The 288358-nt window shown below is 39.5% G+C and overlaps 11 protein-coding genes, 1 long non-coding RNA gene and 1 other non-coding gene across 23 annotated transcripts; 8 read left to right on the forward strand and 5 right to left on the reverse strand.

The window, feature by feature from the left end:
• Positions 1–16813: 16813 nt before the first annotated feature.
• tmem200b (transmembrane protein 200B) lies at positions 16814–19778 on the reverse strand. The gene is made up of 2 exons (XM_053334168.1): positions 19710–19778; positions 16814–18388 (listed from the first exon to the last, which is right to left on the reverse strand). Exons 1-2 carry the CDS (start codon positions 19776–19778, stop codon positions 17099–17101), a joined length of 1359 nt encoding a protein of 452 aa, XP_053190143.1. The 3' UTR covers positions 16814–17098.
• A 12722-nt stretch (positions 19779–32500) lies between these two features.
• Positions 32501–37590, reverse strand: LOC128374730 (tRNA selenocysteine 1-associated protein 1-like). Of its 4 annotated transcripts, none has more exons than XM_053334993.1 (9): positions 37457–37590; positions 35575–35672; positions 35398–35497; positions 35270–35319; positions 35043–35174; positions 34809–34925; positions 34526–34718; positions 34406–34442; positions 32501–33269 (listed from the first exon to the last, which is right to left on the reverse strand). In XM_053334993.1, the coding sequence occupies exons 1-9, from the start codon at positions 37478–37480 to the stop codon at positions 33109–33111; spliced, it is 912 nt and encodes a 303-aa protein (XP_053190968.1). In that variant the 5' UTR covers positions 37481–37590; the 3' UTR covers positions 32501–33108. The 4 variants fall into 4 exon arrangements, with proteins under 4 accessions (XP_053190968.1, XP_053190967.1, XP_053190966.1 ...); XM_053334992.1 differs by having other exon boundaries at positions 34526–34724; XM_053334991.1 differs by having other exon boundaries at positions 35398–35512.
• Positions 37591–42738: 5148 nt separating this feature from the next.
• sacm1la (SAC1 like phosphatidylinositide phosphatase a) lies at positions 42739–69827 on the reverse strand. Its single transcript, XM_053334989.1, has 20 exons — positions 69696–69827; positions 57069–57166; positions 56740–56814; positions 56530–56657; positions 52260–52409; positions 52087–52146; positions 51890–51923; positions 51602–51703; positions 50745–50830; positions 50554–50640; positions 50405–50473; positions 50241–50320; positions 49977–50075; positions 49296–49434; positions 49042–49111; positions 47355–47427; positions 47131–47224; positions 45701–45793; positions 45557–45614; positions 42739–44184 (listed from the first exon to the last, which is right to left on the reverse strand). Exons 1-20 carry the CDS (start codon positions 69722–69724, stop codon positions 44048–44050), a joined length of 1761 nt encoding a protein of 586 aa, XP_053190964.1. The 5' UTR covers positions 69725–69827; the 3' UTR covers positions 42739–44047.
• Positions 69828–70649: 822 nt separating this feature from the next.
• LOC128374733 (uncharacterized) lies at positions 70650–73517 on the forward strand. Of its 4 annotated transcripts, XR_008323016.1 has the most exons (9): positions 70650–70763; positions 70913–70988; positions 71380–71514; positions 71711–71772; positions 71957–72018; positions 72198–72235; positions 72614–72656; positions 73146–73199; positions 73311–73517. It is a non-coding gene; the product is annotated as an uncharacterized LOC128374733 (long non-coding RNA). The 4 variants fall into 4 exon arrangements; XR_008323014.1 differs by having other exon boundaries at positions 72198–73199; XR_008323015.1 differs by having other exon boundaries at positions 72198–72656; positions 73146–73517.
• LOC128374769 (small nucleolar RNA SNORD52) lies at positions 72272–72340 on the forward strand. Its single transcript, XR_008323026.1, has one exon. It is a non-coding gene; the product is annotated as a small nucleolar RNA SNORD52 (small nucleolar RNA).
• A 2083-nt stretch (positions 73518–75600) lies between the features above and the next one.
• c15h6orf47 (chromosome 15 C6orf47 homolog) lies at positions 75601–82800 on the forward strand. Its single transcript, XM_053334994.1, has 2 exons — positions 75601–76407; positions 81457–82800. Exon 1 carries the CDS (start codon positions 75741–75743, stop codon positions 76398–76400), a length of 660 nt encoding a protein of 219 aa, XP_053190969.1. The 5' UTR covers positions 75601–75740; the 3' UTR covers positions 76401–76407; positions 81457–82800.
• A 6727-nt stretch (positions 82801–89527) lies between these two features.
• ppp1r11 (protein phosphatase 1, regulatory (inhibitor) subunit 11) lies at positions 89528–93778 on the reverse strand. Its single transcript, XM_053334995.1, has 3 exons — positions 93461–93778; positions 91175–91283; positions 89528–89720 (listed from the first exon to the last, which is right to left on the reverse strand). Exons 1-3 carry the CDS (start codon positions 93536–93538, stop codon positions 89536–89538), a joined length of 372 nt encoding a protein of 123 aa, XP_053190970.1. The 5' UTR covers positions 93539–93778; the 3' UTR covers positions 89528–89535.
• Positions 93779–94100: 322 nt separating this feature from the next.
• On the forward strand, positions 94101–122629 carry vars2 (valyl-tRNA synthetase 2, mitochondrial). The gene is made up of 31 exons (XM_053334517.1): positions 94101–94294; positions 94478–94694; positions 94870–94951; positions 95057–95157; positions 98223–98344; positions 98426–98492; positions 98730–98827; positions 98961–99042; positions 99178–99297; positions 100104–100212; positions 100314–100402; positions 102399–102489; positions 102592–102719; positions 103444–103547; positions 105127–105208; positions 105316–105392; positions 105580–105667; positions 105816–105909; positions 107027–107097; positions 107189–107314; positions 107448–107552; positions 109523–109591; positions 109689–109767; positions 113282–113412; positions 115227–115379; positions 117168–117425; positions 120005–120116; positions 120236–120438; positions 120743–120892; positions 121138–121236; positions 121614–122629. The coding sequence occupies exons 1-30, from the start codon at positions 94284–94286 to the stop codon at positions 121213–121215; spliced, it is 3297 nt and encodes a 1098-aa protein (XP_053190492.1). The 5' UTR covers positions 94101–94283; the 3' UTR covers positions 121216–121236; positions 121614–122629.
• A 468-nt stretch (positions 122630–123097) lies between these two features.
• mgat1b (alpha-1,3-mannosyl-glycoprotein 2-beta-N-acetylglucosaminyltransferase b) lies at positions 123098–137861 on the forward strand. Of its 5 annotated transcripts, none has more exons than XM_053334226.1 (4): positions 123098–123335; positions 128730–128911; positions 129120–130004; positions 134968–137861. In XM_053334226.1, the coding sequence occupies exons 2-4, from the start codon at positions 128891–128893 to the stop codon at positions 135667–135669; spliced, it is 1608 nt and encodes a 535-aa protein (XP_053190201.1). In that variant the 5' UTR covers positions 123098–123335; positions 128730–128890; the 3' UTR covers positions 135670–137861. The 5 variants fall into 5 exon arrangements, with proteins under 5 accessions (XP_053190201.1, XP_053190203.1, XP_053190205.1 ...); XM_053334228.1 differs by having other exon boundaries at positions 123098–123292; XM_053334230.1 differs by lacking the exon at positions 123098–123335 and adding an exon at positions 123774–123966 and having other exon boundaries at positions 128730–128921.
• Positions 137862–140384: 2523 nt separating this feature from the next.
• Positions 140385–155276, reverse strand: ddx39b (DEAD (Asp-Glu-Ala-Asp) box polypeptide 39B). The gene is made up of 10 exons (XM_053334592.1): positions 155054–155276; positions 154785–154912; positions 153412–153504; positions 153068–153251; positions 151462–151580; positions 146416–146547; positions 145209–145318; positions 141409–141553; positions 140909–141056; positions 140385–140789 (listed from the first exon to the last, which is right to left on the reverse strand). Exons 1-10 carry the CDS (start codon positions 155274–155276, stop codon positions 140773–140775), a joined length of 1299 nt encoding a protein of 432 aa, XP_053190567.1. The 3' UTR covers positions 140385–140772.
• Positions 155277–156825: 1549 nt separating this feature from the next.
• Positions 156826–159583, forward strand: polr1h (RNA polymerase I subunit H). The gene is made up of 5 exons (XM_053334529.1): positions 156826–156947; positions 157930–158049; positions 158666–158769; positions 158941–159050; positions 159132–159583. The coding sequence occupies exons 2-5, from the start codon at positions 157932–157934 to the stop codon at positions 159154–159156; spliced, it is 357 nt and encodes a 118-aa protein (XP_053190504.1). The 5' UTR covers positions 156826–156947; positions 157930–157931; the 3' UTR covers positions 159157–159583.
• Positions 159584–164362: 4779 nt separating this feature from the next.
• gtf2h4 (general transcription factor IIH, polypeptide 4) lies at positions 164363–185274 on the forward strand. The gene is made up of 14 exons (XM_053334329.1): positions 164363–164492; positions 164933–165051; positions 165149–165253; positions 169883–170014; positions 173335–173520; positions 174147–174255; positions 178296–178364; positions 178891–178974; positions 181171–181357; positions 181439–181569; positions 183713–183760; positions 183845–183923; positions 184183–184244; positions 185019–185274. The coding sequence occupies exons 2-14, from the start codon at positions 164933–164935 to the stop codon at positions 185127–185129; spliced, it is 1422 nt and encodes a 473-aa protein (XP_053190304.1). The 5' UTR covers positions 164363–164492; the 3' UTR covers positions 185130–185274.
• Positions 185275–188490: 3216 nt separating this feature from the next.
• Positions 188491–211633, forward strand: sh3bp5lb (SH3-binding domain protein 5-like, b). The gene is made up of 6 exons (XM_053334546.1): positions 188491–188754; positions 189046–189108; positions 189208–189336; positions 194421–194582; positions 201653–201826; positions 210876–211633. The coding sequence occupies exons 1-6, from the start codon at positions 188491–188493 to the stop codon at positions 211491–211493; spliced, it is 1410 nt and encodes a 469-aa protein (XP_053190521.1). The 3' UTR covers positions 211494–211633.
• The last annotated feature ends 76725 nt before the right edge of the window (positions 211634–288358 follow it).

Here is a 288358-nt window from a genome sequence, read left to right on the forward strand (position 1 = left end):
AAAAAGTGATTGATTATAAAACACATATGAAATATGTTGGTGGTACATTCATGATGATTAACTTAAACTTAACTTTATCTTTCAATCTTTTTGAAAGAAAATAGTTTGGTTTTACAGCTCAGTTAGAGACTAGCTGGTGAACATAGTGGAGCATTCAGCAGCTAATGAAACATCCTTCTCAGGAGTTGGTGGAGACCAAACAGAGCTAAAAGAGTGAACTCAACAATGACTCCAAATGAATGCTGATGTTGTTTTGTCTCTGTGTAGATGTATAAACAGGAAACATACATTATTAGGTGGTAATATGTGGAGATTGTGCTTACAGTCTTTACTTTGCCCCAGAGTTGCCAAAAAATAAATGAATGCAGTTAGTGCCGAATGTAACAGTTGGTCAAATTGGTCACTTGTTGCATAAATAATTGATGTAGTGAGGTATAATGCACACACAGAATGACAGGCTTATAGGTTTGATAACTTGGATTTGTTTATTCAAATCTGCTAGATGGATGAACTAGTAAACCTTTTTTGTCTGTCTACAATTTGAAGCTCCACAGTGAGAATTTAAGGACTGTGTAAAGTGAATGCAGACATTTTCTTCTTAACACATTAAATAGGTCATAAATGTATTTCTAAAAAAGGTGTAAAAAGCATTTCAACCATTTAGATTTGAATTGTGGAGCTAGACTTCACAAACTGTGTTTCAAGATTTCTGTGTTCAGGATTTAGTGCTGTAGAGGTATAAATACATTCAGCACACACTACTAGGCCTAATACTACAGTCTACAGTTAGCCAGTTAGCTGAGTTAGCCGCCGAGTTAGCCGCTGAGCTAGTAGCCGAGCTAGCAGCTGAGTTAGCAGCAGAAAGCTCTCAGACGTAGCCTCCATGATTATGGTTTCTGGTAGAGGTGGTGACTTTGATTGACAGGTGACACTTGGTAGGGGGCGGGGTTTCAGTGAACTCGGTGGGCAAATTAGTTTTACGCAACTTTGAAACCTAATTTCATATATTTGGCAATTTTTTTTAATCATTCAAATTTGGCAGGGTGGTTAACAACACACTTTTCTGTGGTATGTCAAACTCAGAACACATATTTATTCTTACTTTACACAGACTTTAATGTTTATATAATAATGTAAAGATTTGTAAACCAGCAGACATACACATATCAAAACCATTAGGATTTGAAATGAGGTCAGAAATTGCTATTCATCTACACTAGAGGTCTTTAGTCTGTCTCAGAGTACATTTTATCCCCTTGCAGCCCAGAGGCCAGCGCCCTTGTAGACTTGACCTGATGATGGTGAACAGGTCACAGTAGGTACAACTGAAGCCCTCAAGGGCCGCCTTCTCAAATCCAGTGGGTGGACATTTGGATTCAGCCTGAGGATGTGGAGGAAGGGCTATTTTTTGCTCAGCTACCAGTGATTGGACAGGACTAATGATTGTGTCAGCTCCCTGAAACAAAGGGCAGATACAAAGAACACACACATACACACAGGACGTAACAGGACTAATTGGGATCAGGGACACCATAAGGGGCTGACAAGGTTGGACAATTTTAAGGGTCTGTCACTGACAGGGATAAAAAAATATTAAGGTCAGGGGTCATTCATACAGATGAAGCCATTTCAAAGTTCCCGTGTTTCCTTGATGGATCCTTGACTGGTCCTTGACCGGTCCTTGGCTGGCCGATAATGGAAGCAGGGGTGAAATGCGATCCCCCCGCGATGACGTGGTCAATGAGGCCCCGACTGGGAACGCCCCTATGCTGCCCGAGTGAAAACCAGCTGCAATGCCTCATTTATCCACGGGGAGGAGCAGTGTGTTTAGACCCACTGCTCATAGGAAAGACTAGGCTGTCCAACTATTAAAAAAAATAACCGGATTCATCACGTTACAACCCTGTGATTAAACCTGCAATACTAGGCTAAATATTATATACACTAATATTACTTGTTTTACTTCTATTCTTCTGTATACAGTAGCCGAATGAAGCATACAATATAGTTAATCCATTAGAAAGATGCAATTGAAGCTGCTGTACATCTGACAGTACACCGTCCGTCACAGGAAACACTCGCAAACACTTAATAATTCCTCTGACTGATCACTGATCACTGTCACTGTCAAACCAAGAAATAGCCCATGAGACAAACCCACTCTAGTGATTTAAAACAGGACGCGCTATTTAATACGTAATGTTAATATTATATGGGTTCCCAATCCGACCATTTTTTGTGTCTTATTTTATCATTATTAAGGCAAAATAACTCAATTTATGTCCATCAACATTATAATGAATAGTCTATAGGCTTAATATGAGTTTACATCCAGCGTGCTGCGTGGACTTCATTACATCTGCTGCACAGCTGTTACCACAATTATGAAATGCTAAGTTTCTACAGTCTGTGACTGTGACCCTCATAAAAATAATATTTTACAAATCTGCATTATATAAACTAACGAAATTCGTTAAAGCAAGTCATTTGGCGACTTCTAAGTCATTCAGTTAAACTAAGTCTGTTCTATAGCTGCTCCGCTGGAGAGGCTGCGAGCATGAATGAAATCAGTGCGTCTTTTTTACACAAGTATCTGTAGCAGGCTACTGCATGACTCAGCCATGACTCAGAAGAATATGCGTGTACTTTTTAATCATAGTGCGTTGTGTTAATTGATCGGCTGTGTTGTGTGTTACCGGCGCAGCACGCGTTATGTGCGCCTTTTGCGCAACGCATGTGTCGGAGGCAATTGTGCTTGAGTACACTTGGGTTTTGAGGTAATGTGAGTGCGGGCCAGCGGGGGACGGGGGGCATTTGCTTTGAAAGACAATGGGACAGCACTGTAACCATCCCCCTCAACCCATCACCTTCGTGCTGGACACCTCCCCGACTGAAAATCAAGATTGAGACACTGTTTGTGCCCCGACTATATCCAGCACATATCCTACTGTATGTGTGGTTGAGTTTTCAGTTTTACATCTTTTCTAAGTGAGTGAGGGGTGTAGTTGTAGATGTGTGTAGTGCCCCCACTCTGTCCAGCACGTATGTGTGGTTGAGTTTTCAGTTTTACACCAATACTTAATTAACTAGTTAGTTACTGTAATAATAATAACGAATCTGAATTTAAACTCAATTTGTCTGACTTATATTTATCTTTTTCATATAATTAATGCTCATTCAACTCTGTCTGGTCCATATCTGTCGCGGCATCTGAGCGCTCTTTCTCAGCCTTGCGCAGGCTGAAAACCTGGCTGCGCAGCACCATGACGCAGGAGAGATTTGACTATTCTCACTAAGCTCACAGTGACCCCTCTCAGAAAATAGTTCCGACGTCCATCAACACTATTCTGATTCTGAATCTCTGTGCGTGATTTGTGTGACCATGGAACCAAATGGCCCATTAAGCCCAAACAAAAGGTTGAGCAATGATAATGCTAATAAAGTGGCTGGGCTTACCTGGCTTAACGCATGCACTGAATAGACCGGGGTTGGCTGGCACATATGTGCTGTATAAAATCAAATACAGTCCTGTGGTCCGTTTTCGTCATTTCGTATTATTTATCTGAGCCTAAAATTAAAATATGAAAAGGCTTTTTTTTCGTTTTTTGTGTTAGATTCAAAACAAATAACAAAATAATCAGGAGTCAGTAGGTTATTTAATTTTTTGATTTGATTCGATGAATCTGGATGACCTGTCAGTAAAAAATCATAAAACATCAGAATGTGGGCTAGTTTGTGACAGAAGCGCCATCTTCTGGTCAAACCCTGTATTACAATGAATAGGTGGGTTTACAGAAAAAGATAGACACGCCCAGGAGAAGGAGGGGGTCTCTCCAGCTGCTGGAACTCAGCTGGAACTTGGCTGGAACTTGGCTGGGAGTCAGCTGCCATTCAGCTGGCATTCAGCTTGGAGGGGAACTTTGAAGTGGCTACTACTGTAAATCTTCAATAGGAAGAAGTTCCAATAAAAACTCTTTATAGGATAATGTAGAGCAGGAGGGTCAAACTCATTTTAGGTCAGAGGCCACAAACTGTCCTGTTTGATCTCAAGTGGGCCAGACCAGTAAAACCACTGCACAATAAATAATAATAAATTATATATATATAAGGGCTGTCAGCGTTAACGCGTTAATCGCGATTAGATTAATGCAATCCATAACGCGTTAATTTTTTAAAATCGCGTTTTAATTTTGCAAGCCTTTTTGTCCCTTCTACTCACCCGTAGACGGCTCCTCTAGCTGTAGCGCTATGCTTTGAAGTGACCTCCTGCACCGCGGTGATGGAAAGTAAGAGAGCTACTGGAATACAACACTTCGAGACGGTTCAGTTGACAAGTCAAAAGTAAAATGCAACCTGTGTCAAACGGAGTTTAACTACCACCGGAGTACGTCGAGTTTGAGTTAGCACCTCCATGCTAAACGCCCAGGTGCAGCCAAGCCAGCCTTAGCTCCACCAAAGTACCATTTTGGAGTGTGGGAGTCGCAGCAGAGCTGTGATTGATTCCCAGTTAAGACACTCTGGTAAGAAATGCTTTACATTATGGGCTTAAAACTGCCTTGAAATGTAAAATAACAGGATTTTAAACATGCAATTCAAAACGCGATTAATCGTGATTAACTATGGAAATTCTGCGATTAATCACGATTTGAAAAATTAATCGTTTGACAGCCCTCATATATATATATTTATACACTGGCACCCATAAAGCGGGCCATATGTTTGACACCGCTGATCTAAGGTAACAGGAACATTGTTTCAGGAGATGTTACTGTTTATTTTTTCAAGTTTACACTTTAAATGCTATGAGCACCATTCACCTCCAGTATATTGTTTGCAGACAGAAATCAGAGAGAATGTCAAAACCACAAAATCACATGAGACCAAAACAATCTGCATGACTGGGTACATCCAGGAGGAGCAATAAGGGGGTGGGGGAGTATTTTGTTGTGGGTGAACCAAATCTTTCAACTTCATACCTGAGGCTCCTCTCTGGTTGCCAAGTATGACTCCTGTGGTTTTACAGATTTGCTGGGTGGAGAAGGAGGAAGCAGAACAGATAGTTTAAGCGCTTCAGTAATTCCAGCATTCGAGTTGACAATTTGTGACAGTTTTGAATTGGTTTGGTGTGTCACATTCTGATTGGAAAATCACCCAATTCACTTCTCTCTAACAAGCACACATGCACACACACACACACACACACACTTCTGCGTGACCGTCATACAGAATCTTAAAAGATCTCTGCCAGTCACATTCAAATACAGCACACGGTGACAAACTGCTCCTCAGAGAGTCACACACATTCTTTACAACAGTGCAGAGTCCACAGGAAGAGAGAAGCACTGTGGATGAAGATGTGTAAGCAAGGACTGTCTTCATGTTGTTATCTGTGTGCGACTGTAAGAGCTCAGTCATCTTCTGGAGGCTGAACTATCAGTAGTATCAGACTCAGGGGAATGATGTATCTGCTGTGTGGAAGACAGCTCTACTGATAAAGTCCCACATGAGTTTATCAAGTGTTAAGTAAGAAGTATATACATTTCATAGTACAGCTAGAGATGTGAACAATTTTACAATCCTATGACAAAATACCATGCAGAACCAGAGTCTGTGTAATGATGATCAGTTTAGCCCTCATTTTAAAATCAGTCTTGGCACATTGAATGAAGCTCTATAAGTGCAAGCTGAGCCAAGTTTTAGGATTTTAAATGAGTAATTGTTGCACTGGTTTAATTAGATCATAAATCCTGGGAGGCTTCTTTTTTTTTGTTTACATTCCATTTTATGACAAACTAATGTCTGTTAAAATACATGTAATAATACCACTAATGTTAAGCATTAAAGTTTTATACAAGGTGGAGTGAAAAACAAAATCCTCATGATGTGTATCTCAATTGACTTAAGTTCATTCTTTAAACCAAAACAGTCTTTTAAGGTATTATAAAAAATTACAACTGGAGCATCTGTGATTATATTGTTGGACTCTGAACTGCAAGAATGAAGATGTTTCTGTCAGAGTACACGTGTATCATATGAACCACAGTACAATCCTGTAATATATTCAGGCAGTACATGACTCATATTTATTATAAGTTTTTGTTTTAATGTATGATATATGTAAGTCACTTATCCATTTTTTCTCTTCATTCTCTTTTCATGTCTCTTAATTTTTTGTCTAATGCATCTGTTATTTTATCATTTTATCTGCACTGAAACCTACAGAAAATAAATCAAGCTGTAAAATTGACACCCTGCGTATCATACGTATGCCTTTTATCTACTGTTACACACTGAGGAGATAAGGAGGATAAGGTTAAAGTTTATCTCCTGAATGTCAGCAGTAACTGGTCTGGACTAAACAGACTCAGCCCTTCATTTGACCACATGTGATGCCAAAATCACAGATACTATCAACTATTCTCTGTTGGATGTGGGAGCACACACTGGGGTAAAAAAGTTGTTTTGAAGATTGTAAATGTCATGCAAATTTAATCAAAGTTTTTCCAGAGTACTGCATGAAATTCACAAAATCAAAAGCATATGTAATATTGCAAATATTCTACACATCACACACACAAAGGGTCCAGTGAAACCTAATGTTAACACACTGTTTCTGTTGGTTTTTCAGTTTGCTTTATAGGAGAAAAGTAATTATTTATGGGTTTTCCATAAATGTGTTGTGTTTGTTCTTAGATTTGGATCATAAATCATCCAAAAACCCCATTTGGCTTTGCCTGCATGCCACATGTTACATACTGTAGTAGCAAGCCTTTGAAAAACAGCTGATCAGTGGCAGGTGGTGTGGCTGATGATTTGGCCAAATTCACTGCTGAGGAGTTGTGCTTGGGTGAACAGGAAGAAGGTGAACCAATGGTTGTGTGGCTATGCCACCGATATTCAGGCCAAACTGTAAATCCACCATGGGCACCTTGTACCTGTTGGCAAAGTAGACAGTATCTTTCCCAGTTGGATTCATCCATACCATGTGAGAGATGAGGTACTGTCTCCATTGTTTGCTATGCTGTAGGTGCATATGTGTGCCGAATGCACATTACAAACTAACTGTATAAACCATATGTTAATATTATTATTATTAAATTATATTATTTATTCATGGTATACTGTTTTACAGTTAGTACATTGTGGGGAAATAGTGTCCATCAACTGATGCTGAAAAATCAGCAGCTTCTAAAATGCATACATACTGTTTTGAGTATACTTAAAGATACTCTCCTGATACGTTATAAATGTATAAAAATACTCTGCTTGGTAAATTAATTTGTGTCTGATAAGTTTTTTCCCCAGAAAGCCTTATTGCCTCATTAAAATCCTTAAAATTACACCTCTTCATCTCCCTCATTAAAAAAATGTAAACATTTGAACTGCTGGGCACAAGATGTCTCATGAGATGGACTCCCAGCTGGACCTGAACCAGCACTAGTCTGAACCCAGCAGCAATCCAGGGGGTTGTGTAACATTTTAGGTAGTTCTTATCCTGCTTATTATAAACCTTCATCAAACAGTGGGTCAACTGAGGGGCATGTCCCACAGACTGTGACCCTGCCCCTCCCTCCACTCTACTGTGCAGTCTCTGGTTCCAAATGATGTCACACAAGCAAGATGGCAGCTCCAGCAGATATGTTGGCTTCACTTTTACTTAGCAGTATGAAGAAAAGACCATGGATCATCTTTATATACAGCTCCTTCATCATACCATACACTGGATATGGCTGATACACTTACACTGACAATCATTCATTTTAGGAATTTCACTTGTAACTCAATAACTTACACTTTGATATTTCATCTCCTTTCCTACGTGAACATTTGGGAACATAGAGGAATGTCAGTGTCTGGGAGATAAAAGACTACAGTCTAATTATTATTACAATGACATTTTTCCAAATGTATGTTAACATGGACAAGTAAATAAAGTACATTATTTTTTTATGTAATAAAGTATTATATTACAAGCTAGTCTCAGTCTGTGTAGCTTTTTAAATGTTTTTGGATGTAATAGCTGAAGCTTTGCATAACTGAAGGTGAAGATGTTGGAATCATGTCCTTTTAAATGATTAATAACCTTCAGCTTTTTCAGGTTGAATTAGCATTTCAAACCAACCTCTGTCTCACACACAGTGTCGTGAAATGACCAAAACCTCTAACACACAATGTGGTGATGGCATGCAATGTGTTAAAATGACTGGCCTGCACCATGATCAGGGTGAATGGGCAGTCGGTCAAAACGAAAACAGATGGAGAACATAATGGTGTAGTATTTGTATTATAGTTGCAGAAGCCAGTATTTCATTAACTCTGATAACATATCATGGTCATTTCATTTACAGTCAGTACAGTCCCAGTCCCTTGCTATTAAACTCCTTCTTGGATTTCTTTCGTAGCTTTCCATACAGTTTCCATCCATCTTTCCTTTCCAACTTTTCCAACTATTCCTTCTGCTTCAGCTGTTTTTTCCATCCATGTTTAACTCTATCTGCTGATTCACACTCCATTCAAACCTTAAAATATTTCACATCTTTCATTTATCGGGAGTTTTAGACCCTTTCTTACTTTTCCAAATCATTCATACACATTCAGTTTCTTCCTCCGAATTAAAGCAGGCAAATCAGTTTATCAGCCTTTCATCAACCAGCATTCACAGCACCATTTCTTCAGAAACTCTATTTTCTAGTTTTAATTTCAACTGTAAAAACAATGTAAAAAAATGTAGGGGTACACCTTTAATTCTTTCAACATCTTCAACTTCAGTTAAGCAAAGCTTCAGCTATTACATCCAAAAACATTTAAATAAATAAAAAATAACATACATTTTGAAAAATGTAATTGTAATAATAATTAGGCTGTAATCTTTTAATCAGACACTCTATGTTTCCAAATGTGCTCGTAGGACATCCATAATAACAAAACTGCTCTTTTGCTGCCTCTGAGGAAAGAAGCTGGAGCATCATCTCTGAAAGACAATGTGAAGCCAGTTTTTAAAACATGGAAAAATCTCAGCTAATGTCAAATCCCCAGCAATCAAATCAAGCAAACTCAGTTATCTGTGGAGGATGAACAGAGTGAGCAGTGTGCTGGCTGGATTACAGTGTGACGTCTTAATATTCAACTATAACAAAACACAATGAAAAGAGTTCTCCAAGTAAATATGTTATCTGTTGTTTTACCAGGGATAGAAGAAGTGAATGTTGCCGCCACTGTTTCATTTATAAAAAAATACACATAAAAAACAATCATTTAAAGCAGAAGAATAAGTCTGGCATTATTCTGTTTCTCCTATTGTCAACAATTCCCATGAAAAGACACCAAATCCAACAATGTCGTTAGTCAACACTTATTCTTGGCTCAAAGCCCATTGCTTCCTACTGAAGATGTAAAACCGCTCACAAATATATAGTTTTATCTTTAAAAAGTCAGGCAGTGTGTGTGTGTGTGTGTGTGTGTGTGTGTGTGTGTGTGTGTGTGTGTGTGTGTGTGTGTGTGTGGGTGGGTCTGAAAGGTTTCAGTCTGTATCCAAATCACAGGATCTGGAATGTGTAAGAAATGAATCCACATTGATCAGATCTATGTAATGAATGCCATGTTGCTGTAGGTTGTTTTCTTCACTGCAGGTGGCGCTGTCATTATATATAACGGCTCTGGTCTGAGGGTCATATGCAGCCTTGAGCATGAAGTTTTGAAGCACTGCATAAAGTTTGGAAAGAAGGAGAAATGATTAAGGGCAACCAAGGTTCCAAAGAAAAGCTCTTGTTAATGTTCAGCATAGACGATGTCAGATGCAGTGACAAGTGAAGCTCTTCAAGGATATGAAACGCTGGCTGAGCCATCAGTACAAAGGAATAGCTACTGTGTTAGAAAATATCTGCTTCTTTGATCAAAAGTCAAAGTCACCTACCTCTGTTGAATTGCATTTCAGTCAAAACATGAAATCTACAAGCTTAAAATTCTTCCATGTATCTAACCCTGAATAGAAAGTTCCAGCTTCTGTCAGCTCACAGGTCACTTCTGGATCAAGTTTAGTAATTGCAACAACTGTGATTTGGGCCCCTGGCTGGCTTCTTCTTCACAGCAACAGCAGCTGAGCCTTCTGGGTATTGTAGTATTTACAGCTATTCGCAATATCATATTGAGGGGAAAAGCTTTTGATATTCACTGAGAGGGGAACTTGTTGCATCTACCTTTATTGAACAGCTTATAAAGAAGAGCCAGATAAGAATTAGGGGAGAGAGAGGGGTACAAGCTGCAACAAACGTCCACCACCTGAGTCAAACCAAGCTACCAGAGTGCTCCATCTGCTGTATTGTATTAGAGATACTTGAACAACTATACCTATAACTTTATATGACTCAATATATGGATGACAAAAAGCTCCCTCATTCTTTTTCACTGCTTTCTATTATGCCAAAAATGTTCCAGAAAAATAGACATTAAATGCAGAAAAAATTGTAATAGTACATTATCTATGTCATTAGTAAATGATTAGCTCAGTGGAAACAGAAAATCTTTGTGGTGTATTTAATTCATGTATTATAAATCTGGAAGCATTTTGGACATCATGTACAGTGTGTTTAAATATCCCATCAATAAATATGAGCTTAATTCAACAATAACTCTTGAAAGTCATTGTAAGATGATTTCTACAGTACCATAGAGAAGATTTAAAGAGTCCTCTCATACAGGCCGATGACACTGTGCCTATGAGAGTGGCTGCAGTAAAAACTATAACAACCAGCTTTAAGCAACATTTATCCTGCCCTCATTGCTTCTCATACACTAATTGCATAGCTCAGTTGGGTGACATCTCATCCTTTCACCCTCAAGCAATGAATTTAATGTCCTTTGGAACTCACATTATGAATGTTGCATATAAAGTCAGTGAAGACACGCTGAAAGCTGAGGCTGTGGTGCACTCAGTCAAGACTAGTTACTTTTATCTATAATATATTCATGATGAGCTGCAGTCATCGCTCGTTTGACACTAACAGCAAGGTACAAGATATACTGGAGTATTTAAAGGACCATGCTGCTGCTTTACATCATTTTAAACCCATTTGGAGATTTGCAAGTATAGCATAACTCTGTATTTTGTATATTTACTATTAAATGGTTTTACCAAATACATTCAATACAACTATAATGATTGCATGCTTGATACCAGAGACTGAGGTCAGAGGAGGACGGTGGTTTTGGTTGAATTTTGCTAAATGAAACTTGTCCTGTCTCGTGCTTCATGCAAGCATTTACCTCTTTAATATTTAACAAAGACCATCTTTCCCTTAAATTAAACAAGTGCTTACAGAGCCATAACAATTTGAATCACGTTTTAGTTGACACAGTGGATATACTATATGTAGGTAATCAAATAAAATGAGTTGTAAGACATTATTTTGAAAAACATTTGGGAATATGTTTCATAAAAACGTTTCCTCATTACAAATCAGTTTAATGATAGCAGCAGTATTATAATTTGGTCATCATTTTGAAGAGACGGGGTTGATCAAATGCACCCCTTCTCCTTTTTCATAAGTGTCAGTCTAAAATCTCTGAAAATGTTGCCCTCTAACTGTCCAACTATCAAACTCCAGATAACAGAAAGGAATTTTTGCTTGAAAGGCTGCACTGACCGAGTGATGAAGAGCTGAAAAACTAACATTACCACATCCTTCACATTTTTCAGGGAAAAAAACATTTAATATAATTATGTACTAGGGACAATTTGTGGTTATAAAATCCTCATAAAAGAGGCTACAACATCAATCAAAGCTAAGGCCATAAAAGACAGCACAACCAAAACCTGTTTTCTAATAATGATTGGTCCTACAAGTTAAGAGCGTTTCTACAAATGCTATTAAATGTCTCTTAAAACAGTACTTTACAGCAAGTGCATGCTCTTAAGAGCCTCAAGTTTATTATATCAAATGTCACTTAACAAAGAACACCAGTGTTCATGATAAAAGTAGCCTATACAGTATCAATAAATAAGTCAAAGCATGGGCCACACACGTATGCTAACACTTCAAGCTACATACTGTAGTTCCATGTGTCGATGCTTGACTTAAGATGGGAAACAAGCCCCAGGTGTCTGTTTATAGAACTCAATATGAATTTAAATAAGGTTTATGCATTAAACTATGCATTGGCATTTGTACTTTAATACAATACTCAATGTGGAAATGGTTATTGGTCACTGTAACAATTTCTTCTCCCAATACTGATGTTCCAGCTGTTTTTAAAGATGGAGGACTAAATCCACAGCCCTCGTTCTATGCAAAAAGACATTTGATATGCAGCCAAAATGAAGTTATGGCAGTTACAGTTAGCTAGATTGTGTCTGTTTAGCACTTTTGTTTTCCTGTAATGTTGTTTCTCACCAAGCTGCAGCAGGGGGAAACACTGTCATTACTGCTCTGCCATGACATGAAGTGCTATGTTCAGTCTGTGCTTGATCAACAGCTGCCTCACATCATTTAGGTTGAATGACCTCACATAAGTCCCACAATGATCCACCCAACTTCAACCTTAGCTGAGGTCTAATCACAGTGATTGGAAACACCTGTGAGCATGTCTGATAGTCAACAGCATTGTTCATACTTCTGGTAGACCACTCTTATCTTATCCATATATCCAATTTCATCGGAATGTTTTATTTGCTACAGTCATTTCAATAATGCAGGAAATAGCAACATAGTTTCAATTTTGAGCCCAAACTTCACATACATAATACCTGTTTTTACTGCAACTGTACGTTCAGATTGGTTAATATAGTGAAGTCTGTATTATATCACCACACTATAATAACTTTGACAAGTTGATTTCCATACAATGGTGACATAAATCAAATCAAATGGCTGCTGGAAGGTTGGAAAACACATTAGAAACCATAAAACACCCACACAGGGTTTTGAGAAGTGTCAGCAGTAAAGTACACATGATTTGTAAGGTTATGATTTGTATGGGCTAAAACATGACAAACGTTGATGCCATGCTTTCAATTGGTTGAAATGGATTAGGATGTTGTGTTAACGTCTTCTGATGAATGGGGTGAAAATACAACCCTCAGACGACGTGCTAATAATCACCCTGCTCTTACCTCATTTTGCAGATGCCACTGTTTTACTAATCCCTGCCTGCCAAATGCTAATGCACTGGGAAAATTAGCTAATGGACAGCAACAGTTTAGTGCCAGTGCAAATGATCCTGGCTGCATCTTGAATAAATAGAACCATTCATTACTCTTTTTCCTAGTTTTGCTCTATTTTGGTTGGCAGTGTGGTGAAAGGAACACATCAGCTGAGAAGATGGAACAAGAGCTGATGCCAAGCACAAAAGCTGTGAATTATTAACCCTGATTTTTCATATCTGCACCTCTGTGCCCTCTTACAGCCATGTAATCTTCTACCTTCCTGTGCCTTTGCCACAGAGGGCAGGAGGTCCTGCCTGCTAGGTTTATGAGTTGTTAAAAACCCAGGAGCCATCTTGTAAATGACCTATTAAATGAAAAGAGATTGTGAGGGACTGCATACCTGCCCGGAAGGAACCATAAAATCTAATAAGAAGGGTAAAATTTGGGGCATGCAGGAGGCTCTACTGAGGATAATTGCAGCTGAAGAATTCACCCTTGCCACTCCATCCCATCCCTGCTCAGGACCCCTTCAAAACACTGAGCTGGCAGTGTAAAGCAGGAGAGAGGGGGGGGGGATTTCATTTCCCACATTTTCATTCACCAGGCAATGAAGTGAGCATGGCCTCGCTGGTCCAGCTGGATGTGTTCAGCCTCAGGAATATGGATGAAATGCTAAGTCTACTCAGGGTGAGGGATGGGGTCGTCAGCAGCGAGCGAGGAGAGTTGATTATATGTTGCATACATATACAACCAGGTGCCATTACCTTGACGGCATGAATAAATGAGACAGCAGCAAACAAGAAGTGCTTTTTGCTTTGCCTTATATTTGCAACACAGGCATGGCAATGTTGTTTTAATGCGATGGTCGACACAGGGCAAGACACAGCCAGTGATTGTTCTCTAGGATCACTCATATTGCTTGGTATACATTTAAAACACAAAGTGTCACACATGGCATACACAACAGGCAGCACAGACACAAAGAAAATCAGAGTAATACTGTTGGTTCAAACATGGAGGGTCGTCTCTGCACATCTGCAAGTAGAGTAAAGGGAGAAGGAGGAGGGGGAGGAGCAGATGGGTGGTGGGAGTGGGGGGAGGCCCAGGACTCTGATTCATATTCTCTTCCCTCTATGACACACACCCAGCTGTATGCAGTAACACTGATCGCCTCACTAAATCTACAGGGGCTACAGCCGCGCCTTGTCTGCACAATCCATTCTGTCCATTTGACCAAGAGGCAGTGAGGGAACCAGGGGGACGGGGGGAGGGGAAGTGTGTGTGTGTGTGTGTGTGTGTGTGTGTGTGTGTGGGCGGGGGAGGACCCTCCTCATAAATACTGGGTGCATTCAGAAAGGAGACGATCAACAGGAGGGGGTGGGGGGGGGGGTCTGCCTGTGTTCAATACAAGCTAACACTGCCTCAACCAGGAGAAAGACAACAAACAGAAACAGTTAAAGGATTGTTCCGCTTCATTACAAATTGGGTGTCATTTGCACGCTGTTGGCCATCCTTCCTATTAGTAACAACAACATTGTAATCAGTTCATTGCTGCAGTGTGGGAACATGGTGACATCACAAATTTGGACAGTTTTGATAGTGACTCTGATTTGGATACAGGCAATATTACCTCACGTGCATTTCCTGCTATGCCATCAATTTGCATGGGAGTTGTACTATGTTAATGTAATGTACTGCGTTTTAGTGTTTTTTTAATGAAAAAATAGTTTTGTGCATTTTAAAATGGTTTGTTTTTATCATATATCTGCATATGAATAAAATATCAGTGCTCCAGGGATACATTAACCATGTTGACATTCTGAGCTTTAGTAATGTCAAAAGAAATGCAGGGAAAAAAGATAATATTAGTAGATTGAGGGGCCATCCACACGGAGACGCTTTTTGGTTTAAACGCAGATGTTTTGCATCGTTTTGGCCGATCGTCCAAACGAATACTGTAAACGCCTGAAAACGAAGCTTTCTGAAACCTGGTCCCAGGGTAAAACCTGGTCCCAGGGTGAAACCTGGTCCCAGGGTGAAAAAATTCGCAAACGCAGCCCTTGAGTGTTCGTTTGGATGGTGAAGACGCATACCTGCGTTTCGATGATGTCATCGCCACACCCCTCGAGCTTAGCCTTCCGCCTCTTCCTCTCCGTTTTTGGTGAATTTCTGAAACTGAAACAGCGCCGCCTATAGGCCTGGAATATGAAGTAGCGTGTTGAGTCGTGTTCAGATGGATCCGTTTGTACGCAAATATTCTTGAAACCATGCCAGGTAAAACGGAGGGGGAAAAGATTGTTTCGGTACGTGGGACTTGGCCTGAGTACTGTTATTCTTTGTCTTTTATTGAGGATAATCTAGTGCTGGAGTCAGTGTGAGTTAAGCTATATATGATCTATACATTCTGGCAGACTGTCAGCATGAAAAGTCCTGCTGAATGAACTATTAGCACTGAGATCATGCATGTACAGAAAATGTTCACTGATTAGTGGAGCGCTGGAGAAAAGCGTCCTGCAGTTATGAGGAGCATCTTTTTTACACAGATTTCTGTGTTTTTATGTGATCACAACATTTCAAATAGTGTAAATCACTGTGCCTAACATGATGTCATCATGTCATTATGAAGGCTGTTAAATGGATGACACCTGAACGTGTCATCACTTATGGTCACTGAGTCACACAATGTCCAGCCACTGATCTACAGAATATGTATCTGTGCCACACAGTGCTTTGCGCCTGGTGTTTGGTTGCAACTCTGAACTTCCTTGATCTTATTTATGTATTCTTTCACTGTTAGATTTATCTACATTATCCATATGTGATGTTTGTTTTAATATGTAAATAATGTCCATTGAGCAAACCAGAACTAAATTATGCTTAATGTAAATTACCAAAATTATTAATTCAAACGTAGTTGAAACATTGGGTGTATTTAGTTGCTTGTTCCTGTGATGTTGTGTGCATGCTGGGGGGGGGGGGGGGGGGGGGGGTAAGGGTCTTTATCAAACATAAAGCCCAGGGCCCATGGTCTGTGTAATCTGTCCATACGAAAAAAAGGTGAACTGCATACTGATTACTCAAACTGTCCCTTTTAAACAAAGTTTAAGCATAAATTTTAGAGGCATAGAGACAGACAGTTGCAGCAGTGTCATTGTGTTTCCAGTTGTCAGACATGAACTGATATTGTAGACCTGATGGCCAAAGCTCTGAAAATAAGACCCAATCTGAAATAAATTGGAATTATCTTATGACTAGAATTACTTCCTCTACAGATAAAACCAACATAGATATTGCTCTGCATAAGTATTAAGATGTAACATACTGTATATCACTACCATGCATTGCATTTGGAATATGGGACCTCAGCTGAGGAAAAAGTCCCGTTTTTATATACTATTTGCATTTGTCAAGAGCTGTTAGCACTTTATGGGCTCAGGAGTCCAGGTAGTTTGATTCAAAATTGTTTGCACAGTGAAAACAATTCCCCGTCTTCCTGCGTCCTTCTATCTCTCCTCCGCTGAGTTGAACACATCCTGGAAATAGGCAAACCCTTTTTGGCATTGAGATATGAGTTGATTTCTCACATTGCTGCCAACCCAAACTGCAGAGGTAAACAGTCTGTCAAATTGGTTCGCTCATCTGTGACAGTGTAGGGTCTGTGTTTTGTTCCTCTCCTTCAATTATATAAAAGATTTGCCAAATCCACCCGAGCAAAGAGCGTAACCACTGTGTATCAGTATTCCACTGAAGATTGAGAACAAGCTCAAGTTTTGGAAGATCCTTGCAGAGAAATACTGTAGCTCCAAATGGTTCAAGGAACAGTTTCTGGAAGACAAACTGAATTTAAAACCAAAAATATAGTGCTGTTTTAGAATCCAGGGGAAATATCATTACTCCTTGGTTGTCATTGTGTCTGTATCCAGGAGTATCCTCCGGACTGTGAAGCTGAAGCAGCCGTCACTGGAATGGCCCTGAGCCAAAACTCTTATCCCACTGAGAACACTGCTGCTCTAACCGGTCCAGCAGTTTGTCCACCGAGTCCTCTTTGTTCTCCAGTTTCAGGTACCGCCTCCCACCGCCCAGGTCTAACCGAGGCCAGCTTCGATGTGTCTGCTCCTCCGCTGCATCCACAACCTGCCCAGGAATGTTCACACAGACCTGTGAACCAGGTTCTCTTCTTGAGACTGCTGACTGATTAGTTTGACCCTCGTGTCCGGGAGTGTGGAGGCCTTCCTCCAGACACACTGCAGTTTGGGCTACGTAAGGTTTAGTCCTGTAGCTCATACTGTGGCAGCGCCTTGGCTGAGCAGCTGGAATGTCCACATCATCCCCCCCCAAGGTGGACATAGAGCTGGCAGACACCAGGCAGTTATTGTGATTGATGAGTGGGGCAGGCTGGGAGTTGAAGCTGGCACTGCCCCCATGCTCAGGACCAGACTGTGTGTTAAAGTCTGTCTGACTGGAGTTACATGAGTTGGTGTGGATGGAGTTAGATGAGTCAGTGTGGCTGGAAGGTTGAACCTCTGACTCCTGGTGATGCAGGGCCTCTGTCCGGAGGACAGCTTGCTGGTAGATGCCCTCCACACTGTCCTCCTGGTCATTGGACTGTCTGGTCTGCAGCAGGGGCTCAGAGCTGGTCAGCTGCTGCAGACAGAGTATGTTGAGGTGGGCAGCTGGCAGACTGCTCACCCACTGATAGTGTTTGGCCATGGAGTTGGCTACTGCTATTTCTTTAAGGTCTGCTGAGGGCACAGCAGCAGACACAGAGCAGATAACACTGCGCATCTGAGCCAGCAGCATCTGAGTCTCTCTGTCCCTGTTCTCATACAGGACTGTATTGGCACAGATGAGGATGAAGAGTCCTACCCCCATGATAACGGGACCCAGCAGCTTCATCCGCTCACTATGGATGAGGCTGGCTGTGGACAGAAGGCCCTTGGCACCAAGACTCCAGCCTGAAGGCTGTGACTCCCCCCCAGAGGCTCCCAGGATAGATGACCTTGATATCCGGTATGGCCAGTATCCTGCCACAGCCAGAGCAGTGCCAACAACCACGACAATCACCCCCAGCACCAGGAAGGCTCCTGGCATGGAGCGCATACGAAGCTTGCCTTGAACAACACCATCTTTCTTCTTTCTGCTTCGTAAAGTGAAGAGAGACTTCCGCCTGCGTGAGGGTGAAGATGGTGAACCACTTCGAGTCTTCATGGCACCAATCAGTCCAGAGCTGTGGCTCCTGGTCACACTCTGTCAGAAGGCTGTGGGAATGGAGAAGTTCATTAATAGGAGTTAATACAAAAATAATGATGCAAGTACACATTACATCCACTCATTCATTCATCAATTATTTCTTTTTTATTCAATAATAATCTATTTCCAATCAAATGAGTCACCTATAAGCCAATCCTGAATATATTTGAAGGAATGGTACAGAATCACAGTTATTGGCTTTCTGTCAGAGAGTGAGATGTTCAGATGGATATCAGTCTTGTGTGTGTGTGTGTGTGTGTGTGTGTGTGTGTGTGTGTGTGTGTGTGTGTGTGTGTGTGTGTGTGTGTGTGTGTGTGTGTGTGTGTGTGTGTGTGTGTGTGTGTGCATGTGTTCAGTATGGAGCTGTAGCTCCTCAGGTTATTACACTTCAACACAATTTCACCTGTGTGACAGAATCACCTCAATTTAGAAACTCTGTTTGAAGTAGTATACTGTATGTAGTGTATTCATTTGAATGTAAGTGTGGACCTTCTCCTGTAACAAGCCTTATGTTCTCTTGTGTGAAACATAGGGTAGACAGGTATCCCAGCATGCATTTCACAACAAACAGTGACGATGGGAGTTACCAAACAGCCAAACCCACAACTGTTATTTGATTTGCAGCTGTTAGCTGCTGAGATGATACAGTCATATATACAGTAATCACTGGAAGATAAACTTTGTCTGAGAGTTTAAATGTGTTGCAGTCAGATTGGTGTGTCTGAAGACAAAGTTCAGGTTCATACTTCATAATGAGTAATGATATCCAATAGCGCTATTATTACAACAATGAAGAACATTTTACACAATGTAAAAGTTATTATTTCGTAATATTTTGTTATTCATATATACATGGAGAGCATACTTCTTAATTTCTCACCTAAACATTCTAAAAACTACATTTGGTTGTTAACACATTGTTAAAGATGATTCTTCCCTCAGAACTTCTCACATGCTTTCATTTCAATAAAGGTTCAAATGATCCAATATTTCGGCAAAGATCAAATATTTATCTGGTGACTACTTGGAGGGGCCTGACCCTTAGGTTGGGAACCACTGGACTAAACTAGCTAACTGTATATGAAGCAGATTAAATTAGCTCACTGATACACATATGCTTCAGTCTTAATACTTTAATTCAACTGAATAATATAATAATATAATTGAATTAGAATATGTTAGTGTAGTGGTATTGGTACTTTTACTTAAATAACAGATCTGAAAACTTCTGCCACCACTGGTTGCAAAATAACACTTGTATAAAATGATAAAGTGATATATCAACACTGTCTGTTGCTAAATAAATGTTGGTGTCTACCACAGGGTCACATGCAGTCAGCTCCAGGGCATCACAGATGAAATAGGGCAAAGCAAGAACTGATGACATTTCACAAGAACATAAGAACAGACAGGAGCGCAGATTTAATAAAGGATTTTTGAGATAGAGATGAGAGCAACTAGGAAATGGCTATGTTAAATCTCACAGCCTCGCCACAGCTCTGACATAGAAGCACATATCTGACTTTAGTGTACATACAAGCAAAAACCTTCTTTCAGAAATGCATGTTATCTGTCATCATGATGGAGACATTACACATCAGTGGATGTCTGGAATCCAGCACACTTAAAGCTTACTTTAGTCAGTGCTTGTTTACCACACACCACACATATAACGTTAATCACCGCTGAAAATAATTAGGCTAAAACTTCTTGTGCTGTTCCAAACCTTCCATGTCTGTGGGGAGCTTGTAAATTCAGCAAGGTACAAGCAAAAGCTGAGAAACACTTGCACATGTGCTGTTCTTCTTGAGTGCCCACATGGTCATAAACAAAGTGGAATGAAATGGAAAAACTGCTTCAAACGCTTTCACTGCAATTACTGTACGGCCCTGAGCATGTTACCACAAGTGTAAAGTAAGTTCTCACCATGCTGTCTAACAAATAACTCACTGCTAACTTATTTCTCCTTCTTCCTTGTGTAAATATTCATGCACAGATGGGGCCAGGCCTCATGGATGGAGATCAGCTGTCCAGCTCCCTGGGTTCCAAACAGAAGACTGGCTGTTTTTTGTTTCATGAAATATCATATGGGACATTACAAACTGGTAGATGGTGCAACTGTCTTTAACTAAATCATTTCTTTGACTAAGCTGAGAGAAATGACAGTATCAGCAGTTATTGCAAGTGCCCCAAAATGACATCAGCACCCACACAGCTGTAGAGATGATGACAGATGATGCCTGGAAGTCAGGCAACGTTATTATGTAATGACAAAGTGAGAGCAGGAAGCAGGTCGTCGGGTTGGATGGATTGGTTAAACAAAACATTGGATTTTAATATGAAAGACCACTGTTTGTTTCCTGTTTCTAACCACAAGTCATACAATAACCATAGTGTTTGTAACAGAAAGAATGTATTTTGTCATTTGATTTGGAGGACTAAAATTTGTTAACTTTTGAATAGAAATGTAATGAAAACAGTACAATGAATTATGTAGATGGTGAAAGAAAGCTTTGGGTTGAGTGTATTTCTAATAGTTTTGACACCAGTTCCAATACAATACCAGGAGTTTAGTGGAGACCAAAACCGAATTAAAAGACAGTGACTTACATTCACCAGGTGAACAGAAATCTGACTCCAAATGAATGATAATATTAACTCTGTGTGTAAATAAATGTGTTTTGAGAAACTACATATTGGAAAACTACATATTGTTTTATTTGTGCATATATGCACAAATAAAACTGTCTTTCTAACGCCTCCACTGGTCACTGAGAACCTGCTGAAAGCTCCTAAAAAGATGAATACATCAATCTTAAATCAAGATTATTTTCTCAGGCTACTATTCCCAAACAAACAGTAAAATGTAAAATGACAAAGGTTTAACATGTATCAGAATTCATTCAAATCATTTTGGATGTCCCTCTGTGCCCTTGGAAACAGAGAAGCATAATTAATATTAAAAAGCCATACTGAAATTCACTTTGAACAGAGTCTAATGACTGAGCAGGAGCATGAATAGAATACTATCAAGTACTTACTCAAAGTCTGACTGGATTCTGACCTATGTGTTGGTCAGAGTCTTTCGTCCTTATTCTTTGATACAAACTTAATAATTCACTTTACTTTAAACCCTCATATTAAGCATTTATAATCAGTATGTTAACAGCAGCTATAAGCAGAGTCAACCTGTGTGCTGCTGTTAGACATAATGAATGACAATAGAAGATAACACAGTTGTAATAACACGTCTTCATAAAACACATTATAATTGCTGACTACTGTACATTAATAAACACATACAATGTCCTTATATCTGCTTAGAACTACATTATAGTGAGTTATAAACGATGTATTAAATAAGTGTCAACTTAAAGTAAAGTGCTACCAGTTCATTTCATTAGAGTGGGAGTAAAGAAGAAAAATATTCAGCAACAATTATTTTATTCAGTGTAATTATAAGTCTCTTTTAACCTAATCTGTTAAACTAATGAACATAGCCTGATCCCCCCCCATCCACACACACACACACACACACACACACACACACACACTCACTACAAATCAAAACTCTTTGTGTGTAACAATATAAAAGTGTGCTTTCAATTGTTTCCATTAATTGACTTATGGCCTACTGTTACAACAAGCATTGCTGCTGTTTGCATGTTTTAATATTCCATATTGCACTTTATTGCCCTTATAGATTATCAGTGTTTCATTTATGTCTTAAATGGTTTGTAATTGTCTTAAATATTCTTATAGTTCAGAGAGTGCTGTATAAATCTTGTTATATTGTTGTCTGACCCTCAATGTAAGGACTACTTTGTGTTCTATAATGATAAAGTAAATAACTTTGGGTTTGGGACTATTGGTCAGAGTGTGGGACTCTATGATGGCCGTTTTTACCAATTTTCAGTTGACATTTTATGGACTAAATAATAAAAAGAGAAAAGGATCGACAGAACAATCACTGTAGTGGCAGCGCTTCACTTGTGAGCTGAATGTCAGGTATGATATTATCTCCTGTAACAATCACACAGAACACCCTGCATTATTCCTGCAACAGCTCATCGTGTATTTGGAGTCAGACTGCAGTAACACATACAGAGAGGCTGATTCACTGTGGATTGTAATCACCAGCTCTGACACAAGTTTCTGTTGGCAGAAGCACAGCGGGACTGTACCTGAGTGTAAACACACATCTGATCCTCAAGATGCTCTGATGAACTCATCCAGTCGCAGAGGAATCCTGGGCTCTGTGTGTGCGCGCGCGTGCGTGTGCGTGATGGAAACACTTGGATTCAATCTAAGCTCGACCGAAGCATCACAGGCTACTGTTCATGTGGAAGCTGGACTGCAGCCAGATCACTCCGGGGAAGCTACAAGTTGTGGCTGATGATGGAAGCAGACAAAGTGTATGGAGATAACAACACCGTGTGATAAGCTTCCAGCAGGGTGTGGAGGGGTGGAACCATGCCAACAACCAAAAAAAATCTCTCATTTTCTCTAATGCCAGTGCACCAGCAACGCGCCGTTATTTAGTAGAGCATGAAGCAGAGGCTGAATGAATGCTGCTATAATAAAAGCAGCATGAAGCTTCTCCAGTCGACAGAATAAAAGAGGTTATTTATCTTACTGATGGCCAGCTACACACACACAGGAATGTGTCTCACTGACCGTGCTGCTGCATTCCTCCACTTCCACACACCAGTGACAGTCAGCACACAGCAGCTCACTGAAACACGCTGTCAATTATTAAACATAAAGTCATAATCATAACCCCGATCATTCTATCCAGCTGTTGCGACTATATCACAAGCCTCCACACACACTCCTGTCAGCTTAACTTCTCATCCAGCTGCTGGTCACTTCTGGAAACTTGCCTGTATTTCTCGGATCCTGTTGTAGCTTGTTCATAGTTTGAAGACACATGAGATCCTGATCATTTGGGATGACTTGTCCCAGCAGGGTGCTACAAAATCCAACTGCGATCCTTTTATCCGACAGACAAGACAGGAGAAGAACAGAGCGTAGTTTCACACAACTCCTCCGGGACGTCTGACACCAAGTTCATCTCATCATGAAGTGAGTGAAATCCAGCAGAGCTCAGTCCGCAGCCCGCAGCCCGCATCCTCACGCAGCTCTGTAGTGTGTCTGCAGCCGCTTCAGCTGCACAGACGCCGTGTGAGCAACAACCGACCCCTCCCATTCACAATACAGGCTGTGATTTTCAAAATAAAGTACTCAGGGCCCACACACACAGGAAGAGGACAACAATGTCCCCATCCCTGGAAAAGTCAGAAAAATGTATGAAATGATGTTAACTGAACTCAGTGGTGGAAACATGATCTGTAGGCCTAAATAGCCTATACTAATTATGCAGACTTTTCACATTTTGTTAATTATACTTAAAGGACAGATTCACAGTTTTTCACAGTGTGTCTAAAGATAACAGCCAGGAGCCCAAATGAAAATCAATAGCCATTAGAAGATCTCTTCATAATACACTTACAATGGAAGTGATGGAGGACTAAATCCACAGTCCTCCTTCTGTGTAACAATGTAGTTAAAAGTTGATGTGAAGCTAATATGAAGCTTCAGCGTCCAAATGAATCAAATCTTCATCTTCTATGTTTCAACGTTACAGTGTTTTTAGTAGCAAAGTCTTTTTGTTACTATACTTCCACCACAGCACAACAGGAAACACTAAGAGGGAATTTGATACTAAACAGACTGTAAATGTGTCAGATATCACTTGATATGACTAACTCACACTGCTGAAGCTCAATAGAAGCTGATCAGAGACTTTAAATGACTGTGTGGACACACTGTGGATTTAGTCCTCCATCACTTGAAAGCACATGTGAAGAAGAACTTTTGTGAACTTATTCTTAATACACTATTACACCTCAGCAGTACAATTCTAAGGGAATTATACTTTAATTGAGTATTAAAGTTGTGTAATGTATTCCTCTAATTCATCACATTTCACAGGGAAATATAGTTTGTTCCTCACTAGCTACATATAGTGATGTGTGCAGATTAGTTTACACATAGAATAGATACAATTGGCTCCACCTTGTCAAGAAGGTTTACCAGTTATTTAAACAGCCAATAGCAATGCAACATTTTTAAATAACTGGAAATGATCACATTAAGACATTTGGCCAAATAATATTCCATACTCCTAGGGAGCCCAACAGTTGACACATGGTATTGTGCACTAACTAGATATTAACTAAACTATAAATGTTGGATAAAGGAAGCTCCTCTTTGTCCTACATGAAAGTATTTCTGTCAGTTGAGAGAGAAGACTCACAACATGAATTATCTGAGGAAGACACATCACATTTATAGAGAGGAGTAAGCCAGACATCTGTGTAAAGAGGAAACATCTCTTAACAGCGGAATAAAGGGGATCACAGTCAGAAGAATGGAGGGACTCTCACACACACTGTTTGTTTACAGAGGATGGATAGTTCATTGAGACTTTAGCTTTCGTATGTCTTCAGTTCTCAGTCAGCACTCATATATTCTGTCACCTCCATCACCTCCATCACTTGCACCAGCGTAGAGTTCTTGTGATGAGTCAGTGTGAGTAATTTAACAGTTTATCAGCATATTAAATCCATGCTTCATCTTACATAATACTTAGCTTCTCTAACTACAGCCTGTATGACAGAAGACATCAGTACAGTAGAGACACTTTAACTTGTATCCATACAAGAAGCAGATGAGAAGTAAGCTTCAGATAGTCTATGCATCAAGTGGGACATCATAATAAGTGGCTAAAAAGATTATTAGTCTGCTGAAGTGTTTCCTCTAACCCTAACCCTAACCCACAGATGGGACAAACTAAGGTAAAATCTGAATAAAAGAGTGGAGAAGCATATTAAATACAGACACTTGGGTGCAACAGCGCTCAATGAATGATTAGTGAGTATTAAAATGATGTGAATAAAATGTCAAGGCCTTTACAGTCACATCTCAACACAGAACACCGACATGGAAGATGTTGGATCAACTTGCAAGACACAAGTCCACCACCATCTCCAGAAGAACAATGATAACCTTCTAATGTGTTCAGTGATTTCTGTGATTGTCACTGATGCTATATGTCCTGTTATGAAATAAAGGTTGTATATATATGTATATGAGGGAATATATTGTGGTGAAATTGTGTTCATTCCTCCAATAGAATTACACAAACTGGGCAAGGAGCACTTGAAGCTGTTGTGGAGGCTCATGGTAGTCTGACTACATACTGAGACAATCCATGTCACCCAACAAAGCAGTCATTCTGCTGCATAAGAAACACTTGTACTTGTGTTATTTTACTGATAAACCTCTACATTTTTAATTTTAATTTTACATGTATTCATACACATACCTAACCCTTACATATTGTTTGGGTCCATTTTGACCAAAATGTGACATTAGACAGCTGTAAAAACACCCCAAATGTCTTTTACTCCTACTCCTTTTCCTACAGTGGCCCAAAATGCACATAGATGAAGATATTTCAAACCTATACTTTTATATAGATGCTCCAAATGTTTGTCCATTGAGTGTGTTCTGGGTCAAATGATCTCTGTATCTATTGACATGTGTTTATGTTAAATGAATAGTTCATAGTTTGAATCATTCTTTTTATGATGTAGCAGTGAAGACTGATGGCTCTAATGGTTCTACAATAAACCCCACAGTTCATTTTCACTTTACATTAAATACATTTCCATCATTATTGCTATGTTATATTTTCATGTCTTAGGTCAAATAGGACATGATATTGTGTGATAGGAGCTAAAAAATACACTCTCTCTGCTCTCTGAAACATGAATCAAGGTTTAATCACATTTATTGATCAGTCAGATCCACTATTGATGCTTTCTAAACACATCTGTGCTTCAACATTTGGTATAGACACTTTTTATGAGGGGAACATACTGTGATGGTGTAAAATATGAACAGTATGTAAGGGTTAAATAACATTTTTCAAGAAGGACTTTTACTTATCACATTTTTAGGTTGTTGTATTGCTTTTGCTGAAGTCTCAAACTGCTGGGTCTCAAAGTATGTTATGTTTTCTGAATTGCGTACTATTCTTCTGGTATAAATGACCATGTCCAAAAAGCACAAAGTATATCTTGCAGAGTATGCTATTCTTAGATTCCCGCAACAAGTGAGAGCAAAAATGTAGTTAGTCCTGAGGGTGCTATGTATGGTTATTGTCTGACCTGACTCAGATTGCATCTAAGATGAACTTTGCCAGCTTTAGCTGCGTTCAGAGGTTTCTCTGCACAGCCAGGAATACAAGTATGTGGGAGACATTTTGAAGCCTCTATCTATTTATGATTTTGTTGGTCACTGTAGTCACACTTCAACATAAAATATTCAGCTTGTATATAGTATATTACCCACTACATTACCCACTACGTTTATGGTTTTTTAATTCTTCCCAAGTTCCTAAAACCTCACTAATTCACCATAAAATAAAATTATGACCTCAATTTCCACATTTTTGGCTACAGCTGAACATATGCACAGCTGGTTGTTCAGGTTGAGATGATAGCGTATTTGATTTGATCCATTTAGTTCAGTAGGTATCTCATTTCTTTTTCTTTTTCTGCCTCTTATCTTCTTCAGCCACCAAAGGTCCACATCCTGACAGCGTCAACTTTACACTGTCAGTGAAATACTTTGGTGACCCTTTGCAATTGATTCTGCATATCATCTCATTTTTTTGTGTTTCGGGCTCATGCTCTTCATCTCTGTGTTATTTTATGTGAGGAGTCTCTGTAAAGGATTTGATACAAACATCGGATTCCTTTTACATTTACATTTAGTCATTTGATATAATATACGGATAGTTATAATCCAATATAATCTCAGTGTGGTGAATAAAAACCAAACAACTATGAACAGTTCATTCACAGTGACTGTTTTCAGTAAACTATGTCTTTTTATTATGTGTTGCTAATCTATGAAAACTACTAATACCAGAGTCAGCAGAAACAGAGATGGCCTTTGTCTCCATCTATGGGTGAAATAGCTTTATTACACACTAACTGGATTTAAAGTCAACCAGCTGTCATTCAATCGTTACTTGTTTTCATCTATTACTGTTCACATCTGATGGTTAAAAAACAAACAAACAAAAGAATTAAAGTCCAATCCAAATGTTATTGAACACACTTAGATTTGTGTGGATATTTAGATCCAGACTGTAGATCTTGCTGGATGTTTCTGGAGGGAGGAATGTGGAAAACTCTACATAGCCAAAGTCTGTGTTCTCATGGCACAGCCTTTTTAATCATGCTAAGTTTGGGATGATTTAGATTAGATCAGACATTTATTGACTATGTGCTCAGAACAATGAAAATCTGTTTAGCAGCATAAAATAACAGCAAAGTTAAAATTTCTGATTTTTACTATTTTGTTGTTGTTCAAAGAAATATAATCAAGTGAACTTTAAGACAACATACAGTACCTTTCCCTACCTCGTTACACTAACAAACACATGAAAATTGATTTCATTCATGTAGATGCAGCTGTGAAAGCTGTGTGATTGTCAGCTTGTTGGTTTCAGAAAATGACAAAAGTTGACAAATATAGCCATCGGACCATGTGAAGTCTCCTCCTGGCTGTGTCCTTCAGCTTGTGTGTTTTTTCCACATTTATTGGTGCAAATTATATAAGGACACACAGCTCACAACTGAGTCTTCTCAATTCAATTCAATGCCTTTATTGTCATTGCACAGCAGTGATCTGTGGCTAATACATATAATAACAGCAACAATGAACATAAACCAGTACAAAATGAGACACAAAATACACTATAGAGTAAAAATGAAATGGCAGTAATCGATAAATAAATATAAATACAGATGCAGTTATAAATTAGAGCAGCAGGGAGAGAGTAAAGCCGCTGTGTCTGAAAGCGTCGCCATCTTGCCATCAATTCTCAAAGACATTCATGGTGTTGAACTCAGCTGTATACAAGAAACCAAACAAGACTAAAGTCTGCCATATACTCAGAACTGCTTTTCAGACATTCAAAAAGCTTCAGAAACCTATGTACATTTCCAATGTTGGATTATAGGCTTGGGTTGTCCCACCATTTCTGTAACTTAGTGGGTTTAGGTGGTAGTGGGTGGGCTAGCAGATGAGCGGTAGACCAGGAACACTGGATAGAGAAACAGCAGTTTGCACAGATCCAAAACTTGGAAATGTAACTATAAGCAAGTGAGATGGCTGAAGTGTTAAGCTACCACTGATGTAGGAACAACAGTCTGGCAAAGAATGTGTGAAGAGCCACAGTAGATATACTTCAAAGTGATGGATGAGAGGCAGGTGAGCAGATAGGGAGAACAGAGCCAGGGGCCAGGTGAGCCATGCCCACACACACAAAAACAAATAGAGAGAGAGAGAGAGACAGACAGGGGAGCACCAGGAAGATAGGGAAGGGGGAAACACAAGGAAACACTTGAGTATCTTCTGGCACAGTGTTCCCCACCCCTCTCATCAGGTGCCTCCAGGCAACCCAGCAGGCTTGTCAGAGTGCTCACAGTGAGTCCCATACCAGGGATGAGTTTAGGTTGAGCCACTGCTCCTCAGGGCCACACCCATCCCAAATGACACACTGCCACAACTCAACTGAGCTACACTGTGGGAACCCTGATGAATTTACAAAAGATGCTTACTGATGTCTCTACCCCTGACAGGGTGATCAAAAAGTTATCATAAGAAGAAGAAATGGAAGGTGAGTTATCCCAAACTGCTGCCCCCAAAGCTTGACCCCCCCCCTGTAAGTAGTCCTAGTGTGAGCTAGGGTTAGGGTTAGGGTTAGGGTCAGACTTATCTGTGGAGTATGTCAGAGGCTGCTGCTCAAACACAAGGAAACAAAAAGGAGCTGCACATCCCCAGATCTCCATCGCAACATTCTGGTACAGGCATATGAATCTGTCTTGGCAGGAAAGCAGACATATCGGAGGGTTCAGTGGGAGCTTCTCCAAAATCTAATGTGTTGGATTTTGTCTCCCAATGTAAAGAGCATTTGCATTGTACATCTTCATTGGCAATAGAAGCTCTTTCCTTTTCCCAGAGGAGTATGAAACAGTAGTTTGACAAGAAAGAGGTTGAGAGGCAGTTTCAACCTGGTCATCAAGTTCTGGTCCAACTGCCAATGTCTGGCTCAGCTTTTACTGCAGGTCTTTATCTTGTGGAAAGTAAAGTGTCTGACACAGATTTTGTTATCCATAGACCTGAATGCAGAGTAGCTGCCCTGGGTAAGCTGGTCTGGAAAAACCTGGAGAAGTCATAGTGCAACCAACGGGTCTGGTATGATCAATCAGCTAGATAGGGATCTTTCAAGCCAGGTCTTCTCAAGCAAGTCCTTCTCCTCCTCTCCACCACTAAGAACAAATTGCAGACAAAGTAACAAGGTCCTTATGCTGTCACCAGTAACCTGAGAGCCACCATCTATGAAATCTCAAACCTGCCACATTGAACCCTGAACTAAAAATCCAGTTGATGCTCTGGGTGAATTTATTCCAAAAACCCAATCAGCAACCAGTCTTTTTCTTTCTCACCTCTCTTCCACTTAGCAGATCGAACTCCAGTCCAGTATCCCCCTCGATGCTTCCAAGTTTTCAGAACTCCTCAGGGCTTCTGGCAATTAACAAAGATGCCTTTTGGCCTGCAGGTGGCACCTGAATCCTTTCAGAGGCTCATACTCATGGCAGGTACTGACTCTACAGCAATGGCCTCTAACCCTGCTCCTGGAGAGCTACTGCCCTGCATGTTTTAGGTAGCTCCTCTCTCTAACACACCTGATTCTAATAATGAACTCATTATCAAGCTTCAGCTGCTTGATAACAAGTCAATCATTAGAATCAGGTGTGTTAGAGAGAGGTGAAACCTAAAACATGCAGGGCAGTAGCTCTCCAGGAGCAGGGCTGGAGAACACTGATCTACAGTAACTCCTAGATTAAACATCTCATCCACCTGAAGGAGGTCCTACAGAGGATCCAGGAGGCTGGTCTTACCATCAACCCCAAAAGTGTGCCTTAGCCCAGGGGGAAACCAGCTATCTAGGCTTCATACTTGGAGGAAGTGTTATTTGCTATGGTAATGTTATTCAAGTCATATACTGAATGTTTGGTATCATACTCAAGTAAACATGTGTTATCAAAGTGATATATAATGTATATGTGTGTAGTAATGACAGAAATGCTCTTACATGATTCATTGTGTTGAATAAACTGAAGTATGAATGGGAACTTTTGAACTTCCTTGTATAACTCTTATTTGCATATTTGGTCAGCCTTGTTGGCTGGTACAGGTGGTTCATCCACAACTTTTCAGTATGAGCAGCCTCCTTGATTGACAGGAAAATCCTAAAGCAAGTTTGTTTGGGGAGGGGACCTAAAGCAAGCTCTCTGCAGTGAGCCTGTGCTTCAGAGCTCAGGTTTATGCCATTTACTATATAAATGAATTCCTCCTTTAGGCAATAGCAGAAAATACCACAGGCCTATTTCCAAGGGAGATGCACTTTTCTGCTTTGGAGCTGGATTGTCTTGCTGTAGAGACAGGTTACACACATGCATCATGTAGTGCAGCTGCAGGCCTTTTAGAAGTTAAACATTCTGCTTGAGCACATTCTAACATTTCAGTGAAACATGCTCTCTCCAAAAGCAGATTTAATTGTATGTCCTGCAAACTGAGTTGAGTAATTAGCCACACTGTATATATTCACAATCATGATGTAACATTTTGTATGTTTTATTGCTTAAAGGGAAAATTCACCCCTGTGAATATGATAATTTCCTAAAAATTGGTTGACTATGTAGTAGAAATGCACAATTATCTTTCAAACGAGTGTCCTTTGATTATAGAATACTGAGGAAAGGCTGTAGATTCCTCATACCAGCATGAGCGGTAATCCTAAAACAACCAGAATGCATTGTACATATCTTGTCCAATCAAACTGACTGGCTTTACTGATGGTATGTATATGGGCAGCAGAGCACAAAGACTAAGTTAATGAGCAGCAGCATTATACCTCTTTACTGTCTGAGGCTTATTTTCATATAGATAACATTTGCATTGGAGTTAGTTATATTATGTGGATCAGTGCTGTGTGGTACTGCTCAGTGCAGCTACAAGCTACTAGTCCCTGTTCTGTATTCATAGTTGTCTGTGAGAAAACAAGTCAGGTTAGTTGTGTGTGTGTGTTAGTGTTAGGATCACAGAGAAAGTCAGACTGTAACATTACATTATGTTCACTTCTTCTTCCAGACTGTTGTCTGATTCAACAGTGCGATATTCGGCCTTGTAAGTTGTTTTCTTCCAAAAATACAGATTTTAATTTTAGTGTCTGCTTCTCCCTGTCACTAGTGTAACATGGTAAACACAAGTGTTTTGGGGAAGGTAAACTTTGTTCATTTGCATAAACTAGCCATATTGTAATGATATAGTGCTGGTTGAAAATTGGCAAAATTCTCCTTTTAAATGTTATAGTTTGTCTAGACCTGATCAATAAGAGCCTTGAGATGACTTTTGTTGTGATTTGGCGCTATATCAATAAAGATGGATTGATTAATATAATTTATATATTTGTGTTGTTAGTTTTCTTTTGCTCAGTGTCCCAAAATATATTCTTTTATATTATTTTAACAGCCACTGTGTCATTCATGAATAGATGTTCTAAATGTTTATTATGGTACATTTAGATGAAGATTTTGATGATATTAGTCATTTTCATTCTACTATAAAAATCATTTTCTGCACAGGAAGTGTTGATCATGATCCAGCTAACTGAATAATCTTTATCTGAAGGCTTGCTGTTCTGGAAGCAGATCAACTTAAAGCCAGCTTTAAAGAACAGAACAATCACATCATGATGATTTCATTTTCTGTCTGAAGAATAAAAAGCCTGGAAACAAAGAGATATTTAGCACAGCTGATTTACTGCCAGCAGTTAATAGTACTGTAGCTTATAGCATATTTCACTTTCCATAAAACTAAACAGACACATTATTCAACACTTCTGCGATGATGAGAATTGTGCTCATTAATAAACACATTAAATCAACTCAAATGTTTGCTTTTATTGTTTTTAATTTTCTGTAGTAAAAGACATGAGCAGGAACAGAATGAATTCACTGAAAGCAACACACACTGCAGCAATCTCACCACTGATTGTTTCATTCCATTAGAAAAATGCATATTATCAGAACAGCTGTTATATGCTATAATCATGTTCAAATTGTACACAGGTGGATTTTGATGGCCGTGCAGTGTATTAGGGTGTACTGTACCAACAGCCAGCGGTGTCATGTATAGGCTGTTTAACACTGACAGAAGGTCAAAAGGTCAATTCATTATATACAACATACACTGTATTATTTCATTTTATGTTATGAGTGTCTCTTTACATTTTGGGACCATGTGTGAAATAAGTTTGACTTAAACACATTTCCATTTTATTTCAGTGTGTTTTGTACATTCATAAATCAAAAAATGTATTTAAAAAAATCTCTGAGGAGAGTAAATACATAAAAATGTCAACACTTTCATTTTGCTGTAACCTGGACTTGTGTGCACCAGCAGTACACTTCTACAGGTTTACACCATAACTTAGTTCCTTTATGTTCTTCAAAAAAATAATTCATACTGTCAGACTTTGAGCAGACAGCTGTAAGCAGAGTCCAGTTTCAGCAGTAAATAGGTTCTGGTAGACTTGATGTGATACAGTCCTGTTCTGTGGAGAACTCTGCTGGCTGCCAGTGACACTCTATCATAGCGTCATACAGTTCCTCACTGAGCTCCATGTACTTCCTGTTGGCTTCCACCACGTCTAGCTCCGGACTGGGATCTGCAACACAGGACAGTTGGTTACTAATAATATCTGAGTCACAGGGCACAAAATGCTTTAAAAAATAAGAGTCAGTAGTGTTATATGTTGGCTTATAAACTACCATGCGTGTGTAGTCTACAGTAGTTCTAGTCTCAACATTTTTTCACAGCATGAGCTTTGAGGTTGATTTCCTAACTTCCAGGAAGATACTGCTTTTAGTTCATTTCAATGTGCGATGAAACGAGGTCAAAGACAAAACCTTTTGGAGATGCATCATAAGGAACATTTCACCACTTGTTTCCACTCAAGTTACATTTTGTGTGTGATAATGCAGGAGAAAACAAGGACTGTTAGAACTCTTGATTGAAATGCTCCACTAAATGGCACTGTTCCCCCAAAACCACTGCTTTGTTGAGCTAAGTGGATTTATTTTAAAAAATGCACCAGTGGAATACAAGATGAAATGATCATGTGAAAAGAAACATGTGAATTAGATCTTCTCCTGCAATGAAAGGTTTCCAGCAGCTCATTTTATAACTCTTGAGAATAATCTTAAGAGTTTCCAAACAATCCTAACTTACCACTGTGTATGAATATGTCTGACATGGAAAAAAGCAGCTGCAACTTGGACATATGTCACTTTTTACTCTCCAAGTAGTTTTTATACTGAGATTGCTGAAGAGTGAAAATCCCTCTAAAGTATCCTCCTCAAGATATTCAGCAGCGAGGTGTTACACATTTCTGATCTATAAGCTAAAGCATGCAAAACCAGAATTAGAGGTCCTTTAAAGCCAAAGGAGATGTAGTAGTATCATTCTTAGCTGTGCATTCTTTGCTAAATTGTCTCTGTTGTATTTAGTTCAGCGCTAACATTGCTTCTGTAGCTGAGTGGTTACTGCACATGCCGCCACTGCAGCATCCTCTCTCCCTCTCTCTCTGTTTCCTGTCAGCCTCTATGTCATGGTACTTTCAAAAGAAAGGAAAAAAATAAAGCACAAAAATAAAGCTTTAAAAAAAATTAAATAATGTAAATAAATAAATAAATAAAACATCTAAATCAAACACCTTGGCTCTAGTCAATTAATAACAAATAAAATCAACAGGTAAGTCAAAAGTGAAAATAACAGAAGCATCCCTCCAATCCCCACACACACCTTCAACTCCATCATCTTCTGCCACAGCTTCAGTTTCCTAAAAAGAGAAGCACATGGTTGAATGATCCACGTCTGCTGATAATGATCAATGATTATCAATGATAAGCTGTGGCTGCGTACCTGTGGAGGGGGATACTGTGTGTAGTCATACTGCTGATAGTTGTAGCCGTAGCCTCCAGTCTGGTCGTAGCCCCAGGAGGGGTAATAACCAGGGTATCCCTGCTGCTGGTACTGGCTGTACTGGTCGTAGTTGGCTCTGTACCCGGAGTTCGACTGCCACGACTTCTGCTCTGACTGCTGCTGCTGCCTGTTCCTTAAACTCCAGACGGAGACACACACTGTTAAAGTCTGGCAGCCATGAGGCTTCAGGCTGCAGGTAGACATGACTTCAAGAGGAACTCACTTGTTAGCAGCCAGGCTCAGTCTCAGAGGTTTAGCACCCAGTCCTACAGCACCCTGACACTCCTCCAACGCCCGCTTCTGCAGCCGCTCATCTGGGAACTGAACGAAGCCACAGCCCCTGCACACACACACACACACACACACACACTCATAAGTATGAGATCCAAGAACACACTTCACTGGGACAACTAACAGATTTTCTCCATATTGTGTGCTGACATGTTGAAACACTCACTTGGAGTTGCCCATGCTGTCCAGCACTACCTTTCCTCCTCGACAGGAAGGGTAGCGGTTATAGAAGAACTCATAAAGCATCCCATCATCCACCTCTGGAGTTAGATCTCCCACAAACAGAGAATACATCTGCCTACAACAGCAGAGGAGAAGACATGCGGTGTGTAAAGAAAAGAGGGGAGCAGTGAATTTAGTTTGATACCCTGCTGCACCGCTCACTGAACTCACCCGCTGTCTTGTTTCCCAAAGGTGGCTCTGTTTAACTTGAATCTTGTGGGCTGTGAAGAGAAACATTTAAGTCAACACTATTTCACAGGTTAAATGTATCTACTGTGAATAGTAAGTGCTCTTCATACTGGATTGGCTCCCGGTAGTGCTTTTCCATTGATTTTGCGTAGACACCTCTCAGCCGTGGCTTCATCTGTCATCTCCACGAAACAATAACCCAGAGCACCCCTGGGTGATGACACACTGTTTAATGTCAGAATACAGTCGCTTCAAAATGAAGAGCTTTTTGTAAACGTGTTACTCACCCTGTCATCTTGTTGCGTATGATCCTCACGTTGACCACCTGCTCCCCCATGGTGGAAAAAGCTCTGGTGATGAACTTCTCATCCATGTAAGCCTCCAGCTACAGAGCAGCAGAACAACAGCAGCAGCATTGAGTCAGAATGGAGTCTACAGGGCAATGCTCATAGTCTGGTCCAGGTTAGAACCTGCTCTGTGAAATAACACTAACATTACCTGTTTCACAAATAGGGTTGTACAGGGGCCAAACATTTCCAAAACATTTCCAGTACATTTCCGGAAACTTTCCATGGGAAGATAAGCTGGGGAATTTTGGAAATATTCCAAGGTGGAAACTTTTCATGGGAATTTTGGGAATATATGGGAACACATGATAATTAATTTAATTTGGGGTAATTTATACAAACTATATCAACTGTATAAAAAACATAAATATAATATTTATAATTTATATTTAAATATATTTAGTCATAAACAGACATGCAAACTAAAAAACAAAAAACATTGACTGATTTATTTGTGATAAGAACTTTAATCAATTCTTTCATTGAAAGATACATATTCCCTTTGACCCCACCCCCCCCCAAAAAGTCCCATTCAAAGTGTAAAATGAAAGGAACCCCTTCCCTACCAAAACAGTCCCATGTGATGGAGGAATGTACAACATGTAGAGAGTAATGTGTTATGTGCATGTGACTGAGGAATAGAAGAGATATTCAACTGGAACATTCAATCTGGTTGTTTTAACCAAGATTATGCTACTAAATATTTTTTTCTAACTACATTTAAGTTCCCTTGTATGTCTCCAGTTTATTTCTGTTAATTCCCATATATTCTGATTAATTCACATGCAAAGTTTCCAACTTCGAAAATTCCCAGAATTGTGCAACCCTCGTCACAAACATCTTCATACTGTATATGTTAGTCTAGTCCAGGTTTGACTTATCTAAGCACACTGGGCTTTAATGTAGACCTGGTCTACTGAGGTCAAGATGGAGGCAAAAACTGTGACATCACCTTTTTTCCTTTTTCACAAGTTTCCTTTGACCAGAGGTCAGCGTTTAGATTACACCATGGGACAATTTTTTCATCTTAGGTGAAAACAGATGTCAGGCTGTCTATATAGGACTGTAACTAATGATTAGTTTCATTATAGTTCCAACTGCTGATTATTTTTTACTTTAATACGTTGATTGGTTGGTTATGTAAAATAATCAGAAAATAATGATAATAATGATAAATAACATAAACTCATTCACTCTGCACCAGCTCACATCTAATGTAACACCTTAACTCCTACACGTCCACACATTTAAACAGACCCTGGGTCTGTATTTTACCAATCATTTGTTTCATTACTTCCATTACTTAATATAAATGATAGATGAAATTGTTCCTTTACAGACTGTATCCAACAGCAAGTCATTCTTTTTATTAGTGAGTGAGGAACAACAGAATTACAGCAGCTTATGTTAATAAAAGTTTAACAAACATAGTTTCACAGTTTTTGATGTAAACTATAAAAGCGACTAATCCAACTTTCTACAGGGGCCAAATGTTTGTGCTGCAGGGCCACACTTGAGCTCACGGGTCTCCTATTAATCTCTCATTGTGTTAGAGCAGTTAGAGCTGCTAGTTAATAACACACGGTAGAGCAGAGCAGAGTCACATGACTGTTCACACTGCAGCTCAATGAGAGCTCCATGTTACATCAATGATAGACTAACCAGCAGTAGCTCACTCTGTATCAAGTATAATCTAACTATGTAATGTTAAAGTGAGACTTCTCTACAGAGTTGTGAAGTGTCATTCATACAGCGTTGTTAGGACAGCTCAGTGTGTTCACATTAAATGATTTATCACGGTAAAAACTAGACAATAACTCACGTTCCCCATCCATAATGTGCTCATGATGTCGCAGTAGATGTGTAGATTCCAAACACAATTTATAAAACAGAGTAAACTTTTAATTAAGTAGAACTTTCAGAGCTCCACATGCTAGCTAGCAGAGTAGCTCAGGAAACTACACTAACATTACGTGCTTACGTCACTAAAACGAGAGCCTTACGTTCTTATTTCCGTTTTTTGACGGGTTGCAAAACCAACTTATACCGCCACCTATTGTCCGGAGTTATATTATATGATTCTGGAAAAGAAATGTTTGCCTATAGTAATGACGTTTGTATATTAATACATAAATGGCTGCTTGTGAAAATTCGCTATGCATATGCTAAGTGATATAAAGGCAATATATGAATTGTATTCTTATTGGAATAGGAGGTATGATAAAATGATGAATTGGTACAATTTTCCAGTCATGTTGTATTGTGATCATTGTTCACTGTTCAAGTATCCTAACATAAAACATACAGATGTTTAAATCTCATTATGTGGACAAACTAATGAAACTCCTATTCATCTATTAATCTGTGCTTCACAGAACTATAAACTCTTCATGTTTAATTACTGGGCTCTCTGCTTTATTACTGATACACATTCTCTTACAAATGATTTAAACAATTAGAGATTTGTACAGCATTCCATTAAATATAAAATTAAACCACTTTGACGACAAATTAACTGATTTCCAGCTGTGTTTGTGTGTGTCCCTTTTATTATAACCTCATTTGCATCGTCTATATTTTTCATTATCATTCATTCTGTTTTCAGCTCATAATGGTCAAATGTGTCTTTTTAGCTTGGTTTGCTGTGGGAGGCCAGAGCCAAGAGCTTGCTCAAAAATACAGACTTGCTTTTGTCATCCTTTATTTGTTAAGTGAACTGAACTATTTATTGTATAGCCCTGTATGATGCTTTAATGCTGTTGAATTCTTCATTTATTTGTAGACAGTCTAAAAACATTGATAATCACCATGTGTGTAAACTCTCACCAGAATTCCCAGAAACAACACAGAGGAATGACCTCGGTGGCAGTTCCGGCCCTGGTTGTGGACCTGATACAGCATGCACATGCACTGTGAACGTTCCATGTTAAAAAAAGAAAAAAAAGAAAAAAAGTGACCAAAAAAGGAAAAAAAACATTATTGTGTGTGTGTTCACTGGAGTTTATTGACAATTACAGAAACCACTGGTAGAAGTCTGGTTCTGGAAGGAGAGCAATGAAGACTGCTGAGGAGAAACACAAGATCATTTACATGTTCCACCACAAACTAAATAAGTGACTCTGGTTTCATACCACTGTTAGGACTGATAGAATGTTCTTTATAACTTTAAAATGATACATTTATACCTCTACAATCCCAATGTTCCTAACATATGACACTAGAGGGGAGCCTACACACATAAAAACACCAACATCAGCTGTACTAGAATATTGTTTTCCTTTCTAAATCATTAACATGTGCATTGCATTCAAAACAGGGCCGTAGACAGGATTTTATAAATACTGAGGTTGTGATTGGAAGGCCCCCCTCTAATGTCCCACTCCCTATCAGGAACACTTCAAAATGGATTCTTATTATTTGGATTTCATGTTTAATTTCTTATAAGATTTAAATTGTAGAATGAATTCCCTTTTAGGTTCCCCAAATCTCCAAATCCCCCACCAAAAAAAAAAGATCAAAAGCACGACCTCAGTGTCATCACTGGAAGCTACGACCCTGGTTCCAAATGTAAGTAGTGTGTTGTTAAAGCATAGATCATGTTATACTTCACACACATCATTCTACACCTGTTCTTCATGTCACAGTAACATATTGTGGGCTTCATTCTTGATTACGGTTACAAGCAAAACAGATGCAAAAACCGTAGTATAGATATAATGAGCACACTCAAAAATAAACTGAAGTATACTGCATGACTGTGAAATCTGCAGCTTCACCAACATGATGGAAAGGAAACATCTGATCTTTGACTGTATCGTCTCTTTCACCCTGTTTCATAACATAAAGAGAGTAAAATGCATTTTTTAAAACATACTTCAAATAAGGTGCTGTTGTCTGTCACTGCTTTTCCAGATAAAACCATCAGTTCCACCCCCAAATTATATTACATCTATAAATACAAATATCCTTTTCAAATGTACAGGCATGACAAGGATATGTTCATGAGACAGATTTCACCTACACTGTACAAAGTTACATGTGAGCATGAAAAGTCATTTTTGATGTTGTGAATAAGCAATTTGACAAAAACAAGTCTTAATTCAAGCTCCCCTTGCTAGCATCCCCATGACAACCGAGACAATAACTCAATTTACTAATTCAATCATGAGATTCAGCCGAAAACTGTTGTTGGTGTACTTGAGTGCATTATACTGAAAAATGTCCCTAATATTTTGCTCCCCTCATGTATGTTAATAGAGTGTAGGGCTAGGTGATGTAGATACAATCAAATATCATGATATTTTTGATTAAATACCTCGATATTGATATCACAACAATATTGTATTGATGACTATTGATGCTTTCACTAAATATTTTATACTAGATTTTTGATCAATAATCATCAGTAATGTGGATATAATGATAAAGTGGGTAAAAGGTAAATAACAGAACTGCTAGAACAATCTGATAAGTTCAGAAAATGACATCTTTTACTGTAATGTAGCATTTAAAAGCAGAAAAAGACAACAGTTCTGTCTTATCATCACGATATTACAATGTCCAAATTCTGAGACGATATCTAGTCTTATATCACAATATCAATATAATTTCCATATTATTACCCAGCCCTAATGGAGTGGACAAAATATTTGGAACACTTTTTAATATAATGCAATCCTGTACAGCAGCACCATCACCTACTATTACCTCAATAATAATCACAGAGTAGAATTATCAGCTTTCTGACAATGTCAACAATAACTGAAAAAGTAGACTTTATGGCAGAGCTGTTGTATTGGATTGCATTAGATAACACAGATCTTTACATGATGTAATCTTGTGTTTAATTGATCCTATTTCCACATGTTATTACTTTGTTCAGTTTTTGTTCCCAAGTTATAATATACACAATACCTTGTTTCCAAAAGTTGTCCCTAACCCTTTTCATACAAGTTATCTTTATTTGTGTGCATTTCATCTAATGTTATATAGTTAAGATAGACGTTGTCCATCAAAGATCCAACATAGTCTTTGAAAAGCTAACAATGATCAGAGTACAGTTAGATAAAAGCTTCACTAAATGAACAAGAGTTGAAACCTCATGTACTCACTCACTCATTGGCTTGTGCTACTTGGTATGACCTGATAGACCAGAGTTCTGACTGAAAACTAACACCACACAACCTGAATGCTGCTGAAATCAAATCATAAACAGTACAAGAAGGCATGATGAGTGATTCCCCTTAACAAAAACAAACTAAACTAAAATCACCATGAGAGGAGGAAGGTTTTTAAAGCCTAACCAGATCTGAAATGATCATAGGAAAGGTTCTAAATGTCTGTGCCCTCTGCACTGAGGGGCAGGGCTCAGAGTAAGGCAGTGATCCAAGACTGGAGCGACTTTATCCCCAAAAACCTCTGTGAGAAAACAGAACCAACTGAAAGCACTGATGAACAGATGCATGGTGGACTACAGAAGTCCAGAGCCTCTGTGGTTGCTGAGTTTTTACATTTAAAATCCCAATTTAATGAAACATTACTTTGAAATCTCATATTTGTAACATAAATATTGTTTTTGTGCTTTGTAAGAGGATGCTGACTGAATTATCTTGTAGATATTTGGTGGAGGTTTCTTCCAAGGTGCACGGAGGAGGAAAGAAGCATGTAGTATAGCAGTGAAGTAGTAGTAGTATAAGTGTTGCTGGAGCTTTGACTTTCTTCTGATAATTAGACATTTAAAAAGTGCTGATGATCACAAAACTAATTCATGACCATAAAAATAAAGACAATCTTTGATAGGATGGATGCAGTTGTACACATTATTGTGAGTCAACTAAATGAGTGTATTTCTTATATTATTGGGAAAAAGTGACCAGCTCCTAACAGCTGCTGCTGCATCTGTAAATGAAAAACTAAACTAAACTAAAGATGCAAGCAGCGATGAGCGGGCCCTCACTCCCCCGCCCCAAATTCTCTGCAACGCCACAGCTGCCAGGAATAACGAATGATCTTCATAACTTTTCATGTCTAAGGTCTTAAAACATGATACAGAACAAATTCGTTCGTTAAAGTATGTGGTGTGGAAATGGCAAAAATGGCACCATAATTGAACATTTGATTCAAAATGGCTGACTTCCTGTTGGAGTTAGGGTATGGGACCAAGAGATTTTTTTGTGCGTCTTTACATGATGCGCATGTGTACCGAATTTCGTTTGTCTAGGCCAATCCGGAGCGAGGGGCTCAGTTTTTAAAATTTACAGCCAATTCTGTGATGCCCATTTCCACGTACAATAACATTTCATATTTTAACCGGGTCTGGCATGTTCCATGACTTTTGGGGTATGTTTAGGCTGTTAAAATGCTTGGGCCCAAATAAATACTCCATGGAGCTGCATCAATCTCATTCACACTCAATTTTGTGGCCTTTTTTCTGTCAGTAGGACTGTTTCCACTGCAGGAACTTCAGGGTAATTTTACGGGGCCGTGGCCGTTGGCACATGTCTCCATAGCAGGAACCATCCCTGAAGGACAATCTTCCAGAACTTTTTACAGGGGTAAAACGAGTCCTTGCCTTAGGGTTAGTACCGTGTGCAGCCCACAAAAATTCCTGGGTGGGGCTTGAGGTTGACTTGGTGCAGAAAACAACAGAAAACGCCAAAATAAGCACCACTTTTAAAAACCCAGCAGAAGAGTAGTAGTAGAAGATTGAGATGGACAAGAAGATGTATGATAAGTGGACTGATGATGAGTTGCAGGCCCTGTTGGCAAACTACAGCAACAAGGACATTCAGAGGGGTTTTGAGTCCTCACGGCAAACTGTCGCACAATGATTACGTGACAATGGAAACTGTAGCAGAATGATTACATCACCTCCAGAGTCTGGTGGGTCCTATCAAGGTCCTACTCTGCTATGGAGACACAACGGCTGAGAGGACGTTCATGTAAAGTTCCCACCTCCTACATTTTACCCAGAACTTCCTTAATGGAAACAGGACTACTCTCTTTAATAAATGTATTTAAGTAGCTATGCAGAGGGAAGCCCATTCTAATCCCACCTACAAAGCTCCAATTAGTCAATTGTTTCCCAAACCACTGAAAACACTGAATGAGCACCACACTGGACCTGTTTTAATCACTGAACATATCAGAGACATGTGTGGTGGAAGCAACCACAGACCCTCAATACATGTAGACACATCATCAATATGCAGGCAGATTATCTCATAGTTCTCCAACGTGAAAAAAACCCCCAAAAAACATGATGGTGAGGAAAGCACTACGCCCCTGCTACAACAGAATCATCATGCATACTCTCCCAAGTTAGATTCATAGGAAGACATATTATTCACTCTTACTCCACCTTGTTACATACAGATTAGCCAAATATTTATACTTCAAAACGAATGTTTGTAAGGCCTGGTACATTCATATTCATAATCTACATGTACATACTATAGAGAGAGCTCCATTCATCAGTTAGACACAACATACAGTATATGGTTCAATATGTGCATGTTTAAATGCCACATCTGACTCAGACTGTTTAGGGTTCATTGACATGAATCATCTGTTTGGGATGGATACAATTACAGTAAGTTGATTTAAAGCTGCACTAATCAATATATTTAAATGAATGAATTTAATGAGTGTGTGTAATGTGAAAAGGGTTATTCATGGTGTCCAACTAACAGAGCACCATCACCCAGCAGGTTTTTAAGCCTCTTTAAGGTTACTATTTTGGTTTGTAAATGTGCACTCATCAACAGCAGCAGCTCTGATACACACACTGAACACAATCTGCTCAGCATCCAACACACAAAGTTAGAGACTAGCTGAGACAGACCTTTTCCTCAGGCATTGATGGAGACCAAAATAAAAAGATGAATGGGATGATAATGTTGCTCTGTGTTTGCTAACATGTTCTTAATATCAATTTAACATGCTCATAATGTCAGATATGTCCCTGTTGCCTCCCTGTAGTCAGTTCAATTCATTAATGCAGCTTTAACTAGAAGATGTGTACCAAAGAAGAACAGAAAGATACTTTTGAATTAAGAATGGTAAACGAATAGGATCATTAGCAGTAGAGTATAAAAATTACAATTGTTGTGGAAACTGTAAAACGCTGTAACGGTTGCGTTAAGTGACATCACTGAACCTCACACTGACAACACCAACGCAGAGATTACAGTCTGAGGAATGTGGGAAATTAAATGTAAACCTTGTGCAGGAGTGTGTGTGTGTGAGTGAAACATGTCACAGACAAATGAACCAAAAACTGTTTGAAGCCTGGGGGAGGTATGGAGGCAGCAGATCAGTCTTAGAGTCCAGACCTGGAGAAGAAGATGGTGAAGATGACGAGGTATATGAGCCTGCTGGGCCCAGCTGCTCCTCACACACACATATACGATATTCAGTCCATCTTCTCCTTGTGAACCAGTTTGGGGGCGTCCACAAAGTCTTGGCCGTTAAACAGGATGATGGTGGCTGTGATGGTACTGGCGGCCCCCCAGAACATCACGTAAGCCAGAGTCTCCGTCCATGTGTCACCTGGAGGATAACACACAGTCAGTCAGGCAGCATATACACTCACATGAAGGCCCACCATTCAACAGAGGACAGTCTTTAGAGACACAAGCAGCTTTATCACAGCTTTTTCTGCCATCATCTCAATCCTTTGATTTGGTAATGCCCATGTTTACTGGGTCTAAACCAACGGTAGGCAAATAGTGGCCCGTGGCCCAAATTCGGCCCTACAGCAAATATATTTGGCCCTCTGATGAAAATTCTGACTTTCCCAAATCCCAATTATTGTCATATATCCTTGCTACATCTAATCCTGCCCTCACACCAGCAAAGACATTAAAACTGTCATACTATCTTAAGTCCAATAAACCTTCCAGAAATTAAAGTTTAATACGTGAATTCAACTACTTTTAGCAGTGGAAGAGAAATGCTGTGTTGATGATAGTTTCCCTTTTAGATAACATCTTTAACTGTGTTGTAAATCTGATTGATTCTTTAATGAATTAGAAGAAATAAACATATAAACCTGCATTTCCAATGCATCGATTAACCCCCCGTCCCTCCCCCCTGAAAATCCTGAAAATAGTTGAACCTAACTGTTGAGCCTTGGTCTAAAGACTGTAGAAGACAAAACTTCTGACATAATGTGAAAACATTTGCAAAATCCCAAATGAGGATATTTTGGTCTAAGCTCTAACCCAGGTTTTACATTTAAAGGCAGAAAAATGAAGAATAAACAAAAAGAACACACAAACAGAAAAGAAAAAAAATGAAATATTTATACCTACTAAACACTCATCAGTCATATGTACATGTATGTAAAAAAATATTTCAGGAAGGAAGAAGAAGAAAAAAGTTGTGTGTGTTTATAGATGTGCTTTTTAATCCTCCAGCTACACACAATGCACACAAGCAAATGACTGACGCTGTTATGTCAAAGCTTCCAGTGGTGAATGCTCAAATTCAGTCACCTGTCTCATGCATGCTTGTGTTTCACTCACAGTTATGAATGTAACTATGACCAGAAGCTCCATATTCTTCACTTTTATGAGAGTAGTTTCATGCATGTACTGCCAAAATGTGACCTACACAGCAGTACTGTGGCTGAACAGAGCCACAGATCACTGATGGAGGACTGATGCTGCAAGGCTTGCTGGAACTGACTCTCACACTTCCCTCATTTGACATAATTTGCTTGGAATTTTTATGGAATTAAATCCAAACTGTCCTGGCATTGCTATAAAAGTCAAAGAGCCATCATTCTCTAAATTGGCAACTGTTAAGATTGTATACATGAAATAATCTAAACTAAATCTTTAGGAATTAAATAATAAGAGCTGCTTCGTTAAAAAAACATAGATCCTGAGTGCAGATGGATGAAAAGAGAAGAACTTACCAGCCATGAGAAGACATACGATGCACATGGAAAACGCCACCAGCATAATGATGGGCAGCTGCAAAAAGAACACATTTCACTGATTATACTGACAGTCTAATTCACTGCTGCTGCTGGGAACAGAGAAAACACCAACATACTGACCGTGAGGAACTTCCAGTCCTTCTGCACACGAAGAGGAGTGGGTCCCTCAGACTCATCGACAGCAAAGTTACCCAGAAACAGGTCAATGGAATCCTAAAACACACAAAAGCACACTGACTCATGGAGCTCAACTTAGTCTGGCTGTCCCTGGGTGATCTGCTTCACTGAGCCTAACACTGTACATCCTGGAAAACCAGCATCATGACGTCTGTTAACTTTGGCTTTTCCTTTCCAGTTATGAGCACATTCACATTAAAAAGGTGGAGCTCTTTATTACAACAAAATAACCATGAGTGCAGTATGAAATAAGATTCAGTTCTAGTGGCAGCAAAAAGTGACCAGGTTAACCAGAACCTATCTAATCTGAGTAAAGATAGAGATATATGAAATGTATCCTTGTCCTAGGCATGCTCCACTCAACTATCCTTGTCTTAGGTCCTAGGCATGCTCCACTTAAGTATCCTTGTCTTAGGTCCTAGGCATGCTCCACTTAAGTATCCTTGTCTTAGGTCCTAGGCATGCTCCACTTAAGTATCCTTGTCTTAGGTCCTAGGCATGCTCCACTTAAGTATCCTTGTCTTAGGTCCTAGGCATGCTCCACTTAAGTATCCTTGTCTTAGGTCCTAGGCATGCTCCACTTAAGTATCCTTGTCTTAGGTCCTAGGCATGCTCCACTCAAGTATGCAAATGTCAGATCAATTGAGTGTGTCACCTGAAAAGCTATAGAACATCTTCTGTGTTGTCAGCAGTACACATTCCTCCAGAGATGCCATGTTAGTTTACTGCTATGGTCATTGACACAGTCTGATTATCTTTTACTAGTCTACATTGCCTCCCAGAGAACTGAAACTGATCCACCTGTGTAAAATGAGTAAGTTCATTGTTGTATTTTTGTGTTGGTTGGGTCATATGTGTACTGGAGCATGTTTATGGCCTCAATCTCCAAAAGATTAGGATGCAACTTGATCACTTGAAAAGCTCTGTTATAAAGAAATGTGTAGTTATTAAAATCAGGTGATATATCTTGTCTTCTTTGCTGCTAAATCCAACAAAAGGTTTGTGATGTTTAATGCACCTTTAGATGTGTAATCATGTAACTTTAGTGCATTTCGTTTACAGCTTCTGTATTTGTACATGATCAGCAGCAGTCACATTATGAGAATTTGGTCCTGCAATTCTGACACTATATTTCTGACTTTTGCAACAGGGTGTCCTTGGTCTCTAAAGCTCCAAATCGGTAATAAGTGGATCTTGTTTTGCACTGATTACCAAAGATTTCACCATGTTTCTCTCCCACTTCTCAGACAACCCAAAATCACAGCGAGTGAACGGGTCAGAGCTGTCTGAGCACACTGTGATGGAGGCTGAGCATTGTACTCATTCCTTAAATGATGATGTAGCTAAAACAACTCCTATCATGAACATCATACTTGTCTGAAGCCATCAGAGAAGTTGTTTTTGTAATAGCGGATCATGGAGTTCCAGCCATCCATCAGCAGCCCCCACCGGGTCCTCTTCCCCGTCCTGAAGGAGGAGACATGAACTTTAATAAAATAACAGCCATGATAATAATATTCACAATGATAAGACTGGAGGGGAAGTGCAGAAGATAACATGTCAGCTGACTGATGTGTGGTGTGAGGTGTTACAGTACCTGGTGAAGTCTGTTTTCAAGGCTCCAGTTCCTGCGTACTGTACAGCGCATGCATTGGCATTGTCAGCCCATGCTGGTTAGAGAGCACACACAGAAGAGTGAGGACACAGTTGCTGCTAGGGCTGGGCCATATGGATAACATCAAATATCACTATATGTTTGACCTAATACGTCGATATCGATATCGCAACAATATTGTAGAGATGACTGTATGTCCTTTCACAAAATATTTACACAAAGTGATTTTTGATAAATAATCATCAGTAATGTGGATATAATGATAAAGTGGGTAAAAGGCAAATAATAGAACAGCTAGAACAATCTGGTAAGTTCAGAAAATTACATCATACTGTGAGGCCGCCTTTAAAACCAGGAAAAGACGACTCTTATGCTGTATAATGATATTATAATATGCCAAACTAGCCAGTCAGTTAAACCTAGGGAGGGCAGAATAATAACAAAGTGGGTAAAAGGCAATTAAAGACTGTGTAAAGTGAATTCAGACATTTTCTTCTAAACACATTAAATAGGTCATAAATGTATTTCTAAAAAAAGGTGTAAAAAGCATTTCAACCATTTAGATATGAATTGTGGAGCTAGGCTTCACAAACTGTGTTTCAAGATTTCTGTGTTCAGGATTTAGTGGGCGGGTCTGAAAATCACTGGCGGTGATTAGCAGAAACCCGACCCTGCTGCTGTAGAGGTATAAATACATTCAGCACACACTACTACTACTACAGTCTACAGTTAGCCAGTTAGCTGAGTTAGCAGCCGAGTTAGCAGCAGAAAGCTCTCAGACGTAGCGTCCATGTTTTTGGTAGAGGTGGTGACTTTGATTGACAGGTGACACTTGGTAGGGGGCGGGGTTTCAGTGAACTCGGCGGGCACTCCCACAGCGTTTGGGAAAAGAGACAGAGACTGAGTATACTGGTTTTACACAACTTTGAAGCCTAATTTCATATATTTGGCGATTTTTTCAATCATTCAAATTTGGCAGGGTGGTTAAAGGATAATTACAATTTTTAACAACTTTCGCTTGGACGAAATTAGCTCCAGTGGAGCGCCGCGTACATCTGTATAATGAGAGTACACAGGGTACCGAAGCGTACCTCTCATAGATAACCTCTATGTCTGATCTGACATCATCTGAAATGACATCATCCAGATCAGAGGTTAGTAGGTCAACCTACAGACCCCGGATGTTGATAACATCCGGGGATAATAGCACTAACGTATCATAACTAAATATTGGTGAAATGAACTAGTTTCGTGGCAGATAATGCGTTATATAGAGGCTGCGCTTCAGTGCCCCGTGTACTCTCATTATACAGATATACACAGCGCTCCACTGGAGCTAATTTTGTCCGAACGACTCCAAATGACACCAAAGTTGTCTGGGTGAGTAAATGATCGCATTTTAGGTTGTAAAAAACGGAAATTATCCTTTAACAACACACTTTTCTGTGGTATGTCAAACTCAGAACACATATTTATTCTTACTTTACACAGACTTTAACAGCACAGCTAGAACACTAGGGAAAAACACCTATGCTATATCACGATATTACGATCCAAATTCTAAAACGATATCTAGTGTCATATCACAATATATCGATATAATATCGATATATTGCCCAGCCCTAGTTGCTGCAGTTACTAATCACAGAACACATGCTAACAATATTACCGTTCTTGTAGATCTTTTCAAAGTCAGCCTGCTCTTCAACCCGCTGGCCCACATTCAGAACCCCCATCCTCTGTGGACACACAGGCAGAAACACACGGCTCAGTACAGGTCTGCCTTCTCAATATGAGCACAACGTGGAAATCCATTCTTGGATGCTTCCCATAGAAAAGTTGAGTGAAGCAGCTATATTGGAGGTGGGAAGTACAACATGTGTTTGCGTGGGTGAGCTGCAGTGTGTCTCATTATGTGTGTACCTGCAGCTGAGACTGTAGGGAGCGTCGGGCCAACAGGCTCTGGATGACGTTGGTCCTGTCCAGACAGTCCATGCAGTTACTGCGGAATACTCCTTTCTGCTGGGCCAGCGTCTTCCCCTCAGAGTTCACCATGAAGTAACTACACACACACACACAGAATAGATTTGACTTGTCCTTCATTAGGCCTAGACTGGGGATTTCCCATAATGCACTGAGCTCCTCTCTGCTCCTCTCCATCTCTACGCATTGATGTCCCATTAAAGCATGTTACTAAGTTAGTATCTTCCCTGTAGTTTTGTGCTTTCTTGTCTGGCAAGTATCTCTGGACTATTATACTACTATTATTAGTTATATTTCTATTACTATTCTTCTTATTGTTTATATTCCTATTGCTGTTCATTTCTGTGTTTCTCTCATTCTTCTCTCTCTTTATCTCTCAACCGAACCGATCAAGGCAGATGGTTCTGCTCGATAATTCTTCCCTTTAAAAAGGAGAATTTCTCCTTATTAGTGCTGCTGGGTCTCTGTAGATTAAAGAGTATAGTCCAAACCTGCTCCATGTGAGAAGTTCCCTCAGATAAATCTTGTTGTGATTTGGTGCTATATAAATCAAACTGATGTGACCTGACTTCATGGTATACAACTAGATATGAGCCTGAGAGCAGCAGCTGGTGAAGTTACCCATAATCATCCTGTGTGTCAGCGACATCATCCACCAGGATCTGGAGACGGTCCCATCTCATGTGGCTGCACTCTTTGTGGAAGTCGAAGGCGATGTAACTGAGGATAGAAGAGAAAAGAAATGTGTATAGAGTGTTTTGCAACTCTCAAATGTGACCCTGAACAGTATGTAAGGGTTAAGTGGATTAATTAAAATGTCTATCTCACAAAAATAGATACGACACAGTCAATGTAAAACTCAGGAGGATACTGAGTGACACTTACTGAAGCATTCCATTGTTCATACCAGACACCATTTTGGCAAAGGCCTGTTCTAGTGGCTTTTCTGAGCCCTTCTGATTCACCTGTCAAAAAGAATACACACATTGGCTTCAATAGTTTTTGCTTGCATTTGCTTTTAGAAGAATCATATAAATGAGGAGTCTCACCAGGTTCAGAATGGTTTGCTTCCCATAGATGAGGAGCTGAGAGTCAAAATGCCTCTGGAAACCATCCAACTGTACAAGTTGTAATAGTGGTTAGTATCATAACGGTCACTGTTAAAACAAGCACACAGAAACTAGAAAGATGCTCTTACGTGATTGATGGTTTTGCTGATTATAGGTTTGGGTTTGTATTTGAGGTTGGGCCTCTGACTCCAGTAAAAAGGCATGGACCCTCGTGTCTATGGGAACAGAAAACATGTTATTTCTTACACCTCTCAAACTTAGATACATCTGAAGTCAATGCACAGAGAAGCGCAGAAGAAGCTGGGTATACATTACTCACCTGTACAAACGAAGCCTTTGCTCCCTCATACAAAACAATCTGCTCAGTCTCCACAAAGTTAGCAGCGTGGCCTTCAGAGTCGATGCCTGTGGGGCAGACAGCAGAGCAGCAAACATCCATGATCCCTTCCTACAGCTACTTCCTCAGTGAAAACCACCACAATGAAAACAATGCTACGGCTGCCAACTAACATTTATTTGTATTATTCATGAATCTGTAGATTAGTTTTGAGCATTCTGAGCAACACTCCAAAACCCAAAGACAGAAGAGCACATACTTCATATTTTTATTTCATCAATATAATGAAACAAATAATGCATCTTTAGAATTGTTCATTCATTTTCAGTCAATCAACTAATCAATTAATCAACTCATTGTTTCAACACTTAACATAGTTCAAATCCCTGAATGTTAAAAACAAACTGTATGAAACACACACCCAACTTCAAACTTCCATTGACAAAAATGGGAATGGTGTTGCATTGTTAGTAAAGCAGACACCAGGTTTAAAATGTATCTTTCTGGTTATACTGCATCAACTTTGATGCTTTTTTAAACTGTCAGTCATGACCATGTTATAGTAGTGAAATGCTCTTTTAGGAAATAACCTTTAGTCCCTATGCTGTTGAAGCTTGACCTGGTGAAGACATTTGTGTCTGGTTCCTCTTCTTCCCTCAGGTTGGGTTTAGTATAATAATTGAAAACACCATAACACTTTACTCCTTTTCTGTCAGCAGTGAGGGAATGTAAAGTGTATTTTTAAATGTAACCACTGTTCAGAGCTAGAGATATCAATCTTGACTCACACACCACCACAGAAACTGTGTGTGAAGAGTAACTCCAGACTGTGTTTTTACCTCTGACGTAGTATCTGACACCAGCACGAAAGCAGCTTCTCCTGGATATGAGGATCCACTCAAAGATCTTCCCATTTATACGGCATGGCTTCATGACAATGACTGGACCAGGTGGGTCAAGGGGTTTAACCAAAGCACAAGAGTGAGATCTATCATATTGTATCTTTTAACAGGCTTTAACTTATTACAATGGTTGCTGTTGTTTTCCTGCTTCTTTGCACTTTGTCAGTTGTTGTATGTTTTTTTATGTTGTGTAATTCAATTCAGTTCAGTTCAGTTCAAGGATACAGCCATGGACAACAGGTAGCGCAAACTTGTGAAGCTGTGGAAAAATAGAGACAATTAATGTAAGATAAATAGAATAATAACACTAATAGTAATAATACTAGTAATAATAATGATAATAATAATAATAATAATAATAATAATAATAATAATAACAATAATAATAATAATAATAACAGTTGACAGTTGTATATGTTTACCTCTGGCTGTGCAGCCAGTTCTCTCAGCAGATTTCCATTCCACATAAACCTCTGATCCGCCTGAAAACAACAAGCAATATGACTGATTCATCAACAGGTTATCATCAGTGGAAGAGGCAACACACGTAGTAGTCACTCAGAGCTTCTGTGAGGCAGAATATCAGATCCCTCACCCTCTCCAGCAGCGTCATCTCCTGGAAGTCAGGGCTGGTGTTGGCCAGCCGCTGCAGTGTGTGTGTCAGGTCGTAGTCAGTGCAGAAGTAGAAGCCGTCTGTAGTCAGCACATTGTTAATCATGGACAGGAAGGTCTTATTCTCTTGAGACTAAAGAAGGACAGAAAAAAAATAGCCTTTTGAGTTGCGTGGAAAAGTCATGATGATGCACTTTACAGAATACCAGGAAGTGCACACTCATATGTTGTACTGTTGTGTTAAAGATAACATTCTGATGCAAAAGAGGTGAATACTTTGAATACATTTTGCATGGAAAATATGTTTTCATTTAAAGGAAACAAACACACATTTCTCTGTGTTCTACTTTGTTCCTTTTCATTACTACTACTACTACTGTTCTTTTTTTATTTTCTTCCTCTTCTGATTTATAACCATTGTGTGTGCACAGTGTGGGGCCTGAAAGAGGCGTACACTACTTCTTGTGAAAAAGTTGTTATCTCTAAAACAACCTTGTGCAAACCTGTATGTAAACTCTGACCTATGCATACAAACATTATGGAGACAGGGAACACAGCAGCAGATGGTGAGGTGGTGAACTGAAGCCAGATTGTTTAATAATCCTCACACATTTATATCAAACTTTTCTAACTAACAAAGATCCACATTATCATAAACACTGATACCAGCAGTGTTATCTGGACTTGTACTGTACATTTTATTGACACCAGCACACTTCTGCAGCACCATATTTGGTTACCATCACTTTAAGCTACTACCTCTAATGGCTCCTCGCACATCTGCTCATGATTTCAATGTTACTGATATTCTAAGTGTAATATCTTAAATATTATAATTGTGATTTATATGTTTTATTATTGTCCTTTTTATGTTCTCATTTTATTTTCATTAGTTTTTTATTGTATGTATTTTGTACTTTTGCAATTATTTAATTTTAAATGTGGAAATATAGGGTTCTTATTTTAAAACTCACAGAACTGGTGCTAATCAGCTAGCTGCAGCTGATAACATCTGGTAACCAGTTGTCATTTCAGCAGAGAAAACTGATGATCGAAGAAGGGTTAGAAGGGGTGACACGCAGAAAGGTTTGCCAGCCGGGACTGGAACCAGGGTCGGTTGCGTATATGGCATGCGCTCTTAAACACTTGACCACCTGTGATGAGGAATCTGTCATTGTTACTTCTGTGCAAATACATGCCTCACTAGAATGAAAAACTTCTCATATCAACAGTAACTAAGAGGGGCCTGGACTTTATGAGGGGTCAATTTAGGTCTCATTCAGAGTTTTACTTCATGGATAGCTTTTGTTGATGAGTAGTGTAGTACTTAGTGTACCCTTCTGCCAATCCATTCAGTGTTATAAGGAGGAAAGCAGCAGCAGGGCTACAGCGGTGCCTTTACCTTCCTGGTTCACCAGTGACTGAACTTCTAGACTAGTCTGTATTTGCTGCTAGTGTATAAAATGATTGAAAATGGATTGTTTCCATAATATTTCTACTTAGCATGATTCATACATTTTCCAGTAAAGGCTCTTTGAATCAGTGTACCATGAAGTGAGGCAGCAGCAGATTAATAATGCACTGTCTGCTTCACTGAAATCAGATAGCAGTGTAGTTACAAACAAAGATCTTGAAACATGAGGTCTCACTGGATGCCACACACACACACACACACACACACACACACACACACACACACACACACGAGCTGTCTAAAGTTCCACTCAACAGTACTGAGCACGACAGTCTTATCTATGAGTGTATTAGACTGTAGCAGTGGCCTGAGAGCAAGTATAACCAACCTTTGACTCACTTTTTTGTTTCGAGTCTTGGGAGGTTTTGCTATTATTCATGTTTTATACATCTGAACTTGAACTTGAACTTGCATTACTAAGTGTAATTTACACAAGCCAGCTGATTGAGACCTACCCTCTGTGCAGTCACTTTACACTGTGTTTAGGACCTGTTTGTGAGGTCAATCAATGGAACTGATAACATTAACAATGACTGTTTTCTTCAAGTGTCAGAGGAAGCCATACTGGTGAAGCATCATGCACCACACACCTGGGTCAGAAATGTGGAAAAACTACACAGCCATCATTAAAGTTATTTATTGTATCTGTGCTTTTCCTGCTTTGACATATCAAACTGGGTCTGTCCCAACACATAGGGCCCTATCTTGTGGTCGGTGCACAGCGGATGGCGCGCATGGCGCATGTGTCTTTGTTAGTTTCCCCCGGCGCAGTTGCCATTTTCTCGCCCTGCGCCCACATTGTCTAAATACCATTTTTCCGCTGTTAAAATAGCAAAAGTGGATTTGGAGCCGCCCCAAAGGCACTTGCGCCACGCCCTTCACGCCATGCGTTATAAATCGTTAAAATAGGGCCCTTAATGTGCATTCTTGTACTACCAGGTAGTAGACAGCTGTGTTCCATATATGAAATATATACACTAACAAACATGCAGTTCACTTATTAAACACCTAATGCACACTTCTAAACACTTCAAAGCAGTATTCAGAGCCTAGTGTATCCTACAATCCAGTTGTTTGCATTACTGTGTCTATAGGTTCAAAACATATCATTAAAATAATATTATGTTATGTGTCTTTCAGTAATCCTGTGTGTTTCTACATCACATCACTATAGTGCTGTGTTTCTCCTCTCACCTTGTGAACCTTTGTTTTATTTGTAATGTACTCTTATCTGATTGTAACAGTAACACTGTTTGGTTAGTTAAGACAAAGTGTGCCATGTACAGAGAGTTCCAGTCAGCTCTGATAGCTCTCATATTCTTGTGGTCTGAACAGCTACTTTGCATTGTGGGACTGTGGGGTGACTTGCAAATACTGTTAGTGTGGACATCAGGATGGACCCAATGTGTGCTATATCACCACTGACCCACATACACAGTTGGCACAACCTCACTGTAGACACAAAATAAAGACAGCTGTTGCCATGGCAACCTGCTACAGTGAGGTCCCTGAAAGGAACTTATCAATATAGATATGTAACAGTGATAGCTGCTCAGAGCCTGAAGCAAAGAAATATGTTGCTTTGGTTTGGACAAGCAGGACAATCAGAGAGAAACAACTGTCTGACCAATCACAAGCTGACATCAATCAAATCAATATCCCTGTATTCATCATTTAATTTTAACTTCTGTTATGATTTGGTATTATATCAATAAAAATGGATTGATTGATAATTTTCAGTTTTTTGTTGCTACATTTCCTCACTGTAAGAGCCAGTTCAGAAGTCTCATTCTTACATACTACATATGTGGCTGGTGTTGTTTTACCCTACCCCCATTCATCAGCTCGCTCTCTGAGGACAAATATGCTAATGACTGCACTAATATGCTGTCTGTCCCATGCACCTGCCTACATACTAGGTATCGTTTCAAAAAATGACTAAACCATTACCAATCCAAGTAGCCTTAAAATGATACTGATACCAACTGAGTACTTCATTAGATACATTACACATGTAGGTCTCTGTCTTTTATCAGTGGAACAGTGTGTAGTGTAGACACACTTTAGAGTGTTTATCTTGGCTGATGAACTGCTGAGCACGCTGACTCATATTCACCATGACTTCACCACCATAGACAGGTTGTAGCTACTCTGGCAGTGGGCCAATCACATGTCTCATTAAATCGAAGAACACTTGCTTTGATTGGCTGTGAGCAAACCCATACAAAAAGTCATATTTTTTAACTCTGGGTGCAAAAAGGATAGATTGTAGGTATAGTTTGACGGGATACTTCGATACCTTCAAAGTATCGGGTACTGATACCCAGACCTACTAAACGCCTGTCATGATGGAGCTTTTTGAGGTGTCGCCCCTCATCTATGAAATGCTCTGCCTGCACCCTCACAGTCTGCTGATTCTGTAGATTCCTTTAAAAAACAACTAAACACCTGCAGCATTCTATATTTTTTATTCATTGTGCATTGTGTGTTTCAGTTTAACACTTTTTAATCATATGTCTTTGGTGTTCTCTTCATTTATTATGTTTTCTTTCTGTTTCGTATGTTGTTGTATAGCTTGTGACCATACTACTATTTTGTAAAGCACTTTGTGACTAATATTAATGATAAGGGCTACAGTGTTCAAATGAAATGTACTTACTTCTTTATAAGGAACAAGGTAACATTTAAAAAACATTCGTCTTCATGAGCAGATCAATGTGAATATAAAACTGTGTGTCTGGTACAGAGGCAGGTGTAGGAGGTGTTTAGATTTGCTGACCTGGATCTCAGACAGATGCAGCACAGTCTTCTTGTAAGAGATGATGTCAAAGTCGACTGCCTTCCACACAGCATGACCCATGAGGCTGCCCACGTTCCTCTTCCTGGTGATGACGATCAGGTACATCCCTGTGTGGTGTGGAGAGGTCAGTCACAGCTGCTGTCTGTTCCACTGTTCCACTGTTCTATGCTTTAACACTGCACTACCTACCTGCTACCAGACGGATGGTTCCCATGATGCCACAGATAGGCCTGGTGACCGCTGAGGGAGGAACATCCTTTTTCCCTGACAAAACAAAACACCACAATTCAAGCTGGATTCTCCACTTCCTGCTGTGTCCTTTAACTGAAATATCAATATTCCACATGAACTGAAACCATTTATTCCTTCTTTTTTAGTCAAATATAGTGTCACTGTGTTATTTAAATGTATTGTTTGTAGTTTAGTAGGTTTGGTGTACGACTTATAGACTGACAGAAAACACATCTTCTTTGTAGTGTCAATGGTGCAAAGTCATCTAACATTCTAAGGCTTTCTACCTGTGAGGGTCATCTCATTGGAGACCCTGTCAATTGCCAGGACAGCATCAGCCCCCTCATCACAGGCCTCGATGAAGAACTTCTCTGGGGTTGTGTGCCTGGGAGAGAACGTAGGAGATGTTACAGTTTTAATTAGGGCCCAAGCCATACTGGATTGTTGGGTCTGATGCCGATACCGATATTAGGGAGTAAAACAATTCTGATAGATATATAGAACAATGTGCTTACATATACATAAACGTATATTTATTGCAATGGTCCCTCAAATTTGGTTACCAAACACTTTCGACAAAGATATGTAATGGAGGAATGATGTTTTACAGTTTAAGAATAAATGTAATAATGTAACTGTAAACTTCACTTGGAATTTAATATGTATATATTAAACATGAATTAAGAAAAGGATACATGGATACATGGATACATGCATACATGCATACATGCATACATACATACATACATACATACATACATACATACCATACATACCATCAGACAGCATAAACATCACTACTAATATATCATCGGTAGGCCAATATCGGCCGATAATACTGGTTGATTGATATTGGTTGGGTTCCTGCTCTGATCCCAGACTGTGCCACAGATACAGCTTTGTGAAGTTACTCTTCTCCAGCTGTGAGAGCAGCTGGCAGCAAACAGAGTGAGAGGTCAAATGATGCAATGAGCGTTACATCACTGTGTCTGCTTTGTTACACAAAGTTCAACCATTTACAAACTGTTGAGTGTGATAAGAATAGAATACAGACAATATAGATATTGTAAACTCTCAAATAGTGTCTTGGCCATTAATCCTCCTCAAATGCACAGAGACCAAGACCTGTATGTGATATTTATTTCTTCATGTGTTCCCAGCTTGATTTGCTTTTAATTCAAGCTCAATAGTTCCTCCATGTTTACATGTTGTCTTGCTGACTTGAAAATAATTCCCTCCCAACTATTTCTCTTTTAATACACAAATATTTCCTGTTGCCAACACTTCGCAGGTTTTTAAAAAGGAGCTTTTAAGCTGCCCTCAATGATACTCAGCACTTCCTGCACAGATAAAAGACCTCGAGAGGCTCAATCTGATGATATCTGCCTTTCCTAGAAATCACTGTAGTACATCTGCAGGAAGTTTTACTGATAATAACTTGACAAGGTTCCAAAAACAAGAAAAAATACAATTTAATTAGTGAATGAAAACAGTAAATGTATTAAAGGACAGGTTCACAATTTTTAAAGTGCTTTTCTAAAGCAGTAGTCAAGTGTTCATATAAACAGTGAAGAGGTTTTCCTCTCTGTAATCATTCCTCCTGTTCATATTGACTTAGGACTGGGCAATATGTGGCTCAGGAGGTAGAACGGTCGTCCTCCAATCTTCCAATTGGAGGACGACACTTAACCCCAAATCACTCCCGTTGCTGTGCCAACGGTGTATGAATGAGAATGAATGGTTACATTCCTCCTGATGAGCAGGTTGGCACCCCTGCCATCAGTGTATGAATGTGTGTGAATGGGTGATGTAAAGCAAGGTCGTAAAGACTAGAAAGGCGCTATACAAGTACAGTCCATTTACCATATGTGAAGCTTCTATGAGTCTTCAGCAGTGTGAGTTAATGATATCTGACACATTTACAGTCTTTTTAGCATCAAATTCCCTCTTAGTGTTTCCTGTTGAGCTGTGGTGGAAGTATAGTAAGATTTGACTCAACTTTTAAATACATGTTTACACAGAAGGAAGTTCTTTTTAAGTTCTCCCACTTAAAAAGATGAGAGGCCTGTAATTTTCATCATAGGTACACTTCAACTATGAGAGACAAAATAAGAAAAAAAAAAAATCCAGAAAATATTTATTTCTGATTTTTAAAGAATGTATTTGCAGATTATGGTGAAAAATAAGTATTTGGTCAATAACAAAAGTTCATCTCAGTACTTTGTCATATACCCTTTGTTGGCAATGACAGAGGTCAAACATTTTCTGTAAGTCTTCACAAGGTTTTCACACACTGTTGCTGGTATTTTGGCCCATTCCTCCATGCAGATCTCCTCTAGAGCAGTGATGTTTTGGGGCTGTCGCTGGGCAACACGGACTTTCAACTCCCTCCAAAGATTTTCTATGGGGTTGAGATCTGGAGACTGGCTAGGCCATTCCAGGATCTTGAAATGCTTCTTACGAAGCCACTCCTTCGTTGCCCGGGCGGTGTGTTTGGGATCATTGTCATGCTGAAAGACCCAGCCACGTTTCATCTTCAATGCCCTTGCTGATGGAAGGAGGTTTTCACTCAAAATCTCACGATACATGGCCCCATTCATTCTTTCCTTCCTTCACACGGATCAGTCGTCCTGTTCCCTTTGCAGAAAAACAGCCCCACAGCGTGATGTTTCCACCCCCATGCTTCACAGTAGGTATGGTGTTCTTTGGATGCAACTCAGCAAGTTGAGTTTTTACCAAAAAGTTCTATTTTGGTTTCATCTGACCATATGACATTCTCCCAATCCTCTTCTGGATCATCCAAATGCTCTCTAGCAAACTTCAGATGGCCTGGACATGTACTGGCTTAAGCAGGGGGACACGTCTGGCACTGCAGGATTTGAGTCCCTGGCGGCGTAGTGTGTTACTGATGGTAGCCTTTGTTACTTTGGTCCCAGCTCTCTGCAGGTCATTCACTAGGTCCCCCCATGTGGTTCTGGGATTTTTGCTCACCGTTCTTGTGATCATTTTGACCCCACGGGGTGAGATCTTGTGTGGAGCCCCAGCTCGATGGAGATTATCAGTGGTCTTGTATGTCTTCCACTTTCTAATAATTGCTCCCACAGTTGATTTCTTCACACCATTGCTTACCTATTGCAGAGTCATGCTTCCCAGCCTGGTGCAGGTCTACAATTTTGTTTCTGGTGTGCTTTGACAGCTCTTTGGTCTTGGCCATAGTGGAGTTTGGAGTGTGACTGTTTGAGGTTGTGGACAGGTGTCTTTTATACTGATAACGAGTTCAAACAGGTGCCATTAATACAGGTAACGAGTAGGGCTGGGCAATATATCGAAATTATATCGATATCGTGATATGAGACTAGATATCGTCTTAGATTTCGGATATCGTAATATCGCGATATGTCATCAGTGTTGTTGTTTCCTAGTTTTAAAGCTGCATTACAGTAAAATATATTATTTTCTGATCTTAACAAACTGTTGTAGCTGTTCTGTTATTTACTTTTTACCCACTTTGTCATTATATTCACATTACTGTTGATTAATTATCAAACATTTCATAGTGTAAATATTTTGTTAAAGCATCGACAGTCATCTCTATAATATCGTTGTAATATCGATATCGTGGTATTTGGTCTAAAATATCGTGATATTTGATTTTGTCCATATCGCCCAGCCCTAGTAACGAGTGGAGGAAAGAGGAGCCTCTTAAAGAAGAAGTTACAGGTCTGTGAGAGGCAGAAATCTTGCTTGTTTGTAGGTGACCAAATACTTATTTTACCGAGGAATTTACCAATTCATTCATTAAAAATACTACAATGTGATTTCCTGGATTCTTTCCTCCCATTCTGTCTCTCATAGTTGAAGTGTACTTATGATGAAAATTACAGGCCTCTCTCATCTTTTTAAAAGGGAGAACTTGCACAATTGGTGGCTGACTAAATACTTTTTTGCCCCACTGTATGTTCACATCTAACCATCTATGTTCACGTCTAACTATCTATGTTCACGTCTAACCATCTATGTTCACGTCTAACTATCTATGTTCACGTCTAACCATCTATGTTCACGTCTAACCATCTATGTTCACGTCTAACCATCTATGTTCACGTCTAACCATCTATGTTCACGTCTAACCATCTATGTTCACATCTAACCATCTATGTTCACGTCTAACCATCTATGTTCACGTCTAACCATCTATGTTCACGTCTAACCATCTATGTTCACGTCTAACATCTATGTTCACATCTAACATCTATGTTCACGTCTAACCATCTATGTTCACATCTAACATCTATGTTCACATCTAACCATCTATGTTCACATCTAACCATCTATGTTCACATCTAACATCTATGTTCACGTCTAACCATCTATGTTCACGTCTAACCATCTATGTTCACATCTAACATCTATGTTCACATCTAACATCTATGTTCACGTCTAACCATCTATGTTCACATCTAACTATCTATGTTCACATCTAACATCTATGTTCACATCTAACATCTATGTTCACATCTAACCATCTATGTTCACATCTAACATCTATGTTCACGTCTAACCATCTATGTTCACATCTAACCATCTATGTTCACATCTAACTATCTATGTTCACATCTAACATCTATGTTCACATCTAACCATCTATGTTCACGTCTAACCATCTATGTTCACATCTAACCATCTATGTTCACGTCTAACCATCTATGTTCACGTCTAACCATCTATGTTCACATCTAAACATCTATGTTCACATCTAACATCTATGTTCACATCTAACCATCTATGTTCACATCTAACCATCTATGTTCACGTCTAACCATCTATGTTCACATCTAACCATCTATGTTCACATCTAACCATCTATGTTCACATCTAACCATCTATGTTCACATCTAACATCTATGTTCACATCTAACATCTATGTTCACATCTAACAATCTATGTTCACATCTAACCATCTATGTTCACATCTAACCATCTATGTTCACATCTAACCATCTATGTTCACGTCTAACCATCTATGTTCACATCTAACCATCTATGTTCACGTCTAACCATCTATGTTCACATCTAACCATCTATGTTCACATCTAACCATCTATGTTCACATCTAACTATCTATATCCAGCCAAAACATTGTTTCAAGTTCAAGTCAAGCTTCACATCTGTTTGGATGCCAAGGAAAGTTGCTGATGAGAGCACACTGACTCTGTAATAACAGAACAGCTGCAATGTAATGACAGCTTTTGCATCATGAGTTGATGATACAGTCTGTGGAGTAGATATTTTTTATGGAGTAAAAAAGAGATGCTTTCATCAGACCACAACCAAAACACCCTCTTCCTCAAACAGAACAGTATTGGCGCTTTTCCACTACACAGTTCCAGCACGACTCGGCTCGCCTCGGGTTTTTTTGTGTTTCCACTAGGGATAGTTCCTGGTACCTGGGACTTTTTTAGTACCTGCTCTGCTGAGATTCCAAGCGAGCCGAGCCGATACTAAAATGTGACGTCGACAGACTGCTGGCCGCTGATTGGTCGCTGGAAGAGTCATGAGCCGTCCCACACAAGAATCAAACCCGGCATTTTCAAATACCGGCAACAGTGTCACAGCCATACGGCTCAATTTTGTTGCTTCGTGTGTGACAGAAAGCCACATACAACAGCAAGTACACCATCACCGCCATGTCCTCCATTGTTTATGTGTTTATGTCACGTATAAAACAAAGTCACAGCAGTTTTGCGGAGCCGTGCTATGAGTAGGTACTTCTTTGTAATGGAAAAGGTCGTTCCTGGAACCGAGGTGAGTTGAGTTGTGCTGGAACTGTGTAGTGGAAAAGCGCCATATCATACAAGCTGAAATACAGTTGGGAAGCAATAGTGAAGAGATGAAATTATTACTAGAATAGTTTAGAGAATACCTAAGTGCACAATGTAAGCATATGTTCAGGAGCACAGCAAATAGAGCCAGTGTTTGTCAGTGTATTACAAGCCTTGAGTTGAACATTTGAACACAATGTCCTTCATAAAAGGCAGATTAGCTTCATGCCTAACTACCTCAGATCTGACCATATGTTTACCCCCACCATTCTCATCAACACAATATATCTGAATGACAGATGTGCATTTAAATTTAGAAACAGAAGAACCAATTGTTTCAAACAGTACTGTAAGGTGAAACATGGCTGTAAGAAGGGTTTTTATGCCATCAAAAGAAACATTCCCATTAACATTCCAATCAGGACCTGGCTCGAAATACTAAATTCAGTAATAGAGCCAATAATGTTACATGGTGGTGAAGTGTGGGGTCCGTTAACCAGCCAAAATATGAACAATACTCTTTAATTATTCTAATTCAGAAGCGAGCAATCACATTTTATAAACCCCTCCAATGTAGTGACCCCCACTCCTGCCACTACAATGTACCAGTATAAAGGCTTTCAGTGCCAACAGCTGAACAAAGGTAAGAGTCTCCTCTGCCAGTCGCTCCTGAAGCTCTGCCCACACACACACACACACACACACACACACACACACACGCACACACGCACGAACACACAAAAATCTGGCCCAACCACCATCATCTCAAAACAAAATGAAAATAAAGAGTACATGGTGGCAGAACACCTGACTACTGTGACTGACAGTAACCTAAGGAGAATGTTGCAAATGCACAGACTGACAGTGTTCACTTTGTCATGAAAGAGGAGACAGAATAGGGCTGTTTCCACCGCAGGAACTTCGGGGTAATTTTACGGGGGCCGTGGCCGTTGGTTCGTGTCTCCACCGCAGGAACCGCCTCCAAAGGACAGGGTTCCCGGAACTTTTACAGGGGCTAAGCGAGTCCCTGCCTCGAAGTAGTTACTCAGAACAGCCCAGAAAAACTCTTGGATGCTGCTTGGATGAATACTCAAAGCGGGAAGTGGCGTTATAGAAAGTCACCTTCTATTACACTGTGAGAAATATAAGGATCTGATTCTTTGACTAAATAATAAATAATATTTATTGTGAGTTTATGTCCCTGACCCTCAGAAACGGCCCTATCTATGTGAAGAGACGAGTCAATGTGCAGCAAGTGAAACAAGCTATGATATTTGTATAATATTGCATATGTATCACTAATCATCTGTCAAAATTAATTTTCTGTACTGTTTTTGCAATATAGGTTTCTGATCTGTCCTATCAGTGGTTTGAGTTGTTAATTGGTCCTGCTCTCTCTCTCTCTCTCTCTGCTTTAGTGCTAGCTAGCTTTACCTTCAAAAGTCTGATGAGGTTTGTGTGTTGAATGTTTTTCCTCCATGAGGAGTTTTCTTGATCACGCCTTGTTGTTTTGCACCTGGTAAAACTGCCAGACCAATGAAGTCATTTTAGCGGCATATGGATAAATTGACTTGTATGTTTTGTGTCATGTGATCAGCTTTTCCGACTTGCCTTTATACAGACCGCTGATCAAACTATTCAGAACATATGTCGGCCAATAATGATTGGTGGCTGATCAATTGGCGCACCCATAGGTAACAGTACAGGTCACCCTCATCACTGACATTTGCTCCTGGCTTGTATGAGCACCTTCAGGTTCATCATAATGTCCAAGAGCTCACTTCTTCCAGCAGCTGTATTAAACTGACTTCAAACTGCTCCAAGCTGAGACATGCTCCTCAAACACAACAACACTCCCAGAATCCTACAAAGCTACCACACCTGTTAACACTTCAACCACTCCTGATGGGATTACAGAGGATCAAAATACAACACAACTATGTGATGTTTCATAGCAAATGAAGATGTAGACACACAGAGAGCTGTTTAACTCAGCCTATGAAACACAACACAACTCAAGCAAGTAGTGACATGTGATGTCCCTGTTGCCTCGTGTAATCACCTGAGCCCCAGTAGAACTCCAGCTGGGTCCTTTTGTCATGCTCTCCTCTTCATCTTTACCCATTATTCCTTTCTATGTCTCTTTCCAACTACTGACCAAAGAAGGGTTGTAACTAAAGGTTATTTTCACTATCCATACATCTGTCAATTACTGATTAATTAGATGACATCCTCAAATGTCTTGTTTTGTAATGACTAACAGTGCAGAAATAAAAGATGTTCATTTTACTGTCACAGAGGACTAAAGAAAGCAGGAAATCATATTTAAGAAGCTGGAATTTGAGAATATTTACATTTTCTTTAACCCTTACATACTGTTCGTATTCTACACCATCACAGTATGTTCCCCTCATAAAAAGTGTCTATACCCAATTTTAAACAACAGATGTGTTTAGAAAGCATCAATAGTGGATCTGACTGATCAATAAATGTGATTAAACCTTGATTCATGTTTCAGAGAGCAGAGAGAGTGTATGTTTTAGCTCCTATCACACAATATCATGTCCTATTTGACCTAAGACATGAAAATATAACATAGCAATAATGATGGAAATGTATTTAATGTAAAGTGAAAATGAACTGTGGGGTTTATTGTATAATCATTAGAGCCATCAGTCTTCACTGCTACATCATAAAAAGAATGATTCAAACTATGAACTATTCATTTAACATAAACACTAGGGGTGGGACGATATGCTTTGGTCACAATTCGATTGTATCACGATTCTTGATAATTGTGATTCGATATAATCAATAATTGCATTTTTTTTCTTTCTTAAAAAACTAACAAGTTGAATCATACACTTCTAGAGATGATTAACCATGAATGACATTCTCATAAACAATGGACATCAGTCTGTGTCAATGTAATGAATTGTTCAATAGATTAACCAATATGTTTTTAAATAATAAGTAAAGTGCTCTGACTACTCAGTGCTCTCTGAAGTAGTGTTATGTCTGATAGCTTTAATAAAATAACATACACATGTATGCTACACATAAAGAGGTATTTACTGTTGTTCAGTCGAGCTGAGCTGTTGGAACAATAAATAAAAGATAAATATTAATAATGGTTTATTTTTGTAGTTACCAGTTTTACTTTTTCCATCAGTAGGCTTCCATACTAACTATGTGTGCTAGATTCCCCTGCTGCTCTCCTCATCTCCTACTGTTGACTGTGAGATCTGAGCAGGTAGAAGCTGATAGTTCACTTACTATAACCAGGGAGCACACTGCAACAAGGTTAATGATCCACACAGTAACATGATATCATTGATATGACGCGCAAAAGCCATAGGAAACCCATTGTTTTTTGTGCATGTGCATACGTGCGCAGGATGCAGCACACACTTTCTAGTTTTATGTAGTGTGAACTGCTCCTACACTTTAGAAGATTTAGGTGCGATTGGTCCAGCAACACAGATCTATCAGGACGCTGTGCTCTCACACGTGCTGCATTGATAGTCACACACACGCACACGCACATGCGCTCAGTCACTCTAGTGCATGCTCTTGCTTGGTTGCTCCAGACTCCGGGAGATTGTGTCTCTTTTGCGGGCGTCATGGAGCCGCTATCAATATGCTGGAGACTCACAGGACGTCCAGGAGAGTTGGGTTGTCTGCTTTTATCCTCCCCTACTTCAGTAGCTTATGAAGGAAGGGGGCAGGTTGTGTTATGAAGCCTACACCGAAGCCAAAAGCGAAGTTATATGGTTAACTAGCTGCTAGCAACTTCTAATGAAATCGAGCAAGTGATCAACAGATTTAACATCAGGTTACTTCAAGTTCAAGCACAGTCATTTTTGTAGCGGTGCTGAGAAGGTAGTGCTGTAAGGTAATAAAATAAAACACTTGGCCAAAATAGAGCCTCTAAAATAAAATAAAAAAAATCGATTCTGGGGTGAAGAATCGATTTTTAAAATCACCCCATAAAAATCGCGATATGTACATGAATCGTCCCCCCCCACCCCCACCCCTAATAAACACATGTCAATAGATACAGAGATCATTTGACCCAGAACAGACTCAATGGACAAACATTTGTAGCACCTATATAAAAGTAGAACATTTTAAAATATTTTCATTTTAGTGCATTTTGGGTCACTTTAAGAAAAGTCACCAAATTCCAAAGGTAAAAGACATTTGGGGTGTTTTTACAGTTGTCTAATGTCAAAACGGATCAAACCTGACCTGGACAGTATGTAAGGATTAAAAAAAAAAGAAGACTCAAACCGATCAATTATCAAAATAGTTAGTGAATAATTTAGTAGTTGTCAACCAATCGATTCATTCATCACAAAGCAAATAAGGTAATCTGAGAGAATGTATTGATTATTAAGCAGCTTTCCTTCATTCACTATGTTACATGGAGCACACATCATGGCAGCAGCTTTCCTTCATTCACTATGTTACATGGAGCAGACATCATGGCAGCAGCTTTCCTTCATTCACTATGTTACATGGAGCAGACATCATGGCAGCAGCTTTACTTCATTCACTATGTTACATGGAGCAGACATCATGGCAGCAGCTTTACTTCATTCACTATGTTACATGGAGCACACATCATGGCAGCAGCTTTCCTTCATTCACTATGTTACATGGAGCACACATCATGGCAGCAGCTTTCCTTCATTCACTATGTTACATGGAGCACACATCATGGCAGCAGCTTTCCTTCATTCACTATGTTACATGGAGCACACATCATGGCAGCAGCTTGAGTAACACTCAGCTTTAAATCCCTGCAGCAGAGAAATGTGACCTCCTGTTTGGAGCTCAGGGTGATGTAGGGAAACACTCAGCTGCTGTTGCAACACAGCCACACAGACATGCTATTGTTGTTCATAATCTAGACCACACCAAGACTGCCTGTGATACATCAACACACAATGTACCATTACTGAGTAGTACACAACTGTTAAAGGGCCACACTCAAGTTTAGGATGTTTTAACCCATTTACTACAAACTGTGTGCACTTTACATTACTTATTATTATCCAGACCATGACTAAATGTCAACTTTTGCTTCATCCAACATTTAAAGAAACAACTGGGTTTAATGTATCTGTCTGTGGCATCAAAATCTATTTGCAGAGACCTGACACTTTCTTAAATTCATCACAGTAGTCAGTTGTGTCAGTGCAACATAGGGCTAGGTGATATGGGCAGAATCAAATATCACAATATTTTTGACCAAACACCTCAATATCACCTAATATTTTGACAATATTGTAGAGATAACTATCAGTGCTTTCACTAAATATTTACACACTGAGTTAAATATAAAAACAGATATCAGTAATGTGGATATAACGACTAAGTGGATGAAGGCAGATAATAGAACAGTCTCTAATAATCCTGAGTACCTATGAGATGTAACTGTATGTGTATTCTACTGAACTGTCACAATACAGCTACATCTCTAATGTGTTCTCAGGATTATTGAATATTTTCCATGTAAAAGAATTCAATAATCCTTCACTTACTCCAACGTGCAGAAAGATTATTCTAGAGCACAAGTAACACCTTCATTGTCAGTGTATTTCTCCCTCTCTCTTTCTTTCTTTAACACTTTCATGTTGCTGTTATTCTTGCCCCTCCATCTCTCCATCACTGCCAGTCTTCACAGATTCATCACTTCATCAATCTCATCAGCCACCACACCACCAGTGTCTGGACTCCACAGGGGGATTTCACTGCTGCTCAAGACTGATGTCTCCCCAAAATCTCCCTGTAGAGTCTCAGTGCCACAGACTTTTGATAAGACTAGTTGTCAATATTATCTGTACAATTAATAATTATCTTTGCTTCATACACTTGTCTCTCCTGATTGAAATAGTTTTGGACAATCAGGACCAACATGTTATTAGCTACTGAAACACACTGAACTGTGATCCCTAAGCAAAGCCTTGAACTGTGTGTGTACCATTACCCTCTCGGTACATATTGCTTTTAAGCAGGGGTTCAGGCAGAGCTGTTGCTAAGATTTCATAAATCCCTTGACCACATTATGTCTTCATATGTTAAATAGTCTTTCATTTTTTAGATAATGTTTTCCATACATTTCATTTTAGGCACAATGGTCTAAACGTTTCAAAGCAGCTCTGCAATGCCAGAAATGCATTCAAGTGAAGAAATACAAAACCCCCATTATTTAAACTTGTGTTAGTGCTTAGAAGTGACTGTAGAAACATACAGAATCAGTCTTACAAACACCCCATGTGAACGTTTATATAACAGGATCACTGCATCCTTTAGAGAGAGAGAGAGAGAGAGAGAGGAAGTGTGTGTGTGTGTGTGTGTGTGTGTGTGTGTGTGTCTGTGTCTGTGTGTGTGTGAGAGAGAGGAGCTCTCTCCATCCTAACACACTGTCAAACCCCTGAAGGTCCACAGTCACAGGACAGGTGGAGTGAAGAACTGGTTCAACTGGGTAGTTCACACTTAAATGAGTTCCAGTATGTTAACCAGGGTGTGTCTGCAGGAGTACAAGGCGCTGCCAACTTTCATAAAAGTTCTAGCTAACGTTTAATTACACCAAGTCAGTGTTGGTTTGAATGAGTCTTCATGAGAGTAAACTAAACACCTTACGTTTTAAAAATGGTCGTCATAAAACAACAGTCATATTGTAACCCTGCATAGAGCTGACGATAGTTCCTTTCTAGCATGATATAACTGACGTCAAACCCATAAACAATTAACCCTCTATTGCTAGCTAAATAACTTACTGCCACCATGTTAGCACTAACCGGCTCAACTCCTCATTTCGGCTGTAAGTGAGCATAGACATAAACACCGTGTACAGTGTCTACATAATGATGCAATAAAGACATATTCTTCATATGAATGAGTGTGGAGTGAAACTTGACTGGTTGCTGCTCCTCCAGCCGCTGTGTCATCTATCAGTTAGCTCATCGCTGCTTCTTAACTTCAGCTCCTGTTTCTCTCTCTACCTTAACGCTGCCTCCTGTTTACACTTACAAATAACAAGACGGCTTTAGAAAAACGATTAACTATATTATATGTACTTACAAATTGTATCTCTCGTAGGCGGTCGCCATCTTCGCTCGGTCTACCTGACCTCAGTGACGGCAGCAGAGTGTGTGGAGGTTGCCAGATGGAAGTTAGAGAACTGGTTTAAAAGCAGTGGAGCTTCAAATGCAGCTTTTCATTCCAACCTGGCAACCATGAAAGGCGTGACGCTGCCTGCTATTTGTTGTTCGGTCCGGTGGTTTAGTGCTTCCGTGTGTGTTTGGAATATTCTGTATATTGATAAAGACTGGAACGGAAACATGGCTATTATCCAGGATTTTTATTTGTTTCAAATTAGATGCGAGAGATGTCTTAGAAGATATCGCACAGATGTTATCTGTTTATTAAATGTAGTAAAACACTTTGTTCCTTCTGTCTCCACACAGAAACCCAAACTTACTGTCTTAATTTCCCACTTAAATCCTGACTAACTGGACACACTTAAATCCAAATCTTTGAAAACTCGACTCTCATGTAATGAATGAATACGATTTTATAGTATTTATTATCTGTAAATATTATTTGTGTTTAATTTTAATTTTGTTTATGTTTGCTTTTTTATCTTGATTTCTTTATTGATGAATTATGATGTGAACATACATTGCTTTGTTACTATTTCTGGTAAAACTGTTTAAATTTAATTGTGTAAATAAAGTTTAAATAAAATAAATAACTGCGCAACTACGCCGCCCAGCGTTTGCTTGTGGTAAATTTAGGGCCCCTATAATAAGTGAATAAAAACGAACGTGAAAACTACACATTAAAGGCAATTGTTTGTTTGAAAGTGTTCTAATACTTCCTCTGTCTTGTATGTATATTTCATTGGTGGTATTTACTGTATTTGGAACACAGTTTGTGATACAGTGGTTGATGTTGGTGTGCGTCAGAAACAGGCAGTAGTTAGGACACACCTGAAGCACGCGGTGCTGTAGAGGAGGACCCTGGTATATAAACCATGGACAGACTCGTGTTCAGCCTCTGTGTGGCGCCTCACCCTGTAGAAGGACACAGATATCGACCTGCTGCCATCTTTAATGACTTCTAATACCTCGTGGGCTATAGTAGAAGGTACATTTAATGTACGTTGAATTGAGTTAGTGTGTGTGTAATAGGACGAGCAGCAGTAGTGCTAACCTTAGCATGTGGTTTGGCGCTCAGACTGCGCTATAATGGAGGAAACCTGACGTGTGTGTGTGTCCATTTTCTTCCCTCCACAGAGAGTAGAATGAGGCCCCATGAGTCTGCTGCGCCAAGAAAGTCCTGGAGAAGCAGATTCAGACACGGCTGAACGAAGTGAGTTATTAAACTGTGAGGAAACTAGCAGTTTTCAAATAGAGCACAACGGTTTGATTAGGTGCATCTTTAAATATGAGTTAGTAGAGATGGACAATGCTATAATCTTTAACCACATTATAATTTCTTAGAAAAATACATAAGAACTAATTTAAGTCAGTCTAGATCAAACCTGACTGCATGACACAGATTGGGTACCAAAATGCCTTGATTACAACATTGTATGTGTAATTGTACAGTTTTTAAAAACTTGAATATTTAACCCCTATGATAATAAGAAATGACTAGCAATACGACCTCAGTGTCCTTATTGTTTGTGTATGTGCACACAGTTTACTTGCAGATTTAAGTAAATTTACACCAATGAGAATAACCCACCCTTGTGTTTCAGGATCACACTGAAGATGGGCACAGCTGCTACAGCAGACCCTTGGATCACTGAGAGGACATGATGTCGTCTAATGCACTGAGTGCTGCTCTCCTACCATGCATGGCTGCATTTGGAGCTGCAGCCATGTCTTTAATAGTGAGTGTTGTGTGATGGGATCTAACTGAAATGATAACCGTATGCTACAATGATGATTCACTAGACTAGAGTCTCTGATTATACCATGAAGCTCTTTCACAGTGCACTGAACCTACAACATACATCCATACTGATTATCAATACAGGCTGAAAAGATGGAAGTTGGAACCTATTGTGATGTTTTTGTCCTCATCAGGTGTGTGTAGTGGGATGACTGGAGACAAACTGAACATTTGGTGCTACAGCTATGACTTGAAGGTGAGTGTTTTGCAAATGCAACTGAAATATTAACAGTATGCTACAATGATGATTCACTAGACTAGAGTCTCTGATTATACAATGAAGCTCTTTCACAGTGCACTGAACCTGCAGCATGCATGCATACTGATTCATACATACTGAAAAAACAGAACCTGTAACATTATGTTTTTGTCCTCATCAGGTGTGTGTAGTAGAGTGACTGGATACACATTGAGCTTTTGGAGCTGCAGTGATGACTTGATGGTGAGTGTGTGTGATGGGATGCAACTGAAAGTTTGTCAGTATGCTACAATGATGATTCACTAGACTAGAGTCTCTGATTATACCATGAAGCTCTTTCACAGTGCACTGAACCTACATATAAAGGGATTCTTAACACTTTCTGAAAAGATCCTGTTGTAACATGTTTTTGTCCTCATCAGGTGTGTGACGTGGGCTGACTGGAGACACAATGCTCCAAGTAAGTCCTGAACTCATAAGTAGCTGTTCTGTCATGTGGGATGATGATTTCATAGACTAGAGTCTCTGAATAAAGCATGAAGATGTCTTCACAGTGCACTGACCACAGAGATCACAACAGTACTCTTGTATGTTTTAACCCACTTAATGCAGACTGTCTTCAGCATGTATTGCTGGAGAGCATCATCTTTTATTCCACATCAATGAAACCATCATTCTAGCTGATTAGTGCTTCCTCATGTACAGTTGAAGGACATGACTTATTCCTCTACTAATGTGAAGTCTAACTATTAAATGGGTTAAAACATTCAAAGGCCTGTGTGTTTCTGGAACTGTAGTGTGTTGTCATGTGGTGATTATTTATCATTTTGTCTTGTAGCTCCTCTGCACACTGACAGAAGCAGCCTCAGTTCCACAGCTGTGTAAGTATGAAGTCATCTGCATGTTGAGCTCTATTAGGAGTTAGATGTGTAATGGGACAGAACAATGGATTTATGGAATCATTAGTCAGCGTTCCCACATTCATGAAAACCTGGAAAAGTCGTGGAACTTTTGTTTTTCTGTAATGGAATTAATGTAAAGGTTGTAAATGATTACAGAAATTATATTCTAGATCCTTAAATCCTGGAGAAGTTTTAACATTTTATCTGAAATTGTGGCAACACTGGTTAGTGTATATTTGGGACAAATGTAATGCTGGTAGCAATCGCCCAGCTACCTCCACAGAGGAATATATCCCGTAAGAATGAAGCTTTGATGTCTGAGTGGTCGATGATGATTCATTTTTCGGTTCGACTGATGTTAACTGAAGTTTACTCGCAGCGCACTGAGACACTCGGACTGTAAGAGCTTCTGTGGAAGAACTTTTAGAACTTTCAGATTACTGATGAACTCTGAATTTTCTCTGTCAGGTGTGACTGTACCAGGCCAAGCTGGATAACACTGACAATGCAATGAATCACCAGGTTGGTATTTTCATGTGACAGTTGGCTGAATGGAGTTTCCTCACATAACTCCTGTTTGTTAGACTGAGTGACACTGAGATGTTAACCTGAAGATTCAATGTCTCCTCACAGGTGCTGAGTCAGGACTACAAGCTTCAAACTCTACAAAGTCATCCAGGAAATGAAAGCTTTGTAACTTGGAGGCAGGATTCATTTTTAATATCAGCTTCTGAGAACAGACTCTTCAGTATGTTGAAGTACCTGAGCTTTCATGAACTGTTCTTGTTCTTGAAAGCTTTACCCTCCATGAAAATGTATTTATGTGAATAAATAAATGGTTGACAACACTGAGTGAGATTTTTATTGATGGCATATTTATACCAGGTGGTGTATGAGTATGTGAATGTTGTACAGTGTTACAGGTGAATGGGACTTTGGGGTTGTGTCTAATGTAATTTTAAGCAGCTGGTTACATGTAGTAGAGGTTTTTATGCTGAGTAAAGAATGTTAAACTTCTGGCTAGTTCTATTTGAAGTTTTAACTTGCAGCACATATTGCCTCAGGTCAGGTTTTTAAAGTCTGAGACTGGGGGCCTTCCTTCAGTCAGAGACAGCCCCACCCTTTTGTCTAGTATTGGTGTAGTATTTCTGGATTCCATGGAATTATCATTTATTTTGATCTAAGACACTTGAGCCCAGATGGCCTACTCTTGCTGTTTGACATAACTCCATTTATTAGTTTGACTTTGGGAAAGAAGGAAAAACACAGCCCCGAAATGTATCTATACCTGAATCACACTTGCAAAAAAAAACAAACTAAGATTTGTAGAAATGTGTGAAACTGTCTTGACCTGAACCAGTTGCTTCTTATGTTCAACTCAAGAGGCTCAGATTTCTGATTCGACCACTAGTTAGGTGTATTTCACTATGGTAAAGTTGTATTGTATCCAACATTATTAGGAGCGGGTTGGTGTAAAGTTGTATTATGTGTCTAACATTATCAGGAGCGGGTTAGTGTACGGTAATTAAATTCTTCACTTGACGCTAAAGCAGTAGTCACAGGATGAGGCAGATTAGATGACTATAAAATGATTTGTACACGTGGCTAGATGTAACTATATTCCAAGATCATATGTATGTTCACACACAAGATCCCTGTAATGTCACTGTCAATTAAAGACTATACATGTGTACATTTGGAATAAGGTCAGTACTAGTAGTGAACTTTACAGCTACCTTTATGAATCGATAGTGATTAGAATATTACACGCATACAAATGATCAGCCATGGTTTTATTTTGAAGGTTGGAACTGAACCGGTAGTTAGTCTTCTTTGTTCTTGTTTTTAGGTAAACGCTTCAGTAACCTGCAGGAGGACCTCACTGCTTCTCTGCGGGCTAACAGTCTCACAGCTGGCTGAGGCTGGAAGTGGACTTATTTTCAGATGCAAGGTATGAAATATCATTGTGAGCTTTTTACACGGGGACCCGAACTTCCAGAACCCGGTTTGTGTGTGGAGTTTTATTATTTATTATTATCTGACGCTAACACGGAGAGCTAGCCGCAGGCTGAACAGTAGCTAACGTGAAGAAGCTGAGCATTCAGAGCTCTATATTATCATTATTAGAGTAGTCACCATACCTTAAAGCTACATGTATTAACTTAATGATGTAGTTAACGTTAAATATGCTGTCTAGTGATAAGCTGCAGGTTAGCTCTCATAACTAATAGACTGTGTAACAGCAGCTAACTCTGTGATGTTGACGTGGAGTTAGAAAGATGTCATTCTGAAACTAACTGTGAGTATATTTCCTTTTGTTTTCAGTGGGAACAGTAAAGCAGAGACACTGAAGAAACTCTGAAAAAGTTCGACAAGTTTGTGAAGCAGCGACGATAGCTAGCTGACGGCATTAAGTTGAGGCTTTGCCCTTGGTCAACTCTCTTCACTTACTTTAGCTAGCCTGTGCTAACTGCTCAACGAGGCTACCTAATGTTAAATGTACAGAAGTAACAGAGGTAGCCCCAGATGTTGCCAAGCTAATCCAAAGACATGTAGACCAGAGACATGTCTTATCACTGCTGTCATTTCATTTAGGGAGTTGTGGGTAATGAAAGGGGGGGGGTCACCCCTTGTTCCTGTTGAACTGCTGTAACACACCCACAGGTGTGTCTGTGGCCTGATGACTGCCTTTGCCCTGGCCTGAATCTTTGTGAACAAGTATTACAACTTGAGTGAGCTGGCAGTGCATGCATGCTTTCCCACTGAGCTCATTATAGGCAGAGGAGCTGAGAAGTGACTGAGATTTTAATTCAACTGCAACAATCCTGGTGAGAAACCATGACAGCTGTGGTAGGCAAAGCGTGGGGGTGGGTGCGCTCCTGGGGGGGCGGTAGCAGTCAGTCAGAGGAAACCACCACAGTGATAGCCCAGAGCCAGAAACCCAGTGGCATTAGCTTGGGCCTCAGAGGGTGGAGCTCTTGGATCTGGGGAGGGCGGAAACATCAAAGTGACCAAAGCAGTCCAGTAGAGGAGTTCTGGGAGGCACAGGAGAAGATTCAGCCCATGGAAATCGAAGATCTTGGTGCAGGGAAGCAGGAGAGAAAGGCAAACACACAACAGATTCCTAGATGGTGGAATAAATATCTTCCAACTACCTACTTGTCCTGGCCAGTACAAACAGAGCCAAGCAGACTAATACGACGGGATCGTGATGTTGACGGGGATTATTCAGACTACGGAACGCCTCCTCCATCACCTACGCCTCCCTCTCCTCTCACGTCTCCTTTTCGATTCTTTGCAGAAAGCTGGAAGCTGGAAGTTGTACCAGAGCACTACGACATCTGCTTCAACTTCTTGCGCCACTTGTTTGACCTGTTTGTAGTGGGCTTCCTGTGGACTGTGTCCCCTCCCACCAAGCTGGTCCTGGAGGTTTTGGGGGTCCAGGGGGCACTGAGGCTGTGGTTCCATGGTATGGCCATGTTCTTTGTCTCCACAGTAGGAATGGCAGGATTACTGTGGCTGATCCAGGAGTATCTCCCTCAGTTTGCTTTGATCTACGGCATCGTGCAGGCGCTGGTGATCTCTGTGAGTGTGAAACAGAGTGTGATCCTTGGAATGGAGGAAGAGAAAGAAGAAAAGGGAGAGGAGGACAAGGACATACGTGAAGTGAAAGACAGTAAAGAGAAGCTTGTGTCTGCAAAGGACAAGATGAAGACAAGTTAAACTTTAGGTAAGCTCTTTATTCATATGATCTAATAGGGCTGGGCAATTATGGCAAAAATGTAAATCACCATTAATTGAACTTTTAACCTGGATTATGATTAATGAACGATTATCTCCACACATGATGAACAGTTATGTATTTTCACAGTTTCTTTAGTTTAGTATTTTCCACTGCTGCCCTCACACATGAGGATCTTTAGGGAGGTAAAATAAAGATGTTTTAAGGTGTGACGCTGTGGTTAATGTCTAGTTTACTTGATTACAACTATGTAAAGATCATGGTTTGGGTTCAAATCATCACTGGAGACAAGTTTTCATATTCCTTAAAGATATGAAACCTTTGCTGTCATGGCAACAGTGAACACCACCATTAATTGACATGAGCAAGATTAAGTCCATTAGAGTTTCTAAATGTCGGTTTCCATTGTTTTTCGATTAATTGCCCAGGCCTATGATTTGATGTTACATTCTGCTGCGTGCTAAAAGTAACCAAAGTCTGTATTCATGTTTTGTTTCTATGACAACATAAGCTGAAGTGAAAATACACTCCCACATGAAAACAACTTCAGAACATTCTCTCATGATGAAAAACTGCAGAGCAGAAGTACAAAGAGCTGAAGCTGTAGATCAGTGACTTTAACCAAGATCTCAATCACAGTTATTTTATGATATCATAAATGATCAGAAGGTTTTCCCATAGCTTTAATTATCCAATCAACAATCAACGCTAAGTAGTATCCAAACGTCTCCCGTCAAACTATACCTGCAATCTGTCCTTTTTGCACCCAGAGCTAGAAAATATGACTATCTGTATGGACTTGTTCACAGCCAATCACAGCAAGCATTCTTTGATTTAAAGCAACACTACCACATTAGCTATAGCCCAGGTTGAGTTAGCGTGCTTAACAGTTCAGCAGCCTACATACCTCTTAAACACTCTAAAGTGTGTCTACACTACACACCTGTTACACCACCTGTTAGACAGAGACCTAAATATGTAATGTATCTAATGAAGTACTCAGTTTAAGGCTACTTGGATTGGTAATGGTATATATTTTTTAAAATCCCAGCCCTACTGTTGATGCGCTCACTAACTCTTCTTTGCTCTAGTCTGAATCCATGTCTAGACTTTAGTTGAAGTGAGGTAAGCTCTCTAATCAGCAGGATACGTAATGAAGCTGGAGGAGCTCTACATACACATACAGCTCTGCAGTCTGCACCCACACTTACTATTATACATGAACCAATGTTTCAAGTATCTGCATGTCTTTAAAATCCTGCTGTTGTCTTCATTGTGTCCATAAGAGAGTTGATGTAAATTAGAGGTAGGTGGAATCAGGTTGCAGATGTTCATGTGTGCACATGTGTCAGCTTTACACAGTTTGTCAGCCAGAGAGAAAAGTAGATGTGAAATGTTCTGCTAGTGTTTATCTTGGTCATTTAAAGGAGCCCAAACAAGATAGTTTTATAAGGTAAGATTCACTTTAGTGATTCCCCTTGGAGGAATTGACAAACCGTAGTCTTGTAATGGCGAAGTGATTATAAAAATAAAATATACATGACATTTTGAAATAGAGATAAGTCAGCTGTTAGACATCAGAGGACAGTAGCTCATTACAGTACTTAAGTGAAGTGTTTCCTATTTGTGCTGCTTTACTACACTGCACATGTTGTACTTTTCACTCTACAGCTACAGTCGATTAGTCTCAATCTATTGAATTATTCATTCAAGAGAAAAATGTCCAAATTCTCTGCTTCAAGTTCCAGCTTCTCAGATGTGAGTCAATCTTTATTTATACAGCGCCAGTGATAAACATTTTATAAACCATTTAATGAAGTAAAGAATTGATTTACGACTACACTTACAACTTCCATCTAAGATGATTATAGACTGAACTACCTGACACTATAGACATTCATCTAAAAGCTCTTTGTTAGCTAGCACTGTGCAATTCTGTATATCCAGTTAGCTGAAGAGCTTTTCCACTTCATCTCATTGATCTTATGAGTGAAGAAGTGACAAGTGCCATTTGCAGTCAGGGGTTAACTTTGTCCTGAAGGCATGGTTGGCATTTGTGTGATTGACAGGGTTGTGGTGATGTAGAGGTTAGACAACTTGTGGCTTTGCATGTCAGGACACGTTAACGTCCTTAGAAACAAGCATCTGATACGATAAAGTGGTTTAATGTTAATCTGATTGACACAGAGGAAGAGGAAGAGTCAAATGTGAGCTGGAACACACTGAGACTTTCTTCAAGCTGTTCTGATGGTGTAACCATAGAGAAAGAAGTGTGACATTTTGTGAGTGGTGTGAAGCTGCTGAACCACTGACAGAGGAGAAGCATTCCTCTGAGAGACACACACATAATACAGTTTATTTGCCTCTGGCCTCTGATATCACACAGCTTCCTGCTTTCACACACACACCAGCATCAGTCCACTGTTGAAAGCAGCATTAGTCACATATTAGTCACATATCAGAGATAACGGAGGTTTATACTCATCAACATGTGGAAGGTTACTGGTTTTTAAATGACTTCTAGCGTTGAATATACCATATCATTGTCACTTTTTAATCAACTATAGATCAAAATGAGCGTTCCATTTCAATCAGAATCAAAAGAAAGATCTTGTTGTCCCTGTTTTTATTCTCTCCACCCCCACCAACCTGCATCCGCTGTGCATCTGAAGGGAAAACAAATCCTCCTGCTTCCCTGAAGTCTCCAGTGTGGAAACATTTAGCCTTTCCTGTGAGCTGTGGAAACAACAAAGCTCACATGGATAGAAAAACTTTATAGTCTATAATAAATAACAAAAAATGAAAAAAAAAACACATTTGAACTTCCTGGATCAATATCTCATAAATAAAACAACTGTTGTTTATTACTGTAACAGTAGACAATGAGCTACTACATGATCTACACCTAAATGAGCTGGACAGTGGCTGAGAGAGGACTATGCAACACAACTGCTATGGAGCCCCAATTCAGTCATTATTCACTTATGATAAAAGATATTATGAAATAAATAAACATTTAACATTTTAATTCAGTCCATTATGATGAAATGTTTTCCATTATTATGAAATACTTTTTAGTTTTATGAAGTATAATAGTAAATGGAAATACAGCATTCTGTTATAAAATGAACTGTTATTGTAAAAATAAGCCAGATTAAATTATGATAAAATTATATTTTATAAAAATGGGAAGTATTTCATAATGTCAAATATTTCATAATGGACTGTTTTAATATTATATAATATATATCATCAAAATTGTTTTTATTCAGTTTTATTCTCTGTAAGGTGACCTTGGGTGGCTTGAAAGGCGCCATCAAATAAATAGTATTATTATAATGTATTATATAATAATCTAACAGCTGTCAGTGCTGATCAAGAAATGTTTAAATCCAACCAAATCCTCACCCTAAAACTGAGAAACTACTACAAGTCTCATTATTTACATGATTATTTTCAGTCACTAACACATTAGAAAGCAGTGGACTGTGATGTTCCAACACCAGCAGCCAGTTCTGTTGATAAGAAACAGCTGTTCAATGAGTCAAATGATTAATGTTGTTCACATCAACTCATCATTGCAGCTCTACTCTAAGATTTAAACAATAGAATGAATAGAGAGAAGTGATGTGTGTGTATCTGGAAGAGATGCAGATGTTGACTTTGTTCTGTTTTCTAGTCAATTATGTTTGTTAAACTATGTTTCACTGTATTCTAACATATAGGCAGATATATATTTACACACTAACAGGTCATAAACTAGTTTGTCCAGATCATCTCAACCACTCTATCTATATTCTCTGTATATACACTCTGTATGCTCACTTTCACTCTGTTTGGAAGTGAAAGTGAGCATGTCTGAAATGTTGCTGATATCATCATCTTCTATTTCTTGGTTGAGCAGGAAGTGCATCTGCAGACAGATAGGCTTTGATAGACCACCTTTGTTTTCTCTGCTGAATACGTTGGTCTGATTTAGAGGTTTGTTTCCAACATGCCTGATCTGTCATATTTGAGTTGATAAAACACCTCCATGATGAAACCCTGCAGGCAAACTGTGGCACTGTACACAAAACATGGACTGCACTGATGTAGCACTTCTCTAGTCTACCAAGCACTCTAAGTGCTTTACAACACACACACACACACACACACATAGTCATATGGGTCAGTGAGGTTTGTTTGTGTCCATGTGTTTTGGTCAATTTAAAGGGTTAAAATGTGAAAATAAATGTATGAATAACTTCACACATTCTTTTTTGTGGACCCAGCATCAAATTTCTGCTTTTAATCCATTTTGAGAGAATATATTAGAGGATTATGGTAAAAATGTCTAAGTGGTGTAACCATAAAAACTTAAAACCAAATAATTTAATTTGATTAAAAACAGTAAATAGTCAATAAAACACCACATCAACTAGTTTGGCATGATCTTACATTATAACTTTTATATTAAATAAAGCTAATGGAATACTATTGTTCTAAATATTACATTTCATCTGGTAACCATGGAGATCAGGAAACATTTACATTTTATTTTTAATAGAAATCATTATTAGTATAAGTCCACTTAAATACTCTGTAGGTGGATACAATATTTAATATTCTAAATATTACATTTTAGAATTTATGGAATTTAATTTATAGAATTTAATATTCTTTTGTGGTTACACCATTTGACTTTTTCAGGAGCATTCAGTCTGACTTTTGGTAAAAAATGGTGCAAATGTCATTTAAATGATATAAAACCAACAAAAATACTAAATGTACATTTTAACAAACCTGATGCTGCTTTTATAACTAGTTTAACTGGTTTATGAATTCATCATCTTACCAACACTTATTTGTTACTGAGCCATAAACTAATGGCACAGAGTAAAGAGTTATTAAAATAAAAAATATCATACACACCACACACACACACACACACACACACAAACACACACACACACACACACACACACACACAGAATGTAGTTTAGTTTGGCATTGATATATCTATAATGATGATTACTAAGCATGTTTTCTCCTCTACAGGTGGTGAACTGTTGCTCTCTCTTCAGGAATCCAGCTGCAGGTCATGACATCACTGCAGCAGGACACACACACACACACTGTTTTGACTCCACCACTGTTCTGCAGCGTGACTACAGAACTCTATTGCATATTCATTAACAACTCCTACAAGTTGTACTTCTGTCACTTTATGTTCAACACTATTGATCTACATTATATATATATACACACATCTTTCCTCACTGGATCTTAATGTTGTTACCAGAATGTAGACAGTGATGGTTCAGTATGGAAAGTAAAGTACAGTAATACTATAATCAGGGTCCCAAACAATCAGGAAATGCCTGTTAAGTCAAAAAGAAATGATCCTGTTTACATGTTGTATTGTGTCATGATAAACCATGAGACAAGTGTTCCTCTGAGAAATACACAATAAACTTGGCCCAAGATAACCAAAGACAGAATGAGCAGAACATAAGCATTCAGAAGGAGGAAATAAGTGCAAACATTACAAACCACTGCATCAAATCAACTAAATCATCTGTAGAATTCAAAGAAAACATTGTAAGAGATGAAAGGAAGTATTGTAAGAGGACAGAAGAGGCTTCAGATAGGCTTGCAGCCAGTGTTCAGACAATCCTTAGTTATAGTGCTCCTGATAGCTCCAGCTGTGTAAGAAATGATCTATGAATAAACAAAATATTCAGCCTGTGAATAGTGTTCATGTTAGAAAGTAGTGTACCATGTATGTGAGCATGTTGTCACATAAAGTCATGTTAACCTTTTTTTTGTGGGGTAACCCTGTATGGTTTTGATGGAACCTCTGTATGCTGTCCCCATTGAAATGAATGAGAGGTGTTCAGACTTACTGTGATTAATGACACCACAGTAAAGTAAACCACTGTGCTTTACTGAAGCATGAACAAGCACAGTGATGGTTCAGGTGTTGCTTAGCCATGAGTCCAGTCCAAAGGGAGGTGAAGAGTTAGACTCTGAAGTACACACTGTATTAGGTGAATTTTGGAATCATAAGTTTTATAAGTGCAATTCTTCTTAAAGGCTGAAGTGTCTGTAGAGGCATGCTCATCTTTTAATTCAACTAAAGCTTATATTGGACAAATTCAACTTTCCTGTTTCTTAGTCCTTGAATGTGTCCGTCAGACAGGAAGCTGTTAATATATCACACCACTACACACTCTGATGCACTGTGTTTGGAAACAGAAGCATTATTCCATCACTGTGTCATCCCCTACTTTTGTACAATATTCTAAACTGCAATATAGCTCCCATACACTGTCTGCAGTCTGTGATTGCTCAAATTAATATTGTTACAGTGGCGTCCAAACGTCTGAGAGCAATAAAGATTGATTGATTGATTAATTGATTGATTGATTGATTGATAAGAGCATTGTTCAATTCAAGTGGATGAACTATTGGACACCACTGTATGTAACCCACATCTGACCTGTGACATCACCTTCCTCTCCAGAGCAGAGAGGTGGAAGGAGAGATGAGCAAGCAGCAACCAGCACTGCTATCATTTAAACACATCTGTCAATCAAGCACACACACACACACACACACACACACACACACTACAAAATATGCTGTTCTAGAAGCCATAAATCTGCTTAACTCACTAATTGAACCTGTGTATTTTAGGCTTCTTTTTTTAGGACAGTGGCTTCAGCAGTGATGGTTACAGCTTGTTCTCAAGTATGACTCATCATTTGTTCTGGTGAAACACTTTTGTACTTTATATATTTTCACATATTGAAGTGAAGCTAGCAGCCGTGTCTGACCTGTGGAATGAGAGGCCTTTCCTGCAAACCTCACCACGTCAAGTCGCATTAAGATTCTTCAAATATGAACATGATGATATTGTTGTTTGTCTGTTTTGATGTATTATTGACACATAATACCAGCAGCACATTCTGATGTGTTCTCTGTACAAACCTCTTTTTTTTTTTTGCCTTATGTCATTTTTTTGTGCCACGATAAAACATGTTTGACACTTTATTATTACTGTAGGCCTCTCGCTCTCCCTCTCTCTCTCTTTTTCCACGAGGACTCATTTTGGTGGAATTCTCCTTTTAGACCCAGAGGCAAAGATTCAGAAGACCAAATATGTTTGGTTTTAGCGTGCAGTAGCCTGTTTTGCACTCCACACTCTCTTTGTATGTAACCACACTTGACTTGCAGCAGATTTATTCTCTATAGCATGTGTTCAGATATATATGAATTTTCAGTTTGCTTCTGTGTCACAGCCTGAGAGATGTGGACATCAGCGGCTGATTGGATTCAAATGAAATCACTTGAAATGCCATTTTCCATTCATGTGCACATGAGGTTTTACATTAGAATTAACAATGGAATGAATTCTGATAGTAATGATTCACTTTCAAACATGCGAGTTGTGTTTTGAAGTTTTTTGTCACATGCACACTAATGAGAAAATGTCAGTTTGATTGTAGGATTTGATTTTATTACTGGCAGCCAAACAATGTAGAAACTATGTTGGGCTTTTTTTGTTTGTTTGTTTGTTTTGAACCAGATTTCTATGAACAGTCCCAAAAAAAAAGTGACACAGTATCACAAGTCTTTGTTGCCTTTATTCATTGTTTGCTTAAACAGAGCTTTTATGGCAGTGCTATTGATAATCCCATATAAGGGAGCTATTTTTATATAAGCAGCCTAACAAGTGCTGGATCACTGTTGCTACACACACTCCTGTCCTGCTTCCTTAAATAAGGAGGACTGAGTACACAGATACCAGAGGTGTAATCAGACCTGGGAAGGAGTAAAGGAAGGAAGGAAGGAAGGATCTGCTGTGACCTTTTACTGAACTTCTCATTTAAACCCAACAACTACACTGAGGTTGTAATGTTCCCACTGGCTCAATAAAAAGGATGCTCTTTTATTCATCTGTCTGAGTTTTCATTTCCTGCACATTTACTTGGTTTTTTTTACACTGAATGAAAAAGAATGCTGTTCTCATGTTATTTGTTGAGGGAGACCTCTGGAAATACTGTGACTCCAGTCAGTCAGGGATATCACTGTCTCATGTTCCCATTATGTAAGGATATGTGTGTGTGTGTGTGTGTGTGTAGATATGTATGTATATATATGTATGTATATAGTATCGTAATAGAATCAGTACACATAATAGACACTGAAACAATTCATCTGCTAAGACATCATTACAAGCTAATTAAACTAGCACACAGCTATAAATGGTGGCTAAAAAAAACATTTTTAGTAAACACTATAATATGGAAAGGGATGTGAAGTATCAAGAATATTGATTAGTTATGTTGTTCACACACACACACACACACACACACACACACACACAAGAGGAAACAACACACAGCTTAGCTGAAGTGACTGACCAGCAGTGGAATACTGACTGATTGGGTCTGGCCTAATTACCAGTTAAAGGACAGGTTCACAATTTTTCAAGTGTGTGTTAAAGCAGTAGTCAGGTGTTCATATGAACAGTGAAGAGGTTTCCCTCTCTGTAATCATTCCTCCTGTTCATACTGACTTAGGACTGGGCAATACAGATAAAATCATAGATCACCATATTTTTTACCAAATAACTCAATATCAATATCAACAATATTGTATTGATTACTATTGATGCTTTACAGAATACTTACACAATAAGATTTTTGATAAATAATCATCAGTAATGTGGATATAATGATAAAGTGGGTAAAAGGAAAACACTACAACAGCTAGAACAATCTGATAAGTTCAGAAAATTACATAATTTTACTGTAATGCAGTATTTAAAAGCAGAAAAAGACAACAGATATCATGATATTCTCATATCATGATAATGTGTAATTTCGATATATTACCCAACCCTATACTGACTATTAAAAGATCTCCTTCACATGTGCTTTCAATGGAAGTGATGGAGGACTGTATCCACAGTGTATCCACACAGTCATTTAAAAGTAGATGTTCAGCTTCTATTGAGCTTCAGCAGTGTGAGTTAGTCATATCAAGTGATATCTGACATATTTACAGTCTGTTTAGCATCAAATTCCCTCTTAGTGTTTCCTGTTGAGCTGTGGTGGAAGTATAGTAACAAAAAGACTTTGCTACTAAAAACACTGTAACGTTGAAACATAGAAGATGAAGATTTGATTCATTTGGACACTTTTTTTTTTAAAGAGCCCAGGAGCAGCTGTGGGGATAAAAATAAGCGTTAGTACTCTCTCATCCCTCCCAGGCTCCTTATATTTTAGAGTGTAGGGGGACTTTAAATATATCCTAAAAAGAAAGGGGTCTCTGAGGAGCTGGCAGCTTCAGGCTGGTTTGTGCTACCAGGTCACTAATGTACAACACACATAAAGCACTTTAATCACAGTTCAAAACTTTATTCTTCACATTAAATCTGCTCTCATTATGCTTAATAGTATATACAGAAAGGTGCATTACCAGTACAAGAACAATGTACATATGTAACAATGTAAATGTGTCAACAATACAGAAAATGATGGCATAACTGAACTGTAAATGAAGTGTAATCTACAGTACTGACACATATGAAACATGAGGATGAGGATGATGATTGATTGTGTTTCAGGTGAGTTTGGGTCATAGCTGAGACATGAGTACAAAGCCTGAGGCAGCAGTCATGCACCTTCATAATCCAGATCCAGAGTCACACACACATAGGGTTGCAAAATTCAAGGAATTTTCAAACTTGGAAACTTTCCATGGGAATTAACGGGAATTAACAGAAATAAACGGGAATTAACAGGAATAAACCAGGAATTTACTAAACTGAAGGTATGTTCTTATTAGGGAACTTTAATATAGTTGTGTAAAATAATATTTTAGCATAATCCTGACTAAAACATCCAGATATCATGCAGTACAGCTGAATATCTATGCTATCACATGCTCACATAGCACACTGTTTACTGCAGGGCTACTGAGACCACGCCCCCTAGATGTACTGTGCATACTGAGACTCCGCCCCCTAGATGTACTGTGCATACTGAGACCACGCCCCCTACATGCACTGTGCATTCCTCCATCACATGCACAGATGATTTCTACAATTGTGGAGCACACTTTTGAGCCCAGAGCACACAACTTGAAGCTGCACAGTTGTTTTTGTTCTGTTTGATTGTTCAACTTGATCATATTCAACTTATAAATAAATCTGTTTTAATTGTATTATTTTGCTTATAACTAAACAATTACTTTTGCTTAGATACCTTTCCACTTAAATTACCCTCAACTGCCATAAATTCCCATAATTCCCATGGAAAGTTTCCAATTTGGAATATTTCCAAAATTCCCCAGCTTAACTTCCTATGGAAATTTACCGGAAACTTTCCGGAAATTTTCCACCCTTTTGCAACCGTACACACACATCAGTCACTCTGCAGAAAACAGCAGGAAAAGCACAAACACTCAGAGTTGACAGAGTGGAACTGTACATTTTTAGTTTTATTCTTATGACCGACATGCAGCTGAATTAATGACAACCTTTGGGTGCTTCTTCATCCAATGAGATCAGTGAATGTGTGCATGTGAACAGGAATGAACTTTTCTTATTGGTCTAATCATTTTCCACTCTCACCTCTGCAGGTTGATGCAACATTTCTAGGATTGTCCACACTGGAATCTATTTATCTAAAAACCCATATCAATCAAGCAAATGAAAGCAGAGGATTTAGAGGTTCTCAATAAAAACACTCATTCTGCTAATGAGATTTGTTTTTATTATTATTTTTTATGTATCTAAAGCTGTAGTGATGTGATCATTAGAGCCTGTTTTAAAGGTTTAACATGAGAAGCTTTGGGTGAAGGAGAGAGAACCCATTCTTCATACACAGTTGACCTAATCCAGGTTTACATGATGTTAACTAGATTTAATGATCTGATTACTAACCATCATTTTCCCCTTTTGCTCATATTGTTATATTCTTTTTGTCCTCTGGAGTTTTGAAGTACATTTATGTTTGAGAAGGACTTCATGTAAAGTTGATCTTACGTCATTACTTTATTCTATAGTGACTTTATTTGATTCATTCTTTGTGTATATTGTTTAATATTTTATTCATCTTCTATTAGCTATTTATTGTATTCATATCCTACCTCTGGTGTTTCCTCATTGCAGAATCTTGAGTTATGTTAGTATTGTTGTTTGTTCTAAAGTTTGACTGACTGATTGATTGATTAATTGATTGATTGATTGAACATTTAGCCAACAGGCCCAGGGCTGTGGACTCTATAGTACATTATAGTGATGCTGCCTGCCAGCATGTGTAGTAATAATGTCATCACACTCACACAGGTTAGCATTAGCTGTTAACCAGTCCACTCCATTCTCATCCTCACACATGTTGTGTAATGACATTGTTACTACACACACTGTGATCAGCTGCATGCCAAGTATGAGCAATTTAGGATTAAGACTGGCAAATAAATTAAAACAAAATAAAAAACATTACTGTATTATATACAATTATGTCAAAAGCAGAATACACAGTTGGACATTTTATGCCTCCATCGCCATCTCTTCAAAGCTCCTCACACACACCGCTGTATGCTGTCTTCCACACACACACACACACACACAGGAACTACACACATGGAGTGTGAGCACATATTTGTAGTGTTGTCATGTTTTAGCCACTTTATGATAAATCACACACACTGAAGATGAGCGTGCTGCTGACTCACCCTCACTATTCACTGCTTCACTGCTAATATCAGCCATTGGTTTGCATTTAACAACAGTATGAAAATCACATGCTTGAAGATGTTGATGGAAGCAGTCAGCAGTCATGTATATGTGACTGATGATAAAACAGCTGCTGTCACTCTGTAAAGTAGGTCAGCTGACACAATGTGGAGCACCGTCTCAACCGCTGACAGGAGAGGCTGTTTCAATTAAGCTAATTTTATAATCCATTACACTCAGCTTTTTTTTCCCTCCATCATGGTGACATCAATATGCAGCCGACACGTTGACACATCTAAGTTAATTTATTTATAATATGAAATAGTGTTCACATCAGTGCTCATGTTCCCTGCCTTCCAGCCAGACACTGCTTGTTTCACTTTGTTTGTTGTTGTTGAAGCTGAGTCGCCATTTGTGCTCATGCAGATGTATGCTCACACTGAAGAAACAGAATAAACCATTCATCAGTGTTGATTTTGATGATTAAAAGAGCAAGTCATCTGGTAATATACTGACATACATGTGAACATCTCATCCTATCACAACTCTATACAGCCTGAGTGAAACTGGATTTTTAGGACCAATACTTTTTTTAAAAAGGTCTGAACTCTGCTCTGAACACTGACTGCATCCCTGCTTCTAAACAGTAGTTTACTGAGATGCTGATATATGTGCAGTAAGCTGCAGCTGTAATAAAAATAATCCTTAGTTGAAAGCCTGATTGCATCACCACAAAACAACTCTGACAACAATCAAAGCAAACAGGATATTTACCAAAGTCTAACCAGCTGACTGATTTTCATTACGTGATGAACAGAATGAAAACTAATGGCTGCCTGGAAGGAAAGAAAGCATTACAGCATGTCTTTGGAAGCAGCCATCTGTGAAGTGAGTGATTTATAGTAGAAGGGCTAAAAGATGTAAAAACACTGGTATGGCCCTTTAAATGCTCTTTCAGCTCTGCGTGAGCCTCATTTTTGATAGAGGCTGATGATGGAGAGCTGCACAATGAGCTTCTAGCTGTTCTTTTATGGATGGCAGTCTGTACATAGAGCCTGCTCTTAGCTGTTGAAAGAGGAGCACCATGTCCAATTAGGCTAATTCAATAATCCATGTTGCTCTGTGTTTTGTGCAGAGGCTGTAATCCTGCTCCAGCAGAGAGAGAGAGAGAGTGTGTGTGTGTGTGTGTGTGTGTGTGTGTGTGTGTGTGTGTGTGTGTGTGTGTGTGTGTGGAACACAGCATTAGGTCTGTCTGTACCTCAGTGATGGAACTAATCTAAAAAACAGAGTGCAGGTTTGTACTGTGTCATTGTCATGGTGTGAGAAACCCACTCACCCCCCTCCCCCCTCCCAAACCCCCTCCCACAATCAGCCTGCAGTGCTCATTAGTGGGCGTGTGACCCTCCAGAGTTTGGGGGCTCTGTGGTCCCCCCACCCCCCGTCTGTCCATGATCTCTCCTGCCGTGACCCAGGATGCAGTGAGCGCTGCCACACCCTTCATCGTCGTCGTCTCCCTCGCTTTCAGAGGACGATTCTCCGAACTGCCGCGGCTTCTCATAAATACAGCAGCCTGAAACACAACATGCTGGATTAGACTGGATCCTGCAGCCAGTCCTCCTTCTCTGTGTGAACATCTAAAAAATCATCTTCTCACATTTGCTCAGAAATAGTAGCTGAAGGGAGCCTTTGATAAAAATAGCTTCTTGGTGTCTGATTGTATAAATCAGGCTGAGCAGCAGCAGGATGAAAAGGCTCAGATGGGAAACAGGAAGCTTATTAACATGTTCATGAGCAGAAATATAGAAGAACATCAGGGTCATCTTTTACAGGTCTGTCATTGTTAATAATGGAATAAATAACATGGTAAAACAATCTTAATGTATACACTGCCTGTATATACAGACCTATGTGCTCCCTAACACTCTCTAAATGACAATAGTGACTAGTGTCCCAATGAAACTCTGTCCCTACTTTCTGTTTAATTCATTTTCAGGATAACTTCTTGGCATTTTTAAAGTAATTATTCAAAATTACTTATAATGAAGTTATTATTTGCATTCTAATAATCAAATTCTGAGGTGAGATGATTATGTGGTCTGATTCCTCTTCCATAAAACATCTTAAGAGCAAGTCTGGTGTTACTACATTTTTAATTCCATAAAAAGACCAAACCCCAAACTGTCTATGTCTCAATACTGACTGATCAGCTGATCTCAGCACATCAGTTCCTCTTAAAATGTAAATCTCTACAAACAGTGACATGATTTCATACATGTGTGAACTGTTCAGTAAATTCCATAAACCGCTGCTCACTGTGGTTTTGTATCAAATGTTAGTCAACCAGGAGGAAATAGTGCATTTGTTAGGAACTATTTTCAGTGGCAGATGAATCCAAATTGTGGCAGCAGGATGGTGTGTTTGGGACTGAGTCAAAATAAACTGCAGTGTGTGTGTGTGTGTGTGTGTGTGTGTGTGTGTGTGTGTGTGTGTGTGTGTGTGTGTGTTTATGTTAATGAAGCAACAGCATGTCACCGAACAACAGAGCTGTATGATATAGACACAGATCAGTCCTGCAGGTTCAAGGTGTGAGATGAGTCTCATACAATCTTCAATGTATCAGTTTGGAGGCTTATATGATAGTGTAATGAATACCTAGTCTATTGTAGCACTAACATATATTTAAAAAGAACATCTGTAGCACATCTGTACACCATACTGACTCTGATTGTTTTCTTCCATCTCCAAAAAAATGATTGATTGGTTTTGGAAGTGGGTTGTTTCAGCATTTGTAACCCTGGCAGGATTTGGACTAATTTTGGCCTCAGAGATTAAAACAGGTTGTTGTTGTACGTGTCTCACAGTGAGATCTGAGACAACTGTGATGGACTGATGATTGAAAGTTTCTTTCAGAACTGTTGTATTTCTTGTGAATACAGTGAAGAGGGCTTCAGAGCTGATCTGATAAGATTTAATAATCAGATGTGCATCAGCAGTTTCATACTGTCTACTGACACATCTACTCACATTTTGAAGACCTCCTCCCAAGGTGCTCGTTATCCACCGTGTCACTGGACCACTCCACCTTCTTCTCAGTCTTCCTCTTCCTCAGTTTGATTGTCAGGCTGCGTCCCTCCTGCAACATGATATGAGACACTGAGTTTCTCTCTGCTGCATCACATTCTCCTCTACAAGTACTGCATGTCAGGAAGTACACACTCCTAAGTAAATGCACATACACAGTAGAACTTCACAGTGTGGTATAAAGCTGTAAATGCTCAATTATGTCAAGTCACTCATGAATCATCTGGAACATGTGATGTCATAACATTCTGTCATCCTTACAAGGCTAACAGCCATAAGTGGATCTGTACAGATTAATGGTAAATAATGGACTATAAGCCTATAAGTATGTGAACACCTGAACATTAGAAGAACATGATCGTGTTTCTGTTGCTATAACAACCTCCACTCTTCTGCTTACAGGCTTTCCAGCAGATGTTGGCACCCGGCTGCAGTGAGCTCCAACACTGATAATAATGACATGATGAGCCTGAGATCAGTTTAATGATCATATAGAAACACTGCTCACACATCAGCTAGTCTAACATACAACCACACTGTGAAATAACATCAACCAGTCAGTTTGGTGTATTCTGGCTGATGTGATGCCCCTTCTTATGTCACTTGGGGCTTCATTGAACCTGTACCTCCCTCTGTACACACCTCTATCTGAGTCTGCACACACTGGATGTCCTGAGGTCTGCCAAGTGCTAGCTGGGACCCCGTTAAACTAAACTAAACTAAGCTTAATTAAGCTGAGGGCTGACTGATCCTGCAGTCAAACTCATGCAGGTAAGATTGGGTGTGTTTGCAGCACCCCTCATGGGCACCACCACATTTTCTCCTGCAGCCATGTTTCTGTGGGGTTCATGCTCAACAGTTGCCACAGTAACCAGTACACCCTGCAGAAGAGGAGGGTGATGTTGTGGGACTCAAACCGACTGTTCTGAACAGGGTTGTTTAAACAGGATGAGAGCCGTAGGGCTTCATCCTTGTTCTATTCTGACTGAAGCATGTCATTAAGACCTCAAGGAGGTCTGTCTCAATCCATCAATCAATCTTTATTTATAAAGCACCAAATCACAACAATAGTCATCTCAAGGCACTTTACACATAGAGCAGGTCTAGACTGTACTCTTTGATTTAATTTAAAGAGACCCAACATTCACACATGAGCAGCACTTGGTGACAGCAATAAGGAAAAACTCTCCTTTAATGAGAAGAAAGCTCAGACAGAAAAGAGCTCTGGGTGGGCGACCATCTGCCATTCTTACAGGAAAAAGTTTGAATATGCATGGTTAAATATAAAATGTATATGATTTTATGACTGGGTATTATTGATGGTGAGCTGAGGAATAACTCGTGTGTGTCTCTGGACCCAAAACTGCATGTGAAGCCACCACAGAGAGCAGCAGGCCCCTCAGAGGAGACCCTCAGAGGAGACCCTCTCAGTGCATCATCACAACAGCTACTGTTGTACTATCTGCACTTAGCTAACCTCCAAACCAGCACTGTAAGGAGCTTAAGTAGTGTTAATTCTTTATACGTGTGAAAGTGGTTAGTATTATCATTTCAGACTAGTGATAACAGCTCCTACAGCACAAACCCTTTTCTACAAGGAATGCTAGAGGAAAAGGTTTTAGGCTTATTGCAAATCTGCTCCAATTAAATCTTCCACTAAACCACAGAAATCCTACACATTTCTAATTTATCCTGGAAGACTTTTTAAAACCCTTTAAAAGAAAATATGTTTGGTTCTTTTGGAATTTTCACATTCCTACTACAAACCTGTGCTTTCTTTTCTATTGATCTTACATATGTTTTAAACATCTTACAAGACTTGTATTCATTTTTACAAGAAATAAGCAACAGGACGCTTATTCCTTATTTATAATCTAACTTGGTTCGACTGATCAGAATGAAACATCTTCATTTTAGAACAGATGCATATACGTTAGTGGCTGTTAATAACTGTGAACCAAATTTAACAATCTTTCCTAAAACCTTCTGATTATAGTCGATTTCTTTAATTAGTTAAAGCTGAAGCTCTGTTTAACACCATCCTACTGTTTAATACATTTCACTAGAGGCTGAACATTAGAACTATTTAATACTAATAATAAATATAGACAGCGCGGCCTTCATGTAACTGTTAGCTAGAGTAAGAGTGACCAAACATGTCCTCTAGCAGCTTCGTGTGTGTGTGTGTGTGTGTGTGTGTGTGTGTGTGTGTGTGTGTGTGTATTTTACCTGCTGGGGCGGCGGCGGGGTGCTCGTCTCAACAGTCTCCGTTATCGTCTCACTTGACGTCCCGGGAACCTCCGCCATCCCTGCTGCTGCCTTGCTAACGCTAACGTTAGCTAGCTCTTAAGATGTAATAGAAGCGGATTCAACCGTCAGCGAACCACGGCGTCTTTAATAAAGCCTTATATGATCTACAGTAACCAAGCCCGGCTCTTTACAGCACCAACTGAGAGTAAAGTGAAGGCTGTAGGCCAGAGTGACGAGAGATGTTCAGCACTCTGATGAGATGTGTCCAACACAAAGTCAAGCTGCGACATGAGTTAGTCTGACACAAAGCGGAAATGGGATATTTTCACACCAAAACGAATATCAGTTGTGTGAATCGTAGTGTCGCACAAGCTAAAAAAGATGGTGTTTAATCACAGTGTTGTATCATAGCATCATGTGTGCAATGACAGGCACGTCAGATATTAATGTAGCAGTTTGTGGGTAACATTTTTTCCATAAGTGGTTTTATTTTGAAATGTAAAAAAGGAAGCTTTATTCCTTTTTCAGTTTAGCTTGACCGCTTTGCAATTGAGGGGAAGATATTTCCAGTAGGACCACGAGCATTTCCTGTTGTCCTATAAATTACAATGGTCCGTCAACAAACAGTCTCCGCACGCCGAGAATAAATGAAAGTATAAGATAGTAACAACATCATCACACATGGTATTCATTTTGTATCAGGTTAGAAAATGATGTAGCGTTAACACGTCATTAACAACATTACAGAAATGCACTTTGTCAAGGTGTGTTTGGAAGAAGCAGCAGGAAGGTCGTGTCTGTCATGTCACAGCAGTGAGTAAACCTGTTCACTGTTACATTATTATAGCACATAAACATATTAACGTGTAGCTCATTTATTAGCTTCATTGACACTGCTGATTTCATGTCATGTGTGTATATGTATGTATGTGTGTGTGTATGTATGTATGTGTGTGTGTGTGTGTGTGTGTGTGTGTGTGTGTGTTCCTGCTGTAGTGGCTTATTAAGGATGTGGAGGGCATGTCGTGTCCTGAGTGGGAGGTTGCCAGGGAGACTCTACTCCAGCAACCCTCCAAAACCTTCATCCTCCTCCTCCTCCTCTTCCTCCTCCTCATCATCATCATCGCTGTCAAACTCTCCTCTGCGGCCTCAGGCAGAGAAACACAGGCGGAGAAAAGAGAGAGAAAGGGCCATACTGTCAGGTCAACACAATGTGAGTCCATGTATTCATACCTGTGTGTATGTGTTGCTTTATGTATAATTTCCATGTGACATAGTCCAGACTCACATCTACCAGAACCACAAATACATAAAATAAGAACTTGTTTTTGAAGCTCATTTTTATGTGTCTGTAGTTGTTATTTCAGCTGTGATGTTTCTGTTTTCAGCCCACTGAAGATGACAGTGTGAGATGGAGCGAGAAACAGAGGATAGAGTATACTGCTCAAACACCAGCTGGGACAAAGAAAGGTGAATGACTTCCCATTATTGGTTTTGTTGGATTCCAGCACCAGCTTGTGTATCTGTTGTCTCTCTCTGCACACTGGGTAAAGTATTTGGGTTTTCCTTTTACAGACACCAGCCTGCCGTTCCCATCCTCATACAGCCCAGAGTATGTAGAGCCCAGCTGGTATCAGTGGTGGGAGAAGGAGGGAATGTTCAGCCCTGAACAGCATGTGAGATATTTTAAACAGAACAATACTGACATAAAAAATACAACTGTTTTCTCAGATGAAGCTGTCTCAAATGATACATTATGAAATAACTGTTGACCAGCAATGTTCTCTAACATAGGTCATGTAAAAATATCCAGAAAGCTCAGTCACTGTATAGCATATTTTATAACAAGTGAACTCACTGAGCTCACTGAGAAACATCTTCATTTTAGAACAGATGCATATACGTTAGTGGCTGTTAATAACTGTGAACCAAATTTAACAATCTTTCCTAAAACCTTCTGATTATAGTCGATTTCTTTAATTAGTTAAAGCTGAAGCTCTGTTTAACACCATCCTACTGTTTAATACATTTCACTAGAGGCTGAACATTAGAACTATTTAATACTAATAATAAATATAGACAGCGCGGCCTTCATGTAACTGTTAGCTACAGTAAGAGTGACCAAACATGTCCTCTAGCAGCTTTGTGTGTGTGTGTGTGTGTGTGTGTGTGTGTGTGTGTGTGTGTGTGTGTGTGTGTGTGTGTGTGTGTGTGTGTGTGTGTGTGTGTGTGTGTGTGTGTGTGTGTGTTTTACCTGCTGGGGCGGCGGCGGGGTGCTTGTCTCAACAGAGAGAGAGAGAGAAGCATAGGTCCTTGACCGGATTCAATTCAATTCTCTGATCAATGTGTCTGCTGAATTCTGGTTAGGAACTGACCGATACTAGATTTTTGTCTATACCAATATTAGGGAGTAAACAAATTGCGATATCTATATACTGGCCATATATGGCTTACATATACAGAATATATACATAAACACTCTTTTTTTTTCAATCATATGCAATGGAGACACTGAAACAGTAAACTAAACTAATATGTATATCATTTATTAAACTTGAAGGGGAAACAGATTGAATATACATAAAATGTGCCCTATATATCTTTAAAAAAAAATCGTCACATATCAGGTGATCAGGTGGCATAAACACAGATACTGATATATCTGTGATAGGCCAATATCAGCTGATAATATTGGTTAACCAATATATCGGTCAGGCTTTAAGTCTGACAGCAGGACTTGAAGGTCTGTATTATCAAGTTCTTCTTTTTAGTCTTTGGGAAGACTTCATATGGAGTGGATCATGCAGCCTTATATGGACATATTAGGGATGTTGATTGTGCTAATGATTGTGCTAATGATCAAAGCTCAGGAATGTTCACCTCCTCATCAACAGGTGGACTGAAACCAGACATTTACGTTAAAAGTTTGTTTAGTCTCACTTGGAATATTTATATAACCAAACACAAACACATAAATCATCATGAGCCCAAGAAATAATGAGGTTTTCAGTTGTGAGCACAGATCATCATGCTTCCACAGAACAGGAACAAAAGAACTACCGGCACTGTCAGCACATCTGGATCTCAGCAGTCAGTCAGAGTGAAATCAGCCTTGTGTTAAAACACTGCAGGAGACTGAAGTGACACAGTGACAGAGCCCTGTGTACTGTTTGAACACATCATAATGCTGGTTACAGCTCAGAAATCTATCAGAGAGCCTATCCATCACTTTCATTCAGTTCAGTGTAGAGTGGAGAGAGATTCACTTTACTAGTTTGAAGCTGAAGAATGATTTCATTAATCACCAATAGTATTAATATTAATGACATTAACATTCAAATCTATGGATATGTATTGCATTCAAAAGATTAATAAGCTCTGTTTTCCTGAATTACAGGAAACAGGAAAATTATTCTGAAAAACAGAAAATTATCTTTATTCAGAAAAACAGAAAACATATTTAGGGAAACAGGAAGAATGATCTCATAAATTTAGAAAAACAGGAAATATTATTCAGAAAAACAGGAAATATAATTTAGAAAAACAGGAAATATTATTCAGAAAAACAGGAAAATGATCATCCGAGATTTTTTAATTTTTTGAATGCAATATGCTTCTGTACAAATCATATAAATCTCAGTCCATTTTTTAGTTTTATCTTCTCAATAAGAAAGTAGTTTTCCCAGCATTCAGTCAAACCAGTTTCACAGCTTTACCTATAAAATCAATATGAAAGTAATGTCTTAAAGATAAAGATACATTTATTGATCCCACAGGGAGGGAAATGAATCATTACAGCAACTCAAATAAGCTCTTAATAAGGTTTAAATATATACGTCTGCTGACTGATGATTCCACTGAGCACATGAATGATTATTAATAATTAACATTATTAACATTTTTATACTGTTTAGAAACTGTTCAGACAAACCTATTGATGCCAGACTGTAAATATAAAGAAAAGAAAAGATTTACATCAAGAAAATATGTGCAGCCATTTAGTTCTTTGCATGTTTGTAACAGCTGCTCACACCTTCTTTTAAAGTCTGTGTAAAGTAAGAATAAATATGTGTTCTGAGTTTGACATACCACAGAAAAGTGTGTTGTTAACCACCCTGCCAAATTTGAACGATTAAAAAAATCACCAAATATATGAAATTAGGCTTCAAAGTTGAGTAAAAATCAGCCTCTTTCTCTGCTCCCAAACGCTGTGGGAGTGTCCTCCGAGTTCCCTGAAACCCCGCCCCCTACCAAGTGTCACCTGTCAATCAAAGTCACCACCTCTACCAGAAACATGGACGCTACGTTTGAGAGCTTTCTGCTGCTAGCTCAGCGGCTAGCTCGGCGGCTAGCTCGGCGGCTAACTCGGAGGCTAGCTTGGCGGCTAGCTCAGCTAACTGGCTAACTGTAGACTGTAGTAGTAGTAGTGTGCTGAATGTATTTATACCTCTACATCAGCAGGGTAACGCAGTGGTGATTTTCAGACCTGCCCACTAAATCCTGACCACAGAAATGGTGAAACACAGTTTGTGAAGTCTAGCTCCACAATTCAAATCTAAATGGTTGAAATGCTTTTTACACCTTTTTTAGAAATACATTTATGACCTATTTAATGTGTTTAGAAGAAAATGTCTGAATTCACTTTACATGGTCTTTAATACAATTACAGTTTCAGTTTTCAGTTTTTACATTTGATGAGGATTCTTCAGAGTGTCTGAAATAAAGTGTGTGATGTGTTCAGGAGACGTTATCGCACGCTGTGGATCGGACCTTTTCACTGTGTATCCCTCCACCAAATGTGACTGGTACTCTGCACCTGGGCCACGCTCTTACTGTAGCTGTAGAAGATGCTCTGGTTCGATGGTAACTGCCAACAACACATGCAGCATTCTGTGGGAAACTGGTGGAGCAGTAATATAAAGCATGTTTTGTGTCATCTATCAGGAGAAGGATGCAGGGCCACAGAGTGCTGTGGGTTCCTGGATGTGACCATGCAGGTATCGCCACACAGGTACGACATCACCTGTTCTCCTTTTATAACACAGTTTGGGTTACATTTTTGTAGCTGTGACTATCATTAGTTAAAGGACCAGTGTGTAGGATTTAGTGATATCTAGTGGTGAAGTTGCAGAATATAACCAAGAGAATAATCCTCGTCCTCAACCCTTCCCTACCGTTCCTAGTGTGTAAGGAGAATCTACAGTAGCTGTGAAACTCATGATAACCATGTGACATGTGTGTGTGTTAGACGGTGGTGGAGAGGATGCTGCTGAGGGACAAAGGGAAGCGCAGACAGGATTTCACCAGAGAAGAGTTTCTACAGGAGGTGTGGAAATGGAAGAACGAGTGAGTCTTCACATCCATCCTCCATATCACTGCTCTATGATGTGTGTGTGTGTGTGTGTCTGTGTGTATTACTATATTTATATTAAATGCTTTTGTTTGTGTGTGTGTGTGTGTGTGTGTGTGTGTGTGGTAGGAAGGGAGGAGAGATCTATCACCAGCTGAGGAGGCTGGGAGCTTCTCTGGACTGGAGCAGAGCCTGTTTCACCATGGATCCAGTAAGACAGCAGGCCCATGTGTTACTCACTCAGTTTTAGGGTTACACACAACTACTTCATCTATGGTTCTGTAGAATTGTGAATGAATGTAATGAAGCCTAACATTGTGTTAATGTTGTTTGCCTCTTTGTTCAGGGTTTCAGCAGGGCTGTAACTGAGGCGTTTGTCAGGCTGTGTGACTCAGGTCTAATCTATCGTTCAGAGGGAATGGTCAACTGGAGCTGTGCTCTGGAATCTGCCATCTCTGACATTGAGGTAATCCAGTATTACATATACACTACTATACACTATATGGAATGGGAGGATAATGTGGGGGGGTTGGGGGGGGGGGGGGGGGACCCATGTGTATAATAACACAGAGTATCATTATAGTTGAGGACAGAGTTATTTACCTTTAATTCTTCTACAGTCTCCACTCAGGATGTACACAGTGAGGAATGGACACTATTGGACACTATGGACACTACTAGCTTAGTTAATGAGACATGAATAGTCTCTTAGCTGCTAATGTGTGGCAATACTGTCAGTCATGTCCATGTATCGTATGATAAGTCCATTATGCACATGATAATGTTGATAAGTATGTTATTGTACAATAAGTCCATAAAGTAATTATTGTGACAGGCCTACCTGCCAATGGTAAGAACTTACTGACTAACTTTAGCTAGCTTAAAGTTAACTAAAGTGTTCATTTCTGAATATAGTCCATTAAATATTGCTTTTAAAATGATTTTTATCATTTCATGGATGGATCAATAGAAAGACATTTCAAATTCAAAAGGAATCCATCATCAACACATGATGATCAGATTTTGTCATACACTCAAAAACGGACAGGATTTAATATCACTGAAAAAAACACATTTTGAAATAAATTCCTTTGAAGGCTTAACTCAAAGTCTCTTTACTAGCTTTTCCCAGAACTTTCAACTTCATGGTCTTCATAGATCCAGACAGTGGTCTGAAGCTCTTCTTTCAGTCAGAACAGGATCAGGATCCTTCAGTGTACTGTTTCATAGCTGGTAGTAAAACAGTATTTAAATGTGTGTTTTTGTTGTCAGGTTGACTCAAAAGAGCTGTGTGGACCAACCATGTTGTCTGTTCCTGGTTATGAACAGCAGGTGGAGTTTGGAACAATGCTCACCTTTGCATACCCTTTAGAAGGCAGCAGTGAGTACTAGTGTGAAACATATTCTGCTTTACCTCTTTCTGTTTTTGTGTGTGTTTTTAGTATGTATTTAGTGAGGTTTTGTCTTCTTCCCACTGTTCAGATGGAGAGGTGTCCGTGTCCACCACTCGTCCTGAGACTATGCTGGGAGATGTAGCTGTAGCTGTTCACCCTGACGACCCTCGATACCAGGCCAGTCATTGAGTTTTGAATATCTCTGAATCCAGATCCAGAGAGGTGTACAGTTGGTCAAATATTATATAATAACACTATCAGGTCTGCCTTTTAAATATGAAGCTACAGCCAGCAAGTGGTGTGCTTAGTTGAGCATAAAAACTGGACAGGAGGAAACGGCTGCTCTGATTCTGTCCAGAGCTAAAAAGGTTTGCCTGCCAGCATCTCTAATAAACACATTATAACTCTTTTAATCTGTACACAAACCAAAGTATAATACATGTGATAATAATAATAATAATAATAATAATAATAATAATAATAATAATAATAACTTATCAGAAAATATGTTGTCAGATATGTGCCAATATGTTTTTATTTATTTAATTATATAAGCAGCATTTTCTATATATCTTATCATTTTACTTAATTCAAGTTTAATATATGTGTGTTTCTTTTAACTAATTAGGTAATTATAATTATTACATTTTTCATTTTATACAAAAAAATGTATAGTTAAACTGTAAAATATCACAGATCCATTCTTTCTTTGTGTTTGATAATCACATTTGAGGCCTCATTGCTAAAAGATGTGTGTTTATGTAGATATTCTGTACATATAACATTATCAACCAATATATCAATATCATAATGTTTTTGCTCCCTAATATCGATATCTGCATCGGCCCCTAAAATCCAGTATCAGTCAGGCCCTACTTGATAAAGTACTTTTCAAGTAAAAGATTGAAATAGCAAAACACATAGTCCTGACATGGAAAACAAGCAGCAATGATAAAAAGTACAGTCAATAAAGATTATAATACATTATATCATAAAACAGTAAGACCAACAAAAGACAAAACCATGACATTGAGTTAAAATATAGAGTTAAAATCACAGAAAAGGATGAGGAATACATTCAGTAAAGGTCAGGTAGTGCAGTGTTTCTTGGTCAGGAGCAGTGACTCATTAAAGTCTCAGCTTGTTGCCTGGTGTCCACACTGTGATGACACGCTAGCTGATCCGGCTACTATTTACTGTCTGATTAATAGAGTGCTATTGATCTTGTCATCTGAAATCATGTTAGCAAACACGATTTCATCACATTCATGCAAACAACCTGCAAGTCCAACACTGCCATAAAGCTCATCCCGCCTGTAGTGCTTTAATGCAAACAGCTTTAAACCTCATTTTGATCATATAGGGGATATGACATAAGAAACCTGGTTATTCATAGACCTGTATACATGATCCACAGTATCCTGGTTTCTACTGGACAGCTGCAGATATAGGTTCATATATATATATCCAGGTTCATCTGAAACCAGGATATGATGTGTCACATTAACAGGTGTGTGTGTAAACACTCAAACACAAAGAGCTCTTTGTTGCACTTGTACTCACACCCATCAGTAATGTAAAATTGCATAAAAGTAACTTCAATTTTTCTCTTGCTTCAGATGTTTTTCACACACTGACCAGGTTACAATTCTCTGAAAAAACAAAGAATACATATTGTGGTCATATGTAAAGCATTCATATATTCATCATTGTGCAAAATGTTGTCAATCAGAAGCTTCTGTGCAAAATAATCTGAAAAAAGACATTTTCTATAATATAAAAAAATATTATTGAAATTGCAATTGTTTTTCTTAAGTAAATAGATAGTTTATTATAGTTTAGTTTAGTTTATTTGGATAATAAAATAGTAAAGCTATTATATATAGATATATAATTTGTAGGTGGTTATGCAATGCAATGCAATGATTATACTGGTGTGGCCCTTGAGATCAAACTGAGCCCTCTATGAACTAAAATGAGTTTGAGACCCCTGCCTTAAAGGATAATCACAACAGTATAAATGATACAGCAATATGTTTGATGGTTAATAAATGTACCCTGCTATACATGAGGTCATCATATTACCCCATCCTTCAATATGTCAAACAAAGGTCTAGAACTAGAATACAACAGGACATTTGTTACAATAGCTTTGCTCATATGTTTGATCCAGGCTGTTCATGGGAAGCAGTGCCTTCACCCCTTCACTAACAGACTGCTGCCCATCATCACTGATACAATGGTGGACATGGACCTAGGAACAGGTGACAGCAACACTTCTCTGAGCATTAGAAGCCTCACAGACATACTGTATTGTTTTATACACCACTTCCTGACAGTGAGTGCTGTTGTTTTCATGATTTCAGGTGCAGTGAAGGTGACTCCTGCTCATGATCACTCTGACTTTCTGCTGTCACAGAGACACTCACTGCCACGTCTCACTGTGATTGGAGAAGATGGGATGATGACTCCACTCTGTGGACACTGGCTGGAGGTGCATGAACACTGCTGTCATTATCTATAAACTCTGTAGTCATATCAAGTGTGGGATGGAGTTTATTATCTGGACATGTCAGCTATCTTTGATTACAGCTGACAAAACAGCCACACTGCACCTTCAATCAATCAATCAATCAATCAATCAATCAATCAATCAATCTTTATTTATGTCGGTTTTGAACTTCCATTCATAATCAATTACGAGACATTAAAGGACATGTCCACTTTTTTTCCATAAATATGTTTCTTATGGTCAATAAAACAGTTTGGAGCCAAATGTCAACAATGAAGTGCTCCAAACAAGAGATTTATTGACAATAAGAAAAATATAATGCAATAAATTGGCAGAATTATCCTTTTTGGATCAGATATAGAAACTTAGTTCAGATTTAACAGCAGAAAGAGAGGAGACGCTAATCTCCTTTGACCAGTGTGTGTGTTTGTGTGTGTGTGTGTGTGTGTGTGTGTACGTGTGTCAGAGTGAGTTGATTACCCGTCTCCTCTCTTATCTTTGGTCTCTAATGCAGGAAGTTCTGGTTGATGATTGTGTTAATCAGCATCGCCTCATCTCTGATCAGCTCGCTGTTAAAAAGCTTCTTCAGTTCAGTCTGTACCTTGTAAAACATACTATTGTAACTGGTCAGTGATGGAAAAGGTAGACTTCATGTGGCTTCATCAAAGCTGTTGTTAACATTCTGTGTGTCTTCATGTGTTTTAAGGGAGTGAAGCGTTTTGATGCCAGACAGTTGGTCACAGACGCCCTGGCTGAGAGGAAGCTGCTCAGAGGAAAGAAGAATCACGCCATGACTTTACCCATCTGCAGGTGGAGGAACACACATTTTAACCTGCATTGTTAAATCTTTGTTCATGTTCATACAGAGGGTTCTTTTTTTGTGCAGCTATCATCCATCTTATAAACACAAACAGCTTCTTCACTAAAGACAGCGCAGAATAGCTTAAAAAAACTGGACTCCAGTAACCAGAAATGCTATATTTGATATGATTTCAGTCAACTGCACACAAACCAATCTATCCAGTCTTGACATATGTTGCACATTTCTTACCTAAACTACTTTCTACAGTATACCTGGCTAGGTGTGTTGATCCTTTTTTTCCCCTTATTTTTTATTCATTTTAAGATGAATAAACACAAACAAGGTATAAACTTTTTCTTCACAAACATCAAGACACCAAAAACATACCAATAACCATGTGGAAATAAATAAAATAAGAATAAATTCAAAATAATAATAATAAAATAAATAAATAAATAAATAATAATAATTTAAAAAGAAAGTGAATAAACAACAAAAACAGACTAACACACAAACACCCACACAACATCAAACAGACAGAAGGCAAATACAAAATATGGCACCAGGAGTCAACAAGTATAGTGACTAAATCATGACCAGCTAAAAATGACCTGTGCCCAGTTATTTTAGACCATGCCAAAGCAGTCAGGTGTGTTGATCCTGACGTGGATGTATTATACACATTCAACTTGACTCAGTTCAGCTTTCACTACTGGCAAATCAACTCCTGCTATGTGGAGATATGCTGAACAGGAAGAATAGACTGATAATTCCATGTTATGTCATACTCATATCAAATTAGAAAAACTATGCTTGGAGCACCTTGGTAGTTAAGTGGTTTGATTCTGTCAAGAGGCATTTGGTGCAGGTCATTCTTCTCTCTCTGTCCCTGTTTCCTGTCGGCCTCTCTGCCACCTACTTTCAAATAAAGGCAAAGAAAGTAGAAAAACTATGCTTGCAGGGGAGAAGTCATCTTACTTTTCTAAACATTTACAGCTAAAGTGACAAACCACAGCTGACTGGAGACATGGGGTCCAGCATTCAAACCGCTTGTTTAAAACATGCAAAGACACAGTGATGTATTGTAGTGTCCTTCAGTACCATGCTATAATGTGCTAATATGAGGTAGGCCTGGGCAATTAATCGAAAAATAATGGAAACCGACATTTAGAAACTCTAATGGACTTAATCTTGCTCATGTCAATTAATGGTGGTGTTCACTGTTGCCATGACAGCAAAGGTTTCATATCTTTAAGGAATATGAAAACTTGTCTCCAGTGATGATTTGAACCCAAACCATGATCTTTACATAGTTGTAATCAAGTAAACTAGACATTAACCACAGCGTCACACCTTAAAACATCTTTATTTTACCTCCCTAAAGATCCTCATGTGTGAGGGCAGCAGTGGAAAATACTAAACTAAAGAAACTGTGAAAATACATAACTGTTCATCATGTGTGGAGATAATCATTCATTAATCATAATCCAGGTTAAAAGTTCAATTAATGGTGATTTAGATTTTTGCCATAATCACCCAGCCCTAATATGAGGTCTCTCTTTCTTCTCTCCTTCCACACTGTCTCAGCCGCTCAGGTGATATCATCGAGCCTCTTCTAAAGAAGCAGTGGTTCATCCACTGTCAGGAAATGGCTAAAAAAGCTGTACAGGTCAGTCTTGATGTTTACACAGTGAATACAGTAACTGAGTGATATCATCTCCTCCTTGAACACTGTGACAACATTTATTAAAGTGTGACTGGTTCTGTCACTGTCAGGCTGTGGAGGAAGGACAGCTGGAAATCATCCCTCACTTTTACACCAAGACATGGAAGAACTGGCTGTCCAACATCAGGTAGACTGTCCCGAAATCTGACTTCGATAACCTTCACGTGTTTGAACAATGGTGTGAAGAGGAACAATGGCAGTGTGTGTTGTCATTAGTGGTGTGATATGTTTGCAAAATGACACCATGTTGATGATGAAGGAGTCCTTGTTTCATGGTGGGGGTTGTCAACAATGTACCTCTTGTTTCTCCGTAGTGATTGGTGTATTTCCAGGCAGCTTTGGTGGGGTCATCAGATCCCTGCTTACAGAGTGGAGCTTCCCAATTCCACTGACAAACAAGAGGTTGAGCCCTGTGGATATTCATGTCTTCACAATAATACTAGACACGTTGAATGTCATGTGTCATTTAGTATCAGAGTGTTCCAGACAGTGGTGTAACATGCAGTGTGTGTGTGTGTGTGTGTGTGTGTGTGTGTATTGTTTGTGGTAGGAGCACTGGGTTTGGGGAAGGAGCGAGGATGAGGCCCGACAGAGAGCTGCTGTCAAATATGGAATGAAGCCAGAGGACATCAGTCTGACTCAGGGTGACTCATCTCCATCAGCTGTCATTTCCCCACTGATCAGTGTTTGATCACAACTGACACAGCTACATGGATTTAATTCATTCATTTTACTATTTAAACCTACTTTAAACCTCAACTACAACTTACAAGCTTCTACTGCTACTACTTGTGTTTATGCTTCTGCTCACACTGCTTCTACTGCTAGTGTTAATGTGCTCTGAGTTTATCACACCACAGAAATATGTTATTAACCACCCAGTTCAATTTGAAACATTAAAACAACCAAGTATATACAATAAGGTAATAATGTTAATAAAGGATAAGGTTTTAAAGTCGTTGAAAATTAAGCTCTGAAATGCTGAAGGTATGTCTGCTGAAGGCCCAAATGAACAGCCCTCTGACATACACATTTAAAATAGGCTTTATTTTTTGGTGTAAGGCAAGCAACATGAATATTTAAAAAATAAATATGGGAGCCACTGTTTAATTCAGCACATATATGTTGTAGGTATATGTAGACTTGTTTCAGTAAAAATATAACTTATAATATAACTAACTAATTAAGACTAATTAATAAGCAATTTATTACCACTCAGCATTATGTTACATTCAAAACCCATTCACCAGTAACAATGGACTGTCCAAAAGGGAATCTCAGGTATCTCCATAGACTGTATATCTCCAATGAAAGTAGATTTTTCATTTTGCTACTACTCCTGCTGTTAGTAGCACTGCTACTTGAACTGTTTCTGTTACTACTTCTGCTGCTAGTGGTATGATTACTATAATTAGTACTGCTACTTCTTCTGCTGCCAGAAGATCTAGCAGCAAATATACCAACTGCTATATTTGCCGTTATATCTACTACTGCAAGTACCGTTTTTAGAGCTGGTGCTACTTCTTTTGGCATTGTTACAACTACTGCTGCTTCTGACTTAGTAGTACAGACAGCGAGGTAGAGTATGTGATATGTGGTTTAGAATCAATGTAATCACTATAGCTCATTTTACTAAACATCTAGATAACAAACTAGATGAAAGCTTCCCTCTACATTTATAGTTTTATCATTGCCATGCCAGTTATGTAAATGTATAGATTTGTTTCTGAGTGATGTACATGTCTATCCTCCTTGTGTCAGACTCTGATGTTCTGGATACATGGTTCTCCTCTGGGTTGTTTCCATTTGCCATGCTGGGCTGGCCTCAGCAGGTACCACACTGCCTCCAGCAGCACACAGTCCTCTAATACACAGCCCTGTCCACCACTTAATACACTGTAAACACTACCTCTGTTTCCACAGACCATAGACCTCCAGCGCTTCTACCCCAACAACATCCTAGAAACAGGAAGTGACCTAATCTTCTTCTGGGTGGCGAGGATGGTGATGCTGGGTACAGAGCTGACTGGCCAGCTGCCATTTAAACAGGTACTGTTAGCTAGATAATGAGAAACCCAAAAATAAAACAGTACATTATAGATTACAAACTTTAATGATGAATCACAATTTGAAACCATCCTGTTTTTCTATCACTCCTTCCTGTTCACCTGATGCCTCTCAGGTTCTGCTTCACTCTTTGGTGAGAGATAAACACGGCAGGAAAATGAGTAAATCTCTGGGAAACGTCATTGATCCTTTAGATGTTATACACGGAGTCTCTTTGGAGGTAGGTGCAGTTTATTATAATATATCCTATGTGATCTCTTATATCCTGTCACATGTGTGAAAGAGAGACTGAATATGTAATGATTGTGAGGAACTGAATGCTTTATCATGCTTGTGCCTAAAATATCCTTCTCTCTGTTTTGTAGTATAAGCCTGGCAGTGTTCTGTGTTTGTCTTAATGTAAAAAAAAACATGAAATAGGAACAGGAACAGGAAATGTGTCCGCAGACAGCAGCCTGAGACACCAAACAAACCACATAACAGAACCTCCTGCTAATCTAGGCAAGACATGTTTATATTATAGCACATTCCAACAACAAGGCCAAGTGATTCACATAGAACACTAAAGGCATCAAGACAGAATATAAAAGCATCACACGACAATTTAGAAATACATTTAAATGTGATAAAAAGTGTTAAAGAGTTGAAGTGTATAGTTTTCAGGAGCTGAGGAGAGACACAGTGAGAAGAGATGATCTGGGGCAGAATATCAAGGCAGGCAGCAAGTGGAGGATTTCAGATCTTAGATTATGTCCACCATGTTTTTATGGTTGATTAGATAAAATTGTGTCATATAGTACTTGAACTGATTTTGAGTGGACACAGGGACACATACCAGAATTGTATCAGTGAGCAGGAGGCACATTCATTCCACGCTCACTAACATAGACTGCAAGTGTCAGTTCAGTTTGCAGGTTAGATAGCTAATTAGATTGTCAGATGCAGCACTTTGAACAGCTTCAAATTGACCTGCACACATTTAGATCAGGGGTATTCAATAACAATTCACTTTGTGTTTGTGTTCCTCCTGAACATCATAATGTTTGTGTTGTTTTTCAGTAGCTTGACGTAGCATTGTTGTTCCATCAGTATCTGTGTCTAGTGGCTAGATTGTAGACTATCACATAAATACAATGGAATTCATTTATTAGTATTTGTACTGAACTTGTGGGATTCAAATAAATAATAAAATAAATAAAAATAAGAATAAAAAAGAATCAGATAAAAAAAACCTTTCTTATATCAAATAAAGATGACATTTTAAAATAAAACTTATGATTGTGTTTCTTAAATAAAGTGTTTAGACACATATGAACTCTTTTCTCAGTGTGTGTCTCACTGACAGTCGAGTCACTCTGTGTGTCTGAATGCACTGATTTGATTGGCTAATTAGCATCACATGAGAAGATTGGCTATTCACAATGGTCCATCGCTCCACTCTTACCGTAAAAGCTGGAGAAGCTGCTCCTATTATATTAGAAACGCTCACACAAAATTTAACAATCCTCAATATTTCATTAGTTACAGGTCCAGGTCTGGATAGGATGGCGTCTGGGTCTGGATCCGGACCTCAGTCCACCTATTGGTGACCTCTAGCTTAGATGCTAAGCTAATGAAATGCTATCTGCCATTGGCATGTAGACTAATGTTACCAGCACAAGTTTGTTGACATTGCTACAGATCTTTATTTAATCAATTAATTTGAATCCCATATAAAGAATGCAAAAAGAATTGGTGCTCTGTGCATTTTCTTCTTTTAATAATTAAAAAAATATAACAATAAATGTATCTAATTCTTTGACATGATATGACTGATTGTGATTTCAGCTGGACCCCAATCTTGGTCCCATAAAATTTGTTGGCAATAAGAGTATTATGAAATTACACTCGTCGTTTTATTTTAGATTTTACATATGTCACCTTTAAAACCTGCTTTACAAGATTCACCTAATTGCCATCTCTGTAGCTCAGTGAAGCTCTGCTCTTGTTACATGTTTTATTTAGATTTATTTTGCATTGTTATGAGAAGTAATTGAAGGCATCATATACTCTCTGGGATGTGGGATGAATACTGTCAGAGAAGAATGAGGCTGCTAGGCGATGAAATGTACAGTCCAGCTGTAAATTGGATCCATCAGTCCATTTTGTCATTTTGTTGTGAAACACCACAACTGATTCTTTTCCCTCCAGAGACTTCAAGAGAAAGTGAAGGAGGGAAACCTCGACCCTAGGGAGCAGATGGTTGCCATGGAAGCACAGGTCAGCTCCCCTCTTTCCTATCTCTGTTTCTTTCTGGTTGACTGAGCGTGCCCATTACTTCCTCTCTTATCTGTGTGCTCCATCTGCTTCCCCACAGAGGAAAGACTTCCCCATGGGGATCCCTCAGTGTGGGACTGACGCTCTGAGATTTGCCCTTTGCTCTCACAAGATACAGGGTGAGTGACTCGCACTGACTGACTCAGACGACCATTTGTCAGTGAATGAATGTGTGGCGCTGTGAGAATGGGAAACACTGTGTAGCAGGAAAAGAGGATGTGGTGCAGTGTTACCTTGATGAGGCGACAGAGATTAGCTGTGAGTCACTGCAGGGAAAAAGTTAGCAGTGATACAGATTGGGTTTTTTCCCATATTACTGCAGAGGAATGCAGCACCTGCACTGCAAGGATGAAATACTTTCTATACAACACATGCTATGCTTGAAATGTAGGACATGTCAGTTTGGTCCATAACCCTACTGTAGTGTAATTATTGGAAGGATGTAGAAACCAACTGATGAACTGGCTGAAATGGCTATTATTAAAGGTATATTCTGCAGTATTTTTTTTTTTACAAAAGTAATCCCTCAATCATCACTTATGATGAGATATTCCTTTATTAGTCCCACAATAAATGTACAGTATTACAGTATCAAAGTGGACAGTAAAAATAAAAGAACATCAATAAAAAAGAATAAGAACAATAAATAAAACGAAAAGCAATAAAAAAAACAATAGAAGTAAAATAATCTAATAAAAATAATCATGACATTATGTACAACAGTAATAATTGGTGTTGAATGACAATATATCTGAGTTGATACTGTTATTTTACAGATTTAAAGTGAAAAATATATGTATATTGTACAGTAGAACTTAAATTAGTAGTAAACATGATATATTGATATTGTACAGTAGTGAACATTAAAAAGTGCAGTTTGTCTAATTGTCTAGGTTAGTTAGTCAGTCCAGCTTATTGTTCAGGTGAACAGACAGGTACTTGTAAGTTGTCACTATATCAAGGTCCGTTCCCTGGATGTTCACCGGTGCTGTAGGAGCTATTATTTAGCTGTGTTCTGTACTCTCCTGAGTGCATTAACAGTGTGCAGGAGGAAAGGTGCTCTGTGTCATGGATGTACAGTATAAAGAGCAGCAGGTCTGTGTGCCTGATCGACAGAGAGAGGGGCTTAGCTCCACACACGCAGACGCACACGCACACACAGCAGAGAGGATGAAGTTTTGCATCTCTGCATGAAGCAAGAAATCAATCTGTATGTCATTACACTTGGAGGGTATATTGCTGGGGGAAAAGGGCTGAGTGTTGAATTTGGTGCAACAGCACATGTGACATGTTTAATATTAACCAACTCTATATATACTCTCTTTATATAGATTATATGATTGTGCTGAGTGACTCCAGCATGTCAGGGAGACAGCAGAGACAAAACGTGACCAGTCAGACAAATAGATAACAGAGCTTGTAATGAGGAATGGACCGTCTGAGCCCTGTCTAGACATAAATTGTAGCGTTAGCAGCACGTTTATCAGATCAGCAGTGAGTGACTACACAGGAGGCGTTTAGGAACATGGTTGAGCGTAGGTCACCTGCTTTCCAGAAGCGCTCAGAGCCTAATACACAGTTTTTTTCCCCAACATTATATTACAAGATAAGTAAGCTTACATCTCACACACACACACACACACACACACACGCACACACACACACACACACACACACACACACACACACACACACACCATATCAGCATATACAAACTAACCAACATTACGAAGAACATCTTCTCAGACAAATACAATTATAGATATGAAGGACAATTAGGGTTTTTTTTCTTCCTTTCTCAATTTCAGCATAAATGTAGCTATCACGTACATCAGTTTTATTCACTCTCTACATCCTCTGTTAGATCTAAACTTTTTATAATTACAGTAAAAAAATCCCCATATTTTTTCAAACAAACCATGCCTCCCTTTTTGTACGTATGTTATCTTTTCAAGAGGCAAGGTGAAGAGCATTTTCCTGGCCCAAAAAGTCATACTTGGACTACAAGTTGTTTTCCAAAACATTACAATTAATGTCTTAGCATACAGAAGACAAATATTTATCAGTGTTTGTTCACTCTTAAGGAACTTGTGAGCTTTTGGATATAATCCTAAAATAAAGAAACCAGGCTCCATAGGAATCTCTGTTGATGTAATTGTCTGTATTTACTTTGCCACATTGCCAAACACAATGAAAAAACGTACCTTTTATTTCAGAACATTTTACACATAAATCTGGAATATTACTATCATATTTATTTAAGTTAACTGGCATAATATATGTCCTCATTAACCATTTGTATTGTAGCAGTCTTAATCTGGAGTTAATTGTTTGGGTGTGGGCCAATTCCAGGTCTTCCCTCCATGCATTTCTTTCTCGGATGAATTGGATAATAACAAATTATATAATTCTGAAATGGCACCTTTACTTAGGCTGTCTTTAGATGTCCATTTTTCCAAGTTTGATATGAAGGGTTTAGTTAGGAGACAGTCTTGACTCTTTCTAATAAAGCTTCTGAGTTGAATGAATTTAAAAAAGTATTTTTTATCTATATCATACTTATGCCTTATTTCTTCAAATGACATCATATTGTTTGGGTACACCCAATACACAATTACTGTATTTAAGCCTGTAAAATGCAGCAAATACTTCTACTGGCAGATCAAAAGCAGTTTGTCTCATATACTCTGAGACGTGGTGATTGTGAAGCACCAGTACAGACAAAGCAGGAATATTAGCAGCAAACATGCCCACTGCCCCCCATCTGAACAGAAGGCACAGTAATGATCTAAGAGCCAAATATGATCAATCTACTTTATTTTAGGATGCATTTATTTTAATTTTAAATGCAGCCCTGATTTTACTTGAAATGAGAAAAAAACATGTATTCACTAGTACTTATTATTCACTTATTAACATGTGTGTGTTTATAATAGAATTCTTTCATGTTGTTGGTGTATATAGTCATTCATACTGTACCTCACATCAGCTCTATTCATTTTACTATGTGTTAAAGTAGTGGCTGGAGGTCAAGCACACTGTTTCACAGTCAGGCACATGTTGAACAGACACTGCACTAGTTCACACTAGATGTAGCAGTGCAGCAGCTGACTGTGTGGAGGAGAAGGCACTGTGGAACAGAACCACTGTCAAACTATCAGAAAATATTCTACTTTTTTATTCACTCTCTACCTCACTCAATTCAGTTCAATTCAAATAAGCTTTATTGGCATGTCAGATTAGAAATCTATATTGCTAAAGCAGTACAGAAGATTACTAACATTGACAGATGATTACAGGTAAATATACAATATGCAAATATCAATAAACATCAAATACAAATACTGTCTTTCTCATTGAACCAGGGAGGAGGAACCAATTTGAATGCTGTACACCTACACCAACCAAAATGTTAAAATATTTCCAACTGTTAAACCCAAAGAGGAAGCAAAAAGAGTCATAGAGAAGTAGATGACCCAATAAATCATACAAACTGTCAGTCAGACAGTCTCTCAAGCATTAGTAATATTGTACAGAAGTTCATTTAATTCATTAAAAAAACATCTGTAGAAGCATGCTGTTCACCTTATCAGTGTACTTAACTCTGCACTCTTTTTTCTGCCTCTTCATCAGGAGAAGACATCAGTCTGTCCATCTCTCAGGTCCTGAGCTGCAGACACTTCTGTAATAAAATGTGGCAGACACTGAGGTTCACACTGGGAGTGCTGGGTGACAGCTCAGCAGCAGTGGGAGCACTGGAGGAGGTACAACAAAAAAACTAGCTCTTGTTACGTTCAGTATGTAGCTGTATTGTTGTCTACACTGATCTTTACAGCCATCACATATTAGAATATCTTTTCAGAGGTTAATACAGTTTCCACTAACAAAGAATAACATCAGTGATAAAGACCTGCCAGCCTCTACAGTAAAGGCCGGTGTGTCACTGGGGCGTGTTTGGCCAGAAATCTGCTGAATTGCTCCACCACACAAAAAGAGATGACTTTGTGGCACATAACAGGAAGACAGAACTGTTGATCCTGCACAAAGGACAGAGTTTAACTTGTGGCTGTAATAGATGGTGGAAGGAAGGAGAGGAGAGCTGAACAAATAATGTTGAATACTGGACAGAAAATGCAACAATGTTTCTCATTGTAACCAACAAATAAAATAGTGTATCAAGGATTTTAATCTGCACTGACACATGAAATCCATAAATCACTATTTGTTTGACTGTGGTGAATTGAAGTTTAAAGGAATAGTTCAGCATTTTAGGGGAAAACAGTGGCATGGCAAGTCCATTTTATTTGTATCTCCCTATATCATAAATCACATTAGATTTAGAAAAAAAAAACTCAAACAAGTCCTTTAACAGGGATAAAATGGAAGGATAGAAAAGAATGGCAGAATAGAAAAGAAATCAGCATAGACAAACAGGATGACTAAAAGCAGAGCGGTCCCAGGATGGATGGATGATGATTCAGCAGACGCCTGAGAGGAAAGAGAGAGCAAGGAGGAGAGAGGGAGAAAAGAGAGGAGAGCACAACAGAGCTTGAATGCTGACGTGCTTATGAACAACAAACAGAAACACTGTACCTGTTTTTTTTCCAAGAGTAAGATTAGAGGATTGATATAATCTCGTGTGTGTGTGTGTGTGTGTGTGTGTTAAAGGAGAATAAGCAAGTATTTTTGTGGCTCCAGAGAGAGCTGTGTGACTCAGCTGATGTCACTTACATCAGCCCTAGTTGGACACATGTGGAACAGCCAGTCTGATCATATCCAACGTTCAAAAATACACCTAATAACATCTGTAATGCTAATGGACCGTGGCTGTTTGTTTTAATCTGTACAGTAAATCTAAAAATGACAATTAGTGGATTTACATGCTGGATGATTATGCAAAAAAGTGTCTGTATACATAGCAGAATAAATACATACAGTAGCACAGTAATACATACATACAAGTTAAAGTCTGTGTAAAGTAAGAATAAATATGTGTTCTGAGTTTGACATACCACAGAAAAGTGTGTTGTTAACCACCCTGCCAAATCGCCAAAATATATGAAACCCCGCCCCCTACCAAGTGTCACCTGTCAATCAAAGTCACCACCTCTACCAGAAACATGGACGCTGAGAACTTTCTGCTGCTAACTCGGCAGCTAGCTCAGCTGCTAACTGTGAACTGTAGTAGTAGTAGTGTGTGCTAAATGTATTTATACCTCTACAGCAGCAGGGGCGGGTTTATGATTTTCAGACCCGCCCACTAAATCCTGAACACAGAAATCATGAAACACAGTTTGTGAAGCCTAGCTCCACAATTCAAATCTAAATGGTTGAAATGCTTTTTACACATTTTTTAGAAATACATTTATGACTTATTTAATGTGTTTAGAAGAAAATGTCTGAATTCACTACACGGTCTTTAAATGAAATACACACACACACACACACACACACACACACACACACACACACAAACACACAGACAGTATGATGATGATGCCAGTACTTTCCCTCAGAGAGGAAGATCACCACCACACTAGCAGTAAAACAGGTTTCTTCTTTCTCTCTCCTCTTGCAGACGGCTCCTCTGAGCAGCATGGAGCGCTGGGTGTGCTCCAGACTCTACAGCACAGTGAAACAGTGTGAGCAGAGCTTTGAAGCCTACGAGCTGCACACTGTCACATCTGCCCTGTACTCCTTCTGGGTCCACAGCCTGTGTGATGTTTACTTGGTGAGGAGAGGAAGTCATTCATTCATTAATATTATTGTCCACATCAGTACAATCAACATGATTTACAAAGCAGTCAAATGGCACTTTTCCACTACACAGTTCCAGCATGACTGGAAGTACCTACTCATAGCACGAACCTGCGAAACTGCTGTGACTTTGTTTTATACGCGACACAAACACATAAACAATGGAGGACATGGAGGTGATGGTGTACTTGCTGTTGTATGTGTCTTTCTGTCACACACAAAGCAACAAAATTGAGCCGTATGGCTGTGACACTGTTGCCGGTATTTAAAAATGCCGGGTTTGATTCTTGTGTGGGACGGCTCATGACTCTTCCAGCGACCAATCAGCGGCCAGCAGTCTGTCGACGTCACATTTTAGTATCGGCTCAGCTCGCTTGGAATCTCAGTAGAGCAGGTACTAAAAAAGTCCCAGGTACCAGGAACTATCCCTAGTGGAAACACAAAAAAACCCGAGGCGAGCCGAGTCGTGCTGGAACTGTGTAGTGGAAAAGCGCCAAAACACAGCACACTGGGAGAGGTTGGAGTCTATATTCACTATAACCAACATCCATTACACAATTAGGGCAATATTAAAAATAAATTAAAAAACAATAAATAGATGAAATTAAATGGAGTTTGGCCCTGTAAGATTTGCTATGTATCTATTTTATTCAATGCTTTCTTTATTGATTTTTTTAAAACTGAAAACAAACACACCGTATAACATCCTCCATAACAGTCTCAGCAATTAAAACATAATAAGAGAGTTATAGTCCACATACACTCATATAATACAATATGCACCTATTAAGAGTGTATCCACATCATTTAGTAGTTAGTATTCCTAAAATGCTCCTAATTAACCATACAAGTATTAATATATATACAATAAATACACATATGTACACCCATAACTACACTTATATACACACATTTATACATAAATATATATATATATATATATATATATATATACATACATTCAAATATATACAAATTCAGCATTAAGTTATGTATCTAGTCATTTAATAACTGAATTGCACTTGGGATAAATGATGTCTTGTATATATTTTAGTTGGCTTGTGTTCTTCCTGAGGAGAGCACTTCACATTGTTAGTACAGTAGATGACAGGTCGTGTATGTCAAGAGCTTTCTGTTTATTTGCCTGTGTATCTGCTTATATGAACCACTCTGGTCACTTTCCCTTTACATTTGTCATCAAACTGTCCGTACCACACAGCCATGCTAAAAGACTAAATACCTTCCACCAGATTGTTGTACAACATTTCAAGAATATTCTGGCTCACCCTGAAGTCACTGAGCTACCTGTAGGTATAACAGCACAGCTTTTTTTTAAAACATAATCTGTGTTATATAAAATCCTAAAATGACTGTCAATGGAAGTTTCTAAATATTTCAACAGGAAGCCCTGTGATTGTTAAAAGTCTGAATGTCTTATTTACTGGATATGAAAATTATAAATACAATATATTTCACATTCACTGAAAAAAGAGGCCAGATTAGACATTTAGAAATGGGATCTTTGTTGTTGCATTAATCTTCTTACTGCTCAGTCTAAAAAAGTAGAGTGATGTGTTTACCTGTGTTATTCATGGAACAGGTAGAACCAATCACAGGGCTTCAAAGATTGACGTAAACGGATTAACCTAAATAAGAGCAGAGAGGTTGAGTTGAGCTGACAATGAGAATATATAATTGCCTGTTTGTCATTTTGTTTCTGTGTGTGTGTGTGTGTGTGTGTGTGTGTGTGTGTGTTTTGTAGGAGTGTGTGAAGCCTGTGCTGGTGCAGCAGGATGACACAGAGCACAGTAGCAGAGGCAGGCAGGTAGCCAGCAGCAGCAGCAGCAGCAGCAGCAGTGTTCTCTATCACTGTGTGTCTGTGTCTCTGGCTCTTCTCTCCCCCTTCATGCCCTTCCTCACTGAGGAGCTGTGGCAGAGACTCCAGCCATTCAGACCTGGAGCTGCTGCAGCCCCAATAATGAGCCTGTGTCTCCAGCCGTACCCCTGCTCCTCTCAACTGGTACCTCCACCACCACATCACACATTTACACATATCTGAAAAAACAACACTATCCTGATATTCTGGGGCTATTTTCTACATATATTTAAAAACGTATAACCTATTAAAAGGTCAGGTCACCCAAATTACAAAAGAAGAAAATATGTATATATATCTCACTTCCTCTCTACTGGTATGTAGTCCCACATATAGTTTTGGTCTTATTTGCCTCTGAGATTTAGGTGTTCAACACAGTACGACAGAGATCAATGCGATTTCATTTGTGCTTAAAAAAAGATTACATTTCAAAAACTCCTTACATACTATTCAGGGTCCAGCTTTACATATAAAAAGATGAAATCACACCTTAAAATCTTTTTTTTTTAGCCAGAAATTTGATAACTTTTCCTAATGTGACCCAGATTACACAAAAATGTATATGTTGGCATCATATTTTTTTTTAAATTCTAAAACTGCCTTTCAAAAATACTGTTTATTCACATTTAATATTATTAATTGAAATCATGAATGTTGGACTAATATACAGTGTAATAGTGAATGCTTATTCTGCATTAACAAAAAGCATAAAAACTGAAGAATAAACTGCTGCTCTCTGAAAGCATCATTAAGAAATACTCACAAATTCATTATTGATTGATAAGGTATTCATTAATGATTTGTGGTTCAGAAATGATGCACAGAGAGTAAGTTATTGAGGGGATATTGTGAAATGCCAGAATATGAGACTGTAACCATCCCTGTTCATTTTCAAATATATGCTGATGGAGGCAGCCAATGAGATATCTCCATCTGTGACTGTCCACAGGAAGAAACACTGCTGACATTCAAACCACATAAATCCTTTTCACATTTCATCCTGTAGCTTTTAACTCTGCGGCTGTCTGTTACTGCAGTTTTCAGCTGGAAAGTTTTAAAGGGTTAAACCACAGTCACTGACAGATGATGTGATGTGCACATTTACAGTTGTTTGCATGATTTACAGTCAAAAAACAACTTGTAACTTAACCCTTTATCCAGCACAGTTCAGCCACCATCTGACACAAGCCACTTTCACTCCTGTTAGCTCACTTTGTCATTTTCTGGCAGCTGAAGAGACAACATCAACAAACCATGAAACAGTAACTCAAGTAGTACTTCTCATTCTTTACTCAATATGTCAGCTTCTTTTTTTATATATATATAACTTTGATTTTTATTGGTTGCCAGAGGTTTTATTATATATCCATGAGAGTTTAGCTTCATGACAATTTTTACAGTTTCACGTCACAGCACCAACAGCTGACTAAGGGTTGGTAACAGTCAAAAAAAGAGAGAAATAAGTGAATAAGTAAAAAATAAATAAATGAATGAAAATGAATAACAAATTTAAAAAATAAATAAATAATAACGCCAACATGACACATAGACCAAAATTTGATAGTACCCAGGTTTAAATCAATTTCCATCAGAGTCATCATCAATCAGAAGTCTCCATTATCAAGAAGAGTCTTTTACTTTTCTTGTCCTTTACAGTCTCAGAGCTTCTTTGTCCGCTTGAATTGCAAATACAGAGGAGAATTAAAACAATAAATGGAAGAAATAAAAACAATGGGTAATATAAAATACACCAAACACAGGAGAATATAATGAAATTCCTGATATTCAATATCCTTTCCCATTAGTCAGATTATATAAGTGTTAACTTCTGGTAGCAACCTTAACTATATACAACACAGAACAAAACAATATTCAAGTTATGCACATGTATCTCATGTAAAGTCTTGTCTTCGAGGTCAGATAAAGTCAATCCACCATGACCATATATTAATAAACCTATCTTGGAGTTAATTTCTCCATTATATATATTTGATGGTCCAGCCTTCAATCCAGGAGGCTTGGGGCTTTGATGTGTCAGCTTTTTAAATACATTGGTACATGTTCAAGAATGAATCTGATCTGACAGCACACAAGACTTATCTGAAACCTCAGCAACCATGGCTACACAACCTATATCTGTTTATAGACTGGTATGACCACATAAATATATGTTGTATGATGTGTATATATATATATTTGAGAGACCGAGACGTTGATACTAAAATTGCACAAACAAAAGCCTGAAATGGTGTTCTGTGTGGTATTAAAAAGGTATTAAGTCTTTCTCTATAGCAGTGCTTCTCAGAGTGGGGTCCTTGAGTGGGGTCCATGATGTCCCCAGCAGAAAGAGGAATCATTTATTTTCACTATAATTCCATCTGTCAGCAACACAATGATGTAATTTATGCCTATCTGGTCATGAGTGTATACACTTTCTGTAATAAAAGATGAGGGACCCTGAGAAGTCAGTTTAGGGGTCCTTGATGTGTACAAACCACACACAATACTGTTTATATTTGTAACATTACATTTGTATTTTGTATTGGACATTTAAATACAACATAAAGCTGGATTAGAAATGATATACAGACAAACACATGGTTCCTGACAGGACCTGCTGCTTTTTACACCTTTAAATGTTCTTTTTCTTTTTTGCTTGATTTTCCTTTTTCCTTTGTTTTATCTGGTCTGTGCTTTTTATTTTTACCCCTCCATCCTGCCAGGCACACTGGCATTTCCCTGAAGAGGAAAGGGATTTCTTACTGGTCCAGGAAGTGATCCGTGTGGCCCGCTCTCTGAGAGCTCAGTGTGGTATGACCAAAGAAAAACCTGCCAGTAAGTCATTTACTCTTATATAACCTACAACCAGTTAGTTATTAAAGTTATGTTTGATACAAAAGCCTTATTGATAAATGAATAAATCCATGGCTAATTAAAATGTTGATGTGTTTCAGTGTGGGCGGTGTGTTCACCCAGCCAGGCTCAGATCCTCCTTCACTTTGGCTCTGCAGTTTGGACTTTAAGTCGAATCTCCAGCCTCCATATCTACTGTCCTCAGGCAGGAGAAGGTGTCCTCTCTGTCCCCTCCACTCCTCCACCTGAAGGAAGCCTTGTTGGTGTGGTGGACCACACATGTCAGCTGCACCTTCATGTTCAGGTATGCAGCATACACATCTTTCTGCTGCAGCATCATTTCCAGTTAGACAGGGCTGCCAACATTATTTGATCTAACTCAGAATTTATGTTTATGTGATGTATGACTCAACTCAAAATAAAATGAAAAGTCACATGTATCATTACTGAAGCTGAAAGCTGAAAATGAAAACTCAGATTAGAATGATGAATGAGGGTCACTTGTGTCAGAACTTCCTGCATTTTTAATGTGTTGAGCTATTTCATGAAGGTGATAAGGACATCGATCCTGTATCATCCAGTATTTATGAAATGATTTCCTCTCCCAGAATGGAATGAGAGTTGACAAACAGATCACTCAGCTCACTCAGCGCAGAGTCAAGCTTCTTCCCAAACTGGAGGAGATCCTCAGCAGAATGCAGTCACCACACTACACGAGCAAGGTGCCAGCTGAGGTCAGGCAGCAGATGGACAGGAAGGTGAGCATTGAGCAGTAAGGTGATGAGTATCATCACACTTTTAATAAATAGGTTATTCTTGATCTGAGCCAATATGTCGTAGATTCTTGCTTATGGAATTGTGAGTCCATTTATCTGCACAAACAGATAAATGAAACAACACCCCCAAATCCATCTTTTACAGGCTGTCTATTGTATGATATTTAGATGTCAACATGTTCAGTGTATTTCTGATGTTGAATCCTTCTTCTTGTGTCTGTGTTCAGATGTCAGCCTTGCAGCAGGAACTGAAGAACATTGAGGATCAGCTGAAGTTGCTGCAAGAGACACAAACAACAGAGTAATTACAAGCAGCAGGTGTTAGAGTAAGTGTGAGGACTGCTGGACATCAGAACCACACCTGATCATAATCACTGAACACTTGATGAACTGTTAATGTTGTCTGAGCAGAGAACTCAGTGAATGGAGGAGACACTGCAGAATCATTGTTGTAGGAATGACATATTGCAGCACATCACTGTCACTGCAGGATTATAATGTATAATGAATAACTCAGAAGGATTTGTAGAGGTTGCAGATGTCCATGGAAAGAGAAATCAATGCATTGTACTAGTGCACAGGTGGAATAATGGAAGTTTTCAGCAGTCTGTTGGTTTCTCCTGATCATGTGTCATTTCTCTTAAAATCCTCCATATTGTTACCTGTATTTAATATGAATGTGTTTTCTCAATCTTGACTACAGATGTTACTTTGTTGGAGGACTAACCATTTGAAAGGATGGAGAAATCTGGGTTTTTTGCTTTAATACTCGACATTTATTTAAAAAACTGTCTACTACAATTTTTACGGTTGATTTTAAAGGAGCACACCACCAATTTCACAGTTCTCATTCAAATAAATTGTCATGTGAAATACTATCCAGTCTCTGAAAACATCTGTACTGTTATATATAATATATATATATAATGTCTTACCTTCCTTGACTCTGGAGGAAGATATTGAATACAGTGTACAAAAGATAAGAGTTCAATATTACACAACATCAGGACTTATAGTAGAAAACATACTTAAACAAAAACAGAACAAAAACAAGTGAAATATATATAATAAAGTTTAAGGTTGTCACAAGTTCATTTAGAGTATGGAGAGAGCTGAAAACTACAGGATCAGACAGCCAGTTACTCTTTATACATCCTTGCAGATAACAGGTTTAGCCATTTTCAACCCATAAAATGCTGATTTAGCAGAAAAAACATGTTGAAGTCTTTAGTTATAATTGTTAATATATTGTGAAATTGATTTTTGTATGGATACCCTGCAGCCCTGTCTTCCTTTATGTGCAAGAGAAGCAGGAATTTCAGTGAATGTAATTCTGAGGTGAAAATAAAACTCTTTGGTGTCTGTGAATCTGAGGTTGGTGGGCTGTAAGAGAGTCATGATGAATATATACATATATAATTAACTTGTGCACATAAGATAATAACTCATTCACACAAGATAAACAGGTATCACCTTTCAGACTTTAGGGGCTCTCTACAAATTCTTTTTTCAAAATCACTTACATGTCTTGTTATAATCAGGCTTTCATGCTACTAAACTAAACTAAACTATTTTTAATTGGATACATATTTTATTGGAAGCCAAAATAAACTCACATTGACTCACATTCCATTCAAAGTTACCTGACATTTTAACCACAGTAAAAACATGGTGTGACATAAATCATCATCTCTCCAACCAATTATTTTATTTTTGATCTTACCAGGGAAATATGTTTTTGTTTTTGTTCATGTTCATGTATGTTATGGAAATTGATTAAAAAGAAGGAAAAAATTAAAAGGGAGGCTTTTTCATCTTATCTTTCATTATTATTTATTTTGTTGTGTTAATAATACTGTAATAATACTTAAATCTGCACACCAGTGGCACAGCAGTGTGAAGTAGTAGCAAATAAATCACTGAAAAAGAATATTTATATATATATATATATATATATATATATATATATATATATATATATATATATATATATATATATATATATATATATAAATATCTTGTAACAGATATGTGTTATCATGATTACAGGAGAAGAATTCGGTTTTGCTCGGTTCAAATCGGTTCAAATCGGTTCTAAACGAGTCAATAATCCGGAAGTGCACAGTGGTGTAGTGGTGTTCATACATCACAGGACTGGAGACTGTAGCAGGCTGTGGAGCCAGCTGACAGACAGATACACTGACACCGTGGATACACACAGACAGCTCGCTGCTCCTGCGGGACAACAGAGCAGAGCCACGGGGAGAATGGGACACAGAGGTGGAGGTGCAGGCTGTGCACCAACACCGGGATGTGCTGGCAGTGTGACACTAGCTAACGTTAGCTAGCTAACCAAGTAGCCGCTCAGTGCTGCAGCTGGAGGTGAGCCTTGTTCCGTTTCAACATGAACCGACTCGTGTGAGAGGTGAGTGACTCCATCTGCTCCATCCTCTCATCACTGCGGCGTCTCAATGACAATACAGCCGCTGCTGCTGCTCGGCATTAGCCAGCATGCTAACGGCATGTCAGCAGAAGGGGTTAGCTTGCTGTGTGGAATTTGTTCAAATAAAGACAGATATGGCGGAACACTGGCTCTATCCCTGCTGCATGTAACCTACACCGTGTCCTGTGTGCTAACTTATTAGCTTATTAGCTTGAAAGAAGTATGTGAAGCTAACAGCTGGCTCGATGTGAACACAGCTGCAGCGCTGCTGAGCTGCTGCTGGCAACGTGGACACTTGATGAGCTGAAAGAGGAGAGCGTTAGTATTCCGTGTTAGCTAACTCAGTCCTAGTCGCCTTCCTCTGTGCAGTCATGTGGAGCATTAGCTGGATGGTACACTGGTGCCGCAGGCTCCTCTGTCCTACCAGTCAGCTCCACGTTGTCTGTTGGAGGGAGGAGGGGGTTAAAAGGAGAACAGTTTCAGCTGGTACAGTTTGTGTGAAGAGCAACAGTTCCCTCCCTGCTCACATTCAGCCTCCTCTTCTGTACAAAGTCTAAGTTGCTGCGGTATTGTAAGGGAGCTATGACAGATCTGTAGGCTGCTCCGAGGTCAGGTATGCTTAGTTTGACACTTTCTGTTCTCTAGCAGTTACATTTCACCTCTTAATCTCTTTAGACGTCTTGTTTTCTAATGTTCCTGACGTGTCTGTGCTTACTGCTGAGACTTCAACTAGTCTGTGTCTGACTCATTTCCTTTCCTCATTGTATTACTTTTTATAATTATTTTAAATGATGTATAGCTGTCCAGCGTTTTTGTGTGTCTGTGTAAGTTTGAATGTGTGCATGTGTGTTTTCAGTCTGAAGACTTTTTCACTTTAGATCAGCTGCAAGTCTGACACTAAATGTTCGTTCCCCTTTTTATTGACTTTTCAGGACATTCCCTTTTTTCTTTCTCTGTGAGTGTGAAGCTGAAACAATTAGCTGATTCATCACTCAGCAGTCAATTATTTGGGAACGATTTTGACAATAAGTTTGTTTAAATTCAATTCATTTTTCAAACAAAACGGCTAAAAAAACCAATCTGTCCGGGTTCATCTGTGATAATGAACTGAACGACTGTGGGACAAGACATTTAAATAGTTTAACTTGGTCTTTGGAACATTGTGATAATTCAAATAGTAGTCGTTACCACTGGGGATACCACTGGGGAAACTTGTTTGTCAGGATATAAAGAACAATTTACAACTTCAGTGTGCAACATGAAGTTTAGTGTAACATGCATACACAAAGCCAGACTTAAAGAAAGATGGAATTTTAAGCTCAATTGACAGGATAGTGTAGCTGACTATTACAGGCCTGTAAAACGTGATGTATTATTGAAATGTCAGGTACAAATATTACAGAGAACCTTGTGTTTGAAACCAGTTTCTTAAAGTTTTTTCAATGTCAGGAAAAAATTTGGATAGATCTACAACCTGAATGGACCCCCTAACCCTAACCCTCTGTCACTCCTCAAACATGTAACGTGTCTCTGTACTTTAAACTCTTTACAAACATCTGATGGAGCGTGCGTGCGTGCGTGCGTGCGTGCGTGCGTGCGTGCGTGCGTGCGTGTGACTTAGAAACATGAAACACAGGAGGGCAAGGCAGATTTTTTATGTAATGATAATGAGGAGATGAACAGGTGTGACATATTACAGAGGTGAGGCAGTGCAGCATGGCCACACGTCCATTACTGATCAGTGTGTGTTCTTTCTACTCAAACATCTATCCTTACAAGATTATCCTCTGTCTATATTTATCAGCACTAATTGGTTTAGGCTTTTCTAATGCTGAGGAGCTCCTGTGGAGGAGTTAATGTGACCTTCATCCTCCTCTCACCATCACACACACACTGTGTTGACATTCAGTACTAGTTGTATTTGAGTGGAGAGCTCAGTGTAAGCATTCCAACATTTGTACAGGAGCCTATTTGTTTGTTCATGGGAAATTGGACTTTGACTGTACAGCAGTTTAATTTAAAGGCTTATTTTGATTTTCAGATAACTCTGCCTCTTCCCCAATACCATTGGTGTGTGTGTGTGTGTGTGTGGTAACTCTACAACAACATAATAGTCCCATCTGACACACCCTGTACTGCAGATTAACTGGGGCTTGATTGTGAAATGACACTAAAGTTGAGATTTCACCTTTTGATTTTCATTGCTCAGTAAAGTCCAGTCAGCACAGTCTGTCAGAAACACCACCAAACATGAACAATATACATACACACACACACACACACTGTACAAACACCACCAAACATGAACAATATACATACACACACACACACACACACTGTACAAACACCACCAAACATGAACAATATACATACACACACACACACTGTACAAACACCACTAAACATGAACAATATACATACACACACACACACACACACTGTACAAACACCACTAAACATGAACAATATACATACACACACACACACACTGTACAAACACCACTAAACATGAGCAACATATAAATACACACACATATATCACACTGAGGAGGGCTGGATGAGGTTATTGAGTGCTTAGATGGCAGACAGGACCAAGCTCTTGCTGAAGCATGCCCGTCTCAATCGGCAGCAGTGTGAAGTGAGGGTAGAGAGGGTGATCCGGCTCGTTACTTATTGTTATTGAGAGGCTTGTGACTGCTCTGTGGTGGAGCTCGCTGAGGTTGGGTGTGTGACGGTTAATGATCTTGGATGCGGTGTGTGTTATTTTTGTCAGTTTGTTTCTATTAGTGGTGGACAGCATGTAGTAAAAACAGGAGGATGGGTTGAATGATGCTGGTGTACAGTAGTGACAGAATGTGGGGGGCAACAGAGAGGGCACAAAGTTTTGGAATGACATAGTCTCTGTTAGGACCTTTAATGAATGTTAGTGATGTGTTGATCAAATGTCAGTTTATTGTCTGTTAAATCACATGTCATCAAGACATGCTATCTATTAATAATCTAATGATGTCATATATAATAATATGTCACTACTTTTACTGTAATACTGCATACTACATCACTATAATACTGCAGTACTTTTACTGTAATACTGCATACTACATCACTATAATACTGCAGTACTTTTACTGTAATACTGCATACTACATCACTATAATACTGCAGTACTTTTACTGTAATACTGCATACTACATCACTATAATACTTTTACTGTAATACTGCATACTACATCACTATAATACTGCAGTACTTTTACTGTAATACTGCATACTACATCACTATAATACTTTTACTGTAATACTGCATACTACATCACTATAATACTTTTACTGTAATACTGCATACTACATCACTCATAATACTTATGTAGTTTAACGTCAGTGAAGGATGTGAATACTATTTCCAGCCACTGGATTAACATCAGTGGGAAAGTGTTCAGTGATGTACAGTATGTGTGATGAAAGCAGACTTAGACATAATGTCACTCAGCTGTGACATTATGACTACAGTTTGTTTACAGATGTATACACTTCACCCTTAACACAGAGAGCTGTAAAGCCTGTTAGATATGTATTATCTCTACATTACAGAGTGAATAGTATAATTCATGATGTGAGAGACTGCAGTATGCTGTTACTGTGTAGTCATGTGTGGGGCTGGGTCATGCTTGACTTCACCATGCAAATGCAGGAATTTTCCATCATACATCAGAACAAGATGAACAAAATGAGTTAAATCAGAAGTGTGTTGAATTAGTTTCCTACTGTGTGTATTTGAGCAGTTCTCTAATACAATGTGAGTGAAAAGTAATGAAAATACACAGTAACTATCATCCTGTAATGTGCTACAAAATACCTCTGTCTGTTTTTCCCAACAAACAATGCTCTTATCAGTGATTTCTCAATAGTATTTATGACAGAAGATAAATCATGGTCATTGACGCAATCTCTGCTGTTATTTTAAGAGAAAAAGAGTTCAGCTCTTTCTCATGATCAGTAAGAATGGATGAAGAGGTTAAGTATGTAGCAGGAAGCCTCTCTTGAACTTTGACATGTGTGTTCACATGACTTGTTGAGTAAATGGCTGAAGATCACATGGAGAAGAGCAGGACATCCTGTCAGCCCTAACCCTCTGGACATGTCAGATAAAGTGACAGTTAGTGAGCCTCCAGAAATCCCCTGTCACTGCTGATGTGCTGATGTGGCATCTAACAGTGCTGACTCCATCTGTGTGATAAACTGATTGCTTCTTGGTCTCTGTTATGGAAAAAATTCCATGTTGATCCTTCTCAAACCTCACAGGAACATTAATAGAATGAGCTGCAACGCCTGTTTGATATGTACACGTCTAGTCAAGTTATGTCCTCCAAGGAAGTTATTCATTCTTCAGTTTGATCAGTTATTACATGTAGTTGTTATGATGTTACTCTCATACGGAGAAGAGATACTGTCACTCCATATAAAGAGCAGTGGATGTTGAAGAAGCAGGTCTATAGACAGCAGAATGTACTGTATACCATCTCCTTCACAACATTTTACTCTTCTTAACTCTACTTGACATGTCTAGTGTCTCTTTGCTTGAAGCACCTAATGATACATGACAGATTGAACATCACAAACACATATTATCACAGTGGGACTGAAGCTCTTCAACATGTCAAACACAAACTACTCAACTGAGACATAGAAGATAAGATAAGATCAGTTCCACGATGGGAACATTTCCACTATTGCAGCAGCAAAGTGGACAGTAAAAAAGTGTCAATAAAAAGAATAAAGAGCAATAATTAATAAGTAAGTACAAATACAATAAATAAAAAAAACAATATAGTAAATAATAGGAACATTATGTACATGTGTACTTGAGAAATGAGAGGGGAGCCTGATCAGAGCTTAGGGCTGTAAATGTGAATTATTTTCATTATTTGTTTTTTCTGTTGAGGTGATGAATCATTTTGTCTTGAACATTGTGAAAAACAGCCATCACAGTTTCCCAGAACTAGAGATTTTGCCCAATCAACACAACCAAAAGTCCCCAAATAATAATCAACTAATCTAATCATCATCCATTCACTTTTACAAAAGCGTCCTCAGAGTCACATCAGTTGATTTAAAGGCATCTCTGTGAGAGAGGTGCAGCATCTAAAGCAGCACGCACTTCTCACTTTTAAACAATTTTCATGCTCTAAACATGTGCAACATCAGAAAGTCATAACCTAGTTGGTGCTGTTATTCACATGTGTAGTTCATGTTAAGATTGTGTACAGCACATGTCTGAATGTCTGAAAGGGCCTTTTGTTTCTGCTTCATCATTTCTATGTTGAGATGAGCTGCATTCATTCTGCTGATTTATTTGTTTTTCCTGCTTTGTTTTCAGGATGATGGCTGAAGGATAACATCCAAGGAGTCACGTTCCCTCAACCCAAAGTGACCCCGCTCTCCCCCCTCTTTTTTTTTCTTTCATCTGCACGTCTGCAACCCCTTGCTGAACTTCTGCGAGTCCTGTCTCCACTCACTGGCCCATCTGTATGGGATTTCATGGAGTTGATGCATTCCACAGTAAGATCATGTAAATTGATTTTAAATTGGCCAGTCCTCTTCCTCCTGACACCCTCCTGACCACAAGGCAGGATGATTCTATCATTTTTAATATCCAATGTGATTGGATATTAACTTCCTGTCCATCTAACATTTTGACCTGGATCCATAGAATTCTCACTCTATCTTTTTTTCCCTTTTCCTTTTCCACAACCCCATCCCTTTCTAGTGTCTTTGGGCCATGGTTCGAAAGAAAGGTTCTCTTATACTATGTGGTGCTTTCCTGTTTGTCGCCTGGAATGCTTTGCTGCTTCTTTATCTTTGGGGTCGACCTCCAATCGGCCGCCTTGGGGAAGGCGGTGGAGCTGAACCAGGAGGAAAGGAGGAGTGGGGCGTGGGCAGAGGAAAAGGGAGCAGGGTCAACCTGGCCGGGGAGGTGATTCGACTGGCAGAGGAAGTCGAAATTCAGCTCGAGACTCAGAAAAAGCTGCTGAAGCAGATTGAAAGTCACAGGGCGGTGTGGGCTCGCCAGAAAGATGTTGGAAAAAGAGAAACGGACAATACAAAAGAAGTCAAAGTAGAGGTCGTCCATCAGCCACCGAAGCCTCCACTTTCTCTAAAAGACAAAGGGGACGACAGGGACCAATCTGAAGACAAACATACAGAACAGAAGCTTGTCCCCACAGCTGCTCCCAACGTTAAATTAGAACAAAACCAGGCCAATGAAATCAAGGAGGAAGTTGTTGACAACAGTGAATTAGTGACTTCAGCTGCGAGTCCACAAGTCGTCATTCCTATTCTAGTCATCGCCTGTGACAGAGTGACGGTAAAACGGAGCCTTGACAAACTCATACAGTACCGCCCCTCTCCAGAACTCTACCCAATCATAGTCAGCCAGGACTGCGGCCACGCCGAGACAGCTCGTGTGATTGGCTCCTACGGCAACCAAGTGACTCACATAAGCCAACCAGACTTGTCGGACATCAGAGTCCGGCCAGAGCACAGGAAGTTCCAGGGCTACTACAAAATCGCTCGACACTACCGCTGGGCTCTCAACCAAGTGTTCAACACCTTCTCCCAATCCACTGTGGTCATAGTGGAGGATGACCTAGAGGTGAGTGCTCTCATCACATCCACACATGTGATGGCTGGCTGATTGTGACATTTTGGTATGACTGGGTAGTTAGACAGTAGAGGAAACACTGGATAAGAAAGGGACATGGTTCCTCAGATGGATTTGACTGTGTGTTGACAATGTATTTCATGGTGTTTTTCATTTCTAGGACTAGTACTAAATCAAGTTACAATCCAGGCACTCACTGATACCCTTTCACACCAAAGCAGTTCCGGTGCTGGTGCTGGTGCTGGTGCTGGTGCTGGTTTGGGTGTGAACCAGCTGACCAGTTTGCTTTCCCACTGCTCAAGGTTCTTGCGGGGCCACTTAATGACGTCACCACATACGGCAGTTACGTTCGCTGCTTTCCCATAAAGACTTGCGCCAACTCCGAAGCAACAACAACAATGGCAGACTAGCGTTATACAACGTGTTTGTGCTGCTTGACAGGATTGAGATGGTTGTTAGCACAGCTAACTCACAACACATGAATTTCACCATCAGTCAAATGTTCAAGGGATAATTCACTCCTTATCTATTCACCCCCGCGGTCTTGTTTGTTTTGGCTGGTCTCAATAACCCCGCCTCCTGCCCCCTAACGTAAGCGGTTCTTTCTTCTAGTCCAGCAAAGAACTGGTGCCACTCTGGAACCAGTTTTTCTGGCCCGGAGCCAGCTCTTTGTCTGTGTGAACAGGAAAACCAGTTCCAAATTGAGCACTATCCCCGAACCAGCACTGGAACTGGTTTGGTGTGAAGGGGGTATGAGAGAGGGGTGGGGGGGGTTGGTGTTTGCAGGGCTGTTGAACTAAATGGAAATGCTAAATGGTAAATGGACTGTACTTATATAACCCTTTTCTAGTCATTATGACCACTCAAAGCACTTTTACACTATATGTCACACACATTCATACACTGATGACAGGAGCTATCATGCAGGATGCCAACCTGCTCATTATATGAAAGCCATCCAGTCACACACATTCATGCACTGATGACAGGAGCTACCACACAGGATGCCAACCTGCTCATTAGATGGAAGCCACCCATTCACACACAGTCATACACCGTTGATGCAGCCATCAGGAGCAATTTGGGGTTAAGTATTTTGCCTAAAGACACATGGACATGGGTACGGGAATCATACCACCAGTCTTACAATTGGTGGAAGACTGCTCTACCTCCTGAGCCACAGCTGCCCTTAATGAGCCACAGCTGCCCTTAAACTCTAAAGCTAAAAAGTGTTATCTTGTTTTTTTCAAAATCTGTAAGAGAACAGAAATTAGGAAAAAGCTCCTGGGTGGGGCTTGAGGTTGACTTGGTGCTGATTGGGTGTACTCAAAGTGGGATGTGACGTCAACAAAAAGTGACAAAATAAGCACCATTTTTAAAAACCAAGCAGAAGAAGAGTAGTAGTAGAAGATGGAGATGGACAAGAAGATGTATGTTGACCTCTCCGTTGTTGGTTTCTTGTTTGAGTTGTTATGCTTTTGATGCATCGCCTCGGTGACATCACCGTCAAAACTGTCACACAATGATTACGCGACAATGGAAACTGTTGCAGAATGATTACATCACCTCCAGAGTCTGGTGGGTCCTATCAAGGTCCTACTCTGCTATGGAGACACAACGGCTGAGAGGACGTTCATGTAAAGTTCCCACCTCCTACATTTTACCCAGAACTTCCTTAATGGAAACAGGACTAACCATGTCCTCACCCCAGCTCTATACTGAACACAGACATCTGCCCATCTCACTGCCATAGGGATTTAAGTGTATTTCCCAAACTGTGTGAGCCTCTACACTGAGTAACACATTGTGGTTTGTTATGGCTGCACCATTCCAACAAATGGAAATGTCATAGATGTCTTGTGCTTTAATTGGTGAAACTCTGTGGGTTTAACAGTGCTTATACACACAGCATATGTTTGTAATTATGGTCCCACTGGTAGGTCTGGCAGATTTGAGAAGAGTAGATAGCCTTTCGATTGTAAAAGTGTAATTATATATTCCTTTCAAATGTGGGTTAATGATGATGAGCTGGGCCCACTAGTTCCATAGTTGTCCCAAGTATTCATCACTGAACTCATTCATATTTGTGATAACTCAACACTCTGCAGTATCCATCTCTACACTGGAGAGCCACTATACATATGTACATCATATTTTAAAATAATGCAGGATGTTTTGATCACAGCAGAAATGTTGACCAATATTTGAGAGAGAAAACAGAAGAGATTGTGAATTAACAGCTGTAATCCCAGTTAGCATGTTGAGACTGGCACATTGAAGTGATTATTGGATTATCTGTGTGAATCTGTGAAACTCCTTCCAGCTTTTAGAAGTGGATAAGAAAACATTTGGCTGGTTAAAAAGTGCCACAGCAGCAGGAAAAAAAGTTTCAGGATACAGCATGATGGAGAAAGTGTGCCATGTGAATCTGCACTTATGTTTCCAGTGAGAGGAGGAAGTCTGAATTTGCTGACACTATGTAATTGTTTTCCACTGGTTTCCTCTCTTGTCACTCACAACTCAGGGACTAGTTCCCCTAGTTTGGTTTAGTTCATTTAATCTATTATACCCTATAAGAGGTATAAAATAAACTAGGTGAACTAGTCCCTGATGTGTTTCAGATGTTTTTTAAAACTTGTAGTTGCCATTCTTCAATCAATCAATCTTTATTTATAAAGCAACAAATCACACCAAAAGTCATCTCAAGGCACTTTACACATAAAGCAGGGTTTAGACTGTACTCTTTGATTTAAAGAGACCCAACATTCCCTCATGAGCAGCACTTGGTGACAGCAGCAAGAAAAAATGGATTTTGACTAATATTGCAATATGATGTGATAAAAGAGGGAATGATCATTTTTACATAATTATTTGCATTTTTATTGAAAAGAAAAGTTGTTTTCTTAAGTAACATATACTTTAGCTCCTGTGATTTGATGATGATTTGATGGAAATTGCAGTAGACCATGTTTGGATGAAATGTCAATGAATTGTTCAGCTCTGCCTGCTCCCATCAGTGGACACATAAGGCTTACATTTTGCATTGTTCAAATGGACATATTTTATCTATTGTATGTTTGGGACGTTTTGCCTTTATTAAAAAGGAGCAGTAAGAGAGCTGACAGGAAATGAAGAGTCGGGTGGGGGTTGGGGTGGGGTGGTTCTTAAGTCCTCCAGACTTGTCATTACATGGTCACGCCATAAAACTTTCTTTTAAAAAGGTTAGTTTTATAGGAGATTCTTTACTGTAGCACCTGAAGAGTAACTTGACACTCCCTTAAAGTCTTGTTTTTGCTGACCTCCAATGGTCTGACTCACTAACCTCGCTGCACTGATGTACACGTGTACTCCAGGACATGGTGACATGACTCTCGGGTGTGGTTATAGGTACAACAAAGCAAACAAATGTAGTGAAACAGACTTGAAATTTAAAACCGGACAGTGTTCAGTTCAGTTCAGAGCTTTATTGTCCCTCGAGGGGAAATTTGGTTTGCAGTAACAGTACAAAAAACAACTAACACAACAACGAATAAATAAATAAACCGTGACATAACAAACATCAACTCAGCATACAGCACAACCCAACTTGATAGGAGCAATCACAATCAGAATAAGAGTAGAAATGTTGATAAGGGGTTGTACAAGTTAACTGCATTGATTGCTGGACAAAGGAAAATTTGTACCTATTTGTTGGTGCTCGAGGTAGCCTAAATCTCCGCCCAGATGGCAGAGGAATGAATTCCTTCAAAAGTGGGTGATCAGAGCTGGCCAAGATTGACCGTGCTGTGAAACACAGTTTTTCTGCCTTCTGTTGAAGTTCTGTCTAAAGGAAGTAACGCAGGTTAAACATGGTTTTTCTAAATAGAAATTCAGGCCTGTTTTACAGAATGCATGTAAGTTTTATTTACATGCATTCTGTCACCGTCGTTACTTCATTTACTTATATGAATAAAGGGTCAGAGAACGATTCACCAGGTAAAATTGATAAATTAGCAGCCAGGTTGCAGAGTACATCAGGCTGGTTGATTGGTTCACTCCACGTTCCTATCGTAGACTGTATAGAAGAAATGGACGTAACATCCGTGACGTCACCCATTTGTTTGTGGACTGCTGCTCGGAAGCCAATAGTTTCGAATCTGGGCAGCGCCATCTTGAAAATTTCAGGTGCATATTGGGAAAAATAAAAACACGGATTCTACTTATATGGGCATGAGGCGGAGCCATGGGCAGAGCCATGAGCAAAGCCATGAGCGGAGCCATGGGTGGAGCCATGAGCAGAGCGGAGGAAGTTGCTATGGTTGCGAGGGCTGGATCTCGAGGACATTGGGCAATCAACCGGGCAATCAACCTGTCAATCACAATGTAGCCATGCCCTAATGCATACCCTGCTTTATCGTCAAATATAAAATCAGGGAGGCCAAAATTTCACAAATGAACATCATACTGCATTGAAGAAGGCTTTAAACTAGTGATTGAGACCATAAACACATTTTGAAAAAGTTTACTGAGGTTAGAAATCAAGTGAGAAGTTGGTGAATTCTCCATTGACTTGTATGGAGACGGAAGTCCTTTTGGCACCAAAACGGTCGCCCCCTGGTGGCCTTTTGCTAGAATGCAGTTCTAAGTTACTTCCGTGTTGGTTTCATTTCAGAGGACCGGAACTCCCTGCCTGGTTCCTATGTGTAGCCCGGTGAAGCATAATTCCATCCTGTGTGGCAGTGTATGAATGTGTGTGTGAATGGGTGAATGTGACATGTAGTGTAAAAGTGCTTTGAGTGGTCATAACATTAGAAAAGCTCTATATAAGTACAGTCTATTTAGCATTTATCCTCACCCATATTGTTATCTAGCCAGTGAGTTTTAAGGTATCTGCCAGTATTGAACTGACTTTTGTGTGCTGAGCTTGCACTAATTCTTCCGCCCTGTTTGTACTCTGTTCTTCTTCTTTGTTTAGGTGGCACCAGACTTCTTTGAGTACTTTCGAGCCCTGTACCCAATCCTACGCTCTGACCCGACCTTGTGGTGTGTTTCGGCCTGGAACGATAACGGCAGAGATGCCTTGGTGGATCCATCCAAAGCCGAGCTGCTCTACAGGACAGACTTTTTCCCCGGTCTGGGCTGGATGCTGCTGAAGGAGATGTGGGACGAACTCGAACCCAAATGGCCCTCTGCATTCTGGGACGACTGGATGCGTCAACCAGAACAGCGCAAGGAACGTTCCTGCATCCGGCCTGAAATCTCCCGGACTATCACCTTTGGCCGAAAAGGCGTCAGTTTAGGTCAATTCTTTGACCAGTACCTTCGCTATATTAAGCTAAACACTGAATTTGTGCCTTTTACCAAACAGGATTTGTCTTATCTGCTAAAAGAGAAGTATGATGAAACGTTTATCAAAGAGGTTTACAGCGCCCCTCTGGTGAAGATTGAGGACCTGCAACAGGGGGGGAGTTTAAAAGGAGCCGGTCCATACCGGGTGCAGTATTCTAGCCGGGACAGTTTTAAAGTCTTTGCTCGAAATCTCGGGGTGATGGATGACTTGAAATCTGGAGTCCCTCGTACAGGTTACAGGGGCGTGGTCAGTTTCTTGTACCGGGGTCGAAGGGTGTTCTTGGCTCTACCAGAGGGTTCAATGAAGTATGACATCAGCTGGAGCTGAGAGACTGATCCAGACTCTACAATGTGAATGGTATTGAAGAGGGGAAGAGAGCCTGACACAGAGGAACACCCTCTCAGACCAAAGAGTATTATCTGACATAAAGGATCATGAAGGAATTACAGCAGCACAGACAGGGTTGCACATCAGTGGAGCTGGGAGATCAAGGAGTGTTGAACCAGGCCTGTTTGTCAGGAAGCTTCTAAAATCGGGTGCTTATTCAGGATCAGCAAGTTCAACAGCCACACGGACTTCACAAAGAGTTCAAACTTTTATGAAAGGAAAATTCCACCCCTAAACACTGTTTAAAAACAACTACTGGCAATGTGCCTTGCTTTCTGGGCCCATTTTGTTTGGTGTGTTTTTTACTCCTGTGAATAACTGGCCAAATGTAGAGTTCACATCATGTCCAGACATATTCAGCAGCTGTAAATGATGGTAACAGAAAATGATTACAATGATTTCAGTGTCAGTGATAATGCACTGGAGGCCAAGCAGCAGCACAGTGTCATGTCTTGAACTTGGGGGAAGAACATTGCTAAATGTAAGAAAAAAAAAAAAAAAAAGATGATCCAAGATTTTGACACACCGCAATATTTTTTTCAATGTTAGGCATAAAAAAAATCTCAAGTTGAAACTGAACCAACTCTTGAGATCATGTTACTGTTTAAGTCTATAAAACTAATCAGAAGCAGAGTTGCGTGCAAAGGAAAACTAAAAGCTTCTACAAAGTTTTAGGTGGTAAACAAAGGGCATATTCAGTGCTGAACAGTCATTACATGATGATAGAGGCCTGATGGTTACCATTAACGATGAAAGGCTTCTTCACCAATGATACACAGAGAAAGAATTACAGAAGAAGACAGAACACCACTGTCTCCACCTACAGCAGTCCCGATCCAGGACCATCAAACTCTGTATCACAGTCCTGCTTTGATATGTGCTGGAACTTAACAGTCCCTGAGCAGCTCATACACAGCAAGAATATTGAAAGTGTACACACAACAAATGATGAGACAGAGGCAAGTTAACCAGAAACATGATTTAGTCAAACCAAAAAAGGTTTCATTTATTGAAGTCAGTACAAGCCATGTAAAATCAAATATGTCTGACTGGAGTGCTCACAGCTATTTGAAAGAGCTTACCACTTCTAGTATTAATGTAACATATGATCTGACCACTAGTGGCAGCACTGAGCTCTGGTCTCTTATATTCTCTAATGAATTTCATGAGCTGCTCGATGACACAAATGGCAGTCCTGGATCAGGGCCATGCCTACTGTAGCATCATACGAACACTTGGATTCCCACAGACCTTGAAGTATATAAAGACCCCAAAAAGAAAGTAATACTATGACACAATAATCCTGAGTGTGTATATGTGTAAGTGTGTGAGAATCAAAGGTGGAGTTTTTCTTGAATTACCAGCACTGCTGTCCTTAGATCAGTTTCTGAACATGGCCTTGAAAGCAGTGTGTTGACGGCACAACACTAAAAACGCAGAGATGATTCTCACTGTACGATGGTCTCAGTCTGCTTCAAACGCACTCGTTTGTCTTGTCCAACCATGTCTAAATGCCAAAGTGCTTGTAGCTGTTCCAAGTGTCTTTGAAGTCCAGCACGATGAATTGATAACAGTGCACACTTTGTCTCTCCTAAAAGGCATCGATATGATGGTTGAAGGAAAGTTTCCCCTCTGCTCTCTGAGGGTTCCATCACACCTTGCACTGCGGCTCAACATGGTTTCTAAATGTGAAGAAAAATGTGTCTATATGAAGGATAAATCTATAATGTGGAAGGCTATTTTGAAGTTATTACTGTTGTGAACTTGAAGTTCTAACAACTTTGCCCACCTGCATCGGAGAGTCAAACTGAGTCTGATTTTACTGATGATCACCCTGAAGGCCTGTTACAGGGAAGATATAATTACATGACATCCAAACCATGGTTTGGTCAGCTTAGGTTTGTTGAAAAACCAATGATTGTCTAATAGTTTTTATTTGTTTCTGCAACGAGAAGGCAGGCGAGTGGCTAGAGAAATGATTATCACTGTACTGTATTTAGCTTTGGGAGATTATCCACGAGATTGATTGATTGATTGATTGATTGATTCCCATGTCTGTATGGTGATGTGTAAAACCACTGCCTGATGTGTTTATAACTTTAATACATTATAAATAAAATCAACTATTTTGATATTTGTCCACATGCTGAAGGGCTCACTTTCATTGACAGCAGTTATTTAGAGTTGTTATACTAATGTGATAGAAATGTAGAATTGTTCTTTTCCTGTTTATCCATTCTGAATGAAGAGTCCAGCCACTGTGTGATTAACGGTGAGTTTTACTTTGGCACCAACACTTCTTCCACATACTTGAAGATTTGAAAAGTAGCAGAGTCAGCCTCCCTCTCATGTCCTGGTGTATCTTGATATGTGCTGCTCTTCCTCATCTGTGGTAGCAGCTCCTGATTTTCTGACATTCTTACACTAACCATGACACACAGATGTTATTTGGACCTCAGCAAGGAGTTTGAGTCATGGGCACCTGGGTGTTTCCACATGCAGGTGGAGCCTCGGGGCTTATTCTGGCTGCTTTGCTCTGGTCTGAATCAGTGGAGTAGTTAAAGGTACAGGTAAACTTGCCTCTCACTTCAGTTTCTTTTAACACAAAAAAAAATTCACGAGAACCACAATGCATCATTACAAGCCACATGAGAATGTTTACCTCATACTTGGTTTCTAGTCCAGGTTGGACCTCGATTCACTCTCTGGCTCTAACTGCTAACTGTTAGCAAGTGTTGATTTCTTTGATCCACATCCCAGCATGCAAAGCACACCAGAACTAAATGAGTGCTGTTGCCAGTTACAGAGCGTTTGTAGTGGGGACAGGCAGATGGAGGTCAGGTCATGTTTCCACCACAAATAAACTGCTAAACAAATAGTTTGTGACCAGACTGAGACCACTTACTCTAAAAGGTCTGTTTGAGGTGGTTTTGGTCTGCACTCAAACATGAGTGTTGTGTTCACATCCATCTAAATGGATCATACCTGCGAGAGACAAACTCAGCAAAGTCTGGTGCAACCAGTCTAAAAAGGACATGTTGAAAAAACTCCTAATGCCACATGTCCAAAGACTGGACCATCACTGATGGGCTAGTCAGGATCCAGGGGGAAAGCAGGCCAGTTCAAATATAAAAAATCTAATTCAAACAAATTAAAATGAAAACTGTGCCAATACAGTTTGGTTAGTGATTTGAAAGTGAAATAAAATTCAATGTGATTATTAGGCCAGTAACAGATGACCTCAGAACTTTTGGTTCTGTTACTGTGATGCAGGGAAACCTTAAGTATTGTTTGTCCATCTACAGTATGGTGTTAAATCTAAAATGTCTCCATAAATGGACTCTAGTCTACAGGTCACCCATTCACACACCATTGGTACAGCCATCAGGAGTAATCTGGGGTGAGGCGTCTTGCCCAAGGACACTTCAACACATGGACTAGAGGAGCCAGGAATCAAACCGCTGCTTTTCTGATTGGTGAAAGACTGCTCTACCTCCTGAGCCACAGCCACAGTACATGACCTATAAGCTGATTTAGCCTCATGACTATCTGCTCAACATGGCTCACTAGTTTACTTCACTTTATCTAAACTACTGTATTTCACAAATCTTTACTGATCAGATGATCATAAAGTGATTTGAATTAGAGATAAATGACAGCTGTAAGAGGCACTACTGAGTGTTAGCTGGTGGACATACTATGTTTTAGCTGGGAAAGGCTTACCCAGTCAGATCAGACGGAATAAAACACTGTGCTTGTGTGTCCTGTAAAGTGAGCTGTGATCAACAGTGATCTCTCTGCTTCCTCTCTGTTCATCCTGTTGGATTCCTGCTCTGCTTCCTGTTTCACAACTATGTTGAAGATAGCTGTTTCAACATCTTTCATCTATATGAAAAGCAACAGCAATACCAGTAAATACATATATGGTGGGAAATATTTCAGTATGTGTCATAAAGATGTTCTCAGGAGCTTATCAACATTTCTATATTATATAGCTGGTGATATTCTATAAACTAACCTGCTGTCACACATACTCATTATAGCATTACATGTGTATTCATCCACAGTTGAAAGTAGTCTCAAACAACGCACACGCATTTTCTCCTGTTCTAGTGATGTCAGCTTAGTAAATTCAAATTTTTTTCAATTAAATTATATTCATGAGCCTTTTTTCATTGTGTCCACTACAGTACACATGCTCTGTAAAGAACTTCATGTGGTCTCCTTTGAGAAAAATCAGAAAGCAAAAAAGGAGAAATGTGTATTTTAAATCCATTGCTGTCCTGATGGCTCCTAGTTTTACATTCACTCCATGAAATCCTATAAATCTTTGCATCAAACCATAAAGACCATGACATGCAAACTCCTCTAGCCATCTGAGACAAAAGGGAACATTCTGATATTCCCCACACCTTTCTTCTTCCCTTTAATAATACTTAACTATTCAAAATATACTTCCAAAACATGCTGACGGTATTTTTGACTAAACACGTGTTTTCAGTTATAGAGGGCTTCATAGGGCTTGGGTCTGAGACTCACAGGCAGGGTGAGAGGTGGATTAACACAATGTTTTTGGTGAGTTTGTGGGATTTGTTGAGTATAATAAAAATACAGAACACACAGGTAGATGAAGAATAAGAACCTTTACAAGGCAGAAACCAGATTTATTTCTCCACACAGCAGTGAACAGTGTTTAGTTATTGTCTCTACTGTCCTGTGGTATCAAGTCAACTTATCACATCTAGAAAAGCAGGTGTCCCTCATAAAGCTCAATATAAAAATGAAATATCCATTGACAAATACTGACATTAGAAACTCAAAACAAACTATTTAATAATTTAATAATCAAACAGTCTGTGATGTCTCCACAGAGGGAGCTGTACCACTGCTCAACTACTTTCACTCTTTCAACAAAGCAAATGTGACAGGATTAGGAAAAGATCTGCTGCCTAACATGCCCACTATATATAAAGACAGTCTGCATCTACCATCAGAGTGAAACTGTAAGTACAACATGACAACATCCAAGAGCATCTGGTTCATCTATCGTGCTGGTTCAACTGCAGGGACACACACACACACACACACACACACACACACACACACACACACAGAGGGGAGGTTAGTGGTCAGGTATATTTGAATGTATGCAAACCTGACTGAATGAATAGACACTCACTGTAAGAGGAAATGTCGATCTCTTCTGGCAGCTCGCCAATGTTCACCTCGAAGCGGTCCTGAACATCGTTGAGCGTGCGAGCGTCACCTTCATCAGACACAAAGGTGATAGCCAGGCCCTTTGTGCCAAACCTGCCTGCTCGGGCCACCTGCCAACAACACACTGCTTACTTCTACCTGCTCACCAGTGTGGGTGAAGACACGTGACATGTTCCATTTCAACCCTGTGAAGAGGCTCAGACATCAGCTGTTTGTTGTTGTGTCTTCATGTGATTTGTTGACAATGATTAACACAGAGAATATCATTTATCAGTCTTATACTTGTTACTTTCAATGTGCAAAAGATTATATTCAAGTCCACAGCTGATACCAATTTCATCTGGAAAAACAGGAGGATTCTAGAGCCAAGTTTTTATGGATAATCTCTCCAGAGAGCAATATATCTGCTTTATCTGGTATGACTAAATATGGCTTACAGAGTGAGTGTGAACACAGCCTCACCCTGTGTAGGTAAGTGTCAGAGTCTTCTGGCATGTCATAATTAAAGGCAATGTTGACTCTTTCGATGTCCATCCCCCGTCCAAACAGGTTAGTAGCCACCAGGATTCTCCTCTGGAAGTCTTTGAACTGCTGGTAGCGAGACAAACTGAAGACACAGAGAAGAGGAGAGATGAGTGAAGTATGGGGAATGTCCATGTGAGTGGACAATAAAAATGTCTTTAAAAAACTGAGCACACCCCTGAGTAATATCACTACAATGATCTTATTTCTAATTAAAAACAAACAGATAAAATATACTAGATTGAAAATACAGGCCTGAAAGTACTAGGGATGGGTCACGATTTTCGAATATTCGTTACATTGCAAAAAATCGAATAGTTAATGCGACTAAAGCATAAATAAATATATGAATTATCGTCTTTTTAGTTCCTCCTTTTTTGGCGTGCAGTTCGGCTCCTATCCGCACGAGGGCAGTATAGGATTAGCTATAGCGGTGTGGATGGGCTAACGTCATAGGGCTAACGTTAGCTAAATGCTCTTCTACAAACGGAGAAACATGCAGAGACTAGTACAGCCGTCAAAAAGTTCTGTGTGGAACAATTTCAAAAAAATCAACGAAAATGAGGTGCAGTGAGCTAAGGGTAAGGATGTGGCACAAGACCATCATACTCTGTTTTGGGTATAAAAATAAAACGAACGAGTTGTGAAATTATGAATGGATCTCTCTGTGTGTGTGCGCGGGCGCGCGTCACGTCACCCCCCCTCCCCCGAATATTCGAAAATCGGTCGAATAGTTCCAGCGATTTTCGAATAGTGTTTTTGCTTGAAATGCCCATCCCTAGTAAGTACAAACTTCTAATTCAGACTACCTGCCTGAAAAAGGTTCTAAGAGCCTTTGAACACCATAACTGTCTCAGCTTTGGGCTGGCCTGTGTTTAATACAACATGGCACATAACAGATTTAACCACTTTTTAAAGTTTTAATTGTAAGAATACATACACCGGACTGTTCATTAAAGATGAAGCAGAGTGGTAATTCTAACAGGATCTCACAGAAACTCTCATGATCAAACAGGATTTCAGACTGTCAGGCAGACTGTCATCGTCAGCGTTTGTACTTGTGTGTGTTTTGTTTTGCACCTACATTAAAAATAAAACAATATGATGAAGTCATGGCTGAGAAGATGGAATCTGCACAGCTTGAACATTTTGCAGTGCAGGATGGAGGTGAGTTGGTGACATCTGGTAGGCGATGGTTCCCTCGTCAGCTCTCTCTCATTGTGCTATGGAAGGTTTCTCTGTTCCATCACTGTTCCTTTCACACTACTAATATATCAAACATGTCTGATATTTAGGATCGGGAATCAGGAAGACTCCAATCCAGTTGGTAACATCAGGATTTTGTGTTAACTCCTCACACTGCAGGATCATTTGTCTCATCATTAATCTGTTCAGACCAGTCTTGAATCAGGACCACCAACACAATTGACAGGAAGGGTGAATCAGACCTAAAACCTGCCTAATTATCCTCTGGTGCAGGGGTGTCAAACATGCGGCCCGTGGGCCAGAACCAGCCCTGCCAAGAGGTCCTTCTTCCTCTTTTCCTTCCTTCCGTCTGTCCTTCCTATGTTTCTTCCTCCCTTCCTCCCTGTCTTCTTTTCCTTCCTTCCTTCCTTCCTTCCTTCCAGTCTTCTCTTCTCTTCCTTCCATCTGTCTTCTCTTCCCTTCCTTCCTTCCTGTATTCTCTTCCTTCTCATCCCTCTTTTCCTTCCTTCCGTCCTTCCATCTTTTTAGTGATCCGGCCCACATGAGATCAAATTGGTCTGTATGTGGCCTTTGAATGAAAATGAGTTTGACACCTCTGCTGTAGTGAGACTTCATCAAGATAGGAGAGGTACAAGATGATCAGCAGGCTACTGAAGAAGCCAGACCCAGTTGCACCAGACCCGTACTACCAGTAACAAAAGGCACAGTAGTCGCCCTCGAAAAAGGACAATACACACAATTCACTATTTACACAACTTAGCATTGAACAACAGACGAAAACACACTTGTGTCTTAACAGAGAGTGTGAAGCACATTGCATGAAGTTAACATCCATCTCCAAACCTCTCCAAAAAGTAAACAGTTGCTCATGAAAGGCACAAAAAGAAGAAGAACATGGAAACAACATGAATATTAGTAACACATTCTTTGTTTAGCTGAAACCAAAATAAATTTAGGATTCCAAAATGTTGTAACGGAGCTCAGGATTCCTTAATGAGAGCTGCTTTACTACAAACAATTCTACCTTAAGGTCCGGGTCCTGATGGACGGGGGCCATGTGTGCCACTGCTGTCATCTCTCCTATTATTTTCAATGTTGTTTGTCACTGGGCCTTTCACTCCTTCTCTCACCATCCTCTTTCTTTCTCCCTCTTCTCCTTCTCTCACCATCCTCTTTCTTTCTCCCTCTTCTCCTTCTCTCACCATCCTCTTTCTTTCTCCCTCTTCTCCTTCTCTCCCTATCCTCTTTCTTTCTCCTTCTTCTCCTTCTCTCCCTCTCTGTTAATTAAAGACATGTCATTTGAGGTTTTTGTGCAGCATTGTGGAGGAAAGTCTGAAACACTAGAAACATTAAGCTCCGTATTTCTCCCCTAAAAACAAATCAAACTGTATTAAATGGAAAGTATTTGTAATGACGTAATATGTTAGTGATTCTGACCAGGGCTGTTCTCACTTTGTTATATTCTGTGTATTGAGATGGGTGGACTGCAACAAGAGGAATTCAGTTCCCTCACCTTCACACAACTGTAATTAATAAACAGATTCCATCATCAGTTACTACCATAGTTTGTGTAGTGATTAGAAGTGACGTCAGAAAGACATTTGCTACTGACTGGTTATAGCAGAGGTGTCAAACTCATTTTCATTCAAAGGCCACATACAGACCAATTTGATCTCATGTGGGCCGGATCACTAAAAAGATGGAGGGAAGGAAGGAAGGAAGGAAGGAAGGAAAAGAAGAGAGGAAGGGAAGATGAAAGGGAGGAAGGACAGATTGGAGGAAGGAAGGAAGGAAGGAAAAGAAGAAAGGAAGGGAGGAAGGACAGATTAAAGGAAGGAAAGAAGGAAGCAAGGAAGGGAAAGAAGAGAGGAAGGGAAGCTGGAAGGGAAGAAGGACAGATGGAAGGTGGGACGGATGAAACGGAGGAAGAAAAGATGGAAGGAAGAAAGAAAGGGAGCAAGGACAGATGGAAGGAAGGAAAGATGGAAGGAGGGTTAGAGTAAAACAACAGAAGCTATTAACACAAAGTCAGGCTGAAGTAAACTAAATGGTAACTCAGTGTGATTATGAGTAGAGCCAGACCCATATGAGTCAGCCAATATGATCAGCTGATATTGGCCTGTCACAGATATATCGTATAGGAGTATGTTGTTCAATATGCACCCATATAGTTTTTACGCTATATACGTTAATTTGATCCTATTTCTTAATTCAAGTATATATATATATATATATATACATTCATGTGTTTTTGTTGTTTTATTATTTATAGGAATTTATAATGATGAAATTCCCAGTGTAGTTAACAGTTTCAGTGCCCTGTGTTTATAGTTGAACTATAAATAAATATATATATATATATATATCATGCCTGCATTACATATCTGTATGACAAGGGTTTGACCACATCAGATATTCTGTATGTATAAGATTATCTGCCGATATATTGATATCAGATTTGTTTAATTCACTAATATCGGTATCGGGTATGGGTTAAGCCCTTATTATCAGTGTTATAGTGATGGTTCAGATACCGTTCCTCCTGAGGCATCCCTCTGTGGATAGCGATGGCAGGGAAGTTCTGCTCCACCAGCAGCTGAGCCAGAGCTACACACCGCTGCACCGACTTCACAAAGATCACCACCTGTACATCACAGTAACACACACATCCAGCTGCTGTCAGCACTTCTATTCTCCACCTGCACATCCACATTAAAATAATGAAGGCCTCAGTGCATGTAAGATGGTTTAGCTGTGTCTGAAACATCCTCTCTGATGTGGAGAGGGGCAGGGCTGTATCTGTAACAGCAATGCCCATTTCATACAGTGATTGGACAGGTGTGTGATGATGAGAAAGTACTGTTACGCTTTCTTCCAATCACTACTGGTAAAACGTTGACATTTAAGCTGAAACTAACAATTATTTTCAGTTAATCGGGTGATTGTGATATTGATTCATTCATATTTCATGCAGTCTACCAAATGTTAAATAAATGTCATTTACAATGTGAAAAGCTTGTTTTTGTCTGACCAACTGTCTAAAACCTGCAATACATATTCTATTTACTTTCATGTGCATTAAGAGAAGCTGCTAATCCTCACATCTGAGTAGCTGGAACCAGAAACATTTGCTACTATGAAACAGACTATCTGCACATTTACAGTACAAATGTAATGACTTTTAAGACCTTTTTATTTCCCTCTTCAAGGAATTTAAATAAAATAAAACCACTGCAGCCACAAAAGAATACATAAACAGTTAGGAGTTTTCATTGAAACTATTTCTAAAAGGCAAGAAATAGGCAACGCAATAACAAACTTATTTCTGATACTGATAAGCACAACAGTGATCTGAGTGTCAGGTGTCAGTCAATCAATCAATCAATCAATCTTTATTTGTATAGCGCCAAATCACAACAAAGTCATCTCAAGACACTTTACACATAGAGCAGGTTCTAAACCAAACTCTTCAGGGGGTTGAGAGGAGAGAAAGGAAGGATAGAGGAGAGGATGGTGATGATGATGTCATCAATTGACCACTTCAAGACTTCAAAGACATGCAAAGGAGTAGAAAGCTGTAGCAGGAGCTGTGGCTGCATGCTCGTCATGTTGGAAACATCAAGTAAAAGTGGTAGTATCATGAACAGAGAGGAGAGAGAGAGAGAGAGAGAGAGAGAGAGAGAGAGAGAGAGAGAGAGAGAGAGAGAGAGAGAGAGAGAGAGAGAGAGAGAGAGTCAGTACCTGGTTGAACTCCAGAGCGTCCAGAAGATCAAAGAGCTTTCTGTTTTTCTCATTGTCCTTCAGCTTGACGTAGTACTGCTGCAGACCATGAAGGGTCAGCTTGGTTTCATCATCGACAAAGATTTCCATCGGCTGGAGCAGGCAGGAGTTGTACAGGGTTGGGGGGGGGGGGGGGTTGTTGGAGTAAGGGAATGTGGAAGTGGAGTTTATTAAAGCAGCTCAGACAGAATGTGGCAGTGTGAGGAGAGAGTTTCACAGGACAGACTGGCAGAATTATACAACAGTTTGAAGGGTTGAGATAAAGAGAGGAGGCGAGGCAACGTATCAATAAGGAAAGCATAGACTAGGTAGAGAGAGGAGACAGAGAGAGGAGGTAGAGAGAGGAGGTAGACAGAGGAGACAGAGAGAGGAGACAGAGAGAGGAGACAGAGAGAGGAGACAGAGAGAGGAGGTAGACAGAGTAGACAGAGAGAGGAGGTAGAGAGAGGAGACAGAGAGAGGAGACAGAGAGAGGAGGTAGAGAGAGGAGACAGAGAGAGGAGGTAGAGAGAGGAGACAGAGAGAGGAGACAGAGAGAGGAGACAGAGAGGAGGTAGAGAGAGGAGACAGAGAGGAGGTAGAGAGAGGAGACAGAGAGAGGAGACAGAGAGAGGAGGTAGAGAGAGGAGACAGAGAGGAGGTAGAGAGAGGAGACAGAGAGAGGAGACAGAGAGAGGAGGTAGACAGAGTAGACAGAGAGAGGAGGTAGAGAGAGGAGACAGAGAGAGGAGACAGAGAGAGGAGGTAGAGAGAGGAGACAGAGAGGAGGTAGAGAGAGGAGACAGAGAGAGGAGACAGAGAGAGGAGGTAGAGAGAGGAGACAGAGAGAGGAGACAGAGAGAGGAGGTAGAGAGAGGAGACAGAGAGAGGAGACAGAGAGGAGGTAGAGAGAGGAGACAGAGAGAGGAGACAGAGAGAGGAGGTAGAGAGAGGAGACGGATAGAGGAGAGAGAGGAGGTAGAGAGAGGAGACAGATAGAGGAGAGAGAGGAGGTAGAGAGAGGAGACAGAGAGAGGGAATGTTGTGGGCTAGTTAACACACACAGAGACACACACAGACACACACACACACACACACACACACACACACACACACACACACACACACACACACACACACACACACACACACACAGAGAGACACACACAGGCACACACAGGCACACACAGGCACACACACCTAACAGTCAACATCCAAATGACTGTTTAGAAGATGAATATGACAGCAGATCCACTCTGGTTCTGTTCCTCACTAAACTATACATCCTGATCTGTGGCTGCTCACACTAACAGTCCATCTATCCAGGTTTACAGCACACACACATGCACACTCATCCATCTATCCAGGTTCACAGCACACACACATACACACTCATCCATCTATCCAGGTTCACAGCACACACACATGCACACTCATCCATCTATCCAGGTTCACAGCACACACACATGCACACTCATCCATCTATCCAGGTTCACAGCACACACACATGCACACTTTCATGTCTCAAGTAAGAACAGAGCAACTCATCCCATCAATACTACAAACTAACTGAACTGAACTGCTTCTTCTATTCCACACACACTGACTCCACTCTGCCACTCTGAGTGGAGTCAACCACTTCCTGCCATCTATGCGTTCTTAAACCTACAAGTGTTTAAGGGACTATTTTCAGAGACGAGAAGGTTTTAGTGTGTAATCCTACATTCTGTGTGTTTTCATATTCACTTAAAAACAGCATGTATTTATTGTTTCTGCCAGTGACAACAGAACAAGCACAAAAACTATTTGACCATAGAAATGTTATTCCTGACATGTTAGAACAGCTGGAGTCATGTCTCTGTCCACCTGTTCAATGTCAGTCCAATGTTTTTGTTCTCTAGCAACTCCTGGGGGAAATAACGGACTCTTTAGCTGCTAAATGCTCCACTATGTTCACCAGCTAGTCTACAGCAGGGGTGTCAAACATACGGCCGGTGGGCCTGAACCAGCTTGCCGAGGGCTCCAATCTGGCCAACTGGATAACTTTTGCGAAGTATGAAAATTGCAGAAAAATAATTCAAAATGTTCTGCTGCTTCAGACATTTTTACATCCTGACCACAATATAGTTCAACACAATTTAACAGCTGTAAAAAAATCCTAAAATGTAAGAAAATTAAAATATTTTAAAATGTTATACTTTTGTGTATAGGTGCTACACATTTTTGTCTTTTTGTTAAATTAATAGTTCATAGTTTTAATAAACTGTTGTTATAAATAGTTATGAGGATTTCTTTTGATGATCTTGTAATTTTCAGTTTGAATAAAAATATATTTAAATCAATATTTTCATGTCTAATGTAAAACAGAACATGGTATTGTGTGATAGCAGTAGTGTTAAACCACACTCTGCTCTCCCAATGTTATCAAGCAGCTTCTATGCAAAATAGTCTGAAAAAACAGACAGAATATTATTTAAACTGTTCATGTTTCACAGTAAACTGGTTTATTATAGTAAAGATATAATACATATATATAATATATATATTATTTATAAGTTATAATGGTATGGTTTTACTGGTTCAGCACACTTGAGATCAAATTGGGCTTCATGTGACCCTTGAACTAAAATGAATTTGACATCCCTGCCCTGCCGCTAACTGTGTGTGTGTGTGTGTATGTGTGTGTTTGGTGCTGAGCAGGTAGTGTACAGTGACTTTATCAGAGCTCTGTCACTGACACCACACTGATGACTCAACTAAAATAGTAACATTTCAGGACAGAAGCTTAAATATGGTACAAGGCTCTGTGGAGCAGAGAGGACTTTCATCACTACGATCAACACCTAAAGCAATCTGATCTATTGTTAATAATAAATAAATGTTTCATCTGTGCTGCTTTAGTGGCTGTTCCTATTCCATCAGTTATTCCATTATCTGCCTGCTCCAGTGTTCCAGGTGGACTGTGAGATGAGTTATGTGGCAAACCTTCCACTTTGGCAACAACTAGCAGACTCTATGAGTAAACAGTGTTTCTTTATGATGTTTCTTACACTCTTACACTATCATTTATGTGCTCACTTCTACTGGCTCCTATCTGAGCAAGCAGTCATAACCACGCTGTAGACATCTACCAAAATACTGATGTTACAACTGTTCCCTTTCCTACATATTAACACTGTCACATACCTCTTATGTGTTGTCTGATGGATTACAGCTGAAGACTAAAGCAAACTAAAAGCATCTTTCTTGAATGAGATAAGTGTGTGTGAGGCGTTGTAGGGTTTTTGTATCCTGTGCTTTGGTATTGTCAGAGTAACTCTACTGCAACAGCTTCCCCTACAGTCATTGTTGCTCAGTCCTCATCATTTTTAAAATATCTGTGGAGGAAGGAATCTATCAGAATCTGAGTGTGTGGTAAATCCTGTCAGTTCAGAGATGAAGATGCTTTTCTTTGACTGTATTATTTCATTAATGCTACTGCCTGGTCCTGTTCATTCTGTCTTTCACATCTATAAAGTATACTATATTTTAAGTGAGTCGTGTTTGTTGTATATGATATTTTTCAGCAGTGGGGACTGACAGTGCTGAACATACAGAGCAGCAGGTCTTATAATCAGCTTTGCATCATGATGAATTGAGTCTCCTGAGTCTATATTTATCAAAGTGCTACTACTCTAATTTTACTTGAATAAAACGTAGCTTCCTGAAATTGAGCTCAGACCCTGTGACAGATGTTGTGGAATGAAAACAAAGCATTAGTCATGATGAGCAATGTGTGTGATACAGAACAGGACGTTGTTAGCTGCCTAGTTGCTGCCTTCTCTTTCTTGTGCTCGTCATGGTAACACTGGTTTTATCTACATCATCTTTCCATGTATGTTCTTTTCTGTTTTTATCCAAATGGTACTACATTCATTTTATCATTTGTTTTCTCTGTTTCTTATTGTTTTATTGTGAGTTTCTTTTGGGGAAATGTAGACAAAGACTGTTTCAAGAGAATAGGATTGTAGTGTGAATCCTTGAGTCTGAGCATACATGGGATTAATCATGTGATGACTTGAGAGATGTCCGTAGGGGTTTTTTTTTTGGAAATGATAATAGGGGAAAATAAAGACTGCAATTGGTATATTTCCAATAAATGAATAGACTGCTGTCATCTTTTGATGACACTGAAGTTTTCTTATTACCACTAAATGACAGAGTTCGGGTCTTGGGAATGATTAGAGACAATCTGTAAATGAAAGGTCTGAGTAATTATCTCATCATAGAAAGTTTAAGAGTGTTTCTCAGAGCTTTGATAAATACAGGCTTTGTGTTTGGAGATGGGCTCATGGTTGCATCTTGCATTGTGGCTACCAAAGAGGTAAAACTGCAGCCCATTAAAAATCCAAAGCTTCAAACTAAAGGAGTGTAGTGATTCCAAATCAGACTAAAGTGCCAATTTGTAAAGCAAATGGTCAATAATAGGATTTGAGCTTAAAACTACAGTATGCAACTTGTAGCAAAGACAGGAGATTTATATTGATGTAACACTACCAGACTGTGTATGCCTGTGATTCTCTGCTGGCTTTTGAATAACAGTGAGTGTATGGACTCTTTGACACTGGCATGTAGCTCTGTGACCTCTGTGATGCTGATGAACCTGTTTTTTAAGCAGCTTGACTGTCACTACTTCTCTGTCTGTGGTGGCTTCACACTTAATGCTGTCTAACTCTAGAAACAAGTTGCATATTGTAGTTTTAAGTGTAGTGAGCAGCATGTTTACAGGCTGTGTCAGAGGCAGCAGTAAAGAGCTCTGACATGACAGCGCAGGGGTTAGATGCCCCCCACCGCCCCCCACCGCACTGAAGGGGCTGCTCGGAGTTAAACTTCTTTCTTGCTTGTAACTTGGATTCATGGAGGTCGTAGGACAACACGGACTCTGAGGCCCGCCGCTCCAGCAGGCGTGGCACAACAGGGGGAGGAGTAGTGGAGGTGTGGAGGGAGCAAGAGGAGGCATGGTGGATGCGAGTGGAGAGACGTATTTACATCTTGCATGAACTTTCTGCAGACTGGACGGATCTCTTTGCTCAGGGTGGCGCTGAACATCATCACCTGCTTCTCATGAGGAGTCATACGGAAGATCTCCTGCACGTCTCTGCGCATGTCTGAAGAACAGAAGAGTGACTTACATCAGTATCAGTAGAAATCATGTCACTTAGACAGTAGATGTTGAGGCTGATATTTCAGACTGTATGTGCTTTGTTTTTGCTTTCTGTCAATTAGTAAGAGATGCAAAGAAGTTAAAGTCACTGAATCCATCCATGTCAATGATTAGAAACAAGACTGATTTTGATGCATTATTATGCTTTTTTTTTGTACAATGTCAGATTAAAAAAAACTCCCTCTGGGTTCCTTCCTTTTTGATCCCCCTTCCAAAATATGACTCTTTCATGCATCCCTGTGTTCTGGGCTGTCATTGTGGAGCCCCAGCTTCAAAATTAGGTAGGTAGCAAGTAGCTAGGGGGAACAATAAAGTTTCCTACCTCACCATTCCTTCTTTTTATTGTGTACTTTACTATGTAACTGACAGCACTTGGAAATCAGCACTATAGCACTTTAACCCCTTAAAGGATAATTACCGTTTTTTACAACCTGGACCTTCTTTCTAGCATAAAATACGACCATTTAGTCACCCAGACAACTTTGGTGTCATTTGGAGTCGTTCGGACGAAATTAGTTCCAGTGGAGCGCTGTGTATATCTGTATAATGAGAGTACACGGGGCACTGAAGCGCAGCCTCTATATAACACATTATCTGCCGCGAAACTAGTTCATTTCACCAATATTTAGTTATGATACGTTAGTGCTATTATCCTATTGTAATTGCCTCGTATATATTATGTTTAATGTAGTTAATTTTTTTTATTTTAGGAATTGTGCCAGTAACACCTGGCAGGGGGGACTACCAATGGAAATCAGCCCTTGGCTGCAACTGGGTGCATTTATGTTTTTAGCTCTCTGAAAATGTATAATGATGTACATTGTCCCTGTGGAGAAATAAATAAATAAACTAAATAAACTACCTACGAGCAGGACTAGGGAACACTGCTTTGTATGTCCCGTAGTCGAAATACAGTTAAATGATGTTTATATCTGGTGAAAAAAGGCTCTAAAATGACCAGAGCACAGGAATGGATGAAACAGTCATATTTTGGCTGGACAGAAAAATGCAGTGTTAATGGAGACATTTTTGAGTCTTGGAGGAACAATTTTGTCTATACAGTGTATTATAAACCCTTTTACAAGTGATTAACTGAAATGAAAAAAAAAGAATTAAAAAGAATATCCTTGGAGATTGTAATGCCATATGCATGAACACATCCCAAATTTTCAAGAAAATGAAAAATGAAAAGCCAAAAATGTCCTTAATGAGGTACAAAGGGTTAAGAAGAATAAACTGTACATAATTACACACCGTCAACTAAATAGTAAAAAGTAAATCAGACTGCAATTGTAAAATTCAGAGGAAGTAGGATTTTGGATAGTCATACACCACCAAATATAATGGTGCATCATCAGCAACTAAATAGTTGTGGAGTGGATTTTTCCTTTAAATATGAGGCTGTGTATTCACAGAGGAGTATTTACTGACCGAGCTGCTCCAGCATTTTGTCACACTCATCCAGGATGAAATGTTTAATGTGACGCAGGTTGAGAGTCTTGTTGCGTGTCAGTGCCAGGATCCGGCCTGGTGTTCCAACCACAATGTGAGGAGAGTCCTTCTTCAGCACCTCTTCATCTTTCTTTATGGACAGCCCTCCAAAAAACACTGCCACCTGCAGGCAAAGACACACACACACACACACACACACACACACACACACACACACACACACACACACACACACACACACACACACACACAGAGTTTATCATGACGCAGGGACGGACGCTCATCATTTGGACTGATGAGAACAATCAGCTCACAGTGTTTACCTTGACAGTGGGCATGTACTTTGAGAATCTCTCATACTCCTTGCTGATCTGAAAGGCCAACTCTCTGGTATGACACATGACCAACACCGACACCTGCAGAAAAACAATGACACTCAAAATGACAAAATCCCCTCATGGCTTCTGTGACTGTAATCTAATATGATATGTGTCACCACTGATGGATTTGAATTTAAATAGCCTGACCAAAACATTTCCTGTCTGTATTTGCTGATACATCACACTGAGCAGGTTTTACAGTCTGCCACACAAAGCTTCAATCATTCATTCCACCATTTATTTTCACTCATTTTAAATCAAAATCTCCAATACTGTGGTCTGTATATGACATATATAAAATGATATTATAATTAAGCATTACATTATAACCGTCCTCCGCTTACTTGCACAACTATGTCGTAAACGTTTCCATGGTAACTAGCTTATTTAAACTGATCTTTCTGTATTTGTCCGTATTTTCTGGTCTTTCTGATTTATATAAAATCCTGATTGGAGTGTAGTTAAGTAGTTAACGTCTTTTTCTCCACTGACTACATGTTAGAATTGAAGATTGAATTCTTCATTCTTGAGTCACATTCAGTGTGATACTGTACGTAAAAGAGTGCTCCACTGATTTAACACTGCACTCACAATGGGACAGTTAAAAAGTGTCAAACTAGCATCAGAAGAACAGTCTCTTTATTTTATACAATCTTCTTCCTTGTCTAATCTTGTTGCCTACATTACCAACAAAGCAACGTGACCCATCACAGTTCAGTCAGACATTCAGGTGTGTTATGCTTGCTTCAAAGTACTTTGGGGGGCTCTTCCATACCATCAGCCATCATACTGTACAACACCATAACTCCCACTACCTCCCACTCCCACTAATGGATATTCAATATGTATTGTTTATTGTATATAGTGTTTGGAGATTGTTTTTATCACTTTTCAAGAATACTGTTGTGTCAATTTGGAATTTCCTCCAGGGGGATCAATAAAGTTACCCTACCTAGTGAGCAGCTAGCCTCCAGCACTTCTGTCTAACTCCACACCACCACATGTTTGTCATTTTCAAACTTGTAGTGTGACACAGACTCAGGACATCACCTGAGGCAATGTATTATATTTCACACAAAAGGCTTTATACAACTTTCTGTCTTTTCTCTTAACACATGCAGTAGTTCTACCCAACACCTGTAAACACACACTGATATGAAAAATAGGTGGAGTTCCCCCTTAAACCTGAACCCAACCAGTTTCCTGATAACAGGTCATGTGTAATGGTATATATGGTTCAATATGATGCTGTGCTGCAGTATGGATGGAACTTAGTGGGTATCAGTCATATCTGTGGAAGAAGCAGGGAGGGTTACCTGTCCTGTGACTGGCTCCAGCTGCTGCAGAGTAGCCAGAACAAACACTGCAGTCTTTCCCATGCCAGACTTTGCCTGACAGAGCACATCCATACCCAGGATAGCCTGAGGGATGCATTCATGCTGAACTGCAAGAGAAATACATCCAATAAGTTTCTCCATTAAAGTTAATCTTTTTCTTTATCAGGAAAATCTAAATTTCAAGCAAGATAACTAAGTTTGTTTTAACTTTTTACATTTATCCCAGACATTCCTAACAGCTGACTCACCCTCAGATGGATGCTCAAACCCACAGTCCACTATGGCTCTGAGCAGCTCTGGTTTCAGCAGGAAGTCTCTGAATCCAGAAGAGTGAATGGACACATAGGAGCCCTTCACTCCCTCCTTCCTCATGGACATGTCACCTGTACCCCCGACATCCCCGACCCCCGCAGCCTCCACCTCGTCATCCTCATAGTCCAACAGCTCGTTGTCTACGTCATTCTCAGTCATCTCTACACAGCTGCAAAACAACAAAAATGCTTTTTAAAAGGAGATATTTATGATGTTTGATGTCTTAAACATTAGATTTTAGAGGGCTTCAACTTCTCTCACATTTGTAGTTTTTCAAGAGCAGAGGTAACTTTCTCAGTGTTAGTTATTTGCAATAATAAAATCCTGTGTGTGTGTTTTGTTTAAAAATAAATAAATAAATGAATAATTATAAAATCAGCAAAACAGCACAGGACAAAATGAAAAGGATATCCCACTTCTTAATAACTGCTTCAGAAAGATACACATGAAAATTAGCATTTGCTCATTCTATCACACTTATATCACACTGATGTTCATTCATTTGTGCTGTCCCTAATTTAAGTAAGCAGCAAGGGGAAAAAATGGCAAAAGTTCACTGTCATAAGCTGTGTTTCCTCACCTAAAGGCATATTGTTTTGGTAATGCAATAGCACTTCAGTTTTTTGCAACATGGCAATAAAAAAAAATAAAAGTTTTCTTTTTTAATTTATTTATCGAGAGATCTTCAACCAGTTAGAAAAACGAGCTTCACAAAATTATTATTATTATCTTTTAGAAGACATTTATTTGTGCCTTTTCTTTGTAAAAGAAAATAGTAGTTTGAACTCTTCGGGTCTTGGAAATGTGTTCAAACTAAGCAACAAAAAACAAACACTCTTAGCTTAAGGTGTTCACAGCTCTATTTGTGTAGATTTGTATGATCTCAAAGGTTTTTCATGTAGCATAGCAACTGGTGTCTGGGTCTTTATTGGTTATATCTATATGAGAATATGGGACTGATGTGAAAATACATTTACATAGCAGAAATAACTGTCCCATTCAGACAGCATGTGAAACTGAACAGAGGTGTTTATGAGATGATGGTTTCTCTGGTTCATTTATTTGAATAGTAAATCCTGCGGCTGCGACATCCATCACTTGGATCACATGTGTTCACAACAATAAAAGTAATGTGCACTGGCCTCCTATATCACAGCGCTGTCACAGTCCTAAACATGGATTAAAGTATGTAGAATTCTGTCTTATGTTCACGTGATCGTATTATGTATGTAGGCGCTCCTCACACGGCCATTGGTTTAGTGACTAACGTTTCATATCAAACACACTTATAGTGTATGATACTAAATATTCTGGCATCTTTCCCTTCATTAAATGACAGGTAACCATGTTGACTCCACTCTAACAGTAACTCTAACGTTCCCTGTCTGACGGTGACTCAGTGTGAAAGTAGATGGTTTTACGTAAATAAATGTACGTTAATGTTCTGTGTATAGAAAACATTTCAACAGCTAGCTGCATTTAGCTCCGCGGCTAACAAGCCACTTAACAGTTCACGCCCTAGAGCAGTAAACAGTTTACATTTAAACGTGATACTTGTAGCTGATATACTGTTGCATGTACTGCTGCTGCTGCTGCTGCGCAATGACAGGAAGCACTACATACCTTAGCCTAGGACAGAGACAGTGAAGCTACCCGTTTGTTCAAAACACAGCGCTAACGTTAGCGTATGCATGCAACGTCATCAGCACGCGACAGGTGATAAACACAAGACTCCGTAGTGTCGATCCTTGTCTGAGCTAGAGAAGAGCACGTTTTTGTATGAAAACTACATATATTTGTAGGTAGTAACGTTATTCACACACCAAACAGGTGAGTGAGTACATTTTGGTTCAAAACTGTGTAATGATGCCGTTTTTCCTCTGAATCACGTGCTGAAGTGTCTACTGTTCGTTAACTCAGATTACACGTTACTTGTTAAATTCCAAACTCTTATAGACACGCTGTCCCGTTAACTATTTCATGTTAGTTGGAAATCAAATCCTTAAGTATAACTTTTAAAACTCAAGCCGTGAATGAGACGTAAACAAAAATGCAGCCACCAAACTAGAAACACGTGTAGAGCAGCCAGAAGAACACTTGTAATACATACTAGTGTTGCTGATTGACAAGCTGATAATAAGACAGAACAAGTGACAACATAAAGAAAAGAAAGAACAAATTAAAATACAAAAGTTGAGAGCAATGCATGCAAGAGAAAATAAGATAGATAAAAATGTTTAGAAAATTTAAATAAAATAAGTAAATAAATTGAGATGTAGTTAAATAAAAACTGGACTAAAACTATATTTCAAAAAAAGAGATTAGCTGTACCATAATGAGGAAAATAGTAAAGTTGTCAGCGAAATACTCATTATGTAAAGTGCCCCAATTATTTATCATACATTTATATATATTTATTTGAGTATTAAAGCTGATTCATTAATGTGTACATGTAAGAGGCACTGTGCCTAAAGTAGACCATATTATACTGCTGAACAGTCTGTCTGGTCTGTAACATGCACATTGTATGAACTGATCATATATTTTATGTATAAATATTGATCTGAAAGGTAACCAGTAACTATAGCTGTGAAATAACTGCAGTGGAGTAGAAAGTACAATATTGCCCTTTGTAATGTAGTGATAAGATAAGATATTCCTTTATTAGTCCCACATTAACATTTATATTAGTAGTGGGCTGGAAGTATAAAGTAGCACAAAAATGGAAATAATCAAGTAAAGTACAAGTACCTCAAAATGGTACTTAATTACAGTACTTTAGTAAATGTACTTGCTGCTTGTCTTTACACAGTGATGTCATGTTTTGGTGCTGATCCCAACTTCTGCCCAGAGTGTGGGAGCGTCCTTCCTCTCCCAGGGATACAGGAAACAGTCCGCTGCCCTCGCTGCTCCTTCTGCATCCCTGTAACAGGTAGGAGCTCTCTGCTGTAGCTAAGCTCTGCATGTATCTGACCTCCTCAATCACACACACACACACACACATACAGTCAGACATTACATTCTAATCCTTTACAGCCCATGTAAGTAACCTCCACACTGCACTGATTCCAATCTAACCAACTTAATAGCCTGATAGGGAAACATGTTCCTCTTCACCTTTTGAAATGAAGCTTCCTAGAGGCCTTCTGTAGAATTTCAACATTTCATTTGAGTTGTAGTAAAGCAAATGTATTTTATTTCTTACTCCCACTGTTGTCTATCCATGCAGATAGTGGTACTGGTTTGCCCACGATTTGATATTTGTATCTGTCTCTAGGTTTTTATAACACCACCACAGTACAGCTGCTGTGGATGATGGAGTTTTATCAGTGCTATTCACAGCACTGAAAAATAAAATAAAAAATCTTTTAAAAACTTAAATGGTTTACTTCCAGAAACAATGTTCATGTTCCTTTTGATCATCAACAGTGAGGTCTCACTATGAACTATTTTTATCAGAAAAATAATCCTATGAAAATGTATGACTTCATACATCATGTCTGATATCTGCACATATCTCTGACACATACATGTGTTTTACTGTCCAGAGTTCTCAGGACAGGAAATTCGCTCTACAGTCACCTTTAACCCAGTGGAGCAGTCATCCATGGCTCTGGAGGATGAGGAGGACTCAGAACTGAAGGGACCTGTGGTAAGAAGAGAGTGTGTGTGTGTGTGTGTGTGTGTGTGTGTTTGTGTGTGTTTGTGTGTGTTTGTGTGTGTGTGTGTGTGTGTGTGTGTGTGTGTGTGTGTGTGTGTGTGTGTGTGTGTGTGTGTGTGTGATGGTAACAGCAACTGTACACTGTGATGGCTGCTCTCATAGATCGACAGACGCTGCTCTCGCTGCAATAAAGAGGGAATGATTTACCACACCAGACAGATGAGATCTGCAGACGAAGGCCAGACTGTCTTCTTCACATGTATACACTGCAGGTGATCAATATCAACAAATGATTCTCACGTGTGGTGCTACTGTGTGATCTTGTGCTGATCATTTTGATTTTGGTGTTACAGGTATCAAGAGAAGGAGGACTCATAAGTGGACATCTCACTCAGATTCTCCATTCCTCTCTATGCATCTGCTTTCCTGTTATCCACTGTTGCTTTCAGATGGTTGGATGTCTTCTCAACAAACTGATTGTAAATATAAATTATAATTAGAGCAAACAGCATCACCTTCAGCTCTGGTTAATCTAATGCAGCTGTGCATTGCAGGGCATCTGAGTGACTGTCTGAATTTACAGTTTGAAAAGAATCGTCACTCAAGATCCACTTACTAGCTTTCTATGGAGCTCTCATTTGATGCATCTTATGGTCTTCATCAGTTGTCCTGGAGATAGGCTGCTGAGGGACACCATGATTCTGATTCCAATGTCAAGAATTAACTTTCACACAAATTAAAATTTGTTTACTTCAAAAATGATGTTTCTACAGCTATAGTTGTTTTTAATAAAATGTTCATGTGAAATAAACAGCCCTCCTTTTTTTTTTTTTTTTTTTGGCACTTCTGACAGCATCGTTGACATATCAGCATCTTATAGAATTGATATGGCTGATATGTTAGCAAACAGTCCTCTGTTTCCACATCCAGCAGACAGAGCAACATTATTATTATTTGAAGTCATATTTGTGTCCACCTGAGTCCAATATTAACTCTTCTTTAAAGGTAAAGTAAGGTAAACTTTATTGATCCCCCTAGGGGGATATTCAAAATAGACACAACAGTAGTCTTGTAATGGTGAAATGGAAAACATAAAACAATTATATATATATACACAATAAACAATTTCTAAAATACTATATTCAATAAAAAATAAATAAATAAAAATAATCTACAATTATATAAATCTACAATATACATAAATTCCTGATACTTTATACTAGTGTGCAATGTTCCTGGGATTAAACAGTAAGGACAGCATCAGTCTTATTAGTGGAAGTAACTGGGAGCTGTGCTTTTCTAAACTCTGATGATATGAAAGACTTCCCCCTCTTGTTTGGTCTTTACCAACTATGAGAAAATCTCTGTCTCTGCGCATTGTATTGGCTGAAGCTGAGCACCTTTGATCACACCTGGGGAAAGCAAGGCAGAGAAATGACTCACTATCTGTGTGTGAGTCTTCACAGATGAATTCATTTGCATTTAGTCGCTCAATGGTTCAAAGTTTCTGTAAGTGAAAATAATGCTTCAAATGAGCTCTGAATACACTCAGAGATGACTGGTGGCAGAGCTGAGGTACAGTAGGCAGAGGTAATGACTTAGGATGAGTGCTGTTTTAGACATGAAGATATAACATTGGCTACAAGGTATGTTCTTATAATAACAAGTAATAAACAGGAGAGATACTGTATGCATATCATCAGGGTAGACCTAGAGTTATCTCAGCCATTGGTAACATTTAGGTAACAGGAGTTCAGGCAACATAGTGTTACTATTCCTAGTTTACAGTCTCATTTTTGTAATGATGGTGAGCCAGTTCAGTATACATTTGATACGTACCTGTACAGTACAGAAGGTTAAAACAATGTAGAATTAAAGAAAATAGTGACTCTGGGAACTAAAACAGTAGGTATTTTGAATGTAACAGTACCCATTCTAATATTACAGTGTAGATATAAATGACAGCATTACTGAGTAAATGTCATGACAGACATTAAGTCACCAGCATCTGCTTTGGCCAATGTATGGAAAGGTAAAGTAAGGTATCTTTATTGACCCCCCAGTGAGAAATTCAAAATTGACAACAATGGCCTCTTAATGATGAAAGTAAATAGAATACTATGTACAATAAACAATCTCTGTGTAAATCTACAACATATGAGATTAGAGATTTCTACTCCCTGTTCTCCATACCAATAGTGAACAGCATCCTGTTTGTCAATCCACATCAACAAGACTCCCTGTATATGTTGTGAGTAGGTGTACTTTACATACACTGTGACATAAGGCCACAGTATAGGACTACAGTGTGTTCCTGACAATACTCTTTTCCCTGGACTTCTGTTTGTTCCTAGGTAAAAACATAAATGTAGTAATGTAAGTTGCCCAAACATTGTCTGTACCCTCCAGAGTCATTTTCAAATAAGTCACAGTAGATGTATAAAGTTCTACAGAGCTCTGTTCCCATACTTCCAATGTGGAGTCACTAATGGTGAACACATCTTGGGGTTTGATTTGAGATCAATTGTGCTGATCAGTTGCTTGGATGTGCACTGAGGAGGTAGTGCAAGGAAAAGATGTAAACCTGGCAAAAAATGTTGCTCACAGAGGCTGACCTGACAATTCAGACTGTCCAAGAAATGTATTCATACCTGCTGAGAGTTAAAGGAAATATTTCTGACAGGAAGTGGAAAAGGTTAATCATGTACATGAAACATTATTCTGACCAGTACAGTAACTGAACTGTTTAAATGTGAAAAATGTGGGAAAGAGAATGTTTCTATACATGTCTGAACAGTCCGTATGTATACCTGTGTTACCAGATCTAAAGACCCAAATAAAAGAAACATTTAAAAGCAGAAATAGGAGAGATAGAACTAAGAAAGAAATATAGAATTTGAGCATTGGAATGAGATAGTTCCATTAAACGAGATCAAACATGTAGTTTTGAAATGAGAATGAACCTTACCAGGAAAATATCAAGTGTGTTCCACTCTGTTAGAGCATGCTAGTGATCCTGAATTAAAGGTTTCATCAGAATCATATAATACAGGATGCCAGCTACAAGGAACTCATTAAGATTACAAGATTAGTTTTAGTTGATCCTGAGATGAGTGCTGGTAGAGGTTTGCATCTTGACTTTCAAATGTGATATTGCTCCTTCATCATTCTCTGCTATGACTGATGGTATCTATGCATCTATTGATGTAGATATTTGCAAATTAGACAATGCAATGCAATGAAAAAGAGAGAAAAGTATAAAGCTCTGGTAGCAGCCCTCGAGAGGCCACAATGTTTAATACATTTCCACAAACAGGGTTGATCCCATAGGGAGCAGGACAGGCATAAACCTGGAGAGCATCCAAACTAAAAAACACTAGAAAAGGTAATGACTGACCTGAGCATGGAGCTATAGAGGAGTTTCAAACCTGAGCATGGAGCTATAGAGGAGTTTCAAACCTGAGCATGGAGCTATAGAGGAGTTTCAAACCTGAGCATGGAGCTATAGAGGAGTTTCAAACCTGAGCATGGAGCTATAGACGAGTTTCAAACCTGAGCATGGAGCTATAGACGAGTTTCAAACCAGCTGAGCTTCTGAAGGAGAGGCCGTTATTACTGAATTCTGCACCGTGGCTGGCTTAGTTGAGACTGAAATATCTGGCACTATTGTTATCGTTATGGAATTTGGTACATAGGCTTGTCACAATAATTACTTTATGGACTTATTGTACAATAACATACTTATCAACATTACCATGTGTATAATGGACTTATCATACGATACATGGACATGACTTTGGTCATTTTTTGACCTCAGTATTGCCACACATTAGCAGCTAAGAGGCTATACATGTCACATTGGCTAAGCTAGTAGTGTCCTCCATTCCTCACTGTGTACGCCCTGAGTGGAGACTGTAGAAGAATTAAAGGTAAATAACTCAAAACAACTGCTAAGAATCAAACATTTAATTTCAGTTTTTATGTCTTACAGTTTGATTCTCTTTACAATAAACATTACAGCCTCACAGAGTTACTAATGCTAATGAGTCTATAACACTGAATACACTGAGTGAGTTACAACTCAACATTGATGTACAGTACGTTACTTCATGGCAAAAAGAAATGTACTGAGAGATGGTGATCATAATGATCATAATGTAATAACTCAGTTTAACAGTTTAAAGCAGCCATATGAACATAATGCTGGAGACAGAACTAGTGAGACTGACACACAGTGATTGCTATCAGATGATTTTGAATGGGAGGAATTGGAATAGATCAGGTAGATGAACAGAGCAGCTTTGAAAGCAGTAAGAACTGATAAGAGCAGTTATGGATTGTGGATGATGGTCTGTGGGTCAGCTTTGAGGATTTGCTGTGCTTTCACACACAACAAGTGTATTTAGAAATAGAGATGGATTTAAACCAATACCAGTTTAAAAGGAAATAAATAAAAGCACCACAAAAAAAGAAAGTTTTTCCTTTGCTTTTTTCTATTTGGAAATTGCTTAAAAACATTGTCATTGCAATTATATTACTAAAAATATAAAACATCAAAGGACACCATTAACAAAGTTGAAGGAGAGTTTCTGGTTGTTTCATTTACATGATGAAGCATAATAATGGTGATTAAATTTACAATGTGATATTTAATTTCAGTGATTTTCTGTATAACAAAACATCTAAATGATGGAATATTGCCTTTAACATTTAACCAACTACAGTATGTGGATTTTGCTAAAACTGTAATGCAATGGAACATAGAGGGGAAAAAAGCTTAGTAGTTCATGGCTCTTGATGACAAAAGCAACCGTTACCTCAAAATAAAACCTCTTACGATTTCAGCAGTATAATTTTTAAATTATTTTTAGATTATACTTAGAAGGAACTGGATTTCTTAAATATGCTTAATACTTATTTGTTTAATTCAATTTTTCAATTCAATTTTATATGTATAATACTGAATCACAACAGAAGTTCTCAAACCACTTTTCCCATAGATCGGGTCTAGACTGTACTCTTTATTTAAAGATTCCCCCATGAGCAGCACTTGGTGAGACAGAGAATCTTGTCTGTTCCTGAACACTGTGTGATATAGTAAAAAGCTCCAGAACAAATAAGTAAGTGGATTGTGAGTAGAGGCCGTTTTACCAACTGCTGTTTCCAACACCAATAATACACTGTGAAGCTCAGTTACACTTAAAATGTTTTACCAGTCACTTTGTTGGTCATCAAGCAGCAGTCCAATTTACTAATCCTGCAATAATAGAGATGCATCTGATTGAAAGATAGTAATTTATTAGCTGCATCAAGAGAAGTGGAGGTACTTTCTATATAATTCACTACACTCTAAAAAGTATATCTCATATTTTTTTCTCAAACCAATGTTGATTAGAATATTATTAATTGACGTAATTGATTGTAATAATTCTGTTAGTCTCTCTCTTAATATTTATTCATTTCATAAATCCACATTCATGTCGGCAGGTGGCAGTACTGTACTCTTTAAGCTGTACAACGACTACCATTGACAGCTGAAGAAGGACACGACCAATAAGGACCCGCTAATTAGGATCACGTGACCCGGTAACATGGCTGCGTAGTCGAACGTGTATGGATGCCGAATAACAACAATGGTGTTAACATTGTAATATTGGGTGCTATAAACTAATATAATAGCCTGGAGTTCGTCGCTACTTTATATCCGTCTTTCGGTAAATAAAAGGTTTAATATAAATATGTTCATTCTAATGTAATTTCAACCAGCGTGGCTTCTGTGCTGGCTGTGATATGACTGCTGCGGAAGTGAACATCGTTTCTGAATAATTTTCCACTCCAAAATACATACATATTTAATTTGAGCTTTGTTTTAAACGTTACTGTCATGGTACCGCATTAGTACTGCATTAATACTGCCACATGTTCTAACAGCATCGTTTACTTTTTAAAGAAGAGTCTTGTTATCCATGCCGAATCAAAGACGGGATCCAGTATGCAGAAGACGTACAGACAGTTTTTATGAGTGATCTCTGTGTGTTCAGGAATAACTATAGCAAGACTAAATGGTTATATTCTGGTGGGAGCTTTGGGGTGTGTCATCGGTTAATCAGGTGGACTGCAGTGCATCTCATATGATTCCTGCTTGTTTGTGTAGATGATGAAGCTGCGTGTCCAGCTGCACTGTAAGAATCTACATGAATACCTGAGAGAGCTCAGTCCTGAGATTTTGGACAGACTCTACAACCATCCAGCAACATGTCTGGCTGTCTACAGGTAAGACAGCTTCAACACATGCTCATGGATGTTCTGTTGTTGTGGGCGTATACATCCAGAGATGACTGGATGATAACTTAATATGTGATCTCTGCAGGGAGCTCCCCGATCTGGCCAAGAATTATGTGATGCGCATGCTGTTCCTGGAGCAGCCTCTCCCACAGGCTGCAGTGGCATTATGGGTGAAAAAAGACAGTCAAAAGTGAGTCACTTTCTTTCTCATGTCCTCATTAAATCTAGCAGCGTTGTGTTTCTGATTAGGTGTTTCATTGCCTTCCTGAACAGCTGAGTCACATTTCTACCACTGACCTGTAAAGCAAAGGCATCATGTGTCTGTTTATTTGCATCCACATGAGTTTGCTACTGATCTTCATAATTGAAGAATGGGTTCAGTCACGTGTCCATATGAATTATTCCTCCTCTTCTTACTGAATATTAAAAGATCTCCTTCATAATGTACTGACAATGTAAGTGATGGAGGACAAGATCCTCTAATGGTCAGTATGAACAGGAGAAATTATTACAGCAAGAAAATCATATTTCAATGTTCATTTGGGCACAAATGATGACATTGAAAAATTGTGAAGGTGGGGGCAGCAGAGACGGTCATCCACTTAAAGTTTTGACTTACCACAGAAAAGTGTGTTGTTAACCATCCTTCCAAATTTGAATGATTTAAAAAATTGCCAAATTAGGCTTCAAAGTTGTGTAAAACTCATCTGAAACTCCACCCCCTACCAAGTGTCACTAGGTCTGAGAGCTTTCTGCTGCTAGCCCAGTGGCTAGCTCAGCGGTTAGCTCGTCGGCTAACTCGGCAGCTAACACAGCTAACTGGCTAACTGTAGTAGTAGTAGTAGTAGTGCGCTGAATGTATTTATACCTCTACAGCAGCAGGTGCGGGTTTATGTTAACGCAGCTGTGATTTTCAGACCCGCCCACTAAATCCTGAACACAGAAATCTTGAAACACAGTTTGTGAAGCCTAGCTCCACAATTCAAATCTAAATGGTTGAAATGCTTTTTACACCTTTTTTAGAAATACATTTATGACCTATTTAATGTGTTCAGAAGAAAATGTTTGAATTCACTTTACACGGTCTTTAATAACAATTGACTTTACATTGAATCAGAAAACATGAAGCCAGTCACAGTGGAGCTACTCCACACTCTGCCTACAGTATGTTATACTGACTGAAACTACCCAGACCAGCAGTATGAGACAAGTTCCACCCATAAAACATGATAGACCTCAGAGTGAATGGTGATGAATTTATATGGACTAAACGTGTGGTGCAGTGATGAGTCAAAATACAGTCCTGAACAAAGCAGGGCTGCACTGATTAGTTTCATTGATCAACGAAGAATATGTTATTTTCTTGATTCATTGATTTTTGGTCTAGGGTGGTGATAATACTAATGGTGAGAAGTGTCTTTTGCTGTGTCCTAAAGCCCAAAGTAAAGTCTTCAAATAAGTTGATTTATCCTGACCAACGGTCCACAGCCCAAATATATTCAGTTTACAGTCAGAGGTCTGAAGAAATAAGAATATATTGATATTTAAGAAGCTGGAAGCAGAAAATGTGGACACTATGCCTTTTAAAAAATTACTCAATTGATTGATTCATTCTCAAAATAGTTCATTATTTAATCAGTTAATCCTAACACTTACCGAAATGGTTGCAACTGTAATGGAGAGTAGGAATTGTTACAGCAACACATTTCCACCCAACCTGCCCTTTAACCATCTCCAGCAGCAGAAGCAGATTCACTTTTATAACCATTGTTAAGGAAAGTGGCCAATGTGATTTCAATAATGTCTCTATAATTTGTAAATTAAGTCAAATTAAAATGAATAGTTTCACTGCCAGTATACATTCTGTACTGAAGATACATTTCAAACATTCAAATGATACATTTTCTTCAATATAATAATTACACCAATAGATCACATGGTTTATCAGTAATCTGGATTTTCTCATTTAAAATAACAATGATATCAGCATTTTTCATCACAGCCAGGTTTGGTCTCATGGTCTTGTTGCTTTGACAACAGATCCAAATACAAAGGGAATAACTGAGCTGAAAAATCCAGACTTGTGTCAAATGATCAACAATCAAACCAATTTTGTGTAATTGTCCATATATGAAGAACCTGGCCCTGCTTATTGACTTGTTCCATTGCTAAAGGGATGGATGCAGTACATTAGTCTAAACATTCTCACAACATATATCATCCAACTCCAGTGAACACATGCACTTCAGTCCCAATTCAATACTATATATACACGTCATAGTGCATCCGGAAAGTATTCACACCCCTTCCCCCACATTTTGTTATGTTACAGCATTATTCCAAAATGGATTAAATCAATTTTTTCTCATCAATCTACACACAATACCCCATAATGACAAAGCAAAAAAGGTTTTTTAGAAATGTTTGCAAATTTATTAAAAATAAAACACTGAAATGTGGCATGTACATACGTATTCACACCCTTTACTCAGTACTTAGTTGAGGCACCTTGGCTGCGATTACAGCCTCAAGTCTTCTTGGGTATGAAGCTACAAGCTTGGCACACCTGTATTTGGGGTATTTCTCCCATTCTTCTCTGTAGATCCTCTCAGGCTCTGTCAGGTTAGATGGGGAGCGTTGCTGCACAGCTATTTTCAGGTCTTTCCAGAGATGTTCAATCAGGTTTAAGTCTGGGCTCTGGCTGGAACACTCAAGGACATTCACAGACTTGTCCTGAAGCCACTCCTTCGTTGTCTTGGCTGTGTGCTCCTGGTTGTTGTCCTGTTGGAAGGTAAACCTTCACCTAAGTCTGAGGTCCTGAGCGCTCTGGAGCAGATTTTCATCAAGGATCTCTCTGTACTTTGCTCTGTTCATCTTTCCCTCCATCCTGACTAGTCCAGTTCCTGCCCCACAGCATGATGCTCCACCACCATGCTTCACCATAGGGATGCTATTAGCCAGGTGATGAGAGGTGCCTGGTTTCCACCAGATGTGACGCTTGGCATTCAGGCCAAATAGTTCAATGTTGGTTTCATCAGACCAGAGAATCTTGTTTCTCATGGTCTGAGAGTCCTTTAGGTGCCTTCTGGCAAACTCCAAGCAAGCTGTCATAAGCCTTTTACTGAGCAGAGGCTTCTGTCTGGCCACTCTACCATAAAGGTCTGATTGGTCGAGTGCTGCAGAGATGGTTGTTCTTCTGGAAGGTTCTCCCATCTCCACAGAGGAACGCTAGAGCTTTATCAGAGTGACCAGAGTGTCCTCTGTGACCGAGACCCTTCTCCCTCGATTGCTCAGTTTGGCTACCAGCTCTAGGAAGAGTCCTGCTGGTTCCAAACTTCTTACATTTAGGAATGATGGAGACCATCGTGCTCTTCAGGACCCTCAATGCTGCATTGAGACATTTTTTTTGTACCCTTCCTCAGATCTGTGCCTTGATTCAATCCTGTCTCGGAGGTTTACAGACAATTCCTTTGGCTTCTGCTCTAACATGCACTGTCAAAAAGTGGGACCTTTTATATAGACAGGTGTGAGCCTTTCCAAATCATGTCCAATCATTTGAATTTACTACAAGTGGACTCCAATCAAGTTGTACAAACATCTCAAGGATGTCATAGCAAAGGGTGTGAATACTTCTGTACATGCGATATTTCAGTTTTTTATTTTTAATAATTTTGCAAAAAATTCTAAAAAAACATTTTCACTTTGTGATTATGGGGTATTGTGTGTAGGTTGATGAGAGATTGGTGAGAAAAAAAGGAATTTAATCAATTTTGGAATAAGGCTGTAACATAAAATGTGGGGGAAGTGAAGGGGTGTGAATACTTTCCGTAACAATGCTTCTTGGCAATAAATCTTATACCGTTGGAAAGCAGAGCTGAGTATGTAGGTTGCGTCCATGAAAAATGTGTCAAATCTTGTGGGATCAGCTTGGGCGTGCTGACCGTGCTGGGCGTGCTTGACCAACACAACCATATTGACTCAGCTCTGCTGTTCATCCCACAAACGCATGTTCCTTACAAATGTGGCTCCATTTAAAAGGGAAGTAAACGGGCTTTCCAACCGTATAAGATTTATTGCCAAGGAGCATTGTTACAACAAAGAAATAATCTACCAAACACACACTTCTTTATTTTTTGTACTATGTTTATATACATTTTATATACTAATCTTCATTTTTGCACTTAGTGTAGTAGAAATGAACTCACTATTTGAATGCTGTGGAGATCATATCCATCCAGAGCCTGTTCTTCCCAATGTTGACCATATCATATAGATGACATATGTGACATAAGCTCTGTCCACATAGTTTAATGTATTTTTGGTCTGAGGCTGTTTTTCATATGTTAGTCTCAGTGATATTTTAGATAACAGAGTGTTTTTATCTGATAATGCCTCTGAGTTGTGTATGTTGTCCCACACACTGTTGGCCGTTCAGACCACCTGATTCGACAGCACTGCAATTCTTGCATCTATGTTTTGAGTCTTATCAGATTTGGTTTTGATCAGATTTGTACGATGGCCACTAAGGACAAAACACATACAAAAACACAAACATGCTACAAGATACTAAAACACACATATATTGTTGCATTTTTTCATAAGGTGTGTGCTTTCCATGAATGACATGATTCCTTAATATGTCAAACACAGAACCAACTTAAACAGCATCAAGGAGAGAGTAGAGCAATCAATGAAATGTCTTCAGCAGCAGTTAGCAGCTTTTTACAACCTTTTCACTGGGAGAAAATGGGGGACTACACATTTCAGAGTGATAACCAATTCAGTTTATTTGTTTCTTTTTCTTGGTTTCCACCTGCAGGGACCATGATGAATGTGTCTCAGTGTTGGCAGGACTCCGCCTTTGGCACAGTCAGCAGCTGCAGGGTGGTCTACAGGGATACATTTTAAATCCAGTGTTCAAAGACAACCTGAGGATAGCACTGCTCGGCGGGTAGGTCTGCTTCCAGTGAACACATCGTTTAATCATAGGACTGCAGCACTCCTCTCACACTGTGTGTTCAGAGATTGTTCATTTCACAATGAAAATCCAGCTATTGTGTGCACACCTTTTATGTCAGTGATAATTCCACTGAGCTTTAAATTGTACAAAGCCAAATACTGCTGTGTTTACTATCTTCCAGTTCTTCTTTCTCAGCCTTAGTCAGTAAGGACCTGCTTGTAGTTTGAAATGAAGATCTGACATGTTAAAGGATATGTTCATTTATTCAAGTCTGTCCTCAAACCACTGTACACTACCTGCACCCCCCCCCCCCCTACACACACACACACACACACACACACACACACACACACACACACACACACACACACACACACACACACACACACACATTCAGAGACTAGTTGATGAACATAACCCTTTTCCACCGAGCTGGAGCTGGAGCTGGTGCTGGTTCGGAGCCAGAGCCTGACTAAGCACCGGTTCTTTGCTTTTCCATCGCCAAAGCTCCAGCCCGGAGCCTCAGAACAGGAGCCAGAGCGAGCACCAACTCTTTGCTGGTCTGAAGCAAGAGCCGATTTTGTCAGCGGACTGGGGGCGCAGCTAACATTTATTAACCGGCTAGTGGGGCTAACGTTTATCAGCCGACTAGCGGGGCTAACATTTATTAGCAGACTAGCGGGGTTAACATTCATTAGCTGACTAGTGTGGCATTTACAGAGGGTTAAATATTTGTTGATTAAAAGTACTGTTTTTATCATTTTTTTGCCAGAGTCGTCGTCTTCTTCTTCTTTTTCTTCTTCTCCTTCTTCGTTTCCGGCAGGCTAGATGCCGTGGGCCACGTTGCTGCCTCTCACTGGTGAATCATGGAAGTGCTTCAAAGGTGCGCGCTGGCTACATTATACAGTGACGTAATCGTGTGGCTCCTTACCGGTGGAAAAGCAACAGGGTCATAAGAAGGTGCTTGGATTAGCACCAACTGAGCACTGACTCTAGCACTAGCTCCGAACCAGCACTAGCTCCAGCTCGGTGGAAAAGGGGTAATAGTGGAGTGTGTAACAGGTAAAGAGCCAGCTATTTCTCTCAGTAGTTGGTGGAGACTAAAACAGAGCGTAAAGACAGTGAAAATTCACCAGGTAAGTGCAAATCTGATTGTAAATTGTCCAGTCCAGCTTGGTTAACTTTATGTGTGGCTGAATTATTCATGCTAATTTCCATCTTCATCATTATGATTACTTATTTTTTGGCTCATATATTACAAGCTCTCTGTCCCGTACTGTTACATATACACATATACCAACACAACCGTGACTGTGGCCTAAACTTTTGAGACTGACACAAATTTAGTTTTTTCACAAAGCTTGCTGCTTCAGTTCTTATAGTGACAATATGCATTGACTTTAGATTGTTATGACTCTATGCCATAAAAATTAACTTAATCACAAAAACCTCATTTCCACTGCAATTTAGTAAGAAAATAACACAAAGTGTTATTGAGGACAAGGCAGCTGATATTACACTTAAAAGAGCAGACTGGTTGCTTTTATAAGGGGAGTTTTGCTTGAAATCATTCTCCTTCTGTTAACCATGGTTACCTCCAAGGAAACATGTGCAGTCATCATTGCTTTGCATCAAAAGGGCTTCACAGGCAAGGACATTGCTGCTAGTAAGATTGCACCTATCAACCATTTATCAGATCATCAAGAACTTCAAGGAGAGAGGTTCATTGCTGTGAAGAAGACTTCAGGGCGCCCAATAAAGTCCAGCAAAAGCCAGGACCGTTTCCTAAAGAGGATCCAGCTATAGGATCGGGTCACCAGCAGTGCAGAGTTTGTTCAGGAACGGCAGCATGCAGGTGTGAGTGCAGCTGCATGCACAATGAGGCCAAGACTTTTGGGGGGTGGCCTGGTGTCAAGAAGGGCTGCAAAGAAGCCACTTCTCTTCAAAAAACTCATCAAGGACAGACTGACATTGTGCAGGAAGTAAATTATTCTGTCTGATGACGCCCCCTTCTGACTTTTTGGGCATCTGGGAAGATGATTGTCCAGAGAACACTAAAGCATCCTGAGACTATTGATGTGTGGGGTTGCTTCTCATTCAAGGGAGTGGGCTCACTCACAGTTTTCCCAAAGAACACTGCCATGAATAAAGACTGGCATCAAAACATTCTCCAAGAGCAACTTCTCCCAACAGTCCAGGAGCAGTTTGGTGATAAACAATGTTTTTTCTAGCATGATAGGGCATCATGTAAATGGACTGTACTTATGTAACGCTTTTCTAGTCGTTACGACCACTCAAAGTGCTTTACATCACCCATTCACACACGTTCATAGACTGATGGCAGGGGCTACCACACAGGGTGCCAACCTGCCCATCAGGGGGAAGCTAGCCATTCATTCTCATTCATACACCGCTGGCACAGCAACGGGAGCAATTTGTCTTGCCCAAGTTCACATCGACATGTGGACTGGAGGAGCCGGGAATCGAACCACGACTGTACATATTCATTAAGAATAGGCTGCTGTAAGCTTTGTCTATGTCAGTAGCTGCAGGGTTACATGACTTCATTACAGATTTAACACAAATTTTCATTTGTCTATTTTAGTTACACACTACTGATATTTACAGAAGTTTAAACATGAACAATTTTTTACCTTTTAAGATGAGTAATTAGGTCAAATTAAGGTGGAGTATTGTGAGTCATTAAGAGAAATATGGCATTTTAATTTCATCTCATTTTATTCTCAGCCAGCCAGACTTGACACAGTTCAACCTCCAGTGGTTAGACTCATCCATGTAGACCTGTTGTTTGATGCACACATGAATGTCCTTACTTAAAGGTGTAGTATGTAACTTTCCAGCAGAAGCTGGCATGAATTGACTGATTATCCAGTTGTTTTTTTATGATACACTTTTTAGATGTTGGTTGTTGTTAACTATATCTTATAACTGTGTGTAAGGATTTTAGACATCCAGTGTCTGGATCTTAAGTTATCAGAGAAACAAGCTGAGCAGCTCAGCTCATTCATCCTGTGGATGCAACAAACACTGAAATCAAATGTGAAACTGCTTTATTCAGTGTATTTACTGTAATTACTGGGAGGACTGTGGATGATTCGGCTCCAGATAAAAACCTCTTGATCACTGAGAGAATCCTTACTGGGTGAAGCCAACTGCGATGAAGACAAGAACAGCCATGATCCTGTGCTACTTTATGTCTCTGTCTTTTATTGTTTTGAAGAAGAGAGAAAATTAAATATTGTGCACTTAAGTGTGTTTCTAAAAGATTTCACTTCTGTGACCACCCATAGGGGCACAGCATGGGCAGATGAGGGCAGCTCTCTGGGTCCTGACCGCCACGCCCGGGACATCGAGAGCCTGGACCGCTATGCCATGGAACGTTGGGAGGTCATTCTGCACTTCATGGTGGGCTCTCCTAGTGCTGCTGTGAGTCAAGACCTGGCTCAGCTGCTGGTTCAAGCAGGACTCATGAAGAGGTCTGTAACAGCAACAGTAAAGAGCACTGATGAGTTTGGTTTTACCCTGTAATATAAAATATCTTATAATAATTCTTTAATGACCATGTCCAGGGAGATGAGTTGAGGTCTGCCCAAAAAGTCACTAGATTTGTCACTAGCTGCTTAAAAAAAGTTGCTTGTTGTCTTTAAAGTCACCAAATCTAGTGATAGTGATTTGCTGTTGAAAGGCTAAAAGAAAGCCACCATGCATTCTCCAGACTCTTTGTGCCTGTCTTGTAACTGATGCTACATGCAGATTGGACAAGTACAATTTAAAGTTGGGGTTAAGTGAACCGTCAATACAGTTCAGAAAGAACTTTTCAATGTTAACAAGATTGCTGAGTCATCATGTGTCATAAATATCAGTGAAACATCAATGGATGCCAGCTTCATGTTTAAACTTAAATTACATCCCTGATGGCAATATCCAATCAAAGATCCTCCCCATTAATGAAGACTAACCCACTGCTGCAGCCTGTGCATGAACAGAATCCATGTAGGGATGGATACAGTATAAACATGAATATGGACAGGGTATGTATAGGCTGACTAAGATTTTACCTAACTATACCTCATTTAGTCCTTCCATCTTCCCTGTTTATCAGTGAGTCGGGGGAGGCACCCTATATCACCTCAGCTGGTTTCCAGTTCCTGCTGCTGGACACAGCCTCTCAGCTGTGGTACTTCACCCTGCAGTATCTCAAAACTGCTCAGGTACCTGTGCATCATCTCTTCTGACCTGGTTAGATTTAATGATGTTAGGAAGGAGTAAAGTAATGTTATCACCTATGTGCTATTGATGCTCTAAATCAGTGTTCAGCTACTGCCCTGCATGTTTTAGAAATCTCCCCACTCTAACACACCTGATTCTAATTATGAAGGACAAAGCAACAGTGAACTGTATAAAACATGCAGTATGCTCATTCTCTGCAGTTATGCAGCAGTTAAATTAATCTGCTCCCTTTTGTTCTTTCTGCTCTGAATAACCAATAATTTCCCAGTAAAGTAGAAAATGTAAAAGGCCTAATATGGGAACTATAATTCCAGCTGACCCAATCAGCGTTAATTCTCCTCTTCTGATGAGGCCCATTTAAATGTAATCATTCAGTCACGCTCCACTTCCAGCAAAGACAGGACATGAATGGAGAGGAAAAATCCATAGAGCTCTGAAATACTGTGGAATGTACATTAAAAGTATAAATCAGGACAATGGCACAAATGCATTATATCAGATATCAGTGTCATTATCCATTTGTGAAGCTTAAATGTATCACAAAGGTTTTCATTCACCAACCATTTCTGACAAGCAGCTAGGACCAGAACTACCACTGAGATGGTTAGGACCTTTATTTGGAGGAATGTTTGGGTTTTTTTTTTTTGAGTAGTGGACAGTCTATATTTCAGAACACTTGGAATCATCATCATCATCATTGAATCAACAGCTTTTTTCTAAGAACTATTGGCAAACTCTTGAGCCCCCCCTCGAACCCTCGAGCTCCTCCCAACACACTCACACTCACACACACACTGGGACTAAGCACAATATATATGGCTCTACTGTTACACTCTAATATTTACATTTCTATATATTTAGTTATCTGTAATACATTTATATATGTTTTTTCATGTATGTTGCTGGGATCAGGATGCGAAATGAAGGATTGTTGTTTATTATGTGCAATCACAATTAAGTATCTATCTAATCTATCTATCTGATCTATCAACAGTGTCTATAAAAAATGTTCACCCCCTTGGATGTTTTACCCTTTTATTGCTTTTATAAATGGAATCATGGTCAGTATATGAATTTACAAAAAGTCTTTAATGTCAAAGTGAAAACAGATTTCTACAAATAATGCCAATTAATTAAAAATGTATAATGTAAAATAAGTGATTGTATAAATATTCGCCCTCTTTAAAGTGACTGACCTAATTCACAAATAGTTAAAGAGAGATCACCTGAGTACAGTGATTGTGTCTCAGGTAATTGTGTCTGGAAGGTCCAGTCATTGGTTCATCAGTACTCCTGCTATAATTACACCATGAAGACAAAACAAACCTCCAAGAAACTCTAAGAAAAGCTTATTGAAAATCAGAAGTGGGTGGATGGATACAAAAACCTTTCCCTGGAGTTCAGTTAAATCCATCATGAAGAAATGGAAGGAATATGGCACATGTGTAAATCTGAGAGCAGGCCGTCCTCACAAACTGAGTAACCATGCAAGAAGGAGACTGGTGAGGGAAGCTACCAACACACCTATGACTACTCTGAAGGAGTTAAAAGCTTCAGCAGCTGAGAGGGGAGAGACTCTGCATACAACTGTTGCTTTATGGGAGAGTGGCAAAGAGAAAACTCAGATTAAATCTTTTTTCTTTGTTTTAGTTTTATTTTGGACTTTTTTGCCTTTATTTTAGATAGTAACTGGCAGAGATGCTGACAGGAAACAGGGAGAGAGAGAGAGAGAGATCAGGGACTGGACACCAAACACTACACTACACATTACCACAAACACACCATCCCCACTGTGAAGCATGGTGCTGGCAGTATCAGTCCAGCAGCAGGTCCTGGAAGGCTTGTAAAGGTAGAGAATGAAATGAAATAGAGAAATCCTGGAGCACAATCTGATTCAGTCTGAAAGAGAGCTACTACTTGACAAATCCTGTTACAGAGACTTGAACGTTTAATTGGCATCAAATGAACTGCATAACTGGTTTAAGTCCCATTTATCAGATAGATTTCAGTTTGTAAATGTTAATGATAAATCCTCCATGCAAACAAAAGTTAGACACAGTGTTCCTCAGGGTTCAGTGCTTGGACCAATACTATTCTCCTTATATGTGCTTCCTTTAGGAAACATTATCCGGAATCACTCAATAAATGTTCATTGTTATGCAGATGATACTCAATTATATCTATCAATAAAGCCAGATGAAAGCAACCAGTTAACCAAACTACAAACATGGATGACCTGCAACTTCCTGTTATTAAACTCAGAAAAAGTTATTGTGCTTGGCCCTAAACACCTTAGAAATTCATTATCAAATGACATAACTACTCTGGATGGCATTACTCTGGCCTCCAGCACCACTGTAAGGAACCTAGGAGTTATATTTGATCAGGATCTGTCCTTTAATTCCCACATAAAACACATTTCAAGGACTGCCTTCTTTCATCTGCGTAATATTTCAAACATTAGACATATCCTGTCTCAAAATGATGCTGAAAAACTGGTCAATGCATTTGTTACTTCTAGGCTAGACTACTGTAATTCATTATTATCAGGCTGTCCTAACAAGTCTCTAAAGACTCTCCAACTGGTCCAGAATGCAGCTGCTCGTGTTCTGACAAAAACTAGAAAGAGATCATATTACTCCCATCTTGGCTCCACTGCATTGGCTTCCCGTAAAATTCAGAATAGAACTCAAAATCCTATAGTTAGGGCTCCTAGAGCTCTTAACTTATGCTGCTATAGGCTTAGACTGCCGGGGGACTCCCATGATGCACTGAGCTCCTCTCTCTCTATCCATCCATCTATATCCATTAACACTCATGTACTATTAATTGCATTCAATAACCTAAACTTCTTCCCCGGAGTTATCTGTACTTTCTCGTCTCACAGGTAATCTGTAGACGTCCGGATGTGTAAAATGCCGTGAGATAACTTTGTTGTGATTTGGCGCTATACAAATAAAGATTGATTGATTGATTGATTGATTGATTGATTGAAGCTACACAGAAATGGGGAAGAAACTCAAGAAAAAAGTACTGCATTGTTTATTTAATCACTTATACATCACATATTTGTAACTAATTTACATATACCTTGTAGAAATCTGTTTTCACTTTGACATTAAATAAAAAAGCCAAATTATACTGACCACGATTCCATTTATAAAAGCAATAAAAAGGAGAAACATCCAAGGAGGTGAATATTTTTTATAGGCACTGTGTATGATATGTAGAGGAAAAATCCGTAAAACTGGCAGAAGTGTCATGTTGGAGACTGTGAGGCACTTTTGATGTAGACCCCTTCCCAGACAAGAGATGGTTGGTGGACTCTGTCAGGTATAACTGTGGACAGCTTCACCTGTCTTGGAGTTACCATAACAAAGAACTTTACAGACCTCTTCGAGCAAAACCTTGAAAAGAAGAACTGATCCTACAAACCAAACCATATCAAGCCAATTTTAGTGATCCTTTCATCTCACCTAGAGGCAGAGTTAATGTGATTAAAAGTATTTTTATCTGTTCCAATGTTTGCCTGTATTTACCCAAAGTACCTATTTCAAAAAGCTAGACTTAATAGTAACATCATATATCAAACGGACACTTTTGCGTATAGGTTACCTGCAAAGAACAAAGCAGAATTGACTTATTGCACTAACTAATCAATTCTATTGTTGCACAGACAATGTAATGATTTTTTTGCTCAAGCAATTCACAGCAGTGCAGTGTAGTTAAAGCATTTCAGCAGTCAGCAATCCCACCGCAGTTTCTTCAAAAATCACATTCATTAGTTAGTTAATATAGTGAAAAATAAAGTAAATGCTGTGGAAATGTACTTTATATACTGACTTCATCAAGAACTGCTAGAGTACACATAATTCCATCCCACCAGAATGTCTTAATCCTTTTATCCAGTCTCTATCAGTGACCTTCTTTTGTTTGTGATAGCTTAGATGTGAAACTGGCACATTGTTTGAATTCCTGGGTTTATGGTATGTTTATAGCTATCATATGGTTTTTCTTGCAGTCCAGAGGGATGGACCTGGTGGAGATCCTGTCATTCTTATTCCAGCTCAGCTTCTCCACTCTGGGCAGAGTGAGTAAGCTGTCTGTCTGTCTGTCTGTCTGTCTGTCTGTCTGTCTGTCTGTCTCTCTGTCTCTCTGTCTCTCTCTCTCTCTCTGTCTCTCTCTCTCTCTCTCTCTCTCTCTCTCTCTCTCTCTCTCTCTCTCTCTCTCTCTCTCTCTCTCTCTCTCTCTCTCCCTCTCCCTCCCTCTCTCCCTCTCTCCCTCCCTCTCTCCCTCTCTCCTCGTCTCCTCATGTTATGGGGACATAAATCTATTTATTTTTTCTTTTCATGTTGTGGGGATTCATCATACTTATGGGGAAAAAAGCAAAGCCTCCTTAACATAAATCATTGTTATGGTGAAGGCTTAATTTAAACTTAAGGTAAGGTTAGGTTCTCCAGGAAATGAATTTATGTAAATGTCCTTGGAAGTGATGCACACATGATTGTGTCTGTGTGTGTGTATCCTGAAAAGAATGTCACAATGCTTTGGTCTGAGGTTTTGAAATTCTTCCTCAGTATAACTTTTCTTTGTTATTATTGATGTGTGTGGATCAGGACTACTCAGTGGAGGGAATGAGTGAGTCATTACTCACCTTCCTGCAGCATCTGCGGGAGTTTGGACTGGTCTTCCAGAGGAAGGTAAGGCTGAGGGCCAGAGGAAAGATTCAATAACACTTTACTTTTTTTTTTTTTGTGACCAATTTTTGTATTGATTTTTCACATGAAAACCACATATTAAACCAATCCACATTGACACATCAATACACTAAATTCAAATATATTCACTAATTTTTGTCTACACCTTGAGCAAAACAATTGTAGATAGCATGCACATGCGTGTAAACAGTATAGAGATATATGTCATTAATTATTGTGTGTGTATACACATGAATACATATGTATTCATGAAGTGTACATGTGGTATAAGTACAATACAACAACAACATACACCCCAAAAAAGAAACTCCAAAACAAAATAAACAAGACAACAACACAAGACAAAGACAACCCACCCTTATCCCTCCCACAGATCCCCATCAGTCCCTATAAATTCATTCCTCCAATAGCCTCACAATATAACCTATATAATAGAAGTCAAAAAACGATTGACCTAATCTCATAATGATAAAGAATTGAATATGAAATGAGCTACCAATATGTACTTTCTTAAAACAATTAAATGTCTAAAGAACGGATTTCAATTTTTGAGCTGATCTCTGCAGGCTTTCTGTCTCCATCTTTGCTCCTTGTGCACGAGCACTAGCTGCCTCAAGAGATAACTCATAAAAAAATAACATCCATTGGGGTAAATTAAGTTTATGGGGGGGGGGGGTTCCATCTCTTTACTAATAATTTCTTTGCTGCAGTTAAACCAACCAAAAGAACTCTTTTCATCTGCAGTGTCAAACTAAGAGATGAATCATCATTTAACAATAGAACGTGTAGCAAACATGGTATTTCTTTTTCAATGATTACAGAGAGAACTCCAACCACATCAGCCCAAAATGAATGGACCCCAGGACATTCCCACAGCATATGTAAATATGTGCCCAATGATTTTTGAGGGCATAAGGAGCAAAGAGGACTTGAGGTTAAATAAAATCTTTGTATTATTTTATAATTAATTAACTGATGCTTGTAGTTTTGTGATGACAAAGATATATTACTCCACACTCTTGTCCAATTTAAAGTTACATCAAAATCTTTTAAATCAAAATTCCAAACAGCGACACTACCTATTGGTCTATTTAACTTTTCTTGTAATATTTTGTATAAAAAAGAAACAAATCCTCTTTTAACACAAGTGCAGTATTTACATATAACATTGATTAAAGGATGTGTTGACAAGGGTTGGTTCCATGGTACACCATAGGTGCACATAGCGGTACGCAGTTGTAAATAAAAGAAAAAGGAGGTTCCAGGTAAATGATATATATCTTTAAGGAAAGGTTTAAGACCTTTTTCGTCACATATATCTGACAGAGTGTGAACACCCTGTTTCTGCCATTGTTGCCAGTTTACACCAAGCTGTACTTTTAATCACTGTTAGAAAATTAAAAAAAACAAAGAATCACGAAATTCAAATAAGGGATTATAAGTAGAGCCTGTCCAATATATCACACAGCCGATATTATCAGCTGATATTGGCCTATCACAGATATATCATTATCAGTGTTAATGCTGTCCCATATGTGCTGTCATTTTTTCAAAGATATATAGGCAACATTTTATGTATATTTATCCTTTTTCCTATTCAAATCCCAGTGACGTTTACTGTTTCAGTGGACTGATGTCAATATTAAGTTATTCTTAAACTGTAAAACATCACAGTCTCCATTACATAACTTGTGTTTATGTATATATTCTATAACATTATCAGCTGATAAATTTTTTATTTTTTTATTTCCTAATATCGGTATCAGTAACGGCCCCAGAAATCCAATATGGGTGGGGCTCTATTTATATGTATTTAATTCTATGTCAGTGTATATGTCAGAGGTAAGAAACTGCAGTTTAGAAATATCTGTTTACTGTATGTTTGAGGTAAGCATGAAAGTCTGTTCTTGACCTATATATAAAACTTTCTTATTTTTAAAAGAACAATGTTAGAGGTGTGGCTTGTAGTATTGAAACGACAGACACTCAGCGACTGAGCAGCTTCCCAACGTGAGTTTCATAGCCAACAATGCATTTAGCTTTAACATAGTTATTGGTACTGATCAATCCACAGACACATAGAGCACTTCTTATGGTGACTGATAACTGACAGCCAAATGTAAAAGACAAACAGGCTTACAAAATGCAAGTGTAATGAAGTCTGTCTTCTATCATCAGAGGAAATCGAGGCGGTACTACCCCACCAGACTGGCCATCACTCTGGCTGCAGGAGTCACTACCAACTCCTCTTCCTCCTCCTCTTCCTCCTCTTCCTCCTCTTCTTCTAACATGGGATCCACTCCTGGTACTGGAGATGCTGGTTTCATTGTGGTAGAAACCAATTATCGTATCTACGCTTACACAAGTACGTGTGAACACAGGAAGCACTATGAAGTTGGCAGTATCTGAACAAGCCTTCACTGATCTGTTTGTGTGTTTCTTCCAGGCTCAGAACTTCAGATCGCTCTGGTGGCTCTCTTCAGTGAAATGTTGTATCGCTTCCCAAATGTAGTAGTTGCTCAGGTCACAAGAGAGTCAGTGCAACAGGCCATTGCCAACGGCATCACTGCACAACAGGTAGTCAGCTGCTGCTCACACTGCACACCTCTTATTAATAAGATAAGATAAATGTATTGATCCCACAGTGGGGAAAATTCATTGCTACAGCAGCTCAAGAATAGTGATATAGAAAAACAAAATAAAATGTATACAACAATAAAATTAAAAATGAAATAAAAGGACCCTAAAATGCAATTTTAACATAAAAATATATACAAAAATAAAATTATAAACTAAAAAAAGGACCTCAAAGTGCAAGTATTACATATATATACAACAATAAAATTAGCCTACTGAATAATACCAAATAAATGTTTTCTCACTGCACAGTTCAATAGCACATGCAGCCTGATTGTTAATAATACTTCATCTAATTTGCAGCCAGATATAATGCATAAAGACCATAGTGCCACGTCTAGATTAATGATATAAAGATAAAGTCACATGCACACAAGTCACACATGGTTAGAAACTGAAAGGACAGCAAAGCACTGTACTGATGTCAGACTAACAGTCTTTGTAATGTTATAATGAGAAAAACCATCAACTCACTGTTGAGTACTGATAGATAAGTACAAGGTTAAGGTAGTGAATAATAGAGACATTCAGTTATTGTATGATAATTGTTTTAAAAGTCAAGGCTCACTATAAAATGACTAAACTCCAGCAGAATATATTATACAGGGAATAAAAAGTGTAGTGTTCTAGATTTAAAATGTTATTTCAGCATATTTCATTTAGATGTGGTGTTCTCTTTTTATTTGGTGAGCAGCGCTTTGCTTTCTCAGGATGTTTACTTTAGATTTACATTCAGTCATTGAATAATATGACCCATGTCCTGGAAAACACCACACACAAGTCATAATCCATCAATTTCTCTTTCTACTGCTCACTGTCTTTATCGCCAAAATAACCTATGTTAGCTACTGCAATACAAATAATCAGCAAGTCATTTTCAATCGCTCCATTCTCACTGGTACCTGCAAACACCTAGGTAACTGCTGATGTCTTCAAATATTTATATTTATAGGCGCAATAACAAAATCAGGGGCATTCTCATGTTCACCAAATCTGTATATAGGCACACATGTACTGTACACTATGAATTCTTTCACTTTACTGTATGATTTATTTATTGATAAATAGTAATAGTAAATAAGATGTAAGAAATGAGAAGCAGTGAGGTGAGATCTACTTAACATTAACTTCACTGAATTCATTCCATTGAACTGGCATAACAAGGTAAACAACTTATTCTTTGGCAGTGTAGCATTAGTTATGACATTCATTCATTCATTCATTCATTCATTCATTCATACATTCATTCATACATTCATTCATTCATACATTCATTCATTCATTCATACATTCATTCATACATTCATACATTCATTCATTCATTCAGCACAGCCAGCAAGATGCTTATATATATATATATATATATATATATATATATATATATATATATATATATATATATATATATATATATATATATATATATATATATATATATATATATATATATATATATGTGATCACAGCTACAGCTACACTAGTACAGCTATGTGTTCTACTTATTCAGTTAACAGCAATAAACATACAGTCAGTTTGTAAGTTTGTATAAATTCTGATTGAAATGTGTTAAGCATCCAACCCCTCCTTTTTCATGCCATTGCCTACATCACACATTACTATATAGAGGTCAACCATTCATATTCACAAGTTGACCTAGATAATGAATGAACATCACTGTCACACATGAAAAGCAATGTCCAGGGAAAAGCACAAATCCAGATTTGAAAAAAGTGGAAAAAAACTTCCTTCATTGTACATTACTGGTATATTCATTTATTTATTTATTTATCTGTGATAGTTTTAGTGTGTTGCCTTCATCATGTATGAGCTTTAAATGCCTAATTATTTTATAATCAGTTTGATTGAGAGTCAATAATTAGTAGTAGTCAGTAGTCCCAGTTCCCTTTAAACCTGCTGGCAAAAATGTAGATTTTGACATTTAAGTGCTTCATTTCTTACCGGGGAAAATACGTGTTCAATAGATGTGGCACTTATTTGTTTCATATCATGGAATATTTTATTAGTTTTCTGGTATAGTTAGTAATCCACTTTAATATGTGCAACAAATGTTTTCCTTTTTCAGATTATCCACTTCCTGAGAACCAGAGCACACCCTGTCATGCTCAAACAGGTACATGAAATCCATCCTTTCTTTTCCCTCTGTTAATTCTGTCATGGGTGTGCAGTGTGTTCATCCTTCATGTGTTTGCTGCAGACCCCAGTGCTGCCTTCAACCATAACAGATCAGATCCGACTGTGGGAGCTGGAGAGAGATCGACTGCAGTTCACAGAAGGTGAGTGAGCTTATTTATCTGTTTTAATAAGATTGTAAAAAACGTTATAAATAGCGTTATGTTGTAGCCAGTGCTGCATGTCTTAGAAACAGTGTGAAGTAATATGGAATCAAATGAAAGTAAATGTAATAGAGAGCTTGAAGGTGTGTGAGGTGTGTGGAGAGCTGCTGTGAACTGATTGAATTCATTCGTCCTGTAATAAAGAGGATGTTTTGCTGGCCTTTAACCTTCTTTCTCACCTGTCTGATGATATCTGCAGGAGTGCTCTATAACCAGTTCCTCTCCCAGGCTGACTTTGAGGTGCTGCGAGACAGAGCTCAGGTTTGGATTTTGTTTCATATCTTCATAATTGAATAATATGATATTCTATGATGATGATTTTTAGATAATTTATAATGTTTTCTGTCTTTGTACATTCAGCTGCCAGTTGTACACACTGTTAATTCTACAATAGTGCATTTTATTCATAGATTTCCAAGGATCACACTAGTCATTTCTCATGATTTTACAAATCTGCTTTACTGAAATAAATGATCAGCTATATGGCCAATAGTATATAAAGTACAAGAGTACAACGCCTCCATTGTGGCCCAAACACTATGAAAAGTCAAAAAAGCTTTTGCACAATCTTTCTTTTTATGAACTTACACATGACCTTTGACTGTACCTGGAGTGCTCTTGATTTAAAGCTTGCTCATCCAAATACTAAAAAAGAGAGTATGGTCATGTTAGTTTGTTTAGAAACGGCTCTAGAGACTAATAACAGAGACCATGTTTTCAGTCTCCAGAGAGTAGTTCTGTGTAAGGCAGACACCACTGAGCATGTGCAGGAATGCAGCTTTTGAGTTATTACTAAATAGTACACTGTAAATTTCTCTAAGACTTTTAGTACTGCTGTCAGTATCAACACAAACTAATGACACCTAACTCTTCATGATAAAGGAACATTGTTCTTCTACAGCACAGAGGAATAATCACAATAACACAAATTATAGATCATCAACTCTTTGCAGTTCCAGCAGTTCCTGTTAGATGACCTTTGGTACTTATTTGATGAATTGACTGAGTGATCAGTAGCATGTGTTTGTGGTGTAGGGTCTGGGCTGTCTGGTGTGGCAGGACGTGGCTCACAGGGTGATGGTGGTGACACCGCAGGGACACAGTGAGGTCAAGAGGTTCTGGAAACGACAGAAGTCTCACACGTAACTGGAGGATGAGGAGACACAAGTGACGACATCACACCTAATGAAGCCAGCACTTCCTGCTGCACAGAAAGTTGAGAGGACATAATAATTTTGTATTTTTCATAAAAGGTTGACTTCCATGTATTTTGGATTAAAGGATGATTAGAAGAAAACCTCTGCTCATTTTTCTTCTCCTGTTTAAATGATTGTGTATTTGCAGATAAGCAGGTAATGATTGCCTGTCTTAAATACATCATCAAGGACTAGATATGGATTTAGATAATATTCTTTCAGTCTGTTTCAGGCTAAGTGGAGATTTCATTGATTTTCTATGGAAACTGGAAAATGTTACAAATGGGTCACTTTACAGTAACACTACAGAAAGGAAAATACTTCCCAACTTTGTTCATGTTTTGACTGGATTAGATAGTTTTCAGTCCATCTGAAGTAGAAACATTTGACTTTGCTGTAGAGGAGAGTATCTGACCAATCGAGCAGTTTCTTTTTTCCCTCAGTCCAAGATGCTCATCAACTTCAAACCACATTTCCACTGTCACACACCATCCACCTAGCATTACTGAGTGAATAACTTCAGCTAACCCAGCTGAAGGGCCTGTCATGAAGAAGAGATGGTGATCAGGTTGCAGTAATTCAGCATATCTTGCACAGTCGAGGACAATAACTGTGTGGCCAGTATTAACAGCACATATGAGTTTATCATGGCAGCATTGGTATGTTGGCCAATAAAAAAATATAATACATGTAAAATATTTATTGGCACAGTCATATTTTAACAAAAATCCAGCATCAGTAGGGCTCCATTTGAAAACCATACAGCTCATGTTAGTGTGAGAAATGTAAAGTGTATAAACCAAAGAGAGCCTGTTTGGTTTTCACTGTACTATAACTGAGAAACATGAGTTAAACAAAATGTATTTATTTGGTTATTTTTGGTGTATTGGAATGTGATCAGGGAAGGAGAGAAAGAATGTGATCAGTCTATGTAATACTTATCACTTCAATTTTCAAGTTCAGTGTATTTTTTGTTTGTAAGATCAGTGTATAATACATAAAAAGGGAGTTTCCTATTTATGGAGTGTTAGATTGAAAAAAAGGAGTACTAATTGATATATGAACTGAAATCTGTTTACACCATCTATTCATGAGCAGGCTCACTTAAACTGGGTGGAATGCCTGCTTGGACTGATAGTTAAAGGTCTGTATGTGTGTGCAATTCATTTTCCAAAAAGAATGCACAGAAAAATAAATGACAATTAGGCAAAAATCAAAAGGAAAACAAAAATATGCTACATTTATTTTAATTACATCTGACTTAAGAACACTGCCTCAACTGAAATGTCTTCAGAAGATACAGTATGTCTGCTGAACTCTACATCCCAGTACACTTTCATGTTTAGTGGAGTATCCTTGAACAGCTTCTATCATATCTCCTCATACTTTTGAGCAAACAATTTCAATTTTAAAGGCTGAACTCTTTAAAGATTTAATTAAACTGGGCTTTATAAGCAGAGATACAACAACTGAAAATGATTAGTTATAAATTAAGGTCAGTATCATGAAGACTACTATTATAGACTATAGATTGAGGTTCATTCTTACATATGGAAACAGTGGTTATTGTATTTCTCCCATCCCATAAAGGACAGAAGATGATATTAAGGCACTGGGAACCTTTAAAGGGATGTGGCAAAAAGCAGGTTGGTAGGCCAGAGAACATGCACACAAGTGATATTTATTACAAAAAATGAATCAAAAAATATAAATGAAAAATTCAACATCCTTCAATAGACCAGTAACTGGCCTTCTCAGCTTCACCTAACTGGAAGGTTCCATCTCAGGTTAGCACAGGGAGACTAATACATCACTTTCAAAACTGTTACTGCTGACATGTTTCCTGTGCTTAAACACACACACACACACACACACACACAAAGCTATGAGTGATGATCTGGCTCACTATCACTAATCTCATAAAGGCCAGGATTGAAGCCCTTCAATAAAACACCTGTTCCACATCCATGTAACAGTTACAGGACTGAAACACAAACACCAGACAATGTTGAGAACCATGGACTAGTGAAAGAGTAGAGGAGCAACCTTTCCACAAGCTGCCCTTAGTAGCTTTCTAGTAACTTATTGCATGATTTTCATCAGTGATGGAGTTTTCCTAATTGTCAAATATGTATTTTTTTTCTGAGCTCTCAATGACGATTTGTCCAGGTTGGTCTTCTCCATGGCAACTTGAGGAACTGGCTGCTGTACCCAAAACCATGAGATGATCAAGTTGTGTAGTCAGCATGTTGATGATCTTCTAAACATACATAGATTTGATGTTGTCTTTTATGGTTAGTACTTATGATTTTAATTTCCCCATCGATCTCCTTTTCTTTTCTGTGGGGATCATTGTATTTTGTTTTAATGCTTTGATTATTTATATGTGCTTTTGCTGTGTTTTGTTCATAAATGTGCAGTCACTGTACGTAAGCATTTTATAAGTGCTATATGAATAAATATACTAATATTTGTTCATATTGCACTTTTTATTATTATATTATTGGTGCAACACATAGATTTAATGTGTAGTTCAATGCCAATAAGTTTTCCACAACTTACTTCCTTAAATGAATATTGGCTTTATGTAAGGCAAATGTATTTGTAGGCTATAGCACATTTAAACAAAAAGGCAATTTAAAGTGCTTTACATTATACAAATAAAATTAAACTAAAACAGATAAACAAAGAGAATAAAAAGTTACAGTGCAGTATATTAACCCTAAAATTTGGATTTAATAAAAAGCAGTCGCAAACAAAGAAGTCTTAGCTCTTATGAAAAGTTTCCTGCTATGTTGTAATCTTGAGATCTCTTGTATTCTATGCAATCATCTGGATTCTTTTTATTTTGCAACATACAGAACAATCAGGACTTTATTACTAGTTATTATGAGGGACTCAGTTTAGTCTCATTTCTAAGGGAGCACTTACTGTTTAGGGCCCCTAAAAGACTTGAACTGGCCCTGGTAACCATAACAAGCATTCAGTTTAATGTATCAAAATTAATACATAAAACTGTCAGGAAAAACTAAAGACATAGAATTACACAAGTTGTCAGCGGATTAAAAAAAGAAAAAACCAAACCAGAGCGAGGAAGAGTTGATGAGGACTCTGCTGTCATGTGCAGCCTGGATATAGCAGCCAGCTAACAGTTAGCATAACAGTGGTGTCTGCACTGCGGGCACAGCGGGGCTTTTTAACACTTCAATATCTGCTTTCACAGCAGCACTTCTCCTGAGCCATACACGCTGACGTTATACTGACCGGGAAAGCTAACAGAACAAAAACGGGAAACTAACGACAGGCCGTAAATGGAGCCAGGGACCTCGCGTGAATGCCTGACCGGCGCGGGGTGCCCTGAACCGAACGGTCCGCGGGAGGAGACCCCGGGGGAAGAGGCTAAATGTGGAGAGGGGAGCACCGTGAAGTTGAAGCGAAGAGGAGGAGACGAACAAGACTCTGCGGAGGAGGTGAAAACTCAGTGTGAGGATGATGGAGATGCTGGGAGCAAGATTCAAGCTGGAGATGAAGAGGATGGAGGCAAATACGAGGAGGAGTTGGACCCTAGAATTCAGGCATGATGCAACATTTCAATGATTTTAATAACGTTAGCCTGTTCTCTTTAGACAAATTCGGCAGTTGTAAATGATTATATACACATTCCCTAAACTTAGATGTAATAAACATGTATATGTATTGCACCAAGTCTGCTCCTTCCACAGACTGGTACCCGGGATGATCAGCAGCATCACTGGGCTGCAACTATCCTCCAACTGAACACATCATTGTCTTATTTCTAATATGTGCCCAGCCTCTCTTTTCCTTTTTTGCTTACAATACAGATCATATTTCCTCTGTGTTACCAGGAAGAGCTGGAGCATCTCAACCAAGCCAGCGATGAGATCAACAAGCTGGAGCTGCAGCTGGATGTGAGAAAGTTGTTTATGTTTATATGAGCTGTCACCCAGTACTGACTATTCACCAGGGCTTGCTGAACATGATTGTGTATGTGTGTGTGTTCCCTTCAGGATGCCAGGTCCAGCTACAGGAGGATCCTCACTGATTCTGCCAGGAAGTTGAATGCTCAGGGCTCCCAGCTTGGTGCCTGCATTGAGAAAGCGAGGCCGTACTATGAAGCCCGTAGACTTGCCAAAGAGGTGAGTGTGTCTTTGTAACTTCATGCAACTCAATGCAGTGTATGTGCTTGAATTAGAATAAAGGAGATCTGTATTTGGAGCCTGTTATCCACCTGTGTGGATAATAATGTGATCCCAGCTTGTACAGATACGTGTGGGCATGTTTCACAGGTGACAGGTGGCAGGAACACAGTTCAGTTTGTGATTTGGTCAGCTTGCTTCATGAGATGTTCCCTCCACAAACCAAAACATAGTTCATTCCAGAGTATATGCATTCTACTAGTTTAACAATAATTCCTTGTCTAAAGAGGACTTCATTCATTTTACAGTGTTTGGGTGAGTAACAGTCAAACAGGCCACTGTATATATTACAGAGTGTACAAACCCACTTCCTGCTTCACCTTTGACTCACTGTATTTAGTGCAGTTTTTCTACCTTTCTTGAACAATGTGGGATTTCCTTGCACCATTTCAGATGTGTCTACTTTCAATTTGACCTCCAGATGAACTGGTTTAGATCATCTAAATGAATTCCTGACAGCGTTATTATTATTAATTATTAAATATTTAATATTTTTGAGCTGGGTGCCAATATTGAGATTTGTGGTGGATGCACACATCCAGAAGAGGAATAAAGCAGGTGCTGGACAAATAAGAAACACGTTCTTATGTGTGATGGATGTATTTATCATGTGTAAAATGTTGTAACATTTAAATGAGGAATATCTTGTTTAGAATGTAGAGGTGCTTCTATTTTTGAGAAAGGAAAAAAAAGATATTATGGTGGGATTATTTACAACTATTTTTAAATATTATTTAATCTAATATTGGTCATAGTACGGCCATTTTACATTTATGTACATAGATCGTTCTTTTTATTTATATATTCTTTTGTTTGTACCTATATGTACACCTGAAAAGTATTTAGTGGAACTGGCACATCGACCTTTTTTTGTATTTAAGATCTAATTGATTTTTAGTGTGAGGAAGAGCATTGTGCTTGAAACCTCACACTCTTGATATCTTAATAAATAGCTGCATTGGGAGCTGCAGTGTGCCGACTTTTCTCTTGTTTCAAAATTGAGATACACCAATATTTGAGAGTTTTGAGAAATCTGGTAACAGTATATGAGATTATTTGTTTATTTTACCTTTTGATATAATATTAACTAATATTTTTGATTGTAAATGTAATTGTGATCCCATAAATTTGTTAAGGAATTATGACCAAAACAAAAATGAAGGTCTGTGTTCTCAGGTGGAGAGACTATGTAATGGAGACACTGTTTCTATTCTGTTTCTATGATATCAAACATATCTTTGATATTTCTGTACTGATGTGTTTTTATTTATTAGCTGACACTGATACCAATTCATCAGAAATCAAAATATCCCCCAGCTGTTTTATCCCTTTATCTAAATACAACTGAATCAACCCAAGATTCCAACTTGAAAAACTATTTCAAAATTCCAAAATAAATCCTCATTTGTGGATCAGAAGTTAAAGTTGCCGCCCCATTGTTTTTATTAACAGTACACCTGTGTGTGATATGAAAGGAGTCGCTGATGTTCCTCACAGCTCCACAGAACTTCTTCACGTTGTTGAGCTCATTGTTTTGGTTCTACAGCTGGTTTTGATTCAGCATCATGGCTCTCAAGTTTAAAAAGTCTCAAACTTCCACTCCTAGATGTAACTCAAACCACACATCAGCTGATCCATAAGTCTGTAAGATACATGCATACATATTTCAATCAATTATGCATTATTATAGTTAACTTTGATTTATATAGCGTCTTTCATGAAACCCATGCTACATAGAAATATCATAAAAGGAAAAACTGAGAAATGAGAGTTATAGAGACAAAAGGCTTTATTGAACAGCTGGGTTTGATAAGATTTTTAAAAGTGGATTTCTGCTGGGAGAGAGGTCCAGAGTTTGGGGGCCACAGAGAAGGCTCTATCCTCAAAGGTTAGCAGGCTGGTGTGGAGGAGGGATGTAGGACTTGACTGGGAGTCAGTGAAGGTGGATGAGGGTTGGGGTTGGGGTTAGGGTGATGTGCTGCCAGGGCTTGTTGTATGTGCTGTGGTTAATGCGCTGAATGCATTATAAATTATGCATACAAATCATTAAATACAATGCACTGAATTGATTATTAAGAAGCCTTTTAATATAACAATTATATTAGATTGAGTACTTGACATTTTTATATCTATATATCTATATGTATAGATATTAAAAAAAAACTGTTTGGCATTGGCAGAGAAGATTTGACACATTTTCCATGGACACAACCCACATACTCAGCTCTGCTGCTCATCACACTAATGCATGTTCCTTACAAATGTGGCTCCATTTAAAAGGGAAATAAACAGGCTTTCCAACGGTATAAGATTTATTACAAGGGTAACTTATGTACATGTCCTCATTAAATCCATGTTTGACACTTCTTTCTCTCCATAGTTATCCATGATAAAAGCAGTACTGTGGAACAAAACCAAAGAGTTGTGAAAATAACAGAAGTCATGTTTATTCTACAAAGTCATTCTAAATAGCCTGGACAAAATGATTGGTACTCCTTTTAGAAGTTGAAAGAAATAATTGATTTGTAGTGTTTGAATTAGTATCACAGGAGTAACAGCAGGTGCATGGTTAGCACTGTTCTGGATTCCAGCCCACTAGCTGGCTGGGGCCCTTCTGGCTGGCTGGGGCCCTTCTGTATGGCTGGGGCCCTTCTGTATGGCTAGGGCCCTTCTGTATGGCTGGGGCCCATCTGTATGGAGTTTGCATGTTCTCCCTGTTCCTGTGTGGTACCTGTTCTCTCTGCATACACTGGCTTTGTCCCACAGACCAAAAACATGCAGTTTAGGTTCACTGGTCACTCTAAATTGCCCGTAGGTTTGAGTATGAATGATTATTTGTCTCACTATATTTTAGCCCTTGTCCAAAGTGTACCGTGCCTCTCGCCCAATGACAGCTGGGATTGGCTCCAGGCCTCCGTGACCTTCTAGAAGACAAGCAGTATAGAAAATGAATAATATCACAGGTGTTTGATATAATCATTCATGCAGCCAGTTTAAAAGAAAAAAAGAACTCACTGTGCTGTTTTGGTCCTCTGTGTGCATCACAGAGTGGACTGAAGATATTAGAAAAAAAAGTCAAGCATGGTCAACATAAAAGTTTCAAGACCATCTCCAAAAAGTGTTCATGTGACCACTGTTGTCACTATTATTAAGAAGTTTAAGGTAACATCTGGATTTGGTTGCAAGAGGAAAATTGGATTTGAGATTGAATAGAAGGATTGCTCAAATGGTCAAGAAAGAACCAAGGAAACATCAGAACAGATTAAAAAAAAAAAAAAAAAAATATGTTAAGAAAGGGTACAAATATTTCCATCCATATCTTTATTTATGAATATTACATTCCATTTCTGCTAAGTCGGTTCTGCTGGATGCCACTAAATTCTACACACTGCACCTTTAATGAAACTGAATTAATTATGTAAAACTTTTAACCCTTGAAGGAGCAAGCATGAGTCGCAGTCATGTTTAATCAACATGCTGAGTGAGGAGTCATTTCAAAGTGTAATTGAACTAATGAAAATTGCATGGAGAAAGAGCAGAGGTCTAATTGAAAGCAATAAAGCAAATAATAGAGAACTCATTTGAACTGTAAAGCAGTGAAGTCATTTGCAGTTTAAAAAACTATGTAGTATCACATCAAAGGTGTTTGTTCATATGTGGATTTGGACAGTGTTTGAATGTGTTGTATCATACAAACTACCAAAAACTCTTCACAGTGATGCAGTGATGCACCTCTCTCCTGGCTCTGACAGAACTCACTGAGCTGCGTGACTTTGTTTTTAAATCAGGATGAACTCGACTGACATTGAGTTTTTATTTCAAGGGAGTTCCTAAACATATAAATATTCTAGCAAACAACCTTCAAACAATGTATGAAGAAGAGATAGCACAATTAACATTTAAAAAGTTGAATTCAGTGAAGCACATTCATTCTACTTTATATACCAGAGTTTTTTGTCACAGAGTTTTTTTCTGCAGTTCATTGTCACAGACCCTAACCCTAGTGACAGAGAAACCACACCTAAATGTGAACTGAATTGAACTGCTTGTGAATAGTTTATTACTAGACAAATTAGTGACATTGAAACATTTTATATATTTTATAGAAATATATTAATTCATTATTCTATGTGCTATTAGTAAAAAGACTTACTCTTGTCTTGTGTGTATTTAAGGCCTGTAATATGACAGGACAGAGGTCTGATCATTTCAGTTCAGGGGCAGTTGCTCGGCTGAATTTTTCTGCTTGACGTTTAGGCCCTAAATGATCCAATGTGAGGAACCTGACTCCATTTTTTTTGACATAACTTGAATATTTTTTTACCACAATTTGACTGATTACATGTATATAATTAATTAAGTGATTAATAATAATTTTATTTCACAGTTATGTTAAGCACAGCTGCAGTTGGTGAAGGATCAAGGACCTATAGAATAATTAACAATAAATAGAGCAAAACAATAAGATGGTACTACAGAATTGAAATCTTAAACCCACCTCAACCCTACAGAGATGTGTAAAAAGCATCCTCAGAGACTCAACTCAGCCTGGACAGTCACTTTTCTCCACTCTTCCCTCAGGCAGACACAAACAGACTCAGAAGCAGTTTTTTCCCTTGGGCAGTGGACTGCCTTCTGAAGCTCTAACCTCTAAGCTTTTAGGAAATACAATGTAAATTGCAAACCAATGCAATATTCTCTTTATTTTTCTATTTTTCTATAACTGAATTATTAAAAGACTGACTATTTTATGTGACAATGGTTATTTATTCTGACTATTTTAATTAGGACACATTAATTTTAAGACATTATTGTTACTTTAAGACAATCAGGATGTTGCTATATGGAATACTGCTGAACTAAGTTTTATTGTTTTATCAGTGTAATGATAATAAAATCTGTTCTATATTTAAATTTTTGGTGTCTATTAAAATCCATAAGGACCTGATATGTCTTGATGCAGTTGGTTGTGTGATTGGTTGAATAGTTTTCATTTAGCTGCCTCTGGGTGCTTCCTCCTCCAGGCCCAACAGGAGACTCAGAAGGCTGCTCTGAGGTATGAGAGGGCCGTGTCCATGCACACTGCTGCCAGAGAGATGGTGTATGTGGCGGAGCAGGGTCTTTTGGCTGACAAGAACACCATGGACCCAACCTGGCAGGAGATGCTCAACCATGCCACGTCCAAGGTAAATACCTGCTGCTGGAACCTTGATTTCTACAAAGGGAACGTGGAAATTTGATAGATTCTCTGAGGAGGGAAGGGAGCATGTGGAACTATTTTAGCTCATCACAGATTTATCAGTGTCGATGTATGTGTGATTAAGTAACAATAAATGTCAGCACAGGATTAGTGATGATTTAGAGACAGTGTCCATTACATAGTTTAGCTCACACATTAGTGTCTGAAATAACTGAAATGGTTGTTAAGATTTACTGTAGTTTAATGTTTAATATAGTTTTTGTGTGTTATAACCTCTATTTAAAGATCTGTCATTTTATAGCAGGTATCAATAGAGGTTAACAGTGTCTGCACATTTTTTAACAGCTCTGGTTTAGGAAGTGAATTTCCCATTAGTTGATGTTCCAGAAAATCCTCATAAAGCACATAATGAGAGTACACGGGGCACCGAAGCGCAGCCTCTATATAACGCATTATCTGCTGCGAAACTAGTTCATTTCACCAATATTTAGTTATGATACGTTAGTGCTATTATCCTCCGAGCCCGTGGTGGAATTTACAATTACATTTAAAAGTCTGATATCTTGGTGAGAAGGTGGGAGGTTTGGTATTTTACAAAGGAATTGAAATTGTAATTACAATAGCATAGTATAGTATAGTATAGTATAGTATAGTATAGTATAGTATAGCATAGTGTAGTATGTATAGTATGGTGTATAGGGTTGTCGACATGATACAGTGCTTCGTTCCTGACTGCAATCAGCGATCGGGTATACATCAATGCCGGTTTCATGGATTCTACACAAGTGTATCAGTGAAGAAGCGGTGGATCAGATACATGAGGTAATGACATTACTCATTTTTAATAAATGTGAATTTGTGATCCAGTTGCATTCACATCGCTAATATTACATGAGTTAGTCACAGCTGCATAGGATAACCAGCTAGCTAGGTACTTTAGTAACTAGGGGTGTAACGGTACACACAGTGCACAGTTTGATGAGTGCCTTGGTTTTGGGGTCATGGTTTGGTACATTTTTGGTACAGCTGAGAAAAAATAAAAGGTAGAAAATAACATTTTGGTCTTTTATTTAAAAAATGTAAGCATCTAACAATTGTGTATGAAGCAAAGATAATTATTAATTGTACAGATAATATTGACAACTAGTCTTATCAAAAGTCTGTGGCACTGAGACTCTACAGGGAGATTTTGGGGAGACATCAGTCTTGAGCAGCAGTGGAGTCCAGACACTGGTGGTGTGGTGGCTGATGAGATTGATGAAGTGATGAATCTGTGAAGACTGGCAGTGATGGAGAGATGGAGGGGCAAGAATAACAGCAACATGAAAGCGTTAAAGAAAAACATCTTTAAACAGACAAGATGCCAGTGTTGCTTTGCTATTGGATAAATATGACCAGCTGATGTGAACAGCTGATGCTCAGTTGACATCTACAGATAATGACAGCGAAGGAAATGATGAGTGAGCATGTGTGAGAGATGTGAGAAACAGAACTACAGACTTCTGCATGCAAAGATCTTCCTGACAGAACTTACTATGTCCTTGTCAAACTATTACCAGTCTATTGTTTATGCACCAAACTGTAATGTCCGTACTGTGATGGTTCAGGATAAATACATTATATCATATATTTTGCATGTTGGATGTAAGTAGAATATTTCCCTTTTAAAATAAGGTGAAGTGTAGGTATAAAGTACAAGTCCATTAAAAAAGTTTTCATGTATGGTATTTATGGTTCTGTTCCTGTTCTCAAATGAAGAGAATGGTGAGCATAATCATATGAATGCCAAAATGTGTATTACCAAAACGTATATTAAAAAATAAAATATTAAAAACATTACCAGGTTATGTACAATGAAGCAGGCCGAACCTTTCCTCAGTCATTTCTCAGCATACCTGAAAACAGTGATGCAACCACCAGTTGTGACTGCTGGTGGTGTTTATTTCATTGCAGTTTCATTTTCACTGCAAACAAAAGACTAAATGCACACCACATATTTAAAAGCTCTTTTGTTACAGGACTTTTGAGCAGAACCGTAACACTAGACCTATTTCTTTTCCTTGAATGTTAGCACCTGTTTGTCTTTTGAGTTAAAACCTCAAAATGATGATGGTGGCAGATTATCCTTCCACTTTGTCTTAAATGGCTTGTTACAAATGTTTTACTCTGTTTTAAGATTCCTAACTAGCTTGAACATTGTTTATGTTAGCCCAGTTGTTCTTTTTACAGTTAATCTATAAAGTAGCCACTGGCTGCTCTATGCTAAAAGCACACACATATTTCTATATATTTCCCTTACAAAAATGACTTATCAGATTCCAATATTTAATACTCAATGTTTATTGTTATCAGCTATTAAGTAGCGAGACTTGTAATCTGCTATACTATCATTGCTATACTTATCATGCCTACCCGCTGTATAGTAGACCATATATATATAATCATCATTTTCTTCTTTCAGGCGTGCAGACAGGACATCCGGTGACAGTTCAAGAGTGCAGCTGCCATTTTAAGAGGGCCTTGAGAGGCGTTCAGTATGTTTCCCTGGGCATGGGAAGAGTCTGTCTATTGACAGTATGCCAACACCCAAATGTCAATGTTTCAGGTACTCTGTATCAACCCTCAATGAAAAGGTCACTGGAGTGGGAACTGACCTCCCAACACAGAAGCATCTTCTTTTCTTCATTGGCCATACAAGGAGATTTAAAGAGTCCATCATTTGTCATACTGACTGGAAGGTAGAATCTCTGTCACTTACTGACCAGATCATTCCCATGAAGCTCCATCATAGCTACACTAATGTGGATCTTGCTTAGTTCTTCCAGTGCAGCTCCACTTGTGTGAGGAAGGTGATATTTATTCATCCATGTTCTCCAAGAGTTGTGGTTCAAGGATATCATGGTCACTGTGCCTTGTCAGGCTTACCCTCTTCATTCCAGATGTATTGCAACTGCAAGATAAATGCATAAATTGTACAGATGTTGAAATTGCCACATCAGCCTCCATGGACCTTCAGAAGCTAATCCTCATACAGAGGCATGCATTATTTGATAACTTACTGCAGCTAATTGTATTGTGGACTGGTCTCAGACCTGGGCATCAGGGCTAAGAGTACAATCCTGAAGGTCTTCAATTTAGGTGATCTTATATGTGCTCATAAAGGATTTCTATCTGAGACATTGTGCCAGAAGGAGTCAGTGTGAACATCCCACTATTTTTGCAACATGGCAGGTGGATAAATGAGATTAAACCTTCTAAAGACATTGCATTGACCAGGATCCAAGTTGAAATGGAAAATGCTTGTTTGAATTTTGCATTTCATTCCTCACACCTTGCATTTTTGTCCCTAATTTAACTTCCCCTTTGATCTTTTTTTAATAGAATGTACAAAATGAAATGAAGCACAGCATTAGTTCATGCAGGACATGGAAGTCATACTCCCCAGCTGTAATCAGCTGACAGTCTCTGACTGAATCAGCATACCTTATCAGTCACACACAAATCACAGCCATTCTCACAGCAAGGCAGTCTATTTAAATAATACTCTAGATAGAATAAGACTGTAGGTACACTGGTCTACACCAACACTCACACTGCTGCTGGAAAAGCTGGGTTTCATGGCAGCCCCAGTGGGGTTGCAAGAGTTGACTCAGATGAAGAAAAGCAGGGTTATCCTTCTTCACTCCTGCAGGAAAAGGAGAGAGCGCTGGTTGCACAGCAGTCTTCTCTGGATCCAGTCATATGCTCGGTTGAACACAGAGAGAATCTCTGCTCATCCAGCGAGGTTGAGATTGTATGACCAAGTTACTTTAATGCATGGAGGTTACTTCCTCATTGCCTTGGTAACAGCTGGAAGCACAGCCTAAGGTGTTTTGTAACTGGAGGATTTCCAGCGGATGTCATTGCAGAGAGTTTGACACCTTTGTGTGAATTGAACAAAGCATGAAGTCAGGGAGCTGAAGTGTGTTTGGACTCCTTTTGTTTGACTTGGCATCATGCCTTAGTTATCAGGCTTCAGTCAGCCTTTATGACTGTGTGCAGGCCTGTCTTTGTTTCATACACAGCTCCCAACAGCACTGTTACAGATATTGTTTGTTGAGGCCCAACAGACATTATCTGTAACAGTGCCAGCTGGCTGTACATGTTGAACTGCTTCATTACATTTAATGTGTTGCTGATCACTTCTCCCGACAAGTCAACTTCCATTTAAAGTAGTAGGCGTTTTACTTATTGTGTATATATAGTCATTCTGATATAGAATAAGTAGAAAATTGTTGTAAATTATTTTTGCTCTAAGAAAGATGTAGTTATAATTAGTTGGGTTTATTATTATTATTATTATGTATTATTATAGTTCATTTAAAAGCTTCTTTTTTGCTTTGTTCAGGTCAGTGCCGAACAAGAAAATCTACTGCCAGAATGGTCAGGTAGAAACTAACTGAACAAAGGCACTGAAATAACTAAATAACTGAAAACGAGGCAGAACCAACTGGAGGAGAGGAACCTTAGCATCTCCAAAATTAAGTAGTCAAGATCTGGAAGATATATTTATCAGTCAAAGCAAACTATTGGCCATCAGTCCCTGCCAGAGGAACACTCAGGGCAGCACCAGATTCAGAACCTTGGACAGCGGCCATGATACTTGAAGCGTACAAAAATGCCTCATGGTCACTAGGTTTCCATCTGAATGTAGTTTAATTCCAAACAGAATTTCCTGAAAATCAGAAAAAACAATGTGAATGAATGGGTGTTTTCATTCAGTACTGTTGTGTAATGTAAATATTAGGAGATAAAAAGTTGGCAGCAGTAATTCTCCAGTTGATGCCATTTAACCACTACAGAAGTAGATTAGGAGAGGATGTCATTTAAGTAGCGACAGTCAAAACTCAAATGATGGAAAAGCATGTGGGAAACATGGTGGAAATAGGACCTTTCTGTTTGTTTCATGTATTCATTAAGGAACAGTGCAGTCTCCTTATTGCCCCACACAGATCTGATGTGTTTCTTCAGTGGAAGCTTTGCTGATGTTCACTTTGTTGCATTTTGTTCATATCGATACATCAACTTTTCCACCAAGTGTTCAAACGTTTCTGTGATATTTCAAGATGTTTTTCCACTCAGGTATTTTAATGTGCAAAGTGAAAATGTGAATAAAAACTGGTGGATTTATACACTTCTTGTTATGATTGCAAAGCATGATTGACTTGTCAGCCTCTGTATGTATCTTGTGTCAGACTGAATGACTGAATGCAGACGACCCCTAGACAACTACTGCTCACTCTCACACTGATGATTCATATACACTTTAATCAAAGATGACTGTACTAATCTCCAAAGCAGCCATTATGCTGTACGTCTCTGCTCTGCATTATGATTAACCACTTCATTGGAATTACTTTAGAGTGTTGGTAACATTGTAAAGTGTTTGAAGAGATTCTTAGCTCAGTTACTCATCAGGACAAGCACCTCCTTGAATGAATATCCAGTATTCCATCATTGCCAGGGGGAAGGTTTGAATAGCACGGATGAAAGTGTGAGTCTCCTTTTCTCTTAGTATTGAACTTTAAAGGTCATTGTTCTGTTGCAATGTTAATGATTGATGGTGACTGCTAAAGGTGCCTGCAGTGTTCAGATGGAGCTGCAGTCTGTTCTGCAGTCAGGCCTCTGCGCCATGTTGGAAACGATGAAACTGGAAAAGTATGGAAAAGGCAGAGTGAGCTGAATATGAGCAGTGCCACATAAAATCTATTTTTTAGTTTGAGGTGAAGGTTGGATACAGTGCATATGAGATAGAAAAGAAATGCAGAAAATATATTTGTTGATTTTGAAAATCAGTACTCAAAAAAAACCCCACAAAACAGTACTTGTCAATATGTCAATAATGCACCATTGCTATTATTGTTAAAGTCTGTGTAAAGTAAGAATAAATATGTGTTCTGAGTTTGACATTCCACAGAAAAGTGTGTTGTTAACCACCCTGCCAAATTTGAATGATTGCCTGCCTAGTTCGCTGAAACCCAGCACCCTAGCAAGTGTCACCTGTCAATCAAAGTCACCACCTCTACCAGAAACATGGACGCTACGTCTGAGAGCTTTAACTCAGGTGTTAGCTCGGCCGCTAGTTCAGCTGCTAGCTCGGTGGCTAGCACAGCTGCTAACTCGGCAGCTAGCTCAGCGGAATGTATTTATACCTCTACAGCAGCAGGGGCGGGTTTATGATTTTCAGACCTGCCCACTAAATCCTGAACACAGAAATGTTGAAACACAGTTTGTGAAGCCTAGCTCCACAATTCAAATCTAAATGGTTGAAATGCTTTTTACATCTTTTTTTAGAAATTCATTTATGACCTATTTAATGTGTTTAGAAGAAAAAGTCTGAATTCACTTTACATGGTCTTATATAAAAGGTCTAAATATAAAAGTACATTTTATAAATTATACATTAAGACAGGTGTAGTGTGTTAAAATTGAACATCCAGGTCACTCATTACTCATTACTTTCACCAAAGAGGAAAAATTAGAGACATTTACATTTACTACTAGGGAATTTGTCATAGTTATAAGATTTGCATCTAATTATTATGACTTCATATCATTTATAGGCTAATAACCAGATGACATGTCATAACTATGAGGTCTGATTTCATAACTGATAATCTGTCAATCATATCATCATGCAGTCAATGCTTCTCTCCAGAGAGGTTTAAATATATTTATTATTATTTATAAAACATAAACTTGGAAAACAAATAATGGTATCAACAATATCATAGAATAAAATACCATAAATATAGTCAATCCAATATAAAGAAACGCCATAATTATCTATATGATGTGTTTACTATAAAAAACCTAATATATAAATATATCTTACATGAACCTCCTTCATGTTAGATTCATTTATTTAGTTAGATTTTATTTAGCAGTTGGTGAGTAACTGATGATGGTAGTATACATGTGCACTTTTCTACCAGTCCAGTGTTGGCAGAGGGTCATGTGTGCTGGATGTGATGATGTAATGTAACCTCTGTGAGTCTTGTTTTCTGTGTTGGGCAGGTGAACGAGGCAGAGGAGGAGCGTCTTCGCAGTGAGCGGGAGCACCAGAGAGTCACGCAGCTCTGCCAGGAAGCCGAGGCTCGCGTACAGACCCTCCAGAAAACACTGAAGAAGGTCATCCTCAAGTCCAAACCTTACTTTGAACTGAAGGCTCAGTTCAATCACATTCTGGAGGTGTGTACCAGCAGTGATTTCTCTTTACAGTGTGTTCATAACCGTGAGTAACTTAGCTGATGATTTAAGCCTTTGTGACCAGGCGAGAGCAGGGACACTGACTATGAACAATAACCCACATGACTTAGCATCTTTTTTGCTGATGTACTTTACCTGTGGCTAGGTTCAGCTGCACTGATAATGCAAAGTCTGCAAAATGTGCACGTTTTAATGGATGTGGTTTACTTTACATGCAGACATGTGTTGCTCAGAGGCAATCAAAACTGCTAGCCAAAGCATTCAGCCTTCAGTGAGTGCCATTTATATTTTGAGAATAACCCACATATCCTGAAGCTTTGGGCCAGGTTGAAATCTGAACAAAGCTGAGTTGGCTGAATGTGAATTATAAGAACAGATGAAAGATTTTTGATAGCGCTATCGTTATTATTGCTGCTATTCTGCTGGCTAGGAGAGCAGTAAGTTCTTACAGTAATTCAGGTCATCTACTATTGTTCTGATTAATGAGCTGAAGTTCAGATAATACCATTCCGACAGTAGTAGAGTAGATGATATAGATAATACCCTCCATCATGTATATGTATGTCATTTAATGATAAATGTTATGATATACTTTCTACTAAAGCAATCAGGGTAACTGTTAATAGATAAAAGAATCAGATGGGAATGGAATGATGGGAAAAAAACATCTATACTGGCCTCCCTCTTGTACCAAAGTGGTTATCCAGCTAGTCCAAACAATTGAGAATCCTCGGAAAAAGACTCATAGACTGGACTGTGGCGTTGTCACTGATCTTTACTGAAGATGTCACAAATTGTGAAACTGTAATACAATCCAAAAATACAAATATTGTAAATGATGTTACACAAGCATGAAAATCACTATAATAAACAAGGTAAGAACACACAATATTGATATGCACAAAAGGAGGAGACCTCCACTGGATCAAAACAACATGTGAGCTACATGGCTGAATTATTACAATGTTAAAGTGATAATGGAAATGATTGTAACACGCAGTCTTCATTTATGAACTTATGAAGCATAAAAACTTACAGATATGGTCTTCTGCAGCTTCAAAACCAAAGTAAAGTCCTCTCACAGCTCACTGACAGGGGAAAATGGTCTCCAGCACCAGCCATGTGCTCTGCTCTCAAAACCGAAAGTAAAACTTAACTAAAGAGGAGACTGCATTTACTCTTTGTTCCACAGGGGGCAGTATAGCATAAAGCAGTTTTCCACTCAGAGGCCATGACACTCCCCGCCTGGCGTCCATAGGGACGTCACAACTCTCAATAGGGACCTAAATTATGGCATCTGAGCATGATGGAGACAAAAGGGGGATGAGTTCCGTGATAGGCCTGGAGAAAACCTTAGGAGCACCTTGACGGATGACTCTCACGTCCACCTTTCTTACATGTCCATCTGCACTTGGGAATGTCTTCGTCACAACAGCCATCGGCCATTCATTTCTTTCCACTTGAAGATCTTTCATGAGGACCACGTCACCCTTCTTCAAGTCGGGTCTCTTGTCCGGCCATCTTCTTCTAGTTTGCAGCGTCGACAGATATTCGCGGCGCCACCTCTCCCAGAATGTGTCGGCGAGGGATTGGACCTGCTTCCACTGCTGTCTCAGTAGCTCTGCCTTACCAAACTCACATGGGGGAGGAGGGACGGTGCCCGTCTTCTGCGTCAACAACATAGCTGGTGTGAGCACGAGTGGGAACTCTGGATCAGATGAAACAGGCACAAGTGGCCTCGCATTCATGATGGCGCACACCTCTCCCAGAAGTGTGGTGAGGACCTCATGGGTGAGATGAGGGGACTTCAACTGTGAGAACATGCGTATGCGTATGCGTCGTGCCACACCGATAAGGCGTTCCCATGCCCCTCCCATGTGGGACGAGTGAGGGGGGTTGAATATCCAGCTGCATTTCTGTTCTTGGAGATACTTGTCCAGCTGTGTGTTGGGTACGCCCATCCCCAACTCTTTACTGGCACCGATGAAATTAGTACCCTGATCTGACCTGATCTGTTTTGGTGCACCTCGAAGAGAGAAGAATCTCCTCAGTGCATTGATGAAGCTGGAGCTGGTCATGAACTCGACAACTTCAATGTGCACTGCTCTCACGCACATACATGTGAACAGCACCGCCCACCTCTTGCTGTTGGCATGACCGCCCCGCGTGCGCCTTGCAGACACTTCCCACGGTCCAAAGATGTCTAGCCCAACGTAAGTAAAGGGGGGTGCTGCCTGCAGCCTCTCGGCTGGCAGATCTGACATCTGCTGTTGACCCGTCTTACCCCGAAGTTTCCTGCAGATGACACATTTAAAGAGGAAGCTCTGGATGCGTCTCTTCCCTCCAACCAACCACAACCCATCTGTGCGGATGGCGCCCTCAGTGAGATGCCTACCTTGGTGCTTGACCATCTCATGGTGATGTCTTATGATCAGTGTGGCAAGGTAATGGTGACCAGGAATGATAAGGGGGTTTACCTCACTTAAGGTCAACTGAGAATGAGATATGCGTCCTCCCACGCGAAGGAGTCCATCACTGTCTATGACTGGATTCAAGACTCTGATACTGCTGCGTGTCGGCAGATTTCTCTTCTCTGAGATGCATCTTATCTCCTCAGCATACACTTCGTGCTGCACGCTTTTGATCACAAGCTTCTTAGCCTGTTCTAGGCCCTCCACAGTAGAACCTCGTTGGCATAGATGCCACCCTTTACAGCTGTTCTCGCCAGTTGGATGGGCAAAGGAATGGGCAATGTGCTTTAGATGTGCAACTGCTCTGACGAGTGATCGTAAGCTTGAGAAACGCTCAAAGCGCTCCACTCTGAACTGACCTTTCGAAGCTTGGGTGATGTGCACAGATGCTACAGGACATATCTCTGCGTCTGCTGTCGGATCGACGAGGTCAAAAGACACCTCGGACGGTGAGGATGGAGGGAGGGGCTTTGACAGGAAAGGCGGCCCCGTCAGCCATGTGGTGTTTGGAAGGAATTCAGCTGCGACTGATCTTGACCCATGGTCCGCAGGGTTCTGCTCGGATGGAACGTATCTCCATTGTTCTGGGGACGTCGACTGTCGAATCCGTTCAATCCGGTTACTCACATACACATAAAACCTCCTTGTCTCATTGTGTATGTAGCCCAAAACGATTTTGCTGTCAATAAAAAATGTGACAGAGTCAATCGTCAGGTGCAGCTCACTCACTACGAACTCTGCAATATCCACCGCGAGGACGGCGGCACGGAGCTCGAGGCGTGGTATGGTAGTGTCTCTCACAGGTGCGAGCTTCGATTTTCCAAAGATGAAACCCACACTGGACTTGTCGTCGTGGTTGGTGACCTTCAAGTAAACAACAGCTGAGATTGCCTTGATTGAAGCATCGGCAAAGACGATCAGCTCTGCTGACTTGGCATTGGTGGAGGAGAAAGTGGAGTAGCATCGGGGGATCTGCAGCTCCTGCAGATGCTGGAGTGAAGCTTTCCATTTCTCCCATTCTGCTCTCTTATCATCAGGAAGAGGGGAGTCCCATTCTCCTACTTCCAGTGACAGCTGCCTGAGAAGAAATCTGCCCTGTACTGTGACGGGCGCGATGAACCCAAGAGGATCGAAAATACTGTTCACCACAGAAAGCACGCCTCTACGTGTGAATGGCTTGTCATCGACCTGAACTCTGAACGTGAACGTGTCTGTGATGAGGTTCCAACAAACACCAAGGCTGCGCTGTAAGGGCAGCTCATCCTTCGGCAGGTCCAGATTCTGTACGTCCTTGGCAAGATCGTCGATGGGAATGGCGTCCATCACAACAGTCCTGTTAGAGGCTATCTTGTGAAGCCGAAGGTTGGAGAGTGCCAGGGCTGCACGAGCACGTTGGAGAACAGAGATAGCCTCTTCCTCTGTGGCGAAAGATTTCAATGCATCATCCACGTAGAAATCCTCTTCTACGAACATCCTGACATCACTTCCATAGCTGTCTTCTTCCTCTCTGGCAGCCCTCCTCAGGCCATAAATGGCGACGGCTGGGGATGGTGTGTTGCCGAAGACGTGGACTTTCATACGGTAGTCCACAATGTCACTGTTCATGTCGTTGTTTCGGAACCACAAAAACTGTAAATAGTTTCTGTGTTCCTCTTTCACCACGAAACAGTGGAACATATGCTCAATGTCCCCTGTTACGGCAACCTGTTCTTTTCTGAACCTCACTAGTACCCCCAGAAGGCTGTTGTTAAGATCCGGTCCAGTGAGGAGGACGTCGTTTAGAGAAACTCCATCGTAACGAGCGCTCGAATCGAAAACGATGCGGATCTTGCCGGGCTTTCTGGGGTGGTACACACCAAATGACGGAAGGTACCAGCGCTCTTGGTGATCTTGCAGCACCGGGGCCAATTCTGCGTGGTCATTATCCAACATCTTTTGAATGAAGTCCAAGTAGTGCTCCTTCATTTCAGGGTTTTTCTCAAGAGTGTTGCAGAGTGTTTTGAGCCGTTTGTAAGCGTATCCTCTGTTATTGGGAAGCCGTCTCCTAGGCGTCCGAAAGGGCAGAGCTTGCTGTCGTTCTTGGTGCACACGAAGACTGATTCACCCATGTCTTCTCCTTTGGGTATCTTTGAGCTGAGTGGGATGGGATGCGTTTGATGAAGTGTTTGATGAGCCAACCAATTGAAGTTTTCTTTTACCTGAAGGTGACCTTCACAGGGAGGCAGATAGCTTGGACGGCCACTCTCAAGGACACACGTCCTCAGGCTGCTCACTGTAGATGGCTTGTGGGTTTTACCAAGACATACATCCCCTATGACCACCCATCCCAGATCCAGTTTCTGGGCAAAAGGGGCGTTGTGTGGACCATTAATCTGCTTGCGCACCTTATGGACACGGAGAATGTCTCTCCCCAACAGCAGCAGGATGTTTGCATTAGGGTCTAGAGGGGGAATCTCGCTTGCAATGGCTTTGAGGTGTTTGTGATGGGAAGCTGCGTTGGGGGTTGGTATTTCTGACCTGTTGTCTGGGATCTCCTCACATTCAACCAAGGTGGGAAGTTGTAGGTTGATTTTCTGGTCTATTGACTCAACAGTGTATCCACATGCTCTTCTTCCAGCTGTTTCGGTGATGCCTGCACATGTTTTTAGCGTATATGGAGACCGAACACTGTTATCGTTGAAGATGCTGAAGAACTCGGATCTCGCAAGAGAGCGATTACTTTGCTCATCGAGGATGGCATACAATCTCCTTGCTGTGTCGCGACTACCGTTGGGGTACACGTTTACCAAACATATCTTAGAGCAGGCACGTGAGCTCATCCCTTCCCCACATACCTCTGTGCACCTAGGTGACACTTCCTCCTTTGTCTCTTCCTCCTCCCCGCCATAGTCTGTATTAGCTTGGGGTGGCTTTTGTTTCCAGGGAGCAGGACCTGGATGTAGGGTCGAAACATGCCTGTCACTCCCACACTCAGCGCATGTGATGTCTGCTTTGCAGTTCCTGGCGATGTGGGCCGCAGATGCACAACAATGGAAACAGATGGCATTCTCCTTAATGTACTGTCTACTTTCTTCAAGAGGTTTTTCTCTAAAGCCTCTACACCTACTGAAGGGATGTGGCTTCTTGTGGATGGGACAGTTCTTAAGTAGGTCAGCAGTTGGTCCTGAAGGAGACTGGTTACTCTCCCGGTCTGGAGGTGATATCTGAGTCCTGTGAACTGACACTCGCTGTCTTTGACTGTAGCCATCATCGGGACGCTCTCTCCTGATGGGAGTGTGACTGGAAGGACGAAGGATGAAGCTCGGGTCATTGCGGGCTTTGGCTTCGTCTGAGACGAACTTGGAAAACACAACGAATGGGGGGAATGATACCTGGTACTGTTCCTTATATTTGGAGCCATAAGATGTCCATTTATCCTGCAGGTTGTACGGAAGCTTTTCGAGGATGGGATGGATTCCTCTGGCTGTGTCCAGGTAAGATAATCCAGGTAGGAAGTGATCCTCCTTAGCTGTTTCTATCTCTAATAGCAGGTCTGCCAGGTCACGAAGTTTCTGTACATCTCTGCTGGATATCCTCGAGAAGCTCTCCAGTCTAGAAAAAAGAGCGCTTTCTATGGCTTCAGGTGTCCCATAGCATTGCTCTAAACGGTCCCACGCCATTCTCAGACCAGCAGCAGGGTTCCTGATATGGACAGATTTGATCCGACGTACATGCTCGGAGGACTCTCTCCCCAACCATTTCACAAGCAGGTCTAGCTCCTCAGCTTCACTTAACTCGAGACCTTGGATAGCATTGGCAAATGAAGACTTCCATGCCCAGTAGTTTTCCACCTTATCATCGAACTTGGTCAAGCCTGTGGTGATAAGTTGACTTCTGGCAAGAAACTTGGCCAAGTCAGCTGTTGCAGAAGTGTCCTTGAAACCACCACGATCATAACTCCGATCCACTCCCGCGTTTGGGTTACGATGATATCCGTGCCATGACTTACTGACAGACCTCCTTGGACTGCTGCTGGGAAAGGTCAGGTCGTGGTGTATTGCTGTGGCCTGGTCTGTAGGCAGAGGCTCGGGGACAATGTCTTCCTCGTCGTTGACCAGGGCTTCCCTCAGACTGACCCTCGGAGTTCGCTCTGTGTTATGAACTTTGTCAGACTGTTCCTGCTGAGGCTGAGAAGCTTTGAGTTCCGGCTGAGGGGAAGGGGCTTTGTATTCACTTAATGTTGGAAAGTAATCACTGTTATCTTCTAGCGCTTCCTCCAACGCGGCAGCTTCAGCAAAGGCTGCTTCTTTTTCTTTTTCAACCTCCATTGCCGCTAGCTCTGCATCAATCCGTGCTCTTTGTACTTTCATTTCAACCTCTTTCTGAGCAAAGGCTGCTTTGGCCTCTGCTGCCTTTGCCTTAGCACGAGCTGTTGCTAAGGCTAAGTTAACCTTTGAGCCGGAGGATGATCGTGACGAACGAGAGCACTCAGACCGTACCTCTAGCTCATCCTTTTCCTTTTCACGATGCACTTGAGCCGCTACTTTCAGTGTAGGTTCTTCCTTATGGGTTTTATCTTCCATGTTATATGTAGGCTGGAGACGTTGAATGATGTCGTGTGTGAGCGATGTGCTTTAGCCGACTCAGGCTGACCTTACTTGAAGAAGCGATGAGAAGATATCTTTTCACTATACTGGCCTCCCTCTTGTACCAAAGTGGTTATCCAGCTAGTCCAAACAATTGAGAATCCTCGGAAAAAGACTCATAGACCGGACTGTGGTGTTGTCACTGATCTTTACTGAAGATGTCACAAATTGTGAAACTGTAATACAATCCAAAAATACAAATATTGTAAATGATGTTACACAAGCATGAAAATCACTATAATAAACAAGGTAAGAACACACAATATTGATATGCACAAAAGGAGGAGACCTCCACTGGATCAAAACAACATGTGAGCTACATGGCTGAATTATTACAATGTTAAAGTGATAATGGAAATGATTGTAACACGCAGTCTTCATTTATGAACTTATGAAGCATAAAAACTTACAGATATGGTCTTCTGCAGCTTCAAAACCAAAGTAAAGTCCTCTCACAGCTCACTGACAGGGGAAAATGGTCTCCAGCACCAGCCATGTGCTCTGCTCTCAAAACCGAAAGTAAAACTTAACTAAAGAGGAGACTGCATTTACTCTTTGTTCCACAGGGGGCAGTATAGCATAAAGCAGTTTTCCACTCAGAGGCCATGACAACATCCAACAAATCCATTATTCCAATAAAGCAGTCCTGCTGACTGATTGACTCGCCCACAATGAATCCAACCACAGATATGAATGTGTAAACAGTATGGGACAATCTATTATAGTTAACAAAGTGATCTTCCTGTTAACTGTGAAATGTCTTCTTTGCATCAAGTAATTAGTGTTTGAGTATTTAGATTTTGAGTGGTTGAAAACTGCATAAAGTTGAATAGTTTTTTTTTAGTATTTTTGAATGTCTTTCAGTAATAGCCCACATTAATTTTATTCTATTTTTTATTAGGATCCCATTAACTGATACAAAGCATCAACATCAGATCCACACAAAATAAAACAGAATATGAAAACATGACAAGAAAATAGACAAAACCAAGCAAAATCAATCACATGAATTATAACATCAGAATTCTTTCTCCCAACGTGTCCCTCTGCATATTCTTGTTCATTTACAGTAGTTGTTTATATGCATATACAGTACACACATATACACTAGCTTGCTAACTGCTAAGCTCATGAGCATACATAGTTAAGTCTTGCATCGTGTTTTCTGTACTGAATGATTTCACCTTACAAAAAAGGAAAAAAGCTATTTACACAATATGAATACAGCTGTAGGGCCATTAGGTGTTTGACTTGTTTTTTAAAGCTTTCTCATGGCATGCCTGGTGGGATGTGTATGTGTGGTTGAGCTAAGTGAAAGTTGACTGTACAAACAATTAGGTTTTTTTTAGTACATTGATGTTTTTATCAAGTACTAGGAGTGATGCTGTCAGCCTCTCCTCAACTCTCTGCATGTTGTCTACATTAGACCTTAGTGTGCATCCTAGGTAGAGACGAGCTGCGTTGTTCTGAGCCATCTGCAGTTTTCCAGGGTCTTTCTTTGCAGCACTTGACGATATCACTGGGCAATAATCAAGATGTGATAGAACTAGAGTCTGCAGGATCTGTCTGGTCAAGTGTGCTGTGAGAAAAGCAGAGCACCTTTTTATAACAGATATATTTACATAAAACATAAACACACATCTGTTCATGGAGCTTGTTGAGGGTTAATAATCGATCTAGTTAGCTATTAGCTATCTAACCTGCAGTATAGGTTTCAAAATCACTTTGACATGATTTTAGTACAAAATGGATAACACATTGTGATTTCAGTGAGACATTAGCAGTAGATTGATGGAATCAAAGATTAATGAGCCTCAGTTTAGTTTCAACACCTGAGTTTCAACAAACTTTAATGAAATAGAAGTGAAAAAGACTTCTCCATTGGTGTCTATGGAGACAGTTAAAGTTGCTGACTTCCTGTCACCTGTCTTTCAGGAACATAAGGCTAAAGTAGTACAGCTGGAGGAGCAAGTGGCCAAAGTAAAAACACGGTACTCTGTGGCTCTGCGGAACCTGGAACAGATCAGCGAGCAGATCCACGCGCAGAGGGGCCGAATCCGAGCGAGCAGCAGGGGGCGACCTGCTGTCTGTGGTGGACGGAGTCCCCCTGTTGGTGCTGAGGCTGAAGTCAGAGCTGCTGTCGGGATTCAAGTCAGCAGCTGCATTGAAGTCGGTGGGATAGAGAGCGACTGGGCTGACGGAGAGAAAACTAGATTGTGGGTGGAGAGACACCGGGAGAGCGGCTGGGGCCAGAGGGAGCGGCTGCAGGCGGAGCAGGCCAGCTCAGACTGCATGTCCGTCATTAGCCTGCAGACCATAGCTTCTGACCTGGAGAAGTGCGACTCTGTGGAACACCTGGGTGACCTCAGCGATGGCGGGAGCGCGCTGGGTGAAGAGTGGGACCGGGAAGGGAAGACTCAGCAAAAGCTAGTCAGTGGGGAGGCAGTGACTGATGGGCCCCAGCAGGGAGGGGCCCTCCAGGAGAAGGGAGAGGTTAGTAAAGAGAAGCAGGAGAGCTTCATCAAGCAGCACCACAGAAGTGTTAGTCTATGATAGTCAGAAGGAGGAAGAAGCTGATGACTGATGATGAATGAGGATTATGGCAAGAAGAGGGATCAGAGAAGAAATTAGAGAGGAGAGAGAAAGCACCCTGACTGAGAGCTGGATGAGGAGCCAGCAGGACTGTGAATAGAGAGAGCTGACAGTGATTGACACTGCAGTTAGGAATAGCAGGGAGGTTTGGCAGGTACATCGGCCGCACACTAATGATTCCTTATGTGACAGCAATAAACAGAGAGAGGTGAGAGCACTGACCTTCCATCAGACCTGTGACAGTGTCTGCTCCTGTCTGTCTAAAAAGTGCATGAAACAAAGTCAATTACTGTAGTGTACAAACGTAATACATGCAATTTGATTCACGTGTCTGGTTCTTAATGTGCCTGCAGACCATTTAAAAGTCTATCTTTATGTTGACATGGTATCAGCTTGTTTTTCTACTCTATGCATGGACACACATGCTTCTAGTTTAGTTCCAGTTTGTTATGACTTTGGTCTCATTTTTAGAATGATCTCTTGTCATAACATTGTACTTCCAAAGCAACTGTTGAGATCTAACATGCTTTGGTAAAGTAAAGTTCATGTCACAATAAAAACACATCCAGGTACCTGTCCCTTTAACATGTGTTTTTCATTAAATGATGTAAGTAAATACATTAAAAAAAACTAAATGCATAATATAATGTGTATTGTATTGCACTACTTGGATAATGCAAACTAAGATAAATCTTCATTTACTCTATGATGCTCATCTCAATGCATCAGAGCTAGTGTTAGAATACCTTTGCTAATTGTTTTCTATATAAAATCCCATAAAGCTGGAACAATGTGATGCACATCTGCTGATGTCTGTATCAGACTGCCAGCTGTTCAAATGCAGCACTTGAACTCCTGCTTCAGTCCAAAAAGCAGAAAAAATAATGCTTTTGGCCTCAATACATATCAATTGAAGAGTTTCTTTGACTTTCTGGAAAGTACCCACAGCAAATAACTGAAAAAAGCTTATATTTCTCTCTGAATCTCAGTGTGGACCAGAATGTTTGATTTTGAAGTTATAATTTAAAAACCCTTTAGGGGGTTGGTGGAGGAAATGTCACCTTTTTCATCACATTTGTAGTTTGGCCTCATTTGTAAGGAATGAAGGTCTGAAACTATGAAAATAAGACCTTAGTTGTAATAAACTGGATATTTTTTGTGTAAGCAGTATGGTGTATCCAATGAGAGATCATTAAGGACACAAACATTTGTAATGGCAAAAAAACTGTTCAAATAAAAATGAGAGAGGATCTTGTCTTCTATCACTATACATTGTTCTTTAAAACAATGTGGCCAAATACCACGTTTTCATTGCCTTATGAAATGACTATAGCCATATGGGGTCAGTAATATGGAATACATAGATAAGATCATCAAACTAAGTGCAATTTGCTGACATTATTGTGCTGCAGAGACATGAATTGCCAATAGTATTAAATGAAGGTCTGGTTTTTATACAGCCTTAAAATATACACAAAGCATCTTTGTTGGCCTTGAATGATTTAGAAGGTTAGCTCAAAACTGCTTAAATAGTTAACTTAGCTGAAGATATAACTGATCAAGGCTCAAGCTTAATGCAAGATCTGAACAAATCTATCTGCTACAGCAGGGCTTCTAGCTCCACAGTGATATAGCATGTGGCTATGTGTTTGCAGAAAGAGCAGTGATGGAAGGGCTGAATGACTAATCATTAGAGAAATGGTTATTGTAGCCCGAAGCAGACATGCTGCCATCATTACTGTGGCACCTCACATGTAATCATGTATAAACACTAATGTTTTTAAAGGATTTCACTTTTTTGGTGTCTCAGCAGTCTCATCAAAATAAATACAAATCTAAGAAGTTAAACTGGTTCCAAAACGTAATGGGTCTCCTTTAAGTGCAGAACTGTCCAAAGTATTATTCAGGGTTGAGTCAGATATGAAATTCAGTCACATATGACTTTCTGTTTTCAAACACATACAAAGAACACATTTGTACAAACCAGTTTGTGATTATTACTAAGACTGGCTAACTGTGTAGCTGCTACCAATAAGTAACCCCCCCACCCCCACCCATCACAATTTGATATTGTCCTAAAATCATACTTTAAAGTATTCCTCCAGTTCAGTTTATTTCTCTGTCATCAGTTTTGTACATACTACACATTTTTCATTTGTCATATCATTCAGTAACATGTGTTGTAGCGAGTCAACAGTGAGTGTCCATTTGTGCATTGTGTCAGTCTGTACAGATAAGAGGGACAGTAGGTCTAGTAGTAGCTATTAGTAGCACACTGCTAAACTGTAATTAGCCATTACCACCAGTTTTCTGCCATGTAACAAAACCAAATGTTTGACACAATTTATTTCAAGTGCCTTTGGGTTCTGAATTGGTTCCGTTCCAAAAACAATGTTGATCCAAAGGGTGGATACCACTTATTTACAGTTACATTGAATTAAACATAATTAAAATCAGTATCAGTCAATGGACATTCTGTTTCAAGTGGAGAGAGTTAATGGTCCTCCAGTTTGAAAAGGTAGATTCAAGCTGTATGACTTTATATGTTTGAAACTGCTCATACTGACTGTGTGACTGTCAATAAAAGCCCTAAATAAGCTTGATATATTAGGAATCATGTCAGTGTTATACTAATTTGAATAATGTAACATTAAATATGAAATGAAGATAATGTTGTTGAACTTGAACTTCATATTTGTTGTGACTCAGTGGGAACTAATGTGTTTGTTTTACAGTTTGCTCATTTCAAATCACACATTTACATCAGTGAAGGCTGAAAGAGAAAGACTTCAACTTGTGATCCAAACAGTTGAGGGTTTGCACATCTGGTTGCGTTTTTTGCACTTGATTTCTTTGTTTTATTTAATGATGTCAGTCCAAACACTGGTTTACAACTTTGCTGTAGAAAACATTGTATTAACTGCTGTATTTGTTTAGAGTGAATGTAAAATCTTGAATGTAACAGATGTATAATACTGTTGAACATCAGATACTGTATGTACCTTACTGAACTTGCACATGTTATTTTATGAAACATCATTATTAAAAGGTTACAGTACTGAACCTGCTTACTGTGTCATTCTGAGCTCAGACAGGAAGCTGACAGGATGCACACTCACATAAATAGTAGTTTGAGCAAAAAGGTCCACTTACTAGTTTCTTCTGGTGCTTTCATGGTCGTCCTCAGTAGATGTATATGACCATAGGTGACCATGTCCACGGTTATGCAGAGACAAGCAGGTGTTAAAATAATGTTTTATTTGCCCGATTCTGTCTGAATTTACCAGGAAATGATACCTCTTCTCTTGACGTCTTATCTTCTGTCATTACTCACTATGAAATAGGTTCATCATGTTGTGTTTTCATGTTGTATAATCAGAAGTAACATTCATATGAAGTGTACTTAACACAGTGGCTTTGCTGCTCTGTATATAATGAATATAAATGAGACGAGTCACTCTCAGATAGAAGTCAGAAATGAGCAGTAGGCTACATCCTTGTTTACTTTTTGATGAACAATGATCTGAGGCAGGAAGGCTTACAGGATAATAATAATAATAAATAATAATAATAATACATTTATGATTATATACACTCCCTCACTCACACATAACTCTGCAGGTATCCAGATGACTTCACGTGACCCCTTTGGCTTCTTTGGGTGTCGTCAGCAAATGGCATCACAGGCTGTTGAAGTTTCAAATCTGCTTAGTGTGAGTGCTGTATAATCCCAAGGCAGCATTAAGTATGTCCAAACCAGCACTATACACACCTTAAAGAGCACTCTACCTGTGGCATTATGCTAAATATACTTTTGGGTGGAAAAGCCAACATTATGTCTTTAACAATCACTGCCAATCAACCATCTGTTGTCCTAGACATATGCTTATTTGCTTACTTATATCTTCTTTTTGTTTTTGGTCAATGGTGTAAATGGACAGCAACATTTGCTACTTTACTACCCAGCACTTTTTAACCTTAATGGACAAAGTGTACTTTTTTGTCTCTTGGCGCTAGTCTTTGTGAGTTAGACAGTGTTTGCAGTAATGCTTATGTGCATAGAAAGGAGCCAATGTTTTACAAAACATTTGCTAACTGTCATTAGACCAATGTGAAGTAAATAGTATATTCTGGCTATTGATTTATTAAGGAGGGTGTCATCCTTTGAAGCATTACATTATATTGATACAAGAGATCCCTAAGGAGGACAGCAGGAGCCCACCCTCTGCTATCCTCTTACTGCTTCACATAAACCCCTTTTGCCGTCTTGCCTGCCCTGCAGGTGTCACTGTTAAGGGCATTTTAATTTTAATTTCAATACTGAACTTTTTCCAAAGAAGAGAGAAAAATATTTTATAAACGTTACTGAGATTTGGTGGGTTATTTCAGTCAGTTCCTCTTTTTTATATTAGGATCTCCCTCTTGCCTCTTAAAAATAGAGGAGGAGCAACCTCCTCTGCCAGTTTCCTCTGCAGTACAAACCATAAATCACCTGGCTCTCCTGTTGTGGAATACTACCTGGCCCCAGGTTTTATGTGAGGTTATTTAAGGAAACACAACTTTATTTAGAAGTACACATCATGTGAGAAAACTATAAACTAAGTAGTTCAGGAATAGCAGTGTCTATCTTCTCTAACATCTGCCTGTCTTTGGTCCAGAGTAAGATATTTCAACAACGATTTCCCACATTACAAGAACATTGATTAAGATGATCATGGTTTCCAGAAGATGAATTGTTGTGACCTCCTGACCTGTGATCTTGACCTTTGATAGCTAAGATTTGCCCTGGTCTTGATCCATAAAATACAGAAAACACATTTGACTGTTGGATTTCCCCAAATTCATGGCCTGTAAAGAGTGATGAGAATATGTTTGCACTGCTGTACCCTAACCCTTTCCTCTAGCACCATCATCAGGTCAAAGTTTCCACTTGCACACAAGAAATGGAAAAACAACAACAATAACAACAATTAAAGCTGCAAGCAACGATGAACAGGCCCTGGCTCCCTTGCCCTGCCCCAAAACAGCAAAATGTACTGTACGTGCATGTCAGTGCATGCCGCAGTCGCAGGGCAGACACAGTGGGCACGTAGACTTCTTGGCACCCAGGCTTTTATTGTGTGATGGGGAAGTCACACTGCCTGTGTCCACTATGTGGCGCTAGACATCACCCACCAATTATATGTTATGTTGTAGTGTATGATGTGGAGAACACATCCTGTAAATTTCATGTAAATCGGATAATGTTTGTCATATGAGGCTGACTTCCTGTGTCCAGTAGGTGGAACTATGGATATGACACAGTATTAATGCATAGATGTATTCAGGGTAGGACCCTCTACACATGTGACCAATTTGGTGTAGATCAATCAATCAATCAATCAATCAATCAATCTTTATTTGTATAGCGCCAAATGACAACAAAGTCATCTCAAGGCACTTTACACATAGAGCAGGTCTAAACCAAAGTCTTCAGGTTTCATTTGAAATTGTCCGAGCTGCCACGCCCACCAGGTTTGAGTAAGTAACCTCTTAATGCACGCTGTTCCTCCTAAGGGACGGGACGGATGTTAGGAGGTAGCAGGCCTGGACTGGGACAAAAATTCAGCCCTGGACTTTTTGGTCCAGACCGGCCCACTACAATCTGCGCGCAGATACTGTGCCAACTCACGTTGATGTACATTTAAACACACAAGCCCTTAATAACAATAGTATAGTGAACAATATCCCTTATATTCTGGAGACTTGAACAGGCTTGAATTAGTTTTAACTGTATCATGTGAAACTGTTGAACGAGCAATAAACCATAAACACTGACTGAAAAAAATATGTAAAGCATCATAGACTACATATGTGTTATGTTGTTAGATCAATGTCCTTCATGAACACATTGGACTATAGGCACAAAGAACGGTACATGTTGACACTTCAAACACTTTAACTCTATTCACCTGATTTGGGGGAAGTCATTATAGGTAGAAATGATCAAAAATTGTGAAAGTAGCAATATGCTCAAACCACATCACATTGCAACATGTGAGTTGTAAACTTGCAGATTTGTAATTATGTGGCATCCTTTGATGAAAATAGTGGCTAATAAAAGCAACTAATCAATGAATCAGGATAGTATATGAATATGATTGTTTTCTAATACTTTAGATAACTAGAACTATTATGTCAAGTAAAGTTCATAGACAGTTAAGTAACCGTTCTGAACATTTAATGAATGTTTATCCACACCATGCTGGCAGGCTCACACCTGCTTAAGACTGTATCACCACTTCCACATGGTGGAGAGTCTTCCTCAACCTGCTGCTGCACCACCGTGGCAGCGGGAGCCTCACTCTGACACACCTGCTGCTGAGAGGAACCACTGCTGCTAGCTCTGGCCACGCTGGCCCCCACAGCAAACATTTCTGACAGTTTATTGCTCTTAGCAGCGTCGGTCGCGAGAGCTTTTCTTTTCTTTTTCTCCGTTTTTCAGCTCCGCCTTTTCGTTTTTTACCCGCATTCTCCATTTTGTAATTCTCGCTTTGTTTTTCGTGTGCTGGTGTGTTGTTGTTTCTCTCACTCACTCTCTCATCATGACTGCTTGTCATTAAAGGTGATTGGACAACCCCCATCATTGTAACCTCTGCCACTCTTTGTCAGTAAGTCACAGAATCACACAGACACTTTCACAAGAATCCTGGGAGTGTTTCCTTTCCACTGATACCAGACACATCTCTGAGTCTCAAACTATGTGGGATCTGTGCTGCTCACAACTTGGGCATGTCGTTTAGGCTAACAACATAAAAAATAGAGGCGTGTATTAAGAGGTTAAAAAGATTTTGATAACTCTTCATCTCCAATGTGTCAAGATTTGTGAGTGAATTTGAAGTCGGTCTGACTAAATCTCTAGAAGGAGTTTGTTAGTAGTACGAGGCGTGGAAATGGGGACAAACAGCGCCAAAATCGCAACTGCGAATCAAAATGGCCAATTTCCTGTTGGATGTCGTTTGTCTATGTCAATCTGGGACGAGGGGCTCAATTTTCTAGGGGACACTATTGAGCCATTTTGCCATGCCCAGTTCCGCAAATCATAATATATCACATTTTTTACCAGGTCTGAGGTGTGTGTAAGTTTTCGTGAGTTTTGGGGTATGTTTAGGCCGCCAAAAATGTGTTTGTTTTGGGTGAAGAATAATAAAGAAGAATTCCTACAGATTTAATAGGGCCTTGGCACTGTAGTGCTCGGGCCCTAAAGAATTAGCAGACTGCTGTAAAAGTTACTGTCATCCTCTGGGGAACATGATAGTTTTCAGTAAATTTTCATTGACTCTGTCATTTAAATGGCCGAGCAAGTTAATGACATTGTCAGGCACTGTCAGCCTGACTCAAATACACTCACACATGATTCATGTGCAGCCAGTTCTTGAGAGAGTGTTCCAACTGCACAGATACTACATAATTATCAGGGTTGGGACTTTAAAAAATATACTCCCATACAATTTCTAATTACTTGTTAAAAAAAGTATTCAGTAACCTATTACATATAAATAAATATCAGTCAGATGACTTTTACTTAAAGGTATTCTGTAAGAAAGCAGAACAATGTAACCTTGGAAAGAAATGCGTAAACCAAGATCTTTAGTATCAAAGATACAGTACCTATAAAACATCTGAGACCAGTAACTCAAAGATTTGTTTAAAAAATGTCCACTCAGATAGTGGAGGAGCATAAACATTTAAAAACGCGAGTAAAGCACCCTGTAGATAACCCCGGACCAGAACAAATCTCCCATCTGGATCTTTCTATTCATATGTGCACTCAAAATGTAATTTACTAGATCGGATAAGTGTATCTCTTGAACGAGAACCACTTCTACTTCTTCCCTCTTTGATTTTGCCATAATTTTGCTCCTCTTAATTGGATATCCTGGACCGTTTACATTATACGTAATTACTTTCATTAACTTGGTATTTTGCATTATATGTCATTTGAATGCATTTTATCCCCTCCACACTTAAATATAAAAAGTATCTTACACCCCTGGTGCTATAAATAACAAGAGTACAAACATGAACATTAACTACAGCAAAACAATGAACACCATAATAAAAAATGGGAGTGTGTCTATGTTCCCACAGCTCTCTGTTAACACAGCACCTATGTTCCCACAGCTCTATATTCCCACAGCTATATGTTCCCACAGCTCTATATTCCCACAGCTATATGTTCCCACAGCTCTATGTTTCCACAGCCCTATATTCCCACAGCTATATCTTCCCACAGCACCTATGTTCGCACAGTTCTATGTTCCCACAGCACCTATGTTCCCACAGCCCTATGTTCACACAGTCCTATGTTCCCACAGTCCTATGTTCCCACAGCCCTATGTTCCCACAGTTCTATGTTCCCACAGCCCTATGTTCCCACAGTTCTATGTTCCCACAGCACCTATGTTCCCATAACTCTATGTTCACACAGCTCTATGTTCCCACAGTACCTACTGTATGTTCCCACAGCTCTGTTCCCACAGTTCTATGTTCCCACAGCTCTGTTCCCACAGTTCTATGTTCCCACAGCAAATATGTTCCCACAGCTCTATGTTCCCACAGCACATATGTTCCCACAGCTCTATGTTCCCACAGCCCTATGTTCCCACATCACCTATGTTCCCACAGCTCTATGTTCCCACAGCCCTATGTTCCCACATCCCTATGTTCCCACAGCTCTATGTTCCCACAGCCCTATGTTCCCACAGCACCTATGTTCCCACAGCCCTATGTTCCCACAGCACCTATGTTCCCACAGCTCTATGTTCCCACAGCACCTATGTTCCCACAGCCCTATGTCCACACAGTCCTATGTTCCCACAGCTCTATGTTCCCACAGCCCTATGTTCCCACAGTTTTATGTTCCCACAGCACCTATGTTCCCATAACTCTATGTTCCCACAGTTCTATGTTCCCACAGCACATATGTTCCCACAGCCCTATGTTCCCACAGCACCTATGTTCCCACAGCCCTATGTTCCCACAGCTCTATGTTCCCACAGCCCTATGTTCCCACAGCCCTATGTTCCCACAGCACCTATGTTCCCACAGCCCTATGTTCCCACAGCACCTATGTTCCCACAGCCCTATGTTCCCACAGCCCTATGTCCACACAGTCTTATGTTCCCACAGCTCTATGTTCCCACAGCCCTATGTTCCCACAGTTTTATGTTCCCACAGCACCTATGTTCCCACAGCCCTATGTTCACACAGTCCTATGTTCCCACAGTCCTATGTTCCCACAGCCCTATGTTCCCACAGTTCTATGTTCCCACAGCCCTATGTTCCCACAGTTCTATGTTCCCACAGCACCTATGTTCCCATAACTCTATGTTCACACAGCTCTATGTTCCCACAGTACCTACTGTATGTTCCCACAGCTCTGTTCCCACAGTTCTATGTTCCCACAGCTCTGTTCCCACAGTTCTATGTTCCCACAGCAAATATGTTCCCACAGCTCTATGTTCCCACAGCACATATGTTCCCACAGCTCTATGTTCCCACAGCCCTATGTTCCCACATCACCTATGTTCCCACAGCTCTATGTTCCCACAGCCCTATGTTCCCACATCCCTATGTTCCCACAGCTCTATGTTCCCACAGCCCTATGTTCCCACAGCACCTATGTTCCCACAGCCCTATGTTCCCACAGCACCTATGTTCCCACAGCTCTATGTTCCCACAGCACCTATGTTCCCACAGCCCTATGTCCACACAGTCCTATGTTCCCACAGCTCTATGTTCCCACAGCCCTATGTTCCCACAGTTTTATGTTCCCACAGCACCTATGTTCCCATAACTCTATGTTCCCACAGTTCTATGTTCCCACAGCACATATGTTCCCACAGCCCTATGTTCCCACAGCACCTATGTTCCCACAGCCCTATGTTCCCACAGCACCTATGTTCCCACAGCTCTATGTTCCCACAGCCCTATGTCCACACAGTCTTATGTTCCCACAGCTCTATGTTCCCACAGCCCTATGTTCCCACAGTTTTATGTTCCCACAGCACCTATGTTCCCATAACTCTATGTTCACACAGCTCTATGTTCCCACAGTACCTATGTTCCCACAGCTCTATGTTCCCACAGTTCTATGTTCCCACAGCACATATGTTCCCACAGCCCTATGTTCCCACAGCACCTATGTTCCCACAGCCCTATGTTCCCACAGCCCTATGTTCCCACAGCACCTATGTTCCCACAGCCCTATGTTCCCACAGCACCTATGTTCCCACAGCTCTATGTTCCCACAAGCTCTTTGCTCCCACGTTTCTAAGAAATAATTCAAATTTAGGCCCTACTGTATGTTCTCACATTTCTAAGAGATTATTCAAATTTAGACCCTATGTTCCCACAGCCCTCCGTCCCACAGACATGTGGGGTATCCTGGTACCTCTGTGAGGCTACAAGTGAAAGTCCCTCATAAGCAATCATTTAAAAATTAAGCACTGGGGCGGGCACAACGCTGTCCTGATTGGGCCGTCTTTTTGTGCTCACAAGATCCGGTAAACCAGGCTTTTCCTCTCATTGGGCTGACCAATCCATCTGATATGGAACAGCACATGGGCTTTGAGCATTGGCATGACCAAGGACTTATGGAGCCCAATTTTCAAATTTCACAGTCGTCTCAGTGTAGAGCAGTGATGTGTGCTACAAGCTGTAATATACTCTAGCTCTCTTTAACTTATATACAAGTCAGTGCAAGAAGATCATCCGTCTACTATCCCAACATAAATTTAATGTGTACATGCGTGTACACTTATGCATGCCATGTGGTGTGATCCTCTATTCACACCATTGTGGATCAGTGAGTTACTTTGCCCTTATGACATTTGGGTGCACAGTATATATATTGTTTGTAACTTAAATCCTGCTAATAATCCCTCATTTTTACTCAACATAATTTGAGTATGTCTTTAATGGAATACAGTTACCTTTTTTTAAATCCTAATTCTGTAACCCCGTTCCATGTATTTTGTTACCCTCCTCAGTCTGATTATGTTTAATGTGTGCTGTGTGGAGGGTAATGGTGAAGAAATAGAGACAACAAATAATTATCTTCTTGTCCTGCGCTTCACTTACTCAGCAGTGATGATAATACTCCCAGACAGCCCAGAGAGAGACAGAGAGATGAGCTGGAGAGCTGAGAAGTGAAAGGTGATGGAAAACGTGATAATTGATTGCGATAGTATACATGGAGGAAAGGGATAGAGTGGGGGCATGTCGAGATGGGGAAAAATTGGCTATGGACTGTAATTTTAGGGCTGTAGTGGGTGAAGGTGACACATGATAGAGGGTGGAGCAGTCACACAGGGACTGATGGGGAAACAGGGAAGGAGATGGATGATAGCTCTGAAGATGGAGAGCAGCCAGGATGCCCTTTGTCAAGCTCAGCTCAGTCATTTCCCACTTCAACAAAGTGAAAAGGGAGCGTTCATATGCACAATAATGAAGCTGATCCATTTATAATCCGTTTATAATTGCAGCATGAAAATGGCAAACAGGGCCGTCTTGATGGAGAAACATTGCTGAGAGGAGAGAAACAGACAGCAACATCTCCTTACTGTGTGTATATATAACCTTGACAGAGAGAGTAGAAAGGTGTTGTGTGGATGTGTGTGCACATCAGAATGTGGCAGATATAGATAGATATAGATATATATACATATTGTTCCAGACTTTTCTATTTCCACTCTGGATTTAAAACAGGGCCTCTAATAAACAGAGAAATTATTCACAACACTAAACACATAAAGATGATTTTTAGCTGCATTTTAAATGTGCAGAATTTATTTCATCCCTGGGGTGATAAGCACCAGTGTGGATGATTTTACACACTGACTCTCTGGCTGAAGCAGTGAAACAGGAGTCTTTCCAGGTGAATTCCATCACTGCAGCTCAGAATGATAACTGGAGACAAAAAACAAAGACTGCCTTTTACTACAAATTATTTCACTCATTAGATGTAAATTAGCAATTTGCCATAATCCGGCATATTTACAAAGATGTCTAACATTTCTGTTCATTAATATGCACTGTCCCTATCCAAAAATAAACTATTATTATTATTATTAAATATCAACCACACAGCTCATCATTAACTATTTTTCCACTCTGCTTTAATAGCAGTAACAGTCTGGCATCACTATTAAGTTTCTTTTTATGTGACATATTCAGAATGGTTTCTTCATCATCCAACTTAATAGAAAAAATAAACTACACTTAAGTCATATATTATAATACCTATGCTATGAATATTTTAAGCCTTAGCCTTGAAGCCAGCTCAAAAAAAGTTATCTGGGTATGATGGATGGGTAGAAGAGGAAGACATGATATTCATTTCAATATGGAGATAACAGCTCACATGTTCAGACTGTCTCTTCTGGACATATTCATAGTGTTGCATTCAGTTGTTCACATAAAACATTACAAAAATAAATGAAAAGAGAGCAAGAGAGAGCTCAAACCCTGTCACTCTTCTCACCTCAACACATCTAGTCAATCAGAGTCTGAAGTGGATGTGAATGTCAAACCACCCATTTTGGAAAGTTACAGAGATTGTTGGGCACAGCTCACACAAGTCTGATGTTGGAAAGGTGTGAAAGGAGGAGGTTTCTGAAACTATTGTACCAACTGACAGACATTTATGACAGAGTATACTGGCGCCTTCCAGGATTTCCATTTTAACTCACACTTACTGCTCACTTCATCAATCACACTCCAACCAACATTCAGTTCCTTTCAGTGTTTGAACTTTGAGCAATATTTTATGAACAGGTCTCTGTTTTGTTTGTGTTGTACACACATGAGGACACACTTAGCAATAAACAAAATGTAGTTTCTAGAAAAACTGAACATTCAACTTTTAGAGGGTCTTTTAATGTAACCAAAATGTCACAATTTAACTTTCATGTACTGAGAACACACTGAAATAGTGATGCTTTAGCTGTGCCTATACTCTGTGTCTGGGGTTATGCCATGTATATGGTACCTAACCAACATTGTGTCCTTGGTAACGAACTGTCAATCACAACGTAGCCACACCCTAAAGCATACTCTATTTTATTGTCAAATTTAGATTAAATGGAACCATAAGTTACAAAATGAACATTGTGATGTATTGAAGGAGACTTGAAGACTCATCTTTGCAAAACCTTATGTGCAGTTTGCACACACTATGTGTTTTGGTGAGAAACACTGAATGTTGGAAAAATGTTTACACTCAGATTTGCTCCCACAAAACTTTTGTTTCTATCATTGGTCTCTAAAGGATGAATTGTCATGTTTTTTGTCTGTCTACTGACCTTTACTTTAGCTTATTCTTATTCCATCCATCACATAGTATTGTGGGGTGGAATGAACAATAGGGCTTGTTATGTGTTACCAGGTCTTTAAGTTGTCTGGACAAAGTTGTGGTATAGAGCCTGCCTGCCAGGCTACAGTGTTACGATGGGATTAAAAGACTTCTCTAGTTAAAATATGTGTTAATGGTAAGACATCAATTGCTGCAATTGCAATTATCTTAGCTTAAGGCAGTTATTAGCCAAATTACTGTCAAATATTTTAGGTGAGACGGGGGGGGGGGGGGGGGGGGGGAATTAAATTAGATTGCGCAGGTTAAAACCAATGAGTCTATTTTATATAGTTAACTTATTCTCTGAACTATATTTTATAGTAATTAAAAGTGATATAGTATTATACAGTTAAGTAGTGATATTCAGCTTCAGTAGCATTAGTATCACATTTTTGTTGAATGCCTCACTCTCTCTCTTCAGAGGCCTGTACTACGAAGCTGGATTAACATACCCAGGATATCTCTCCGTTACCTGGGTTGATTTACCCAGACATTCGCAATCATGATAAGCGGTACTACGAAGCTGGTTATCAGCTCGGTAATTGAACCCAGGGTTTTCCAATCTGGATCTCTGCGCGTTCACATAAAGGGGAGGTGTTTGCAGTGTCTGACCAATCACAAACATGGAGAAACTCTGCAGAGGCCTGTACTACGAAGCTGGATTTTCTCTTATCGAGGTAACTTCAGGGTTAACCCTGGGTTTTCCGTACTACGAAGCTGGTTCACTTCTTACCGGGGTAAATCACCATGGTAACTTATGCTGAACGGCTAACCTGCTCCGGAGCAGGTTAATGTTCTGGATAAGAGATCAGCGAGTACAAAAGCACCACCTCCTGACCAATCAGCTCTCTTGGAAAATGACCTGCCCATTCTTAAAAGATCCTGTCAACATTGGTGCGCGGATCGCGAGAGGAGCGCTTAGGAGAGAAAGAGTTTTTAGGGATAGATGCAATTTTTTAATTGGCCAAAATATATATTTAAAAAATAATCATTGAGGCACGTGGGGGATATTATTCTGTATGTTATACAGTTGGTTTGAAATCATTCACTCAAATGGTTGAAGCGCATAATAGGTTTGTATTTTGAATGTTGAATATTAAACTAACTTAATGTCTCTTATGAGAGGAAGGGCACTGAGGAAGCGCTCTGCCCCAAACGTCTGTGCCGTAATAAAGTGACATTGTGTGATCAGAGTGCTGTCCGTTTATATTGTCTGATAAATTAATATTGTATGATCTCATGAATTTACACATTAACAGAGTCGGCAATTTTCTGCCAGCATTCCTTCCTGGTTTTTGCTGCAGCATCAACAGTGTTGCTTTTGGCCTGGATGATGTTTGAATTCTTCATATTTATGAAGAATACTTGTCTGCTCCTCCATGGTAAAGTAGTCTGCTTTGCAGGGTTTCTGCATGTTTGTGATTGGTCAGACGCTGCAAACACCTCCCCTTTATGTGAACGCGCAGAGATCCAGATTGGAAAACCCTGGGTTGATTTACCGAGTTGATATCCAGCTTCGTAGTACCGCTTATCCTGGACTGCGAAGATCTGGTTAAGTCAATCCAGGTAACGGAGAGAGATCCTGGATAGGTTAATCCAGCTTCGTAGTACAGGCCTCAGAGCAGCCTACTTTACCATGGAGGAGCAGACAATTATTATTCAACAATATGAAGAATTCAATCACATCATCCAGGCCAAAAGCAACACTGATGATGCAGCAAAAGCCAGGAAGCAATGCTGGCAGAAAATTGCCGGCATTAAGTTAGTTAAATATTCAACATTCATTTGACATTCAAAATACAAACCTATTATGCGCTTCAACTATTTGAGTGACCAACTGTATAACATACAGACTAATATCTCTCATGTGCCACAAGGATTCTTTTTTAAATATATATTTTGGTCAATTTTTACAATTAAAAAATATGAATACAATTCTGCTTTTCGATTACTCTCAAGATGTTCTTATTGAGACTTTTTGTCAGGTTTCCTGACAAAAGTTCTGAAACTGGAGTTTATTTATTTATTGTATATGTAAAAAATTGACGAAAAGATATATTGCACACATGAGGGATATTAGTCCGTATGTCATACAGTTGGTTTGACATCATTCACTCAAATGGCTGAAGCGCATAATAGGTTTGTATTTTGAAAGTCAAATGAATGTTGAATATTAAACTAACTTCATGTCGCTTGAAAATCATTCTGTACCTTTCATATAGGATGTCATCGGGGACATCTAAAGGATTGCATCTCCCTAAAAACTCTTATCCAGAACATAACCTGCTCCGGAGCAGGTTAGCCGTTCAGCATAAGTTACCATGGTGATTTACCCCGGTAAGAAGTGAACCAGCATCGTAGGACCCAGGGTTAACCCTGAAGTTACCTCGATAAGAGAAAATCCAGCTTCGTAGTACAGGCCTCTGGACTGTTGAATGAGAAAACATCTGAGTGACTTAAAATTGACGTTTTTGTAACATCAGCTGATAAAACGCGCAGCAGCAGCATTTTACACATTATGCCGCTAATATCACCTGTTCAGTTGGAGCTGTTCATTTACTCTGAGCCAGTTAGCCTGAAACTTGTTACTATAGTAACGTCACAGTTACCTGTCTGAGGATTAACGTAGTTAATGTTGACATCACATGGCGCTGTTTTCATTAGGTTTTCTGAGCAGGTTCTTCCTCAGATGATGTAGATTTATGTTTTAACCAGCGGTCTGTGTTTGTTTCCTTAAACTTAATATCACTGTTAGCTTCTCTGTGTTTGTTTCCTTAAACTTAATATCACTGTTAGCTTCTCTGTGTTATGCTAGCGGGAGGTACAGAGAGCTACAGGTGTGTTCAGGGTCGAAGTCAGACAGTTGGACACAGCGGTTCCGGTCCGCTGCAAACGTTGGTTGGATTTATTTTATTTATTTATTTATTTTTTGAAGACGTTAGTTAAGGCGGCAGGCGTGTGTTGCTTAGGCGGCCGCCTTGGCTATAAAGTGCTGTGGGAAACCCTGGGCTGGGACTATTTATTGATGGATAACAGTTTCTGTGCAGCATCTGCAACCATAACTCAGGTTTGCCAGATACTTGGTTTGATCTCTGCAAAGGCACAACAGCTCCAAACCTGTCAAGCCAGCATGTACTGTCACCATCCATCCATCATTTTCCATTTCTGTTGTTTACAGATTCAACAAAGGAGTTACAATGTGATCTCAGTGAGTGTGAGCTTTAGTTGGTACCGTTGGTGTACTTTTTAACTTTGGACAGAGCTAGGCTAGGTGTTTCCCTCTGCTTCCAATCTAAGCTTTACCATGTCCTGACTCTGTTCTTTAATACTGACTACCATTGAGATTCTCATTTCATTCATAAGAGAGCTAATGATTGTCTTCCATTAAATGTTGAGCTCTTTCTTTAAGGCATTATGAGGAAGGTTTACCTACAGGCTGTAAAAGCACAGCTTGCTGTTAAAAAAGAAAGAAACATCCATCAACATTTCATTCTTAATAAACAGTATACTGGTAAAATGGCAAGTCAGATCTGGTGCACCTGTTCCAAACCAAATCTCATTTGTATGAACCAGTCAGTTCATTCTGATCTGTTAGTGTGAGTGTGGAAGGCAGGATTACAAATCCCATCCTCCCACGCATGATAAAACAGGAGATGAGCAGGAGATGGAGGCTGTGATACTGTGAGGCATCTGGAGACATGAGCTCACACAGGTCTCCCATTCTGTCTGCAATGGGAATCCCAGGCTCTCTCTAACTGGCTTAAAGCTGATTAGAATAGGATGCAAATCACCTCAGGAATGGATAATCTGCTGTCAGACTGATGGTGTGCACAGGCAGATTTTGTCAGAGGGAACACAGCAGTCACATAATGGCTTTTATGATTGTGTTTATGCACTAATAAGTTATGAGCTATCTTAGTTTTACAAATTAAAAGTTGAATTGAGACATATAGTTGCTCAGTTCAACAGACAGGGTTTTTCCTGCTATAGTTTTACCTGGTCTGATATGACTTTAGGTAGTTGTCACTGTGTAACATCAGTTACTGACATTGTGTCTATTTGTGCAACTGTCAGCCTTTGTTTTAGCATTTACCGTTGGACTGTAATTATCACTCATAACCATTGTTCAGCACAAGTAACATAGGTAGGCTTTATAAATTGATACATTATACATGTTATACTCTCAGTTCTCTCTCTATATATATCACAGTTGAAGTTAAAACAGGCTGGGACTGAATACCTGAGTAGCAGTGGGCAATTAAACATCCTACCCTGCCAAACAGGTGTAGAAGGGTTCGCACGTATCAAATATGTTTTGGCAGTTAGCTATTAGTTCCATGCAGTCCTCATCAGTCAAGCATGGGCTGCTACAGTTTGTAACATGCCTCTTGTTCTGTTTGCTTTCTATACAATATGATACATGAATGTGGGGGACCACACGGCAAACCTGTAGGGTCCCACACAAATTCACCTACAGAAACTGACAAAGACCTATCTCTGAGATAGAAGGAAAACCACTCCAATGCAGTCAAAAAATGCCCACCAGGTGGATTAGGATGTGCTGGTCCACATTATGGAGTTCCAAATGGAACAATCTCGGGCAACTGCCTCTATTTAAATATTATTTGAGACCTTCAGGAGAACAATTTTAGTGGAAACCAGATTGAAATTTAGTTTTTAAATGGGCCATTGCAAAATGTCCTTCGGCACAGTTGGTTTCTTTAACCAAGGCTGTACTATAGCCTTGTTAAAGTAACTGAGAACACACCCCGATACAAACAAGTATAAGTGCAATACACACAAACATGCCTTAAGGACATAAAGGCCTGGATGACCTGCAACTTCCTGCTACTAAACTCAGTTATTGTGCTTGGCCCCAAACATCTTAGAAACATATTATCTAATGATATAACTACTCTGGATGGCATTACTTTGACCTCTAGCACCACTGTAAGGAACCTAGGAGTTGTATTTAATCAGGATCTGTCCTTTAATTCCCACATAAAACACATTTCAAGGACTGCCTTTTTTCATCTGCATAATATTACAAGAATCAGGCACATCCTGTCTCAATGCTAAAAAACTAGTCCACAATTTTGTTACTTCTAGGCTGGATTATTGTAATTCATTATTAGCAGGCTGCCCTAACAAGTCTCTAAAGACTCTCCAGCTGGTCCAGAATGCAGCTCCTTGTGTTCTGACAAAAACTAGAAAGAGATCATATTACTCCCATTTTAGCTTCACTGCATTGGCTTCCTGTAAAATCTAGAATATAATTTAAAATCCTTCGCCTTACTTTCAAAGCTCTTAATGATCAGGCTCCATCGTATCTTAAAGAGCTTATAGTACCTTATGTACCTACCAGAACACTGCGCTCCCAGCATGGAGGCTTACTTGTGGTACCTAGTATCTCTAAAAGTAGAATGGGAGGCAGAGCCTTCAGTTATCAGGCTCCTCTCCTGTGGAGTGGAACCATCTTCCAGATTGGGTCCAGGGGGCAGACACCCTCTCTACATTTAAGAATAGGCTTAAAACTTTCCTTTTTGATAAAGCTTATAGTTAGGGCTGACCAGGCCTGTCCTGGACCAGCTCCTAGTTTATGCTACTATAGGCTTAGACTGCAGAGGGACTCCCATGATGCACTGAGCTCCTCTCTTCTCCTCTCTCTCTCTCTCTCTCTCTCTCTCTCTCTCTCTCTCTCTCTCTCTCTCTCACTCTCTCTCTCTCTCTCTCTCTCTCTCTCTCTCTCTCTCTCTCTCTCTCTCTCTCTCTCTCTCTCTCTATCCATCCATCTATATCCATTAAAATTAATGTACTATTAATGCATTCAATAACCTAAACTTCTTCCCCTTAGTGCTTTCTCGTCTCACAGGTAATCTGGGCCTGTAGACGTCAGGATGACAGATTCCAGTCGCGGACCTTCTAGCTTCATTGTTGATTTTCAATGTGCTTCTCTCTCCTATTCTTCCTCTCTCTCCTCTCTCTCACTTTGAGACTAGTTCTGCCTGCGGTTTCTTCCTGTTTTTTCTTGCCACTGTTGCCAAGTGCTTGTTCATGTTGGGTCTCTTTAAAATGAAACCTGACGAGTACGGTCTAGACCTGCTCTATGTATAAAGTGCCTTGAAATGACTTTTATCATCCCCGCCCACGTTGAGTAGGTACTATAGTAATGGAAAAGGTTGTTACTGGTGCCGTACCGAGTAGTGCTAGTAGATAGTGGAAAAGCGCCACTAGAGAACCTGCAACATGGGTGCTCAAAGCTCATTTATGCACATGAGAAGCAAAGGCTAGTCCATCTGGTCCGATCCCTCAGAGGACCTACTGTAGTACAAATTGCTGACAGAATGAATGCTGGCTATGATAAACAGGTGTCAGAACACACAGAGAACAAGTACACCTCTTCATGGCAATGGGATGCCCTGATGGCAGTGGTCTGTTTCAGCAGGATTATACACTCTGCCACATTGCAGGAATTGTTCAGGAATGCTTTGAGAAACATAACAATGAGTTCAAGCTATTGCCTTGGCCTCCAAATTCCCCAGCTCTGAATCTGCAACATACATGCAGCATTGCCTGCCCACATATCTGTGAAAATAAAATCTGAGTATGCCTTCAAACAATCAAACCATAGACAGCCTGTACTTCACAGAGCTTTTATTATGATGACCAGGAGCCACTCACAGAATGGGGGCTTCAAGGGGGAACCCTAAAGCATTGCAGTGTGCAGTGTGTTGTTTGAACAGTGCAGAGACTAAAGTGCCATGGAAAGGCTATTCAGTTATTTCCCTTTTTGAAAATTGATTTCCACATTCAATTATTTATTTAGGAATTCATGAATGCATTGTTAAATGAGCAACTCATTGACTGTTTGAAAGTTCTTTTTGTTAATCAATCTTTTGATATTTGCAGCTAAAAATCTGAATAGTTTCACGGTTGGTTTTGTGTTATTGAGTTCAGAGAAGATAAATGATAATTACATCAGGTTCAGTAAAGTACAGCGTAACTTGATGATGTTAATGTGTTACCTGTCATTCAGTATGACTTCATGTTTACACTTCTTGATTCTTTTTATTGTCCTGGGTCTTAACTACAGAATTGAAACAGATGTGAAATAAAGATACAGGCTCAATCTGAATATCCACAAGCCAGATGTTTTGGACTTATCTGCAGCTGGAGAATTTTTGGACAGAGTTATGTAATACCCTTTCAAATTTATGTGTCAAAGTTATTGATCCAAACCCTCTGACTGTCCCCTGAGGACTGACCAAGCTGCAGTTGCGGAGCTCTCTACACTGTTTGCTTGATAATTGATGAAAGAAGACTGCACCAGAATCTCAGAAATGCTGGCCCCCCTCCAACTCTAACAACTAAAGCATCAATACATGGCATTAATGTACGGAGCAGATGCAGGCTGATGTTAATGTTATTCAAAAACGAAAACGAGTTAAATACAATAAAAAATAATTTGACAATTAATAATTATGACAAAATGTGTTAAAGTTTTCGGCAATGAATAAAACTAAATGAAAGAAGGACAAATGGACAAATGAACTAACTAGAAGAGTGCACTCAGTACAGATCTATGCCAAGTGTGTACTGACAAAAACTGGGATGTATTCATCTTGTATATGCCTAACTATGGTATTAATCTGCAGATGATGAGACTTCTCCACAGACGTCTGTTCTTGAGACACAAACCAGGTAAGCCTTGCTTTGTAATGCACAAATGATGAGGACTGCTGAAAAGATGAAAGTGTAATAGGCTTATAAGGACTCTTTTTATAAATACCACAAGAAGTCCTTCAGTATACAGTCATAAATGTACAATATCAGGCTGATGGGTACTGTAGAATGTAAGATTAGCTGCATACAGATACATAGACATAGACACACACACACACACACACACACACCTTCAGGGTTAAGCCTGGCAGGCATAATAACATTTGCCTTGCATAGGCAAAGGTTAACATTAGAACTGGAACAGCCCTGTGTAGAATAAAAACATTAATAATATTTCCACTCTGTTAAGCATAATATTAGGAGGCAACACTATAGGGTTTTTTTTTGGCCAATTGCTCAAATTTAAAGATAATGACGATGGACACAAAGCACTGACTATTGGCAGCTTCTTTTTCTTTTTTTACTGTGGTGATAAAAGCAGGCAGGTTAATGGGATTTTTCACAAAGGTGTGATGAAGCAGAGAAAATCGAGCAGCATTTGAAGCTGAATTGGACTGTGGACTCTGATAAATGAATATCCATTTTCCACCTGTGTGACTCAGCCCCGTCTCTGCAGCCTTTTCTCTACAAATAGCAGGAAAACAAATGATAAAGCAGATCATCCGCAGTGACAGTGTGAGGCTGCTGGCTGCTGCAGCGGCTACAGCAGTCTGGCAGCACGATGACTGTATTATAGTCATGCAGAGACTACCTACATCACCGGCAAAGCGAGCTGACTGGTCACCTGTTGGAGGTCTCAACTATTTATCTAGCACGGAGTGAGCCCATCTGTCTTTCCGTCAACCAATCAGCGCACCAATTTTCCCCGCTCTGCCGGCTGCAGCTAGAGGGACAGTTCTGCTGCCTTCAGGTGCACGGGAGAAATGGAAATTATAAAAAGGTTTAATTTTATGTCTATAAAACTATTCAATAAAGTGAATTTAAAAATGAGCAGTGGTGAACAAAGAATGCACTAGATTGCTGTTCTATTATAACTTTTATTCAATATGAAAAATAACGTATTATTATTCCATGTTTTTCTAATGTCACCTAATCCCACACACAGGCCCAAATATAAAATGAATGTCTCTATTAACAAGTATTGTGTGTGTCATAAATGTTATTCCTCTGTGTCAGAGGAATTAGATATATCACATGAATGAGCAACACTGCTGCTCTGGGTGACATGTTCCATCATTATCATGAACACACACACACACACACACACACACACACACACACACACACACACACACACACACACACACACACACACATACACACACACACACACACACACACACACTAGTATATTTTGACTAATTCACACACACACACACACACACACACACACACACACACACATTGCTGCTACCAGAAATACTCACTAGAGCATCTGGATTAACCTACTGCTGAAAATAGTCCCTAACACCGTTTCCTGACCAGTTTATTTTAGTCACTGGGATTTTTTTTTACATGGAAAATCTGTATTTTGGGCACGCAGGTGGTCAAGTGGTTAGAGCGCATGCCATATACTGTACGCACACCCCCCTCTCTCTCCCATGTTTCCTGTCGGGCTACTGATAAATAAAGGTGTCTATGCCAACAAAATCTTTAAAAAGAAAAGCTGTATTTTGTATTTGTTCATTTATTTTTTACACCTCTTCAGTAGCAACCAATGAGCTTAGGGGTGAGTCCCACAGACAGGGTTAGGACGTCGGAAATGATTTAGAGATGGTTTTGGTCTCTCGTTTTGGAATCATTGATAATGAACTAGCCTGAATGTGGTGACATTTATTCAGATAGATCCAGACCTCTGAGAACAATCAAAGTCAGCTTTTACAGTCAGCTGTGGTTCTCTCCACCTCCACTGTGGTTGAACTGTTCTGATGTAATGTAACTAGACAGAAGTTGTATGTCTCTTCAAGATAAGCCACTTTTCCCTTAAGATCCCATTCCACCTGCTATTACCTGCAACTCACTATCTGGTTATCTTCTGTAGATCAGGAAACATGCAGGTTAATGCAGGTGTAAATGCAGTGTTGGCAAAGGTAAACCAGACCTTATCTGTTGGTATAAATTTGCAATCTGTGCAGCTTGGACACAAAATCTGCCCAACCCATTAAAAAGCCAGTCTTCCTACTATTTAAAGCTGTTTGTCAAAAAACTACAGAGTGGGCCATAGGTTTGAGGGACTGCCCATGAAGTGCTATGTCCACCAGGATATTTTGTTATATGATGTTCCCAGTTGTGCTTGTCATCTCTTAACTGATGCTGTCTAATAAAGACATGAAAGACCTTAAAATATATTTTAAAAACCTACAGACAAGCCCATACAGCAGCAATGCCCCGTGAGACTCTCCTGGGACTGCTACAACATGCAAGATGAGAGTCATATGACTAACAAGGATAGCCAAGCAAGCCATCACAAGTACCACCTGGCTTCAGGAAGACATAAGGCAAAGTTTAGACAGGGCACCAGTGCATACAAAGTCAATGGAACAACAGGAGCGAGTGTAATTAGAAGCAAATCTGCTGGGGGCAGCATGAACTGAAGCCAATGAGTTACAATTTGGCAGACATGTGGACCCAAGTGCAGGCACTGCAGCAAAGCTGGAGAAACTTCTTTATTCTGGAATTGTGCAAGCAAAAACTAAATCTGGCTGATCTGAGTGAGACAGTATACACAACAAGGTGAACAGATGAATGGACAGGGGAACAGGCAGGAAGATGATTGGCTGGAAGAAACACAGGGAGCAGGGCTGCATTGACAAGGCTAGATGCATGGCAGATGTGGAGGGAAGAGTGGAGGGAAAGGCAGGCTGGGGATACAGGGGATAAACACAGGGAAAACAGAAAAAACAAAACCACAATAAACAATATTCATCCCAACAAACTGACACACACAACCCTTAGCAGAACACACGTGAAACATAACCCAAATACACAACATTTCCTCCATCAGCAACAAACTAAACCAAAAACCCTAAATCAGAAAAAGTACAGAAATCCCAAAACACAAAAAGTCACAAACATGCATCCCATTGAGTTAAGAGTGTGTGTCTATCCTGGAGGTGTATGTAGCCATAATTCATAATCATACATAGATAACAGGAGAGTGGGCACCTTGGCTGTTTGGGACAATTATACACAGACTGCACAAACAGCCCACATGTATTTTCTTTACCTAGTTACTAAGGTAACAAGTCTTCTAAATTCAACAAAAAATACATCTTTGGCACTCTATTGGCAGTTATCTATCATGTGTCTGTTCCTTCCAAAACAGAAAATGTTCCCAGGGACCCTCCAGTTGTCTCTGTCTATCATGTAACCATCAAAAATGGTCAAAAGTCCAGTAAAACTTGTAGTATAAAGAATTGTGAGATAGACAATGTGTTGTATAATGACCCTGATGAAAGACACAAGGCCAAACCCATTGTTCATACAATGAAGTTGTTACAGGAGTATGCAGTGTTGTTTCTCTTTACCTGAGATGTAACATGTTTGTGTGACAGTTGCAACTATCTAAAATACACATTTACATTAGGGTTGTGAACGATAAACCGATGCGACCGGATATTCGGTTCAACAAGTGAGAGATACGGCTGCATCGGTAGCAGCCTCCTCAATCGATACGAATTAGCCATGAATTCCTGGATGAATCGGTTGTAGAGTCATGGATCGGGTATCGCAAGACTTGGAATCGGTTGGTGGCATCACACATGCGCCAGCGTCTCTAAAACAACGCGAGAGCTGAAGCTGCCCATGACACTCCGTAGCCGCCTAGCTGGTATTAGCATGAGTGATAAACAAGTGACAACACGGAAAATGGAGGAGGTGAAGAACGACAGCGTCAGCCTGAGCAATGGAAGTGATCATATTGCACCTTTGTTACCTATTCTAGTGTTCAAAACACTATGCTCAGGCTGAAATGTTGCACTTTGTTGTGACTATTCTCTGCTACTTTTACCTCTGGAGTTCCCATCCAACGACTCAGCCAGACTTTTTTTTGGTCCATGTCTAAAAATAAATACATTGACATGTGATTTTTATTGTTCTAGGGTTTTTTGCCAGTGCCATCAAGCCACAATGCTTGGGGATATGTGGTCTTTTACGTACTTGAAAAGAAAATATTGTACTGTCACTTTCATAGAATTGGCTTCATTATTTTATAAAATATCTACAACAAATATTAACCATAGAATCAAATCGTATCGTTCTTACACTGTATTGAATCGATTCGTATCGATCCGGTCTGTAATAAAAGGATTTCTGAATCGAATCGTAACATGTGTATCTAGATGCATATTGAATCGTTTATCACAGAGAGATGTGCAACCCTTTACATCCAATTTACATCCAAGTACAATTCAGGCAAAGTCAAGATTATGATAACACTTATTATTAGCAGATGTGTAAGGCCTGAGATAAAATGTCTTCATCCAGATAACATATTCACCAAGGCTGCGTTCACACCGCAAGCCAAAATCCAATTTTTAGCCACTCTAGATTGGAACCAGATGGCTCTTATGAAGTCTGAACAGTCATAAATCACATGAAATCCGATTTTCGCAGAACCAGATGGAAACCACCTTTGGGATGTAGTTTCATATCTCATTTGGACAGATGTGTCTGAGTGTGAACAGCTCCAAACACTCATATCGGATTTGACTGTCCGTGACGTCTCCCTACGTCTCTACACTACGTCACTCTATGCGACACCAGACTCGCGCTTATTCCAGTTGTTGTTGCTAGGTGATATCACTGGAGGCTATGGAGGACGACAAAAACATCAGTCCATGGACAGAGGACCAAACCATATTCTTAATCTTTGGTGAGATGGCTCAGTTCAAGTGAAGCTCGAGGGTTTGTTGTTGCTGTCGCTGTCGCAATTATAATACACGCTAGATGCTGCCTCCGAGTCTCACACAGGAACATTTGTCATCTGCTGATATCAATTCAAAACAAATGGTGTTTCTTGATGACACTATTAATAATTACAGTGCTAGTCAAAAGTGGACACACGCTCTTTAAAGTGAATGGAAAAGTTCTGACTGGTACTGTGCATTCACACATTTATAGATATGCATTGAGTAGTCATCATGTCGACTCATCGATGGAGTCATAAAACACTGACACCTAAAGCATTGGCTATATCAAATATAACAATATGATGCCCTGATTTTGTCCAAAGGTATGTGACATTGGAGGGAATAAATAACTAGACTAGAGGATGCTTTAAAGTCATATACTGTAGATGCAACTGCTTAGAATTGCCAGCTTGTCCATGACCAGACCCTTACAGATCTGTGCTTATCTGAATGGATTGGATGGATACATCTGGCTGGCAGCTGACTGGTAGTATAATGTTTTTTGTAGTGAACCCCTTTCACTTTGTGTACACATATGCATAACTTAAAGTCCGTGTAAAGTAAGAATAAATATGTGTTCTGAGTGTGACATACCACAGAAGCTCAGTGGCTAGCTCAGCAGCTAACTCAGCAGCTAACTGGCTAACTGTAGACTGTAGTAGTAGTATTTATACCTCTACAGCAGCAGGGGCAGGTTTATGACCAAGTGCACACAACTACACTCTCATCCTCTGACCTCCTCTAAACCTACATCTCTCCCCCTTAAATAGGCCCTCCACTCAATTAGGCAGAACCATTACTGCATTACTGTGTCCTCTCCCTCTTACCAACTGGCACTCAACAATGCTACTTGTATCAGTCAACACTGTTTACCAGCCATCATTCCCAACATTTCCATAAGCCAAAACAAGAATAAATCAAAGACATGAAATCAACACTTTAACTGAGTAAAATAAATCCCCCATGCTTAGCCCAACCCACTGACATCACCAGTGTATACAGGAAGTGGTTGGGTGGTTCTTCCTTTTGTTTGGTAAGCAACAAAGAAAGACAATACATAAGTTATGAACTCAGAACTAAACCCAATAAAGATGAACCTTATACATGTCTGTTTTACTTTTACCAAAAGTTTGCTGAATGTAAATTGTAACCAAATGTAATGCAAAACAAACCCGGGATATTATGTATCTGCATATGATTACTGGTAAACTAATGGTTTAAACAAGCAAGCATAGTCAAACGAATAAGTTAGCTGGTGTTTATGGTGACACTTATCATAGGGGATCCAGAGTTGTTCCCAGGCCAGATGGGATGTATTCCCTCCAGCATGCTATGGGTCTTCAGGGTCTCCTCTCTCTTGGATGTGCCAGGAATACCTGCACAAAGAGGTTTGTGGTTGCATCATAATCAGATGTTTTGAACCATCTTAATCCGAAGGAGCAGCAGTTCTACTCTTTACTCCTCTTGGATGTGTGAACTCACCCTGTTTCAAATGTTGAGCCCAGACACCCTGACTGGGAAACACACTTTGACCTCTTGAATTCAGGATCTCATTTTTTTGGGTCAATACCCAGAGCTCAAGACCGGGCGAAGGCTGGAACCTACTGTATATTGAATGATAAACCAAAACCTTCACCTTCAGACTCATCATTTCAACAACATAAAACAATAATGTGCTTCAAGTTTTGATCAAACTGATTGTTGTTCTGTTGAAACTTGAGGTATAGAAGTGCAAACAAAGATACTGAATTACTTATGACTTATTTTCTTAACAGGAGAATACAAAATTCTTAAAACTGCAATGACATTTAAATTATTTTTAATGAACCACAAATGTTCAATACAATTCATGAGGACAACTGAAAACTAAATATATTTTTGCATTTAGCCACACATTTAGCCATTTTGAGGTTGATATTTTTGGTTTTGTATGAAATGTCTCAACAGTGCTAGATGGATGACAATTAATTCAGTACAGACATTCATAAGAGGATGTAGCTAAATATTTTACTGAGCACCACCAGCAGGTCAGAGTTTTCAGTTCTCCAGTGAAATATCTTAAAGTCTACTAAAGTATTGGCACAACATTTGGTTCATACATTAATGCATTCCCAATGACTGATATAATATGCGTACATTTTTTTATATACTTTTCTTGCTACCTGTCGTCTTTCCCGCAGGACCTGAATGCACCATCTCAGGCTGCATCTCTCAGTGACGTCACCAGAGAGTGGGGGACTATGGTGAGCGAGGGAGGGAGCTACACTTTGTGTGTGTGTGTGTGTGTGTGTGTGTGTGTGTGTGCGTGCGTGCGTGCGTGCGTGTGTGTGTAGTGCTTCTCAAACAGCTCTACAACCATCAGTGAGCTGACAGGATTTAATTTGGGCCACAGTAAAGGCGTGTTAGGAGCTCGGCTCAACGCTTTCCGGACTAATTGTCTCCAGAAAACACTTTTCCACTCAGCGCTGCAGACAGCGGCGCTTCATTTTGTGCCTGACCAGCGGCGGTCGATGGGAAGCTGCTAATCCAGCTGTCGTCTAGTATGTGTGAGTATGACTCTGATACACTATGTGATTCATGTTGAACTTTGCTTTTAATGCTGTGACATTCATTAACACTGATTGACATATCAGCGCTGTTTTGGCATCATGTGGGCTTAAAAAAACATTTTTTTTTATCATTATGAATTGACAATTAATGTCAGACAGTTAGTTTGAATTGAATAGGCTACTGCTGCACTGTTAGCTGATCACGGGGCAGTGCCAGGTTGCCATGTTTTCATACTTCCTTAATGCTGTTAAGAGGATTTTCATTCAATTTAACGCCAAACATTTGCTGGGAAGGTAGTCCCTGTCTGAGCAATGGTAGTGGGCATAATGATGCGTTTGCACGTGCGCTCTCCGCACGCGCGCACGCGAACTTGGAAGCGCTGTCATGCACGCGGAGCTTGTATCTGTATGCGTGTATCTGAATGGATGTGTGTCTGTGTGTGTCTGTGTGTGTGTGTCTGTGTGTGTGTGTGTGTGTGTGTGTGTGTGTGTGTGTGTGTGTGTGTGCGCGCGCGCTGATACTTCAAAGCTCCACTGTACAGTAGGTGTAGACGCGCTGGTGTTGCAGTGTGGTCCATTTATCTCACTGTGTCATCAGCACACAGGCTGGAGGTCTGCATCTAACGGCTCTGATGCCAACAGTTTGTGGAGATGAAGTGAAGGAATGACTGCCAATTTATCATTCAGTCAATGTGACAGATTACAACTTGGCAGTGATTAACAACAAGTCAGCTAAAGTGTGACCTCCAGAGTAATGACCCGCTATAAGATAAGGCTTCATGTTAACCATAGAAAAGTACAGAGTGATATTGATCAGGCAATATATACCAAATACTGATGAATCAGTAACCATGGTTTATCTGCAGTATGTTTATTTGATTGTCAGGTTTCTCTGACAGGGAACGGAACTGTTTAGATTTGATTAATTAATTAATTAATTTATGAGATCTTGAGTTTGTCATTTGAGTAAGAAAAGAAACCAAAGTATGTTGAAATCATAGTGATTGATTATTAGCCAGTTTCCAGAGCAGGAGCTATTTTCTGATCTCTGACACCAGAGAACAAGGTTCACATTCAGAGTCATGTGTGTTTAGATTTAGGCAACAGAAGCAATGTGGTTGATGTTGGTCAAGTTCTTGGTTTCATTAAATGTTAATAAATATGTTATGTTTTGTGCTTTAAGTAGCTGCTGGATTTCTGTATTAAACCATTATCTTTCCTTAAATGATAGGTTTACAATTGTTCCAGCGTGTCATCCATATGAATAATAATAAAAGAGGTTTTCCTCTCTGTAATCATTCCTCCTGCTCATACCGACTATTAAAAGATCTCCTTCACATGTGCATTTTAAGGGGATCTTTTAATAGTCAGTTTGAGTGTAGGTGATGGGTGCCAAAATTCTCAGACCTCTTTCTGAGAAAAAACATTTTAAAGTAGATGTGAGTCTGTATGAGTCTTCATCAGTGTGAGTTAGTCATATCAAGTGATATCTGACACATTTACACTCTTTTTAGCATCAGATTCCCTCTTAGTGTTTCCTGTTGAGCTGTGGTGGAAGTATAGTAACAAAAAGAGGGACTTTGACACTCACTCATTTGGACGGCTGAAGCTTCAGATTAGCTTCAGATCAACTGCTGTTGGAAAGTAATCAAAGTAATCAGTGCTGGAAATCAACTTTTTCTTCTACTAGCCAAAGTGTTTGGTGGACATTAGCACAATAGGAATAAAGCTGAAAATCATTTAAGTCACCCCATCAAGTGAGAAATCTTTATTTTGTAATTTGTGTGAACCTACCCATTAAAACATCCCTTTAGAAATCAGTGGCTGATATTAAACCATGGCCATATTATCATTCTATGGTAATGAGCCTCATAACCTATCAACATGTCATAGAACCTTATTTCCTCATATAGTGGCCAGGTCCTTTATATACCTAAACTGTACAGGTACCAGGCTTTTAATTGAAGCAGGCTTGTATAACATAGAGGCCATTCATTCTCTCTGTTAGATGTGCATCATATTTTAGTATGAAGCTTCAGTGATGGCCAGCTAGAGGACTTTGCATGTACTCATAGAGTTACAGCCAGGTAACTACTATTACATAATAGGCACCAGCAGTTTTTGGAGCTGGTTTTATTCGTCCATGTCGATCCACCCCCTTCACCATTGTCGCAAACCTGGCTTTTAATTGACTACCATCTTTTATTTCAGGAAATATGGTATATATGGAACTTGGATTTTCCTTTGGATTAAAGGAATGTTGTGGCTGTTGAACCTTCTTTATGCTGGACTGCTTAACACAAAGAGCTGAAAATATAACCTGCTAGCTGGGAGCTGTGACTGAAACACAGTATGAGTGTAGATGGATTCTTTTAGTAACTACTCTGTGCAGCCACTTCATTATTCCCTCATTTGATCCTGGACTCAGTCTATAGTATTCACTGTAGATCTTTTTCAAGGGGAAATCAAGTTATCCTGTCCTTTAGATTAAAATACTACTACTACTACTACTTCTACTACTACTACTATTACTACTACTACTAATGCTACTTCTACTACTACTACTACTGCTACTACTACTACTACTACTGCTACTACTACTACTTCTACTACTACTACTACTACTATTACTACTACTACTACTACTACTATTACTACTACTTCTACAACTACTACTACTACTTCTACTACTACTACTATTACTACTACTACTACTACTAATGCTACTTTATGGAAAGCCCTTTGAGCATTTATTCCATATCCTTGATATCAAACGTAAGTTTCCTCAACTAGTTCGGTCTTTGGCAGCACTAGTTGGACATTTTGTCGAACTAGTTGGCCATTTTGCCGTACTAGTCGAACAAAAACTCGTACTAGTTACGCTTTTTCAGCAACTAGTGACACTTTTGACCGACTAGTTCGGACAAAAGCCGTACTAGTTGAGCCAAGCGCCACACTAGTAGCGCCAAAGTCCCAACTAGTACGCTTTTTTGCGCACTAGTCGACTACTGGACCCAACTAGTAAAGCTCAAAGTCTTACTAGTTAACTAGTGCGCTGCAAAACGGCCGACATGTTAACTAGTCGAGTGCAAATTTGCCTTACTAGTTGACTAGTAAAGCTCAAAATGTTTACTAGTAGTACTAGTAAGAGCCAAAATGTCTTCTAGTACTACTAGTAAGAGCCAAAATGTCGACTAGTTACACTAGTGGACTGTTTTTGACCTTACTAGTACTACTAGTAAGGTCAAAATGTTTACTAGTAGTACTAGTAAGAGCCAAAATGCCCACTAGTTACACTAGTTGCACAAAATGCAAATGATGAGGCATGAACTGAGGTTTCCAATTGGCACTCCAGTTCAAAATAAAGAAAACCAACCAATCAGGACTCAGAATTTCCTCATTATCCCGCCCGTTTCACGTGCATGCAGTCAACTAGTACTACTAGTTACTGTATTCCCGTACTACTAGTACTACTAGTGAAGCTCAAAATGTTTACTAGTAGTACTAGTAGGAGCCAAAATGTCCACTAGTTGTACTAGTAGGAGCCAAAATGTCCACTAGTTGCACTAGTAGGGAGTTTTTGACCTTACTAGTACTACTAGTAAGATCCAAAAAGTTTAACTAATTAACTAGTAACACTGATTTTTGTCTTACTAGTTAACTAGTAGAGTACATTTTGTCCGACTAGTAAGACTTTGTACCGAACATGTAAAGACTTTGACCGAACATGTAGGAAATTTTTCGTACATGTTGACACTTTGCTTTAACTAGTTGAGCCTCGCGCCGCACTAGTAAGAAACTGCACGCAACTAGTAAGACTTTTATTTAACATGTTGGGCTTTTTGTCGAACTAGTTGACATTTTCGGCGCACTAGTCGACATTTTCGTCTTACTAGTTCAACAAAATTGCGTACTAGTCGGCATGAGCACGTGACTAGTTAACTAGTAAAGCATTGCAACTGTCATACATGTTAACTAGTGAAATTTTATCATGTCACTAGTAGTACTAGTCATGCACTTGTGTTGACTAGTACGCAATTTTGTCGAACTAGTACGATGAAAACATCTACTAGTGCGCCAAAGACCTCAACTAGTTCGACAAAAAGCCCAACATGTTAAATAAAAGTCTTACTAGTTGCGCGCAGTTTCTTACTAGTGCGGCGCGAGGCTCAACTAGTTAAAGCAAAGTGTCAACATGTATGAAAAATTTCCTACATGTTCGGTCAAAGTCTTTACATGTTCAGTACAAAGTCTTACTAGTCGGACAAAATTTCCTCTACTAGTTAACTAGTAAGACAAAAATCAGTGTTACTAGTTAACTAGTTAAACTTTTTGGATCTTACTAGTAGTACTAGTAAGGTCAAAAACTCCCTACTAGTGCGACTAGTGGACATTTTGGCTCCTACTAGTACTACTAGTGGACATTTTGGCTCTTACTAGTACTACTAGTAAACATTTTGAGCTTCACTAGTAGTACTAGTAGTACGGGAATACAGTAACTAGTAGTACTAGTTGACTGCATGCACGTGAAATGGGCGGGATAATGAGGAAATTCTGAGTCCTGATTGGTTGGTTTTCTTTATTTTGAACTGGAGTGCCAATTGGAAACCTCATTCACCTCAGTTCATGCCTCGTCATTTGCATTTTGTGCAACTAGTGTAACTAGTAAGCATTTTGGCTCTTACTAGTAGTACTAGTAAACATTTTGGCTCTTACTAGTAGTACTAGTAAAGTCAAAAACAGTCCACTAGTGTAACTAGTAGACATTTGGCTCTTACTAGTAGTACTAGAGGACATTTTGGCTCTTACTAGTACTACTAGTAAACATTTTGAGCTTTACTAGTCAACTAGTAAGGCGAATTTGCACTCAACTAGTTAACATGTCGGCGGTTTTGCAGCGCACTAGTTAACTAGTAAGACTTTGAGCTTTACTAGTTGGGTCCAGTAGTCGACTAGTGCGCAAAAAAGCGTACTAGTTGGGACTTTGGCGCTACTAGTGTGGCGCTTGGCTCAACTAGTACGGCTTTTGTCCGAACTAGTCGGTCAAAAGTGTCACTAGTTGCTGAAAAAGCGTAACTAGTTCGAGTTTTGGTTCGACTAGTACGGCAAAATGGCCAACTAGTTCGACAAAATGTCCAACTAGTGCTGCCAAAGACCGAACTAGTAGAGGAAACTTAAGTTTGATATCAAGGATATGTAATAAATGCTCAAAGGGCTTTCCATACTACTTCTACTACTACTACTACTACTGCTACTACTACTACTGCTACTGCTACTACTTCTACTACTACTACTACTACTACTACTATTACTACTACTACTACTACTATTACTACTACTTCTACAACTACTACTACTACTTCTACTACTACTGTTACTAATACTTCTACTACTACTACTAATGCTAGTTCTACTACTATTACTACTAGTTCTACTACTACTGCTACTACTGCTACTACTACTACTACTATTACTACTAGTTCTACTACTATTACTACTACTGCTACTTCTACTACTAATGCTACTTCTACTACTACTGCTACTACTACTACTACTACTATTACTACTAGTTCTACTTCTACTACTACTACTAATGCTACTTCTACTACTACTACTACTACTACTACTACTAATGCTACTTCTACTACTACTGCTACTACTGCTACTACTACTGCTACTGCTACTACTACTAATGCTACTTCTACTACTACTGCTACTACTGCTACTACTACTGCTACTGTATGGACTAGACTCGTACTAGTTATGCTTTTTCAGCAACTAGTGACACTTTTGGCCAACTAGTTCGGACAAAAGCCGTACTAGTTGAGCCGAGCGCCGCACTAGTAGCGCCAAAGTCCCAACTAGTACGCTTTTTTGCGCACTAGTCGACTACTGGACCCAACTAGTAAAGCTCAAAGTCTTACTGGTTAACTAGTGCGCTGCAAAACCGCCGACATGTTAACTAGTTGAGTGCAAATTCGCCTTACTAGTTGACTAGTAAAGCTCAAAATGTTTACTAGTAGTACTAGTAAGAGCCAAAATGTCCTCTAGTACTACTAGTAAGAGCCAAAATGTCGACTAGTTACACTAGTGGACTGTTTTTGACCTTACTAGTACTACTAGTAAGGTCAAAATGTTTACTAGTAGTACTAGTAAGAGCCAAAATGCTTACTAGTTACACTGGTAGGGCGTTTTGGACTTTACTAGTACTACTAGTAAGAGCCAAAATGTTTACTAGTAGTACTAGTAAGAGCCAAAATGCTTACTAGTTACACTGGTAGGGCGTTTTGGACCTTACTAGTACTACTAGTAAAAGCCAAAATGTCCACTAGTTGCACTAGTAGGGAGTTTTTGACCTCACTAGTACTACTAGTAAAAGCCAAAATGTCCACTAGTTGCACTAGTAGGGAGTTTTTGACCTCACTAGTACTACTAGTAAGGCTAAAAATGTTTACTAGTTGAACTAGTAAGAGCCAAAATGCCCACTAGTAACACTAGTTACGCTAAATGCTAATCGGGAGGCAGGACAGGGGCATGAATTGAACCTTCCTATTGGCTCTCCAGCAAGAAGTCCACCCAGCCAAAATGTAACCCTATAAAGCCTGATCAGTTTTCACTGTTGTTAACCACCAACTCTTTGCTTGCTATCCATGCAGGATAAAGCAAGAATGAATCACTTTTTCTATTAACGACAATGAATATAAAGGTATTCAATTGTTTTTCTGTTGTTCACTGCTTGATTCATTTTCCTTTTGGCCTTTTTAAACAACACAACACGGTCACATGAACATTTTATCATTCATATCTTTTCATCATATTATTTAGCAGTGGTGATGGTTAAAACCAAGTAACCACAGAGAAATAGTATACTATATTTTTTCTGGTGAGTGGCAATAACTCATCCAGCATATTATGCAATAATAATTAAAATCAAATGTGTCTACAACTTCTTGTTTTTTAGCTACTTTATAAACAATGAATGAGCCTATATCAGAAAAATAAACTCTGCTAGGCTCGCTTTTATCAACAACAAGCATATTACACTCATATGTTGGCTCTATGTCACTCATTTCAATTGATGTGATTACAGTGAAGGGGTTGAAATCATTTATCCAGGAGCAGCTGCAGTGTGCACCGACAACCACCAGGTGGCACATCGAGCGGTTCAGATGCATCGTTTGTCTCTTGTATTTTTTTATGAGTGTTTTTCCTACAATTGGAAGTTGTAAATACTGAGAGTTATTTTTATAATTGAGAGTACACTAAGGAGTTTAAGGGGGCGGTAAACACACGTGTGTAATCAGTTTTTAAATATTGTTAAATAGGTGAACATTCATTTTAGCCATATTTACCGGTCCCCCAGTTGTTGACTATAATCACATGATAGCTGAGGTCCAGAGCTCTCTATAACAGTTGGCCCCATGTCTGAAGCCCCTTTCGTTCCTGAATTATAAGCCTTCAAACATGCACCGAGGTCAAGGTTCAAAGGTCAATATTTCAAAGCAAGAGCCATGTAGAACCTTCATACCAACATATGTTACTCTCCAGGTCGAGACCTTTCCAACGATGTGTTTGGTTTAACTCTACGACAAAGTTCTAATTTTCTCATTTCACAGACACAAGCCATCCCAGGCCTAGTTTCAGAGACAACTTTGAAGGACCAAGATATAAAATTAAGCTTTTTCTTTTTTGTTTGTTTTTTCTTTTTTAGGGGAAATAGTGACCAAAATGAGTCCCTTTCAGAGATTACAATACTGCTGACAATCAAGTCAGGCTTTGAAAATCAAAACAGATTAAATCCTGTGCGACTGCGTATTTCCCAAAGCTGTACAGAATTAAGCAACGTAATATATCACACATTTTTGGGATAAAATATATATTATGTCTAAATGAAAAGAACAAAATACTTTATTGATGTAGCATATGTAGACCTATTTATTTATTTTATTAGATCCTGTGCTTGCACTGTGTTGGGTGTTACTTTTTAATAGAATTAAAGCCATTCTATCATCTTGGCTTTTGTTTTTATGTTTTTTACACTTCACTTCCACTTCCTGTCTGTCCCTAACATGGACGTAAGTTTTTAAAATGTTGTCACTAGTACTACTAGTACTACTAGTGAAATGTATTACTGCTACTACTACTGCTACTGCTACTACTACTACTACTACTACTACTACTGCTGCTACTACTACTGCTACTACTACTACTGCTACTTCTACTGCTACTTCTAGTACTACTACTGCTACTTGTACTACTACTACTACTACTGCTACTACTACTACTGCTACTACTACTATTACTACTTCTACAACTACTACTACTACTGCTACTACTACTACTACTGCTACTTCTACTGCTAAAGCGCCAGTTGAATCAATGATGCTTTTACTGGTGGTAGTCTGAATTATTTTATTTGTTTCAGGAGTTCACATGTCTTACACCCAACCAACAACATGAGAGCTAAAAAATAAACCAAAAACCCCCAGAAAGCCATCAATCCATGCAGCTGTCATTGGCTTATAGCATTTAGCTTTAATTTATGTAAAATGAACTTAAAATTTAAACACAAACATAAATGTATCATAAACCCTTTACCTTTTTCGCCACTTTTAACTGGGCTAATCAATAACTCTTACAGTTTAGTTTAACTGTTTTCCTTCATCTGTGACTTTCCTTTTCTGTTTAACAGGAAATGTCAAAATAAAATTCTTAAAATAATACATTGTAAAACCAGCATGCACTATGTTCTTTACAACAACAACAATAACTACTACTAATAATAATAATGATAATAGTAATAATATTAATGTTGCCTTGTACATGCTTAAGTACAGTACAAGGTAACATCACATTCATCCTGAAGCATCAAATCATTGGCCATTCTCTGATTTATTGGTTGGAGAAACAATTGATTGACCAGGGCTTAGTTAGCTGGATACGGTAGTTCTCTACTTGTTCACATCCATGAAAATAGCAACAGAGAAATAGCAACTAACAGGGGTGACACTGACACAGTTGCTTGGGTTGTCATAAGTCACCTTACAAGAACAACAACTCTTAAGTCATCCACAGCTTCTGATTGATTATTTACGTTGGTGGGATGTAAATGTCACTCACTGATTGGTCTGGGCAAAACATCATTAAATAAGAAGCATGCAGGCTGTCAGGCTGAGCCAGCAGTATAGTAACAGTGTTACAGTGAACGGTGTTACAGCTTGTCCAACATTCATTCACAGCCTGTATTGTGTCAGTCTGATGCCTCTGCTTCAGCTTTATATTGTTCTTTCTGTTCCTTAAGTTGCATGTTTGCATGTGCACTCTAGCATTCCTTCTATTGAAGGGAGAAAGTTTCTCAGTGCTCACCTTAAATCTAGGCATGTATGTATGAGCTGGGGTGTAAAATTAACTTTGTTTTCAATTTATCTGTTGATTTTCTCAATTAAGCGATTAGTTATTCGATAACATGTCAGCACTTGGTGAAAAGTGTCACTGTTCCCAAAGCCTAACATGATGTCTTCAAATGTCTTGTTTTTTCCACAACAATCCACAACCCAAAGATGTTCAGTTCACAGCCATAGAAGCCTGAAGAAAGCATAACATATTCACATTTGAGAAGCTGCAATCAGAGCATTCAGAGAAACATTTTCTCCTTAAGACTCAAAATGGGTAATCGATCAATACATCTATCAAAATAGCTGGCAATTAATTTAATACTTAACAACAAATCAATTAATTGTTGCAACTCTAGTTTAAGTACATGGTATGACCTCACAACTAGTTTGGAGACAATTGTGGTTCTATATTCAACTCATACAAGTGTGATGTGGAACCCTGAAGCCTCCAGTCAGGATGGACTTTACAGTGAAGTTGGAGACATCTTGGGACCAGTATTTAAAATTTGAATTTGAAAAGTATTGCATGTTCATGGATTGGGGAGGAGGAGGTAGGAGATAGAGTGCTGAGTTACTGTTGAAAATGAGAGCAGCTGGTTTTTATGTGAACTGGCAATGACAGGTTCAGCTATGTGTCGCTGTCCATGGTGCTGATGACATGTCCATGGCTAATGGACCATTCTGTTTTATGGAAACAGCATACACACTCAAACTGCTTGTTTCCAACCAATAAGCTGTATATGTCTGTATATGTATGTAAGAGGTGGAACATTTTTAGTTTGCATATATTTGCCTCACATTTCCATTTCCTGTAGAGATTTGGCGACCACTGTCACAGACTGAGACTTATGAGAGAGAAGGTAGGGGGTTTCAGTGTCTGGCCCAAGGACACACAACTCTGGCTGGGATCAAAGATGACACTGTGTGGTGATGTTAGGGCCTTTGGAAAGGTTCATGCAATAGAAATCAAACACCTTCTAGCACTCATCCACCATACCAACAACCTGCCTTCACTCAAGAGCAGATTATCTGTGTGCTGAGGAGAGATGCAGTCTATGAGGGGATTTGTGGCTCCTACTGTTCAGCAGACCTAGACTCAGCTTGTTCTGTCTGTACTGTGGTACAGTGTTTAGTATCATAACTTCACAGCCTCAGTGTACAGGGATTTCATTCACATTATTTTCTATATGGAAAACACATTTGTGTTGAATGACATTAGAGGTGCTTGATATTGAAAGAAACTGACTTTGCAGTATTCTTTTGTCCAGGCTCCAATGGGCACCAGGTGTAGCTCATTTATGCTCTGTCATAAGAGGCCAACTTTAGGGCGGGCTTCCTTCACTTTAATTAGCAGGTGGCAAGCAAGGCACAAGAGCCTGGCTTGGGTCTTCAGGAGATGTAGTATTCATTTGCTGACAAATACCTAGACTTATACATACAGTATACTGCACTTCTATATTCACAGTGATACTGCTAACCTTAGGGCACGGACCAGTGTTGTTCTTTTAAACCGTACTAGGAGAAAGTGCTGCTTATAATGGGAATATATGCACATAAAAGCCGCCTCTAGTGTGTGTTATCTGTGACATTAGCCATGCTGCATGAGTGTTTACAGGCAAGTGATACTCCAGAGTTTCTCCCTGGTGACAAATAGACCATGAAGACACTGTTTCCAACTGACTGAAATCATATTTTCTGTAATGTGGACATTTCTTGTTATTTTTCAGGCAACATATAGTATATGGGGTATATACAGTAGAGTATATGCGGTATATAATAGAGCTCTATATATAATAGAGAGGAGAGATACAAAAGAAAGTTAAACTTGTTTCTGATCTGTCATAGTGTGGAATGATGAATATTAGATTTATCAGACAGAGTATGCTGTTCACATGAGCAGAGAGAGCAACTTCATGTGATCAGAAAGTGTTGTAGTGACATCACAGCAATCCCAGATGTCAACACTGACTTTCTTGAAAGTAAAATTTTATAACATAAAAATGATCACCAAAATGACAAAAGTAAGACCATAATAAGTTTTAATAAACTGGAGTTTACATCCCATCCTGTCATTAATGTGAATCAGTCAGCTAATGTAATAAACTTGAACATAGCCATTAGTTTGTTTTCTGTGTGTGTCAGCCCTCTGGTGGCTCGTCACATAGTATTGTTGTTTAACAAATGATTTTCCCCATGTTTGCCACTTGTCCATCTTTATTATGTTCATTGTTGTTGATTACAGCTCATCTGTTTCAAGTAGGCTTATTATCTTCTACAGGCCTCAATTATCCGACCGCCATCATCAGTGATGGGGTTGAAATATAAAACAGATTTGTTTCCTGCCATCAGACACTTCTGTGACTATGAAACCTACTGAAGCAATGTCTCTGTAGAATGGTATTTTACAGCTGCATAAAAATCTGCTGTTGGTTACACTTAATTAAAAGTAATTAAGATCAGGCTTTTAATCATATTTATTTCATGTGTGTCTTTATGGCTACTACGTTTCATTTTCCCTTTTGGAAGGAGCTTTAAAAGATGTGACATGACAGTGTGTTAAGTTAAACTGGTTGTCTGTGATGTTTGGAGATACAGAAGGACCAATGACTTGAGTTTCTTTCTGGAGCTCATACCTGTTCTTGGTGTTAAGCAGGTAGTGTATGCTGATTTTCTTTTTTTTAGCTTTTTCTATTAAAAAAAATAGTGCCTACTGCTGCTGGAAATTATGCTGTGAGATAGGGTTTCCACAATCATGGAAAGCCTGGAAGTCATGGAATTTTCAAATCTCATTTTCTAAAATAACTGACATTTTTAGAAAAGTCGTTGAATTCAATTTTGTTGACTATAATGCAGTGAATTAGGATTATGTAGTAATCTTCCATTTTAATGTGCAATACTGAATTCCTGTAGCTTTTGACATAATGTCAGACACCTTAGTGTGTGATTGTATTACACTCTTTCAATTTGACCCTGCTGTCCAGTAATCCAACATGAGCAGACTATGAGTTGTCTCATCAAACCAGACATTTTTTAAGTCGACAGAAGTATGGCACAGCCAGCAAGTGGACAAAAACTGAATGTGCACGCACAACTAAAAGTGATTTAACAGGTGCTGGGTGAAAATAACTGCAGCTTTGTTAAAAAGGAAGACACCCGCACACTGTTTTATGTGCTCCCGTGATTTAATTACAAACCAACACTTCGTCAGGTGCAGACTGGTTGGGTGTGTGGAGTTATATATACACATACATACAAAGGAAGTGGGCGTAGCCCTACCTCAACCAATTAGACAGTCAGTATGTATATTATATAAGGTTACATTAATATGAAAAATCATGAGATATTCATACACAAAGCTGCATGACAAAATATATACATATATTCCACAACAACCCCTATCCCAAAACTGTTCAAGTGTCCACAAGCAAATACATATCACATAAAAATATACACAGTCTTGGTTGTTCTGACTGCAGAGAAGAGCATGTGTGGGAATGGTAAAGGTAGCACCCAATCACAAGCTGCGGAGAGAAAAAATAGCAAAATTCATCATAAAAAAGGAGTAATATCAAACTCCTCATTCAGTCCAAAAGGAGCCAGTGTTTTTAGTGCGTGTATGTAATATGTTTCATGCAGCAAAAGTAACAGATCCGTTCAACTTTTTCTATGCCCACATATCTGAAGGAGCTGATATTATGACCTGCTGTTTTGAAATGTGCTGCTACCGGGTTCCTCTCATCACCACACCTTATATTGCTACGATGTTCACTGATCCGTGTGCGGAGAGCTCTGTATGTCTTACCTACATAAGCAAAACCGCTAATCAGATACACCACAAAAGTAGTGCTGCAAGTTATGGCCCTACTGACCCTGATATGCTTCATCATTGTGTGGATGTGTATACGTTTTACATCTGGTGGTGTGACCACACTGTACACAACTACTGCATCTATAGTTGCCGTCTGGGATGTCTATCAAACTAGACTGTTTATTTACAGGGATATGTGACCTTACTATCTGATCTTGTATATTAGGTGCACGTCTGAAGACTAGTCTAGGTGGTGTCTTAAAGATCTCACCTAGTCTCAGATCGGACTCAACTACGTGCCAGTGTTTGTAGATAATATTTCTAAACTCTGATCCCAACGGTGAGTACTTAGTCACACAGAGGGGAGAGTTGTTTTTTTGCTTCCTTGCTTGAGGTTGCAGAGATTCATCCTGTGTGATGGTGCTGAACCTGTCTGAAGCAGCTTCAATCCATTCTCGTCTATAACCCCTCTCTGAAAGAGCCTCTACAGTGCCTGTCTAGATCGGGTATCAGTGACAATGGGCCTGATAGATAGGAGCCAGTCTATTCAGTCTAACTCTGTGCTATGTGCAGCGAGTGACGTCATGTGTAAGCAACACGCCGTGCGTAAGGCCACATTGTTTTCGAAATGGAGCGAGCGAAAGGATCGGCTATCTGGAACTTTTTCACACTACCGCAGCCTACAAACTCAACGGCTAATTGCAATACCCGTGCAGTAAATATTCTGAGGGGCAGTGGTAAAACTTCCACTTATAACACAACTAATTTAATCAAGCACCTACAAAGATTTCACACCAGGGAGCATGCTGAGTTCATTGAACTGAATAAACAAAAAGGAGGCGGTATGAAGCAGCAAACTTTGAAGGAGATGAAGGAAAGAGGTGAAAAATTTCCACCTAATAGTGTGCATGCAACAAAAATCACAGAGAGGATACTGAACTTCATTGTTACGGATGGGCAACTGCTGTCGGTTGTTGGGGATAAGGGATTCCGGCTGCTAATTAGCCACCTGTAAAATCATTCTTCATAAATTCAAAATTCGGTTTTGCTGGTTTGACCCGCATCCAGCCAAACTTTTAATCTTTCATGGACCACCACCTTAAAATGAGTGGTGGGGTCAAAGGGCAGCTTAGTGTAAAAATCGATGTCACTCAACTGTCTGTAGATCTCAGACTCATAATCAGACATGTTCTGAATCACTATGGCCCCACCTTTGTCCGCTGGATGTACGATCACAGTATGATCCTTACGCAGCTCAATGAGGGTCACCCCTTTCAATTTTGGGTAAGTTGTTATGCGTCTTGAAATAATTTTTATTTGTAAGTGCAAGCCGTACATCCCCATCAACCAAGTGACAATATGTGTCTAGAGATGCATTTCTATTTTTGGGGGGGGTGTAGGTAGATTTCTTCTTACACTTAGTGGCAGATTCAGAGAAAGTAGATTCGGTAGGATTGTCATACACATGATCAACAATTTCATCATTGCTCACACTGGATTTATCATGTAGTGAAAGTGGAGCTGTAGCTCTGCTGGAGTGGAACATTTCTTTCGGTCTCAAAGACCTAAAATATTTTTGAAAGTTTATAATTATGTCAAAGTCATCAGCAGAAGTGGTTGGTACGAATGAAAGTCCTTTACTCAGAGCCGAAATACATGTTTCAGGTAAAGGCTTCGATGAGAAGTTCATTACTGTTGTCTGTTCCTGGTGTTTTATACTCGTCTTTCTGCATATCCCCCTCCTGCACTTTTTGGGGCGTGTTGGGGATTCCTTCCCCGTTGGGAACTCCCTCCCCGCTGACATGTGCGTGGTGATCATTGTTGTTGGCCTCTATGTTTCCTTTTGTGGTGGATGGTTAGGATCAGCCGAAGTCGTTCTCCAAAAACAGCCAGCAAATGGACCAGGTTCTGCCTCCAAACACAGGACAGTGGCTGCTACCAGGATAAAGCAAAGCACTTTAAATTTAACTCCTGCACCAAAGTGACTGTGACTGCTGAAATACTTTCGGCACTTTAGTGGTAGTGGATTACCACTATTCATACAATTCACGTAGTGATTTTGGGGCCCTGTTTTGAAGATCTACATGTGGGACCACGTCCAAGTCGCCCTACCTCAACACATTCAGTTCTGGACCTTCTTCAAAACTCTTCTTGTTACAGAGATGTCAGGACAATCTAGATAGTATGTGGTGTTATTTGATGAGTCATTGAACCATGAATTCCTTTGGAAACAGATGGACTTGCATGTTGGAATTTGGGATGGTGGAGAGGTGTACACAGTAGATGTTTTGGTCATGCCACAGCACACAATCTCATTGACAAAATTACTTCAATTCTTGGTGGAAGTCAGACATTTCACATCTTGCTTCATGAGTCTAGAGATGCTCCATAACATAATAATCACAAGCTTTACTACATAGTCTCCAGTTATTGTTTATGACAGCATAGTTATACAGTATTTCTATTGAAATAAACACTTTTCATCATAAACAGACAGACTAAAATCATATACCCATGCCATAGCGTACCTGTACACAAAGCGCATCCAGTTGAAGAGGGAGACCTTTGAATTGCTGAATATAGATTTGTGTCTACCTGACCTCTTCAGTTTCCTTGCTCTGTGATTATGGTGTTTGCAAACCCTGAAGATATATACAAATAAAGATAAGAATGACACAGGCCAGGGTAGTGGCTAGAGCAGTGATTCTCAAACATTTTCATGTTAAGGACCCCCAAATTAATGTGTATTTGGCCATGGACCCCATCTGAAAATATTTTGTGCCAGGAACCCCCATAAAATGTGTGTTAATATGTTTCAAAAGTGTTGAATTTTTTTCAGTATTTTTTCTGAAAATAGCAGATCTATAAGCCCATAACGTTTTTACGTGTTGTGATCGTGTAGATTAGTGTTAAGTAGTGTAGTGTATAGTAGTGTATTTCTAGAAATGAATGTTAACATGAATTAAGATATATTGGGCACTCTTATCAGCTCACAATTAAATAGATTTAATTTTCACTAGAATTCTGGACCAAACTACCCATGTATGTTGTCATTTCATGCAATAAAAATAAACTTACCATGCATAGTTGTCCACACAAACTGATTCCATGAATTTCATCTTGTTTTTGCATTTTTGGCATCTCATCCGTCTTCTTAGAAGCCTTTTCTTCTGCATCCATTTGATTATTTCTCTGTGTCTTCTTTTAGATTTCGTTCTGCCTTCAATAAGCTCTCTTAGCTCAGTGGCTAAACCAGGCATTATTTGGCTACGATATTACAATATGACTTGATTAGGGCCTACCTATTTTCTTATCCTCTGTTCTTTCCACACACATCACACAAGCTTCCTGAGTCTCTGTGACTAGCTCCCGCCAGATTACGTTTAAATTGTATTATAGGTCGGAGGTGACGAGGGTGAAACAAGCCAATCATAATTGTATTCACGGGCTGGAGGAGGAGCCATCCGGCCTCCTCCATCATATTGGCTGGTTGTCAACTTGTCAGTCACCTTGCATCACCACTGTACTTTGATGAGTGGCAACCGGTGACAACCTAGACAGACACGCCCATCCTTCACTCACTCAGCAAGTTCATTATTAGATGGGCAGCTCGCATAAGCATTGATTTCAAAGAATGAATACACGGTCTGGTTAAATGTCCGATACCAGTGTTCCCAGCAGCGATGCGCAAAATACCGAGATAAATCCAGGTACTGTCGGGAGAAAGAGAAAGAAGTCAACAGCGGGTACATCCAGTAAAAAGAAAACTCCACCTGTGGACCATGCTGTGGCTGTGCACATGGACAACAACGGTGACGGTAAGCAAGACTGCGTGTTATCTTTTCATTAAAGATGTTTGATCAGGATAACACAGACTGATAGATTTGTACTACATAATTCAACCAGATTAGTGAAGTGTCCAATGATTAATTGTGTGTGTGTGTGTGTGTGTGTGTGTGTGTGTGTGTGTGTGTGTGTGTGTGTGTGTGCCGCGCGCACGCGCGTGTGTTTAGTTGCTTGCTAAATAGAAGATTTAGCCTATATGAGTTGTAAGACTTGTTGTAGGCTTACAGTTAGTAGAATTGTTATTTTTGGAGAGCAACACAGGGTGCATACAAAGTGTTAATCAATGTTGATTGAGTGTTACAGCTGTCAAATATACATAAGGGCTGAGCAATATATCGATATTGTTATATAGCATAATAGTTGTCTTTTCCTGGTTTTGAAAGCTATTACAGTAAAGTGATGTCATTTTCTGAATTTACCAGACTCATCTAGCTGGCAAAACTTAGTCTAGAATAACGGAATTGGCTGCAAAATAGTCAAACAAGAATCATCATACTGGTGTGATTGTATGCATCAAAACTTTAATTCAAGGCTTAGTCAAAATATCAAGATATATATCGTACCGTGACATAACCTAAAAATATTGAGATATTTCAAAAAGGCCATATCGCCCATATGTATGTGTGTATATATGTATATAATGATAGTCTGTACATATCCATTCATATATTCACTGGTGATGGATGATAGTTATACAATTATGTTCACTCATTCAGAGATCCAGTGCAGATATCTAGAGCCAGCTGCTCATTATTTTATTTTACCTTCACCTGGCTTTTATGATTAGAGTTTTTTAATTCTCTATCCTATCATTCCAGATACTGAGGCAACTGTAGCTCCAACAACATTTTTACATATTAAGAAGAAGCAGCTTAAGCTCCATGAGGCCAAGAAGAAGCAGTACACAATCATGGTGAACAGACTTGATGAATCAGTGAAACTGAAAGTCTTAATAAATGTAAATGTTGATAAGAATGTATGTGAGTTGACTTGTATCATCATAGTTAGTAATGCATTTGGTAAGTGTAAAGAGAGGAAGGCAATAAGGCTGCTTCCCTCATGTGTGTCAGGCATGTAGACATCACGTCTGTCTGTCTGTATGTGTCTCTCTCTGTCTGTCTGTCTCTCTCTCTTAATTCAATGCCTTTTATTAGCGTGACCGTTAAAATACAGTGTAGCCAAAGCAAATAACAGCAATACAGACAATAAATAATCTCTCTCTCTCTCTATCGTTTATTTTCCAAAATGTACTTCCTGCTGGGTATATTGCTCTGTGCCCATGTAATCTTCATTACTTTTTGCAACCACTTTGCAGCTATGTGTGTGTTTCCCAGTGTCGATTCACTACTTGTATGTTTGTTATACTTAACTAGATTTCTATCTGTTTCAGCACGTCATCCTGAGGAGGTCATCTAGAGATACAGGAAAGTCCTAAAGGCGTACAAGAAAGGAAGAAAGCTGAGTGTGGCATATCGAAAGGTCGGTGTTGACCGAAACACTGTCATCGCCAGTGCCCCGATCTGTGAGCTGGCTGTTGTAGAAGAAGAAATACAAGGAGTTGCTGGTTGCTCATACACCACAGCAACGACTGCAGGACTTTGCAAAAAAATGTGTGGAAGTGTTGATTAATGATCCAAACCTTTTGAGGGATGTGGAACATCAAAAGAAAAAGGGGAAACTGATTCCTCTGTCTAAGAAAGCTTAGGTGGTGTGTCACTGTGGGATGGTGCCCTAGAGCAGTTCGGTTGTAGATCAGGTCTGGTTCACTAAGTATAGAGGGTCCAAGTTGTGCTGAGACATGTTCATATCAGTAATGCCAATGGCTTGATTTTGATTTATTTTGTTTTCATGTCCTGCACAAAACGTGTCCAAACCTCATGGGTTAGTACATTGTTATACTGCTGTTCTGCCATGTGATGGCTCAGTATGTGTGTTTCTATACATTAAACACAATGCTCAACATTTCATCTGTGGTGTTTCTTTGGTAAAATACAGTACACAGAAAAGCCTATGGGTGGAACAAGGTTGAGGTACAAAAATTTGATATTTTAAATATCATATCAAATTTCTGTACCTTGAACCTGTTCCACCCATTTGCTGTTCTACGAAGTTTCACTAGTATTGGTAGATGGTTAACTATTAACTGATCTGTAAAGTGTGAGTTAATATATTAGTTAAGTATTAGTTATTAGCTTATGTATGTTATTGGGACGTTATTCTAAAGTTGCAACTATTCCTCATTTACTAACAGTTAATAAATGAGGAATAGTTGCAACTTTAGAATAACGTCCCAATAACATATATAAACTATTAACTGATACTTAACAAATCATTAGTAAGTAATTTACTAATTTATAAGGTATAGTTCTAAATCATTAACATACAGTTAACAAGTCATTTATAACTCATTAACAGTTTATTAATGGCCTATTAACTATCTATAAGGCATCATTATAAATCTTTAACAAACTGTTAAACACTTAACAAGTCATTAATAACTCATTAATTAACTGTTTACTAATGATCTATTAACTAGTTATAACAGATAGTTATAATAAAGTGTTACTTTATGTTTTGATGCTTTATCTATTTAGACATTGTGAATGTCGGCATGCAGCAAATATTCGATTGTTCCACAGTTACACCCACCAATTTGTCAACCATGAAAAAATTGGTTCATACACATCCCTAATACATACTAGTTAAAGACACAGGATAAAATCTATACAGGTTTGAAACAACATTAAAATATAAATCTAAGCCTACCTAAACTTTCTCTAAGGACAGTTTGTCAGATAGAAAGGAAATCGTACAAAAGAGTCGGACATTAAAGACGTGTGAATGTGCTTTAAAATGAGAGGCTATGATAACAAAACTCTTGGTGAAGCAGTCAAAGCTATAAAGAGCAGTTATGATCACCTTCCCAGAAAACATTAGAAAATAGAAACTCTAAAAAAAATAATAATAATGACATCTCTGGAGAGATTAAACAACCATAAGAACACTGGGTGCTTTTGAAATGCATAAAAGTTTGCAACATCTAGCCTGTTCCTCTCCTTGTGTTTGCTGTGAAAGGGTAGAAATATGAAGTGTGTTCAGTGTACATATACTCTCAGGAAATGCATGTTAATCATCACAAATGTTGTCATTGCATACACTGTTCAAACAACTGCCAATAGAGATCACATATGTTATCATTATGCTGAAATGCCCATATGTGCATACACAGTATCTTAAACTGAGAGTTGCTAAGCTAAATGGAAATGTACATCATGCTATTGCCAGACACTACATGACACAGGACAAGAAATGTGGGTCAGCTTCAACACAAGTTTACAGGTCCAAGGAGATGTCATCAAATACCTACTCAATACACACATTAAACACTACAGAACCTGATGTTTTAAAACAAGTTCTGGATTTTAATCTTTTTTTATTGGACTAACATGTCCTCTTTCTCCGACATCTCCAGGTAAGCCGTCCTGTAGGGAGAGCTGAGGCACAGTCCCTCCCCCTGCTGTCAAGATCAGATAGAAGGTAGAACTTAGTCTTTTGAAACCTGTATATATATTGCTTGTTTTGGGTGTTGTTGTATCCTTAACTAGTATTGTAAGTGGCTTTCCACTGTCACTTAATGCAGGTGAGCGGTGCCAAGACGTGGTGCAATTAATTGACACATGCCGGGTTTGGCTCTCAAAACACAATGTCGAAACAATTCCTGTTGCTTTGCTCCATTTATTGCTTCCACACATAAGCACAAGAAGGTACAGCACCTCGGGTTTGACAATCAGGTAGCCTATTATTTAATACTGCTCCTATCTCCAGACTCCAGCCGTGCCTCAGCCACGGTCAAAAAACTGTTTGCTTCAGTTCACACACACACCTGGCCTCATTAGCCCGGCTGTATAAATGAACTCCCGCAGGACATTGCTACAGCGCCACCCCCAGTACCAACAATGTTTGCAACAACAAAAATAAACACACACATAAATAAATGGCTGTTACACTCTGGCCCCTAGTTGTTGATGGCAGGCAGACACAACAATTCAAATCAGTACAGACAAAAAGCCATTAAACACACAATATTCCCAGAAACAAGGTAACTGATATTTGTACACACAAACATACTGCATCAGAGGTTAGACCTTTAAGGCTGCCTATAATAGGCAAAGTTTGGTTATAGGCAGTAGGCGATTTGTTTTGTTTTAACAAGGGGGATGCAGCTTGTTAACCACCCCACCACCACCAATCGTGGTCATTCAGTCATGTCCATTCTATACAAAAGTAATGGTATGAACTTAAAGCTTTGTTTCCCACAGAGCTACAGTGTAAATAGTGCTGCTAGTGGATTGTATAACATTATTTGTTTACTAAAGTTTTCCTCTAGATGTGTTTTAAGATGTAGGCCTATATTAAATAGGCTAGGCTCACTCTATTTTGAATCTATGTCTGATATGATTTTTCCATAAATAATAAATAAATAAATCCATTGTTAAAAACCTTAAAATCAAATCTACATCTTCTACCTCATTAAAAATTAATTTTAATTTCATAATCTAATAATTTCATTTCACAAGTGTGTACACAAGACGTCTGTTCCTTCACTGTAAAGTCCATTCTCAGTGTATGTGCTCACAGGGCTGGATTAGGCTGAATACTGGACAAATCTGGCTTCCAAACAATTTGTGATATCACAAATCTTACACACACTATAGGCCCACCCTTTAAATGTTGGTTTTCAATGAGCACAGAGAAACTTTCCACTTTCAGCAGATTAATGTGAAAACAGCTCAGCGTCAAACTCTGAGCTTCACTGTACAGAATGTAATGTTATGTGCAAACATTTAACTGAATGAACAAGAAGAAGTTGTGGAGACTTTACAGATATTTAACGTTACTTCATGTAAAGCAGTCACCTAAGAAAAGCTACCTGTGTAACATGGGCTCATTTTCATGCAGTCTGGACAGGAATCAAATCCAAGCTCATTTCTCACCTATCTTTTTCTTTTTGAAAAGTAAACGTAGGTCAACCTGTCTTTTTTCTTTTTGACGCTATGATGCTATTAGCATGCCCGTGTTCCGTCTCCCCGCTATATTGAACCTGTCTCCACCTTCTCCTCACATACAGGTCATCTTTCACAAACAGTCCGGGTGGTAAAGCAGGTTTGCCTTTCATGAGAAGAATGTGATTGGGCGTAAGAGCCTCAAGATCGTTGGGACCTTTCTAATCATGCGGATGACACGCTCCCAAGCGCCACCATAGTGTGAGGCCGCCGGTGGGTTAAAACTCCACTTAACTCCATGTCGCAGCAATGCTCCCTGTACTTTGCTGTGTTTTAATCCTGCAACGGGCTCCCTCAATTCTCTCTCTGCGCCAACAAAATTGGTGCCATTGTCAGACCGCATACTTGGCCTCTTCTGCTCATAAATCTTTGCAAAGCATGAATACATGCATCAGTGTCCAGTGAGTTTGCAACCTCCAGATGAACAGCTCTGTTCGACAAACAGGTGAAAATTACTGTATTTCTAGCGTTTACACAGACTTCTCCCTCTCCTCACCTCAATTGGTTCGAATTGGCGAAGTTCGTGAATGGAGGGAGATAAGGCAAGATCCTTTCCATTAGCAGGTCTGCCATTTTTTGTTCACCTGTCTATGCAGTATAGCGTCTGCAAGTACAGCAGTCAGATATGATTTTCCTTACTGCGGAGTTAGCACTTGTAATCCAATACTTCTTCCTCAGCTTGGATAATGTGAGATTTCTTCCACAGTGACCCAGCTGTTGGTGAGTATGCCTAAGGGTGAGAGTTGCGATATGCTGATCTTTTGTCAAGACAAGTGGACGCTTGGTTTCCTCTTGCAAAGCTGCCCTACTCAGTCTTCCTCCAACTCTAAGCAGAACATCCTCCAGGCATGGATCCAGTTTGTAAATAGGACTTTCCTGATTTGAAAGTGTATCGATTTCCTCCTTGAACTGCCGCTGCTGAGTGAAACGAATGACGGACATTTCTGCCTCCAACAGGTCATCTAATGTGACACTCTGACCCCTGAATGCACTTCTGACCTTCTTCATCTCCAACTGTATATGAATGGAAGGACTGTTTGCAACTGAAGCCTGCAGCTCCTGTCTTTTTCGGCCTCCTTCAGTCTGAGAAATAGGTGATTGGTTGGTCAGTGGCATTAGGTGAGTCCTTGATAATTACAGCGTTCACAGTGAAGTGTCACTTGACTTCCGGATCGTCTGCTGGAATAGTGTTTTCCACAACACTTTCTGGCCAACAGCTTTCTGGGTTCCAAAGAAAGTTGGGCCCTTTGATCCATCTGCTGTTAATCAGCAGACCTTGAACTCTGACATCTTAAGTTCTTTTAGCCACTTTGTCCAGTGCTGTTGTATGTCATGGGGTAAGTTGTCATCCCAACCGCAGTTTCTCCTGCACAGCTCTTGCAGCTGAGGTATCTTTTCTACATAGCCTTTGCTGATGACTTCAGTAAAGCAGCTTGCGTATTCTTTATGGAATTGCTTATTTTTCTTAAATCTCCTAAGACCAAGTATCCTCTGCTTGGCTATAGAGAGATCGTTAGGGAGATTGGGATGCTCTTTTCTAAAAGGCATTCTCAAGCTATAGTGCCCATTCAACAATTTTGCAGAGCGACTTGTGATTTCCAAGAACCTCTTGTCTTCTCTTGACATTTCCTTGTCCTCATAAGTCTTCTCATTGAAGTCATCCATATATTGGTTGTTCAGCAGTTCCTTCAGCTGGCAAACAGAGATCCTATTCACTGCATCAACAGCTAGTCCGACGTCTGGGTTAGTGGTGTTACCACCTTGCATGGGACCATTAATGACCCAACCGATCACTGTCTTTTTGGCATATGGGCCTCCTCCACAGCTGTTGATGACATCCCAGGGTTCTAGTAACTTTGGAGTGTTGCTACCAATCAACACGTCAAAGTTATGCTTGGAATCTGAATGGCTGACAAGTATGACCACCGTGCCAGGTCTAGTTGAGTAATGATATTGTCTGATGTTACAGGCATTTTCCTTTGAGTGAGCACAACTGGTAACTGGTAATAGCACTCACTGTTAAGACCAGACACTTCAAGGCCAGTAAGTGTGTAAGTTGGAACCACCTTCTGTTGTCCCATGGTGCGCAGGAGAACGTTTGCACGTCTTCCTCCAATACTCCTGCATGAGACTCTCTGAACAGAAAGTGGCAGAACTACCGGGATCCAAGAAAGCGGAAGTATGTATCACTTTGCCTCCCTTGCCAGACAGTATAGACAGGACACAATCATCCTTTCCGGCCCCTGTACGCCCACAAGTTCCTGGAGAAAGTAATGCACCACTGCTTGCTGGTTCCTTGAACTGTTTTAAGCCTGTATTAGCTCTTTCCTTCTTAATGTGAAGCACGGTGGGGTGACCTTTGCCACAACTTTTGCAAGTAAGACGCCTTTCACAGCTCTTGTTCATATGTCCAGCACACAGGCAGGCAAAGCCCTTTCTCCTTCAAAAAGTTGATTTTCTCACAATGCTTCTTCCTGTTTAGTTGTGGACACTCCTCCAATGAGTACTCACGAGAGCAGCACATGCAAACATTACATTTCTCAGCACCATTAGCATTAGGTTCCAGTTCGTCCACATCGTCAGCAAGCTTTATTGTGGTGGCAAAGTTATTTCCTCCTGTGTGGCTTAGTCACACTCTTCAAACTGAACCGTGCCCTGCATTTGTATTTCTCCAACACGTCATGTGCAGCAGACCTCCATCTTTCTCTCAATTTGAATGGCAGTTTAGTTTATTACTGTTCTCATGGTGGTTGGTGTATCTAGCTCTTTCATATATTCATGTTACAGCAACCACACAGAAACAAAGAGTAGGCCTGCAATGCCTTCACGTCCTCAGTTTTAATTGAAGGCCCTGCCAGCACTTTCTCTGTGTATGCAGAAGCAACTTTAAACTAATTTCCGAAGTGCTCATGTAATAGTTCTTTTGCCAGTGCGTTCAGGAACCATATGCTGACAGCTGCGCACGAGTTCCATTGGCTGCCCGCTAGTAAACTGCTCCAGAAAGTACAGACAGTCAGCATTGTTGGCCCGGTCTTCCACGCCATGTTCAAAAGCACGAATGAAGGCTCTATATTCAAGAGGATTTCCGTTGAACACTGGAATGTCTCTAGCTGGTAGAGACAGTGAGCGCTGCTGCTGAACGAGAGCTGCTGTAATCTCATTCTGTTTCTGGATTATGTGGTAGATGCCTCCAAATGATTCCTCTTTGAGCTGCGGTTACACAGGTTGTGTGAAATCCAATGATGCCTGAACAGGGAAATTGAGAGCATGTTGTGCTGTTTCATGCACATTAGGCCGATATTGATTGCCCGTATTGACATGATCCTTTTGGCTTGGTTTACTTATCTCCTTGGGACGTACACCCAGTGAGGATGGATCATTCTGTGTTGGTGTCAACTCATTTCTGTGCCGTAATGAGTTTCCTGAAGGACTTTCATCCTCTTTTGCCATGGGATTGAGAGGTTTGGAAGTTGTTTGCTGGAGAGGGTTCTTCAACTATGTGTTTCTAAGAACTATACATGATATGTGATGTGTGTATTATAGATTGAGAACTGTGTTTGTGTCACGTGATCTGCCATTAACCAGTAGTCACAAGAATCTTTAAACATACTCACCTGTTGCTGATCATGTGATGAGCAAGCCTGAGGAAGCTACAATGTGTTGTTTAACACATATTTGTGATTATGTATGACTAATAGAATCTAGAGGCTGTTTTTAGCCAGTGTTGTCAACCATATTTCAAGTAAAGCAGGAATCACCTGGTCCAGTACGTACATTGGGCCACATAGGAACCATGATAGAGTAATTGATCTTAATATGCCAAAATGTTCCTCTTTAAACAGTTGAGAATGTAATTAATGCAGTCAATATAATCAAGCTCTATGCATCTGCTGTGATGAACACTGGCACAGTTAATGTGACTGCAGGACTGAATGAAGCTGGAGAGTGTCAGAGGTGTAACATATTCATGAGCTTACCAAAAAGCAACACGTGTCATGATAACAAAACATACAGAGTATTAAGAGTAGAATTCAGAATTGGAGATAAATGAAGGGAAACAGGTCGAAGCACTTCACCAGATTTCTTTAGTACCATGCAGTACTTTGGTGTGCTACATGCGCCTTTTCAATAGAGTAGGGCACTGATAACAGTAAATGGTGCTCGAGTTGCTCTGTAATGGTGAGTGTGAGTACTTGGAGAACAGACGTTACAGCTGGCTGCCGAAAGATTCAATTTAGATTTAAAGGCAGACTGACTGATGTGTTGAATACAGTGATGATAACAATCTGAACAGTGTTGAGTCAGATCAGGAAACATGACATCAAGTGTTTTTCAGTGTACTACAGCTAACTTAACTATATTGGATTCATTATTGCACATATATCTTATTATCATTGATGTTGATAGTTTAACTTTTCATGTGTGAGCTATGCTGTGTGATGTGGCTCCACTGATTATTTTTTTCTGAAGCTCAGTAAACTTTATATTATATTCAAATGTCTTTGTTTCAGACAAGCCCAGGCACCTCTACTATAAAATTCTGCTTGTGCCCTGAATTATAAAAATGTATATTTCCCATGTAAATACAGATATCACAATATGCTGAATGTATTCCAAATAACAAGGAATGAATTACAATGCAATTAGCTGTGATTGAATAATGAGTATGCCCAGATGTGTTACTTTTTCATGAATAAATGTGCGTTTGTTTTGAATAACATTCAAAAAGAAATCAGTATTTCCTTAATTTTGTACTTATTTATTTATGAGCTTTTTGCCTTTATTTACATAGTAACTGGCAGAGATGCCGACAGGAATCTGGGAGAGAGAGAGGGAGGGAAATGACCTGTAGCATAGGTTACTGGCAGGATTCAAACCAGGGACGCTGTGATAATGTGGCATGCACTCTAACCACTGGACTGCCAGGGCGCTCCAATTTTGTACTTTTTAAATTACAAATACCTCAGAAATGTCTGCCTGCTGCCACACCAACAACACTTCAGATGGCAATGATACATTGGTTACATTTGTTGGGATTCACCAATGAGGAGGGGTGTTTTTATGAAGCTGGGTTGTGGTTCAAAGTTCAATGTTCAAGTCAGTCTTAGAGCAAAGGTTGAGTATCCATATGAACATTGAAACAGGTTTTGCTTTCTATAATCAATGTGCATTTTAGCCACTGAGAGATCATGTCAGTTCCATTGGTCCACAGTGAACAACATATTTGTTTCACAATGACAGCTTTAAAAGTGAAATGCCTACATTTCTTTTGGCCTGCGTCCGGGTCGTGTTTGTCTGTTTACTCAAACAAAAGATGGCTGCCATTCCTTTTATTCTCAGTGCATAATACAATATTTTAAAATAGTTTGGCATGAACATTTGTTTTGATAATATTTCTAACATGAAATGTACGTTATTATCATCATCTTTGTTCAGTGAATGTGTATAAAATTTAGTTTGACAATTTGAAAACAAATGCACAGCATTTAGAAAATCTGCTGCAAATACCATACACAACAAAACACTTTAATAATTCCTAACCCTTTTTTCCAAACGTGTTGAAGCATAACCAGCGGGAGACGGGAGAGAGAAGTTATTCAATATTGTTCAATATCTCTTTTCAGTGTTGCACTTTTTACAGTCCCTGCAGCCTCGTGTCACAGCCAGCTGTACTTAGAGAATGTTATTTGTCCAACTCTGATGATGGCTCATTTTGGTATAAATAAGGTTGTAGCTAATTGTCCACAGTGGGGAAATGGGCCTTGTTTGTGTTTGAACAGTGTTTCGCTTATGAGTTATTGATATGTTCATCACTATTACGTGTCCTCTGGAAACACTTCAGTTGTCATTTTCTTAATTTGCCTGTTTTGTCTATTGGTATGTGTTTCTAAAGCTGCAGCATGTTTTCCACTGTTGGCCACTGTAAAAGGGGCTCTAGTTTGTGTTGTTTTGCCTGGAGGAATCTGATGGGACGTTTACTCTTAATTCCTTTTTCTTTTCTTTGTCTCATGTCTTTAACATAGAACCTCAGGAGTCTCCTAGAACATGTATGATCCTGTAGGTGTATGTTATAAACATCAGAAGGTTTATGCTATGAACCAGTTGCCTCTGTTTTCCTCTGAATGTGTTTCAACCTTAAATGTATAGTGACAGTTATCAGTGGGCTCATGGGTTGTGTCAATCTCTTGTTCATGTCTCACCTTTGTTAACATTACAATTAGGAGCCAGACCAAATCACTTTAGAATCGGCACGGTAATGGTATAAAAATCCACTCTAAATGGATAAATTAAGAGCGCTTAATCAGCTGATTACATGTCAATGTGCCTCTTGCTACACCACTCTTCAAACAATATCTAGGCTGGCTCTGGAAAAACATGTCTATATCTGTGGCCAGTGTCGCCAAATTTGCAACATGCAAACTGTGACTTGTAACATGAGATCATTTCCTCTGGTGTTAACTTTGACATGTTTAACGTATCAAGACAAACACTATACTTATGACCCATTATTGAATGTGTGAGAGGACTTTATCTGCAATACAAGTGACATTTTTAAAAGAGGGCACCAGAACTTTTTGCGTGCTACTTGTAAGTGGTCCTGGCAAATCTCTTTTGTCAAATGTCTCTGCATCACGGAGGCCGGCGGCGACTGGCTTTGTGCCAGGCGAGGCAGAGTCCGAGGCAGGCTGCTCGGCAGCAGAGTCCGGTGCCCAGGTTGAGAGGCCTGGGGTTGCTGTTTTCCACCAGGAACTGAAGCAGAAGGTAGCTGCACGCCAGCCAGAACAGGAACAGTAACAGGAGGTATATGGCACAGCCCAGTAGCCTTGGTTTGTGCACCGACTGCAGCTGTTAACTGTTGTAACTGCATAAGAAATGCCGTTATTGCCAGTGCTCGGGCATCAAAAGACTGTCTTGATTGAGCACGAAAGGCAGTCATCAGTGTGCCTTTGTCTCTCGAGGATGCCCTCAATCCTGTCGATCACTGGCGTGATGTTGTGCGCTGGGTCCATAGCTGGCCAGATCGTACCGTATTTGGTATGGAGGTGGTAGGACCCAATTGCAGCACAGAACACCAGTGAGCTGTTTGAAAACTTTAGTCTTTATTATACAATCCGCAAGTAAAGGTATATGGCAGAATGCATAGGGGGACAGGCTCAGGGTCACCCACGACTCAGAGTTGGCAGCAGGTAAGGCAATGCCAGTAGCATTCATGGAGATGAGGTTGACCAGGTGGAAGTGTCTGGGCTCTCCTGACAGGATCGAAGCCCAAGGATGCCACACAGCCACAGGCAGACAGGAACAGGCGATACTGGAGGTCAGGGACAGAAGGCTGGTGCGTTCACAGGGGTAGACATGAGGAGAGGAGGGCACCTGGGGTAGGCCATTCAGATTCCAGGGGGGGCAAGCTACCCCTGGCCACCACGTTGGCTCCGTCCCTGGGAGTGTGGCTCTGTGCATAAGCAGAGAATGGTGCAAAAATGATATGGTGAGATACACAATGGATAGATCTAACATAGAGTTCCTTTCTTTTGTACTGAGGCCCACATATTTGCCAGGAATTAGGACCCTCGTTTACATCTCCCCAGACACATATTATAAAGTGGCCACAGAGACTATTTACCAACAACTCCAGGATATGGAAGCGGTCTCCCTGGATGCACCAAAAATAATGCTTATTAGTATCTGCACCTTCACAATATCAGCAATATGTCAATATGTGTTATACTAGGGCATCAAAACCTGTTCATGAGTGCTATTAGGAATATTAAGACCAGTTACGAAGTAACTAGGAAACCATGAATAGGAGCATCCAACCATGACGCTGTGTTTTTACCATCCTACAAACATACATTAAAAACTAAAAAACACAATCCAAGATGAGTGAAAGTGTGAGATGAGGACAGTGTGTTGACCTTACAAGGTTGCTTTGAATGTATAGACTGGGAGGTGGTTGAATGTCCAGATATAGATAAATATGCATAAGTGGTCACATCCTATATTAACTTCTGTGTCCCCACCAAACCCACAAAAACATATGCATATATTAAACCTTGGTGCTGATACAAAAAAGCTGTTCATTAAGAAAAAGAGTGATTAATATGGATGACACACACACACACAGGAAAACTAATTCAGAGAGAAATACAGATGCAAATCATGCAAAGAGGGACTATAAATCTAAAGTAGAGCAACTACTCAAGGACAATACCGTAAGGGAGGCATGGCACAGAATAAAGACAAAACTTGGCACAAATTCACAGTGGACCAACTCTGCACAAACAGTAGAGTTTGCCAGTGGCTTAAATTACTTTATTACACATCATGAGACTGATAGATCATCCCTTTCAGAGCCCACAGGGGACTGGAAAGAGGGTGGAACACCAATATATATCACATCGGAGCAGGTGTGGCCACTCTCTCCCAGATAAATATCAGGAAATTCACCAATCCTGATGGAATGGATGGGAATATATTGCAGAAGTGGTGTGAACATTTAAGTCCTGTATTGAGTAAACTCTCTCAAGCATCACCAGACTCACAAATAATTCTGAGGTAATGGAAAGTGTCAAAAATAATCCCACTACCAAAAAAGACAAATCCCTCTGAATTAAATGATTTTAGACTTATAGCCTTAACTTTCATTAAATGTTTTGAGTGAATTGTTTTATCTCACTTAAAGTAGATTTGAATGTGCAGACTTTAGATCTGAGCACACACAAGACATATTTGAATGCGAGCGAAATGTTTGTGTCCAAGAAGAAGAAATGTGAGCACAGGCATGTGATTTTTGAGTTCAAGCACACATTTTGAAAGAAAGCAGCAGACATCTCAGTGCGAGTACAAAATGTGAGCATGAGGAGAATAAATCTGAGCATGAGAAGGAGCTGTGTCACTGAAAAGGAATAAAATCATGCTCTCAAACTGAAAATCTACACTCTTGAATAAAGATAGGATAATTCTTCCATAGACGTGGTTACAGTCTTTTTAATGGATGACCATGATGAATATTAGTACCTGGGCTTTGTTACTGATAACAAGCTGACATAGACTGTTAACACTAATGCAAGGTTTTCAAAAGCTCAACAGCGTATCTACCTTTTAAGACAACTTTAATGTGGTTTTAATGTGGACAGATCTATGCTGATACTGTTTGTGAGACCTGCATTCAGAGTATATTGACTTTTTGTATTCAGTGGGGGGTTAGCACTATCTGTAGACAACAAGAACATACTGGACAGGATTGTTAAACTGGGTGGAAAGATAACTGGGAAGTAAGGAACTGTGAGCAGTATCACTTACATGACAGACCAGTACTCTAAATTAAGTTCTTTTTTCATGTATTACTATTGTTACTATGGATGCTTTGATGTTTTATTGTGTTCTCTTTGTGCAAAGCAATCTCAACTAGGTTTCCATTCATTCATTCACTTTCATTCATTCATGTAGTCACATAATAAAACAGATTTTTGTAACGATTATGGATGGTGCAGAGAAATAATGTGGTCCAAGTTCTTTCTTACAGGATTGGGAGGCCGTTGATCACAGCAATGAACTTTTTGTTTTCATTTTCTTGGTATTTATTGGCTGCCATACACACAGATACTGATATATCTGTCATAAGCAAAAAGAAATGTACTACTCAGGCTCTAATCACAGGTTTGCTTTTGTAACGAGTTATCAGTGTGTATCACGATTTCACTCAGAATCAAATCTTTATTAAAAAATGGTTTAAGACTAAAATAATAGAAAGGAGGCACTATTTTTAGGCTCTTACTTCAGCTCACTTTGTGCCATATAGTTCAGTTATGTCCTTTGTGCACTGAACTGTAATATGAAACATAACTGGCACTGAAGCTAAATGGTCTTGATAAAGGTCACTGTCTGATGAGCAGAAAAAAGCAGAGAACAGTGTCTGTGAGATATTTTAGATTAACAAAAGATGACTGCATTCATTTGAAAGCATCTTACAGTCTCATGCCTGGATGGGATGAATGAAATTAAAATGTGTGTAAATGTTTTTTATAGAAACAGAAGTTGGTGTGTTATAGATAAAAATGTCTGAGTGCTCTCCTATGTTGTCATTAACATTAAGGGCCCCATCTTGCGGTCAGTGCACAGGGGATGGCGGGCATGTGTCTTTGTTAGTTTCCCCCGGCGCAGTTGTCATTTTTTCGCCCTGCGTGTCACAGTTCAGTCATCCAGCCCTCAGTAGTTTTCCATTGATCCTGCCTCTGCCCCACTCAGCCTGTCAGCCACACCCACCTCGTCAGTTCACTCTACTCACCTGTGCACACAGCTGCCTCTCATCACATGCAATCAGCCCAGCATATACTCACCTGCTCCACACTTACTCCTTTGCCACACGAGACTTTCCAGCATTCTCCTGCCTGTCCCTGATTCCCCTGCTTCGTCTGCCTCCTGGTAAATCAACCCAGCCTTCTGTCCCTGACCAAGAGTTTAGCCTCTCCTCTCCTGATTTCTGTCTGCCGGAGTCTGAGTAAACCGTTGTACTTTTACCACTGTTTCTGAGTCCTTTGTACTGCAATTGGGTCCATACACCACCCGTTACACTGCGCCCACGTTGTCTAAATAGCAAATGCACTTGCACCAGTCTGTGCGCCTATGGGCGTGTTGGTCTCGAAATGAGGTGTGGTCAGGCACATTGGTGGCGCATTGCTATTTTGAGACAGAGGAAAGTGATTGAGCAACTGACCAAAAAAAAAAATAGGTCTAAAGTGACTGGCGCATATTTCACTGTTATTTAAGGGAGCATCATCAAGAGTCTAATATGCTACTATATAGGCGGGTGTGCAGCGCGCAGACACTGTGCTTGTTACACACACACATGCAAAACATCACTAAAAAAAGGACAACAACGTGAATTCGTATTATGATGAACATCAACATATTAAAAAATGTCACAATGACGTGCCACTATGTATCAGAATCAGTCAATCGCAGTAATGCCACCATTGTTATCCAAAATGCTCTTCAGATCTCTTATTCACGAGTAAATGTCAAAAAGGACTAAATGCTCATGTTTAATTTACTACAAATGACAACGTACACACAATGACAAAAATGATATTCTCATTCCATGTCACGTTCTGTTTAGCGTCCAGTTTAGTGTTAATGATTCATGTTTAAATGCGCTCATGGATTCCACAATAGTCATACTTTCCCACAATCACAGTCACAGATAACAAAAATCGGGTAAATGGTTATTGATGTCATTAATTAATAGCATGCTTACTGTGTTGTCTTCCATAATATTTGTAAATATATATAATATAAACTCCTAAGTATATGTTTGTGTGAGTGTGTGTGTGTGTGTGTGTGTGTGTGTGTGTATGTATGTATATATATATATTGAAGTGTCAGTGTGTTGTTTTTTTTCTTGGTCTACTTATCATTGAATATAAACTCCTAAGTATGTGAGTGTGTGTGTGTGTGTGTGTACGTATATATATGTATACACATATTTATATATATATATATATATATGTATATATGTATATATTTATATATGTGTATATATATATATGTATATATGTATATATGTATATATATATATGTATATATGTATATATATATATATATATATATATATATATATATATATATATATATATATATATAAAACTAGCTTATATAAACTAGCATATGACATTCAAGCTAGTTTTTCCTCATGTTTTTGAGAATATAATGTTGGGGTGAAAGCTGCAACTGCTACAAGTGTGGACTGAATGGAGTTTAAACAACAATGGGGGAAGGCCCTTCGATGCTAATGTAAATCCTGGTTGGATAAGGATTCAAAACTGGATGAAATCTGACACATAGTTTCAGTGTTAAACTAATGAAATAATTGCTGGCTGTGGCAACAATTTTAAAAGAGTATAGTTCGCAACGTATTGAAAAAAAGAACTGAACTGAACATTTTTTGGAGCTGTGAACTTAGTTCATAATTTGGAATTATGACCTATGAACTGAACTAGTTCATTTTAAAATGTGTGAACTATGAACTGAACTAGTTCATGTAGAACGTGAACTTTACCAACACTGCTGGTCATACATACTGTTGTGGCAATTCACCTCACCTTCAATGAGGAATGAAACAATTTTTCAATACAGTATTGTCACACTTTCTTTAATGCTCTGTTCATGACTCCCTAACACTCGATACAGACATACAAGCTGCTGCAGAGGAGTGAGCCCTGGAGAGTGTGCTGAATTCCCCTTTATGTCTTTCACACCAACCTCCCAGTTGAGGAGTTGTTGTGAAGAGCACTTGATACGCATATATATGACAGGATGTGCTTCAGTATGAACAGATATTTTTTGTTCCTCTTTCACACAGGAAGATACTGTTCAGATGCACAAACATAGTCTTCTATGACTGTCACAAAGCAATTTTAACCTTTCAGAAGTTCACACAAGTATAAATATTCATACAATAACATCCCTCATTATACGTGCCTTTTTTTATTCTGCCTCTCTCTTCTCCTCTCTTATCTGTCCTTTCTATTGATTCTTCACTAACTCACACACACACATACACATTCCTGGCATTGTACTCTCCCCATCTGAAATGGTGTCTACTCCTCATGGCAGGCTGGCAAAACCAAAATTCTATTCATGTGTGGTATGTTTTTACTGTTCATAGAAAGCTACCCATTTGAGCAGCTACAATAGATTTTAATAATAATGTAAATGCTTCATTTTTTATGTGAATGGGGCTGTCGCTGCTGTGCCAATAATTTTTAAGAAATCTGTTCTAGAATAGGAACATGTCTAGTTCAAAGTGAATGTGTAAGGAGATAAATACTGGGAAAGAAAAACTAAATCTACCCATAGTGATGAAGAACAAAACAGCACTTGAGGGAGAATTCATTGGATTCTGTTGACAGGTTTAATTGTACGTGATGGGACTATTTCTCCCTCAGAAGGAGAAAGGAATGTGTTTTCTCATCTTTCATTGGCTGTAAGCCTCAGATACTTGCAGGTATTTCAGGAGATGAACTTTGGCCTTGGATCTGACTTCTGTCCTTCTTCCATGCCAGTAAGAAGACCCCTCCTACATCAGCTTTGGACAATAACACGCCAAGATTCAGTCTGATCACATCAGTGTTTTTCTGTTCATGGCAGTGGTTAGCTTTAAGATTTGCTGCACTGCCATAATGAGAATACATGTTCACAATGGCTACAGCCCTCCCGGCAGTGGTAATGGTCATTCTCATTGACTTATGGTCTCACAGTAACACAGAGCAGAGCTGATTTATTTTAGACTCTGCTGGTTAGTTTATTGTCAGGCCCTTAAAAGCTTATATGTATTGCTAAGCTTGGATAATAACATTCAAGTCAGTTTGTACTTAAGTAGGGATAGTCATTGGGGTCAATGAATCATTCTTAGTCTGGACCCTCAAAGTGGTCATGAGGGGCCATATTATTTCATATGAAGCATGATTAGAAGTTGACTCATAGCTTTCTTTAATGGATATGTCAAATAGAAGAACAGGGGACCCCCAAACACTGCAGAACATACATTGTTAACTTGTCATCTCAGTTGGCAACAAGCCAGCAGCGCTTAACATAATATAAAATCCAGCACTGGTGCAGTTTTAACCAACCTGAACTCGATAAATAATTTTTCTGAAGATTTATACAGATCTAAAGCTAACAGGGATATTAACACATGGTAAGAAGATCTTAATATACCAAAACTAGACAGCACCTCCTGTGAGAGTCTAAATTTAGAACTGTCCCCTGCTGAAATCATGGACTCGATTAGGTCATTGCACAATGGCAAGAGGCTCTGGGATCAAATTCTATAAGAAGTTTGCAGGCAAGATAATGCCAATCCTGAACAGGATGCTCTCTCACTCAGTCAAATCAGAAAAGCTCCCACAAGCACTGTATAATGCCCACATTTTCCCTTTATTGAAACGAGAAATGAAATCCCTCCTCATATCAACCAATTTCCATGCTTAATTTGGACTTCAAAATTTTAACTATAATATTGGAAAATACTAAACAATTGTACAGAATCTGTTATCAACATGGATCAAGCCATTTTGTGCCCAGACGCTGAAAGGCTTTCAGTCAGGTTGAGTGGAGGTATCTACTTAGGATCCTGAAAGAGTTTGGTCTCAGTGCCTCCTTTATTTCCTGGGGTTGTTTGATACATCACACCACACCTCTATCCTTACAAACCAGGATAAATTACCCCCCTCTCACTTCTTCATATTGGTCATGGTGACCCTGGCAATCAGAACAAGAGGACAAACACCTATCAAGCTGGTAACACTAGGTTTGGTAGACCATAAGATTTTGCTTTACATGGATGACATTACCATCTTTGTATCCAACCCCAAGCATGAACTCATTTACTGTAACTCATCAATTCCTTTGAAAACTTTTCAGGTTACACCATAAAAGTGGCAGAAAACCAGGACCCTACAGTCTTGACCACCACTCAGTTTAAAATAACTTCAGATAGTATTAAGTATTTGTGCATTGGAATACCTAAGAATCCCAAGACCCGCTTTGACTTTATTGAAACGCTTAACAAGTTAAACACAGAGAAATGAAAAACATCACCGCTCTCCCTAACCGCCCATGTGAACACTGCTGAGATGGTTTCCCTGCTGAGATTTTGGTATTTATTTCAGAGTTTTATCCCCAGATCTTCCTTTAAGTTAGATCTCAAAAATCCACCTACAGAAGCCAAGCCAATCAATCAATCTTTATTTGTATAGCGCCAAATCACAACAGAGTTATCTCAAGGCACTTTACACATAGAACAGGTTCTAAACTGAACTCTTCAGGTTTTAACTTTAAAGAGACCCAACATTCCCACATGAGCAACAGTGGCAAGAAAAAACTCCCTTTTAACAGGAAGAAACCTCAGGCAGAACCAGACTCAGAGTGGGCGGCCATCTGCCTCGACCGGTTTGGGTTGAGAGGAGACAAAGGAAAGATAGGAGAGAGAAGCACAATGAAAATCAACAATGAAGCTAGAAGGTCCGGGACTGGAATCTGTCATCTGGACGTCTACAGGCCCAGATTACCTGTGAGACGAGAAAGCACAAACAACTCCGGGGAAGAAGTTTAGGTTATTGAATGCAATTAATAGAACATGAATGTTAATAGATATAGATGGATGGATAGAGAGAGAGAGAGAGGAGGAGAGAGGAGCTCAGTGCATCATGGGAGTCCCTCGGCAGTCTAAGCCTATAGCAGCATAAGCTAAGAGCTCTAGGAGCCCTAACTATAAGCATTATCAAAAAGGGAAAGTTTTAAGCCAACTCTTAAATGTAGGGAGGGTGTCTGCCCCCCGGACCAAATCTGGAAGATGGTTCCACAGGAGAGGAGCCTGATAGCTGAAGGCTCTGCCTCCCATTCTACTTTTAGAGATACTAGGAACCACAAGTAGACCTACATGCTGGGAGCGCAGTGTTCTAGTAGGTACATAAGGTACTATAAGCTCTTTAAGATACGATGAAGCCTGATCATTAAGAGCTTTGAAGGTTCTGAATTTTACGGGAAGCCAATGCAGTGAAGCCAAGATGGGAGTAATATGATCTCTCTTTCTAGTTTTTGTCAGAACATGAGCAGCTGCATTCTGGACCAGCTGGAGTGTCTTTAGAGACTTGTTAGGACAGCCTGATAATAATGAATTACAGTAGTTCAGCCTAGAAGTAACAAATGCATGGACTAGTTTTTCAGCATCATTTTGAGACAGGATATGTCTTGCAATATTACACAGATGAAAGAAGGCAGTCCTTGAAATTTGTTTTATGTGGGAATTAAAGGACATATCCTGATCAAATATAACTCCTAGGTTCCTTACAGTGGTGCTGGAGGCCAGAGTAATGCCATCCAGAGTAGTTATGGGAGGAGAGATATGGTTGACCACTTCCCATCTTGGGAAAAGTGACAAAGGTGCAGGCACTGCACAGGACACTTTTCCCATGTGTGCTGTGGAAAATGCAACATCCATGTCTGCCTGAACAAGGACAGGAACTGTTTTCATGCTTACCACATGGCATAATAAAAGAAAAAGTGACTGGAAAAGGTAGCAGTTCGAAAAAATGAAGAGGCCGATGTTCTTGTTATTGCCTGAACTTCTGTTTTCATGCTTACCACTGTTCATAATAAAAGAAAAAGTTACTAGAAACGGTAGCAGTTTGAAAAACTTAAGAGGGTGATCTTGTTGTATCGCCAGAACTGTATGTAATGCCCGATGTATCATTTACGATACAAATGGAAAAACATATATGCAAATGTTTTTTTAGGGCCAAATAAAGGTTTCAGATTTAAAAAATCTGAATTTTCTGTCCATTATTTCTGGGGTCAGGCATTACAGGGTTAAAGTTGGGGCTTTTGTGCCTTCCACAGTTTTCATTATGGATCAATCTGTGGATTGAAATATGGAGAATGGAAACCGCTCTGCTTTCTGAATCAGACACAAAACAACAAAATTACACTTGACTGCAAAACATTATTGCCATGTTTGCCCCCTCATATCATTAGTGCAAAATATTTTGTGAATTGGACCTTTTAAATGGGGCAGACTGTAGGTGCAAATGCTGCACATTTCATAGTACGATTATTGGGCACAATACATTCTTGTGGATTTGGCCCTGTCTTACCATGCCATCCTGAAGAATCTGACACTAACCCTGTAGACACATTTCTTTCTTTTGAAAGGTGCATATAAAGATGTATTGTCAACATTGTACAGAAACATTTCCATGCTGACATTTTCATTTCTAGACAGGATTTAAAAAAGCTTGTGAGCATGAACTGGGGCATCTGCTGACCAATGGGATTTCAGTTTCACATCAATTCACAAATCCTCATTCTGTGCAAGACACTAGCCAATGCAGTATAATGTCATTCATAGGGCCCATGTGTCCAAGGTTCATTTGTCTAGCATCTACAGTGATATCAGCCTCAACTGCAACCAGTTACTGAAAATCAGTATTTCTCTTAGAAAGTAATTGAATTATTTTATCAAATAAGCATATAAAAAGTAATTCATTACTAGGGACGGTAACTTTTGTTACTTTTAATACACAAGTGCTCGGTAAAAAGTCCACCTTGTTTTCTGCTCCGGGCTTTACCACAGATGCACAACTCAATCCAAAAATGCAGCAGTTCACTAAGAGGTTTTATTTACTTTACAACACAGCTCTGAGACGAGGTCAGATGATGTGCTGCTGTCTTTCGAAACTGTCCACTATGAGCCCATTTTAATTTCAGTAATTGAAATTGTGTTATTTCATCTAAAAAAATAATTAGGTATATTACCAGTTACTACAGAAAGTAGTTCCAGTTTGTTACAGTTACAGTAATGCCTTAAGCACAGTAAGGCATTATTTTGTAACGTGTTTATTCCTAACACTACTTGTGACAAATGTAAAAACAATGATGCTACTCTTACCAACATGTATTGGCTGTACCCGCACTAACAATAATTCTGGATGGATGTCTCTCATACACTTTCCAAATTCTCAAGTAGAATCTACACCCGGACCTTCTGGTAGCTCTGTCTGGCATTACTGTCGGAGACTATCCTCATCTGACATTGCAGAGCACGGCTCGTTTGCTTCACTCTGGTCAGACGCATGGTCTTGCTCAAATGGAGTCCATCCTACACTTAGTCAGTGGCTTCAACTCTGAGATGGTACACTTCTCAGTCAGCAGATCTGAGAAGAAATTCTATAAGACCTGGGAAACTTTAATATAACAAAAGACATAACATGACATGCATTCTAACTCTGCCCTTGACACAAAAACCTTACTTCATGGAAATAGTAACATCTTTTAGCTTTATTTCTTTATTTCTAGACATTTGGCCTTGTTCCCATTCTATATCAAAATCAACATAATGCCTAATCACTAATTCAAATGGAATACAATGATCTTTGTGCTGAGGAGAATCCTTAATAATGTCCTCTGAGCCCAACTCCTTAACTGTGTTGTTCTCAGTTGATAGGATGAACAGTGGAGCATGGACTGTTCATCCTAAGTAGTGCTGAAAGTGTTTTAACTTTGAAAAGAATCTCTGCTGTTGTTACAGTGACATCATGGTCTCAACTTAATCTTGTCTCAACTTAAGCTTAATTTTTTGGGACAGCTGGGTGACAAAGTCATCAAAATGAGATTTCACTTTTCTTTTTCTTTTGTTTTGAAAGAAGATCTGTGCATCCCATTTCTCTGAAAGTGCCTGTGCAGTTATCTTTGTCTGGTACAGCAGTACTGTCCAGTACCTTTTTTCAAAAGCCACAAGAGAAATAAAATAAAATAAAATAACAGATATTGTCTGTATAACTGTAACTCAACTCACAACTATAACATGCAATGTCGTAAAAATGTTTAATGTGAGAGATTACTGCATCATTGAGAACCAGATATATGTAGGTTATGTGGCACACAATGCACATGTTGTAAGAGGCTCCATTTCCCTCATTCTTATATTAACTCTTGACTAAATACCACTCATATTTGATGCACCATAGAAATATCAAATCAAATTTTCATCACGCTACTAAGAATTTTCTTTTACACTCCGCTTACAAATGTGTCAGCTGTCCCAAAATGACTTTTATTTTGTTATCAGTAGGTGTTTCCATGCCATTCCTTATTATTTTCACATATCTTTACACTTGGCTAAGCTGGCCTTACACATCTTGTGTTATATCCATAATGACCATAGACTGTATAAAGAAATGATAATGACAGAGAAAAATTATGCTCAGTTTATTACTTCTTCTACAACTTGCTGGATATTTAAATGAGATCACTTAAAGACTGTGTAAAGTGAATTCAGACGTTTTCTTTTAAACACATTAAATAGGTCATAAATGTATTTCTAAAAAAGGTGTAAAAAGCATTTCAACCATTTAGATTTGAATTGTGGAGCTAGGCTTCACAAACTGTGTTTCAAGATTTCTGTGTTCAGGATTTAGTGGGCGGGTCTGAAAATCACCGCCGCGTTAGCATAAACCCGCCCCTGCTGCTGTGGAGCATAGACTGTATAAAAGAAATGGAGGTAACATCCGTGACGTCACCCAGTGGTTTGTGGACTGCTCGGAAGCCAATAGTTTCGAATCTAAGCAGTGCTATCTTGAAAATTTCAGGTGCATGCTGGGAAAAAAAACACGGATTCTACTTATATGGGCATGAGGCGGAGTCATGGGCGGAAGTATGGGCAGAGCCAACGGCGGAGCTGGGAGGTTGCGATTGGTTGCGAGGACTGGATCTCGAGGACATTGGTCAATCAACCTGTCCAATGCATACCCTGCTTTATCGTCAAATATAAAATCAGGGAGGCCAAAATGTCCCAAATGAAAATCATACTGCATTGAAGAAGGCTTTAAACTAGCGATTGAGACCATAAACACATTTTGAAAACGTTTACTAAGGTTAGAAATCAAGTGAGAAATTGGTGAATTCTCCATTGACTTGTATACAGACAGAAGTCCTTTTGAACACAAAACGGTCGCCCCCTGGTGGCCTTTTGATAGGATGCAGCTCTAAGTTACTTCCGCATTGGCCTCATTTCAGAGGACCGGAACTCCCCGCCTGCTGTAGAGGTATAAATACATTCAGCGTACAGTACTACTACTACTACAGTCTACAGTTAGCCAGTTAGCCACCGAGCTAGCCGCCGAGCTACCAGCTGAGCTAGCCGCCGAGCTAGCAGCTGAGTTAGCAGCAGAAAGCTCTCACATGTAGCATCCATGTTTCTGGTAGGGGCGGGGTTTCAGCAGAGAAAAAGGCAGACTTTGAAGCCTAATTTAATATATTTGGTGATTTTTTTTAATCATTGAAATTTGGCAGGGTGGTTAACAACACACTTTTCTGTGGTATGTCAAACTCAGAACACATATTTATTCTTACTTTACACAGACTTTAACAGTTCACTTGGGATTGGTGTGCTGCCTGCATTGTCTGGTTCAGTGTCTGACTGTCTGGTTAGCCCTTCAATCAGCTACCAAACAATGTATTACAAAAACATGTCACAATGGTATTTATAGTATCTATTTTAAGTTAGTGTTGGGGTGGTTAAATAGATGAAAATTCTAAGCAATAATCTTTATCTAAACTTTCATAAGCAATTTATGAAATAAAGTGAACTTTTTCTATGTCACTAAACTGCCCTCTTGGGACGCAAAAACACATGCTAAGGTGCCCTCAAAACACACTTTTCGCCCCTGCCCTTCAAAAAGTCCCACCCACTGCATTTTTGGGTTTGTAATTTAATACAAGCAAAAAATTCTATGTTAAAAGCCTCAACAGAGGCCGGGAGGTGCAAACCAAGATTACAACATGTGAAATTTACATTTTGGAAAACATTTTTACATATCATAAAACAAAATGACATTACCATAACACATTTACAAGTCCAGAAACAAATTTACATTTCAGAAAACAAATTAACAAGACACAAAACACTTTTACAAACGGCAAAACAAATTTACAAGCGGCGAAACATTTTTACAAGTCCCGAAACAAATTTACAAATATCAACCATCAACCAGAAAGGGAATGTACCAACTCCGGGGTTGAACCAGAAGTGATAACGGGGAGCAGCCAATACGAGCTGTTGTTGTCATCGGTAGAGTTCATGGTGAGCCAAGATGGACAGCGATCGAGTGATGTTTTGCCCGTTTTGTGGACAACGTATGAGCCGCTTAACTCGGTTTAGTTTTTCGTGTGGTCGTCTTTAGAGTTTTTAAATGATATAGACCAGACGGACGGACCAAATGTGCTGCACCGGTGCAAAGAATATTTTAAATAGGGACATTTGTTTCGGGACTTGTAAATGTGTTATGGTAATGTAATTTTGTTTTGTGATATGTAAAGTTCACATGTTATTTAAGTCATCCAATTTACAAGCAATATAAACAGAATATATGGTTCATATTTGCCCATCACCTTTGTTAGATCACATTTATGAATGAAAGTGCTACTTTTTTTTTTTTTTTTTTTTTTTGATCAAATATAATTTAAAAAAAAAGAAAATCAATTATAATCAAGATAGGAGTGGAAAAAAGATGTTTGTCTTGAACAAATGTAGAAATTAAGCAAAGTTTTTCATAACTATTGATTTTTATTTCTCTGAGCTTCATTAGAACTTTAACCCATTCAGGTCAGTTTACAGAACACAAACTAAACACATACAGTAACCATCAGCACAATTGAACACACGTTTGCATTCCTTTTTGATGCTTTTTGACCTGGCCACAGATTCTCCCATCTCTGTGCAGTGAGTATCACATTCTTGCCTTTCTTTGGCACATAGGATACCATAGACCTGTACTACCAAGCTGGATTGTCTCTTATCGAGGTAACTTCATGGTTAACCCTGGGTTTTCCGTCCTACGAAGCTGGTTCACTTCTTACCGGGGTAAATCACCATGGTAACTTATGCTGAAAGGCTAACCTGCTCCGGAGCAGGTTATGTTCTGGATAAGAGATCAATGAGTATAAAAGCACCACCTCCTGACCAATCAGTTCTCTTAGAAGATGACCTGCCCATTCTTAAAAGATCCTGGCTGTCAACATTGGTGCGCGGATCGCGAGAGGAGCGCTTAGGAGAGAAAGAGTTTTTAGTGATAGATGCAATTTTTTAATTGGCCAAAATATATATTTAAAAAAGAATCATTGAGGCACATGAGGGATATTAGTCTGTATGTTATACAATTGGTTTGACATCCTTCACTCAAATGGTTGAAGCATAATAGGTTTGTATTTTGAATGTTGAATATTAAATAAATAAAATATTAACTTAATATCGCAACGAAAGGAAGGGCACTGAGGAAGCGCTCTGCCCGAAACATCTGTGCTGTAATAAAGTGACATTGTGTGATCAGAGTGTCCGTTTATATTGTCCAATTTATTAATATTGTATAATCTCACAAATTTACGCATTAACAGAGTCGGCTATTTTCTGCCAGCATTGCTTCCTGGCTTTTGCTGCATCATCAGTGTTGCTTTTGGCCTGGATGATGTGTTTGAATTCTTCATATTGTTGAATAATAATTGTCTGCTCCTCCATGGTAAAGTAGGCTGCTCTGCAGAGTTTCTCCATGTTTGTGATTGGTCAGACGCTGCAAACACCTCCCCTTTATGTGAACGCGCAGAGATCCAGATTGGAAAACCCTGGGTTCAATTACCGAGTTGATAACCAGCTTCGTAGTACCGCTTATCATGATTGCGAATGTCTGGGTAAATCAACCCAGGTAACAGAGAGATATCCTGGGTACGTTAATCCAGCTTCGTAGTACAGGCCTCAGGTATGTATCAGCCGTGTACACAAACTTGGAAGAGTTGACAGGCCTGTTCTTTGTGGTCAGCAGTTTGGATGGGCGCTCAGACTTGTTTTTCTGTATCGTTCCCACCATGGTCAGCTTCTTTTTTAGGAGCTCCTGTCCCAGCTTGTGCGAGGTAAAACAATTGTTGCATGTGATGTTGTGTCCACTGAGTCCCTGAGTCATGTCCAGGACACCTCCATCAGGTTTCCCTGTGGTAGACTTGTAAGTTCCAAGCATATGATGAAGTCACATCACAGGCAGCCCAGATCTTTATACCATATTTTGCAGGTTTAGATGGTATATACTGCCTAAAGGGGCAGTGGCCCCTAAATGGCATCAGCTGCTCATCAATGGTGACATTAGACCCAGGGTTGTAAAAAAGGGGGAGGCGGTGCACCCACTTGTCCCACGCTGTTCTGATGGCAGCTAGCTTGTCTCTCTGCCGTCGAGCTGGTCTGTCGTCTCGGTTATCAAAGCGGATAATCCTGGAAATTATGTGGAAGTTTTCGAGAGACGAAAAGTTCTCTGCCAGTTACTGCATCCCACAGGGATTATGTGGATTCCCCTTTTGACCTGGAAACCCCAAAGTAGGCATGTAAATGGGTTTGGTCCTTCTCCTTCCATATCTCTCCAAAAACACGCCTTCCTTCTAAATTAGTGCAATCCAGAATAATTTTCTGGATGGAATCTGGGATGATAAGCTCAAAAGAAGACTTGATGTCCTGCACATGAAGCTCCACCATCCGTGTTGGCCCTGGTTGCATCCTTATGATGTTGGCAGCCATGTGGTGTGGCTCATTTCTCGGACAAGAAGACCATTCAATTTCCCCATTTTTTTACATCCATATTTCACTTGCTAGCTCCTGACGGGCTGGTCCTGTGGCTGGCTGCTGACGGGCTGGTCCTGTGGCTGACTGCTGACAGGCTGATCCTGTGGCTGGCTGCCAATGGGCTGGTCCTGTGGCTGGCTGCTGATGGGCTGGTCCTGTGGCTGACTGCTGACAGGCTGATCCTGTGGCTGGCTGCCAATGGGCTGGTCCTGTGGCTGGCTGCTGACGGGCTGGTCCTGTGGCTGGCTGCTGACGGGCTGGTCCTGTGGCTGGCTGCTAACAGGCTGGTTCTGGGGCTCGTCTTCGTTTTGTAACTGTCTAATGTTCAATTTCATCCTCTCCTTCAGTCACTGTCAGACTATGAATTCTCAGAAATGTGATCTTCACATTCTGAGGCCTCTTCCTCTACATCATCATCAAAAGCTTCACTCCAAGGCCCTCACTACTTGCACAAGCTATACTGTTGCTTGCTGCTATGGCTGCTGCTGTTCAAATGTGTTTCAAAAGCCCCACCTCCACCCAGCATCCACCTTCAGGCTCTGAGTCTACATTTCTACATTTCTATTCAACATGCTGGTTTGGAATTAGTATGGTCCTAAGATAGCTAAATCAGACACCCTCCTGACAACAGGTCAAACCTGAAGCGGGTACTACAGCTAATCTACAGACATAAATATAATAATTGATACAATTATTAACAGCAGTTAATCTATCATTGAGTAATCACTGACATCCCGAGTTAGTTAGAAAATAATATAACCAGTTTCAGTCCAGTTCACCTGAACAACATTGCCCCACAGTAAACTCCTATAGACTAGCTAATATGATCTCTTCAGCTGGTGATCACATTGGAGATATTCAGAACCAAATCAAATTTGTGTCAAACACCTTATCAGTGCCTTCCTCAGGACCAGTATGCTGCTGAAGCTGACAGATGGCTGAAAGGAAAGGCAGTGAAGTTCCATGACATAATTGTGGAGAAAAAAACATTGCAGAGCTGTTGTAGTAACTTTAACTAAATAAGGAACAAGGGCTGTAGAACCAGGTGAATCTTGAACCAGCCTAAAGACACCCCCTTCTTTTCAGCTGCCAATTGTGTATGTGTGTACGGATGCTGTGTGTCTTCATTCTGTCCCCCCAATACCTCTGTCTCTCACAAAGAAGAGTTCATTTTAGCAAGCGTGTTTGTGTAAGTACTGTGTAGTGTGTGTGTGTGTGTCGCATGTTTAAACTCCAATCAGAGAAACAGAGATGCTTGTAAATGGCCCTTGATGTACAGAATGCTGCTGTTGACATGCAGCCAGGACTGGAGCTCTCCAACAGTCCAAACACATGGTCATCTTCATCCCAGTCCCAGTCACCTGCTCAGTTACTGTTTCATGCCTTTCACACACTGGACAGGATCCTGTTTCGAATATACACACTATGACCTTGTAACTTATGCCCAGAGCTGCATTGGGACATTATACTTCTTTTAATTGTATCATTTATATGAAACATTATTTTTTTTAAATTGCGTAATTAATTGCCTTTTAAATGCATGACATGAGTAACCAATCATAATCAACCACTGAAAAAGTCAACAATTATTTCAGTGGTAAACCTAATATATATGTTTTATATATAATATCCATATTTTTTTTACAACATACAAATTTTACATTTTCTTTCTGCTACTGACACTATTGCTGTCACAGTGTATCTTATACATTATAAAGAATATGGCTTTTAAATATGTTGGAAGAAGTGAGTGGGTTTCAATAACCCCTATTTGCACTATTCTTATGACTATACATTGAAGAGTTTCAACAACAACCAGCATGAATATATTAAGGCTGGTCACAATGGGCTAAATGAAAAATACTGAAGGGTACATACCTGTGTTACAGTACCTCATATGGTAAATTTAAATGAAATGTAATAATTAATTGTGTTGATTCACTAATGTTTTACAAATCTACTTTCATTATATCCAGTTGCCTCTACATCAACATTTTGTAATTGCTTGTAAGCCACCATCAGTGAAAATCAACACTTAGATGTATTTATTTTCATTCAAAAGCGGCAATAATTAGTCAATTAATTGATTAGTTGATTGACAGAAAATTATCTGATTCTAGCTTCTTAAATGTGAATATTCTCTGCGTTTTTAATTTGCTGTTGCCCTTTAAGGAACACATACTGTACACAGCAAATTTCTAATTTCTAACAGAAAACCGGGGGGGGGGGGGGGGGCACCTGCACCTGCACCTGCACCTGCACGCAATACTGTACTATTTTTGCATCACTGAGATACTGTCAGTGAAACTCAACTCTGTATTAATTTTATATTAAAGGTTAAAGGCCTTTAATATAAATCATCTGTGCGCTTCCATTGATGGGAAATTAACATTAAAAAGGCAAAGTGAAAGCAGCTGGAAATAATAAATGAATGATCTGTATCCAAAAAAAACAAAAACTGTCCAAACAGCCGAGTGACATGACTCTGACTCATGCCTCAGTAATATGCTGTTTAACTGATGGAATAAGACAGCAGCAGGTACACATGGAGCAAGTGTAGAGATTGTGTTGAAGGGACACCCACGTGACTGATTTTTATTTTTTAATTCAATTAGCAAAATGAATGAAATGAAACAAAATGGCATTTCTGTCTGATCATCAGGTTAACAGCATACAGCATTGCTAGCAGCAATTAAAATGGGAGCAGATCAGAAAACAGACAGATATCTAACTTTTATATAAATATAAAGATAAAGTGATTAACAGATTCATTTAGAAGTAAAAACCTGCCTCCTGTATAAGTGTGTTTCAAATAAAGATGGATGGATGGATGGATGGATAGATGGAAGGAAGTATTCATATCAATACAAGGAAAGAGAAATATATGGATATTTATAGAAAAATTAATTTTAAAAAAACTATATAAAATGAAATAGCTCAATACAGTGATATGAGAAAAAACCTTAGCCTACTCTATAAAATGTAGACATAGGATAATGTACTGTGTATATTAGACAAGTG

The sequence above is a fragment of the Scomber japonicus genome, chromosome 15 (assembly GCF_027409825.1).
Source record: "Scomber japonicus isolate fScoJap1 chromosome 15, fScoJap1.pri, whole genome shotgun sequence".
NCBI lineage: Eukaryota > Metazoa > Chordata > Actinopteri > Scombriformes > Scombridae > Scomber > Scomber japonicus.

What these genes read in the sequence shown, in the direction of transcription:
- ddx39b (XM_053334592.1), bottom strand. Translation starts at nt 155,276, where the DNA reads ATGACTGAGAATGACGTAGACAACGAGCTGTTGGACTATGAGGATGAC. An exon ending in GTTTGAGCATCCATCTGAGG is followed by an intron (nt 154,913 to 155,053) that starts GTGAGTCAGCTG and finishes TTTCTCTTGCAG; the next exon opens with TTCAGCATGAATGCATCCCT. An exon ending in AGTACATGCCCACTGTCAAG is followed by an intron (nt 153,252 to 153,411) that starts GTAAACACTGTG and finishes CTTTGCCTGCAG; the next exon opens with GTGGCAGTGTTTTTTGGAGG.
- mgat1b (XM_053334226.1), top strand. Translation starts at nt 128,891, where the DNA reads ATGGAGTTGATGCATTCCACA. An exon ending in TGGAGTTGATGCATTCCACA is followed by an intron (nt 128,912 to 129,119) that starts GTAAGATCATGT and finishes ATCCCTTTCTAG; the next exon opens with TGTCTTTGGGCCATGGTTCG. An exon ending in TAGTGGAGGATGACCTAGAG is followed by an intron (nt 130,005 to 134,967) that starts GTGAGTGCTCTC and finishes TTCTTTGTTTAG; the next exon opens with GTGGCACCAGACTTCTTTGA.
- tmem200b (XM_053334168.1), bottom strand. Translation starts at nt 19,778, where the DNA reads ATGTCATCAGTTCTTGCTTTGCCCTATTTCATCTGTGATGCCCTGGAG. An exon ending in TGACTGCATGTGACCCTGTG is followed by an intron (nt 18,389 to 19,709) that starts GTAGACACCAAC and finishes GCCTTCTGACAG; the next exon opens with AGTGTGACCAGGAGCCACAG.
- ppp1r11 (XM_053334995.1), bottom strand. Translation starts at nt 93,538, where the DNA reads ATGGCGGAGGTTCCCGGGACGTCAAGTGAGACGATAACGGAGACTGTT. An exon ending in CCCCGCCGCCGCCCCAGCAG is followed by an intron (nt 91,284 to 93,460) that starts GTAAAATACACA and finishes ATCATGTTGCAG; the next exon opens with GAGGGACGCAGCCTGACAAT. An exon ending in TGGGAGGAGGTCTTCAAAAT is followed by an intron (nt 89,721 to 91,174) that starts GTGAGTAGATGT and finishes GTTGTGTTTCAG; the next exon opens with GCTGCTGTATTTATGAGAAG.
- gtf2h4 (XM_053334329.1), top strand. Translation starts at nt 164,933, where the DNA reads ATGATGAAGCTGCGTGTCCAGCTGCACTGTAAGAATCTACATGAATAC. An exon ending in CAAGCAGGACTCATGAAGAG is followed by an intron (nt 173,521 to 174,146) that starts GTCTGTAACAGC and finishes CCTGTTTATCAG; the next exon opens with TGAGTCGGGGGAGGCACCCT. An exon ending in GACTGGTCTTCCAGAGGAAG is followed by an intron (nt 178,975 to 181,170) that starts GTAAGGCTGAGG and finishes TTCTATCATCAG; the next exon opens with AGGAAATCGAGGCGGTACTA.
- vars2 (XM_053334517.1), top strand. An exon ending in TGTTCAGCCCTGAACAGCAT is followed by an intron (nt 95,158 to 98,222) that starts GTGAGATATTTT and finishes TGATGTGTTCAG; the next exon opens with GAGACGTTATCGCACGCTGT. An exon ending in CTGCCATCTCTGACATTGAG is followed by an intron (nt 99,298 to 100,103) that starts GTAATCCAGTAT and finishes TTTTGTTGTCAG; the next exon opens with GTTGACTCAAAAGAGCTGTG.
- LOC128374730 (XM_053334990.1), bottom strand. Translation starts at nt 37,480, where the DNA reads ATGAGCACATTATGGATGGGGAAC. An exon ending in CACTACCGGGAGCCAATCCA is followed by an intron (nt 35,320 to 35,397) that starts GTATGAAGAGCA and finishes TTCTCTTCACAG; the next exon opens with CCCACAAGATTCAAGTTAAA. An exon ending in GACAGCATGGGCAACTCCAA is followed by an intron (nt 34,926 to 35,042) that starts GTGAGTGTTTCA and finishes GTGTGTGTGCAG; the next exon opens with GGGCTGTGGCTTCGTTCAGT.
- sh3bp5lb (XM_053334546.1), top strand. Translation starts at nt 188,491, where the DNA reads ATGGAGCCAGGGACCTCGCGTGAATGCCTGACCGGCGCGGGGTGCCCT. An exon ending in AGCTGGAGCTGCAGCTGGAT is followed by an intron (nt 189,109 to 189,207) that starts GTGAGAAAGTTG and finishes TGTTCCCTTCAG; the next exon opens with GATGCCAGGTCCAGCTACAG. An exon ending in CCCGTAGACTTGCCAAAGAG is followed by an intron (nt 189,337 to 194,420) that starts GTGAGTGTGTCT and finishes TTCCTCCTCCAG; the next exon opens with GCCCAACAGGAGACTCAGAA.
- c15h6orf47 (XM_053334994.1), top strand. Translation starts at nt 75,741, where the DNA reads ATGGAAATCGAAGATCTTGGTGCAGGGAAGCAGGAGAGAAAGGCAAAC.
- sacm1la (XM_053334989.1), bottom strand. Translation starts at nt 69,724, where the DNA reads ATGGCGACCGCCTACGAGAGATACAATTT. An exon ending in TCTCTGATGGCTTCAGACAA is followed by an intron (nt 45,794 to 47,130) that starts GTATGATGTTCA and finishes TGTGTGTTTTAG; the next exon opens with GATTCCATTGACCTGTTTCT. An exon ending in AGGACTGGAAGTTCCTCACG is followed by an intron (nt 45,615 to 45,700) that starts GTCAGTATGTTG and finishes TTCTTTTTGCAG; the next exon opens with CTGCCCATCATTATGCTGGT.
- polr1h (XM_053334529.1), top strand. Translation starts at nt 157,932, where the DNA reads ATGTCATGTTTTGGTGCTGATCCCAACTTCTGCCCAGAGTGTGGGAGC. An exon ending in CTTCTGCATCCCTGTAACAG is followed by an intron (nt 158,050 to 158,665) that starts GTAGGAGCTCTC and finishes TTTACTGTCCAG; the next exon opens with AGTTCTCAGGACAGGAAATT. An exon ending in CAGAACTGAAGGGACCTGTG is followed by an intron (nt 158,770 to 158,940) that starts GTAAGAAGAGAG and finishes CTGCTCTCATAG; the next exon opens with ATCGACAGACGCTGCTCTCG.